Genomic DNA, 209,404 nt, shown 5'->3' with positions numbered 1-209,404 from the left:
CGATCTGACTGTAGCATGCAAAGAACAAAGCGAACTTCTTTTTAGTGGGTGTTTTCTTTTTCCTGTGATGGGATTTGACTTGTCGTTATTGTATCGCGACCAATACACTGGGTCAGATACAAGAGAATCAAGTTGGAGGGTGAGCCGAACAAATGAGAAGCTTCTAACAGGCAATGCAGAACATGCAAGGATGTGCAATCGTGGCAAGCTCGTGGAAGTCGTAACCGTAACACGCTTGAAGATGGCCGGCGCAACTGGACGAAAAATCGCTATGCAGTGAGTACTGACAGAAATCTAAATCCAGATACTTTCAAGAATCTTGGGTCGTCACAGGCGAAACCATGAAAGCAGGACAACAAGCGCTTGCGGATGGTCAACAGAAATCGCTCAGCCAAATTAGAAGCACAGAATCATGGGTCTCGTTTCAAGTCGTAAGAACAGAGCGGGAGAAGGCGACGTGACAGTCCAGCATCAAACGTCAAAAGGCCTTGGGTGACTTGCAACCAAAAGCGGTAGCACAGGATTGAGACGCGTCAAGCGGGCGAATGGCGGTGATTCTGCGACGAGTTGAGGGAAGAGGGACGTTAAGGCGTCGTAACAGGTCGTAGCAGGTCGTCGATGAACGGGAGGCGATACAGGCACTGACAGTTCTAGGAACAGGTCAATAACCTCATGCGAGCGAATTGGCAGAGACAGAGAAACAGTAGTAACAGGCAAGATAATGAGTCATGGGAAAAAGAAAAGAGTAAATGGGAGAAACAGCAGGCGTAAGTAAGAAAGTCGTTCAGTTCGTCCACATAGCCACGTAGAGGGGGGAAACAGGAAAGAAGCAAGACAAGAGACGAAGTCGTGATTGATGGAGGGGGGAATGGTGGAGGGAAGCAGAGGCGGAGGTGTATGTATAAGAAGGCGTCAAACGGAAGGGATGGTACAGCAACGGAGGAGAGGCCAAGGGAGACCGGTGGGGACCAGGAAAAAATAGTAATCCGGACCAAGGAAGTCGGTCGATGGAAATTACTGGGGTTAGGGTGGAAATTGGGAAGAGGGAAATCCAAAAGGGCAGGTTAATTTTGGGTAAGGAAAAGAGGTGAGCGAAAAGGTAAAAAAAGGAAAAAGGCAAAAATGGATAATGGAAATAAGAAAAAGAGGAAAAAAGAAAAAGGAAAAGAAATTTAGGGAAAAAAGGGAAAAAGAGAAAAATAAAAACCAAAAAGGAAAGAAAAGAAAAAGAGGGCAACAGATGGGATGGGCAAATGTCAGACACTCTCGACGTGGGCGATCATGACCGAGCAGAAGGACCAAGGCGGTGGAGGGCAGACGGGAATGATTGCAGCGCCGCCGGCGCAGCAGCAGATCATGGGCGAAAGGTGGAGGCTGGGGCAGAAACAGCAAACGCAGGCGCCCCCGGGCTAAGCCTGAGGTTCTCTGCAGCCGCCGGGGTTTCTGGACCGCGACCGATCCGCCTTGGAAACCCGTTTAACTCGGTGGGCGGGGAGAGGGGGAAAGGGAAGGGAAAGAAGAGAAAAATAAAAATAAATGGAATAAAATATGAATAAAAATAAGACCAAATCAAGAAAAGGGAGAATGTACCAACGCAATGATTCAACGTGGTGTGGGTGGGTGTGGTGAGGTTCTGTTGTTCTATCTGCTGTCCTCCCTAGGAGGATTGATAGGTGTGTGGTCGGAGCTGAAGGGGCGGGGAGGGGAAGCAATTAGAGACAGCTTTTCACCCATGGATGGCCAACGAGTGGATGAGGGAAATGGGATGGGCCGAGGAGGGGAGAAAGAGAGGGGAGAGGGGGGGGAAGAACAGGTAGTAGGTTGGGTTCAGTTCGGGAGGGGGGAAAGTATGGTGAGATCGTGCTTGAACTCGGTACGGTAGACCCAGATAGTACTATGGAAGTAGTACTACTGACTAGTAGTATCTAGTACGTAGTACTGTGAAAGAAGGGAGGGAGGGAGGGGAGAGGGGGGCCAGCCGCTCAGCTTCCGCGTTTTAGTGGGAGGCTGGTGGGTTTCGGTTGGGTTTGGGTTGGCGCTGGACCGACCAGCAGAAGAGAGTCAATCAAGCCCAGCCTGAGGATCTCCGGCTGACGGGTGCAACCGAAGCCCGCGAAAAGACGGCCGAAACACCAGCCAAAACGATGGAAATCGGGTGTCAAAGTGGAAAGCAACCAAGGAAGGGAGGGGCGGTGGGTGTGCTGGGCAGAGAAGGATATTCTAGAAAGGGAGGAAGGTATGCTTTCTTCTCAGACTTCGAACCACGACACGTCTAAATCTGCTCTGTCGCAGGTGGAGCATAGACACAGTCCAGCGTATCTGCAGTAGTCCGGTGTCCTCATCGATCCAAGGGAGCGGCAACGGCCATTGGGGGTTGGTCCTCGGGCGGCTGGGCGCGTACCGCAGCAAGGACAGCAGCAGCAACAACAGAACTCTCACACAGCAGGAAGTGGTCGAGATCAAGGCAAGACAAGACATAAGACAAGACAAGAAACAAATCGCCCCGCGACTTTCGCCTTACGGGGAAAGACCGCGTGCGCGCGTGTCAAGATGGAAGGGAAGAATAGCGCAACGAGAGAGAAAGAATAGGAAAATACACTCACATACCACCAGCACGTGTGTTTGGATCGTTTCTCGATCACCAGTTTCTTTTGAGACCTGCGGCGCGGGAGTGTAAGAGAAGCTGCAAGGCAATTGTCTGCCGTAGAATGTCTCTGGTGCTTATAGCTTGTTCGCGCTCGTTGGCTGTCCTTTTTGCGTTTGGCCCTTTTTGCTCTATTATATGTATTGATCTAGGCGTCAGCCCCGGCCGGGTCCGTTTGGTCGCGGGTCCCGTTTGGTGTCGGTTCTGAAGAACGAGGCAAAAGGGAAACTTGGAGAGGGACCGAGCAGTGGATCACTGGGACCGTCTGTCACTATAACTATGTACTAAGTAGTTGTCCTGGGTCCGTCTCTTTTCTCTTTAATAAAACGGAGAAAGGGGAAAAAAAAAAAAAAATTGGGAAAGGGAAAAAAAGAAAGAAAAGAAAAGGGAATAAAAAAAGAATAAAAATCAAAAAAATCAAAAAATCAAAATAGAAAGAGGTGTCAGCAAAATCCCCCAACAGTTAAGAGGGGGAGGGATTAACGAAATAACTGAAAAAGGAATAAATCAAGAAAAGAAAATCATCAGAGTAAAATAGAAAGAAAAGCGCAAGATTAAAGTGGTAAAAATAAGGAAAAGAAAAAGAAATGAAAATAAAAATCAAAAAGAGGCACGATGAAATTAGAATAAGAAAAAGGGAAAAATAAGCAGAAAGGGAAATAGTCAGGTGTGGATCCCGCAACTAAAAAAGAGCAACAGAAGAAGAAGAAGGGAAGTGGGATTTTCTGGGAGACAACGACCGTGCGTCTTGCGGAAGAGCGGAGAGACTACACCGTGGGATCTTGGTGCTGGTGCTCCTGCTGCTGCTGCTGCTGCTTCCTGCTAGGCTGCTGCCGGTGCTGGTACTGGTGCTCCCACTCTCTGGCTGTTCCTTCTGGCAGGGTCCAGTCCACAAGTGCTGTGTCAAGCTCAGACAGTGAGGATTCCGCGAATCCGCCACGAAGCAAGGACCATCAGCCGGATAAGCTAAACAAGACGCCGGACAGGAACCACCGTTTGGGCTAGGACGGCGATGATCCAACCGACGCGGTGTCTGCACACTGGCCTCAGATTGGCTCCAGGGGAACACGATGGTGGGAATGACGGAGAGAGAGGGGAGAGAGGGGGTGGGAAAAACAGAGTAGCGGCAAAATTGATAGGTGAGGTGGTATTGGCAACAAGACAGACACGATACGTAGGAAAAATAACCAGACATGCGCAGGAGATGTCAGACTTGAAGGAGGGGGGAAATAAAAAGAAATTCAATGATCACGTACCCGTGGGAATAACAATAGCTAATGACTATGTCGATGATGTGAACAATGAGATCGATGGCTTAAGTGGAAGAAACAAAGAGACACCCGAGTTCTGGATGGACAGAAGAGTGATGCCACAGAAGAAGCAGAAGACGTCCTGTTCTGCAGGGTCGAGCAACCATTAAGAAACAATTCAACGCGGGCAAAGCCAGAGTAGATCAAAACAGAAGCGCCTACTGACCAACTCGGGAGACCGATCTGATTAGGGACTCCCCATCTGAAATAAGACGGGCTCATTCAATGTCTACTCACTAACTCGCTCCTGATTACCACAAAAAAATGATTAAATTTTAATTCAAATCAAATATTGACCATGCTAATCAAATTCTCACAAGGGTGGAGGAGGCCCCAAAAGACTCGGAGAAGGGGGTCATTACACCACTACAGTAGAGACGAAGGTATAGAAAAGGGAAAATTAAGAAGTGACGAAAACGGGTAATTTGGGAAGGAAATAAAAAAAGAAAAGGGAGAAAGTAACAGTAAAAGAAATGGTCGCTAAGATAAAATGAAATAATAAAAAGGGAAAAGAGTTGGTGAGTCCTTCACTTCCAATTGACTGCGATAGTCGGGAGCCACTGTGAACTGTTGGGACCGATCGCGTTGCTGTAAGTCATTCGATCGTCCTGCGCTGCCGGGATGATGCTGGATCGATGGGAAGACGATCGAAAGCAACACAAACTAAGGGAGAGGGAAAAATAGGGAAATGGAAAAGAGGGTCATCTGGGGGGGGTATAATAGAAAAAAAAAAGAATTAAATAAAATAGAATAATAAAACTAAAAGACCGTAATAAAAGAAGAAAATTAAAACAGAAATAATGGATGGAATTATTCTCCCATAAATTTTTTTTGGCTCCGTTCCTCGGAGCTGATTTGGTCGGTCTGAAATTTAGTCAATTAGCCCAGCTTCGGTGCAGTCTGGCTTAGTTTTTTTTTGTTCTTCTTTTATTTTCCAATTTCTTTCATTTATTCTGTTCAAAGTCTATCGCGAGTTCGAAACGTGATCGGAGGATCAACCATCCTTCGACGTGTGAGAATGATGTCTCAAAAAGTGCCAGCAGCCTAGGCAGCCAAAGCAGCAGCGCTGCAGTAGCGCTTAGATCGGGCTGTGAAGAACCACGGAAGCAAAGCAACCACCAGATGACGGAATGACAGGCGTGTTCCAGTTCAGTTCCAGGTTCGAACAGCTGTCTCCACGATTGAGCGCGGGTCCCACACCGCGTCGTCCCATGGAATGGCTCAAAGCTGTATCTCTGTCACGGGGGCGGCAAACCAATGGTCAAGCATCCATGGATCCAGAAATTGCCTAATGTGGACGTACCGTTGGTAGGACTGACAGTAAGTACTAGACACCAGAACGACTGTTAATTAGTGAATGGCAGTGGACAGGCGTTCCTGTACTATTATCTAAGGTAGGTAGTGCGTGTGTATGTGAGCAAGTACTAGATACGTAGTATGTAGTCCGATGGTGCGGGCTGAACGATAACCATGCTTGCCGACCGGCCAGCCTACATGCTGTAAGGTATTCTTATTTCTGGTGTTTGATTCCTTAACCCGCACGAGTCAGTCTGGCGCTGCCTAAGTAGAGTGCTGACGGCAAGTCAAATCAGTGACGAGCTCAATGCATGAAAGGTACCTGCTCCGTAGATAGTCCATACGCAAATGTGGATTCTGATCCGCCACCAGTAGAAGGGCGCCAGAATGGCCCAGAGCAACCAGGGAACGAATCACAAGAAGAAGGATTACTGGCTAGTAAGACCAAAGGCCTGAAATGTTGGTTTGGGGGACCACAGAGATGCACATACAGTAGTCATGCTTAGAGTGTCTAGGCAGGTCATACAAAGCCCGCCATCGCAGCAACAATGGAACCGATGCAGGATGTGAACGGTGTGTGGATCATAGGTGAAAGTAAGTGTATGTATAGCAGCGGGAAGCGTTCAACACAGACCAACGAACTATCTGAATGCGAAAAACCTTGAGATCCAACAACTATCAACTATCAGCTATCACAATATGTCCTTCTAGCCTCGAAACGAGAGAACCGCCGAAAAAAGGGCCGCCTTCAAAATGGCGGTGACATGGCAAGGAAGGGGGATCAAAAAAAAATAATCAGGATGAGAGAGAGAAAGAGAATGATGAGAGATGAGAGAGAGCGCGCGCGCGCGATCGAGCAAGCGTCGGAAGTGAGGGAAATGTGTGAGTGGTTGAGGAGGTGCACACCAAGAGATTTTCTTTTACAAGGGATGCAATATTACCCAACCCCGAACAATCCCTCTTGACTATTTGCTAGTAGTATTTTGATGTGGTTAATCTCCCATCCTATCTATCTGCTTTTCCGCTCACTTTGTTACCCTTCCATAAAATATTATTATTATTGTTATTGACGAGATTTATTTTACTATTTCGTTTTTATCCCGAGGAATGCCGTAAGAGTATTACCTAACCTAGACAACACCGTCGCAATGAAATAATATTGAGATTTTCGGTCGCGATCCACCGAACTAGCCATTCTCCTTCATCGCTGTCAAGTCTGGACGAGCCCGTCGATACGAGATCTTTGCTAGGGGCAGACTAGCAGACGCCAGCCAGGAATAGCCTCGCGGCCAAGTGGAGCCTCCCCTCGGGGGGACAAGAGCTCTATTGGCCCGGGGGCTTGGCCTTTGGGGCTGGTGGTGTGTGCGATAAATAATTTAAGGCTTTCGGGACGATCTGGAGGGCGTTAGGGTGCGGGCCCCGCCCAGCGTCACCTTCCCTTCGTTTCTGACTAAAAGTGGTTCAATTCGACTGGGATAAGGGCTGACAAGTCACCACAATCAGATGAGTCTGGTGTGACTGGTCATAGCCGAAGATAAGTCGGCCCAGCTGGTAGGGTGGAAAAATTAGAAATTTACTGTAGATGAAGTAATTTCGCCGGGGATTTGTTGGGAGATTGTGAGGCGGCAACAGATTGAGAGAAGGGAAAGGCGATTATCCATTCAAATCGTCAAGGGATCAATCAGTAAATCATCTAATAAATCGATCTGAAAGTGAAAGAGAGGGGTTTGAGGTCCTCCCATAGTGCTTCTACTACGTACTTCTACTAGGGGACTAAGGGACTACTTACTTTCGTACTAATCCCTAATCTCATAACATAATTCCATGAACCTGGCATAATTTCACACTTCTGCCCGTCAAGCCCAAGCCCAGAAGTTAATCGCGACAAAATGCCTCCAAACGGGTAAAGGTCATGCAAGCAAGCGCAGCCCACTTCTTGGTTGCACGGAGCAGAAGAAGAAGAAGAAGCGACCAGGATGAGGCAGAAGGACAGGGATTCCTGCAGATGGCCGTTCAAACTACTGGCTGAGAGACAACCACGCAGGCAGGGTGGCGTACGAGCATCCAGTCGATCAAGTCTGCTCGTCTTCTCTTACACACACTCACAGGCAGACAGACAGACAGACAGACAGATACACACAGACACCCATACCCACACCCACACCCACTCACACTCACACACATACATCCACACCCCCGTCACTTGTCGACTTTTTCGGTCGGTAGGGGGAAGCTCAAGAGCAAAGACACCCTAGTTTGGTGACTAACTAGCTTCGCTCTAAAATTCTGTCAGTTGTCTTCAGATTCCCGACCGGTTACGTCCAGAATACTCTAATCCCGGTCCTGCCTACCTGCTTGCATACAGACAGACAGCTTTTTCAGTAGGTACGGACGGACCTACATGGATACCTGGTACGGAGCAGCCCGCAGCTCCATCGCCAGATCATGCGCTTTTACTGTTTTCGGCTGAGTCTGGCCGCTCTCTTCATTTGTATCGCCCTACTTACTGTAGCTTCTTGGAAGGACTCATACTTACTGTACAGTTAGTAGGTCAACACTGTCAGTCTATCACCAATGGATCTAACTCCTCTCTTCCCCCCCTTCCCTTTTTTCTCCCAACCATTATTTCCCAATAAAGGGGGAGAGCAAGGAAGATTTTGGGAAGAGGAAATATAAGAAAAAGAAAAAATGAAAAAGAAACCAGCATCTTTTCTCTTCTACCGCTTCTAGGAGTTGTCCCAGTCGGAATGAAAATTCAACCTCCCTTTCTTCTTGCTTTTTGCGTTCATTTTTCTTTTCTCAATCAATAGCAGGTGGCGGAAAGACTCTTCGTCTCACCCGATGAGGCGGCTCGTTGGATACATCAGACCAGCAGAGTCGGTCAAGCGCCCAACCCCGGGTAATCGACCACGACCCTGGCCAGTCTGCCCCGACCTCATTCCTCCTAAACTAATTCTCCGCTGAGGATGAATGGGTGTTCCCCGCCGATGCATGGGACTGGGGTTGTCATTGGTGGAATGCTGGCGTTTCACGAGCCAACTTTAGCCTGGGCTACGACTAGTATAGTCGTGCTGCCAGGTATTGGGCTCGTCGTCAATGTGAGGGATCTGGCGTTAATTTCCAGATTCGTCCGAGTTTAGACTATCATACACAGGTCTGGTGGCTCATTGGAACCTAATCGAGCTACGTCAGGATGGATGAATAGACAGGAAAGCGCCCATGATAACTGGCAACAGTCCATACACACCATTTACCCGTCTCTCCAGCATATTTTTCGAGAAGAGTAGGTAGGTATGGACTAATCTATCTATCTATCTGTCTCAGATCGGCGAAACCTTCGTTCTGAGGGAGGTTGGTGCAGAGCTTCTATGGAGTCACGATGGAGTATCCTGATCCATCATCACCCATGGAAGTGGACTCTTCCCGCACGATGATTATGGGTACCCTGATGTACATCATCTATCTAGCTCCAAGAATGGAGCCGGTGAGGCATTGACCAAGTTCCTGACTCCAGCGTTACAGAAATTTTTCTTGATTATCGCTCGACTCTCGCGGTTGACTGACGGACCCCTGGTCGTTTCAAGCCGGGATCGCGAACAATCCGGTGTAATTGGATTCACGGTCATGAAGTGCACAGGATCTTTTTTTTGGGCGCAAGGGCATGAACTCAACAGCCAAAAAGGACAGCCCTCCAGGCCTCACCGCTGGTTCATCGTTTCTTTTCCGGCGAGTAGAGGGAGCAAGAGGGAGGGGGAAGGGCGACTGTCATTTGACTGACAAGCCCTATCATTCCAGCTGTTCATGCTCGGCTGACGGAGGAGGGGGGCGCAGACGATAGGCCCGGGAACCTTCTTCCTGCGGGCCTGCAGCAACTCTCCCTCGCGACCCCTTGCGTGAGGTGGAGGAGACTAGCGATCTTGGTCCACGACACTCTTCTCTGTCCCACTTTTGGGAGGCCCAAACTCCCCTTCACTCACACTCTCTCACACCCCCGCCCCCCACTGATTTGGTTTGGACTGGACTGGACTGAACTAGACTAGACTATGGATTACTCTTTCAGTATCAGAGGTACGGGAGGAGGAGAAAAAAAAAAGAAGGTGAGAAAGTAGAAGCTTCCCATTGTTGGAGACAAGGCCTTGTCTGCCTTCTTTCTTTTTCTGTCGCTCATCACCCCCGGCCCGAGGAGAGTATTACGAGTACTACAACTTTACTTTACACCAAGCCTACTTACTATCTCCTAGTAAGGTGTTACGGTGAGAAACTACGGGGAAGTGGGAGATATTTTTTTTTGTTGACAGGTTGGGGAGTCCCGGATCGAGTAGGACGGCCGATGAGGGGATTCTGGGTTTCATTTTGTTGGACAAGTCGCTTTTTATTTCCGACCGTTAAGCGCGTCTAGTTCAGGACTACTCCTGTGTAGCCATCCGTTGATGGTTGTCCATTCATCATCCATGGTATGGACATTGGAGATGGATGTTTTGGCTAGTTTGGATCCAGGATTGAACAGCGTATCCAGAAACATCCAATGATGAGCTAGTTACCTGGTAGTGTGTGTGCCATGGATGTCAGGCATGACAGGGTGCAGCAAGCAAGCAACCTTGAAACCTGGGGAGCTTGCTTCTTTCCCTCCCGGTCTTTGCCTCTTAGCTCTTACGCCATACAAGATTGATGAGCATTTGGAAGGTCTGACTGACTGACTTGACTGACCGACTGCTGCTACCAAGCAGCGCCCCCCGCCTGTCATGTCCCTGCCACATGTCCAACCGACCGACAGAGTTGAGAAGCACGACTACTGTAAGTTGAATATGCAAGTGTATTGGCTGTTGAAGGTAAGACCCAATGCACATCTATCTGGCATTCAACACTCTCACAAGCACCATGCACCAGGCGGTCTGTGTTGAGCGCCATAAAAAAAAAAACCAGACTAGTCATCTGGTGGGTGTGTCAGTGCGATAGTTATCCACACCTGGTTGACATTTCCGTGAGTGAGTAACTACACAAAGTGAAATTGAAAGAAGTATATCAGCGTCACTACGGACAAGACGAGCAACACTGTCCCTCCGAGCTTGTGCCGGGACATCAATGATCGACCAGGGTGAATGACCGTCGGAGTTAGTCTCAGTGTGCTACCAGCCGGGGATCGCTCAGGGCCGTGCAGTCTAAGATGAGGATCAACCCAGTCTTTTACTCTTTTATGTTTACCTGGTAATTTTTGAAATGTTTTTCTTCTTAACAAGTTCACTTTGCTTTGCTTTTCTTCCCTCTTTTTCTGTCCAGTCCTCTATTCTATTTTCTGATTTCTTTTTTCTAGTTTAGTTTTTCCTGTGTATCCTCTCTTTCTGACCGGAAAATAGGAAACTAAGACCGGCTCATCCACCCCATGTGCACATCATTACGGGGACCAGAGAGAGAGAGAGAGAGAGAGAGAGAGAGAGAGAGAGAGAGAGAGAGAGAGAGAGAGAGAGAGAGTGTGTGTGTGTGTGTGTGTGTGTGTGTGTGTGTGATCCTTCAAAGCCAGACACCAGGCCATACTGCTGGATCTATCTAGTCATTCTTGGAAGTCCGCTACCGACGGCCCGACACCCGCAGCCGTCGTACATACAGCAGATCTTGCGGGGCTGTAGCTCATCCTGACGGAGTATACACCAGGGTAGACAGCAAAGATGGTTGGCCCCGACGGAGTTATTCACCTTGAGTTGAATATGGCCAGGGTCATGGATCCAATCGGGAGGTCATTCAAACTTGCACCGCAGCTATCGCCGACCAGCGCCATCCTGCTACAACCCAGCCCTGGGCATCCTGGGCAAACCTTTTGCTTGGAGCAGGAACCCAGTGGCGCTAGCCCTGGCGCTGCAGAGCATGCAGAGTCCTACGCCCATAGGTACTTCCGTGCCATAGCATCCTGGCTAGTGTTGTTTCTCCTCTCCAATTTCGCGGACAGTCAGACTGAACTAGACTAAACTTGAGAGACACTACTACACTAACTAGACTACTACTGCTGCTGCTAATCCACTCTACAAAGTACTCAAACTAGCACGCTATGTTTTTCTCTTTCCCTGGGCTGGAAATTCCCAAATGGCCCGAGGATGCCAATTGACAAATGACAAGTCGTGGAATCTCCACCTCACAGGAGTTGGCCTAAAGTTGGCGCCGGAGTGAACCGCGGAGAGAGCAGAGCTCAGGATTTCAACGAGTTGAAGGGCCCGTCCGGGTCACGCTAGACTCAACAGCGTAAATGCACGGAGATCAACTCGATCCGTCTTGTCTTTCGCTTCCCCTCTTCTTTTTTTGCCTCTCTCTCTCTATCATCCTCTGCCTTTCCTTTAATTAATCTATCGACAATTCGACACATCCCCGTCATTACGTGGTACCATTATTTTTCCTACCAATTGTAATCATGTGTATGTTTCGTCGGAGCAGTGTGAGCCTCGGACGAGACTTGTCCATGAACCAACCCCTCCACTTGTTGATTGATCATGGGAGAGACAATTAAATCCAAAGCAGGATAGGAATTACTCCGGTCCTGACTGTGGGGCCCGCCTTCTCTTGTACCGCCAATGCGTGGATAACCTCCTCTCGGGTCGCTTATGACTGAGATCGCTATCGGTCCGGTGCTCGACGGACGGCCTTGGACTTTCCTACTAACCAACCGTCTCCCTCTGTTCCCCTCTCTTTCCCCCCCCAATGTCTCATTTCCACTCTCCAGTGCTATGAGACCCCGTCTAGACTACTAGCGACTACTCACCTGTCAGGTTTCCGGCGGTACCTGCAGCTGCCATGCACGCCCCAAGGAAGGACCGCTTCCCAAGTCACTTCGCCGGCGAACTGCTGAAGAATGAAGCAGTCGATAACCTGCAGCCGCCAGGATGGTAGTACCGAGGCAGCGTGCACTGGGCATGGCGCAGATGTTAGTTAGGTAGCCGGTCTGTCGCCTTACTACTTGCACCTTAGCAGGGCGCTAGTTTGCTCCGATGGTGGTCAACAGACACTAAAGCAGACTCCTCCACTCCCTTCAGTGGTTTTTTTCCTTCTCTGCCTCAGCACGCCGTACTATCTAAAAACACTAACTATTGCGCCCCCCTTGATGGCCCCTGTTATTCCTTAGGACCTAGTTGTCTAGCTGCTCCCGCGGATGCTGAATCTCCGGATAATGGACGAGGATTACATTGCGCCCCCCGTTCCCTCCCCCTGCTGTGCAACGTTGGCCACGGGAATAACCGGTCGAGGACAATTTCTAGGCTAGTGAGTAGCTTGACGCCCCCCGAACAAAGGGAGATAAATCTACGGGAAGGGGGTATTTGCCATTCTAGAAGACAATTACACATTTGGCAGAAGGCAAATAATTCCGTGCTGATCGATTCTACTTCTCCGGCCGGAATGTGATATGGCCCCCAACTCCCGGGTCTTGTGCAACCGTCAGCACGAGCGATCTCAACGCATCCATCTATCCATGCCTCTCTGGTCGATGATGACCGGTCTCCCAACTAGGGAAAGGAAATGCGCGCCTCGATTGGCTGTGTCCCCCTCAACTGTTCAGCGACGACCCGAAAAAACCACACTAAATCAGCTTCAAACCACCCCCGGTCGTCTCTCCAGCACGCCAACCACAGCCGAATTCAGCCCGAGCCCGTCGCTTTTCTCCGGACAGATTCGGGCGGAGTCGATTGGACGGGCGCGTGCGGAGGGGAAATTCGACGTGAAATCACTGTCTCAAGCACGGCGGCCACGACCGCTAATTGGTTTCCCCATCCCATCCTTCTCTCCTTTTCCGGAGCGTTATTGGTGCCGTAAGAAAGGGCCAAAAATGAGTTTAGAGGCATCTCATCTCACGGTAGCGAGAGGGGACGGACAGTGGGCAGAGGGCAACGTGAGTGGTCAGGACTGCTGCACGCAGTAATTAACCTTACATTGCATGTTCCGTTGTTACCCGTGCACGATCGACTGCGCAGGTGGATAGCCAGTGCACTAAGCTTTGAACGATCCTACTCACTCCCCTCTGGACATCCACGGCTGTGGATTACTTTCATCTATTCCTCCTCCTTTTTCGCGATGACCAATTTGAAATGGGCTGCTGCCTAGACAGGGACTTTAGCGGTCAAGATAACGCTGACGGATTGCTGCAACCTTAAACAATCCGGATATTGTTTCAGTGGGATAATGCGACCGGCCAGTGAAGAACCGGATTGTTGGTGGCTGATGTCACGATTCAGAGTCTCCATTTTTAGAGAAGGAAAAGTGACCGGAAAGAGAAGAGAATATCATCGTAGTATGGCAATAGTGGGGTTTCCATTTCTTTTTCCTTTAATTTTCCCTTCTATTCCTGAATTAATTATTCTACTTTTCTAATACGGGGCAGTCAGTGAACAATTCCATAAGTAGATGACCTTCCAGATCGGGGAACCCGGCCTTTGCAGGACGATGAGATGAATGGATGGATGGAATACAGTAAAACCGGCAACACAAGGAAATTGGAGGGAAGGAAGGAAGACCAAACGGGCCACGATGATCAGCGCCAAGCGACACGGACCCTCGTCGCCCGATTGTCTGAGGCGAGATTCTCGACTTGAGGGGTTGTGCTGGTCATGATTGGGTAGTGAATCTGGTTAGTGGGTGAGTAGTTGGTGAGGAGGTGGGAAGACGTGGGAGGGGAGGGGAGAGGGAGGGGGCGCACCGACTGGCGGTGGAGGCGACCACGTATCTTTGCACATCCAGATTAATTTGGCAGAAAGTGAGTTGGCAAAAAAAGAATAATGAACGTGATGATGGCAGAAACGGGAAAATTGAACTCACACTCTCCCACACACGGCAGACCAGGCAGGTAGGCAGACAGACAGACAGACAGACAGACCGCTAAACTACTAACTAGTAATGAAAGTACCACTACTTAGACTATCCTTGCGTTGGGATGGCGTTGTTTGGTTTCAGCAGCAACAACCCGTGATGCATACATACATACATAGTTACATATATTATCATTTGCCAGTTATATCTGCCTATGGTACTAGTGATAGGATACATAAAGTAGCAATAGATATACAGATGATATAACGTATGTACATAAAATGATGAGGAGTCTGTCGATCGCTGCACGAGTGAGAAATAGATAGTAACCCCCAACCACCATCAAGTAAAGTAGTAGGGCTTGAACTTAAACTAGTAAGTAGGTTCATGAAAAGTTTCCTAACATAGTAATGCAGAGTGCAGCAGCAGCAGCAGCAGCAGCAGCAGCAACAACGTACATACATATATCCAGAAAATACAGATCGAGATACATACATAACATTGAACTGAAAATCGATGACGATGATGACGATGGTGACCCTACATCAGCTGACAGATGATATGTACGATAGTTTATTACTTGAATACAATCCCTTTTCTTTTTTTGAATTTCTTTTATCGAGTCAGTCATTATGTTGGTTAACGTTTATCCCTTGATTCATTTCCATTAGCCACTCAATCACTCACTCACTCACACACGCTTTACCGTTATTTTATTTCTTCTTATAGCTTTTGAGTTCAATCCTTACCACCCACCCCCTCCCTTTTTCCTTAATCCAGTATTCCCTATTACTACTTGCATACATCCACATATACATACATACATACATACATATACTCATACATGATCCTACATACTTGAAATAAGAATGCTGGACAAACACAGAGGGCTAGAACAAGGCTACACAAACCCGTGCAGGATGCATCATCCCAACTTATTTTTTTTTCCCAACCAAGGATATAATATTACACAAAAAGTGGGTTAGTCGTCAGCCAGCCAGCCAGCCACGATGAGCTCATCTATCTTTTTCTCTTCGTTTCTTCACCGTCTTTCCGTGGAGGGAGGGGGAGAAAAAAGAGGAGGTTGGAATGTGAATGAGTGGTATGATCTATGATCTATGATCTATGGTCTAACTAGCTCTGATGATATTGTGCGAGGGACTCGTTGCTATGCTTCTATATTCTGAAATATATTTTTCATGATGGTATAGATGGTACACTTATGTAGAGTGTAGTGTAGTGTAGTGTATGCATAGCATAACTACTGTATGTCAAGTATGTGCTTATGTAGGATTTATGTACACCTAGTGTGGTAGATGTAATTTCATGTTATGTGAGCAATTGAAGCATATGGAATTTACTACCATACCACGGATGGATCATGCTATGTCAGGCAAGGCGAGGTGAGGTGAGCTAAATTAACTTAATTCTTGTAGTGGTGTAGTTTGCCTCGCTGTTGTTGCTGGCAGTGATACTACTATCTATAATATATCTCTACTGTTAGCAATCTAGTAGTAGTAAGTAGGTATTGTTGTTGTAGAATAGTGTTCTCCAACAGTGGTTATATATATATAATGTACTATCATAGTAGAATTAGTGTAAATCAAGGCAATGATGGTGATAACAATCTACACCACCACCACCATACCATAAACCCCCCATTAACTACTACTTTCAACTACCACCCAGCTCATCCAAATAGTAGAGCCCTTACATACTCACCAAAATAATACCACATCAAATACTCAGCAACACCTTCATCCATCCCATTTCACCGATAAGATAAAGCTCATCCGATAACCCACATCACATGACCGATAAGAAACTCTGGTATCCCCCCTCCAACCACCAAACAAAACACACACACACACACACACACACACACACACCAACACAACTCTCTCCACAGAAAAGATACTACTCTGCAATGCCACCGCCTCCCTCCAAACCTCCCCCCCTCCCAACAAACCACCTCACCTTCGACACCTGGAACTCCTCCTCGACAGGCCACCAAATCGCCGACCCCGGATCCTCCCGCGGAATCACCTCATGGCGCGAGACTCGACGAGAGAAACTCACCAGACAGTTTGGGGTGGGCAGGGGGGATTGTACATATGACAGTGATGGGGAGAAGAAAGGGGAGTGGGTTGTGACCACCCAGATACCTGCAAAATTGCAGAAGAAGGAGAATCAGCAGCAGCAGCAGAGGGATATACGGAGTATGTTTGGAGTGTCGAAACCAATTCCTCATTCTACTACTGGGATATCTTCATCATCATTGAAGAGAAATGCTACGTCATTGGATAATCATGAACAGGAGGAGAAGGAGAAGAGGATAAGAATTGATCATCAAGTCGATAATGGGAATAAAATAACAGACACAGAATCAATATCAAGGAGAGACAATAATGCATCTACATCTACATCTACATCTACCATCTTCTCCTCCCTAACCATCCACATAAACGGCCAAACAACACCCACCGTCTCAGACCACGAACTCAAACATCTTCTCATTTCGCACGGCGCAAATCTCTCGCTTCATATGCATCGTGGAGTTACCCATGTTATTCTGGGGGAACCTAATACTCCTTCTTATTCTTCTTCTTCTTCTTCTTCAATAAATTCAGGAATAAAGGGAGCAGGGGCAGGGGGTGGGTTAGCAGCTGGAAAGTTACAAAAGGAGATACAGAGGGGTGGGTGGAAGGGGGTTAAGTTGGTGAGGGTTCAGTGGTATGTCCTCCTTTCCCCTCTTTCTTCTTTTTTTCTACTCGGGTTGTTGAATCGGATGTGCTAATTGTTGTAGGGCTATGGATAGTATTGCAGTAGGGAAACGTCTCTCCGAGGCGAAATATGCTGTTCAGTTGAGAACGAACCAGAGGAGTGTGCTTGCATTTACATCGTCGTCTACAGCTACATCAAATACCATTTCATCCCTTTCATAACATTATCTATCTATCATACTATATACATTAATATCATCCTGTTCATATCATGTCTTCGTATCTCATATCATACATCCCAAAATATGTCCAATCAATATCGTTAGATGAATGCTCCTCGTCTCCCGGGCAGTTGCACACTGCCTCCACTACTCGCCGATCCATGTCTGCGCCAGCCCATACTCCGTCCGCTCGACGACAGCGTCCCCGCGCTACTATGCGATCCGCGCCGGCCCATATCCACTGGTGCATACGGATCTTCAAGCGGCTCTTCGTCCGGGAGCGGTGGAAGCGGGTTGACGCGCAGCCGGGCGGGGTATAGCTCCGGCGAATGCATTGACCCGGAAGGCAATCGGCCGGGTCCGTCGTCGAATGTACTATCGTGTGAGTCGAATCGGTCGAGCTTCTCGTCCACATCGTCGTCCGGTGCTGTCTCGCCGCGGGAGTCGCCGCGCACGAGGCCGAGGCGTTCTTCTTCGGTGACGGACTGCGCCCGGTGGCGAGGCGGTCGGGGAGGAATGCTGCTTCGCGATGCAGTTGCTTCGTGGCCTGTTTTCATTCGGTGGAGCATGGTGTTGAATGAGAATTGGCGTCGAGCGCCGCCGTGGGGTGGCGGGGAGGGGGCCCCGCGCTCTTCTCCCCATGGCGTGTGGCTGCGCGAGTCGTCTGCGATGGACTGCGGGTAGCGGGTGTCGGGATGCGGTTTGTGGGCAGACAAAGCCGTCATGGTAACAGGGTCCGGCGGGGCATGTTCATCTTGAATGGGCTGCCAGGCGGGATGGAAGAGGCTCGAGGCGCGGGATCGCAGGTCGTCGAGGAAGGAATGGCTGCTCTGCTTCGTGTCGGGTCGCTCAGGCTCGTCTGGTCGCTCTTCCGGTACGTGCGACATGCCCAGTGGCGGAACGGGATACTTGACCGAGGGGTTGCGAAGGGTTCGCGTGCGTCCCAGGGTGGTTGGACCTTCGCCGAGGACGGTCTTGCGCCGGCGCAACCCGTCCCATTCGATCACCTCATTCTCCGCTGGGGGCTTCATGTCCTCCGCGCGGTCGTGGAAGTAGCGCCGGGCTTCCTCGGCTTCCATCTGACGACGTGGGGTAGAGAGGCGACGAATGATGGCGGCGGTGGCGCGAATGGAGTCGGCCTTGGGCTCGAATTCAGGCTCTTCTTGCGTGGCGACCTCGCGCACCTGGTCGAGATCTCCCTTGAAGACAGCGGCATCAGGAACGTCTTTGGCGGACTTGGACAGCTGCAGTAGCACGACACCAGCGCAGATCTGCAAAAAGCCTAGGATGACCGTGACGATGGAGGAGACGGATCCCTTGAAGCCGCGGAACAGCACGGCGGAGGTGACAATGGTGGAACTGGTGAAGAAGACATAGTAGGTGGGGGTGACCAGCGCAGCGTTGAAGATGTTGAGGGCTTTCTGCTAGGCATTAGTGTGACCGACCCAAATAAAACTCGGAAATCAAAAACAAGAAGGGTAGGGGAGGAACGCACATTGAGATAGATAATCTCAGTCAACAGCGTCGCAATAACAAACACCAGCAAGACATACATAAACCACTGGTTAAATTGCGCCTCGCCATTTATCTGAGCCAGAATAGCGGACCCCAGACCCTGCGTTGCCACGACACTCAACCCTCCAATCAACGAGCAAATGCTGATATACACAAACATGCTCTTCTTGCCATATTTAGGCCCCAACCAAACCGCTGTGACAATACACCCCACGATAATCACTCCAGCATAGGACAAAAACCCCGGAGCAATGACATAGCTCTTCATTTCCTGAATATCACTCACCGACGACTGCTCCGGCGCATTTAACGCAATAACCACACTGCCCAAGATGCAGCAAAAGCAGCCCACTTTCCCAACAAAACTCAGCCTCTCCTTCAGGAAGATCGCCGACAAAATGGTGGTCACCACGACCGTCAGTGCGCCCAACGGCGTCACGAGAATAGCGTCGACAAAAGCATAGGCAACAAAGTTGCACAGCTCCCCGATGATCATCAGGGTCATGCCGCCCCACCAGAAGAGGTTCTTCAGGTATCCGTACCCTTCGCCAGCTTCTTCATTGTACTTGACGTTGGCGCGGAGGAGACCTTTCTTCTTGAGGACGAAGGAGACGCCGATGAAGAAGCCCGAGGCAATGGCGAGAGAGATACCGATGGCTTTGTAGGAGGCTGGACGGGAGGAACTGTCGGCGCGGGCGGCGAGGAGGTTCACAGGATGTAGTGGATTATCGGAGTCCATGATGGGTAGCTTGGCTGCATCGGGGACACTGCCTGCAGTGTCTTGAATCTTACTCACACTCTCACTCTCTCGTGTCGATGCTGTGCTGACGGTGGGAGAGAGGAAGAAGGTGTCGTATGTGAGATCGGGCGCGAAAGGATAATAGGGGGGAGAGGAGCGATAAGCGAGAGTGAGATATAATTAGTCGGGGCCTGGCGCTAGACAGCCATGGATGAATGGTTGAGGCGCTGCAGGGGCGAAATAGATAGACTGTTGAATGATTGGATTGGACTGCTTTTCCACGAGGTCAGACTGACAGCGGATCGAGGAATGCAAAAAAGGCGTGCGATCGACAGGTCCGTGGGATCGGAATGTGCCAGATCGATACTGATCGAGATCTGATGCTGCGAGGGTGTGAGGGGAAGGTATGTAAATTGATCTTAGTAGAAAACAAGGGGGGGAGAAAGTGCAGAAAAGCAAGACAGCAGGGGGGAGAAAAGAAGAATGGCTTGCGTAAGATGAACGGTTTGTTTGTTGCAGAGAAAAGCGAGGCTGGGAAACTGAAGTCAATCGTTGGTTGATCCGGCGCCAGTTGGGCGGCGCAGCACATCCCGATCCACGGTTCGTCGCAATGCTTCTTCTCGTTTCAATTTTACCTATCCTTCTAGAACATTTTACACCATATCTATCTACGCACACTGGTCCAGCCGCCTCAACAATAATATTCATTCATTAACGGGTCATTAGGGTATCCATCAGATCATAACCGGAATTCGCCCGCTTTCCTTGCAGGATTCTCGCAGACGCCTCCCTCATACACCATAGAAGTAAACTCATCATCAAAAATCAAAAAAGAAAAAAAGCATAAAATAGATACAGGAAGGTATTGGTATCATCACCGCACATGGTAACTCGGCTTCCGCTGCTTGTTTACCACCGGTGGCTCGTCCACTGGATATGGCGGTCGAAGTTTCCCACTCAAACTTCCACTGTGATTGTGTCCCGGGCTGGTCGTTGTCGGCATCGGCATCGGAATACCTCCCAGTTCACTGGGATACTCAGAAGGATAAGGAATCGGTGTCTTGGGAGGCACCGGTGGAGGCAAGCCATCGTGGCCATGCCCGGTGCTGGGTCGAGAGGACCCGTGCGTCCGTGAGCTAGGCCGACTGACCTCGCCAGCCCCCGGACTGGCCAGGTCGCCTGATGTCCGCCCCGGTGATGGTAGCACAGTATCCTGTGGCGTGGGGTGCGCTGGCAGTGAGTCCTCTGTTGTGATATAAGGCACAAAGTCACCCGGCAGCTCAGCTGGTAGCTCCACGGCCATCGGGTGCGATGGCGGCGGCACCGACAGTACTGGACTGTGCATGATAGACGAGGTCCCATCGTCGACCTGACCCGCCGCCGCATGGTCAGCCAGCCGGCGGTGTTGGCGCTCAATTTTGGCGAACTTGACACCGGCATCCAGGATCTGGTGCTTCACCTCCGGTCGCGTCAGGTAACGCCGTGTGTTGGTGCTGATGTCTGCCAGCCGGTTCCATTCATTCATGCCAAACTCGCCCACGCCCACCTCGACGTTCAGCCGGTAGTAGTTGTCCTTGCTCACATTGCGCTTAGCTAGATGGTCGCGCAGCATCGCCAAATGAATATCCTCGCAACCCTCGATCTTGGCGATCAGACGTCGACGGGCTTCTGCGAATGTGCCCAGGGCATCCCCAAAGAAGTCCTCCCACCACTCGTGTTGCCGATTGTTGGTGCCTGGTGGGCGCTTGCCAGTTCCCACGCTGACAAACACCCCGATTTCGCGACCGGGCCACTCATTCATAACCGCTTCATCCAGCGCCTGCGGCGAGGGGTTATAGGTACCGGCACCTTCGTCGATGAAGACGTGCTGTCCAATCTGAATGGGCTTGAAGGCTAGCCCGGTGGCCGAAGTGGCACGACCAGCCTGCCAGACGGTGCAGTTGAACTCGGGCGGGGGTTCCTTGCGCGAATCGTAGGACCGGAGGAGGACGGTAGAGCCGTTGCGGGATGTAGTACCTTTGTAGAGTGCAGTCACAGCACTGATCAGTCAGCACATAGCCACAAAGAAAAGGAGCCAAGCAATAAAAAGTTAAAGAAGGCAAGACAACAATAAAAGGAATAAACATACGTTTTCGTCCGATACTCCCGGTTATCATACAACAGCGCATCCGGATTTCCCCAGCGCAAACCGTTCACAAATGTCGAATTCCGCTGACTAGCATGACCCGACGAATGAGAGCCAGTAGTACTGAAGCTAGCGCGACTGCCCGAGCGCTGGGGCACCGACATGGAGTTGGGACTAAAAGGGGCACTGGCCAGCGAATTGCGCGCCGACGGGCTCAAATCGTTACCCTCCGCTTCGAAGACGGTATGTTCGCGGACGCATTCGCGGATGGCTTCTTCCAGCTTAGAAGCCTTAAACAGGGTTTTGTGGAAAGGAATGCCGGCGAAAGTCTTGTCGGTTTCGAACACGCGGCGGGTCATGCGGACATAGACATCTTTGCAGGTCTCGAGATCGAGGCGTAGCCGGCCCAGCATGAGGGCGATCAGGCCACCGGTTCCGGTGCCGACGATAAGGTCGAAGTGGTCACAGGGTTTGGGAATTTCATCGCGACGAGGAGCTTTGCCTTCACATTCGACGTAGACGCGGTACATGAGTTCTTGGAGGATGATAAGCATGGAATAACCACGGACGCCGCCACCATCTGCCATTCACGTGTTAGGTTAGTGGGGGTTCCTTTATGAGCATCTAGAACAGATACTTACCGAGCGACAGGATCCGCAAAGGCGGACCCTTGGTGGTATCCTTGCGGCGGAGGTTGACGGAGTAATCCATGACCCCGCCGGGCGAGACGGATGAGGATGGATCGATGGGCTGATAGATGAAAAAGGCGAGGTGTTGTGAAGAGGTGCTATCGAGGATGATATGACCGGGATGTGAAGATACTTGAGATGGTGTGAGAAAAGAAGCGCCCGACAGAGTAGTAAGTAGTGGTAGCACGAAGGCAAGAAGATCTTTTGGCCTTTTGCGGGATGAAGAGAGAAACTGCGCGAAATGCAGGTGAGCGCTGCGCCACGGTCGGGCCCACGATGACATAAGGAAGCCCGCGTAGGGCAGTAATAGTGCATGATCATTGGCTGCAAGTGGAACAAGCTGTGGCGGTGTTCCCACCAGGGCGGTGCCGGTTTCCCGTTTGGGCCGGAAGTTCGTATTCAATTCGGCATTTTACCGATGCCGAATTACCCTTTCAGGCACCACTGTTTTCTCTTCTTGCATGATATCATGACAAAGACTGCAGATACCCTCACTTTCTTTGAGTTGTTTGTTCTATCACACCGTAATTTGTTGGTGCTACTAGCTGTATCACACCGACAATGCAATGCATCAATCCTCGCCATATCAACTTAGTACTGGAATAGGTAACCAGCTCTACACAGCCCGAAATAGAAGCACAGCACCGTCCAGTCTCAGTACATCCATGGATCAATAAAGTCACATTCCCAACCCAAAGTTGACTTCCTCCCACTCCACTCCTCTTTATCACTTCTACAGTGCTGGAGTGGTAGGCTTAACCTCTCCAATAAGTAAATCCCTCACCAACTTCAATCCCTCCCCAGCAAAAAGCACCATGTTCTTTTCTCTTTCCGCGGTTCCCGTCTCCACCTCCCTTGTCACCGTTCCAGACGGCGTCGATACTGCGAGCGCCACATATCCACTGCATAACTACGTATCAGCACACTTTGCATCATCCTATACGACTACCCTTTCTCCGATATATTAGAATATTATAGTAGAGATCGGTTGACTCACGGGGTCCGATTCCTGCTCGTCCCACCTGTCGGTCCTGCCGTGCCACTCTCACAAACGGTATATGTAGATTTCAGTGTGCCGCGCACATTTTCCGCGATCCCCGCCACTATTTCTGGGGTCGGGCCACTGTAGTTCTCTAGATGCTGAGGGGTCCAGCCGGTGTAGGTAATGCGGGAGTCGAGGGTGTATACCTAATCCTGTTAGCCATGGGGAGGTGACGTGCCCAGCAAAAGGTAAGTACCGTCAGCCCGCCTTTGTAGATGCTGGATGCGCCTGGGGCTGAGAGGAGACAGGCAGAAATGAGGCCTCCCGATGCCTATATAATTGATAGCCTTGGTCAGTTGTGAAGGGACCACGGTGGGGTAAGCGGAGGGAGGGGTACGGTTTCAGCGACGGAAATGGTCTCTTTGCGGGTGCGGAGGAGGTGGAAGACTTCTTCGATAAGGGGGCGGAGACTGGATGGAGGGAATTCAGACATTGTGATGTTACTGAAGGGGGAGGACTGTAGGTGAGGTGGTGGTTGACGTTGAGGTTGATGAGGGGAGAAGCAGAAGTGGTGAGGAGTAAATGGTCTAGTGGTCGATACGTCATCGCCAATCAAATTCTATCGCTAAGAATTGTCCATAGTATCCTACATCTATATAGTATCTACCCTCTTTAATGTCCATCAGTTGGTCAATCCCGGCCAATCTGTACTTATCAGTCACACAAGAACTCTCAGATGGTAGAACAGTAGCACACTCACCATAAACCGTCCGTTCCTTAACCCTCCTTGCTACCACCACCGCATCTCCAACCCTCACCGTCCGGCCATCCGACCCTCCATCCAGAAACCCATATCGACCAAACACTGGACTGAATTTGGCGCCCTTATCGACTCGGCGGTCCTTCATCAACTTCTTTAGCACAGTCCCTGACTCACCCGTACCCATCTTCCCCGTCGTATAATCAACATTAAGACTCTGACACCGTATACAATTGGCCGTGAGCAATAGCTTCGCCGAACCAGGCTCTCCAATCTGCACTTCAGCCCAGAAGTCCTCCTCAAAGGCCGTCTCTGCGCCAGATATGACAATGTTCGGCCGGGCCTTGGTAACATCCATTTCCTCATCGCCGGCTAACCGTGCAGAGACATCCTCGACTGAAGTGCGCGACACAATCAGATATGGCGCCGTATCAGCAAAAGTAATCTGCTCTTCCTTCTTATTCTGGCGTCCAGCCCCATACCAAACCACAGCTCCTGCTGCCCCTGTTGCTCCTATACTCCCCAGTAATCCCATACTCATACCTACCCAAGACAACAAAATCATCACACCCACCAGCCCTGTTCCTAGACCTAGCACCCCGTCCCTCCACCACCACCCCTGTATGCCTCTATGCGCCGCACTCTTCTCCGGCGCAAAACTTCCCAAAACACCTCTATAATTCCCGCCCAAATAGACAAGCACCACACGATATCCAAAACACTCACTAAACCACCCGTTATACTCCTCTCTCATGATATACCCCTTTGTCGGACTCTGGTGCATTACGACTTCTACCTCCTCTAACCCCGCCGTATCGGGTATCAGCGGTACCTCCATCTTCCGCTGGGACTGGGATTGATCAGCAGCAGGAGGACGATATGTGACCACTATCCTGCTGGACTCAGACCCTGATGCTTTCTTGTCATCATCACTGCGAATGATATCGGTATAGAAAAGCGACATTTCCGGGAAATGAGGCACATGCATATTCTTGTATTCGCCATTGGGAAGGACTTTGAGGAGCATATAATGGCGGTCATAGGGGAAGCCGGTTCGAGTGAAGGTTGCGCTGGAGATGGGAACGCCTTGAAGGGATTTGATGGGGTAGGTGTAGAGCTTTTGGTTTATAGTTGTTAGTATTACTACCATTGATATTGGGATACGGACATGGATGTGGGGGATGATGTACTTGACTGATGCGCATGGTGATTTGGTGTTAAGAAGAAGTAGTATTATAGTAAATATATGGTATATCTGAATATGTATGAATTCATACGAGAGTCAGACAGAAAGAAGGAAGGGATACAGGGTCAGGATGACTGACTGAGTGATGCATTCCGCGGGAATTATTAGCCAAAGCAAGCTAGCTCCATGCGGAGATAAGCCGGGGAATCCAGACTCGGAGGGGAAAATGACTCCAACTTGCTTGCCCTATCGGCGCTTTTTTCTTATCGGCGGGTCTCTCCTTCCCCGTCTTGCTTTTGTCTCCGCACGGGTTTCCCTTCTTCCCCGACTCTCTCTGAATCCCATTACTTCCTCTTACTTAGTAAAAGACCCCTGTTATGATGTGTTGAACATTTTGATTTCACTGTACAGACATGCATTCGTAAATTAAACATAACCATGATCATTCCCCCCACCTCTCCTACTCATCCTTAGCCCAAGGCAGACTAAATGTTCCCGCCCAGTCCTCCACCTCCTGCCGCAGGAGCACAATCTCCGGAATCTCCTCGCCCTCGCGCACATATTCCAAGAAAGCCTTGACGGTGTTCGGGTTCTTCACACCCTTTGCAGCCGCGCTCTCCTTGGCTGCCTTGTCCAGCTTCTGTGTGATGATCACCGCCCGGTCCACAATGTCTGCGACGCGGCGGAAGTCCTCCGGCTGGAAGCCTCGCGTCGTCATGGCCGGCGTGCCCAGACGTAGACCACCGGGCTTCAGAGCCGACTTGTCACCTGGCACCGTGTTCTTGTTGCTGGCCACACCGCACAGCTCCAGCACCCGCTCGACGCGCGCGCCGTCCACCCCGCGGTTCTTCAGGTCCACCAGCACCAGGTGGTTGTCGGTGCCGCCAGAAACGATGTTGTATCCCAGACCTCCGTTGCTAAGCGGGCTGCCAAGACGGTCTGCCAGGGCCTTCGCATTGGCCAGCACTGTCTGCTGGTAGGTCTTGAACTCAGGCGACTGCGCCTGCTTCAGCGCCACAGCCAAGGCGGTGATAGTGTGGTTGTGGGGGCCACCCTGGTGACCTGGGAACACGGACGCGTTGATCGGGCCCTCCAGGTCATACATCTCCGGGTTGCCCTTCTTGTCCGTCCGGCGGACACCCTTGCGGAAGAAGATCATCGCGCCGCGGGGTCCCCGCAGCGACTTGTGGGTCGTGGTAGTCACCACATCTGAGTGGGCGAAGGGCGACGGGAGGACGTCCGCAGCCACGAGACCGGAGATGTGGGCCATGTCGCTCAGCAAGTATGCGCCGGCGGCGTCTGCGATCTGGCGCATGCGAGGGTAGTCAATCAAGCGGCTGTAGGCCGAGGTACCGGCGATGATGAGCTTGGGGCGGTAGAGAAGCGCCTGCTTCTCCAGGGCGTCGTAGTCAATGAGACCGGTAGACTCATCTAGCCGGTAGGGCAGCGTTTCGAAGTACTTCGAGATGAACGAAATCTTCTTGGTGGGGGTCTGGTAGCCGTGGGACAAGTGACCGCCATGGGGCAGGTCCAGGCCCATCAAGCGATCGTGGGTGTTGAGGATGGCGGAAATGGCGTAGAGGTTAGCGGGCGAGCCGGACAGCGCTGTGCTGGTCAGTATAGTTGTCGCATGCTAATGTCACTATAGAAGTCTCACGTTGCACGTTCACACCCCATTCTTCGGGGTTAAGGCCAAAGGTCTCGAGCGCACGCTGCTGGCATAGCCGTTCAGAGGCGTCAATGTGCTCGTTTCCACCATAGTATCTAGCACCGGGGTATCCCTCCGAGTATTTATCTGTTGTCGCGTCAGTTTCTGCTGCCCCCAGGGTCGAATGATGGAACATGACTGACTTTGCATGACACTGCCCAGCGCATCGAGGACAGCTTGTGATGTGAAGTTCTCGGAGGGGATGAGGTTGATGAAATGTTGCTGACGTTTTTTCTCCTATTTCTAAGGTGAGTGGATATACCAATTGCACTTAAAGAATTGGTAGTCCTACCTTCTGGAGAATGTCATAGATGGCGGGGTCGGACTCCTCGAGGGGTGCGGAGAGCAGCTGGAGACGGTAGTTAGCGGGTATGGTACGATAAAGATATGGAATGACATCAGGCAACCCGGAAGCTGCTGCATTGCATGAATTCCGCACAATGAGGGAACACATACAGTCTGCTGTCCTTCACGAGTCGAGGAGGACACGCTGCGGCCTTGTCCCGGCAGGCGCAAAGGAGCAACCACCGCAGGACGAAGCTGGAGAGGGATGGCAGTCGACCGAATAGCGGAGCTTGCCGTGCGCGGGATCAGGCGCGAGGCCTGACATCCACAGCGACTCAACATAATGCAGAATGTGTGATGTACAACGGGATCAGGTTGAGAGAGGGGAAGAGGAGGCAATGGAGAAGATAAAAGAAGAAAAGAAGAGGAGGGAACGAGGGACCCAGCGGACGAAGACGCAAGGAATGCGCGGTGATGGTATCAGCTCTCCGGCGCTGATAACGAGCTTGCCCGACTGGCCGCCAGTTGCCCGCGGGAAGCACCTGACTCTAGCCCCAATCGGGTTTAGCATCTCCGAGGGGCCCGTGCGTCCGGGAGGAGTAGATAATCCGGTTCCGAGCTCGCTTGCGGGAATCCTCGCTTCCCTCCTTTCATTTTGTTTGTGTGTTTTTCTCCCTCTTCTCTTCTTCTTTTCTTTTTCCTTTCTTCATCACACAACTAAATCCAAGATGAAGAAGGGCGTTTACGCTTGGCAGTTCTCGTGGATGGTCTGGTCTCGATCAGGCTAACCCGGGCGATGCTGACATGTCCCCGCTCTCACCATCCATTAGGGACAATTTGAACCATCCGATTGGAATCGTGTTTGTGTGTGTCTTCTGAAATGATGTGATCCACAGCTATACATGGCTGATATGTGATAAAGAGATGGCTGGGACATGGGATGAAGTGTTTTTTTTTTCTCATAATATCTATAGCGGTTATGATAGACCGTGTATAGTTTATGTGATAGTCAGGGACTACTTCCAAACTAATGAATGCAAGTTGTCAAGAAAAACATCGATGATCACGATCTAGAACTGTTTATCCACTAAAACTATACTCCGTTCTACTAAGTACTCCGTTTCCTCGTAGCGAGGCTCTCACATTGACCTTCAGCTGCAAACTCTAGCACTGTCGAGCAGGATGATCCTGAGATTTGGCGACTTATGAATAGAAACCGGATATGGACCTATGACTGAAGGAGGCAATGATTCTCAGGAGTCATTAAACCTTAGTGAACAACACCCGGTTCCTGACCCAAAGACAACTGGTAGCCACAAAAAGAAAGACGGTGAAGGGGGGAAAATACAGAACAAGACAGACCCAAGCAAAACTAACAGATCGAATTATGATGCCAACAGCATCCAGACCCTGAGAGAAAGGCAGTGAAGCACTCATTAATTGGTGATGTTTCACCATTGCCAGTTGCCCGCTGGGTTCCTGCAGCCCGAAATTGAACGTGGGGAACTTCCAGGTGGTAACGGTATGGTCACTAGGGGGAAAGAATACCCCGGAGAAAGGGTAGAAGATAGGAGAAATAATAGAAGGCACTAATTCACTGTATGTGTATTGTTGGTAATGGCCCGACTGTGGACGGACAGCACTAGACTGGAAGGAGCGATGGTGGCTGCCCCCTCTTCGCTCCTTCCTTTTACTCTGTAATGTTATTTATATTAATATCGGGATCGGCCCGCTGGTTCGCCTCCTTTTCTCTCTCTCTCTTTCTCTCTCTCGTTCACTCTTTTCTTCCCTCCACTCACTCGCTGTTTCAGCTCTTCCGGTTCTTCAACCGAGTACATTCTTTTTACACGAACACAGTCAATCCCTCCCAAGACTACAGTCTTTACAAACGAGAAAAGAGATCCTATCTCTCCGTCAGTCCTTCGACGTCATCTATATATCCAATCTCTACACAAAAATCCAAACAAAGCACCTTCAATTCCACCCACATCCATCAAAATGCGTGTCGCTTCCGCTGCTGTCGTTGCCTCCCTGGCTGCCGGTGCCATTGCTACCGAGTACAAGACCGTCTATGTCACCGAGTACACCACCGTTTGCCCTAAGGCCACTTCTCTGGCCACTGGTCCTGGTGCCGGTTCTGGCTCGGGTGCCCAGACTACCCCGGTTGCTGCTCAGGTACGACATTTTCACCCTCCCTGAATTTTCCGCCTCAATCAGCATCAACTGACTTCATTCGATATAGCCTACCACCGTCACCATCTCCGGCACCCCCTACACCTACTCCACTCCCTTGGTTACCTCGACTGTGACCCACTGTGACAAGTGGTATGTTCTCGGCTCCATCCGCGAAGATCACTATCCGAATAACCTCAAACTGACTTGATTTGATATCAACAGCTCCGCTACTGCCGTCCCTGCCACCTCCACCCCCGAAGGTGCCGCTGCTGTCGGTACCGGTGCCTCCCCCAGTGAGGCTCCTGGCTCTGGCTCCGGCTCTGGCTCTGGCGCTTCCCCCAGCGAAGGTGCCTCGGGCTCCGGCTCTGGTGCCTCTCCTAGCGGTGCCGCCGCAGGCTCTGGCTCCGGCTCTTCCCCCAGCGGCGCCGCTGCTGTCGGTACCGGTCCCTCCCCCAGTGAGGCCGCCTCTGGATCCGGCTCTGGATCCGGTGCTTCTCCTAGCGGTGCCTCCGCCGGCTCTGGCTCTGGCTCCGGCTCCGGCTCCTCCCCCAGTGGTGCTGCCGCTGGTTCCGGAGCTGGTTCCCCCGGTGCTTCCGCTGGTCCCAGCGGAGCCGGTGCCAATGGAATCGGCGCCACCACCCCGGTCGTCTCTTACACCCCGGTCCCCACCCCTAGTGGCTTCCACCCCTCCTCTCGCCCTCTGATCCCCAGCAGCAAGCCCGCCTCCTCCAAGCTCGTTGCTTCCTCCAGCGCCACCCCCGCTGCCTCTAGCCCCGCCCCTGCTAGCTCTTCCAGCTCCAGCTCCAGCTCCGGCTCCTCTGCTACCTCCCCCGAGGGTGTCTCCGCCGCTGGCACTGGCTCTGGCTCTGCCACCACTCCCTCCGCCCCTGTCTTCACTGGCGCCGCTACCCGCGCCGCGGCTGGTGCTGGTGCCGGATTGGCTTCCGTCTTCGCTCTCGTCGCCTTCCTTCTGTAAATGACTTGACTTGAGTGTGTGTGTGTGTGAATGGAATCAGATCTATAGAGGCATATAGAAGGTCCCTCTTGACTTTCGGGACTTCTATCTATACCATGCGAGAATCTACTGGATACTAGCGAATCAGTGGAGGTAAATGATCGGATGGGTGGTTTCCTTTGTTTGTGTCGATACTTTTTACCTTTTTTTTCTTTTACGACTCGACTGACAAATAACTTATTGTGTGCTTTATACCTTATTGGAATCTTCTGACGTCTATGGTTTTTTTACTCTTCTTTTATTCATATTCATCTACGGCTTCGCATCGCTTGGCTTCCGGTTGTTCATGTCCTCGATTTTCTATTGTCTATAACTTTAATGTTTTGAGTCACGTCTCTGAAGCGATTCAGATACAGATACATACATATGTTCACTTATAATATTTGCGTATATCCGTTCAATAGAAACATAAATCTCGGCCGTGCATTGACAAATACAGTTGAATCAATGGTAGAAGCTTCACACACCCAGCATCCAACTCAGCAAGTGCAGCCATATATATCAACAAATGTCACCCATACAGCTTTATACGTATCCAATGTCATCCAACAAGTGATTATAGCTTCGCCCGCGCCTGCCGCTCAAAGTACTCCCGCACCCGTCGTCGTGCCTCATCCACAACCTCGGCATCTTCCACCGTCGGCGGCACATTCACCGGCGCCTCGTACTCCCCGCGCACTGCATGCTCAACCAGCTCCCGCAGCACCCGGCGTAGCGTCTTCCCACTGCGCGTCTTCGGGATCATTCCCCGGCCCTGGATCATGCCTCCCAGGGACGCGATTGCCCCGATCTGGTCGCGCACCAGCCCGTTCACCTCCTGGAACAATTCCGCTGCAGGTTTCGCGGGGATGGGCCCGGTCGCGGTCCGTGGCTGAATGAACGCGAACGGGAGGTGGCCCTTCAGCGGGTCCGGGAGGCCAACCACGCTGGCTTCGCCAATTTGCGGGTGCGAGAGGATTGCTTGCTCGATGGCGCCTTTCATAGAAGTGTTAGCCTGTATCTACTCTCCCTACATAGATAGATATATATATATATATATTCAGTGATGCGACGTCGAGACTTACCCGTACTGAAGCGATGCGCCGCGACGTTGATGATATCGTCGGATCGTGCCATGATATGTATATATCCGTCTTTATCGATCATCCCTGCGTCTCCGGTGTCGAGCCATTGTCCCTTGAATCTACGTAGATAACTCCGGTAAAATCGATCGTCGTCGTTGAAAAGTTGCGTGAATGCGGTGGGCGCCAGTGGAATGCCCAGGACAATATTCCCCATCGTGCCCGGAGGCAACGGTTTTCCCTCGTCATTGACTACGCGCACGTCAAATCCAGGCATGGGCAGACCTGCAGAGCCTGGTCGAATGGCCAATGGCTTCACTGCATCAGTATGGCGCGAGGACGGCTCCATTGCCGCAGCGCTTCTTAGTGCCAAGCCAGATATGGGAGAGCCTGACTCTGACGACCACCAATTGTCCACCACCTTTGCACCGGGAGCAGCGTATTGGCTCAGAAGTTCTTGGTAGGCTTGGACAATGCTGGGTTCACTCCTTTCTCCCGCAAGAAACAGTGCGCGAAAGTGTTTGAGACCGCCTCGCTGGGCCACCTCTTTAAAGCAGCGATTGTTGGGATCATCCTTGCGGATGGCCCGCATGGCTGTGGGTGCCGTGAACAACACATGGGCCTTATGCTCTTCGATAATCCGCCAGAAGGTGCCCGCGTCCGGCGTTCCCACCGGTTTTCCTTCGAAAAGGATTGTCGTTGCTCCAACCAAGAGTGGCCCATACAAGATGTATGAATGACCGACCACCCATCCAATGTCAGAGGCGCAGAAGATGACGCCTCCCGGGCCTTGTATATCGAATAGGTGTTTCATTGACAGCTGGAGTCCTACTGCATGCCCACCGGCCTCGCGAAACACGCCTTTGGGCGAGCCCGTGGTGCCTTGGAATTGGTTCTCGAGTCAGTTTTACCCAAGGGCCTCATTGACGATCGGGGTCATACCACTAGTATAGATGATATAGAGTCCATCTGTGCTCTTCACGGGTACCGGCTCGGCCCTGATGCCACGCATGCGTGCGCTTTTTACCAGTCGTTGCCAGTTACGTTGTCCACCTAACTTATCGGGGTTGTTCCATCGCAGCTGATCCCTCTGCCACACGATCACTTTCTCTGGCTTGAATCGACTCAGCTCGATAGCACCCTCAACCAACGGTCGGTAGGAGATAGGACCTTTCGACCCTTCGATACCGCACGACGCCGTCATGACGACGCGTGGCTTGGCCGCTTCGATGCGTTGTGCGAGCGACTTGGCTGCAAAACCGCCAAAGACTGCGGCATGAATAGCACCTAAGCGTGCGATCGCCAAAGCAGCAATGAGTGCCGCAGGAATCATAGGCACTGCCGATCGTTAGATTCTGGTTCATTTATCTTGGTCGAGGATGCTTCAGAATTGAGTCTTACTGTAGATAATGACGACGTCGCCCTTTCGCACACCCTCTTCCCTGAGCACGCCTGCTAGAACTTCGACTTCGTCCAATAGCTGTTTGTATGTATATTTCTCCTTCGTCCCCGTCACCGGGGACTCCCAGATGATAGCAATATTATCTCCATTTCCCGAATGGACATGCCGATCGACACAGTTGTAGGTGGTCGAGATCTCTCCGTCCGGGAACCAGCTCCAGTGAGAATGACTGGAGCCATTGGGAGTTGTTTTCGTTTGCTGATTGATGGCACGTGATGGCGGTTTATGCCAGTACAGTTGTTCGGCCTGGCGAGACCAGAAGCCTTCTGGGTCGCGCAGGGAGATGTTGTGTACCAACTGTTGCGGGTGGAGTGACATCGTGGATCGAAAACGATGCTGGAAAAGGGAGGGGCCTCTCTTCGAAAGCGTCGAAGGGATAGGACCGAAACAAATAGTAACGGATGCAAAGCCGATGGAAGAGACAAGAAATGGACTGGCAGCAACACACGCCCACATGGCCAATATGAATAGGAAGCGGTGTCAGTTCTGGTGGGAGGATGAGGGTCCTCTTGCAGATACTGAGCAGTTAGTCCCTGTCACATTCCGCGGGATGGGTCAAGAATTGGACATGCTATCCGGGACCGCGCTGGTGTGCCGTGAGTCTAGGGGGGTTTAGCATGGACACCGGCGTTTAACGTGCAGGCTCGGGGATGTGTCGGTCTGTACTAGGGCGATGCACCGCCGAAGTGGCCACGGAGGGGAAGGGACACTTTGAACATGGTTTGTCTTCAATCCAGAGTGGCGTTCGCGGCGGCGCGACCGCACCGAGACAACATGGACCGACAGGGATTCTACGGTGACAGCCGAGGGGGGATGTGTTGTCGATCACCGAGGATGAGAAGGAGGGGAAGTGGGCAGAGTAAAGGTGAGAGGGAGGAGACAAGACAAGAAGAGAGAGGGGGAAGATGAGGGGGAAGCAGACCAAAAGGTGGGGATGACAAGGAAGGGAGGTTAACCAAGTGGTCAATCTCCCTTCCCAGAGACCCACACCATCTTTCTCCGCTTTATGGAGACACTTTCCTCAACATGTGCTACTGCAGCAAAACCAGAATCAATTCCTTGGGAAAGCGAAAACCATGGTACAGTACAGTTGGAGTATTTACTAGTATCTACCAGAAATGAGCGAAAATCATGAACGAAGAGACTTTAATAACCACTGGTAGTACAGAACTTACTCCAAGGTTGACTAGTGACCAGTTGAGTTAGACAGCCTCAAGAATGAGACCTCATGCATACAGGAGTAGTATCTAGTAGTATCAGACGCGATAACCGAGCTGTTACAATCTTAGTTAGCATCATTTACCTCATGGGACAGTTCGTATTCAGGAAAAAGGAATTCATCTGATGCCTTCATTGGAACATCCTCACTGGTCAGCTGGTTTCAGCTAGCTTCAGCTGATATGTATACTACCACCTTTAGTTAGTATAGGTATTCAATTACCAATTGCTCAACCTACAAATGTCAAGATACTAGCATAATCACAGTACTAGTATAACTCATTAGTTACTATCTGGGTCTCTCCCCGCATACGGAACCATCCTCAACATCAACTGGTGTGACGGAAATAGAATAGTATATTAGGTTATCGAAGGGATCCATCTTTCTTTTTTTTTAACATCTTTGTGATTCTTTTGTGGTAATGCGAATGCATCGAAATTTCACAACTCAAAAGCTCAGCCGTAGGGTATCATATCGCAATGCCTGCTAAACGGTCGACTGCCATCCTCGCTCTACCACACGAGTCGTTCCATCATCTACCGCCGCCCCTCATCGCTTCCTCCGACTCATCGCTCTCCATTGCCTCGACCAGCTGCCCCTCTTGCCTCCTGGCCCTTCATGCGCCATTCATATATGCGGAAGGTTGGGCGCTATGCCGACGGGCGCCGGACAACCAAAGCCAAGAAGAAAACGAAATAATAAAAAAAAATTAACAAACAAGAACAGAAATTGCGCATCGTTCTATGGTCCCAGCAGCTCCGGAATCCCCTGTCCTTTGAAACATAAGATCCCCCATTGTAGCCGAAACACCCTGCCATGGACGCGAAAGAAAAATCCAGCCCCCCGGCACATATAATACTATTAATAGACAAGCATGGTTCATGCATCAAGCACAATCGCTGACCCGCCCTCGCATCTGTTCGGATTGGGCACCTGCGAGGATTGGGGACCGAGAGGACGAGCGTCAACGAAACAATAAACAGGTCGAAAGTTGTACGTTGCGTAAAGATCTTGTTGGACGGCGCATTGTCGACCAACCGGTATGAACATGGGGAAGATGCCGCCCCTGGTCCGAACCTCCACGAGGTCATATAAGAGAAGTATGAGATAGAGAGGCCAGGGGCAGACGTAAGTTGGGGAGAGGGAAAAAGAGATAAGAATGCGAAAAGATTATCAGATCACTGACTGATCGAGAAATATAGGTGTGTGATCCTTGCAGCAGCAGAAGCAGCAGGGCCAGCATCTAGGAGCCGGGAAGGGAATCAATCAGCCAGCTGAACGGGCCGTGCGGAGCCAACTATTCACAGAATCGTGCACTTGAAGGGGCGGCGATGGCTTCCTGTACGGTCGGGCCGGAACGATCTGGGATATTCGGGACCAGGATCACGCCCGGCACCCAAACCGGTCGTTCGTCTATCCTGAGATCGCCCTTGCTGTTGCTGACGCTGCTGTCGCAACATGCGGACCACGTCATAAAAGGCCTTCTCCACATTAATGCAGTTCTTTGCGGAAGCCTCGACGAATTCGCAACCAAGATCCTTGGCGAGCGCCTGTCCCTCCTGAGCCGAAACGGCGCGCTCAACGGCCTTGTCGCTTTTGTTACCGACCAACATGACCGGCACCGGAAGCGGGGGGCCCGAAGGCGTGTGAATCGGGGATCCCAGATAACTGGCTCCCGAGGGCGATCCGGAGTTGGCCGATTCCTTGACCATCTTGATCTGATTGTAAAACTTCTGTATGCGGGAGAACGAAGCTCTCGAGGTGATGCTGTAAACGAGGACGAACCCTTCGCCGTCACGGATCCATTGGTCTCTCAGCGCAGTATATTCCTCCTGACCTGCTGTGTCCAGTACTTCCAACATGCACGACTGTTGATCAATCACGACTTGTTTACGATACGAGTCTTCGATGGTCGGATCATAGGTTTCAACGAAATGGTTTAGACAAAGCTGTTGGGAAAGACCAAGGTCCAAAGATCAGTTGTCGGGACACCAGTGCGGGCGGGTACGCGAAGGGCTAACCTGAATTGTGAGGGCTGTCTTTCCGACACCACCATCCCCTAGCACCACCAATTTGTACAATGTCATTTTCCCCGACATGGTGAATGATTATTCTACCAGAATGGTAGGGTGATAGGTTGAGAAATAATTGGGTGTGTCACTGGGGAACAACCGGGGGTGGGTAAAGACCACAGGAGTGAAAAGAGGAAGAGAGGGAAAGAAAAGAAAAGCAAAGAGATCTATGAAGGCTCCACGGTGAGCACGGACGCGGGAACGGAGCGTTTCGATTCGCGAAACGCTGGGGTCCTAAGGAGGACGGCTATTTGGGTAGTGCGGTTAGCCACCGGAATCCATTGCCTTTGGACCCCCAGTCCAAGCTCACCAGTCCACACCGGAAGCGACAGGAGCAGCCAGAGGAGGGGGTTAAGGGAGGGGAAAATACGTACCTAAAACGCTCTGGGAAGAGGGTGGAAATTAAGGGAGAAAAAAGAGTGAGGGAGAAAGGTGTGAACGAAGAGCGATGAAAAAGTCGCCGAATTCTCGTTACTGCGACCTTTGTAGCAATGGAGGGGGGAAAAGCAACCAAAGATTGGAAGAGAATGTGGTGAAGGAGAACCTCTTGATTTGGCTCGAGGACTCTCAAATAAGCGGCCACCCACAGCTGCAGAATGGCACAAGCGGGCGGAGTTCAATTAGTGAGCTGGCCCGGAACTCCGCGTGAACGTAAGAAAATAAGATGAACGGGGCTCGCCCGAGCTTCGAGACACACAGATAGGTTTGCCTCAAGGTAATTCTGCCACGTGAGGGGCGAGACGCAGACAATGATCGCCAGCAGCGGATGTACTGAGAAAGTATCCGCAGGCTGCAAAAGGTGACTTTTTTTTCGGGGGGGATGCTGAGTTTTGACGAGAGTGGAGGGGGAGGAGGGGAAGAGGCGCAGGACCTAAAGGGAGGAGGAGGTCCAAAGAGGCTTGGCCGGAAAAGATTCGACGGAAGAGGGGCAACCCCCAATTGTTGTTGTTGTTTTGGGAATGGTTCCAAGTTAAGGTCCCGAAGAATGAGAGGTGTACCCGGGAGAGGAGGAATCGAGGAAAATGGAAAAGAAAGAGGGAGAGAGGAAAAGTGAGAGAGAGAGAGAGAGAGCAGAGGATGGGAAGGATTCCAAGAAGTACAGAAAGAAATACTAGAAGGATGATGAGGGGATGGTATGGAGAGGGTAAAAGGGAAAATTAAAATGAGGAAGAATAAAATAAAATAGAAAATTAACTAAAAAGAAAAGAAAGGGCGAAAAAAAGGATGACTAGGATAGAGGGATGATAGATAATGAAGTAGCGGAGACGATGATCCCTGCTGGAGACCAACAACCGCGGTTTAGTTACAAGAGGTAAGTAGTAGTAGGAGCCTGGAAATCAATCAGTGGATGGGCTAGATCGGAACCAATGAATTACTAGAATCAATCTAACCGGACGAGACACAATTGGAGTTGGGATTGAAACGAAAAGATCCTAAGGTGATGATGGGAGAGAGAAAACAGAGGCAACAATGATACAGTGTAGGCGAGATGGACGGAGTAAGAAGAACAGAGAAGGGAGGAAGTTGCAGTAGGAGGAGGAGGGGGTGGAAGTAAGTCAGGTAAAGTAAAGTCAAGTACACCGACCGAAGGAGGGGATAGGAAAGGTCACAGGATGACAGTTCTAAGGCAGGAGGCAGTCAAATCCGTCAGGTCATTAAGTTGAGTGAATGGGTGAGTAGCCAAATCAACTACCATACTACTGAAGGTAAGTAAGAAGGTAGCAATCTGGAGCTGGACAATGCTGCAACCCAAGACCCACGGGGGGTTGTGGAAACAAGTGGGAGGGTACGGTATGATACGGTCATTTTGCCTTGTATGGAAGTCTCCCGGTGGGTATCCGCTACTTTCAGGTAACAACAACCCCTCCTCTTCTCTCTCTTTCTCTCTTTCTTTTTTTTAATATTTATTTTCACTCTATCTCTCTTTCTCTTTCTTCTGTTCTCGTTCTGACGTAGATTCGAAGATTCTCATATAGATTACATTCTACCAAGTAAATTGGGGAATTGCAGGAGTTGACCGAACCTTCGCTGTTCTGATCATGCTGTTGTTACCGACCACGCACACTGGGAACGAACCAGTTTGAACCCGACAACCCATACAGTCAATCGAGATCAACCTAGAATCTAGACCATACTGTCTGACATGGGTATATGTTTGGGAAGGTATCTTTAGAATTGCATAGAAACGAACTACCTATTGCACTTGTCTATCTACAGAACCTTCCAAACGAACGACCAGCTTAGAGCTTGCTGCCTGCGACGCCTCGTGCTTTACATCATAAATCGGTCCCTGTCCCACCTGGATTGTTTTGTCCGCTGCTTACAGGACAAGGAGTTGCATTCAATTTGAGGTTCAGTCTTGAGATGGTTTCGGGTAGACACGATGTGGGTGCTTGGAAACACTAAGTTCCAAGGCTGCCTCCCCACAACAGACATAAGTCAGAACGGGCATGGTAACTGGTAACAAATGGTATTCGCCCCGATTGCAGATTTGCAGATTGGATCAGGAGTCAGGAACAAGTTCATTAGCTCTAAGTGTCCCTATGACGGAGGCACTAAGGAACAATTATTCGCCTGGCGCAAAGAGAAATCCAATGCGCATGTGGTGCCAACAATTAACCCGCGATGGATGAAAGGCAAACCATGGCACACTTGCTCATGGCGTGCCCAGGCGAGTAAAGCTAGATAATTGCTGGTGAACAAGAACCTTTTGCGCCACCAGGTGACTGCCCGAAGTTCTACCAAGGGATCAGAAAGGCAGTGCTCGATATGACGCCTTATGGAGCAAGCTACTCGTCTGTATGGACTAAAGTAGGTCCATGAGGACCCATCCATCCCGTGTAGCAGGAGGATTTTCACGGTTGACGATGCCCTAAGAGTCGCAAGTTCCACTCAAGTGCGACGGGGAGAAGGAAAGAACATTCCGCGCCCCCCCTCTCTCCCCTGGGGAACCGGACTAAAACCAATCATCCTGATTATCGGGATTTTGTAAAAGTGTAACAAATTCGCCCAAGAGCCATTGTACTTGGGCTGCGAAGCGTCGTTGTTTGTCAAGCAGAAGTGCGTCGGAAACCTCAACGACCTCGGACAATGCTAGTGAGTTACGAGTATTCTATTAGTCATTATTTGCACACTATTGGGGAGTTAACCTTGATGTTCACCAGTAACAGGTTCGTGGATATAGGTGCCCCCCAACATCGTAGAAGACTAGTAGCGTTCTCGAACAACGAAAAGGGGCTAGCTAAGTAGAACACAAGTCTCCATCGCCGCGGTATATGACGTTTGACAAATCGGCATCCGGTCAGTCTTAGTTTGAGGATGGGAAATCCCTGGAGGCACCCTGGTGGGGAGGGGAAGGTATTGTCCTTTCCCCCTATTGCATCTGCAGCATAGGGAGATTTATCGGAAGCAAAAGGTCACCATTCATGAGCTAAAATGTTAGCCCCGTGAGACACACTAAATAGGTTAGGAGAGATCAACTGTTCGAGGTAGCACAGTATTGCATGTACCGTTGACCTTGAAAGAGACCTAATTGACTAGTAACACAGGGCTCTCCAACCTCGAAGACGATGTGAAATACTCTACTTCGTAGTTAGTTAACTAACTAATAGCATATTCTGAACTTTGCTGGCTATCTGTTGGGTGACCCTCGACTATTGTTGGAGGTAAGTGTACAGATCAAGTATCGGGCCGGTCCATAGCGCGAGAGTTGGACCTCCGGCCCTTCCTTTGAGCTAGAGCTTACTGCCTACAGCGACGCACCCAGAGTCAGTCCTCGAATCACTTCCATCCCATCGAGACTGTGCGGAGCGAGCAAGATCGAAAGAAAAACTTCCTCCGGTTGACCGGACTGAGAGCAGACAAACTCTTACCAAGCCACATTATAGGCGCGATCTTTTGAAGAAGAACCTACCGCCCTGCTCTTGATTCATCCTTCCTATTCGCTTGCTTGATTCTCCCATTAGTTACCTGTTCTGGTATTCCGCGAATGTGACCGGGTTTGGTTTTTCGGCTACGGGAGGACAAACTGTAAATTCAACAAGAGAATAATGAATCCCCCCTGGGATAAGCACACAAAACACACAAACACTACCACAACTGGGCATTAATGTCTCGTCGCAAGCAGAATCCCGCTTACTGTGTGCTATCTATCCGTTAAGCACCTTCCTTCTCGGGGGGTTCCAACCGTTGGTTGACATGTAGATTAATATGAATTAATCAACAACGAATCCACCAGGAACGCGAACCCATCGTGATGTGGCCTATCCCCAGGGACTTTGAAGCTATCCATCATTTTAAATAGCATCGTGAGTAATATCCCGGCCCCATTTCCTTCCACGTGGGTGGCTAAAGTAGCTCTCGGGGATTACTTAACTACTACTAAGTAGTAACTACTGCTATCTAGTACTGTGTGGTTGATATCTAACTGGACGGCGGTCCGTGGTCCAGAATCCATCCTCCTCGGGGAAGTAAATCTGTCGGTCTTTTCATTCCCACTGAATCGCCGGACCTGGTCATCTTCATGATAGGTAATCTGGAAGAAAATTCTGACACCGGCGGGATGCCCGCTCCCTTCATTGGTGTGTCTGTGAGTCGTAGCCGACGCTACCGGCTTAGTCTTCGTCCCATCACAATCAAAGCTGACTCGCATGTCTTTCAACGGTGGATGGACCGCCGGCTAGTCCGGAACAGGTCAGATTCAGGTTTCCGTACCTGCTCCAGTCAAGAAAGCTATGAGTAATGGATAAGTCTTTTGGTTAAAGCTTTTTTTTGATTTTATTTTTCTTCATCATAATTATTATAACTTCCTCGAAATGAAACGCTTAATAACTCTCAACAACAGTGGTATTGTGTAGAAAAACCAGTTGAGAATCCCTACATTAGGAGCGGCAACACCATACATATTTAATGCTTAGTATAACCGCCAGTGCGTTTTACTTCCCTTTTCCCCTCTTCATCGGCCAACCTAGAACTACCGGCTGCATGACTTGCATGCACCCCATGAAGGACCTGCATCTATGTAGATAACTATCTTCGACCTCCACCCATCATGCATGACTTCTGGACCAACGCATGCAGCTTGCTGCTTGGGGATTATAATGGCCCTGGTTGCTAGAGAAACAGTGCAACATCTGCGGCCAAGCATGCGAACGCATCAGGGGGGGCAGCAGCGTAAGAAGCAGAGAGGGGAGAAGGGGAAACAAAGGAAAAAAAAAAAAAAAAAAAAGGACGTCCCACCTGCCTGGGTCACTAATTACCGGCTAGTGACTAGTATCGACTATTTACTAGGTAACCTGCCCACTTTGCACATGGCTTTGGATCCCCGTGCATCCTGACAGCTTCCACTTCCTAGTTTTTACCAACAGCTAACCTTGGTCGTTTCCTTCCCATTCCTCTCAACGTCAACGCCAGGTGTACTCTTCTACTGTCTGGATTTCCCCAAGAAACCATACTTATGTCCGGTGTCTCATTCATTCCCACTAAAAGAGCCCACCCCTATCCGTTGCCTCTGCATGGGTGAAGCGGAATCCGCCACATATCCTGCTTCTCCATACAAGCGAGTAATATAGTTCGAACCCCCTGAAAGAATCTCCGGAGAGAAAGGAAATTGTCGCGAATATCTAGTTCCTTCTAGACGCATTCTGGGTTGCTTCCTTCCCACCCACTTCTTTTTACGATAATATCGTGCCGAGCCCACCTTTGCCCCCTCACTCCTCAATTTTTATCCCATCCATCGTCTTGCATGCCGTCCACTAAGACAGAGCATAGCAGTCTCCGACCAGATGAAACCGATCTTCGAGTCCATCCTGACCGATCTTCGAAAAAAGCCTCGTGCCTGACAATCCTGTCCAGACCCGGATTGGGCATCTTGGCCGACGGCTTTTTGCCAAGGCAGTCTAGGAAGTAGACCACTGCTCTAGTCGGGCATCGTGCCTCGGGAGATGCGGATTAGTCTGCGAGGTCTTCTCTGCGTTAGACACGTCCCCCCGGCTTCAATTGCCTCTCCTCGTTAGATGGTCCCTCATCTGCCCCCCCTCGACTGCCCTGACTAGTAAAGTCTAATTACGGTCTTGAAGTCTAATAAGCCGGCCGGTAGTTACATGATGACTGCATAACTACTTCCTTTTATTCATACTAAGTGACCAGTGTTCTTTAGTCTAACGGTCGCCTGTTTTGACAAAATGGTTGTTGCGTAACGCAATGCATGAGAAGCGTGGTCGTGGATTTTGTCCTTCACTTCTCCTTAAAGCTAAGGAAGGAACGAGCAAAAACCGGAACCAGGACATGCTCTGTACGCGCAACAATCCCTTTCAATCTACATTTCTCGAAGCAACGCAGGGTTGGTAATATTTAAACCCATGTGATGGCGAACAGCGAGGCCCGATATCCGTGCAAATCTATCCACGCGCCACTGGTGATCATTACTATCCACTACGCCTCCAAGGGCAGGATGTCCGGGAATGGACCAGCCGGGATGATCGTCTGAGTACTGCCCGACCGCTTTCCTAGCGCCTTCAGATAGTTGAACTTGTACTGCTCAAGGCTGTTAGCAATTGCCACCTTCCCACTATCACGGTTCACTTACTATGCCAAAGAAAGTGGTCTTCTTGAATGCTCCGCCTCGGGTACGCTGCGTTTCATCATGGTACAGTCGTCTATACCAACGGTCGAGGAGCGGATAATCATGTCGGATCATCTTCAGGTTGCAGCGGAAGATGAGGTAGTAGGCTACATCGAACCGACAAATGGTCGTGTACAGTCGGATGTCCGCCTCCGTGATATTCTCCCCAAACAGGTATGGTTGATGGCCTGGCTGTGCCAGATGCTGCTCAACGCGGTCCAGGGCCTCGAACAGTGGATACACATTCGCGTCATAAGCCTCCTGCGTTGTGGCGAATCCGGTTTTGTACACTCCATTGTTAATCTTGTGATACACCCACTCATTCATTGCGTCAATCTCTGACCTCAGATGTGCCGGGTAGAATCCCCCGCCAGGCCGGTTGGCCTCACGCAGCTCCTCCGGCAGAAGATGGTCGAACTCTGTGTAAAGCATCCTGATGATCTCGCCACTCTCGTTGTTCACGATCGTTTCCTTCCTCTTATCCCAGAGCATCGGAACGGTATAGCGTCCTTGATAGTCCGGCTGCGCCTTGAAATAGAATTGGCTCAACTTTGTGAACCCATACAAGGGATCTTTTTCTGCGGATCCCCATCGGCCAGAGAAGAACCAACCTTCGGGGCCCAGCTCGGGGTCCAGAACGACGAGCTGGATGATGTTCTCTAGGCCCTTGAGAGATCGAACCAGGTTGGTCCGGTGCGCCCACGGACATCCGTAGTTCAAGTATAGAACATAACGATCCCTTTCAGCAGGGAACTCTGCATCAGGATTCGATGATACAGTCGAGCGGAAGGCGGAATCCTTGCGTCGGAAGTGACCATCTGCATCAGCATGGCGATGCACTTGGGATTCCTGTCACAGCTTAGCTATCCCGTGTTCTAGAAACACTCATCAAAGACGATCTATACCTGTTCCGCCATATTGCTAATAATCGAATCAGATCAAAGCCGACAAGGTAATGGATATGTCAAGTCGCACCAGAAGATGAGCGCACTGCTTACAGTATCACCGTCCGAACTGTCAGTCAGCTTTTGTTTATACACATCCTGAGGTCTGGGCGCTGACAAATCGCCACGATGATGACATCTTATGATGCGGGGCAGAGCTTGGAAAAATAAACCGAAGACTGAGCTATCGTCATTCCTAAAGCAAGCGCGTAGGGGGATATGCTAATGCCTGGATATAATGACAGGAAAGACTGCATCAGTGGAAAGGATGCTCTGGACAATTTTTCAGGTGGTGCAGATGACATTGCACGACCTTGTGCTCGACAAATGGCGTGCAAAACCAGCGCCTGGACACATATTCCACCCCCAAGAATTCAATCCTACAGCCTCGTTTCCTTCAGAACGCCAAGTTGCTCAGCCACTCCAATCAGGCCGCTGTAGCCATGCTCGAGCCACAGGTCGACAAAACCCTCCTGTTTGGCTTCGGCAATCTGTTCAGAGGTGAAGGTTTCCTCCTGGGGCCGTTCGACGTAGATCGTCATGAAGCCTGCTTTCTTTGCCGCTTTGAGATCGTACAAATGTGCTGCTACCATACCACACTCACTGGGATCCAAGCCGAACCGCTTGGCTGCTCCATGATACGCTTGGAGGGCGGGCTTATAGGCTCCGAAGTGCTCAGCGCTGGCCACGTTCATAAAGGGCAATGACCCATGTCTCAAAAGATCTTCCAGAAGGGACACATTGCCGTTCGACAACGTACAAGTCTGGAAGCGACGGTTCAACAGCCCGAGGCCTTCGACCGAGTCTGACCAAGGCTCGAGGCGATGCCAACAGAGTGCAAGGTCCCACCGCTCTTCATCAGAGAAAATGTCGTGGAGACCGTACTGGTGGAGCAACTGCTGGATGGAACTATAATGATGTTCATCGACCGATACGAACGTCGATGATGGCTGAAAGTTTTTCGTAAACCGTCCATAGGACGCGCGCCATTCTTCCGCAATGGCCTGCCAGTCCTCAGGGGTCATGGACTGTACCCGCGCGCGGACGTCCGCTGGAAGCTGCTTTCCAGGATCGAGCAGAGCATGCTCAGCCGCTTTCATCAGGGCCCGAGTAACGCAGGAGCGCCATTCCACGACAGTGCCGAAGATGTCAAAGAATAGTACCTTTGGAAGTGGGCTGATCGACATGATGGGATGTATGATTTGACTCGTGTGGCGTACCTATCTAGCTGAAGCAAGGTTCGGGTGTCACTGTCCGTGTTCCGTATTGCACAACGCCGCTGAAGGTGCCTGTCTGTCGGGACGTAATTTTAGAGCTTTGAATCTTGGCTAATGTGTGTACGGGGTACGGAGCAGATGCGTTCTATAGCGGTACTTCGCGGGTCTGTAAGATATGCACGCTGCGGTGTAGCAGAGAGGATGTCCGAAGGCGCCGACCGAGCTAAAAGCATCAACAACACTTCCTACTGATAATTCCACGGCTCTAGTCGTTTGCCTAACCTATCTAGATATATGAATCCCACAATCCTTGGGGGAAAAGAAGAGAAGAATTCAGCGACGATGAAGTCATGAGGGGAAAGAATGGCGAAGGCGAAGAAAGTGTGCTCCGGCAGAAACATCAGCCAAGAGTTCTGGCGATGCAAAGCATGCAAAACGATCGACTCTGCCTCTCACTCATTCTCTCTCTTTCTCTCTCCCATAGACCCTCCCCCTCCTTTCTCAGCTCTCTAACCTCTCCTCCCTGTCCCGTATTCGAAAAGTAACGAGGCTCTCATTACTTTCACTTGCCGTCCAGAGTTCGGATTAGACTCCCGGCTGGCTGATCTAACACGATTGTACAGAGACGGGAGAGGCAAAGAAAGTATTAAATGAGATTCCCCCCCAACCCCACAAGCTGCGGTGATCCCTGGATCTATCACATTATCACCATCCATCGCTGCTTCAGGTTAATAGACAGGAAACTACGGGGTTACGTCTCACTGGAGGTCCGCGCATCGCTGGCCCTGCATTGAACGTTCACCGTTGGCTGACCAGGGTATCTTTTAGTTATCCTTTCCTGGATAAGTTAATGACAGCTGCAGCCCGATGATCCTTCAAACGGCGTGATCTTGGTCTGTCTAGGACCGGAATGCGACTCTCATCGGCTGTGCCAAGGAGGCCTCTTTGGTCTCCTAGTCTAGCCAGGAAGACACTATCTATGTGATCGCCTCTTTCGAAATGCGTTGTTAGTACTATGATAGTTGATCCTGGTGCTCTCTGGAGCGACGCGACAACATCCGAGACACCAGCCGGACCAGTCCAGACCAACCGCGGATGTTCTCCGGCGAGAGCCACTACTGGATATTAGGAGATTAACACCAGTATTATAGTTATTATTGTATACAACGATTTAATATGGACTGTCTAAGTATGATCCCTGTCTACTTCACACTGCAGCCTGCACAGCCGTTCAGGTAACGCACGGCCGACCTGTCAGGTCCGGTTTACCCCTGAGATGAAGGCCGGAAGGCGCAAATTCCAGTCCGTCTTGCCGCGTGGGTCGCCAAGCTTGAAGCCGGCGCAGACTACAGCCGATTAGACTGCAAGCCAATTGGCTTTGGTACGTAACTGCTCACGTTCTCTTAATTGAGCCAGGGACGAATGTCGGATGCTGATTTGACTGAACAATACCGGATTGATAACTAGATAGATACTAGCTGGCAACAAGTCCTTTTTGCTCCATTCGTTTACGATCTAACGCACATCATCGCCTTGCGTCACACGGACCGCGCGCGAAAGGTGATCGCAGACGGCAAACATCGATGGTCGCCAAGCCATTAAATCAATTCGATATGAATACATATCCACCCCAGAGGTCCGTGATGATTTGGTGACAGGAAAGGCGAGTTTACTATAGATCCCGTCCGTTGACGCAGAAGTGATCACGAGGAGACGTTTTCCCTCGCAGGCTGCCAACAGCAAGGAAGTCTGCAAAGGGTCGTTCAGTCTCCCCGCCTCCCTGGTATGTAATTTCCGGACTGGAGACACTACCCAAAAGTTGAGCGCCGGGCCGTCTCCCAAGGTGGTCCTGAACCAGGGAACAGGGGAAATGATAAGTGGGGAGCTAAGCTGAACGGAAGCACCCAAGGATCCTTCCCGACTGTTCCTCTCGTGCACCCCTTCTGGTTTGTATTGGGCTCGGGAATCAACGAGCACAGTAGTACTGTATGGAGTACAAAGCGCGGAAATTAAACGCCTCCCATGTGATTGTATGTCAGATGCTGTACTAGGTGCCCTTGACAACTGAACCACCAACTTCCGGGACGACCAACTTGATGACGGAACTCCGAGTCTACTCCGGGTCTGAAAGCAGATCGGGGGTAACAAGCGCTCCATCAGGACGTGACGGGATGGTTTTCCTAAATATAAGTTGCGCAGCTTTTTCTGGGGCTGGTGAATGGATTCTGAAACATGGAGCACGGGCTTGTTGGAAAATCCATTGGTGGCTTTGAACAAGATGTTCTGAAGCCTCCCGCTCGCCATTCAATCATACGATTGGGGAGATGCAAACTTTCTTCGACGGCTAGTACATCCATCGTCGCGTCGGCTGGAGTCAGTCCCTGCAGGCTGGCCTTCACTTATCCCAGTGACTATTCAACATCCACTATCAAGACGCTCGCCCGGTATGACCGATAAATGGCAACGAGGCTACCAATATATCTTGGCCATCGGAGAGAAGTCATAATTAAGGCAATCTCACCAACCAGCAGGCGCAGAATCGAAATCGAGGAGAGGCGACGATCCCATTGAGTCCACCGGTGGACCCGACTAGTGACTGACACGAACTGCCGTCAAGTTCAAGTACTACGGTATCTAACGACCTTCGCCCGGCAGTCTTTGTGCCGGCCGTGTTTTTTTTGGTCGACTTCGGTCGCGTTTTAGTCCACCTTAGCTTGGTCTTGTGGTTTTTTGCTTTTTCATTCAATTGGCTTATCTTTCTATTAATGCCAGTTTTATTTTTGTTGAATTATTTTTCTTTTTTCCATTTTTCCCTTCCTACTTCGTGCTGGGATTCCCTTGCCCCCTCCCATCGGATACACTTTCATCGGATTTGCACAAGAAAGTACAAAGTACACAGGGACGATCTTCAGCTTACCGTCCTCCTTTTGATTATATTGATTAGTTTTATTATAATTTTTTTTTTTTTGCCCCCCTCGCTTTTGCTTTCGCGTTTGCCATCCCCTGTTCCCGCGGTGTGCTAGGATCAATGCATGTCGCCTTGTTTCAGATTCGAGTCCCTTTTCCTTCTGTACTCCGTAGATAGGTATCACTGCCTCTTGTTATTTTTATTACACATTATTATTTCCTGCTCGGCTGCTTTCTTCCATTGGCTATGCTTTTCCACCGACGAGGGTTTGGCTGTTACCAGTCCGCCGGTCACCAGCCATTCATCTGCAATGGCGGCGGCCGATCCGTCGCACTGTCGGACACATCCTCTATCACTTGCCTATTGGATCGGGATCCTCGAGCCCAGCTGTGGCAAGCTCTAGTGGAGCCGCTCGGTGGTTTCTCTTCTCACTAGTCATTGGGTGCGTGGAGTTGGCCTTCGGTTCCCCATCTTCCCCCTAACGAACACCCCTGGACGAAGCTAATGCGCTAGTTTGCTCTGGTTCTGGCAGACAATAACTCCGCTGTCGAATGGGCCTACCTTTATCACTCATTTACTGGGCTAGCTGTCCCCCGCCCGATGTATGGGTCATGGACAAGGTTCTTTCGTGCAAGGCCCAGTTTAGCTCTTGAGCCGGTGTACTCCAAATCACTAGAGGGTGGCCTGGCAAACAATCTCCCCTTTCCCCTCAGATCCTTTGTCTAGACTTCCGCGCCTCTGGCAGGTAATAAAACTAAATATTTTGGGATCCGATTTCGCGACGCTGCTGCTTTCTTGATCGCCCTCCGATCCTGTTTCCCTCCATACATCCTGCCCCCCCTCCTCCCCATCCCCGCGTCAAGAGAGAGACCTTGACTCAGTTCATACTTTGCTCCCCCTCACTGGCCTCTCTTCCCTAGCACACTCATTCGCATTGACTCGCCTGCAGCCTGTGCATTGTGAAGGTGGCAAGCCTTGAACTCTGATTCGATCGCAGGTAAGTACCATCCTTGTTTCTGCATGCCTTCTCTGGTCTCCAGCCCTACTTCCAACCGCGTCCCTTGGCGCTCGAAGCAGACACCATGTGCTGATCAGGTCTACCCTTTTGCGCCAGAAAGACTAGTAGCCACGACGCTTCAATACCTTTTGACGGGCGAACGGCTGGCACATTCAGACCTCGGCCAGTCGAGCTGGTCCTTGCTGGGGACGTCGAGGATCACAGCATATGTAAAGCTCATGGAAAACGCATGACGCGGTACTACAATATTTGGTTGCTCAGTTGCAATTGAGGCGATGCGTTGAGCTGTCGAACCATCCACCGACCTTGGGCATACACACACAATGGCCACTGAGACCGTCTACTCAAGCCCTGCGGCGAGGGCCTTCCCGACGCCGTCTGCAACACCGCAAAGACCTCCTTCGATACACATTCGGGCAGATTCCTCCCCCGGCCTGTCTTCTTCGCCTAATTCCCTACCGATCCTGAATTTCTCGCCCGATGCCCGCAGTGACTATGAGGATACTGCTGACGAGGACAACTTGTCGCCACTAGATCCGCGGCGCTTCACACCTACACTACATGCCTCACTTGTTTCCGAAATTCTTTCTCTGCGGCGAGACGTGGAGGGTAAAGCAAAGGCAATTGATATACTCGAACGGACTCTAGACGAATCACGAACGGAGAACGAAGGTCTCACTGAACGTCTATCCAAGAGCACTAAGGAGTCTCGTTCGCTCAAGCATCAATTGCAGCTGCTGGAAGGTGGATCTTCGTCCGCCCTCACTGAGCTAGCACGAGAGCGTGATGAAGCCCTAGAAAACATTACAGATGTCCGTAAGAAGCTAGAACAAGCCCAGAAGAAGGCACGAAGCCGTGAAGAGGAGGTGGAGAGAACGGCACAGCTTTGGAACCGAGATAAAGATGCTTGGGAAGGCGAACGGAGAATCTTGGAACGAAAAGTGCATGTGGTGGAAGGGCGCCTGAAGGTCGTGTTGAGTGAGGTAGCCGCTGCTCAAGCAGCTGGCTCATTCCACTCAGCCCAGAATTCCGATGACTTTGAGCGTGATCGGACCGCGACATTGGTAGAAGTCGGGAAAGACAGCGACTCTGCAAGTGTTGACTCAAGAAGCAGTCAAGGGCATCGTCGGACCAGTGTCACAAGTGTGAGTGCTGACAGCGTCGATGAGACTGACTATCACAACGTGCGGTACTCCGTCGCGAGTGTAGCCACCGCCCATGGTCTTAAGAGCGAGGGGCTGAGCTTGGCTCAAGAGTTGGCATTTGACGAGGAAGACGAGTTCGAGTCCTTTGAACCCGATTTTGTACCAGAGTCGCCCGAGGCACTTCCAGAAGAACGGCCGGCTTCCGTTCACTCGCAGTTTTCTTGCACAATGAGCATGGGTGCCAAGGCGAGGAAAATCCTCGGTCTTTCTCTGACCAGTGCAGATGGCCATGGGTTCAAGGCTGATGGGGGCTCAGAGCCCAGTAGCCCTTTGAAAATGTCCACGACACCCTATGTGTACTGCGACGCAGGCATCCAGTATTCGCCTCCCCCGTCGCCCGTGTCACCATCAAAACCTGAACTACCGTCCGTGAAGCAGACTGCAGAGCGCCGTGCTAGCAAAATTGCGAACCACTATCAAGGTAAAGACAGTGGCACATCGGCACTTACAATTGATATGGTATCGGCTTCCTGTCAAACTGTCGAAGACCTTCCCACTCCCCCATGGACTCCTAAGCTGGACGAGACACCGCAGCCCGCCCCAGAGGTGACCCCGATGGTGTCTGTGTCGGTACAGACGGTGCAAACTCCTGTCGCACAGACAAATGACAAGGGAGTCAGTGCCTCGCCAAACGACATGGAGTCGCCCGAGATTGATATCCCAATGATCGCCATACACCCGCCACACTCGGAGCCCCCTTCGCCCCGAGGGAGCGTGGTTCTTCCACCCCAAGCTAAGAGCGTTTCCTGCCAGGCTAACATCACTCCGAGCATCGACAGTCGAACTATTGGCATCCAAACAGAAGAGATTCGGATTGATCAAAGGCCTGTCAAGTTACCAGCCAGTCTACTCCCATCAGCGATACCCGACCTCCCACTGGGCGAAGATGCCCAGGATCCTCCTATCCAGCCGTATCATGCCCCTCCTCCAAGATCAAAGAGACGTGAGAGCAAAGCATCTGTACGCACCAAGCCAGCCGAGCCAGTGCAAGCCTATCCGGGAAACAATGACAACGGTCCGCTGGCTGAGGGGTCCAAGTCAGAACACAAGCGGCCTCTACGATCTAGTAGCCTCTTTGCTGGTTTCGATCAAGCGAGTGATGAAGAGACCCCTGTGCAGCCTAAGGACGTTTTCACCGACGATGATTTCTTGAACCGGCCATTTGCGTCGTATACCTTGAAGAGAGGAAAGCTCGTCTCTACGCACGGACGTCCTAGCTTGGACGAGTCTCCTCTTCCGGAAATTGACGAGCATCTACGAGAAGCCGAGGCTGATTTGGCAGAAGCATCGATTGACCCAGGCTCAAAGGAGGTAGTTGGACCATCTTCGTGGACTCAGCGTTTCGGCATTGGAGCTTCCGGGGCAAGGCAGCAGGATATCCGTAAAACAGCCATGATCTCCAACGGGGCAGCAGCACATCGGATACCTCGCGAGCGGAGCCCCAGTGAGCCGAGTATGGAGAGTGGTAATGGTGCTCATGGCATTGCACCTCCCATTCCTGTGCCGATGCGGTTCAGTTCCAGGAAATTCCCCGGCGGGAGCGACGGACGGCAGAGTCCAACACCGTCCAATCCTCGCAACTTCTCGGATCGAGGAAGACCGTCTATTGTTCGACGTCCGACCCTGCGCAGAGTTCGGTCTGCGGCTGCCATGTCGCATGTAGATCCGCATGATCGTCCCGGAAGCCGCTCGTCGCCAACCATGTCCTCATCGTCCTGTGGGCCAGACAGTCCCCAGCATCCACCCCTTCCCTACGACGACATCACTGCGCCTCCAGGTAAACGAGCTGTCCAAAGGGGATCGATCCGCCCACCGACAGCGTCTCGCCCCTTTGCGCACGGACGGCAGGACTCTACAGCCACCATTGTCCAACCCACAAGCGTTGTCGACGCGATTGCACAGACAATGGTCGGGGAGTGGATGTACAAGTACATCCGGAGACGGAGGTCGTTTGGGGGTGTCGGCGAGCCGAAGGACAACTGGGATGGGAGGAATGCAGAAGAGGTATCTGCAAATATTACCAACAGCGGCGCAAGACACAAGCGATGGGTCTGGCTGGCGCCGTATGAGCGGGCAGTTATGTGGAGCAGCAAGCAACCGACCAGCGGGCCAGCCCTGTTAGGTAAGAGCGGTAGGAAATGTAAGTCATCCTCTTCGTATTACTATCTAACCTTGGTTTATTCATACTGACCCTAATCTAGTGGTTATCCAATCCGTCCTTGATGTCAAGGATGACAATCCGCTGCCTAAAGGCTTCAACCCTCAAAACCAATTCAATCGGTCGATTCTGATCTTAACACCTCAGCGTGCCCTCAAGTTCACTGCCTCTACCATTGAGCGGCACTATGTCTGGCTGACTGCACTGTCATTCCTGAGTCACTCTTCCATGGGTCTCCATGACCTGGATTCTCTACCTCCAGTCCCGCAGGAGGAACTCGCATCACCCACCCACGCGGCCACGTTGCGCCGTAATCCAATCCGGGACTCTATCCGAATCGCCAAGGGCCGCCCACGCCCACGACCCAAGGGAAAACGATCCCTTCTCAGTCAACCGGAGCCTGTACCTGAACTACCCCCTGCATTAGAAGCCGCCGAGTCGATGGATGCTGCAGACCCGCCGACAGTGCCACGGTTCTCGAATCATGCGCGTAAGCGCAGCAACACTTCTCCCCGCATGCCGATCATCCGCAGCTTCTCAAGTCAGGCTACCATGCCCTCAGCGACGTCGACGCGCGGCTCCTCAGACACTTACGGTCCTGTAGTGCCATACGCCAACGGCAGCCTGGCCAGCGTCAGTCGCCGCACGTCCGAAACCAGTGTGCGGACTGGTAACTTCTTCGACGCCATTGGCACGGTCCGTATGGAGGCATTCATCGACCAGACAAATGGATACAAGGGCCCGCGGTCTGCGCGACACAGTCGAAAGGGGTCGAGCGCCTGGAGCGCAAACCAAGAGCTGGACTCGCCATACGCAGAGGGCCGCGGGCATCTCCGGCATGATCCGTTCGGAGAATTCTGAAAGGGCAGGCCCAAATTATAATGCATTCCAAGCCCACATGATTTTAAGTGGATGCTATAGTTATCTGTATTTTGGATTTGTCAAAGCACTTCGGAACAAGTGCTCGCCGGCTATGGATACCACACTTTGCTCGTTCGTTATATTGGCGGGAATAGTATTTAGCTAGTTAGTTAGCTATTGTTTAATGTTATTAGTAATAGACGGTCTAAGACTGTTTGAACCATGAGCAGTCTCCCCCTCCAAGCAGCATCATCATCCCGACATCTAGAGTGTATATGCGTGACCAAACTTCAACAGCATAGATCCCCATTCCAACAGGACAAATAGACAATAAACACCCCATATCTCACAGCTTCGCCGCCTCCTTAACCTCCCCAATCTTCAACTTGGGCGTATACTTCTTCAGCACGCCCTCATTGTGATACTACAACAGGGAAGAAGAACATATGATGTTAGCATCTGCAGTATCCCAACATAATTCCAAATCCAAAAGTGCAAGTCCAGCACAGAAATAATACAGAAAAGGCAGCTATCAAAAAACAGCAACAAGCAACCCAGACGGCATAGACAAGATGAAGGGCAGAGAAGAGTGTAAGAAAAGAAAATGAAGAAAGAAGATGAAAAACACAAACGCACCTTCCAAAACTGCTTCGAAGCATCCTTTCCCGCTACCCTTTTCAAGATCTTCGCGCCACCGGGATGCTCATCGACGAACTTGGTGACGTCGTAGACGCTGTTGTCGATGATGATGTACATTCCCTTGTCGGGATTGTTGTGCGTGGATACGTCGGCCGGGGTGAATGTTTGGGACATTTTTATTCTTTTATTTGTATTTCTTCGCTTTTCGCGATTCCTTTGTTTTTGTTCTTGTTTTGGTTTGGTAGTTTGGTGAGAGGATAAAGGTGGTGGTGGTGGATGTTGAATAGCGGTGATTGTTGGTAGAAGTGGATAGTCTGGAATCTGGAATCCGGGGTTGGAAAGTTGGGTGGTTTAAGTTGGCGGCGCGGGCGGAGGTGATGCGAAGATGCCGAGGTTGGTTTGGGGGTAAAAGCCGCGGTCGGTTTGTCGTGTGTTGCAATCCGCGGGTTGTGATTGGGTCACGGCTGTGCAACTACAAGTATTGCGGGAATTACCTTACTACGTACTATGGGACCATAGGATAGATACTTAAGATGGCAAGTAGATGTACATGCATGCATACATACATTATAGTTTGCTAGCTGTTCATTTGGTATCAACATTTATAAAGAATAGTTATACTATATTCTCTCGCATCCTCAATTCCGACTCTTTTCGCCCGCCGCGCCTTGCCCCTTCGCCATCTTCTTCTCCAATCCCAGCGTTTCCAGATCCTTCTTCTTGTAATAGTGTGGCGCCACCTCGACCAGCCACTCCGCCTGCAATGGCATGTTGCTACGCATGTACTCCTTGCTGGTCAGCACCAGCTCGAAGTAGATCACCCACCGTGGGTTGACTTCAAACAGCGTGCTGGATGGGTGGAGGTACACCGTCTGTCCATTCTTCACTGTGCGATAGCTGTCGCCACCACGCTGCAGTCGCGCCGCGTTGGGGAAGAATCCGGCCGTAATGGCCTTCTGGATCGGCTGCAGATTGTTAGAGCCGCAAGTGCTCACAGAAACCTCGACTCGATCGCATAGCTTCGCGAGCTGGTCGCGGACATCGCGCGCCCGTGTCAGACTCCGTTGCTGGAGGAAGTTCTCCTTGGCCCAGACATAGCTGAAGTCGGAGTCAACCCATTGATTCCAGATATTGAGCAACGTGAGATGATCGCCGCCATCTTTGATGGTGAAGCGATTCCGCGCGCTGTCCGCGTGGATCTTCTTGTCCTTGGGTCGGAAGAAGAGCGCACTCGCCTCGCCCAACATCGACACGATGGACAGCACTTCTTCCACGCAGCCGTACTTGTCGGCTGCTAGAATCGCCTTGGCCAGCATGGGATCCGTTGGGAATTCGGCCATCTGTCGCCCGATCTTGGTCAGCTCGCCTCGATCGTTCAGCGCCCCCAACGCATATAGCTGCTCCAGGGCACGAATGATTGTCTCTGCCGGAGGAGGGTCCATGAAGTCGAAGTCCAACAGCTGGTCAATTCCCAGGGACTTCAGCATCAAAATGACACTGCTCAGGTTGGTCCGTTGGATCTCGGGCGTTGTGCTTTCCTCCAACTCATTGTAGTAAGCCCACTTAGTATAGAGTCGGAAACACTTGCCAGGACCGACACGTCCAGCACGACCGGCTCTTTGGTTAGCGGAAGCTCGCGAGCAGGGAGTCACAACTAAACTTTCCATACCCGTCCGCGGGTTGAAGACGTTCTCCTTGACAAAGCCTGGGTCAATCACGTAGACAATGCCATCGATAGTCAAACTGGTTTCAGCAATGTTCGTTGCCAGCACGACCTTCCGTGCCTTTGGCGGCGTCGGCTCGAAGATCTTAGTCTGTAGCTCAGACGGAAGGTTTGCGTAGATTGGACATATGATCATTTCGGGTATTTTATTCCCTAATTTTCGCGATGTTTCCTGGAGACTCTGTTCCGCCGCCTCAATCTCTTCTTGACCTGTCAAGAAAACCAGTATATCTCCAGGACCCTGAGTGACATGAATTTGGAAGACCGTCGTGATGGCCGCAGCCAGGTAATTCGCTTCCGGCTGAGATGTGTAGTGGATATCAACGGGGTACCGACGACCGGGGATGTTGAAGATCGGAGCGTCGTCGAAATACTGCTGGAACTTCTGTGCATCCATCGTGGCGGAGGAGATCAGCAGTTTGAGATCTGGCCGTGCCTTCGCAATATCCTTCAAGAGACCACAGGCAATATCCGTGGGCACCGTTCGCTCGTGCGCCTCATCAATCATCAATGCAGAGTACTGGCCGAGATCGGGCTCCGTCAAAAGCTCACGCAGCAACATACCATCCGTCATGTACTTGAGCACGGTCTTGTCGCTGGTGTTGTCCTCGAATCGAATGGCATAGCCAACCTCGTTCCCCAGCTTCACCCCCATCTCTTCCGCCACTCGAGAAGCCACACTCATGGCAGCAACCCGACGCGGTTGTGTACATCCGACCTTCATGCCGCCCTTGGTGAATCCAGCCTCATGAAGGTACTGCGGAATCTGCGTCGTCTTACCCGAACCAGTCTCTCCCACGATAATCAAGACTTGATGGTCGTGCACTGCCTGGATGATCTGATCTCGGAATTGGTAGATGGGCAGGCTCTTCCGCGTGTCCTCCATCGACTGTGCCTTCTTCTCGGCCGCATCAATCTGCTCTTGAAGCCTGCGCTGCTCCTGCGTCATAGGCTTTCGAGTGCCTTCCATCTTGGCATCCACAACGAAGTTGATCTTCTGCGAATCGTCAAACACGTACTCATAGTCGCCCTCGTCAACGAATTCGGCCCGGTTGATCTGTGCCTTAGCCTTGGCTGTCTGCTCCATCTCCCATTCTTCGTGCTCCGTAATGAACCGCTCCTGACCAGCGTCATCGCGATCCACATAACGCTTGTAGAGCGCGTCTTCCTTCTTCTTCCGATCGATTTTGCCCTTCTCTGTGATATAGTCCTCGGGCATCATATAACCATCGCGATAGTCATCAATCCGCAACCGCTCCTCCGCAATCCGCAGAACTTCTCGGTTACGCGCGAACTCCTCCTTCTCCTTGCGGGTCAAATGGGGATTATCACGCAACTCTGCCGTCTCCTCGGCGACCTGTCTGCGCAAGAGGGCCAAGCGCTCCGTCTCACGTTTTTTCAAATACTCCTGTCGCGAGCGCATCCTTAAGTCAGGCATGACAGCCGCCCGCGCAGACGCATCATCTGCCAATGCTCGTCGCCGCGCAGCCTCACCAGACCTTGTCCGATCCTCGACGATCTTCTTCGTCTTGCCATCATCCTTCTTAGCAAGGCGTTTCGCAAACTCATCTCGTTCCTCCAGGTCGCGTTTCCGGTCTTGTTCCTTCTTCGTCTCTGGGTCCAATTCCTCGGAGGCATTCGACCGCGGCGACGCCGACCCATCCTCCAACCGAGTCCGTTTGGAAGGCGACTCCTCAAAATCACCCGTCTGCTCCTCATCCTCGTATAGCTCATCTTCAGGTATCTCCTCATCTCCCCAGCGATCATCAAAGTCATCGGCATTCCGTCGCCGTACCTTCTTTGTGCGGGGCCGGTCGCGAGATTCCTCTTCCCGACTACGATCGCGTTTGCGACTATCATCCTTCTCCCAGCGGCTGCGACCGCTCTCGCTGTCCTTGCCGCTTCTTCCAGTGCTCCGATCTTTATCTCTGCGTCGCCGTCTGTCCCGTTCGGCCTCAACATTCGCAGGGCCTAGTGACCCTCGAGCCTCGGGTACGTCATCCTCCTCCATCTCCAGCAGTCGGTATTTCTTCTTTGATGAAGCAGCATCACTGCGCTCTTTGGTTGCTACATTGGCACTAGTAGCGCTGGACCCGGCTCTTACCCCAACCCGTCTGTAAAGTTCGCCGCAAAACGAACCAATGTCGTCGGAGCTACCGTCCAGAAAAGGGAGCAGCTTGTCTTGCAAAGCGGAGGCTGACTTGGCGGAACTGGCGGTGGCAAGCACGAAGTCGACGACGGTAGGGTCCGACGCGTTTGTAAGGCGGAGGAGAGAATCCGACACGAATGTTCGATGATCCATGTTGTGAGGGTGAGTTTTCTCGAGGTTGCACAGCCGAAGTAAAATAAAATCGCAGATACTGGTAGGTCCTGGAAGAGCTTTAAGATAGCAAAGTCTAAGACTTTAGCATTCGGTAGTGAGAAACTTCCAGTACGAAATACTTCAGTGATGGGGCTTTAAACCGAGCCGCACATCGTCGCCGCGTTATTGAGAATAAGGCCAACAACAACAAGGGGATGGTAATTATCCAATGGATTCAATATATAATTGGCGACTTGTTATTGTGAAGTCGGCCGTAGCCGTTGTTAGAGAAAAGCTCGGCGACACAAAGGCGTTGGAGAGGGTCGGGGAGACGCAGGCAAGATGGAGGTCGCGGCGAGGAACTGCAAGAACGCCGCGGCGGGCGCCAAGACCGAATTAGGTCGGCCAGTGGCGAGCCTCCGACGAAGCTGCTCCAACTCTCTCTACCTTTTTGCATACAAAAGTATACGCCATTCGGACGATTTTAATTTATTCATGCGATACTTAATTGGGTATTCTGGTTCGTCCAATTCAAATGTACATTTCAATATCTAATTCACAAGCATTATCCTGTTCTCAAGCCGGCTTGATCACGTCGAGGCGGTTTCTCGTCTGCCAAGGACACATAGAATGGAGTAGTGAGGACAATAGGAGAAGGCAAAAGCACGCGGGGAGGAAAAAGGTATATCGAATCAAGTGAACACAATGTCGAAGAGAAGATGGCGCACACGCCAGGATATTTAATACATAGACATCTAGAAATAGGGTAGTAGAGGCCATCAGACGCCCAAAGTGCACGAGCAAGAACTACTCCAGTGCTCTCGAGTCACTCCAACAAAGGAAATGAAGCATCAATAAAACAAGAGTGGTGAAGAGAAGAAGTGTAGTGGGAATCAAGAGCGGAAAAGCAAAGACAGATGGCAGGCATAGGATTATAGACATGTCGCCTCGGTCATCCTGCGTCACGAGGTTTTCAACCTGCAGAAGACATAGGTACATGAAGGGAAGGAACCGCGATAGGGAGGTAGAAAGAGAACAAAAAGGAACAGAAGCCTATCATCATCGCTAAATCAACGAGTCATGTTCACAAAGGAAATCTTGAGGAATGAGTGGACAACCACCCCTCCATGGGACTAGCATATCGGTCATATCAACATCGTCCAAATCATGAAGGATGGTCGGTAAAACATCCCGATCACATCAAGGTCATCGAGAGAAAAGAGGCATTAATATCAAAAGCTCGGTTCTCCGCATAAACGCCGTCATTAGATGGTACTGTAAAGGGAAAGCGCCAACTCCGTCCAAATGCACTAGATATGTCAAGTCGTGGTGATTAAACATCGATCATCTCGGCGTCTTCCGCCAGGATCTCATCGGCAGGGCCCCAGTTGCCTTCGTAAACGGTGGCACCCGCACGACGCCGGCGGGCGACGAATTGGACCCCGTACGTTTCTAGCACTTGGTCCGCAGTGGGTCGGTCAAGCGGTTCAGGCGAGATCATCCAGCGCACAATATTGTCCAAAGCCTGCTCATGGCCAGCGTCGACCATGAAGCTAGGGGGATCAACAAGCTCGCCAATTCGAGCCGTAGAGGTCATGTCCCGCTTGCTTGTGCGACCTCCGAGGAAGCTGTCCACGCCGTAATCATCCTCGCCAAAGTCTGAGGTGCAGAGCTCTTCGAACGATGGTTCCTCCGAAATCGGATTACCGGACGCATCGCGGAAGACGCTGGTCTCAAAACTCCAGGTCAAGCTGGGGATATCGCTCATGTCTCCATTGCGGAGCTTCTGCCACGAGAGGCCATTGTCAGGCAGCTCAACGTTGCCGGCGATCTCGAACATAATGAGACCCAGAGAGAAGATGTCCGCTGGTTTATCATAGCGGCCCATTAAGATCTCTGGTCCAATGTATTCGCGGTCACCCTCGCCTTCGATGCCGTCTTCTGCTGGCCAGCGTGCGGCCATACCGAAATCGGCAATCTTGAGCACGCCCTCAAAGGTAATTAAAATATTGGCTGGCTTGAGATCAAGGTGAATGAATCCCATGTCATGGATATGTTTCAAACCCTGCCACAACTGTTAGCACCATCCTACATCTGCTGGTGACGCTATCCATCATCCAAAGGTCAGTACCTACCATTGATAGTTCCAGCATTATCTTCCAGATTCTGAAATCGTCCAGCCTTGCCTTGAGCCCAACTTGCGCAAGGAAGACATCCAAGCTGCCTTCTTCACAGAATTCTGTCTGAATGTAAAGGTGGCCGTTGTCCTCCCAACTGTTCATAAAGGAAATGATGTGGTCCGAGTTAGTCAACGACTTGAGTATGTCGACCTCACGAATTCGGCGTTCGCGGTCCTTGAGACCCGAATATGGCTGCTTCGATTTCTTGACAGCCCATACTTGTTCGGGCACCGCTTTGGGAGGGAACATCTCCCTCGGGTAAGTAGAGATCGATGTGTCGTGAGGTTCGGAAACACGGTATACTTGAGAGAATTCACCAGTTCCAACAAGTTCTACGCGTTCGAACCGTGAAGTTAGACTGGGGTCGACATCTGGCGCATGGTAACCAGCCAACGGAAGGCTGGGCCGTTTTCCAGACTGGAAGGAATCACGAGGGCCAGTTGGAGTTGCTGGCAGATTCGAAGAATTGAAGTCGGGCTGACCTGATTGCTGTTCATTCGAGATTGATAGTCCACTTGGATCAGGGAAGAGATGGTCTTGCGGTGTACGTGGAGAACCACGCTGGAACCTGTCGTGCAAGGGACTTGAATTGGTGCCTTTGGCCTCCGCCAATCGCTCAAGAGAGGCAATCTGCGAGACTGGAGGCGGATAGGTTCGAGACGGGAAAAAGCTCTGCTTGGTAGGTGTTGGTGGAAAGTCGTTTTCGCTTAGTGGTTGGCTATTGCGGCCGCAGGGCGATTGAGATGGTAATAAGTCATCGCCGTCGATGCTAGCAAAGCTTCCGCGTCGGGAAACCTCGGGCCTGTTGAAGGAACTTCCAAAAATCCCCATGCCTCGCGCAAAAGGTCCGGATTTAGGGCGTGTGCTAGAAGGATTGAAGGGTGACGGGGGTATTGTGTCTGATTGCCGAACCAAGCCTGGCATCTCCAAGGGCCGTTCTGGCTGCACTCTTCCACCGGTAGGGAAGAGGTTGATTGGTCTTTTGCATGGGGTATCGGGCATATTCTTGCTAAACCCTAGCGTGTTCTGGGGATCGTCGGCATTGCGGTTCTTCTTGGATATGAGACCAGTCGACATGAACGCCGCTGGGAGAGGCTTGACTAGTTTGTAATTCTCAGGCGTGGCAAAGGAGTCAATGGACGACGTCGAATCCTCGCGGTTAAGATGCCGCACCGGCGCAGGCCGAGCGGTCCCCGCGGGGAGAGACTTGGAGAAGTTTATGATCCCTCTGGGACGATCACCCTTGTGAACAGGCTCGTGGGTCGGAGAGTCGTCTCCAAGACTCGAACTTGAAGAGGATTGTGTGATTGTTCGGGACAGGGGATGAGCAGAAGGTCGGGGCTGTTCGGCGTTGTTACCCGTCGACGCAAACAATGGGGTACCTGGCGAGGGCCGTGACAAGAACGGACTGTCCCGGTTTGGCTGGAAAAGATTCTGATCCAAAGACATGCGAGGTCGGACTGAGAGCGGGGTCCCATTGTCTAGGGCGTCTGGTGAATCATCCATAGCCTTCGCCCGAGCAAAAAGAGAGCGATCACTCTGACGCTGCTGTAAAGTTGACCGTCGTAGAGAAGAGGACCGTTTGGGAATGGTGGCAAACGGGCTGAACGGTGTGATGGGGGGAGGGAAGGAAGGTGTGGTCGACTCTGGGGAAGCCTCGACTTCAGGCTCTTCAGCAGCGTTCGGTGTGACTTCATTATCAAAGATGCTAAATTCGCCCGATAAACTTGCTGCCTGGACGCTTCGTCTTTTAGCCGATGGACTGCCGCGAGACACTCGATCTAGATTCATAATTCCGTCGCTCCGTTTCAGCGGGCTAACCGTGGCATATGAGCCAAACGTGCCACTCCTGCGCTTCTCAATGCGGGAAAGGGCTGGGCGGGGTCCCAAGGTGGATTCCGCGCATGCAGGCGTGTCACTTGGACAGATGTCTCTAGTCGTGTTGTCGGGTTGAACAAGTCCAGGTGTTGAGGGTGTGTTCTCCACGCCAGGTGTTGTTGGGACTGACGGCGCAGGCTTTGCATTTCCCTGGTCCGTGGAGACGTTCAAAGCACGCTTCACGGGGCTCCTCGGAGAGGTCCGCACACGGCGCATTGTTGGCCTCGTGATCTTTCCGGTTGGGTGATATGGGACTGCGAAAGGAGACTGGTGAGAGGAACTGGGGAAAAGGACAAAGTTGCTCTGGGTAGATCTCCGTGAAGGTGACAAAGGCGACGAGATGTATGGCGTTGTCTTGGACGGCGAATGGCCTCGAGAAGCGAGCAACGAGAAGTTGGAGCTCTTCGAAGGTGAGCGAGATAGTGACCGGCGCAGTTGTCGAATGGCCGAGTTAGCATCCATATGGTGAATGCCCGTGTGCGAAGGCAGGTGTAGTGTGCCACCCGCATCACGGTGCGGCGAAAATGTCGCGACCATGATGACCACGATCAATCTGTAGAAGATAAAAACAGAGATGCTAGCACTCGGTTCCTATGAAGGTGAGGCCAAGCTCACTAGAACGGTCAATAATAGGTTTGTGTCGTGATGAGGCCGGCTAGACAAATTGTAAGGTAGTATAGAGTACACGACGCGGGACAAGTTGACCTCAAGTCGCGATGGGCGTACACAACAACAGAGTCTTCTGGGCCCAACAGAGAGGGTGTGTGTGTGGCGGTGTTTTCTTCCGCCTGTCGGTCTAGCCAGTGACAGGGGTCAGAAGTTGTTGTTGACCGCAGTGGAATGCTAGGAAAAGTAAGGCTGCGCGCCTATGGCAGGGTGCAGCCAAAACAAGTCGAAGATGCGAAACGACGGCTGTACATCACCAGCCTATTCCGAGACCACGGGGGGCTTCGAATGCGCTTGTTGAAGCCTCCATACACCCCAAGAGCGTGTGGGAGAGGGCAGGAACAAGCACAAGCGGGGACTCTTTCGCGCTGAGGCACGGGGCCACGCGCCTGAAACACGCAATATCCTTGAAGGGAGCTTCGCAGTGTCGCTCGGCGCCTAATGCGATATCGTTCGATAAGACGGAATGTTTCAGGGTGACAACCCAGGCGTCAAAACAAGCAGGCGCGACGCGCGAGGATGCAGCGGCGACAGGAACGAGGACAGTCGCGACGAGGCGGACGCGAGAAAGTTCCCAGACAGCGAATAACTGCAAGCGATGCGCGAGAAGAGGTAACGAGTTGCAGAGAGGGATGCGAGAGGGATGATTTTGATTTGATAGAAGGACACCGGCAGCAGCAAGATTCGTCTCCCTTCCGTCTCCCTTTCTTCCTTTAAAACCTGAATGACTGCGCTTCTCCGGCAGAGGGACTGGCCGCGCAAGGGGTGACGCGAGATGATACCCCAAAAAAAGAAGCAGACAGCCACGCGAAGCAGAGGAGTCGAAACGAAGAAAGGGATGGGGAGGCGGCAGTGGTGGACAGCAGTAGTCGGACGTAGTGGAGATGGTGGTGGGAGATAGGATGGGCGGCCGGACGGAGGGGCTGGCGACTGGAGACGGAAGTTGCGGTATGCAGAGCCAACCTTCAATAATGAGAGATCAATCGTCCGATGGATTTCCCTTATGGGAGGAGAGTTTCGACGGTTAAGGTTGGGGAAGGTGGATAGTCGATGGCTGGAGAGAGGACAGGTGATGATGGGGACACAACACACTGGGAGAGGTTGGCAAGGAAAAAAAAAAAGAAGCGAATGAACATAGTGGTCAGTTAGGTGACCACGACTAGTAGTTTACTAAGGTGGTCTACTAGGTACTTAGCGATTCTATCGGCAGGATTTGAGTGGTTCAGGTTCAGGTACCCAGCCAGTTACGCCTTGGGAACCTCGATGTTTCTGTCGCACGCGCGACTCTCGCGTCGTTTGTTGTTGTTTGTCCCGCTTCTTTAGGTTTAGCGCCGGAAGTCTCACGCGTCTTTTTTCCCACCCCCAGGCAGGGTTCGCCCCTCCCTCCCCGTGGATCATACGATTACAGCGATTACAGACCGCGTTAGTTACCGTACATATACACACACACACACACACACACATTTACTGTGAGGCCCCTTTACCACACTTTACAGTGAAGCAAGTTTAAGCCCAAGTTCACAAAATAGCAGCACAGAGTTCTAAACTTTCTTCTAACCTATGTTTAGAGAATTAAATCTTCCTTTGTTGGTCTAAATTTTTGGTTGGCTGACTAGCTAGCCTGGCTTGGATGATGTTCAGGCATCCATCCCGCGGTACTAGTACTAGTAATTTCTCCCGTACCGGCTCTTTCGCTCCAAGACAAGATTTCGGGTTCTATCCGCCATCGCCCCTCCCCCATTGTTAAACAATATCATATCGATAATGGTTGATAAGAGCACCGCGGGGGAACCGGATCAACTCATTTATCCTGCTCCCTTGCATTTGCGCCAAAATGAAACCAAAAATTCGAGTATTCGCTTGGTTCAATTCGGCCACCAACTATGAAACGCTTTAGGTTTTGCCAGGCTAAGAGCTGCCAATCTACTAGTTGGTACGATGTAGTAGTAGTAGTAATCTTTCCCTGAGTTATTGCCACCAATCCTTTTCTGCTTCCATGGAAGTCTCGTGCTATATCCACTAGTAGTATCTACAGTATGCCAATAGAAAGATAATAGTGGCAAAGATCTCGTCAGTGTGAAACTATTTCGTCTTTTTCTTCTTCTTTCTCGTTTGTTCTGGTTTTATCTCAAATTGGTCATTGTCGATTTCTCCACACCTTTCAACTAGACTTGAGTCAGGCACGGCGCGGCTTAGGCATCTTTTTGGGTTCCGACGCCCCATCTTCCCGTGCTTCCATCATCCTTCTAGTTGTTCTCTAGACAACTTGCAGCATAGGCGTAGTAGGCAGATCCTCTACCTCATAACTTGCCACTTTGACATAGGTAAACAATGTGATTTGTACCTAGATTCCAGGGTAACCAACAAGTCTCACTCACGCGTTTGTTTACCACGCTGTCGCCACTATTATCTCGAGAGGCCCAACTTCAACCCTACGGTCCAAACCCCTCAGCACCACGTGTTGTCCCTCATTGTCGACGTGTCCAAATCGAGAGATACTGACGTCGGACGGCCCCCAATCGCAGATCATAGTCTCAGGTGGATGGATACCCCTAGTACTTACCGTTTCTGTCGTGCAATTCCCAGTATGATACATACCACCAACTTCCTCTCCATAACCCCTTCGTACATACGTCATAAGATACTCAGTCAACCGACCTTGACGTACCCCGAATATGATGGATAACATCATAATTTTCGACATAAGGCGTATACCCCACACGACCTCCATCTAGATTGCCAGCTTCCGTGCTCTAGCGTCTGAAGGAATGAAACGGTCTCGTTGCCTCAGGCGACTGAACTTGCAAAGTGATCATGGGTAGACTTATGTCCTGAGCCGACAATCGGGCATTGATGACGTTGGCTTTGCTCTCATACCAAATACCTGGATCTTAACTCGATTTTCCCTAGGATGTTTCTTTTCTTGCCCCTGGAGTATTCTGCGCTATCACGATAGTAACTTGCTGGTGTTAAATGGTGTTGTTGGTAAAGCGCAGAGTTAGTCCGCTCGAATGATAGCACTATGCCCAAAATATATAGTAGCGCAATCAACAACCACAACTGAGAGTATTACCACACAACGAGCCAATGTCAACACCTGAACCCTTCCTTGCACATACTAATCTTGCGTGAAAGTCGCCTTAGGCACTATTTGATCATGGTCATAGGCAATTATTTCGCAGATCCAGGCCATTACTCCAACCCTTGATTCGATTTATTGGATTTCATCCATCCCTAGAAGTCCAAGCGTTTGTCGACAGCATGACTCAGCAATCTTGCATAGATTGCATGCAGTGATCTTATCCCTTACGCCGAGCCCTTAAGACCCCATAACCTTTTCTGCAGCCACTTTGGCCGTTTCTCGGCGTGGTCCGTCCGCAACATCTTCGACTAAATCGGTAATTGATATCGTATAACTGCATGAACCCCAAATCTAATCTTGTCGCCCATGATCTACATCGCCACGGCCATTATTAGCTGAATATGACATGTCTCATCAGTAGCTGAGGCTGCGCCAAATCCCGATTTTGCTGCACGGGATGCTCGATAGTATTGATTTACCTACCCTGCAATCGTCCCTCAGCCATCCAGATGTTCGGAAAATCGTAGTGGCTTGGTCTATTGGGTCGGTGAGTTAGCAGCAATACCCCCCAAGGAGCATCAATGCACCCGCTCAATCCGGCATGTAGCAAACGACATATTGTGGAACTCTATAGCTGTGTGAAACAAGTTCTGGCCGTTGCGGGATTATTGCGGTCGCATTAAGCGTTCACCAGTATTTGAGGAAACGGATACAGAAGAGACTGTAGGTCTAGTGTTAGGTTGTCCTACTACCATCGTACATGTTCATTCAACATGTTTAGTTTAGCCGGGCTTGTTTGGAGACTCTTTGAACATACAGCCTTTTGAGGATTGCGGGATATCCTTAGCTGTTCGTGACAAAACAAGAGCATACTAGTTGTTCTGCTAGGAAACAAACGAGGTATAGCGACAATATCCTGGGCTTCAGAGTCCATTGTCGCCAGCACACATCTGGACTTTTGCGTAAGGTGTTTAGCATCGGGGCTAGTGCAGAGAAGCAAGACCTGGATTTGTGCGTCAGGTTCACTTTTACGGTTAATAAGCCACAAACAAAGCTGTAGCCATCGGTAGAATGCTTCGTTGAATGGGGCTCAGTGATATTAGTATCTCCCATGTTCCCGCCGCCCAAGTGGAGGTTTATTCTCTGAGTTGACTAAGATGAATGCCGTCGCTTTCATTTGGTGTCTGGGAAAGACTTACTTAGTACAACTAGAAGATTGTAGATGCTTGAACCGAGCACCAAGTTATGAATAGCAAGTTCCTGAGCTTCTCAGATGTTATAGATACAGAAGGATCCCGAAGGTGTCTAAGTGCGCATCTACGCCCATAACTTCCTATTCTCCCATTCGGATATTTGAGTATGTCGGAGTATACGGTACTGTGCATCAGAATGACAGCAGCAAGAGCATGCAATCCATGCTTCTATCCCGCGTGTAATAGAAAAGTCTGCAGCAAGGGGACTGGAAGAATGCGCTGTGCAAGCGCATGCAGCGTACAGACGGCGATATTCATCAGACAGGCAGGATGGAGAATTTAGATTGAATAATGTTCGGAGTTTTACCATGACAGATAAAGGGAGTGTTTCGATTTAACAAGCGTGGGGCTCTGAAACCATGCATGCCAATGTTATGGTAGGTACTGCAAAGCTTTCATGCAATGACGGTGCTGTTGGGATGGCTGTCCAAAGATAGTGCTAAGCTTGCGCAACTGCCTTTACAATAGATAGGCAGCTGCACTCTGGATTCGGACGTGCTCTGGCAGTGTGTTCCATCTTCTCGAGGCACGACAATTCTCAGAGGTGTGATACAAGTTCAATGGGATGTTTCTTCAGGAAGCCCCTTCAGTTTCAGAAAGTATCATCTCACACTAACATAAGCGCAATATTGGTATAGGCTATTTTCGAGTAATTGAGCACGAGGGATGACTGGCGTCGCTGTTGAAATACAGATATGACCCTTAATTCTTGTTGCAAGCAGCTTAGGTCTGGGATACTGTGCCATGGTATACATGCGAAGTTTGCATAAGAGTATTCTCTCAGTGATGATGCCTTGTGGTGTGACTTTGAAGTACGTCGGACCAAGGCATCGGTACACTTCCCTCCATCCTAGACGGCCTGGTAGTTGATTTAGATAACATGTTTCTGAAACCATGCAAAGGGCTGTTGGCCATATATATTGAAGGCTCTTACATAGGTAGCAACTGTCTTATGATTGAGAAGACTCCCATGCTTCACTACATTCTATTGTGTCATGGTCACAGTGGTGTACCCAATGATCATCCCTCGAAGGCTAATCCCAAAGGCCTTCACGAATTACTGTACAGGCCGCTATATCTGCAGTATACCGGTGGGTTCGTCAAAGTGCAGGCTGCACTATAGGGTACATCATATGAAGCGATTGCGTCACCCAGATACGCCCCACGAATATAGGATTGCATAATCATTAGGGCTTTTCGAACAGGACTGTACTGTGATATGACGATTGATGATGACTGAGCATAGTCTTGCTGGGTAGCGAGTATTCTCATAGTCTCTGCCTAAGATGCGTGCGGCAGCTCACATGTAAATAAACGGGAGAGGGATCGCCTTGAGTAACTGATTTGTCGAGTTGTGATACATGGTATACTAGTATCACTTGTGAGGACACTTGGGTGGCTTTCTAAAGCACCGAGTCTCATTTGTGTGCTGACAAGAGGAAAATCAACAAACATATTGATTTCTATCAACTACCTTCTTGGGGGACCCACCATTACTACTATGTAATAGAAGCAGGAAGCGAGCTCCATAGATATTCTCGCGGAAAGTGAGATCTCCTACAGTGACATTGGTTTGCATCATCTGAGAGAAGGTATGTCTATCATTTCCTTGGTAAGAGATGGGGGTTGTATCGAATAATCTATCGTGCGGGGGCACGGCCAGTCAGAGGTCGCGTAATATAAGCAAATCTTATGGAAGAGGGGAAATACCTCAAGGAACAAGTGGTGGCTGGAGAATGCCATTGAAAGAGGGATGTTGCATTTGTTCCTAACAATGGCGTCTGATCCTGGCATATTGGCACATGATTCGAGGCTGAACTAGACCAAGATACCCAACCTGCTACCCCAATAGCGTGGACGAGGTTAGCTGCCTAGGTAGCGTCTTGCACGAGCCAACCATGGTTTAGATATTCATAAGCTCGAGGCTCGATTATGGCGGTAAATAAGCGGACTCTCTCGTATGATGAGGGGGGCCTGCTGCATTGGAGTGGAGACAAAAACAAGGTGAGGGTCGACAGGCTCATGGATCGACTTCGGACATACGTAAGTAGTACTAGGTACTCGAAAGAGATTTACCACACGATCAAAGGAGCAAGGTACCCACAAGTACACAGCAGCACTAGTAGTCGAGGCAAGCGCTGGAAAATGAGTAAGACCTAAACTGCGATCGGCCAGCCGAAGCTTCGGGCAAATCAGTTCATAGTTATAGTCATCCAGTTTTAGCCTTGGCCAGTGTCGACCCACGCTTTCAAATATCTCTTCGTCAAATGAAAATGAAAGTGCACAGGACCTAGGCCAAGTAATGGAGAAAGTAAGATCGTCCATAGTGGACTCCAATTCAGACAAATGATCCCTGTTCACGTCCGAGTCCCAAAGGAGGGGGATTTTGCGGCGGGGTAACCGTGCGGGCCATGATGTTCCCATGTCATATACGCACTACAAGGTCTGGCGATCAGATGCCTCTATATGTTTCAAGTGTAAAAAGAAGCACGTGCTTCAATGTCTGGCACTGGTAAGAATTGCTCATTTGTTACTGGTTCAATAGTAAAAGTGTTGTGAGAGATACCCCCCCCCCCCTCCCTAATAAACTCCCTCTGATAAATTGTGTATAGACGGGCAGCACTTGGGTAGTCACTCCAAGTGAGACAGTAAGTATCCACCACATTGTACTAGAGTAGAAATGCTTGCATGGGGCTATGAGACATCTATCGAACAGGGATACTTACAACTTCGTATTGCTGTGGTGTGGGGGCGATGGAGGGGGGTTCTTTTTTTTATTTCCTTCTTTCCTGCGAACCGTAGATTGTTAGGGCGAAGCCGGTGCGAAGATCAGGGCAGCAGTGAGCTCTCCGAAGAAAGGTAGGGCATAGCATGGTCTAAACCGAGTAGTAGATTAGCAATCCGTGATATCTGGTAGGTCCAGACAACAGCCGAAGAAGCAAATCACATTCAGGTAGGCCCCCTTGAGACCAACTAACGTATGATCAGCCAGCAAAGATGGGCACCGCAGACTACTAGTCTTGTTTCGACATGTAGATGATCTTGGTCATTCGAATGATCATTCGGTGTAGGAAGCCCTCAGAGAGGTGAAGGAATACAGTCAATTTCTAATGGAGCTTGCCGCATTCCGTACAGATTGCGATCTTGCATGCGTGTGTGGGACACCGTATCCATGCGATCACTTTCTGCTGAGGCCCGCTGACCGGCAAACCTTACTACTGATCGCCGACATGGAAATGCTGCGGGAAAGGTTTCCAATGCATGGAGTGGTCCCTGGATGTTCATTTGGGGTACGCCACCAGTCCAAGGTTTGGGGGTTAGCATGAATGTTACCCCCAATGGTCACCGGGCGGCCTAGGGAAACATGGGAAAAAGGAGAGATATCGTGCGACCCCCAAGAGAATGGCGGCCAATAATCTGATTCCTGGCCGGCTTCTTGACGGACAAGAGACTATACTCGGTTATGCTGGTCTTCAATTGTGTTGAGGGAAAGCTTATCAAGATTGGTACCTGAACAGTCTAAGCGGCCACAGGAAGTAATGTAAGTTGGGCGTCAATACAATACGGATACCGCCCTTCAGCCCAGTTTTGAAACGCCGTGAAATTTCCCGACATCGGGCGACTGCGGATCTAATCTAAGCGTCCATCATCCCACTTTTCCTGGACAATTGCACACCGGATCATGCTGCGGGGCTCCCATGGTCGGCTCTCGGGGCTCGGAGACTGAGTAGGCAGCCTGGTTTATTGCTTGCTTTCTTTGCTTTTTCAAATCCCATTGAATCATTCAAGGGTATAGCTGGCTCAATATGCTCGGATGAATTGTCACTGGGGGTGATGGTAATGGTAATTGTGGCGTGATCCTCAACTTCCCAGAGTGCAAACGGATCTGGGGCGAGGAAAGGCAAGAAAGGGAGGGGCTACGGTTAGCACTTCGTTTACAAGTTAAATCCACAGGTGGCTCTTCTGGGCCTGATCAAACATCATCTTATCTCCGAGGGAACTGCCATATATGCCTGAGATTTCGACATATGGCGTTTGGATTTCTTCAGTTATACTACTAATATGTGAAGACTCGCCTTCCCTTATAAGATCAACGCTGAGACACTACCAATCCCCTCTTGGATAACCTGCTTGACCAAGCTTCAGTGTCGTCAATAGTCTACTTGTTATACGTACTTTTACATCGCCAACCGGCAAGAGCCTCGGTGTCCCAGCATCAAAACAATACGTAAAAAAGAGGAGCAGCAACCACGTTTCTCATGTAGCAGGTGGTGGAACCGAGGAGTGCCTATCAAATAGGCCAATGCCGGCCCGCTGTCAGAAGAACCACCACCGGCTAACTGCTCTTACTCGGTGGTCTGGAAAAAACCCGTCCTTACGGATCCGCTGCTTCAGGAAAAAAAAAAAAAAAAAAAAAAAGAGGGCTCGGCGCTGATACCCTTTTCTTTTTTTACGGTCGTCATACTTTCTGAACATTTTTAATTTTTTTTAGTCGAATTTACTCTTTTGGTACCTTGATTTTTTTTTTTATTTTGTTTTATTATTATTATTTTCTTTTCTCTCTTACGGCGCAAAGGTTCTCCAGTGTCTACTAAGTTCGAAGCTACTGTCCTTCCCCCCCCCATTCTGTTTATCCACCGGGGGATATAACTACGACCATCGCTCCCACCATTTGCCGCGGTTCTCTCCCACTTTCGTTCAGAATCCCATCATTATTGCGTCTTCCTCCCATCTTCCTGCTCCCCGAACTCTGAGCACGGAACTCCTACCTCTGCTTTCAATCATACCCCTTTTTACTTCTTTTATTCTCCTACTAAGCTTGCATCAATGGAACCTGCGGTACGGAAGCCAGAAGTGAGCTTCCACAGCCAACGCAGCATGCCCTCCAAGCAGCAGCGAGTGCCCTCGAAGCTGAAGGCCACCCCCAGGGATGAGCTTCACGACCTGCTTTGCGTGGGTTTCGGTCCTGCCTCTTTGGCGATCGCAATTGCCTTGCATGATGCTCTGGACCCTTGTCTGAACAAGTCTGCTCCTGCGCCTGGATCGCAGCCCAAGGTCTGCTTTGTCGAGCGCCAGAAGCAGTTCGCTTGGCACTCGGGCATGTTGGTCCCTGGTTCCAGGATGCAGATCTCTTTCATCAAGGATCTGGCGACCCTTCGTGATCCTCGCAGCAGCTTCACCTTCCTCAACTATTTGCACCAGAAGGATCGTCTGATCCATTTCACGAATCTGGGGACGTTCCTTCCGGCCCGCTTGGAGTTCGAAGACTATATGCGGTGGTGTGCGCAACAGTTCTCCGATGTCGTGTCTTATGGAGAGGAAGTTGTCGATGTGACTCCCGGAAAGACGGACCCTACCAGCTCGGTGGTCGACTTTTTCACCGTCCGCTCTCGCAACGTTGAGACGGGTGAGATCATCGCGAGAAGAGCGCGCAAGGTGGTGACTGCACTTGGTGGCTCAGCAAAGATGCCCCCAGGCCTGCCCCAGGACCCCCGCATTATGCACTCCTCGAAGTACTGCACCAACCTGCCCCACCTGCTGAAGAACCCGAACGAACCCTACAACATTGCCGTGCTGGGAAGTGGCCAGAGTGCTGCTGAGATCTTCCACGACTTGCAAAAGAGATACCCCAACTCGAAGACAACACTGATCATGAGAGATTCGGCTATGCGGCCTAGTGACGACTCTCCTTTGTGAGTATAATACTTTTCGCACTCCCATCATGTTGCGACTAACAGCGAAAAATATAGTGTGAATGAGGTCTTCAACCCCGAACGTGTCGACAAGTTCTATAACCTCTCTGCCGAAGAGCGCCAGCGTTCCCTCAAAGCCGACAAGGCCACCAACTACAGTGTGGTCCGCCTTGAACTCATTGAGGAGATCTACCACGACATGTACGTCCAGCGGGTCAAGAACCCCGACGAGAAGCAATGGCAGCACCGCATCCTCCCCGGACGCAAGATCACGCGAGTCGAACACCATGGACCTCAGAGTCGGATGCGGATTCACGTGAGGGCGACCAAGGATGGTTCGGACAGCCTTGTCGGCGACGGCAAGGAGACACTGGAGGTGGATGCACTCATGGTAGCGACCGGCTACTACCGCAACGCGCATGAACAGCTCTTGAGCAATGTGCAGCATCTGCGACCGGAGGGCCAGGAGGAATGGAAGCCGAGCCGGGATTACCGGGTCGAGATGGATCCCAGCAAGGTCAGCCCCTATGCTGGAATTTGGCTGCAGGGCTGTAACGAGAAGACACACGGACTGAGCGACAGTCTTTTGTCGGTGCTGGCAGCACGCGGTGGAGAGATGGTGGAGTCGATCTTTGGCGAGCAGCTTGCGGGTGCAACGGTGCCGGTCACGAAGTTGCGCGCTATGCTGTAAAGGCTTTTTTGTCGGATCGGAGACCCAGGAGGGGTTCCGCTTTCTAGACGCGTGAATGATGGCGCTAGGGCGGGCATTTCTTTCTTTGCAGTAAAAGAATGCCCCGGAAAATGAGCGTGCATATCCCCAAACAAATTGGTAGGGGGTGATATCTTCTTTTGCGATCATCTACTTGACTGTATCTGTGCTCAATTCTCTGTTTCATTACCTATACTTTGTTACTATTGTTACTACCCCATCATCTGATTCCCCAAGTACCCCATTGCGAGTTATATAGCCAGCCACATTGGAATTGTATAACGAATAGAGATCGGAATGCATCAAGTCTGTCCTTATTGATTAAATTTCACCGCTCATTGTGTTAAGGCAGAAGGCCATGCAAATTGCGCACGATGCTTTTTATTTAGCCTGCTACAGATGTTATTCATTCTCCTCAAACTTTATCCGCCCCCCCTGACATGCGCCTGTAACCGACAGGGGGACGAGGATGAGTGCCTAGGAGGGAAAAGAGAGTGGGCTGGTCGCACAACCGCCGGCCTAGCACGGACCCGCTGACGTCAAGCGACCGGACTAATTGGCCCTGACCAAATTAACCGCCGCCAGGAATACGCAACGAGGAAAAATTGGTGTTTCTGCACTTGAACAGACACAAGGGGAAACAAGTGAGGGAAATATTCCCAGGAGGAGGGTCCAAGGAAATGAACACAATTGTCAATTGGACTCCGAGCAAGAAGAAATTGAAGCGGGTGGACATCCCTGACTCGCTGGCGCTCAACCTTGGTTGAGGGTCGGGGAGGGATTCTGATAATCTGATCAGATAAAAATTTTCGCACGTTATCTGATGGCGCCATCCCCCAACCGCATCAGCGCCCATCGCCGAGCCAGGCGCGCTGCTTTTCCGCTGCGGTTCCTGCTTTCCACGCCCATTCGCTGCCAGGGGACCACTTCGGTGGATGAAGAGATCCACTCACTGATTGATTACGATGAGGCACCATGCAGATTGATCCGTGTGGTCTCGTTTTTTTTTCATATCCACCCACACGCACGCACACACTAACTTACCCTCTCGCTTCGGTATACGGGTTACTCAATTAGATTGCTTTCTGGCCCCCTTTCCCCGACCATAGCTGCCACCAGCCCTTCTTATGTCTCGGTTCCCGAGGGATTTTCTCGGACTTAAACCTATACCGGTAGCATTAAAAACGGACCTCTCCGAAACACATCCAACGAGAAACTCCCAGTCAGTTTTGATCGATCAGGTAACAGCTTGATCAGTGATTGATAAATTCTTAGCGGCCCCGCTTTTTCCCTTTCCTTCGTTCCCACAATACCAAGGCCCTAGGGACTTGGAGGTGAGGGAATAACGAAGACAGCAAGGAAAATAATGGAAAATAGAAAGAAGAGATAAAAAAAAAATAATAATCACTCTGCTGTCCGGACCGGCTAGATAAGGAGACAATTCCGGTGTAATGGTCAGACCATGAGGAACAATTGCTGCCGTAATATTAACCTAGCTAGTAAGTAGCTATACACAGTACGTACTTTCCTGTCTGTCTGGGGTGTAGCTAACGCTCAACTGGCGGAGAAGAATTCGAATCTGGCAGTCAAGGCAATTACTTAGCCCCCTCCTCTCCTACTCCAGGATTTGTTTTCAAACTCAACTACCTCCCTACGTATTTATACACCACGCTACTTCCTACTTTCTCAAACATCTGAAAGACGATCTGTCGATGAATCTCGTATTGTTGGATAATGCAACAATTGATTTGAACAACCTTTGCTGCTACTGGCGCAAAGACAACGCGACTAGACGAGGCGAGACGAGACTAATCCCTAAGCAGTACACGCGGAACCATGCGACATGGAAACCGGAACGGGCGCCTGGAACAGTCGACTCCCTAGACATGCGCCGATCCCCATTCAGGTCTGGGCCAGTGGCATGTCCACAGTTGTTATTATTATTACAATAATGGTAATAATAAAAGTCGCCATTATTATTCACCTTTCCTCCGCCAATCGTAAAAAATTGTCAAGGTTGGTAGCCTCCTGTCCCTGACAACACAGTATTCGGCTGCAGCCTGCTCAGAAAATAGTAAGTAGGCAGCTGAAATTACTTACTTATCCTGGACAGGCAGGCAGGCAGACAGGCCTTTACCAGCTTACCAACTAGTCAGCACCAAATGTTCAAATTCAAGTAGCCTCGCCGTTTCCGCGAACTCCGGAGCCTCTTTTCCCTTTCTCACCCCACGCGTTATATCACGAGAAGGAGAGAGGAAAAACATCCGTATCAGGTCTAGTATATTTGTCACTGAATCCCTACCTGAATTAATTAGATAGACATTACGAGTCTGGATGCATTGCTAGCTAGCTAGCTGGCTAGCTAGATATGAACTTCGGATGTACTTAACTTGTGCTGTGTGACCCGATCAGACGGTCCACGCTTGTGGAAAGGCCGGCTATGCCAGGTACCGGCGACCGGTGTTCCATCTTCCAGGGTCCTGTTCTTCTTTTCCCCCTCCCCCCAATCTAGATACTACTAGTTGTGTCAGGAGGGCGAAGATCGAACGATCTGCAACCCAACAAAAAAGCACACGAGTTTATCTGGAATATCATCCGTGGGATGTCGAGAGATCAGCAAGGTCAGAAACAATAAATAGAAAAAGGGAAGAGGGAAAAAAAAGTAAAAGACCCTGATCATCTGATGCATGGATCTATATTCTCTAAATAGTAAGAAGCAGAAAACTTGATCGTTCAGAAACAAACATCAAACCCATCCTCAACCACCTCACCACATTGCCCTAATCAATCAGCCCAACACCTACCGTTCCATGGATCCATGGTTTCTTCAATTCATTATCAGATGGAATTAACAAAAAACATACAGCCCACTTGCCTTGGACGAAGCGGTGGCCTGACCGCTTCAATCAGATAATAATATATTGGATCCGTGATCCATGGATCATATCACATATTAATTCGTAACTTGGTGCCACTAAACCTCTTTCTATTCTACTAACTAATAGAACCCAGCTTCAGGTCGTGACGAAGAGTGGTCCCGGGGACAATTTGTACCAAAATGTACCCAATGAAATTGAAAAGTCCGGGATTGAAAGCGTGTGTGTGGAAGCTAGACAGACAGACCCACCGCACAGGCTTGCGGTTATTTACGAGGGAAGTTAGGTAGGTGGTTGTCTGCCTAGATGGAATTTCTCGACTTGGGCTAGATCTAGGTATCGATGTAGATAGATACATACTTGACTGATGTACCTACGGGGGCAAAAAAAAAAAAGAAAAGGCAGAAGGAAGACATACACCCCACGACTCAAAAAACGGCTTTGGGGAGCACAAAAGTCTGAAAGTCAAAAAGGGCACCTACCGTCCAAGTGCGTCCAGCAAAAAATACAATCAAATCAATCAATCAAACCGCTCCTGCCGAGATAAGATCTTAGCGTGACATTTTGACTTTGGGTCTAAGGTTTTAAAGCCACAACCAGACGAAAAAATAGGTTTCAGACCAATCATTCCCATTCCCCTTACTCCAAAGGGAAAAAAAGTTTCTCCAAGGTTTAAACACGGAAGAAAAAACGAAGAATACATACATAACATGCATACATGCATGCATACTCTGTAATTTTTATCATTGCGACATCGGCTTTTTCGGCTTCAGAAGCTTGGTTCAGTATGGGGCGCGGGTGTGGAGATTATCTTCGTATGTATGAATCTTGTATAGACGCTGTATGTACGTTACTTACTTACGGTCAATTATCCTCATCCTGATCTCCACTGACTATTATTACAGTCTTTCTCCCTTTCTCTCTCTCTCTCTCTCTCTCTCTCTCTCTCTCTCTCTCTCTCTCTCTGTATTTTTATTCACTCCTTCAGTTCTTGAACTCAGTGCATTGCGCTATGATGGGCTACAAGTTCCTTGGCTTTCCTTATACCATTCCCTGTCATCTCGAAAAGCACCCTCTAGCCTCATAGCAAGGTGATGATTACACCCACTTCTTTTTCTCCGGTTGGATAGATTAGCCTGCAATGTATGCTATTCAGTAATCTGCCAGGTTATATTTGGTCTAAAGTAAAAATATCTACTAATATATCATGATCTTTATATGCAGAAGATAATACATGAAGATAACGTGAGGGCATGAAGGGTCAAAACCCCATCCATGACCATCTATTCCAGTCAAACATATCATCAGAAGGAAGGGCTCATCCGGTACTCATTAGATCGCATATAGAAGATCGAAACATCTCCTCGGAAGTTATTGGTCGTCTGAAGGGCATATTGAGAACCCTGAATGGTCAGTCAATCGAAGACACAGAACGCATCTATGCATTCTGTTCTGGATCCTCGTCTGCCAGGCTCCGATATCTTCCGCCGCTGTGCATACGTGACGGCATCTCGTACATCTGGTTGTAGTTGATTGCTTCACCACCGAGCATGCCAGATCCCGCCTCCCGCTGTCCAAAGTATGGAGCCGGATCGCACCAGAAGTCCCGGCAGTTGGTGACTACACCTCGAGAGAAGGGGTTCTTCGCCCGAGAAGCACGTGGACCATCTCGCAACCCATCCCTTGCTGTTGCAAAGAAGGCATCAATGCCGAGAAGGGAAGTCCACTGCTTCAGACAACCGCCCCTCCGGTGCCGGTGGCCATGGGCAAGAGCTGGATTCGGTCCCTGGCCAGCAGAGGAAAGGCCAGCAGCATCGAGTGAGGTAGTTCCTGCAGCCAAAGCCGAAGCAAAAGCACGAGAGCTTGGGTAGCTTCTGTCAATCGAATGGCCCCTCATGTTTTCGTATGTCGTCTGATTCCGCGAAATTTGGACAAGCTGAACAGCACAGAGCATAGTGACCCAGACCAGCTGAATGATGACCCATACATCAAGGACGAGGGTGAATGTATCACGAAGTACAAAATCACATAGCGCATCGTTAATGACATTACAGGTAGGGTTGACGGGTGCTGGCAAGACATTGATGTCTGTACTAGCCGTTAGTCTTTGATCCGGAGAAGAAGAGGAGTTGATACTTACAGGAGTATGTCAGCTGCACGAAAAGAATTATACCCGCTTCAAGACACGTGATGTATAATACAAAATGGCGCAGATTGTTGGCGCCCACGCAGTTATCAATCCACGGGCAGTGACTGTTCAGGATGTCAATGTTTGAGCTTTTAACTCCAGTCTCAATTAGGGTCTTACTGGTCATGTTTTGCAACGCAGCGCCCGCAGCGCTTGCAATGCTTGCTCCGTAAAGGCTTTCGAATCATGCACGCAACGCAGAAGTTCTCTTCGTCGAATTTCCACTGCTCAAAAAGTTCCGCAATAACTGTTCGCTGCTGATTTCTGCTGCCAAGTTTGGGGACAAACCCAGGATCTTCAATCATCGCGGTGAAATAGAAATATGTTGTCGCTGAGAAGAACAGAGCAAAACAGATATTCGATATGGGATTTGTGGTATATGTGGCTGGCAAGAAGAGTGACTGTTAGTAAACTCTTGGCTGGGGCTTCGCATAATTCCGTCGGAAATCGGATTCAAAACATGTATACAAAGAGCAGGGAAAGCCTCACCTGGCAGCACGTAGAAAATGTATCTCACACCAACCCAGAACAAAGAGCCTGCAAAAACGCCCGATAGGTAAGGCTGGGTTGCGGATCAGTGACGAACAGAGTGAAGAGATGCAAAGGGTAATCGCTGACGTACCGTCTTTTGCAGTATCCTATACTCTGAAATGCTTTGACTGGCCACTTTCTGGGCCAACCATTGAAGTCCATAAGCTGTTGCGATCATAAGAGGGATAGCAGCGAACACAACCAAGTTACTGAGAACCCAGACGGCTACGAAAATCATCAAGAAAGGCCACAAGAAGAAGAACTTGGACATGGTGCTCTTGTTCCGCACCCAAGGCGTCAATCCGAAGGGAAGAACCTTCGTGTTCCCATCGAAGTCATAGCCACACTCGTCCAGAGCACGATACCACACACGCGTGGTATTCATTTCGCCCGCTACCGTCGCTGGGGTCTTACCATCCCTGGTCTTCGCGAATCTATCAGCGCCATATTCAATGAGCTTCTGAACGCAAGGCAACGATCCCTTAACCAGAGCCCAGTGTAAGGGAGTTAAGCCGCTGTCATCAACGGCATTGGCATTAGCGCCCCAGCGCAGGAAGAGATCCACGCAGGCGGGGAATCCCTTATATGCCGCCCACATCAGCCCTGTATGACCTTGTTGATCGGGAACGTCCACCGGGATCTCCTGGTGAAGTAAAAGCACAAGCAGAAAGGCATTTCCGTCGATAGTAGCTAGGTGTAGGATGTTGTAGCCTTGGACGTCGGTAAGAAGAGGGTCCGCGCCGTGCTGAAGCAAAAGATGCACAATATAATAGTGGCAACGTTGAGCTGCCCACATCGCGGGTGTAGCGACAGATTCGCCTCCCTTCGCATTGACGTCGGCGCCAGAGTCGAGTAGGAACTTGCACATGGCATATTGGTTGTTGATGGCGGCCCACTAGAAGAGGAATGGAGCATTGTTAGTTCGGAATCAATTCAAAAGACAAGTGCGAAAGACATATCGGTAACACGCACATGTAACGGGGTGATTCCTTCTTCGTCCTTATAGTTGGGGTGGGACTTCTTCTCATCGAACATTTTCTGCATTACTGCGATCTCTCCTATACGAGCAATCTGCATGACATCTTCACCAATGGGGATCGAGCCCTTAACACCACCGCGTTCCGGTTTCATGTCTTTTAGTTCAACGGTTGCATCATGCTGGGTCACTTTCGGGGGAGTGGTGGTGCCTTTGCCGCTGGGGAGGGAGTGCGGACTTTGTCCCAAACCAGCAGAGCTGCTGCTGCTCGGAGTCCCGGAAGACATTTCAAAAATGATAACCGCGATTATATCAAGATTGACTCCAGCACGCGCGCAACTGTTCCTGGACTAGACAGAGAGGAAGGGGAGATAGAGAATTGCCGCCGCAAAAAAGGGACGAGGTCGTTGAAGCGTTCGGCGGTCACGAGTCAGTTGAGTAGTCTTGCGGAGCCCAACTTAACGGAGCATTGCGGAGTGAACAGGAATCTTCTGAAGCCGGTACTGTCGTATCCAGAAAGGCAACGGTGGCCTTCGAGGCTGTGATGGAGAAAGAGAAGACCGAAAATTAGATGGGGGCGGAAGAAAAGCTGAGGGTATCAGCAATAAACCATGGCGCAGCAGGCAAGCCCCGGGGATGAGCCTCTCCCTTCCCGAAAGGCTGACGGATCGTCCCTCCACTCCGCCTTTCGCGACGTGGTCTACATTTACCCACAACTTCCCTGCGTTATTACTAATGCGAATACGGACTCCCCAACAAGAACAAGAATTCGAGTTGGCTACATGGTACTCCGCAATCTTCTTACTATCATCCTGTTCAAAAGCCCGGTCCTTAGAGATACAGGTGCATCTTGAAGGTAGAGGGCCTAACGTACCCTGAGAACAGAACTTTCGTCCGTCAGTCAGTATAATAATGAATTGCGCCCGACAGGCATTACTCAGCCCAGCTGTCCAGTTCACTAGTACAAAACACCAGTCGCTAACTGATGGGGCGGTTAGGCAGCCGCATTGTAATACGTGCACACAGATTGTTTCTCCAAAATCGGAAGCAAGAAAAGTTCTTCAATTGGGCGTTCTCATGGTAGATACGCAGTAGAGTATCCCAGAAAAGATGATGCTCAAGTTGAAAGGCCACAGTCCAACCATGCGCCCCACAATTCACCCCGGACCAATTTGCGGAGGACCTTTCCAGAGTCAATCAAGAACTACAAGGCCATCGCCATCCCCAAGGCGCTTGCAGGCCTCTCCAAAGTACATTCGCCTAGTGGGAGATTCAAGTGTCTATGTTCGCTCCACGGACGTATCAAGGCTAATTTCAACGGAGGGGATCCCCGCAACAGCCTATTTCTCGGAGTAATCTTATTTGGTCGACGAGCATATCTGCATCGACTCGTAGTTCGAAATCCGCAAGGAAACAGAAACTGATTTCGAGCCTCGATAGTTCGCGCTCAGTCACACCTCCAACCTTAGCAACGCGGCTATGGGGATAGCTGAGGTCTTCCAAGGACTTCATCGCCACGCGAAGTCCAGCAAGCACCAGACGATGCATATTCTTCCGGCTGACGACTATCACCCGTTCAATAGTCGCCATTCTCATGATGTACATGCTTGTAGCCAGATAAACACCTGTAGACATAGGGCAGAACTTGTGCATACGCAGCAAATACTCCTGCAGCGTGATCGGTGGCTGGCGTTTCGAAGAGAAGCGTTTTGACAGCACACTCTGCTGTTTTAGATGACGACCTGCTTCATCGTAGCTTTCTGTGGAGCGACATAACCCAGTGACCCTTATCGGCGTAGATTCCCCGCTAGATATACTGTCGCTGTGGACCAGGGGCCCGGGGACAGGAACGGCAGCTCCTCGGGAATAACCCACTTCTTCTGCTGACGATTCCACAAGCATTTCAATACCTGTGCACAGCAGACCCAGTGCTGCCGTAGGCGAGATCTGGAAGACATCATTCGGGTAGTTGGACCCCAATGTTGATTCATCTTCTTTTGAAGAGCGGATTGTATTAGTTGCCTCCGTAAGGCTCGCAACAGTCGACGGGCTCTCCTTGTTCATCGCGAGACCTTGTACGTTGTCGGGAAACCAAGGGTAATAATGCCACAGATGGCCCTGGACCTACAGGCGGATATTGACTTCCCCGATAGGTATCGCATGGTCGGGACACTGCCCAGCATGTAATTGATGCTGAAATATCTGCACCAGATTCGATGCGAATCGGCTGCGTAGTCTGAGATAAAAGCCTGTAGCTAGAATTAAACACGGCGGTGCTTAATTTTCCTACTAGGGAGGAAACATCTGTGCGATCTGTCAGTGGGCGGCTATCAGTAAACATTCCTTGGGTTGCTCACTTTACCTATGTGACTGGGGTCGAGATCGGCTCACTAGCTGGTCAGTAGCAGCAGCAGACGACTTTGAAAAAGCACCAAGAAAGGCCTGCTTGCTGAATCACTATACATAAACGGGGGAAAGGGATTGATTTCCAGGTGTACAGATTAACAGGGTGGAATGTGAAAGGCGAGGAATGGAGTTGGCCGGATATTAGTGCGCCCGATCTCAACCCAACCGTTTCTTTCGTTACCCTATCAAAACAGGCAATCGATTCTGCTTCCATGCAGAGTGTGAAATACTAGCTTCATCAAAACAAAAGAGCTCCGATTTTGCGAGCCAAGCGGCGTAAATACCCAAGTACATGCGTCGCTTACGATATTCATGAGCGGTTTGCCTCCTATCAAGCAACTATGACATTAAGGATATTTTCTAGTACCTACCACTCCCGCAGTACAAATACAGTGGCGCAGTTATCTATAGTGCCTCCAGTAGACATGGCATTTCAAGAGCAGGCGCGCACAGCGTATCTTCATGTTCAGAATATGTACTTCAAGCCACTCAGGACTCAGTCGTCCACGGCCTTCGAACCCCACATCTCCACAAATTTCTCCTGCCCTCTATCTCTTCTATGAACCACGCTCATGTCGAGTCCCTCAAGCCCCTTCTGAACACCCTTCAAATCGTCTTCGAGATTAGAGAGCTTCCTCTGGTGGTCCAGATTCGCGAGTGAGGTCTCGAATTCAGAATCGGCGTGCAAGGAAGTGGAGAGAAGCTGGATCGCCCGGTCTGTCGGGAGTAACTCAGCCATGAGCGGCGAGTCTGCGGCAATACCATGGTCATTTAGGCTCTCAGTCAACTGATATCGTTTCTCCTTTAGATTATCTGCGCATTCACTGGCTTCGTCTGCATGGAGCACCGAATCCAAAGATAATCCTACTCGGCGTAACACTTTCGCTATTGATTGAGAATCATGGAGCCGATTGTCTTTTTGTGCTGAAGTAAAGCCCGAAACGGGCTGTACAGAGGAACGTCTCAAAGACTCTCTCCTGTTAACAGGCGGGCCCAAGAAGATATCGCCAATCTCTGATCGGTGCGCAGCAGCGATAGCTTCCAGAGTTCCACAATAAGACTCCCTGTCCTGCAGGCACTTGACAAGGCCATTTGTAGACGATGTCATCTCCGATACTACGTCCAAAACCTGGACGGTGTCAGTGCGGCATATTGATGGGGAGGGGGGAAACCCCGTCTCTTACATAGTCCAGCGTTTCATGTGAGGCATTTTGCAGCTCCTCGTGGTGACTGCTTAACTCGCCTATTATAGGTTCGGCGAACTGTTGTTTCGTGGACATCTCAGCTAGTATTTCGATTTCGGGATAGAGGGATTCAAGTTCTTCCTCCAGCGCAGCCAACGGCTCATTTTCCGCGGGTGCTGGCTCAGTTCGCGCTATCATTAGTCCTGCCTGTATCGATTCCAGATATAACCGATCGAGTCGACACCTGATCTCATCGGCAAGGCATTGAGCAAGGACAGTACATCTCTCCAAAGCTATCTTTGCACTGTTCTCATCTTGTTGACTCGTTTCTATCCCGGATGCCAGCCTCTCCAGGTTCGCGATCAGCCTATCATCTTCCTTGAATCGAGCTGTCAGAGACGAGAGTATCCTCTTGGCGTCTGCTGAAGCTTGCTCAGATACGCCTCTCAACTCTGATTCCAATGCGTGAGCCAAGTCACTGGACTGTGTAATATACTCAGCAAAGCTCTGTGACTGAATCAGGAAAAGGAACCACTACCGCGGCAGCTATATTTTGTCTTTCTGACGTATGCTTCTGGCGCAATCGTGCATTGTCCCGATTTTGTCTGAGCCCCAGTTCGTCATCCGAGGTGATAGATCTGTTTAAGCTCTCGTACTGCGATGCTAGTGTTTTGGTCTGTCTTTGTATTGCAGCGGTGGAGGCGTTTAGTGTTTCAAGCGCGCGTCGAAGGTCATCATCCACAAGCGGGCGAGTTGCTTTGAGATTAGGATTGGTGAAAAGGCTCTGCAAGGCACCGGACTCTTCAAGTTTCGAGTACCTAATAGTAACCAAAGCAATCAGTGACTGGGAAAGGTCCGTTGTGAAGCGGGATTGGAAATACAGTATGAGCTCCTCTTGCGACAACAGTGTGTCGGTACTGAGATGCTCCGTCAGCCATTTTGCAAGCTCAGTACCTTCCTTCCTCTCAACGAGGGCGGACTTGATTTGATCGCGATTAATCGAGAGTTCGCGATCTTTGAGAGCGGAGATAATGGTCGATGATGGGTCCATTGAATGATTGCTGCGGTTGGGTCGTGATGATGGTTTGTCGGCGCTCCGCACGGAATCTTCTGCTGCCGCCTCAGGACAAAACAAATAATCCACTTCAGCCTCCCTCCCACTTTGGGGAATTGAACTCCATCACACTACGCAACAGCGCTAGATTATGATACTTTCATCAAACCAAAATGATCAATCATAGACTGCCAGGTCTACTGCAGGCTCTGTCCATTCACCAATATCTTCCTCGTGAGTAAAGGGGAGTTTATAGAATACCCACTACTATCTATACATTACGATATCGGAACGGTTGATACACCGGTACCCACCCGAGCGGAGTCAGTCCAATTCGTCTCTCACGCCTCAGACTCACCCTCCGCTACAATCTGAGGGTAGTACCATGTAGTGACAGCGATAATAACATAGACCAGAACGCAGAGCCCCCCTTCCAGATAGTTGGACTTTCCATCTCGAAGAAAGTTTCCAACAACTAGGATGGACAAAACGACCAAAACAATCATGAAGATCTCGAAATTCAGACCCATATCCTTGTCAATACCCCAGCCGACAATGACTGCGAGCGGCGCGTTCAACAGCGCAGTCTGGATCGAGGGACCCAGGCAATGAAAGAGTGCAAAATTGATCTGATTGTCCCTGTTTCAAGTCAGCAAGGAAGATTGGGCAGTCACCAACGGTTGTAATTACCAAGCTTCATCAATAGCAGTCAAGTGCTCTGCTGCCTTCTCAACAAGTGGCACAAGAATAAGGCCCATAAAATTGTCAGATACACCTCTCTCATTCACAATATCCTCTATTTCCTCCACCAGGAAGACGGCCGACATGCAGACGCATGCGAGAGATATTGCAATAGCCACAAAGCATTCAATCAACGTAAGCTTTGCGCGCTTCATTTCCTGTTCACGATCTTCATCCAGATGCTCATCGAATTCAAGGACTTCGTCGAATATGCTATGATGGCTGTGGAGGTTGTAGAAGAGGTACCTAGGCCATATGAGTAAATAGGAGTTATCGGCGTATTTTGGGAGACGACAACTTACATGATGAAAGCGACTAGGAGTATGACGGCTGTGGCTCTACTGATAATCAGTGTAGACTGATTCAGTGTTTCTGTCGAGATTTGTACATGTGTATGCGATGCATTGCTTTTTAAAGTCGCATAGAAAGCACTCGGGATCAGAAGGCCGAACCCTGCCACTAGAAGGAGTCCTGAGCCCACTTCGCTGACGGCCTCATGGAATGATTGATCTTCTCGCCCAATGCCTCCAAAGAAGAAGCATAGGCCTAAGCAGAGAAGGAGGTTTGCCAGGATCGAGCCTAGAATGGCGGCTTGGATGACAGGGATCAGATTGCCTCCCTTGTCCTTGTGGATCAAGACCATGAAAAGGACTATTTCCACGACAGAACTGAGAAACGTCTCCAGCAGGACGCCAAATACTTTGGGCAGCTTTTTGGCTAGCTCGCCGCCCGCAAAGCCAAGCAAGTTCGCTGAAGGTACCATTGCGATATAGTTGAGGGCAAATACCCAAACATGAAGATCCGGTCGAGCGAAGTGAAGTGCAATCGCAGCTGGGACGAAAGGCCAGAGGACGTTCACCAGCATGGAAAGAGTGCAGGTACTCCGGAAACAAACGCGCAGGAAGTGAAGTGGATGGACGCCAGTTCTCCCACTTTCTCCAGCGGTATCGATTCGAAATAGACTATGGTGCCGTCGGTGTCCTTTCTCATTGTGAGTCGGTAGTATTGTACCGCTCTGCGACTTCGAAGCCGATCGCGTAGCATCCGGTGTCAAAATTCCATCATGTTGTGAAGGATCTCCTTTCTGAGAAGATCGTGACCTCCGTCTGCCACCATCCATGTTGGAGGCCATTGTCAGGGGGAATGCGATTGGTTGACTCGATGATCGGCCAGAATCAAGCTCTTACTGGTCGGACACTGGCTTCTATAAGGTATGTTTGGAGAGCAAGGTAGACAAATCCCTCAATGAAACCAATAGTGAGATAAAGCAAAGCTGGGTTAACCCGGCCTACATGCTCTAGTAAGCTCAGGCACACATGGGCATAGTCAGAGGGTGACTTGAGGCCCAAAGCCAAGGATAGATGAAAGAGAACGGGAGTAGAGGACAAGCAAGATAGTGCATGGACACCGGAGATTATGTACGGGGGATAATAACTGTGGATCTATAGCATTAGAAGAAAGAGAGAAAAAAAAAATAATATGAATAACAGGAGTTTCAGCTGAATATGCTTGGCTTTGCAGATGTGGCAGACGAGTGTCATTGTGTACTATTCCTTTAGTAGAAAGTGAAAGACACGAGGGGAATTTCTGGGGCTGGGACTGTCTGCATGAAGGAAAAGTTAATATGTAGACCAGACCACCTTCAGCGAACATCATTCATATTTTATTTCCCGCTAATCATGGATCGCGATTATTCTGGAGATCTTGATCCATGCAAGCAGTGCAACCAAGATTTTACACAGTATAGCATATGGACAGTATTGTATGCCAGCTTTTGCGGACTGCCATCCTTCGGACTTCTACAGAAACACTGGACGGTATTTCGCTGCACATCACCAGAGTGCATCTGCGAAGACAGACACTCAGGAGAATTGGGTCCCTTCAGCTGAGGCGATCCCCGAGTTCCTTAGTTTACCTTTGGGTTGTCCAAGTTCGAAACATTGTGCCCACGCTGTGGTCTTGGCGAGCCTATGAGCATCGGAGTGTGGCCTCTGGATGGAGCCGTGGCGCTTCGGCAGGTGAGCTGTTAAAGGCTCACCCAGAAAAAAAAATAAGCTGTCAACAGACCCGTCAGCTGCTGGGTGATTATCATCCCGCTGTAAGCTCCAGAGCATTATTCGCTCCTACTCTGTCGGATATGGCCGGTGTCTCCCGTGTTAGTTATACATAGTATATAGTATGTATTAGGAGCGAGATCTGCTGTATCCTCTGAGAATGCGGTTGTCTCAAGCATGCTGGCTTAGTGACCTTGGGCTCTGTATTGTAAGGAGTCGTTACTCCAAGGAGGGGCCGGTTCACGCATTGTCGATACCGGATACACAGCCACGATTGACTCGCGTCGAATCCTGCAGCTCCAGAGTGGATACTCACCGAAGGTTGAGAGTAAGCGGTAAACATGGCCTAGCTTGGCGGGCTCCCGCAAACTTCCCGGCAGTTGGCTGGCTTTGACCAATGTCTCGAGTCTCGACACAGCTTATATCCTCCTTTCGAAATCTACAATCGTGCATTCATTAAGCACACAACGATATAGATAGTAGTAATCACTGAACCCTATCTTACTTACAACTATATAATCGATGTGGATGCAAGTATCAATGGGATGGAGGATGCAGTGAAAGGACTCATCGCGATTTGAAAAAGCAAATATATTGTGAGTACTGTAGTAGTACTCGGTGTACTCCGGAGTAAGTAGAGTAGAAGAGTGGAACCTAGAACAGACCCCAGCATTGAACCGGAATTGCAACAAAAAGGCAAATTAAACAATAAAATAGGACTCCGCCGTCCTGGATCAGGGGCCCAGACAGGACCCGCGGCCCTTAACCCAAGTATCCTAAGTGATGACACAGTCACTCCGAGTGTCCCTCTTTCCTGCTCTCTTACGTACTTACTCTCTATTTCGATCACTGACAGCAAAAATAAGAATAGAGGCTAATGCAATGCCTGTCTTCCACATGGAATTACTGAGGTATTGAGAGAATTTCCCCGCAGATAGAAGACGTCATTTTCATTCGTCACTACCTTCTTCGGGACTGAAGGTGATGCTACTGCTGGTTGCAAGGAAAGAATGTCAAGATGCCTTTTAGTATTCCATCACCGATGTTGTATTCAAGGCTTACCCATACACATCTCTATCTACTAAAATTAGTTGACAGGGGTCAATCCTGCTGATCTGATCTACGTAGATACTCTATATCCAAAGTACGTAAGTAGGGACTTGTCGTCATGTGGTGCCTGTTGGAGTACCTTATTTTCTTTCGGGATCTGCTTAACTACTAGTCTAGTATGTGATTATGGTTCTAGGTAGATTTTCTGTACATGGTACCTACATGAGGGGTGTGTTTTCTGATTGGTGGTGCGTGTAAATACCCACCTTGCCTCCACCAAATTGTGGAAGAAATGGAAGAAGCTAAATTCCATGAGATGAGGGAGATCGCCCGTTATCATAATCCTTCTGTGTCAAGTGAACAATTGCCATCCTCCAAGCCTCTAATGACGACAACTCCTAACTATGACATTATCTGATGTAGTCCAACTACTAATTAACTTTACATGTCAGACCATGCAGCGATCACGTGGTGCTTATGCAGGAATTTCGTGAACTCGAGCGATATGGCGAATGCGGTTGGGTGGCACTGGCACATCGTAAACGGCTACCGTCGGGAGGGGTATACCACCAATCTGTTACGAGATTTTTTGCCTTGCCAAATTTTTTTTTCATTTTTCTTGTCTCATTTCCTCACCTCTGATACCCCTAATATACTCACACACGACCCTCAATTGCTCTTCATAACTCCTTCTCCTCACGGTTAACCCAGTTTACGAAATTCAGCTATCTCCGGTACCTACCATGTCCACGAAAACCACCCCGGCCGGTCCTCCGGTGGCCCTTGATACGATTACCCAAAATATCGGCAATACTCCCTTGGTTAAGCTAAACAGGATTCCGCGCAGCTTGGGAATCGAAGCCACCGTCTACGCCAAATGTGAATATTTCAATGCTGGCGGGAGCGTGAAGGATCGCATCGCTTTGCGCATGATTGAAGAAGCGGAACGATCTGGGCGCATAAAGCCTGGCGATACTTTGATCGAACCTACTAGCGGTAACACGTAGGTCCCCGTTGCGCAAATCACGCAGATGCTCTCAAAGGAAATGTTCTAATTTGTATGATTTCCAATCACTAGTGGTATCGGTCTAGCTCTTGTTGCGGCCGTCAAGGGTTAGTTGATCCAGGATCTCTAAGTTGCGATCTTTTCGGCTAATAATCTTCCCGGAGTATGCAGGCTACAAGACTATCATAACTCTGCCTGAAAAAATGTCCGCCGAGAAAGTGTCCGTATTGCGTGCCTTGAATGCTACTATCATCCGTACTCCCAACGAAGCGGCTTTCGACTCCCCGGAATCTCACATTGGCGTCGCAAAGCGCTTGGAGAAAGAACTTCCCAATGCGCACATTCTGGACCAGTATGGGAACGTGAACAATCCCCTTGCCCACGAGTTTGGAACCGCAGAGGAAATCTGGACTCAGACAGAAGGTCGGATTAGTGCGGTTGTCGCCGGTGCTGGCACTGGTGGAACGATTACTGGTATCTCTCGCGGCCTCAAGAAGCACAACCCCGATATCCAGGTCATTGCAGCAGACCCCCATGGATCTATCTTGGCACTTCCTGCTGCGCTGAACGAGGAGCATGTGAACGAGCCTTACAAGGTCGAGGGTATCGGATATGATTTTATCCCCGACGTCTTGGATCGCCAGGCAGTTGACAAGTGGTACAAGACCGCCGACAAAGAGTCGTTCCAATACTCTCGGCGGCTAATCGCCGAGGAAGGTCTTCTTGTTGGTGGAAGCAGTGGAAGTGCCATCTCCGCTTTGGCGCAAGCCGCGAAGGATAACAGATTCAAGAAGGATGACGTGGTTGTCGTCGTCCTGCCCGACAGCATCAGAAGTTATCTTACTAAAGTAAGTCTTCATGTACTCTTAGGCTGTTTTTGACGAGTCCTCTAACCTAGTACAGTTTGCCGATGACGACTGGCTCGCTGCGAATGGTCTTCTGTCATCGACCCCTGAGCCCACATCCTTCCCGGCGTTACAGCCACAGGCGAAGAGCGATGCCTTCGCCGGCTCACAGGTCAAGGCCCTGAGATTGAAGCCCATCACAACAGTCCGATCCAACATCCCCTGTGAAATTGCCATTGAAATGATGCGCGACAGAGGTTTCGACCAACTTCCCGTTCTTGCTCCTTCTGGCAAGAAGCTTGTCGGACTGCTTACCCTTGGAAATGTTCTCAGCCGGCTGACCCATGGACGTGCTACCGGGAAGAGCCCGGTTGCTGATGTTATGTTCGATTTCAGCAAGATCCCGGAAATTGTCACCGATCCTAGAGATATGGGGCTTGCCAGCTCGCAGGCCGGCCAGAATGGTAGTGCTAACGCGAAGCCCCATATCAGAGATCGGAAATTTGTGGAGATCACCATGGATACGCCTTTGAGCGTTCTCAACCGATTCCTTGAATGGAACAGCGCAGCTGTGGTTACTGAGCGAGATGACCAAGGTGCCATGAAGCCGGTTGCGGTGGCGACCAAGGTTGATCTCCTCACCTGGATGCTTCACAACGACAACAATGGCACCTCGGGTAACTAAGATTATAATATTCTAGCGACTGCAACTTGGCTTTTCAACCGGTATGCTATAATCTGGAGAGTATCAACTATATCTTCAATTTTCTTTTTTTTTCTTGGCGGATGCCCTCCGGCACACAGTTCTCGAGTCATATAGTCATATAACGAAGGCTGTGCCATGGGCGGTATGGAGTTAATTGGAACAAAGCTAGATAGTTCAGGTCAAACGAGCAATCAGACACTACCATTAAGTTGGCGCATCTTGACATGTGTGTAGGACTGACGTATATAACAGAGGCCCAGAATGACGTCTCCGGTCCACTGTTCTGTAACTCAAATCACCGGTTTCGATATTATTTAACAATGAATCCAAATTGTACCCCCAAAGGATGGCCAGCAATGGAGATCCCTCTTAAACTATACATCGTCTCTTCCTTTGGATACTACTAGACATTTATAATGACAGGAATATTCACCTATAGAGAATTCTCCTTACGGGACACACCACCGTTGGATGGGAAGGTGGCTTTGGTAACAGTATGTCTACTATTCGTTTACCGAATTATGTATAAAAGGACTTGCAGTATAACCGAGAAATCAAAATATCACAATCCTGCAGGAGACTATCGCTAACATGACAATTAATAGGGTGGTCACGGAGGCATAGGAAGAGGTAACTAACTCTACTCTATCTACCCTACTAGTTATCGCTGCAATTTCGTCTCTCCTTCCACGCCGAGTCTTGAATCAGCTTTCCTAATTGAAAATGATGTTATGTTAGAGATCACCGCCCAGCTTCTTATTCATAATATAGACAGAGCTTTGGTCCTCGGTCGAAACAGTGACAAATTCCTAGCAGCCAAAGAAGAATGGCAACGTCGTCATATCAACCTAGGCAAGGACGACAAAAGAGTCACTTTCGTCCAATGTGATTTGGGTGATATCTTCGCCGTGAAGGAAGCAGCTGATCAGGTCAGAAGTATAACAAAACGACTAGATATCATTTTTTGCAATGGCGGTACGACACCTTCTTCTATACCACCACTACTCCCCTCCTTTTCACTATTATACTACGTATTACGAACTAGCGGCAATAGTCGATTGATTCAGAACAAATTCTATAGGCCTTGGTGTCACAACCAATTACGAACGATCACCCCAGGGAGTGGAAATGGTCTTTGCGGCAAACTGCGTTGGCCACCAGGAATTGGTCACTCTGCTCCTACCACTTCTGAAACGCACAGCAAACCAGCATAGCGAATCCAGAGAAGCCCGGATTGTTGTCACTAGTTCCTCGCTGCACTCAGTATGCCGTACCTTGGACTTTAACCAGCTTACCACACCTACACGTGTGATGCCTATGCATCCGTATATTGATGGCTTCTGGCGTTATTGTCGTTCCAAGTTGGGAAACATTCTCTTTACGAGAGAACTCGCCCGTCGAATTGAGCAAGAAGGTCCCAACGCTAACAATATCTACGTGAATGTTTTCTTCCCTGGGAACATTGTCACAGAGCAATGGAAAGCCTGGGACGAGTATGTAGGGACTACCCTCGGTGCAGTTTTCCGTTATGTCTTTTCAATCATTGGGCAAAGTACACAAGACGGCGCCGCCACCGCCGTCTATCTGGCTACAAGTGATCGGATTCGTGTTGATGGGATTCGCGGCCAATACTACATTCCTATTGCCAAGCCAGACGCAACGACTGACATTGGTAATGACCCGGTTCTCGCCCGCGACCTTTGGGTACGTATTCTTACGTTCCGCCCTCTCTGACCCTGCCTCTTCTCCTCGCGTTTCTGATTGCGTACAGGATTGGATAGATACCAAGGTGACAGAGCATCTGGGCCTTCGTTGGCAACAAGAGACCTGATAGTAGCTGCTCCGAGATGTATCCGTCAGAATTAATACGGTCATCGAACCTTTTTAGCTGAACTCCAGGTATATCGTGATAGTTAGGGTTCCACTTTCTGCTCATGATGATCGTTCCGGCGCATAGGGCTTATATGGACTGTCTGGATTGTATGTAGGAGTTATGCAAATTTTCAAGATATTTCTCGTATCGTTTCATCCCATCTCTAGAGCCAGTAGCACTGTCACTAGCCCAAGTGATATACGAACATCCAGTTCAGAGGCGTTGGCCAATCCATTCCTCCCACTTTCTGACGCCGGCCCCGAGGTTGCCCTCCTCATCACTCTTGACTGCGCCACCGACAATGTCAACAGTCAAGCCAATTTCATCTTCTAGGCCTCGGAAGCTGAACTTGATCCGAGTGTCAGTACTTCCCAGGATATCGTCTTCGCCCTCATCAACTCCAGCGTCAGCGCTAGCATCCATGAGACCTTTGCTCTTGGACTTCCGGATTCTGTCAATCTCAGCCTCCAGCTTTTCACGCACTGACCCTGGAGGTAAGGCAGTAAAAAGGTCTTGCTTGTTGGCCACCACGAGAACGGGGATCTCCGAGGCTGCTTTGGCGGAATTCTTGCCCTTCTTAAGGGCTCGGTTCTGGAGGGCTAAAAGCACATCATACAGATATGAAGCTGTATCTCGCAGAGTCTCAGCCTCGACAAGAGCAGCCGTATCGACCATAAAGAGGACTCCGCGCAACTTGGACTTTACATCCTTAGACGTTGACATTGACAGCAATGTCGCAAGTCCCTGAGATCCCCGCAGTTTTCCATGGCCCGGAGTATCCCATACGCGGTACTTGACAGGGTTCTTGGAGATATCCTTCAGGGAGGTGTCATTGACAGAGCGGTAGCGGTTCGAAGCGGTCTGGATGGAGGCGGGAAGGCTGATGGTAGCGACAGTAGACGTTTGCGAGGTATGTGTGAGCCGAGAGTCTTTGGGAGGAACACGTGATGATTTAGTCTCAAGCTATTGTAGACGAAAGAAGACCGTTAGCACAAGCTACATACAACTTGGGCAAAAGGGTGGAGAGGGGAATGCACAAAGCAAGGCCAAGTTAAGATTAAACATACCAGGCTTAAGAGAGCGGTCTTGCCAGCCCCACTGGGACCAAGGAGTAGGAAATTGCTGGAGGGTGGAGAAGCAACTGTTCGGTAGAAGATCAGGTGCAGCAGAATAGGTAGCCCAAATGCAATGAAGACTGTGACTGCAATTGCAATGGGGCTGCCGTCAAGCAGACTGGTAGCTATTCCCTCAAGGGTCTTCCAGTTCGCATGAGATTGCATCTTTCACAGATGCTCACGTGAAGCACAGGGGACTGATGCAAAGGGGTTCTTCACTTATCCGGTGAGTAGTGAAAAGGGATTGATTGTGTAGGGCATGAACAGGTCGAGCTCCGCAGTATGTATTCAAGAAGCTACCAATCCGCAAGCGCAGAACTTCTTGTCCCTCGTCTTCCCCAAGTCTTGTTAGGGCAACAATTCTGACGCAGCCAATTAGTAAACCAAAGCTTAGGAGCTGTGATCCTGTTTAGAAATTGGCTGACGTCCAAGTTGTTGCTTGTTGGTTGCTGGAAATTGCAGCGGTGACAACGAAACCAACAAGCGGGTGGGCCAGACGGATCATGCCACCTTCGGAGCGGGATTCTGGCCGAAGCTGGTGCTTGCCTTGATTCCTTAATGCCTTGATGCCTGGTTCATGGCCCGTGCGTTATAGTTCCCGACTAGGACATACAGGTATATACTTCGGTAGCACAGCAGGCTTCCCAGCATGCCGTTGATTGCAGGGGGTGACGGGAGGGTGTCAACAGACATCTCTGGCCATCTTCCTTCTTTTGATTTACTTGTCCACGCTCGCTTTTTCTGGCATCTGTGTTCCTTTTTCCTCCCCTCTTTCTTGCTCTTCCCATGATGAGACTCGCGCGCACAGTGGTATACTTTGCGCTATCGTTTCTCCCAACTGCTTTCGCAGATATCGAGTTCATCGAACCAGCAGCCGGTGCGGTCATCAGAGCTGGGGATGTGGTTACTGCTCACTGGAGGGACTCTGGCGCATTACCTCGACTTGCTTCCCTCGTACAGTATGACCTCTATCTTTGTGCAGGCGGAGACACAGCAGGATCCAATGTGCGTGCTCTGTCAATGTTCTCGCCCCTGATTCAAACCCTACTAACACCCAGATCTTCGATACAGGAGGATGTAGCTCTCCTCGTCAAAGACGCGCTCTTTACCAGGGGCAATTCAGTTTCATTCAAGATTGATCCTGAGGTTGGCGGCAATGATGCGAACGCATAGTAAGCCCTCCTCCAATGCTCCCATGAAACACGACAGAGGGTTTCGATCTTACTTGTCAAATCCTTTCACTGCTGACGATTGCATCGTGCAGCTTTCTTAGGATTGCCGCTTCTGGTCCTGAAACCTCTGTTGTCAACTACTCGGATCGCTTCACCCTCACGAACATGACCGGCTCATTCTCACCGACTGTCCTAAATGGAATTCATTCGGCCATCTACTCTACAGACTCCTTCCCTTCGAGCCTTGAGGATGACAATCACGAAGAACTACGAAAGAGACAGGTGGCTGGGCCCTTCACGATTCCCTATCAGTTGCAGACTGGACCTACAAGATACGCACCCATGGCTAAGAAGCCTGGAAGTACAATTCCGGCGGGAACACCAACACCCCAATATCCAACGAGCGCGTATTCTGTTGCTACAACTTATCTACCTCAGGCTACCGTTCAGATGACACTGTCCGCCTCAGAAACATACTCCGTCGTTAGCATTGAAAATACAGTAAGTATAACGTAGCCGGGTCTTGTCAATAGCGATTCTGTTTTTTCTCTTCTCAAGGTTTTGCGAAACTGGGCTAATGGCACTCATCTCCACAGGCTTCTCCTGCACCACATGCTGGAGATACTAAAATGAAGCGGTTTTTGGAAAGATGGAAAGATTGAGGCGTACGGTTCTGGCTTGTAAGGTCTGGACTGTCAATACTTGTTGCTCGATCACTCCATGGCTTCCTTTGTACTTAGTACGCTCCCTGTTCTATGCCTCAATATTTCTACATATTGATGGCTTGTATGTGGCCCGGACTGGCAGACTGGAGCTTGGTAATACGAGTTATACCTAACTCCAGGCATTTCCCAGCTATGTATGTTTACACCAAAGTGGTTACTATATTGGTCAACGCTGGCCTCTTGAAGTTCATCGGAAACAGCAAGCCTACTACATATACCATAATGTATGTTTAAATTCTTGGAAAATAAGCAAAGCTCTAGTCTCTTCCATTGTTTAGCCTATACTTTTGTTATATGCAATTCTAATTATATAATTGTCTGTTACTCATCGATCGTTCCTTCTTCTCAAGATAGCAGAATGTTAGAAGCATTTGCGTTTCAGTGACGTGGACTATCGTTATTTTGTGTGAAAGAGATGTTTTCTCGAAGGGCCACATATTCACTATCTGCATAACCAAGTAGTGACTGAATATGTGTGCTTCTCTGGCCCTTGATGCGGATGATTTCACTGCTGCCGTAATTGACTAGGGCACGCCCAACCTCCTTCGGCTCCTGGCCATGATGAAGGAACTCCCCATTCAAAGCGTCTGGAGATATCTTCTCTACCACAACCAGGCGCACTGCTTCCTGTTGGCCAAAATGTCCATCCACCCCTAAAACACCTGCCGGAAGCAAGCCAGCCTTTTTCTGGAGAGCACTATAAGCGCCATGATCAATATATAGTGTACCTCGAGGTTTCAGGCCATGAAGAAGCCAGAAAGACCGAGACTGAATCGGGGTTTCCGAGGGAATGAATCGAGTGTGTAGTGGGGGCGGAGTGGGCAAGTCTGGTGAGCCCGAAGACTCTTCGGACCCCAGGTCAAGTTGCTCCGTTTGCTGAAGGTATCTGACAATTTCATGAACATTACCCGGTTTGGAGCTTTTGGTGATGATTGTGGTCACGCCCGCACTGGTTCCCAACTTGGCAGCGACGATCTTGGTACTCATGCCTCCTGTCCCTAAAGAGGATCCGGCAGACGAAACATCGGCCTCCAAAGATGAAATATCCGTGACGACCTCGATAGGCTTCGCATCCGGATTGTGGCGTGGGTTAGCCGTGTATAGACAGTCGACATCCGTCATTAAGAAGAGGTAGTCGGCTTTGACCATAGCTGCTGTTATCGCCGACAGTGTGTCGTTGTCACCGAATTTGATTTCCTAGTTAGAGTAAGCGTTTGCTTTGCTTTTTCGCTTCATAGAACAAGTAGCCGAAGCATACCGAGACTGCGAGAGTGTCGTTCTCATTGACGATGGGGATCACACCCATGTCAAATAACTGTGCGAAGGTATTTTGAGCGTTGAGATATTGTGTCCTCTGTACCGGTGTCAGATGTGAAACGTAACTCCAGGAACCAGAATGAACACTTACATCCGCAATGTCGTTCCTGGTCAACAAGATCTGTGCGACGGGGAGACGGAGATGCGAGAAAAGACCGTCCCAAAGACTCATCAGTCTGCATTGCCCAACCGCTGCCAAAGCCTAAAGTTCATAAATCAGCACCTGGATATCTGGCGATCCGTAGCATTGTGTGTCTTATTACCTGTATACGGGGCAAGTGCTTGGGCCTCTCCTCGATATCCATTCTCCGTAGACCGACGCCGACAGCTCCGGATGAAACGAGCACGACATTATGTCCGTCGCGATGAAGTTTGGCGGCAGTTTCCACAATCAAGGTCAATATCGACAGTATAGGCTCATGGGTGTTCTCATCCACGATGGAACTCGTCCCTGTTTGTAACCAAAATGGGTGTTAGCGAATCTGTAACAGTAAATGCCCGGGCTTGTAATTGGATACCCCGCACCTAGCTTGATGACGATCGTGAGAGGTTTGGAAGCCATTGTGAAGTGAAGTTGGAGTTGTTTAATCAGAAATGTTGTTCACACAATCACCCATCTGACGGCGACACTGGCAATCGGCGGTATCCGACCTCCCTCCCAGACGCAACGATGTCAGACAGGCTGCGCTAGTCTTTGTAGCTCGATCGGGCATCCCATTTGCCGTGTGTGATTTTCCGGGGAATATCTATTTTTTGCCAGGCACATCTTTCACCGCCAATGCGGAGGGCTGATGGCGGAATCGGCCTGGACGATCTTTCCGCAGCGCTTCTTCCTTATCCATTTCACTGCGCTGGCTTCTCGTCCTTGTATTTTTAGGCGAAATGTCGGCTTCAGAGTCTCCCAATACCGGTTCGAAACCCGGCAATCAGGATACGGGCTACATACCGGGCGACGATACCTGGACGCAATGGCGCAATATCTTCTCCATCCTAGCAGGGCGAATGACAGATGAAGGGAAAGAACAATTCCGTGTTGCTCGGGATATCCGGAATGAGGCCGCCGATTGTAAACGTTGCGAGGATCAGCGCGATTATCTCTTACAGTTCAGTAAGTTATTTCCCTTTGCCTCTTCGCGGATTCCCAGGGCTTCGGTACTTAGTCAGGGTTACAGCTAATTCAAGGAATCACAAGGTCCCATAATTCGATTCATGAGTGACAGCATTCGACAGCTTGGGGGAGACCTTCATAGCCATAATATCTATTGTCGCCGATGTACCAATCGAAAAGCTGGAGGCTTCGACCCCGATTATGGTATTTTAATTTGCGCAAACGAGATGAAGGACCAGGGACATCTGGAGGATACAATGGCTCATGAAATGGTCCATGCCTACGACCACCTCAGATTCAAAGTTGACTGGATGAACAATCTGCGGCACGCAGCTTGTACCGAGGTATTTAATCTCCCAAGATCATAATCACCTGAAATTGGCAGCCATTGGCTGACGCAAAAGACCAGATTCGAGCAAGCTCCCTCAGCGGTGAATGTCGGTGGGCGCGCGAGTTCTTCCGGAGGGGCCAGTGGAAGTTCACACAGCAGCATCAAGAGTGTGTTAGAAGAAGAGCGATCCTGTCTGTACGAGCAAGGCCAACATGCAAGGATGAAGCCCATGCAGAGAAGGTTGTAAATGAAGTATGGGACAGCTGTTTTAGAGACACCCGACCCTTCGACGAGATCTACCGATGATACTACTATTTTTCGAGCGCTGCAGTTCTGCGATAAACGCCACTCATGTGTATATAGTATTTGATACGCCACCTGCAAAGATATATCATTAAATAATAGAGCCAAAGGACCGGACGCCGCAAAAAGCAGATAATCATAGAACTCCAGCATGCTCAACGCACTCCGCACGAAACCCAATCACAAGAAGTGGCAGAGAAGACCACACTTCTCAACGCCAAAGCGCCATGAATGCATAAGTATTACGTTATTATTTGGTATCCTTTGACGAAGCAGAACCAGAACTGCGCTTCACGGTTCGCTCATCCTTAACACAGTGTTTAAGGATCCAAGGATGCCGCTGGATTTCATCAAGAGAGATTCGCTTCTCAGGATCCAGAACAAGGAGCTAGAAGACATTAGCAATTACTCCATAAGGGGCGGCTGGGCTCACATACGCGTTTGATAAGATCCCTTGCCTCAGGGCTCACGAATGATGGAACCGACATATCCGCTCTTGCAATCCGCCTCTGTGTCATAACAGGGGTATCCTCAAAGGGAGCTTCTCCAACAAGAAATTCGTAGGTCAAGACACCCAAGCTCCACAAATCGACTTTCTCATTGTAGTAATTGTCCTGTGAGCCCGGCTTGAGCATCTCGGGAGGCAGGTAATCCAACGTTCCACACATTGTTTGCCTCCGGTTGTTGGGTGCATGTACACTCCATCCAAAGTCACTTATTTTGATTTCCCCGTGGATGCCGACTAGGATATTTTCGGGTTTAATGTCACGATGCATGACATGCTTTTTGTGGAGGTATTTCAAAGCAGCAGCCATTTGGGCGATGTACTGAGCAGCTTTCCATTCAGGAAATCGATGTTCCTTGCGAAGGTGTTTATATAACTCTCCCCGACCGGCAAATTCAAGAATCAGAAAGATCCGCTTGCTGTCATGGAAGTGCCCATAAAGCCTTAGAACATTCGGATGACGAAGATTGCTCTGAATCTCGATTTCCCGGCGGACTTGCTTCTGCACTCCACCCTGCTGCAACTCAGATTTGTGCAAAACTTTGAGTGCACATACAAAACCAGAGGACCGCTCTTTGGCCAGGTACACCCTACCAAACTTTCCTTTTCCTAAAGGTTTTCCGATCTCAAACATTCCAAGGTGCAGTTTCTTGGGTGCCGGTTGCTCATATAGCGGGTTTGGGTGTCGTTGTTCTCCATTCTCATCTAGGTTGCGACTCGGTAAAGTATTTTGGGAGCCCTTTGTAGGGGATTGAGCAACGTTCATGGCATTGACTTTGTTGTCATTGGTATTTTGAAGAGCCAGCTTCAGCAGGTTGGATCGATTGGAACCGCTATATTGCCCTGCAGCTCCAAGGCCCGAAAGAGACATGGCTGTTGATAGGGAGCTCTGATGTACGGCATTAACAGGCCATGTACTATACAAGGCGTACTCCAGGACTCATACCTTAGGTTTCGGGTAGCCGCCGCCATTGTGTCCGCTGTCATTTTCGTCTTTGACGGAAAGGCGCTCGAGGCGCGCTTCCAATGTCTTGGAGGCCATGGAGAAAAATGTAATTGACAGTGATTGGCGACGGGAAAAGAGCTAAACGAGGTTTGCAGGCAATTATCAGGACTATCGTGCCTTACAAAGTCATAGTCAGGCCCTAGAGAGTCTATAGAGGAGAAAGCAGTCTAGATGACGAGCTGGAAGAGGATAATGGAGAACGAGTGAGTAGATAAATAAGGTTGGGGAGAACTGGCAGCTCTCTAGCGACGCTCGGATGTTTATCCGGTTTGGTTTCCAGACACATCACCCCAGCAACAGTTCGGACCGCCTCTTTCTCCGACACCGCGGGGTATGATCTATCGGCCGGCATGGGGAACGCCGACGATGCATACCTGTGAAGCAAAAGGACCCATTCTCTCTTTTCTGACTCCTTTCATATCCTCATATTCTCTCTCCTGCCTGTGTATATGCCATCACTGTCGCTTGCCACCCACTCATTATAATATAGCATGACTTCACGTAGCAACGCGGCGTCAGCGAATATGGCGAGTACCGCAACTTCGCCCAGCTTTCAGAAGCCCAATTCCGTGACGGTTAAAGGATTCAAGATCATCACTCAGAAACTGCCAATACTCAAGGCGGATCCAATTGAGGAAATGACGAAAGAACTAGGAATAACCCCACCAGAAATGATTTTCGGTGACAATTTTGTTGCGATTGAACATGAACAAAGCCCGTGGGGCATAGCTTTCAACGCCTTCGACGCCTTAGATCGTGTGGACAAAACTGGTACATCGATGCTCAAAGTCGCGTACTCGAGAGAATGGCAGAAGAGCAGGTACTGCATCATCGTTGCTTGCCTCACAGGTCAACTCGCACATATTTGTGGCTGACTGGTTGTTAGGGAGAAGACTCACGAAGGAATCAAAGAAGTTGTCAAACCTTTCGATTGGTCTTACACTACGGACTACACGGGCACAGTGAAACCTGGGAGTCGGCCTTTCATAGCAACAACGAAGCCCATCCCTATCGAACTGTTGAAGCGGCCCGACCCTATCTTGTTTTATGACGACGTCATTCTTTACGAGGATGAACTTGCTGATAACGGCATTACTATGTTTTCATGCAAGATTCGAGTCATGCCGTCTAGGCTGCTTCTCCTTGCGAGGTTCTTCATGCGGCTAGACAACGTTCTGTTCCGGCTTCGGGACACGAGAGTCTACGTTGACTTCGATGAGATGGAGATCATCAGAGAGTATCAGTCTAGAGAATGTGAATATGAGGCGGTAAGACGGGTAAGCTTGTCGCATTCTCTGATTTCGGGTACTAGATCCAATTTGAGTGGCTCAGGGAACTAATCAGTCTTCAGACCTTAGCAGCGACCAGGGACGATGTGCCGGCCGTCATGAGAGACCCTAACAGGCTTTCGGAAATCCTCCCGCTTGTCGAAAAGCGCTTAGAGAGGGTGGCTCTCAACGAATGAAGCACCAATACAATGGATACTCACTACCACAGTCTACCCCCATCTACCACGCACTGAGGCCCAACCCACAGTCACGGCTCCAACTGGTTGTAGGAAGTGCAACCGGAATATGGATGACCGCTCTATCTCACCACATAGATTTATGCCGCCTGCTTCAGTAATTTGAGTCGCTTCAGTGCTACTCAGGGCAACTCATGCCAGCAGTAGTCTGGATAAATGAAGTACGCGGTCGAGGCAATACCACGCGCGGTGACCTGGTTGCGATAATCTTTACTCAGTGAGACAGGCCCTTAGGGATAGTATCGATCGAAGCCCGGCGATTCACGTTGAATGATATATGACGATACTATCATGGTAGAGCTCATATACCATGGCCTTGTTTACGAAAGAGCGTCATAGTAATGGGGTAGGTGATATAGACAGAATGGTTATTTACTATCCTTCTGGAGACTCTCGACAATCCTGCTCATGGCCTAAAACCGCGCTCCTACCTATGCTTGTCACATTCCACTAAATATGGTAGGGATCGTAGTTGATAAGAAGTAGTCGTGACGTACTAGCTAGTTAGATGAACTGGGAACGCTTGGCGGCAAACAGTGCAAACATCATTGATCTCGCGGGCTTCTAGCTTCCTCCGGAGTATGGAGCAGTCTCAAGTTTTCGGATTGTAATCAAGGAAGATCCCCATCTAACATCTTAACGCAACAAGGCCCCGTACGATCCAAACGGGTATAAGCCGTGGCTAGAACCAATTAGGGGGTTGTGCTATACAGACAATCAACAATGCCTTCCGCAGGCCCGAAGAACCTGTCCCTTCGGGGGCTCTACAATTTTCAATGCCCGCGGCCTCAGGTACGGCCTCTTCTGGCACAGAGGACAATATGAATAACGTTTCGTCTGACAAGGCAATAACATTAGGTACAGGCGTATAATCAGTCACTTCTAACATCGATTCATGCTTCGAAGCCCTCGGTATCTCACCGCTGCACTAGCCATCAGCAACAACCGCTGGCCTCATGCTTCGCTCTTCCTTCGCAAAGTCGGCGAAATTCTTCCCAGCTAGCTCGCGCGATCGGGCCGCGCCCTGGTACTGCAGCAGAGACCTACGTCGCCTACGGAATGACACAGAAGCTATTCGAGGCCTGCTCCAAACAAGCAGACTACAAGATACCTCAGTTGTCTCAAAAAGGAGCTCAGGTTCCCAAGACAAGTGCCGGGGAAGACTTGGGAGTAGGTGAAGGATGGTGGTATGAAGGTAAGTTTACTTAGGTGCCTTCATCTTTATAGATGATGTGACGTGGTACCTTGGGGTGCGTGGCTAACGAGCATCATCCACCAGAATTGGGTCTCGTTCCTACTTTCTCGACATGGTCGCAGGTTACATTCCTGCACATGTACTTATTGACGGTCCGGTTGCGCGCGTTGCCGTCGCACGATAGCCTTCAAACCTACTCCCGCCATTTGATCGACCACTTCTCACATAGTGCCGAGCATCGCATGGATGTGCTTCACGGGTTGACGAGCCGCGGTATACGCAATAAGTTCCTCAAGGATCTTTTTATCCAATGGCGCGGTGTTTTGGCAGCCTACGATGAAGGCCTAATTAAGGGAGATGCAGTGCTGGGAGCTGCCGTTTGGAGAAACCTCTGGAAGGCGAGCCATACTGCACCAGACGGCAAGGACTTGGATTGGTCGAAGATAGCTCAGGTCGTTGCGTATATGCGGCGAGTACTTTCCGAACTCAATCAGGTGCACGAAGCGGACTTGGTCTTCCAACTGGACCGGCAAAGGAACGGGAAGCCGGGTATTTTCTCTCATTCCGAAGTCGATCAGAAGATGGTCGATAGCAAGCGGTGACATTGTAAGCTAGAAACTACCCGTCGGCGTTCTTGTGTTCGCCCTTTGTACGTATAACTATCATGTCTACTGATTATAATGTATCATATTGGGCTTGAACTTGCATGATTCCATGTATTGTGGAGAAGTAATTGTTTATTTGCTATCACTATCGTGGCTAATAAGCGTAGTTGACATTGCTGGAAGATTATTTCAGGTATGAGTTTAAGTTGATTTTTTTTGGTCCATTATGTAAATCAGTCAGGGTGCCATGGGTTCGTTTATATTGCTAGACGTCCCTCTTTCCAAAGAGATCCTTCTCGACCATTGCTCGGCATATAGGGTGGTAGAAGTCCTTGTGCTTCTCGAAAGTTGCGACTGCAACCTCACGATTGACTCTCTGCAAACTCCGGAACCTGGTTGCTCTGTCAGCGCCATAAATTGTCTTTTCGGTGCAAGGCAGCTTACAATGGTCTCACAAACTTCATTCTTCCAATTCTGCCTAGTAGTTCGGTCGCAGGGTCGACAACACTCTCATCGCCAGCTTTCAGGCCCACCTGGAAATACAAATTGGCGACTTCTATGTTCTCACTTTTGGAAAGTCCATAAACTTCGCCCATGAGCTTCGACAGCTCAGGAGTAAGCGGCTGCTCAAGGAGGAGCATTTGTTCCAAAAAGACGACGATCTGGTTTGCACTCAAGTTCTCGATGTCGCTGGGCTGCGGCTTGAAGGAGGTCTCCGGAAGGGACTTCCACTTCTGGGCAAGTTCGTAAACAACGTCAACAAGTGATGTATCGAACTGAGGCTTCGGAGGTAGCCCAGGGGCATAGAACCAGGTATCCCAGTCGAGATCATTCAATAGTTTAGACGCTTCTGCGTCAGCGTCAAAGAAATCCAAGAGAGTCGCTTTGAACTCGTAGGAGTCTAGTGACTTCCCCTTGAACACCGTAAAGTACTAAAAGATCAAAATTAAGTCAGTAGGTTCGGTTTGCTTATGAGCCCTAGGTAACGCACGTGAGGGATGAAGCGGTCGAATTTCTGCTTTCCTACAAGTGTTTCCAGGTGGAAGAGGAAGTTAAATCCTTTCTCGTAGGGGATGCTGGAGAAAGCATCATCGGGGTCCTTGCCCTTGAGGTCCGTGATCAATTTAGTGAACTCGTGGTCATGCCCAAAATGCTCCACGGAGTCAGCGAGTGCTTTCCAACCTATAATGGCGGAGAAGTGTCGATATGCCTCCCCATGTCTAGTTTCGATTAGTAACTGGTTACAGCGGCAAGACATGATGCTAAACTCACACGGCAGCTAGAATCTAAAGCGTTGTCAGCAAAAAGAAAGGATTAGCTGCCTCAGCCGGCGGGAAGGGGCAGGGAAAACAAGCTTACCCGCCTCTCTAGATAGGTAGTCCAGCCTTCGTTCAGCCAGAAATGTTCCCAGGATGCATTGGTCACGAGGTTGCCGCTCCAGCTGTGCGCGAGTTCGTGGGCAATGACATCGATATTTTCTCGGTCCTAACCCGTCTCATTTAGCATCAGACAGCATTTCATTGCACAAGACAGTTCCTATACATACCTTAGAAATAATACTGGGAGTGGCAAACGTGAAGATGGGATTTTCCATTCCTCCGTAAGGGAAGCTTGGTGGGAGAATCAGGACATTATACTCGCCCCAGGCGTAAGGGTATACGATTTTCTGTCTTGGTCAGAGATGTCCATTGCACCAGGCGGCTCACAAACCTCGATTGCACCGATAAACTTCTCCGTATCTGCTTCGAGCTCCCACTGGCATTCCTGAACCTTGTCGGGGCTGGTGGCCACAACACTGCGGGGTCCAATTGGAGCTTCTGAAATGTCACTGTCATTCGTGAGCCAACTGATGCGAAATTAGTGGTTAGATGACAGGCTTACCCGCTGGCTAGAGCGAAGAGGTAGCTCGGGATTGGGACACGTTGATGGAACTGGTACAGAGATCTGCCCTCAGATTTCGAGACCCCCAGGCCATCCCGAACAGGCAAGCCACTAGCAATCACAGGGAGGGGGGACGAGATGTTGAAGTCGATGGTACTCTTAACATCCGGCGTATCCTGGCAGGGAAATATGGATCGTGCATGGATCGCCTGGCACTGGGAAACTAGATTGAACTCTTGTAAGCAGCTCCAATGAGTTCAACAATCACGCCTGGTCTGAGTAATTCTGACAGATACTGGGCGGAAGAAGGGCTGAACTGGCTTACACATGTATGGATGCTTCTTGTTGGATGTTTGAGCCGGGGTCAGCCACTGGAGTGCGGTACACTTTTCAGTAGTCTGAACGGAGATCTAATGGTCTGCAGTGTTAGGCCAGGTAACAGCGAGGAAGATATCTGGGTATTCGGAATTTCAGATGTACCTCAACGTCAATGGTTTCGTCCAAGTTCACTCCCTGATCGAGCTTGATCTTCAAGGCAGAGCCGTAAGGTTCCAACGGAGGGAGAAGCTCCCAGTCAGAAGGCTTGCCGTCGATTTTGACGTCTCCGATTGTGACATGGTTAGAGTCCAAAATAATCTCTTTCGAATCACCGTTGGTAGTTGACTTGAGCTTGTGGATGACATTACCCACGAGCTTTTTCTGATCAAAAAGGATGTCGAAGTTGGCAGTGATGTGGGTGCATATCCAGTTGTTATAGTTGCTCAGGGTATTAGGATCCCTGGGGGGGTTGATGCTAGTCGCCATACTACGTCTGTGAATCTGGGGCAGTCGAAGAGACCACCGGACTTGAGTCGAGAAGTTGACGTTGGCCTTCAGACCGGTAAAGCTGGGAACTCGTGGGGAGCTAATCCGCCAGAACAAAGTGAAAGGAATAGTAGGTTGCATGTGCCCCTCTTATATTACCGGCCGGACGACTGGATGGAAAAGAGAGCGTAAAGAAAAAAAAAATTCTTTCACTACTTATCCTCCTACTGTTCTTTTATTATTATTGTATTTAATTCGGGTGGGATTTTTAGCTTAGCTACTTAGAGGGGACTACTAGGGGAAACCATCCTATCAACCCGATTTCTGCGGGCGGAAGAGTCGGGTCTCTTCCCAAGTTGGGTCTCTTTCTTAATTTCTGTTACATTCACGTTCCAAGACATTCCTGCCCCGCACTTGATGATGATACTACTATGTATTACCTCCTCCGCCTTCCTTTGCTGTCTATACCCTTTTGTACCCAGTGTATAACTGGACTTACTCTTGGTGTTAAGATGTGTTTACCTATACAAGTCTCTCTCTCTTTCGCTCTCTTTCTCTCTCTCTATATACATATCTCTGTATTTCTATATATCTATAATCACATCGCTTCAATGATTTACTGTAGATGATAGACCTTTCTGTCAATTAGAGACGGGTCCTCGAGGACTAAGACTTCACGTCTTCTTCAAAAGAAGTAACAGAGTAGTCATTTTGGCAGCAGAAGGGGCTACTAGTACTACTAACCATTGCAAGGGAGTAACTACCGTTGACCCGGTACGTATAACTAGTACGAGTGCTACTAATAATTCTTGTGTGGCAATGAATTGTACGGAGTAGAGTTGTATAGCGTGGAACTCAGTCGCTGCTAAATGCCTGATTTTGCCTACCATGCAGGTACGGAGTCCGCACGGAGTCCTTACTATGGAGATTGGAGAAGACCTTCCCAAGTGGAACCCGAATCCACCAAATTCGATTCAATTGCACGGTAAGCCATGTACTAGGGACCATTGAGCCGTGGCCTACCCTATCTACTATCTACAGCGCAAAGGTAGTCTCTCTTTTCTTTTTTTGCATATTTTTTTTACGTACTAGCAAATGGATGTCTCAGACTGAACAAGTCGGGAAATGACTACTATGTTGTTTTCATTTACTGTAAAGGAACCTACTTTGCATGTTTATCAAAAGTCCCTTTCAGGCCTAGCTTAGCTTGCTAACCGTACCTTACCATATCAGTACTACTAGTACCAAAGTAGTAGGTGAACTAGGTACTAACGGATAAGATTGACACTGTTGTGTTCCTGTCATAGACAACCGCTCGTTTCATCCTACTATCCGTCTTGTTGAGACATTTGTGTCTCTGCTGCTCAGCCGCAGATTGATTGTCCTCTCAAATACCTATCCCTTCCTTCTTTGTCCAGCCGCAGTAGCTGGAACTTCATATCCCAACGCGCATCTGAGTTTCTACGAGATTATGGACGCGCCTCAGGTTCAAGTGGGCGCGCCGGAGACCTCTTCGAACGTCGGAAACGAAAGCGAAAGCACGTACCCTACACAGAAAACTGGCGACCGTGATGTCGATGTAACTGCGCCTTCAAGTGGAGTGAACGAACGCCAGGCAGACTCCACTGAAGACATCGATCTACCAGACGCGGGCGCAGCTGAGCCAGAAACGGCACCAGCACTCCCCAAGAAAAACCCTGGCTTCCAATTCCTTGAGTAAGGGCCCGTATCATTTCTTCAATCCAATTATTTGATATCCGCGCCTGCATGTTCTGTCTCTCTATATGACCTTTGAACTTACAGTATATCAGCTTCCTGAAGTCACCTATCGTGGAACTGGTCGTCGGAACTGGAGAGAGCAAGACTAGCTTGTCGGCACATCAAAGTTTGCTTTTGGAGTCGCCTATTCTTGCGGAGAAGGTCACTGCCTTGGGTGAATCGAGCGCTGTAAGTAATTGATGCGATTTACTCTTCTGCATAGCCGCGCTCTGATATCGGATAGCGTCGCATTGAGCTTCCTGAGGAGAATGTGGAAGCCTTTGGTTATTTCCTCCAATTTCAGTATACCCGCGATTATTCGGCCTCCCAGCTTGAAACACCTACCGAACAAGAAGCAGTCTCCGGCGAAATAGACGATAGTGGCGAACAATTGTTGAAGCATGCGCGAGTATACACCTTGGCCGACAAGTTGGGGATCCCTGCGCTCAAAACACTAGCACACTCAAAGATTCACCGTATCAACAGCACCTCGCATGGAGAGATCGCATATGCTCGCTATGTCTACATGAACACTCCGGTCGACGATGTTACTATTCGAAAGCCAGTGGCCACCTTCTGGGCCCTGAGGAGCCACATTCTCCGCCACGAGGCTGAAGAGGAATTCCGAAAGCTGTGTATTGAGGTTCCCCAATTCAGCTTCGATGTTCTTAGTCTTGTCCTCGATCAGAAGGAGAAGCGTGCCCAGGACAAGGCTGAGTCTGAGTCGGCCGTGAAAGGAAGCGGACGGAAACGACTTCGGAGTGGGCTATAGTAAACGAAAATTTCAGAGATTTGATTGAATCCTACACCGGATAAGGGGGGACAAGAATGACGCAACCCTCTGCACGGCTCCAAGCAGAAAGCCAAAGCGGTACATCGTCATTTTGTATAACATGAGAACTCGCCTAATTACCCACGATCTATCGCCAACGAGATCTTAGCATTGCCTCACAAGCAACCTTCAGCTATATCGCACTTTATCCCAGGGCTCAGTGCGACTATGGTACTTCTACCAATCTCGAGTATCTTTGCCTCTGGTGCCCATCCAGATGCCAGCTCTATGCAGCTGTCCGGAGGCATATTTCCGGGAATTTTCCGAGTCGTGATTTGCTACCATCGAAGTTACTACCATTCCTGGTCTTCTGCTGGTTACCTATCAACGTATGATGTATATTTACTGAAATCAGTACGTGGCGAAAGTCAATCTTTACAGGGCTCTCTAAACTGTGTGGTTTATCTCCTGGACTATGAAGAGCAAGATAGCCATAACCATGAATACATCAGATAATCCCTAAGTGGCTAGAACCTCCACTTCTTCTATAGCTTTTGGCGCTGTGGTCAGATTCTCGTAACCCTGCTGAGTAATGTGCACATTATCTTCAATGCGTACTCCTCCAACATTCCAATACTTCTCAAGGACATTCGTGTCGATGTATTTGCTGGTCTCGGGGGAGGTAAGGTACGGATCAATGATAAACCGGCAAAAGTAGATCTAAAGGATTATTTAGCAAGTAAAAGATCGAGAAGGGTGAGGAATTCTTACACCTGGTTCAACAGTGATAACTGATCCCGCGGGTAAACGGCCCCTCACGCGTAGATACTTGAACATGGCGTCTTTATCTGCATAGTTCGGGTTACCACCAGTATCGTGGGTGTCCATGCCCAGGTAGTGGCCTAGGCCATGGGGGAAGAAGGCGACGCTAATCCTCTTCTCGAACAATTCGTCTTCAGAGCCACGTAGGATTCCCAATTTTAGCAAGCCCTTGATTGCAATGCGATGGGCATGCGCATGGACATCTTCCCACTGCACATTTTCTCTCAACATTGCAATAGCCTCCAACTGCATCTGTAGCACAATTTTGTAGATTTCCTGTGTTTCCGAGGTAAATTTTCCACCCAGAGGGAAAACACGCGTAATGTCAGCACAGTATGTTCGGTACTCCGCCCCAGCATCGATAAGAACGCTAGATTTCCTCTGCTTGGTGGCTGGATCATCCAAGTTGTCATCATTTCTTCCATAGTGAAGAGTGGCTCCGTTCTGGCCACAGGCAACGATGGGATGGTAAGCTTGATCACGGGCACCATTGGCAATACAGGTTGCGATGAAAGCCGCCTCGATCTCACGCTCATTGGTGGCGGTCTTGGATGCTTCAATGGCAGCAATATGCGCCTTTGCGGAAATGTCATTTGCCTTTCTCAAGAGCGCGATCTCATACTCATCTTTGACCACACGCGTGCTGTCGATGGCTCCCTTCAATACCGAGGTATTGGTTTCGTGAAAGCCGTCGAATTTGATTCCTTCTGTAATCTGGCCCTCGATGGCAAAGGCAACAGAGTTACCATTTCCATTTGAGGCGATCGAGGCCAACGTGGCATTTACATCGGTAGTGTATAGCACTTGGTCAACGTCGTAGAGTCTCAGTGCCTCTGCAACAGACATGGGAAGGCCTGACCAGATCACATCCTCCGGGTCAATTGGCGGGATGAACAGGGTCAATTTATCAGAGTCAATGTTGTAGATCAGAGACGAATCTGGGAGCGGGCAGCCCGACAAATAAAAAAAGGATCGGCGTTGTCTGGGCCATGAAGCTTGATTAGCTTTGCAAGTTTTAAGTGATCAAGCGGCAACAGGAGAGCATCGGAACAGAGTAAATATAAGCTGCCATACCTGAAGTGCATCGCCTCATCATTATCCTCGATAAGTCGAGTTTTCTGTGCTTCAAGGTAAATAATCCCATGCTGGGCAGAGCCGCCCACTTGAAGACGCTCGGCAACCCGGCGGGCATGGGCTTTGGCAGGGTATCGTCCTGCCAGAATGGAATCCAAGGTAGTCATGATTGGGATTTCCAAGTGGAAGTTCAAATGCGGTCTCGAATCAAATGACTGTTGGGGGAAAACCATGGGCGTCGAAGAATTTGAATTCGGCGGGGTCAATTTGCGGGGTTTAATTTGGCGGACTCTGCTTGCCGGTTATCATCGCAATAGCGCGGCTATCTCCTTCCTTACTCAGACAAATCTGACCATTCGCTTAGATAACTAGTTGATCCCATAACTAATCGAAACTAATCTCGTGAGCAACAATTATAGATGTGTCCGCTATCTGAAGACTTCACTGCCTTGGCTGTCGGGTGCCACGTCTTCGAATTCTAACTCCCATTTATCAACATCCGCAAACTTCTTTGCTTGCAATCTCAATTCATCGCTAAGGAAATGGCTGCCCAGGGTAGACTCTGCAGTGGATTCGGACTCGGACTCCTCTGAGTCTGGCGGGGACGATAAAGGGGATGACAAAGGCGATGTATCGACCGGCTCGTTCTCTTTATTAGGCCCCATAGTTCTGTATGTCATTCTTTTATCTCCTGGCTTTTTGGCCGTGGCATTCGGCTGAGCAGCAGGGTGCTGGCCGCCTAGTATTTGGCCTTCGACACTATCTGCCATTGGTTGCGCCCCCTGTACAGTCCTGGTACTTTTTGCAGATTTCTGTTCCACCAGGCGCTTTCTTGGTGCCCGGGATGATTGTTTGGACGGTAGGTAGTACAATTCGTCATCGTCGTCATCCTGCTCAGTGGCGGATTGATCGCCATCAATTGGATCTTCTCGGATCTCAGAACCATCCATACCAAAGCGTTTACGTTGTGAGCGGTTTCTCCGAGGTAAAAGCCTGTCTTGAAGGGCTGACGTTGGTAAGACCAGCTTATTAGTGGTTGCCGGCTCAGCTGGCTTGTCTATATGCTTCTGCTGGGCCGATCCACGTGGTGACTCCGTATGTGTCGGGCTGAGTGGCGGGCTGCTGCTCATGGGAGGGGCCAGCGTTTGGCTGAGTGCACCAGGCGAATCCGGGTATTGAGTATGACCAACTGACACACCAATCCCGCTTTGTCGCCGTTGTGATGTAGGCGATGTGGCAGGAGAATTCTCGGTAACTTCCGAGTCCGATTGAGAAGCATGTGGTGTTTCGCCAGACAGTTTACGCTTGCGCGACCCGTCACTGGACGGAGTTGGATGCCTAGGCGATGGTGACGCAGTTTGTCGGATTGGGAGGGGCCTACTCCTTGAGAGGTTCAAAGGGGTGGACTCATCTTCCGGACTCAAACTACCGAGGAAAACATCATCATCATCATCAAGGTCAGAGGAACCGTCCTCTGCTTGCATCATCTGCATGATGCTTGGCTGCCGGGGCCTCCTTCTAAAGTTACTTAATATCGAGCTTTCAAATGCGGGAGTTCCTGGGACTTTAGAGCCTGTATCGCCCTTTCTCCCGACAACAGAGAGGGTTGATGAGTACCCTCGAGCTCTCGTAGCCGGGCGACTGCCTGTGGTCTCACGGTCCCCAATGGGCGAGGACTCGATCGCGTGTTCTTGTGCTCTCGTTAAAGGCGTCTGGTTCCTCAATTGCCGCCTGATTTCCGAGGCTTGGCCGCTTTGGTCCACCTCAGGAAAATCCGTGATGATCTGGTTTGCATTTTCTGTGGACGTGGTATTTGCTTTTGAGGCTATGCCATGCCGTCCGGGGCCCTGTTGACTATCATTCTCGGCGGCTGGCGGAGCCTTAGATGTCAAGCGATTGCGTTTTGTGGGCGGTCTCGGCATTCTGCGATTTGTGTCTAGAACTGTAGAGACTTGTGAGTGATAAGGTCGAAGTGGAGGGAAGGCGGGCCTGTATTTGGTGCTGTGCCTTGCTCAACCACACGAAGGACCTGTATATGGAACGGGACTTTGTGTAGGCAGATAACGCCTACAGAGTGTCCTCTGTGGCTTCGAAATAGGTATAATCTGAGATAATACGGTGTGTACAAGCGATACGTATGCGACAAGTTCGAGAATGGGTCTGTGTTGTATTTGACGAACAGGGGAGGTTGTTAGTAGATTGCAAACAGTCGCAATCACCATGGAGGTTTTTGCGCGTCCCGTTGTTTTGGCGGGAAACCAGGCGCGCCGCGCGTGTGTGCTACTACGTACGTGCGTTGGGTGGATCCATACGTACCTACTTCTTTTGGCATGATTTAACCACTAACCTCTATTACAATCAAACTTCCCCAATTTCTGTGATTTCTAATGTTGTGAGGTATCACTTCACTCTTCGCATTCACAGGTCTAGTACAGCAAGGGCAGGGGTTTACTTACCAAAGAACTATACTTGTGGCTTTCAGACTCTTTCATTACCTACTTACAAAGTAATTGACTCTGATGGTTGGTTAGTCTAATAATTATTGTACTTTTTACAACCTTCTGATTGATGGTTATTCCAATCTCGGCTTTCGAGATGTCCTTTCCATCACATTGTGGAGTACATGAAGGTACATAATACTATGAAATAGTCTACTACTATGCACGTCATCCCGATCCCGTTTGTAGGGAGGGGGCCATGGAAACCCAACGTCGATAAGTGAGCTCAGGAGCTATGACAGCATGCTAGAGTTAATCCCCACATTTAGACAGTAATACTTTTTTTAGGATGATGTTGTTTCACCGTGGCTAGTATTCACTGATAAATTTTTGAAATTGTTAACTAGTACTTTGGACCGATCAATAGCGAATCGTTTACCACTTACGTCATGGTCCCTGTCTGGATCGACATCCACAACTACGTAAAAGCTCATCGTGGGATATCATGATTATTACAGGTTTAATCAAGATAGCCTACTACTATCGACGTCATCTCACGCACTACGCAGGGGAGGTTGAGGAAATACTTAAACGGTCATGCCTTCAGACCATACCAATGGACAATTTCCACAAGACAATCAATTATATATATCTAGTGTATATGTTTATATTTCCCGCCTCAACTCCGACTCAAACCCTGATATAACAAGACGCTCGTGTACATCTCTGATTTGACTTTCGAAAATGGCCAACATCATGAACCCCATTGATGATCCTTCTTACAATGTCGAAGCAACCGAACGTGCCTTCGGTACAAGCGCGACAGACCTCAGTCCCAACGTCAGTACCTACAACAATGCGAACCACACCAGGCAATCCGAAAATCGCCACCCAAGCAGTATCACTGACTCCCTTGATCGGAGTGCTACCGGCGATCGATACGACCGTACTTCTGGAACCTCACCTAGTACTGGCCCTTACGCCCAGGGTGCTATAAACCCGACCCAGAAACAATATTTACGCAACACAAGGGAACAACCTACGCAGCACGCGACACCGTTTCACCAGTCTCAATACAACACGCCGGGTTCAACCGACTTATCATATGGCACCAATGTTTCGACGCCGACAGTTGCCGGATTCCAGTCGAGCGGCGTTGAGAAATCTGGCCCACAAATGGACAACAACTATGATAACACCAACTTCTCAAACACAAGAGAACAGCCCGGCCAGAGCTCTCAGAATGTTTCCCCTCGCCATCAGCCCCAGGAAACCATGCTGGCTGCTACCCAGTCATCTCCTGGGTCCAGAGTTCAATCATCGACGGCCAATAAGTTCAAGCCTGACAACATTGAAGACAACATCGAGCCGCGCATAGACAGTAGCTATAGGGCTAGCAACGCCCATAGCACAGGAGATCATTATTCCCAACATGGCTCGTCCATGCACCAGTCTCAGACCAGTATGCCAGACCCTGCTGAGTCTAGACATGGCACCGAAGTTCCTGCGTCAACGGCCAACGAATCCCAGGCGAGCAATGCTAGGGACGCAACTGCCTCGCGCGTAGATGGCGGTCGTGACACCAATGCTAATGCCGGTACCACTGATACCAACAAAAAGAAAGGCGAGAGGTTCGAAGGGAATGAAGATGACGACATCACTGGGGAGAAAGTCAACGGTATTGCAGGCGTGATCCCTATATCTGGCAGTGCTGGTCCAACAACTACTAAAACTTTCGACCCTCATGCTGAGCTCAGCAACACCAGTAACAACGTCTCTGCAACAGCGTCCATAGGTAATGGCGGCGAAGACCGAAAGGCGCCAGCTCGCCAATCCAATGCTGCCGGCAGCAGTTACAACACGTTGAGAAGCAGCGATGAACAGACAAGCGTCAACCCAGAGAGAGGCACTGGCTTGGGGAAGAATAGCCGCTCAGGCACAGGCCTAGACGAAGTCCGCAGTGTTGAATCTCGGAGTGCGGTATAAACCTGCTGGGACATGGCGTTTGACTTTACATTGAATCAACATGTAGGGAGATAGACGTGAGGTAGAAAGCTTCACATACTATTTCCCGTGACTAGTTACTGGACAGCCATAGCGAAGCACTCTAGCTGGGGGCTCCATGCCTCGATCCACCAATAAACAGTATTTGTTCAGAATATTACCTGCTAGTGGCATTGACGGGCGGCAAGTAGGCTCCGTGCCGAAGTAGGTAAAGCACATAGCTAGTAGCATTGATTAAGTTACTCGTTAGAGGCAGAGATTACTGTATTATGTTCCCCCATGTCGGCGCCAGCTGCCAGCCCCTGCGAGTCTTTTCCCCGCATTTATCAAACGTTATTGTCTCGTATGTGCAACTCTACTTGTACTGCCATGCACCTCGATTGAGAAATGCCCATTGACATCTTTGCCTTTTTACAGCCCTAGTCACATCATTTACAGCTGCCAGTGGCCGCGTGGGCGGCATTCTCTGTGCCTCCTTGAGCACAACAACACATCTTTGGGCCTTACCATTGGCTTCATGTTGCTGAAGCCACACCCTGTCCGGGATCAGCGTTTTCGTATGCACCGAGGGCTGAAAGCACCATGTCTTCTCAAGAACCCGATAACGATGCTACTCTCGATTCAACCCTAGCAAGAAAGCGCAACAACTCTGAAGCAACCGAGTATCCCCGAAGGCGCGCAACTATAGCCGTATGTTGGATGCCCCTCCCCTCTATAATTATGAACAAGTACCACCCTGGTACTAGCTCTGGTACAAGCACAAGTGATACTAATGTGCGTGCGCTGCTTCAGTGCCAGATCTGTCGTCTGCGGAAAACGAGATGTAACGGAGCCCGCCCAAGATGCCAGCTCTGCGTAGACCTGGATGCAGACTGTGTTTATCGTGAGCCAGGCATCAAACTAGATGCCGGTGACAAACTGATTATCGAGAAGCTGAACAGGATAGAAGTCTTGCTTCAGTCAAAGTTTTCAGACCCCATCAGCCAGTCTCCGCTGTCATCGAATTCTTCCACAGCTGCCAACCTTGTCCAAATAGGTGGTGATGATGTTGTCAGTTTCGCCAACATACCTACAAGGTCAATCGCGGTGGGCCTTGGCTCATGGGCAAATCCACCGACGAGTATCTCAACTATGCCCAGAGTACATACTACACCAGCTTTACACCTTCTACAATGGCCATTAATCCGAGAATTGGTCGCTGTCCCTTATGATCCTCATACCCTTCTACAGTTAGAGATGGCCCGTGAGCCACTTCGGCTCGAACCTCCCGTGAACTTAGATGTATCAAACGCACTTACTCACGCTCAACTTTTTTTCGAACGCGTAAATGTTTGGTACGCTTGTGTCAACCCACTGACATGGCCCCGCTATTACAAGAAGGCTCTTTCTCTGGACTTCGAGGGAGGGCCAGAGAGTTGCGTCGTCCTTTTGGTTTTGGCACTGGGCAGTGCCAGTCAATCTGGGAGTATATCGTGCCTTTCTGCAGATGAAGAACTTCCAGGACTACCATATTTTGCCGCAGCCTGGGCTCTTTTGCCGGCTGTCATGACGCGCAATTCGGTGCTCGCAGCGCAATGTGTCATATTGGCATCTGCATATCTATTTTACATGGTCAGGCCCCTCGAGGCGTGGACTCTACTATCAAATGCCAGCATGAAGTTGCAGTTACTCCTAGGCAACCCCTCTCGTGTTCCAGGGCAATGGAAGGAGCTCAGCACAAGAGTGTATTGGAACACCTTACTATTTGAAAGCGACTTGCTTGCAGAACTAGACCTACCACACTCGGGTATTGTGCATTTTGAAGAGCTCGTCGATCTCCCTGGGGGCTTTGAACTGGAAGATGAAGAAGACGAAGAAGACGAAGGAAGCATACAACTTGGAGAGAAGATGGTAGATGTGATGATAGGTCAGGATGAGCTCTGGTATTTCTTGGCTGAAATAGCCCTAAGAAGGCTGCTCAACAGAGTCAGTCATATGATCTACCAAAAAGACAGCATCTTGACACTCGCATCACTCGGTCCTATCGCCTCAGAGCTAGATTTCCAGCTTTCTCAATGGTATGAAAGCCTTCCTCAGCCTGTCCGCTTTCCCCTTGGGGGGCCGACATCGAGCCCCATTCAGACTGTTTTGAGGCTTCGCTACTTCGCCTGCCGTACAATAATTTACCGGCCTTACATCCTGGCGGTCTTCCAGAATGAGTATGCATGCAGTGACCCGACAGTAAAAGAATGCTGCTTGCGGTGCTTGGAGGCGACATTGAATCAACTCGAGCATATAAGCAGACATCGCGAGGGCCACCTGCCGTACCTCTGGCAAGGTGCCCTTTCCATGGTCTCACAGGCGTTGTTAATCATGGGGGCAACCATGTCACCGACTCTCTCATCACTATTGCCTCCAGCGACTCAGCTAGACGGGATCATATCTAACGTTATAACGGAGGTTGGCAGGTATGCGCGGCTTGCACCAAGCCTGAAGTTATCTGCTGAGATCATTCGTGACGCGGAAAAGAGACGCCAAGTGTCTCTTGCGTCAGCAGCCAGGCGAGGTTGAAAGAGGTATTCGACTTGCAGGTTCCAAAGCTTGCATATATCTGCTCCGTGTAAAAGCGCCAGGGACCCTCATACGTCATACGCCTATTGTAGTCCATGGAAACGATAAACATCGCCGCATTCATCGAAGCAATCGACATGGAACACAGGGTATGCACGGGGTTTGAATATCTCCCCAAGATAGATGCGAAATGGTAACTCCAGCAGTATATTTATCGAGAACTGTCACAACTGGAAAAGCTAAGGAATAAAGATCAGAAAACATGCGATCTTGCAGGTACTTGTACAAGTGAATTCACATGCTCAGGTTCGATCAATAAGCATATTATTGATGATAATGTATAAAAGAATGATGATGGGAGAAACAAAATCGTATCAAAATAGTAGTAGTATAAGCATGAAGAAGGGGAAGAGGAAGTTCCAAGTATGATACATGTAAGTCAAAGCCATGTCATCAGATCAGTACCCACTCACTGCCTCTTTTAATAAACTTATCAAGCATCATACCGATATCGTTCAGGGCAAATCGACAAACGTAGAGTCCAAAGAACTCTGCAGCATGGCGAGTGCTTAACTCGAGGCCGACTAACGTCGGCGAAGAATGCCTTAGGCCAGGATCTTCGACTTGTTGAGCAATTTGATCTAAGCAAGCGGGGTTAACACTGCCGAAACGATAGTGGGGTGTAAGTCCTGCCACATACCCAATACCTGAGCTGCATCGCAAAGCCGTGCCAAGGCTCCCATATAGTTATTAGATCCATTGTAGTGCAATTGAGATACCCTGCGCCTCAATGGCTGGGAAGTGGGCAAAGACGTCATCGGAATGGTGCTAACGGTTGCATTGTCCTTATTGGTGTCCTTTGATGCAGGGAGCGAAGCCGTCGCATTGACCCCGGAATTCTTTGACCGTAACTTACGCCAGGAGGTCAGATATGATTTGCTCGGTACATTCGATGGTTTTGAGGGCGGCGCATCGACGGCTGCAGGGTCTTCGAAAGATTGAGCTGACTTGAAGAGTGGCATGGCGCCCTGCACTCCGACCTCACTCCCTATTTTTTTGGACAGCGACATCTGCACCTGGTCAAGTACACTTTCCAAAGACTGCATTTCTTCCAAAACAGCATCAGCATCGTAAGTATCAACCTTTGCCAACTTGAGTAATGCTGCAGTTAGCAAGTCACAGTTAGACACCTTTTCTTCGACTGCCTTGATTTTCACGTTCTTCACGCGCCACACGTCTCGAGGAATAAACAACTTCGTGGACAAATAACCACCACGTGGGTGAGAAATTGTCTGATAGATACAGCGCATTAGCCAAAATGGACGCAGAAGAAATGACTCAGGACACGGCTCTAATGGAAGAGGAGGATCGGTGGCCAACAAATTTGGAGAGCCAGGGCTCGTCGGAGAATGTATATGGCTATCGAATATATTCAGTCCTCCACTTGGCAAGCCATTCGCTGACATCATGGCAGTGGTGGGTGTGGGAATTATAGGTATTGAACCAGTCATCGGCATTTTATGAATATCGACGGCAGGAAACGCATTGCTTGACGGACTGTTTGGGGACTCAACGAACGGTTCCGGCCCCGAAACTGAGATGTTTCTCAGACGAAAAGTTCCCAGTCCTGTATTGAGCTTGCCCAGATTATCCGGTGCTGAAGGTACTTTGCCGATGGGACGTGTTGGAGATGGAACTTTGGAGAGCTCACGGCCATCATCGTCCTGGTGAGGCATCTTTACTGAGATTGCGTTAGAGAGAGCATCTTCGTTAAACGATCCAATTGAGACATTTCGATTCTTCACGGGCGCGGCTGATCGTAGAGCAGAAGCAGGACCCGATGCTCGACCTGGCTGATGATTGATAGTAGAGGTTGAAGCTGTACTATCTTTTGGAACTGGCGGCGGCCGAAAACTGAATGGGTCCGTATTTGTTTCGATCTTTAGTTCCGTGGCATACTGACCCGATAGTCTCCGTGCTCGCACCGTTGGCGTTGATATTGAGGCTTGTCCCGAATTTGTCGAAACCGAAAGTGCGCCGTGACTTGGGGGAGACGACCCGCTAGGCTCGAAGTTTGTATCATCAGTGAAGGGCAGGCTTGTATCTTCTGCGAGGGGGCTTAGGGCCGTCATAGTATTGGAAGCAGTCGAGCCATCCCGCAATTTGCTAGAAAGGCTACCCGATCTTGACTGGCGGGGAAGAGCGGACTTGGACTGAATGCCAAATTCGAAGTCATCCATAACATAGCCTCTGGTCATCTCCTCCAGCAATCGCTCCTCTTCTTCAGCTTCCTCATCTAGATAATCGGTCCGAATATCATTGACACCGTCATACGCAGGTTGTTCTTGAAGACGCTGTGTTTCTTGCCCGCGTGTCAATGCTATCTGAGCCTCCCGCTCAGCTTCTCTCACCTTTTGCTTCGCGATTTCGACATTTCTCCGAGCATTGGCCACAATGTCATTGCTGCTACCATTATCATCTAGATCGACGGCTGGTTCCAGACCTTCATCATATGCAGCTTCCACAGCAGCATCAAGGGCAGCATCAAATTCGGCCTCGGTACCGACAGCATGATGAAAGCTCCCTCTATGTCGCAAGTATATTGATGACACTTCTGAGCGTATCGAGGCTGGGGAAGATGCGCCAGATTCATCGATGGTGTCGAGCCAAGACGTCGATTCATTCACGTCCTTCTTATGATCCCCGAAAGAGGACAGGTCAGACTGGCCAGCAGCATGAGTGATATCTACTCCTGAGGTTATTGTTTCCGAGGGGTCTGAAGCACCCATGTACTCAAACTTCGATATACGCCGGGATGATCCAGGATGATGGAAATTGACCGAATCAGACGATTGGGCTGTAGTCGGTGTACGATCACCTAGCGGTGACGGTAATAATGACTGGCGCGGTTGGTGATCCCAACTGGACGCTAGCCCTTCCGCCAGATCAAACGGTTGGACCATAGAACTGCGCTGCAGAGAGACACGCTTCTCTCTGGCCATTACATCGTTCTCATCAACGATTGGATGAGATAAGTCACCATATGATTCTTGACTCAGCGGACGCTCAGGGAGGGCTTTGCTATCCAAATCTCGAAATGAAAAATCCATACGTTGTAGCTCAGTGACTCGTACCATATATGTATCACGCTAAAAGGAAATTTCAGTTTTAGAAATGGAGAAAGTTTAAATTCAGTTAGGAAACTCACTATTTCTTGAAGTTTTTGCTTCTCGTCTTCTCCTCCGTCGCTCCGAAGCATTACCAAATGTAGGAGTTGACACGCATCATTGTAAGCCTCCATAGCCCCTTCAAAGTTCGCCGCATTGTCGAGAAGAACTGCGGTATTCGCTTTCTGCAACGCTTTGGAAAGCATTGCTTTCTGTGACTGACCCCGCTTTCTTTTCTCCTGACTTCTATCTCCCTCAGAGATCAACCGCGGTCCTTCCTCTGCTGGTGCGTTAGGCCCTGATTCACGTGGACTGTGTGCCTCTAGAACTGGGCGAGTAGGAACCACACTACTTTTACCCCGGGGAGAATCAGGTCCTGAACCGTTTTCCTTGACCCAGGGGTCTTGGAAAAGGTTATGGGGTAATTCAGTGGCCTCAGAAAATATCCAATTAGTCTGTGGCACTGTCGCTCCTACAGCGTCGACCGGGTGATTTGGTACAGGATCGCCATAACTCGACGTGATCGACGTTTGAAAAGGCCGATGCGTGCGCAATCCATCATAAGTATCAAATGTCTCCGGCATGTGAAATCCGTCATGTATTTCAATGCCAGTTTCGGAAGCTATCCGACTTTGATATTCCGAGCCATCATTATTGTCAATGTGTTCGTCATGCCCAGTGGTTGGGGAAGGTGATCTAGGCACTCTGGTAAAATCGAGTCGACGATTATTTTCCGGTGAATTTTGGCTAGATGTTGTAGACTGCGACCAGCGATTTAAATTGCCTAGTCCTTCACGGATGAGACCTTTATCCGTCTTGTCTAGCGACACAGCAGTTTGTGGCGAGGCAGAATTTGCCGGAGTTCCTGAACCGATTCTGGAAATGTAATCCGCGGTATCCGAGTCCTTTAATCTAGACATAGCCTGTAATGCGATTGTGGGGATGGATGAACGTGGGCGTTGTCTATCGGGTCACTATAACTCGACTTTCCTCAACTGTGTACGATTGTGTTCAGCATACGCCAGTATATATTAGAACGTTGACTTGGATGAGATACCAATGGGCGCAAGACGTTTTCCAGAAATATCCGGGAACGATGGTTCACACAATCCCGATGTTGCGATACCGTGACCGCAGTTAGAGACTAGCAGTTTATAGAGTGGCAGAACCAGTCATGAAGCTTCCCGGCTTCGGCTTTTCAGATAAATAGTATAGCACCGCCGAAAATGGCTTGGCCAACGAGGAAGTTCCTTTTTACCGGAAGCTGATGTGTCCACAGTATTTCTGCAGCCTGAGATAGTCCACACAAGATATTTGTCAGCTCGATTGCTGTCTTGCGCCCATACCAGAGTACTCACTCCGGTTGCATAGTGTGTGTGCGCGCGCGTGTGTTTTGACAATACAATTGGCGGGTTTGGCGTTATAGAATGCGCATTCTCCCCTTAATCATGACAAGTTTGTCCCAGACCTGGTGCACAACAGGTAGTGCTATGCACGAGATGATAATCGACAAAGTTGGTCGACAAAACAGGATACTTGCTCTCTCTTGGTTGATATGCGCTGGTAGGATGCTCGATAAACCCGACGGTAGGGATTGAACTCGGATCCGGAACTCTAGTCCACACAGGCCTTCCAGCATACTAGAGGGGTAATTATCTGTTAGTATGAAATAGCCAATGGTGCAAGTCATAGTTATAATGTTTGAGATAGATTTCCACTCTTTTGAATACTGATACTTAGAGGTAAATAAACGACTGTGTCAGAACATACCAAAAGCACTCTTTCTGATAAGCAATCAAGTCACAAGGAGGATAAGACAGGTCAAACCGGACTATACGCCCAGGCTGACAAGGAAAACCAGTAATTTCAAGTTGATAGCCAGGGATTGTGCGGGTGGGTATCTCAATAATTTAGGTCAAGAAAATGTTCCAGCAGCACGTATTATACTGTAGCGTTGTATACGGGAGGGAAAGGGTGGAAAAGGGGGAGGGGAAGGGGCTTTTGTGTTTTCCATTTTCTGGTCTGATATGACGGAAGTCCCTCACTAGCCATGGATCTGCTTTGCTTGCTAACCACCGAACTTTCCACGGGACAACAACCATAGTTGCCCCATAGTACGGAGTACAGAGTTTGTAACATTTTAAGGGGCATAACGCATCACAATCAAGTACTTGTAGGGTATTCACATAGCCATAAATAATACCCAGCACAAAAAGGCTTAATAAGTAAATAAATGCATATTGTTTAAGGAATTTCGGAGTTTGCAATGTCTCAATAGGTGTCACACTGTACATAGCCAAACATACATACTAGCCTCTGAAATGGGACTATCTACCCCAAAAGACTGTGCATTCAAATGCGGGTCTCTTGGATGCCAAATAATAGCATGCATCTTGTGGTACTAAAAATTTGATTGATGAACAAAGTATGGCTAACCCGAGTACTCAGTTATTTCACAGTATTGAACCCATAGATTAACTGGTACATACATCTGGGGTTACAAGGTTGTATGCAAATGTAATCTGTAATCGTTTGGGTTGAACCTCCACAACATGACGGTATAGTCAATAACCAGTCTTTTCATAGTAATACTATATAAACTTAACTAGTTTGTATCCGGATCGAAAATTAGACGTCAAACTTCTAGTAGTTCGACACCCTGGTTAGTCTACATGTATCTCATGGATAGTACCCTGTCATACAAGAAGTCTTTCTTCCGGCCCCCAACCTCTCTCGAATTCTTGAAATTGCTTTGATATCTTCACTATCTAGGCACGGGCACCATTACTAGATGACTGCTAAGGGGCTCTCTAGTGCCCCAGAGGCTTTCTGTTGCTCTATAAGCAACTTTAAAGAAGAAGTTTGGGTGAATCGGAGCTAGATGCTTCACCATGCCACTCACGCATTAATCAGTTTCAACATACTTATTCTACGGTACTGTAGCTAGTGTTCTTCTAGTTATGATACAATAAAGGGACGCATAGGTAACAAGTGCTTTTTATTTTATCTTAACCCATTTTAATGTAAATTATTCATTCAATTCCCCAAAATACTCGGTTGAAAGCACTTACCTGCTCAAGGCTCCGATCGGTTAAGTAGGTCTACTGGAGCTGTAAAAAGTGTAAGAGTGACCGAGATATAGCGATAAGGTGATAAGGGATATTCTGATAGGAAATCTAGTTTGATTCAACTGGGACTCAAAGGGACTAGCTGGATATAGTGTTCTTGAAAGCTAGAATGCGCGATTTCGAAACTTTGTATACGTACTCTCGTGGTTTGGAGGAAGGATCCATGGCATATTCGATGACTCGCATACCTACTGATAACGAATAAACAGGTCCACTCATCATTCCCGTTATAATTCAGCGTCAGTCAAGCCCAGGGATAGATAAGCAATAATAGCTTTGTTGATAACCCCATACCCTCTGCCTCATGACGATTCTAGCCCCTTTGGTGGGTATGCCTACTCATCGCTGTCGTCCTCACTCGTCGCTTCGATATTCCGGCGCGTATCCTTGTCATCCGAATAATCATCAGAGCCATCACCGCACTCTTTGTTCTCACTGGTCAATTTACTATCGCTATCATACTGTGGTCGGGGGATTGATTCGCCTTTATTCTGAAGAGTGGTTTCAATATGAGGTAATAATCTCACAAGAGAGGAAAACTGATCAATTGGTAAAGAGATTCCCTGCGCAAACGATGAGTTTCGTGACGAGGCCTATTATAACATAGAAGACGAACCTTCTTCCCAGGCAGCTCGTGGCCATCCTTCTCATAGTATTCCCTTATACTGACCAGGGTCTTCCCACGGAAAGATGAGATGGTCAGACGGCGTGCTTTGGAGATTTCCCAGTAAAGATCTCCATTCGAGTCAAGCTTTCCTTGGCCAGCGAGTAAATCGGTATGATTAGGGTCTGGGTTTCCCTTCGAGACATTGCCCCTCGTCCTTTTTGATGACCGAGGGTCGTCGATAGAATCACTCTCAGCGTCTGGTTCGCGCTTTCTGGCTCTGGAAGACATAACTATGTCTGCTGCCAAAGAAAGGGGCGAACGTAACTTTACCACTGACTGTGTTTAGATGATATGATGTGTCATTAATATCTCTCTCGGAAGCTCAAAGTAAGCTCTCCATTTACTATATGTAAGGGGGAACGGACCGTCAATGTGGTATATATCTCACGTGACCCTAATCAAATAGTGAACATTCAATTACAGTCATCATACAGTGAATAAAGTTTATATTACCGAAACAACATGTGATGTTCAATGCACTAGAGATGCGAAAAGGAACTAATCTTGGTATTATACATGCGACGGGATTCTTGTGATCGCTAATGATCGCTAATACTCAGCGAGTCGGGACCCGTATGTTAACATTAGAGGATAGCAGTCTTGAGAGCCTGCAAGAAAAGAGAATATACAAACCCCCTAGCGAGATTTTGAACCTGCAGACAATCGAAGATTCTCCCCAAAACTTCCTTACTGGCATTTGCTCCCATAACGCTCGTAAGAGCCTGGGGTAAGCCTCGCTGAACGAAGACTTTGCGAGCCGTCTCCCTCAGCCGTTCTTTCTCAGCATCAGTGGATGGCGGCGGCCAGTTTTCTAACTCGCTTTCCGTTGGCAGAGCATTTTCACGTAACTTGTTGAGATATAGCCCAATTGCTTCATCTGACGTATGCGAATCAATCATCGATACCTGGAGCAGCTCACGGATCGTCTCCAAATGAGGATTTCCGGGGCGTAATATGTACGATTTTGCCGCATTAAGTAGAGTCCTGCGTATGTTCCATGCCGAAGACAAGGTGTATAGTTCATTGATTACCGCGAATATGAGCTCGACTGCTATGCGCGTCTCTTCATGCGTGATAGGATTGCCTCGACTTCTGTACTCGCTTAATCCAGCGTCTGGTGCTTGCCCTTCGCTGTTGGCGTGAGAATTATCTTGCGTCCCGCCAGGAGACCGGGGTAGGTCAGCCAAAGTATTGCGCCCGGTTGAAGGAGACAGTTGTGTAGAAGCCACAGTGCTTCCTACATCCGTCGTCTGAGCTGAGCTGTCGGGAAATCCTGCATAGTCCGTAGCCGTATCGGATTGATTTGAAAAAGCCTCTTCAGGAGGGGGAGCTGGCCTCCCAAATGTCTTGTCTCTGTGAGATCCGTCCGGTGGGGAAGCCGAGCCAATCCTCGTAGAATTCCGAAGTCTCCCCTGTGACCCCTGATCGATTGACCCATTATGGTTGACAGGATCTAGTGGCCAGGCTTTATCGCCTACCACTGAATCTGGCGATGGCTTTTTACTGCTGCCTCCACCAAACACCCCTGTCATGCCATCCAACATGGCTTTACCACTTCCCGAGACGCCCCTGGGTGCATTGGATAATACGCCCAACACTCCCTTTCCTACATTCTCGAGTGCAGATTGGCTTGGAAAGGGGAACCCAGTCCTGCCGTAAGGATTACTGAAGTCCGATCCAAGATGTTCATCCTTGCCAAGAAATCGTTTCATCTTTTCACTCTCTGCCAGAGATTCATGGTTAAGAGCATCTTGAAGATAACATTCCAAGTTCTTAGCCAATTCCAATGTTGTCTGGCCTTTCCACGAGGGTACAACTGGGTGATCGTCTGAGAACTTCCGTAGTTTGTGCAGTCTCGAGATAGCCTCCAAAGTTTGGTGAAGCGATTCGAAATCGGTATATTTTCGGAAAACCATCCATCCAGTAGACCGTGTCGATACAGGTTCAACTTGCAGTAAGTAGTCCGACGTTGGCTTTGAGCGGAGTGGGCCTTTCGAGGTGACCTTTGAAGCTTCGGTTTCTACCGTTATGGATGCACGATGAAGGATGGCTGGTTCCGGTAGCGAAGTAGGTGCGGTTGGACTCTTGGATTGCATGAGTGAAGGAGACGAGCTGTTATTTTCTTCCAGTTTGGAATCGATAATATTTTCAATATGCTTTGCTTGATCACGATCTGAGACTTTGCGCTGCAAAGCTCCGTCTCCGATCTCATCTGCAGGCAAGACTTCTCTATGATCAATCCTGTCATCCGATGCCACCTCCTGCACATAGTCTCCCAGTGCTCTCTCTGGGCTTTGCTTCTGCTGATCATGCGCTGTGATCATGTCACTGAGTCGCTTCGCCTCTCTTTTGGCTTCCACTGTTGCCCTGTCAACATTTGCCATTTCATGTTGTATTATATCCCCAGGGATATCGGAGTCTGGGCTCGTGTTGCTCGTTGTATCGGATGGAAGTTCATTTACGCTGTTGAGTTCTCTAGTTGCTGTCACAACTTGTTCCTGGGCCCCTTCCACACCGGCGTCTATTGCAGTCATTATTTCTGACTTGCCTTCACTAAAAAGATATATAATCCAGCCATTGATGATTTCTGGCCTCGAAAGACTCGATACGGTTGACTCAAATAGAACGCTCACGAACATCTCGCGCATGAAATTTCTGAGCAGCAGACACCCATAGACATTTGGGTCTAGAAATCTGGCCAAAATATCGTCCGCTATAATGTCGAGCTTCTTCTTCTGTTGGTCGTTGGCTAAGATATTCGCCAGGCCACTTTCAGGGGACGTCTCTATGTAGCGCAAGACTACCTCTTCCGGCGGTTTAGTGGAGCCAACGGACTCGAATGCTGCAGAAAGCTCATTCAAAAATACAATGATCAGTGAGGATGAGTTAGTGAGGAGTTCCAAAAAGGTGTCAGCAGAGCGTTTACGAGAGAGGTGCAATGACAAGGACGAGATAAACTCGGCCAACAACTTCCTGCATGCCAGATGAAATGTTGTCTCGGGCGGTAATATTGGACTAGACCAGGAGCTTTTCGAGGTCTGGTAAGCTCAAGAAATAGCATTATAGGCGAGAGCTTACATCACATAGTCCTTCATAGCTGCATCGGTGATTGATCTCAGGGCATCCGCTGTCTTGGGGCCAAGAGCAGAATAATCAAGATCAGCAGAGGAAGAGTCCCCGAAGAGGAATACTTGCCCAGTGTCATCTTGTTCAGCATCGGCAGCCAAGGTCGTACTTTTCGGCCAATCGAGTAGTCTTCTGGCTATGTCCAGGGCGAGCTCCTTTCTCCTTCGCTGTCGGGGATTGGATAATGGATGAATAGGGTCTTCATAAACTGCCTCCCATTGTGCATGCAAGATAATACCACTAGCAATTCCGATCAAGAGCAAACCTAGTCTTCGAAAAAGTACGAGCGTCGCGACTACCAAGCATGCGAAGACACCCAGAAGAGTCTCACTATTAGCCGTTGAGAGAAATTGAAGCGTCGATTCAATGACTCCTTTTGATCGCACGGGGTCCAAACTCTCCGTCGCGGCCTGCTCGTTGTAGCTCGTCGGCAAACCAATGTTAGAAGTCTCAGCCATTTCGGGTTTCTTGGGCTGTGACTGTTCCGCCCAGTTGGAAGTCTCATCCATGGCGATTGGCTCTGTTAAATGATCGCATTGACCGTAACGCAGGTTTGCAGGTTTATTGAGGAGAATGAAAACCAAGATTTCGCGAATGATCAAGGCTGCGCGTCGTCAGGAAGCTCGGTTGTCCTTTAACATCTGGTTATCTGATCGGCATGTCCGCTTTGGTTACCTAATACAACCGGCCGGGGATCACGAGCTTGTATAGCTATGGAGTGCTACTACATACTTAGTTAGCACTTTTGCCTACCAAGTAATAAAAGAACCACGAGTAATGTATATTCAGGATGTGCAAATCAGTTCAAATCTATTTGTACCAGTAACATCATGGGATAATCATATTTTCCAAATAGGTTTGTAATCGTCGACAAAGTCCGCCATATATAGTAGCTAAATGGGTAATGCGACCTGCGCATATCGGTCTAATATAGGAGCAGGATTAGCGGTACCAGTACTCCGTACGATGAACACAGTACACGAAGTCCCTGGCCCGTATTTGATGAGAACTTGCTATCAGAAACTTAATCAGCCGATGTCAACGCTGCGTATGAAATACTAGGATGTGGTGAGGCTTGAGTGTTTGCTCCTTGTTGGAGACGGCGTTAAGATACGTTTTGCGCACGGAAACCAAAACACAACATCTGGAGAGACGACACTCTGGTGGTGCCGTACTCCTGTCAACTATTGGGGCCCAGAATCCAAAAGAAGTTCAGGGCTTGGGATAAGTGATAAGCCTAATCATGCGTAGCGGTACCAAATTCTGTTCCAGTAACAAAACTGAAGGAAACTACTTGTAGTTGAATCGTGAAGATTATATTCATCTATATAGTGCTGTGTACCCATCCAAAATTACCTTGCATTACCAGTAAAAGACAAGGTATCTAAAGCAAATAAGGATGGACATTGCTATCCGCAATCCGAGTGAATCCAGCATTCAAAGTATATGCGTGTCATGCCAGATGCAAAGAAGACTGCGGTTTATATGGAAGTGCAGATACCACCGTGTTTTTCTCCCTGCTAGCCCGATCACAACTCATTCACAAGCCTGTCTGAAACCGTCATTGTGTCTTGATATATTTGGTATGAGATCCTTGTGCAACAACTGTACCCCCATTAGAGTCAGTCTGCTTCGAGATTGTCACAGTTGTAAAAGCAAGGTTTCGCCCGACTTTGTCGGCGCGACCTTCAATTACTAGCCAGTCTCCAGTTTTCGCTGTTGAGAGATAGTTGACATGAATATTCGTGCTGACACCTGTTGAATCGAGACCGGCCGATGCAATCGCTAACCCACCCGCCCAGTCAGTGACACAGGCTGAAAATACGCCATGTAAGGTACCCTTTGAATTCAAATGTTGAGGGCCGACTTGGAGTCTCGCATTGAATACACCTTTCCCAGCATCATAGATGTCAATGTCCTGAAGTAGAAAAGCATAAATTGGGCTGTTAGTGCGGATACGCTCCCACACTTTCTGAACTTGTTGTAGTTCAGCATTCATGTTGGAAGAGGCTGTCGCGTTTTGAAGTAAATCAAAGAATGTGCAGTCAAGAAAATTTCCGAAAGACGAAAAATTTTGCTTCTTTGCAAGGGCGGCATGCTAGCTTGATATAGCTGTTGACTAACAGACACTAGTAACATTGAGTACGTAATAACCCAGTCCCAAGCTAACTACGAATCAAAAGTGATGAGAAGCAAATTGTATTGTTAATACAATACAGACGTGCTGCAGTAAATGATGATTAATATCCCGGGACTATCAGCGTCCTAGCCTCAGGTGTTAGACTGACTATTTAGTTGATGTGAAGCTTCAGTCAATCAGGTAAGAAACGAGGCACATCCTTCATTTACTCAACTCAAAGGGTTCTCTCTATTTATCTGCAGCGTGGTTATATCAAGAGACATATCATGTTACTCATGTAATTTTTCGCAAGTAACATATCAATTGTATCCGTTTCTGAGTTAATTACTGACTCAGACATTATGTAATAGGCAACTAGAACATCCCTGGATACTTCGCTTGTGGCATACAAACTTAGCTGTAGTTCCTGAATTGTCTCTGACTTCCTTACATCCTGCCCATTCTTGCTTCACTCGCATCCACACCACCATTGTTGATTTGCCTACCCAGTTCAGCATACAACCACACAACCTCACTGGCTGACACACAATGTCTCGACCTGGTACTACACTCTATGTCACCGGCTTCGGGCACGGGACCCGAGCTCGCGACCTTGCCTACGAATTCGAACGGTACGTGCCGCTCATCGATTGCTACGCGCTACCATGACTATACGACCCGTGTCCATTCTCGCAATTCACCTTGGCTGAGTCCCGCAAACCGACGTCGGTGCCGCTCTCTATATCATACTATGATAGAGATTTGCTTGTTTATCCGATTTCCTTGGAGAGGGGACTCCTTGAAGGGGGACCCTCCGAAAGAGTTTTCCTCTCACAGTTGCCTTGCACCATATATTTAATGATTGATATGTATGTGGAAATTCTTCTAACAATGACTTAGATATGGACGTCTTGTCCGCTGTGACATCCCAGCGCCGCGTACCCCTTCCAGCAGACTGTATGTTTAATCCAGGCTTCGAACCCTGAATGATACTTGCTCACGACATAAGGTTTGCCTTTGTGGAGTACGAGAGCCGCCGCGACGCAGATGATGCATACCATGAAATGCATAATAAGCGGATTGGCCGCGATGATCTGTTGAAAATTGAGGTGAGTAGAAGACTATGGAATCTATAACTTGGCTGACATGGTTAAAGTGGGCGCGTACTCCTCCATCTGCTTCTTGGCGTTTTGACTCTGGCCGGGACCGGCGACGTGACCGTACTCCGCCACGACGTGGCCGCTCTCCTTCTCCTAGACGTGGTCGTGGCGACTATTCTCCCCGAAGGGACGACAGGTACGAACGGGATTATGACCGACATGACCGCGACTATGACCGCCGCGATCGCGACTATGATCGCCGTGACCGGGATTATGATCGCCGCGACCGGGACCGTGAACGTTCCCGTGACCGCTCTCGAAGCCCTGATGAGAGGGACCGCGATATCAAGGATGAAAGGGAGCGCCGTGATGACGATCGTGAACGACGCGAGGACGAGCGGGAGAATATCCCCAATGGTGAAGACAGGAAAGGTATGCTCATTGATGCATGCACCCACTTCTAGTCGTGGCTGATCATTTGTCGCAGTCCCCTTAGAACCCTTGACCTCCGCTCATGATGAGCTTGATACAGCCGAGTAGGTTATTTTGGCTTCATGAACTATCAGATCTCGTACCATACACTTGGCCAAAGACCTCAATCTGTGCTGGATTGTTTTCAAGGCCCGAGGGGTATAACGTGAAGCTTAAGATGTCATCAGTGCACGTTGGTGATCGACCTGGATGTTTAATTCGCTCTGTCGCTGTTCAATACTGGCGCTATTTTCCTGACCCCTCCCCCGAGCTGCCGTTCCCCTCTTCCACCCCCCATGCACGTGCGCTCTTCTCTTCATTCCATTGCTCTCTTGTCTTGCTTTCCATTATTTTTCCTTTTGCATTAATTCTTCCTATGTGCTTTCCTTTGCCATTTAATCCTTCTAAATTGCAGTGTTCATTAGCAGAGAGAGAACACGAAGGGGCCAACTCCTGGAAGTGCTGGCGCAAAGATACGAGGCATTGGGGCTTTGGTACTATTGCTTAACATTGGTATTTATCATGGTCAGCAGCTCGAATCATGACCGAACGAACGTCGAGCGGGCCTTTTTCTTGTTTATCGTATCGCCAGACTGTCTCGTCCTTTCGTCACGATCAACAGCGATCCGTTATCCGTCTTGAGCTCGCATTCTAATATAGTCGATGATCATTGACCTTTACCGTCTCGGAAGACCGGTCGACTTCGTGCATATCCTGCAACACCGCTTCGAAAACGATTTGTAACTCTGTAGTCTGTAGAATTGGTCGTCATGTTAGTTTGTGGGGAGAATACAAGGTAAGAGAAATCCGGAAGACATGAATGAAGTATTGACCTGCCGTATCACGAGTCTGGACTGAAGGCTACACTCTAGTCTATGTTTTCCTTGCACTTAGTGGAATGAATAGGACGACTTTGCAGTTGTAGAGTCAGAATTATCGGCTATCAAGGCAGTAGGAAGTATGGCATGTGGGAATGCCCACATTCGTACACAATTCTGTCTTACATACAGCCATTCCAAGACGGTGGGGATTGAAGCATCTTGTTATTGTCTGCGTCATGACTAGTACGTACATATACTTTGAAGACAGTAAGAATTCACAAAGGAGTAGATAGGAAAAAGCGCGGTGCACCGTTGGTGTACATCTTTACCGAGCCATCACTGCATCTTTTCGTACGTGGCCATCAGAGAGCCTAGTCATATGGTGTTAGTAGGATAGATGCTGCTCGCCACAGGCCAAAGCTTTTGGAACTTACCGATGAAAGTAGTCACCAGGCGAGAGCGCACTTGGCAAATATCTTCAGGTACCAACCAAATTGTGGCACCTAGCTTTCGCGCTATGCTGATGCTCAGCTTCGCGTTTGCGTAAGCCTCCTCGTCGTTCCGACCAGGCGTTACGAGATCGTAGTCGACATAGCTACTCTTCATGCCATTGAGCACGTCAAGGAGGAAAAGGCCTGAAGCGATCGACTGGTCCTTAAAGTTGCGTATCGATGAGGATCTGCCACCGCGGTGCGACATTTCGTTTGCCCATTTGATCATCTCCGAATCTGTTATCTCGCGCTTGCCCATACGTTTGGCTAGGCCCGAGAGTGTATTTGTGATATCCCGGCGCATTAGTTGCCAAACCAAACCAAGCGTGAGAGTTCGCTGACCATCAGTAATATCCGCTCCTTGTACACCTACCAAGGAAAATCCCACGTGTTTCCCAAGCTCAGTGGCGTAGTTAGTATTCTCAACTGCCTTGAAACGCATCATTTCTCCCCCGGAAGCCGGAGGCTTATTGACGTGTCTCCAGTTGACACTGCCAGGCATCACTTTGTCATATGCTTGCAGCAATACAGTCCCATCCCTAAGATCATCAAATAGAGAATTGACAGCGGGCTGTACGTCGAGAGAGTTGAGCCACAGGGTGAAAACTCTGGCTTCCCGCTCACCCTCAGCATCAAAATCTTCAACTTCGAGCTTCTCTTCTTCGGTGATTGGGTCGAGGCCTGGAATAGTGTTGAACAAATTCGCCACAAAAGCAAGGTTCAGTTTAGGGTTCCCTGCGACGAGCGAGGAGGGTGTCAGGAACTTCCGACAGCCTAGTTTGTCCGCATTCGTCAAGACTTGTTCTGCCCTCTGAAGAACATCCTGGGTCTGAAGAGGACTCCGCGAGCAGGTCTCTGGGGCCAATTGATTCAGAAGCACGGTGTAATTTTCACCATCCTTAACATCAGATGAGAAATTTGTCACCCTATAACAGAGTTAGTCGGCTGCATCTCTAGGATTGTAGGTTTGGTCGTAGTTTCACAGCTGGAAACCTCCTGCCAGGAGAGTGCAAGATACCTTCTGTTCCATTTTGCGTTCTTCAGATGATAATTGAACCAACGTAGAAGAATCTGCTCCGGTGGAAGGCGTAGGAACTGCTCCAAAGTTTCATCTTCTTCCAGGAGCCGGTACAGTTCAGGGTGCAATTTGATATCAATCTTGCCCAAAAGACCGCGGCGGATAATCTGCCAGATCAATCCCAGAATAAGGTGCTCACGCACTTCTATGATGTCGCCGCTTCCTATGTTCACAACAGAACAGCCAATACCCTTGGCTGAATTGATCACGATGTTGTTGTTTTCCGTCATATGGAATGCATTCAGTTCTTTGATCTTCTTCCCGGCTTTGTTCAGAACGCGCTCATCAATAGTGTCCGGGACACTATCATTGATCAACTTCGCCAACACCAAGCCGTCCTTACATTTATCGAACATTTCGAACGTGTCGGTGGGAAAGGGTAGGGAGTGACCAATGTCTGGATCACCAGCAAGAACAGCATTTATGTGCCTAGTGAATTCCGTTCTCTCATCCTCGTTAATCGTATGTGTCACATTCGCCGAGGAACCTTGGACATGAATCCTGCCTCCTATACTGCCTTTGGAGACATGTCGAGACGGGCCGACTCCATTACCCGGAAGGACTGGTGCAGGAGCCGAAGCCGCCTGATTTTGCGTCGAGGCAAAGCGGAGTTTAGAAATAAGCTGTTGGGATTTGTCTTAGCGACCACAGTACAGAGGGACGACCAAAAGAGCACAGCGATAGTGGCATACTGACGTCCACATAATCTTCGAGCTCGACTCGGCGAGAGCTGTCGAGTTCAACTTCTTTCAAGGCCTGACGCACAACATCATAGGGCTTTCGTTCTGATTGTTGGGTGGCTTTAATAACGGTTGCCTCGTCTAAGGAGCCTTTATCATCAACATCCAGCTTTCGAAAAGCATCTTGGAGAGAGAAAATCTCCGATTGCTCGAACTGCGGATATTTTCTGCGCTGTAGAGTCAGTCGGTGCCGGGCAATATCTCGAATGGTGGGGTTTCTATCGGAGCCATCGACTTGCCTTTGGAGTTTGATCACGTTCATCCTCAGGGGGGTTTGCTCAGGTACTTTCCAATACAGACAGACTGGCAAGTTAAGAGCTTAGTGAGGAGGCGTCAATGGTATTACAATAGGGTTTGTGAGCGTATGAATATAGCAGTATAGAGGGGTCACCGATCTGATGATGTAATTCGAATCAAAGATGGGTACAAGAAGAAGTTGGCAGTCTTCACTCGGCACTATTATAATGGAGTAAGCACGGCGTACTTAGGCACCTAGGTACGTAGTTGCGCTATTTTCCTCTACCTACTAGGAAAGTGGGGAAATAAAGGTGGGGGTTGCGAATACGGAGTAGTACTGCTACGTACTGCTTTTGTAGTAACAGTACTTTGTAGTTAGTAGCCGACAGGTAAGACTCGATCACCTTGTATGTTCAGATCTCTTCATTAGTTAGCAGTATGAACACCTACAATTTTATTCCATGACATGGATGGATCTGAAGGTTGTAAACCTGGTCATTCTACGGCTTATTTGCACCATCATGGTCATGGATGGATTGAAAATTAAATCGCGTGGCACCCGATGATCAGCACGGCCATACTCTCTGCTGTATTGTATGGTAATTACGGTCTTTGCGCTGGTCGGTACTAGTAAGTAGTAAGTAGTTACCAGTCCGTACGCAGTTTTATTCCTGCTAGGTCTATTGAGGTGATCCTAGGTCGAACATGGGGTAGCCTATCTTGTAGATATACAGTAGCGTAGCCCCTGACAGGATCTAAATGCAGTCCAGTCGGTCGATGTGTGCTTCATGGGTTTCCTCATTGCCACGCCGGCGACTTACTGTAAATGTCGGTTCCTTGCAACCCTGGAGCTCGGCTTTGCCAAGAATTCGGTGCAGCTTCACCTTATCTAGGCTCTGAGATGCTTAGTTGACCACGCACTAAAGACAGTAAAAGCACGAGGAGAACAACGGTGAATAGATCTATATCTTGTCAGCATACACCAATTTAGCGCTTTGATCCTCTGAAGTATCTTTGGTCTACCTTAACTATTGGCTATATCACCATCGCGCAGTCTAACTACGTGGCCTTCTTCTATGCTAACCGCGTTGTCACCATATTCAATAGCCATCGCATTTGCTCGCTATCAAACGCATTGGCTCGTGCTCCGTCATACCGGGCTCTTAAGAGCTTGATGTCAAAGGACAGTCAAAGGGGGACTTTCTTTGGGGCCTTTACTCCGGGTAAACCCCCTAGAAGTACGACCCCGCAGCCCGACAACGGTACGAAAGACCTCCTACAACGTTCTCGAGGAGAGGACCATACAGTGTCACATAGACATGGGTTGAGTCCGCGTCGCTACCCCAAAGACTGTCCCCCGCTTAAGGTTAGGTGGTTCTATGCTGTGGATTCGCCCAAATGGAAGCCCGGGCCCCGCGATCAAAAGGGTGACTCGAAACCTTTAGCGCCCCCGAAGAAGTTTGTCCCGTTCATTTCCAGAGATTCTGAAGCCGTCGAAGATGCATTTCAAGCACTTTTACAGTCTGATGTCGAGAACGAGCATGACTCATACAGCAGGTCGGTAGGAGGTGCGTCGTCCGAGCCGACCAAGGTTCCTGTGAATGAAGACTCGCTTTTTGATGTTATTATTGAACAAAGGGAGCTTCGGCCGGCCTACTGGACAGGCCCCGTCTACGAAGTTCGTCGTGGAACTTGGTTTTTTCAAGACGGGTCGACAACAAAACCATGTGAAGAAAACTTGGCTACCCAGCTTGAAGAGGGTTATCTCAAGTCAAAGCCATGGCGGTATACAAGCCCTACCTACTCTGCTAAGTTTCCTGTGAGAACAAATGACAATGAAAAAGGTAATATTGAAATCATGTCTACGCGAAGTTAGAGGCTTACTCTGCCTACAGTACCCGGGTCTTCCAATGAGTCCGAGAATTTGGGGCATACAACTCCTGTGGCTAGGAATGAACCTGAAACGTACCGTCTGTTTGGTGCTTATATGAATAGTATAGTGACTTATCAGGATTCTAAGACAGCGTTACTGGTGAACGACGATTTCATGTCCAGGGTGAGCACAACGGTCTATCAAAAGCTTGGTGGCATTCCAGGGACGAAGCTCGTACGTGGTTATAACGAAACGAACAAACAGAAAGAGGCAGAGGATAAGAGTGGCGTCGAAATGAAATCATCTGGGGAAGAATTACAAGAGGTCTTGCCTGGGGATACTCAGGAAAGGACTGTTTCACAGATGGGTGGACCATTTACGTCTCGTTACCAAACATCGGACGATGAAGGTATCTCGGTCGAGGAAAAACCGACTGTTGAGCAGCGTGTTTCAACGGATATGGCTGAGCTCGAAGAGCGAGCACGCAAGCAAGCACAAAGGGAAATGGAGGATTCCAGGAAGGTTGAGGATAAAGATCGGGGAATCGATCACCTAGTCTTGGTCACTCATGGAATCGGTCAGCGACTTGGCATGCGTCTAGAGAGTGTTAACTTCATACACGACATCAACGTTTTGCGCAAAACTCTAAAGAGTGTCTACAGAGCCTCTCCTGATCTTCAGGCTCTTAACTCTGATTTTCCGGACAAGCACGAAAACTGCCGCATCCAGGTTCTCCCGGTGTAAGTAGCACCCTGCCTTGTGTCTCAAAGTTGATTATGTGCTTTGACCTTTGCCCCACCACCATTAGACATTTTCTCCATCTTCACAAGTAATTTTCCGGGAGGACTATTAGCGTGCCAGGGCTAATAGGTTCCAGGTGCTGGAGACATCTTCTGGACTTCCCATATCAAAAGGAGCACCAATCCCGTACAGAATTCGATCTGGGTGACGCGAAAGGCTCCGAGAGCACCCCATATCCGAGCTTGTCCGATGTAACACTCGACAATATTCCTGCAGTTCGAGGCCTCATCTCAGATTTGGCGATGGATGTGCTTCTCTACCAAAGTGATTACTGTGAGCATATCTCTCGGATAGTCAAGCAGGAGTGCAACCGGATTTTGGATCTTTTCAAAAAGCGAAACCCTTCTTTCCGTGGCTCTGTAAGCCTTTGTGGGCATTCACTTGGAAGCGCCATCCTTTTTGATATACTTTGTCATGAACAGCAAAATTCACGGCCTACTGAAGCCTCGCATTGTGGCTATGACGAGAATCATGATAAAGTAATCCAGGGCGATAATTTGGACTTTGATTGTGATGATTTATTCTGTTTGGGGTCTCCAATAGCACTGTTCCAGATGCTCAAGGGAAAAACCATTGCTGGGCGACCACAGAGGCAATATGCATCATCAACCCGTCCCGAAGGCGAAAATGGGACAGTCAAGTCGCAATCTAGCTCTTCTGTGCTTCATGATTATGGAAATGACAAGCTTCAGCATCACACTCTGACTTCAATATCATCTCCAAAATGCCGACAATTGTTCAATATTTTCCATCCTTCTGACCCGGTTAGTTACCGTCTAGAGCCTCTCATTTCGCCAGCAATGTCATCACTCAAACCTCAGCCATTGCCGTCAGTCAAGAGAGGAATTTGGACGACATCGGGTCAGAGTCTATCATTGATTAGCAGTCGTGTCGGACAAAGTGTGGGGTCATTGTGGACGAACTTCACATCCGGTGTCGCAAGCAGTTTGCTTAACCGAAGCCTTGGTCTTACTTCGGAAGATACTGCATCCTCCGAAGTAGGCCTTAATACAACTCTGCATGCCCAGAAATCACAATCATCAGCTGACCCCGGCTCTTCTCATCAAACAGAAGATATCAGAAATCCTACTCTCATTGACTCAAATTTAGAAACACTCTATGAGGGTTATCGTAAGGCCGGGGAGGGCGGCAAGCCGAGGGATTCTCAGAGCAACGTAGGGGACTCTTTTGAATCACTTGGGACCGATCATCATGGGAGGAGGCTTATGATTGAAGATGCGAAAGTGAGGACTTTGAACTCCAATGGAAGGGTCGACTATAGTATACAAGAGTAAGGCACCTGCTTATCACTTTGGATGCTTTACAATATCTCGAATCTAATTACAGAATGCTGATCTGTCACAGGGGGGCCTTCGATATATCAATGATTGCTAGTATTGCTAGCCATCTCAGCTATTGGTCTGATGAAGACGTGTGCCATTTCATGATGTCGCAAATGCTTTGTAGGAGGCCCGGGGGTGCTGCATAGCAAATTTGGACATAGTGTTGCATGCTGATCATAGTTCGACCTATCTACATGTAATGAATGGTAGTTCTATGTGCTTCGCACCTAACCAAGACATGTAAGAGAAGGGTTGAACGCCAGCGCGTGATGTCCAATTTATGTAACCTGAGACATAAGCTTCGAACGCATGAGCTACGGGCGTAGATCATTCACTGTTCACGCGGATTCCTCTAAGTTTTTTGAGCTAGGGCCATTGATGCGTGCTCCGTACTATGACCATATTTATATCCAATTAGTATACTCTGTGGTAAGAGAGCTATATGGTAGACATTGCAGCTTATATGTTAGCTGTTGATGGTAATGCCGGCATATGCCCTAGGAGGCAGTGATTTGAACAAGAGAGGAAATCATCAATTGATGTATCGAACGTGCCATTATAGGCGGACCTTACATATGCAGGACTGTTGGGAAAAGTCGGCTTGGGGTACATATTACCTTAGCCTTGTTTCTAGATCCGCTATTGGACATGGGTAAGTTCGGCATGACGTTCACCGATGTTTCCTTGTACTTCAGGTACCATCTCCCATGATGTCTTCATCAATTTCCAGACCACCATTTAGTTCTCCAACAGCATCGCCACTGACCCTTGAAGCATCAGGCCACCTCTGATTTCTAGATAAGATTTGAAGACTTTCATTTCCCAGCTGCAACTCACTGCTACATTGGTTAGCATCTTTCGTTATTAGTCCTAGTACCCGAGCCTCTTCAACCAATCGTGTTCGCATCCGTATTTCACTATTGAGGTACGATTCACGGCGCGCAAAAAACCGAAGCATTGTTGCATCTGATTGACCATGCAGATGCAGTAGCGTAGCGCTGAGGGTGCCAGACATTACGAGCAACGCCACGAAGTCTTCGATATTTGCAGAAAATGCCAATGGTGCAAGCGTGCGTTGTGCCACATCCGCTGCAGTGAGAGCAGAGAAAGTCCTGCCTAGCTTGATAACAAGAAACGAATTGTAAGCGTAGAACAGCTGGGAGACTAGGCCCTCATTATTGTCCTAGAAGACCGTCAGTCTAACCGATACGTGACAATTGTACTCCCATCTGCTAACGTACAGTACGCCAAACTGACCGACCAATGTCGATCTCAGCTCTCAACCTTGGATAGTCGCCCCTCTCAAAAGCGTCGACCAAGGATGCGTAGGGTTTTGTTAACGTTTGATATACTTTCAAAACGTGTGCAGAGATCACTCTAGGCGATGAGATCAACTATAACAGTAGCGTATGTCAGTCAAAAGCATAATTCGGGTCCTTCTGCAAGTTGACTACCTTTCCGTGCGCCAGCAAGCTAGCTAATATCCACTTCTTATAGCCTTCGATCATTATTTTGCTGACAGAGTCATTGACAGGAGACGATATGACGATGCTTAGCCAATGTAACGCCTTATTCCATTCCTTTAAGGCCAGGTAAATCATTGCGCCATACAGAAAAAATCTCATATGATCTCTGTATGTCAGCTTTGCAGAGAAGCCAGATGCATCGGAGATGAACGTATCGCCGAAAGTGTCTTCGGAGCACAACGGACGACTGATATGCTTGCGGTAGGCTTGGACTGAACTGGTGGGAAACTGGAAAACCCATCTTTCCATAACCGGTAAAGCATGATGATAAGACTTGGAAAGGAGAGTAAGTCTGAGGAACGTAACATGTAATGATGTAAGGACACCAGGTGAGTTTAGTCGAAGCAATGCCTCCTTTATCACATGGACCGCTAGGAACGGCTATTGGAGGTCAACTATAAAGCAATTAAACAATTCCTGTTGGCTTGGAGGGCGCCTACCTTCGCAGTAACTTCGGCAGCTTGTGCCAGGAGTTCAACAAGTCGGCGCCACTCATAGCCAGCATACCGGACCTGGATTGGATCAAAATGTTGAAGAAAATAGGCCACTTCAGCCCATAAATCATTCCCTGGCTTGATCTCGTCTGGCACATTTTCCTTTGTCCGTTTTTGTAGACTGTCGACGTGGATATTGAGAATCAAAAGGTAGGATAACGTGTGCTGTGACGGATCGAGGTTCTGCGAGGTAAATGGTCATATTCGTAAGCATGCCTTATATACTATCTTGCATAAGAATCCACTAGCCATGCTCTTCCACCCTCACCCGCGAAGATTCTGGCCGTGCTTACATCTAGGAGATATTGAGTGTCAAGATCCTTATCGTAATTCTTAATGTATGCAACCAGGTCACGCATTTGTGTGTCATATCTTTCATCGCGCGTATCGCTTATTGCACGAAGTTCAGATGACGCCGAAGTGAGATGTGCGAGAATCTCTGCCATCTTCTGTGGGTTGTACGACCTGTAGCTGAGTAGTGGCCAGTTGAGTGCAGATAAAGGACGAAAGATGAGCGCGGCGGGTTGTTGAAGGGGGAAGTAGTAGTAGTAGTACTTGACAGTACCACCCACTTATTACCTCATACACGGTGCATGCACGTTAGCTACGACAGCTAACTAGAGCAGACTAATTTACTCGCAACCACCTTGCCTCAGTACAAATCAAGGGTAATATACAGAACTAGTAGTACATACGTGGAATACTCACTACTGCTTCACTTCAGTTACCAATAGGACCGTTATTTTAACATCAAAAGCCACACTCCTGGTTCGTGAGGCACTATGTCGTATCCCTAGCCAGATCCAAATACGTAGAGACTAGGGATACTACTAGTACTCAAGGAGCAAGGGAAAGAGTTTGATATCAGTGTAATATTCAACCATGATATGCTGTAGTTTAAGATTGGTTGTTACAGCAGCACAACAGAACAGTTGTTGTAGGCATCGGGCCGACATTATACTGACAGTAGAAAGCTACTGAGCGTGATGTCAAACGATAACCGTGAAAGGGGCATTCACCGAGGTCATCAGGCCTAACTTGTAGGTACACATATGCTGGTCAATTTCTGATGAATTGCAGAATGCCGAGTATGGGCAAAACATCAACTAGCCAAAGAGGCCGAAACGGATACTTTCTCGGTGCACGGGGTACATACTAACTAGTACTGAAAGTCTACTGATTGCTTAGGTAATATTACCAACTTCAATCCGTGACCCCTCACTTCCCGTGTTCTTACCCAATGTCTTCCATTCTCCTTAGTGAAATCTAGCAAATGTCGCTTACACAGTCTTCTGCCGGCAGTATCGCAAGCACTGCATCCGTAGCTGCTAGACGGCTAGCGGTCCTATCAAATGCTGAGCGCAATGAAGCATTAACGGCGCTGTATGAGGGTCTTTTGGCTAATAAGGATGCCATCCTAGCCGCCAACGCAAAGGATGTCGCATTGGCAAGCCGTGCCGCGGAGGATGGGGATCTGAATTCTAGCGTCTTGAAGAGGCTTGACTTATCAAGGCCGGGGAAATATGATGATATGTTGCAAGGAATCCTCAGTGTGCGGGATTTGACGGATCCAAGTAAGAATACTCGATTGTTTTAGTGTGCGCTTTCTGACTTGTCGAAGTTGGAAACGTGACTCTGAGGACACTGCTCGATGATGGACTTACATTGGAGAGGGTGAGCTGTCCCATTGGAGTGTTGTTGATAATTTTCGAAGCTCGCCCTGAGGTGATCGCAAATATTGCTGCCTTATCTATCAAGTCTGGCAATGCAGCTATCCTAAAAGGTTTCGATCACATACCCGCTCTAGATTTTCATGCATTGCTGACCATAGTAACAGGCGGGAAAGAATCAACTGAATCTTTCGTCGCAATATCGACGGTGATCTCTCAAGCCATATCGAGCACCCGCGTTCCCAAGTCCTCCATCCAGCTCGTACAGACCAGAGACGTGGTTTCTTCCTTGCTGGCCCAAGATACTTTGATTGATTTAGTCATCCCTCGCGGGTCGAATGACCTTGTTCGCTTCGTCAAAGACAACACCAAAATTCCAGTATTAGGCCACGCAGATGGCCTTTGCTCCGCTTACGTACATCATGACGCGGACCTGGACGTTTCCGTTAAAGTGCTCGTCGATTCCAAGACGGATTATCCAGCCGCTTGCAACTCTCTGGAGACCCTGCTGGTGAATGAAGCTGTTTTGAGGACCATACTACCTACTGTTGCCAAGGCCCTCGTGGCGAAGGGTGTTACTTTGAAGTGTGACGAACCCTCGAAAGGTGCGCTGGCGGATACTTTAGACTCTGTGGAGATGAGTTCTATCGTGGATGCCGTCGAGTCCGACTATAATACAGAATTTCTGGATCTGATCCTTGCTATCAAAACGATACCTGCATCTGCTCCCGGTTCAGGTGTTGATGCAGCGATCGACCACATCAATACCCATTCCTCAAAGCATACCGACATAATCTTGACCAAGTCAAAGGCCACTGCGGATTACTTCATGAGCAGCATCGACAGTGCCGGTGTTTTCTGGAATGCTTCAACAAGATTTGCAGACGGTATGAGGTATGGCTTTGGCACAGAGGTCGGGATCAGCACCAATAAGATCCATTCCAGAGGTCCCGTGGGACTAGATGGTCTCACGATTTACAAGTACCTGATTCGGGGTGATGGCCATAGAGCAGGAGACTACTTCGATGGTGTTGGGGGTAAAAAGTGGAAACATGAAGCTCTACCATTGTAATATATAGAACGATAATAGAGAAATTTATAGGTATTCAATGATTTAACTCCATTTTCATTTTCATCCAGTTAAGCTCGCCTGGAACCCTCATAATATTCGGTCTGGCATCGGGCATTCTAATAAACGTTGGAGCAACGGCCGGCAAGGAAGACTCCTAGGTATGCATGATTCCGCAAGTCGTCATCACCAGCACGATGAACCGCTACCAGACACAAGAAACGGAAAATATTTAACCAGCGTTCCTTACACCTTGAAACCGCGAGACCTTCTGCGTCCACGGGCTCTCTCAAACTTGCGTCCCTTGCTGCGGACGTAGGGTTTCTGTTCAAGGTTAGTCTTGCAAACCATATATGCGCGCAGGGTATATAACATGCCTTGTGGCTGTGGGGGCCGAAACCGAAGTGCTTCACTGCCTCCCGAGCATTCTTGGGTCCGCGGAGGAGGAGAGTGTTCGCTCCAGTAGGGGCACGCAGAGCAAGCTGGTCCAGAGTCAAGGTCTCACCACCGGCCTTCTCAATCCTGGCCCTAGCAGTAGCAGTAAAGCGAAGGGCTGCAATGGACAGCTTCGGGACAGTAAGAAGACGGTTGTCGTCAGTGATGGTGCCGATCACAACGATGGTCTTGCCCTTGTGGGAGTCGGTCACATTGGAAACAATGCGCGAGAGCGAAACGGGGGGGCGGTTGATCCTGGACATGAAAAGGCGGCGCAAGACGACCTTGTTGAAGTTGGATTCCGTACGACCTGCAAAATTTCCACCACCCATCAGTTTCCCATGGCTGAAAATCGGTTGCACATAGAAGGCGGAGACATACGGGCGAGGAAGCGGTAAAGCTTCACCAAGACCTGCAGGTAAACGTTCTCGCTCTTGGGCGCCTTGCGATGGGTGCCGCGCACATGGTGGCGGTCCAAGTCGATACCTGTATCCCAAAATCAGTATTCGCCAAGTGAGAATAGGAACTGTCCATGGTGTTGAGCCAAAAGAGAAGTCGCAACCCGCGAAATTCTTCGGCGAATGAATATATCACCACGTCAATTTAACGTACCCATGGCTGCTGTTATTGATGGGACACCTGAAAGTTGGCTGGCTATCGCACCCGTAGTCAAGGTGAAGCTGGTGAGGTTTTCAATCTACGATTTTCAGATGCACGGTGTGTGCGGGTTGAGCCCTACACTAGTCCCAATACGGTAGCCAAGATCATTTGATGCCCAATATTCAAGGCATGCACCATTCATTGTACTATTTACTCCAGTTTAAATCCTGACTATCCTAGCACTGTGTGCTAAATAAATTATAGTTTTAGTGGGGAGCTCCATTTATCCTGCTATCATTTATCATTGGACGTTGAACCTCACATACTGTTGATTCATTAATGAGCGATCCCTCCGGTTCCCCTCTGGACCACACATCTTTCTTATCTGTAGGCGTGTGCCCTTCCTCTAACAAATTCTATAGTGTACTCCGTAGTCCGTAGGCTTATGATCCATAAATATGTTGCATCTTTCCCACTTTTACCCCGCATAGTCTAGCATAACCCACTCCAGCTCACTTGACCTACCGTGTCAACTATCATATTCTATACCAATCAAAGTCCTTACATCAAACAATGCACTACAAAGGTTTTTATATCTATGTTGCATAATTTAGTTATTTCCATATGCGTAATTATCGAGGGGCACTCTGCCGAACATAGCCATCGCCCGGCATTGGGAAAATTGCGCAATACATAGCAGCAAAGTCAAAGAGGGTATATGATACGTACCGTCACCTAACAAAGATATACTTTTTTGGTGAAAAAGAAAAGTTGGAACTTGTTTTATCTACCAGGTGTGATTTGTATTCATCGGGGTGTCGTGGCCTAATTTACTGATGCTATATCTATCATTTCTCCAAACCCACTAAGAAATCCCGGGTCAACTCGAAGCTGAGCCAACTACTAGCCATACTGGGAGCCACCTTGAGAAGGTTTGGCACAATCCCTTTGAACAGGCCACGCAAGCCCTCTTGCGCCACAATGGCCCTTACGGCGTCCGTGATTGATGCATATTGATATCCCATCCCAGACATTGTATTAATCTGGAAGCGCCGTCGGAGAACATCGCTGAAGCCGTGGCCTCCATATTAGCTAATCATAACGAGGAGCAATCGATGTTTCCTGGTGGGGCTTACAATGGGTATGTGCATGTTTGTGCTACTGCACCAGAAACTGCACCGGCAAGTAGTTTACGCAGGGGTCCTGGTGTCGCATCACCTTCAGGGGTCAAATACTTGCGGACCGATTCATACGTCATGAAGTTGAGGCCAACCTAGATGCACTTAGTCACAGGTGGTATAGTATGAGCGTTCCGGGCTTACTGACGTAGGGAGCGACACCAGCAACGGTAGGCACAATGCCACGGTAAAGACCTACAATACCGCCTTCGTTTCTATATATCAAGACCATTGTGGTAAACATGCCCGGTAACTGCTCGCCAACCCCTCGGTGACTGAGAGCTTCAAATGACGCTGACTGGATAGAGAGTCGAGTTCTGACAATATCAAGAGGGTAAGTAATTGTCACGGATGTGATGCCGGCAGCGGCACCACAAAGAAGCCGCTGCATGGCTGATAATTCGGCATTTGGCGAAGATTCAGCGAACTAGAGTCTACGTTAATCAAACCTCCAACCCGGTCGCCCTCTATGGCTTATATTCGCACTTCAAACGCATTATACACTCGAGGCGTACAATCTCAAAGCCTGTACGGATTGATTTTCAACTCACCTTCTTGTAGAAATTATAGCTGCCGAATTGAACCGCTGAATAAGGAATGATGCGAATACAGTTCGTGCCATTTCCGCGCATGAAGCCTCTCCATCCCTCCTCCTTTCCGATTTTGACGAGCGCTTTCCATATGGATAATTTGTATTCTTCTCTGCCAACACTCTGAATCTGGAGGAGGATTTTGAGACGTTCGAGTGGTGATACAAGTGTCCTCGACACCGCACCCGCGACTCCTCCGGCTATGAAAGCAGCAACAACGGGTTCGGCAATTCTGGACCTGGCTTTATTGATGAAACTTGGCGCTTTCTCCGTGAAATGGTCCTTTTAAGGCGACAACAGTCGTGAGCTTGAAGATGTACATGATAACTCCTGTAGCCATACCTGTATAATGTTGGACATTGGTGGTTGAGGCATTTTGAAGTCTGCACTTTGCCCGTTCGATTGGATACATCGACCTGACCGGTGGCGGCCCAAGCTGATGTTATGTATGGTCCTTGATAAGAGACCGAGGTGAATCAATCCGGTAGTAGCAGGATGCGGGGAACACGATGTTCAGTAAGCCAGTATGTGACAGACGTACTGGACAGGCCTATCCAGGGGTTGTTATGAGCAACATTGAAACTAAATAACAGCCAATGGATTCAGCTTGAGGGGTCCAAATAGTAGTACCTATAGAGAGACGATCGAAATGGGGTGCTTGCGGATCATTCATTCGGTATGTTGTCTATTGCCCTTGGGATATTGGTCTTTGGTGGTTTGTTGGGACCCAGTGCCCCCTGCCGTTGTCCTAAGAACAGGACGGGCCAAAGACGCATATGAGAGAAAAGCTGGTGAAGGTGCTATTGCATACGTGTAATGGAGATGCAAGAGGCTTTGTTACAGCGATAGCAAGCCTCTGATAAATCACCCACCAATAGTTATAGTTCAAAAGGTACAGGTGGAATGAGAATAAGAATGCAAGACAATATGGTCTGGAATAGTTCGAAACTGAAGTCCGGCACTAGCAGGCTGGATTGCTAAACAAATCACTGCTGGTCATTGCTGTGGTGTTGTGGAGTAAAGAGGGTCAGTCCCGGGAAGAGAAACGGCAGTGGAAATCGAGGATTCACACCGGGAACACCCGTCTCCTGCCCTAAAAAAGATACTATTCTAAACTCGATATCATCACCTAATCTTTTTATATATAGGAGATTTTCACCAGTATTTATACATGAATTTTATACAAGATCTAATATACAGGCTTATTTAGAATCCAATAAAAATTTGATAGAAATCTTTATAAAAGGTTTAATACAGAACTTTATGTAAGAAATCCTAATATAAACGGAGTCAAGTCAGAAATTTCCGAATGCCAAATTATATTTCTATTATGAAATTCATGATTAAGGAGGTGTGTTTCAACAGTCATTAGCAGCGCTAGTAATTTTGCTTGAATACAGAATACCTTATGCATCACGTGACCATGCATAAGTATCTTATACAGTTGCACGTGATATACAACCGATGTATAGCACAGCACGTGATTGGTGTTATGCATCACGTGCTTTGCTGTGCGTGTATCAGTTCTATGCATTACTGCCAAGACACCGTAATGTGACAGGTCATGTTTAATGACATTTGAAACACACCTCCGTATAATGAAATCAAATAAACAGCTCCAGCTAAATCTTCTATCTCAATCTTCAATTAAACTAAAGCTGAGTTACCATAATAAGCATTACTAGTAAAGTATTATGATAAACTTTTGGAATGTATGCTAATACAAATGACAAGACTGAATTTATTGTATTGATCATATAACAGCCATATAATTATATTTCATTATTTATCAAATTTAATCCTTTTTCAAGTATGATAACAATCAAGATTCTATTATTCAATTATTTGCAGAGAAATTCTAAAATCTATTAAATGTGATGGTGAGTGACATCCCAGGGTTACATGACTTCTGTTTTATTTGTTTTATATGATAGAATAACGCAGCTATCAGGGTCTTAGGCATCGGGATGACATATTAAAGTAATTATAGAAGTTATAAAATTATTAATAATAGTTCCACAGTTTATCAATACTTAAAAAATATTGATTTCTCTGTAATATACTACTGATCTTTTAAGAATTAATTTATTTTATAGATATAAGCTATCTTTATTATTATTATTAAATTAATTTATTATATTTAATAGCTGATTTCCTACTTAATTAACAGATTTTCTATTCTAATAAGTAGATTCTATTATATTTTAATTTTTTATTCTAATTATTTAAGAAAGATACCACCCCTTAAAAATAATAAAAAAAAGAAATATCTAGAAACAATATTAATCTAAAATTATTATTAAATACAGTTTCTACTATTGAGAAAACCTAATGATTAAAAAGTTATATTTATTGATTAGAACAGGCTATTAATTTATAAAAAATAATTCTCCAGATAAAAATTTTTTAAATTTTATAATTTCTCTTTTAAATTAGAAAAAGATAAGAAAGAGATTAAATTTAAGAATATTTTATATTTTATTATATTTTTTAATTTTCGAAAATATTAAGAATAAATTACTGATTTAAAATATATATTTCAGAGAATTTTTAAAAAATATAACATTTTTATTATTATTAATTATATAGATCCTATGTACAGGCAGAAATAATAATATTTAATTAATAATAAAAATCTAGAAATAAGATGATTTCTTAAAGAATTATAATCTTGATTTGAAAATTAAATTTTTATCTTAATTTAAAATATTATTATATTTAATATAATATTATAATTTAAATAAACTTACTAGCAATACAGTTAAGATCTAAAAAAGTTTTATATTTATTTTAATATCTTAAAGTAATATTTCCCTTATTAAGTTAAAAAAGAAAGAATTTTATTATATTTTATTAAATTATTATTTAATTTTAATTATTATATATAAAAATATATTTCCCATCTACCAGAGGAACGGGATAAAATGATAAAAAATATAAATAAAATAATAATTATAAATTATATAAATGCTTCCAAGACTTTTCTAATAAATTAATTAAAAGTATATATTAAATTATAAAGAGAATTCTACTAGAAAAGATAATAACTAATTATAATATTCTATATATAATAGTATCCAGTATCTTGTAAATTAATATTTTATTTAAAATAAAAAAAAATTAATTTATTAGAACTTATTAATATTTATTAAATTTTAAGAAAAGGTAAAGAAGTTAAAATGAATCTTATAATTTTAATTTTTTTATCTAAACTAGGGACTACTTATTATTTTTATATTTTTATTTATATTTAAAATAATCTTGAAATCTTTGCAAATCTAGATAATTATATAAAAATAAATATTATTAATTATTAGTTTATTAAGATTTATAATCTTTAATATACTTTAGTTATTATATTTAAAATTAAAGTTATTAACTAAATTACTACTTTGATTTATAATATATAAAAAATTTTAATATTAATATCAATTTATAAGAGAGCACCTGTACTTTTAAATAATATTATATGAAAATTAATTAAAATTTTTTATTTAGAAAATAGTCTAATCTTATTATTAATAATTATATTTTGAAATCTTTATATTAATCTATTATTATAAAATTAATATTAATAATTTAATATATTATTTATCTCTTTTTTTATTATTGAATTAAATAAAATAATCTGGTATTTAATAAAAATATTTTTTATTATTAAATTTTCTAAAAATATTAATCTACTAGAAAAAAAATCTTCTAATTTATTTTTAAATCTAGAGATAATCTTAGTTAAACTTTAAGAATTCTAAGATATATTTTTTATAAATTTTTTTAATAATTTTATATTCCTGCAGACTATACTATTAATATTAATTTTAATAAAATATTCTTTTATAATTTTATATATTTTTAATTAAGGGCTGAACTTGAAATTCTATAAAAATATATTAAAAAAATTTAAAATTAAAGTAATTTAATCTTTTAAAAATCCTGCAGGAGTTTTTGTTTTTTTTTATATTTAAAAAATAATAATTTATATTTTTATAAAGATTACAGGAATTTTAATAAGATTTTAATAAAGAATTATTATTTTTTTATTTTTTATTTTAAAGATTTTTGACAGGGTCTCAGGAAGTAAATCTTTTTTTTAAAATTAATATTAAAAATATTTATTTTTAGATTTATATTAAAAAAATAATAAATAAATAATAATATTCTATATTTAATATAGTTATATTATATATATTATTATATTATTAAAATTAATTAACACCCCTGTAATCTTCTAGAAGTATATATATATATAATATTTTATAGATTTTTTAATAATTTTTATATAATATATTTTAATAATATTCTTATCTCTTTACTAAATAAAGAACTCTATATAAAATATATTTATTAAGTACTAGAAAAACTCTGAGAAGTTTAACTTTATATAAGATTATTTAAATATTTATTTTATTAATTCCAAGTCAAATTCCTAGAAGATATTATTAATATTATAAAAATATTTATAGATTTCTAATAAATAAATATTATTATTTTATGATTAATTTTTTATAATTATTATAATATCTAGACTTTTCTTAAAATTCTGTAACTTCTATTATTAATTTATTGAAAATCATTTAGAAATTATTATATTTCTTATTTTATTATTTCATAACCCAGTTAATAATTAAAAATCCGAAAAGATTTATCTAAATATATAAATAATTTACCTTTTATTATTTAATTATTATTTTTTAATAGATATTCTTATTAATATATTTTAATCTTACAAAATCCTGGTATTTAAAAATTAATATTTTAAAAAAAAGATAAGTAATATTTTATTTTAATATATAATAAAAATATATTTTATTTAATTATTTTTTAATTTTATAAGTTCTCTGGTATTAAACTAAATTATAATATTTTAAATTAAAAGTTATTTATTATTATTTATTTCTTTAAATAATGATAATAGTATCTTAAAAATATTTTCTAGATAATTAAAGTCTTATCTAATTATTTAAATTTATAATTTCTTATATATTAAACTAGAGTTAACAGGAGGTAAATCTAATAATTTATAAATTTAATTTTTTATAATTTTATTATTAAATATAAAACAGAAAAGTTAAATTTAATAAATAAACTTTTTAAAATATGGGAGGCATTACCACTACACCAGCCAGGCTTCCTCTATACCAGTCTATGCTCATACTACATCCTCCAGCTACCTTCTGCCTACCTTAGGAGGTAAGACACACCCTGTTTAGATTAGACTTACTTTTTAAACCAGACAGAACTATACTATTTACTACTTTAGAATTATTATTACTTAAGATAGAAATTTCAGATCTCAGACAGTATATATCTAGAATAGAAAGACAATGGGATTCTGCCTGAGTTGAAAAAATCTTATCTTAATTAGATAAAATCTTACTGTTAATAGATGGTATCTTACCTTAAATAGAAGGTAGAGAGTGTGGCATGAGTGGAGGCTGGTATAGAGGAAGCCTGGCTGGTGTGGCAGTAGCGCCTCCCTAAAATATTTTTAGAATTCCAGGTAGAATCTGCTTTATAAAAGAATTATTAATTTTAATTCAAAAATGATTCATAAATATATTATTCCTGATAATAAAAAGTTTAGTTAAAAAGAAATTCTAGTTTAAATCTTAAAATATATAGAATAAAGAATTACTCTGGATTTAATATCTATATTATATTAAGTTTAAAGAATTTTAATAATTAAACTGGTATAGAGACAGCTGATTAAATTAGTTGAAAAAGTTTTATTATTAAAAAATTATTTTTTAATTTATACTATTATAGATATATACTATAGAAGTCCTATATTTGAATATATATAATGTTAAGCTTTGAAAAGATAATCTTATATTTATAAAATATAGATCTAAAAATATAATAATAAACAATCATTATTTAATAAAGATATCCAGGCTAAAAGTATTAAATAATAAAAATTATAAATTATTTATATTTTAAAGATTACTATTATATTCTATTCTTTAAAATAATATATTAAATATTTATTTTTTATACCATGATAATCTGCTAGTAAGATATTAAAAAAAATAAACAAAAATATTATTATACAAAAAGTTCTATTAGAATAGAGTATATTATAATATAACTAAAATATCTGAACTTATTTAATATATTAGAATAATATTATTCTAAAATATTAATTATATAATATTTTTAAAAGTGAATTCTAGTAAAATTTAACTTGTAATAATTATATAATTTTATAATTTTTGTTATATATTATTTCTAGATTAATAATTAAAACAGATAGATTAAATTCCCAATTATTATTTTTAATATTTTATATGATTATTTACTAGATTTTTATATTAAAATTAAAAATAATTCTTATTAGCAGAAGGTCCTAGCGGTATAAAATAGAATTAAATTTATAAATCTTTATTACTATCTGCCTAAATATATTTAAAAATATAAAATTATTTTATTATAATATAATAAAATATATATAAATATATCCAGCCCTCTTCATCTTTAAATTATTAATTGAATAATAATAGAATCTAGAATACTCTTATAAGATAAAGATATAGGTAAAAAATATTATAATAAATTTAATTATCTCAGAAGCTATGGAATATTTTATATTATTATTTTTATTATTTAATATATTTTTTATTTTATCAAGATACTGAACATGAGTTAAAAATTAAGATTTAAATTATATAATTTTTATTTCCAGGCAATAAATATAATAGTAAATTATAATTATATATTTAATATTTCTCAATAATAGTACTAGTAGAAGAATAAGAAATTAATAAAATCATAATATAATAATAATAAATCAAAAAATTATAAAATATTATGTATTAGTTATTTATTCCAGTAATTCCTAGAATATTTATATTTTATTATTTAATAATCTTTTAAGCTACACTAGCAGGCATAAACTGACTTAATATAATTAAATACTATAACTAAAACTAGAATTTATTTAATAATAATATATTTAATATTAGTATTTTATTAAAGGAAATCAACACAGATTTTTTATTAATTAATAATCTTAGTTAAATTATAAATATTATTAAATATATTTATTAAAGTCTAGTTAGTGTTAATATCAGATCCAGTATAATAAATAAAAAATATATTATAAAATAAATCTTTTTATTATTATAATACAGATAATAAAAAATTGAAATATAAATATTTAAAAAATAATTAATATTATAAGATATACCTTCTGTTATATTAAAATTATTAGTAAAATTATATAAATAATATATATAAAAAAATAATATATTTTAATTAACTACTTACGCAAAACACAAATATCTTTAGAAGATATATTAAGTAATCTAAAATATAGAATATAATTTAATAAGAAAAAAATATAAAATAAATAAAAAAATATTTAATTACTAACTAATAGATAAAAATAAAAGAAAATAAATATATATATACAAAAGAATTACAAAGAATAAATAAAATAATTATAAAATATTAAAAAAATGATGACTCCAAGATAAAAAAAAGAAAAAAAATATAAAAAGATCTTTCATTTATATTTTTTCTTAATTAATTTATCTATGTAAATATAATTAAATATTCTTGAAATTATATAGAAATGATATATAATCTTATTTCTATAATATTTCCTACAGATTTCCTATCTTTTATTAGCAGATTTATATTAATCTAAATTAAAAATATATAAGATTATCTTTAATACTTAAGCCAGGTGGCTTGTTCCAATAAACAAATATTATTTATAATAAAATAATCTAGCTATCAAGGCCTTGTATATTAAAATAATATATTAAAATAATTATAAAAATTATAAAATTATTAATAGTAGTTCTACAGCTTATTAATATTTAAAAAACATTAATTCTTTTATAGTATACTACTAATTCTTCAAGAATTAGTTTATCTTGTAGATATAGGTTACTTTTCTTATTATTAGATTAATTTATTATGTTTAATAGCTGATTCCTTACCTAGTTAACAGACTTTCTATCCTGACAAGTAGATCCTATCACGTTTGTTTGTTTGGTTTATATTATTTATTTATTTTTATATAATTATATATTCTTCTTAGAATTTCTTTTTTTTTTCTTATATTAGAAATTCTTATTATATAGTACTGAATTTGACTATTCAAACAGTTTCTATATAATTTTCAGTATTATTTTATTTTTTATTTTCTAAATTAATAATTTAATATTATATATTATTAGCTATCCAGCTCAGTAGCTGGTATTATTTTCTATATATTTTAATAATATGAAAAATAATAAAAATGGAATAATCTGACTAAATACTAAATCAAAATAATTGATAAGAATACTTATAATAGCTAGAAAGAATTATACTAAATTAATATTATATACTATAAATCTTTAATAATATCTGATAATTTTACTAGAAAGAATCTGTTAACTAAAAAAGTATTATTTATATATAATTTTAGGAGCTGTATATAAAGTATTTTAATTAGATTCTTAATATAATTTTTTATTTTATAGAAGAAGTAAAAATAGAAATATATAAGATTATTTAGTAATGTGACAGTGAGTGACATCCCAGGGTCACATGACTTCTGTTTTATTTATTTTATTTGCTTGTCTTGTATAGCTTACTTATCTTTATATAATTATATATATTTGTAGGCTTTCTTCTTTCTTTCCTTATATTAGAAATTCTTATTAGATAGTACTCAATTTGATTATTTGAATAATTTTTATATACTTTCTAATATTATGTTATCTTCTATTTTTTAAATTAATATTATATATTACTAGTTATCTAGCTCAGCAGTCAGTATTACTTTTTATATATATTTAATAATATTAAATACAGCTAAGATAGAATAACCTAAAACTTAAACTAGAATAATTAGTAAAAATATTTATAATAATCAAAAAAATTATATTAAATCAGTACTATATACTGTTAATTTTTAATAATATTTAATAATTTTATTCGAAAAAGAACCTGATAACTAGAAAAATATTATTTATAATTAATTTTATAAGTTGTATATAAAAGGTTTAAATTAAATCTTTAATATAATTCTTTATATTATAAAAAATAAAGATAAAGATATATAAGACTGTTAACTAGTAAAATAAATTCAATAATAATTATAATAAATTAATATATAAATGTAATTTATATATTATTTAATTTTTTTAATTTAATAATAAAAATAGCTGAGTAACTGAGGCTTCTAGATTTAAAAAATTATTAGAAATTTCTAATTTATTCTGATTTAATAATAGTAAGACTATTAATTTTAAAAGCTAGTTTATTATAATATAATAAAAACTAGAAGCTAATGAAAATTATTTAAATATAATTATTATTTAATAAGCTTATATAACTAATTATTATAATAGAAAAAATAGAAAATATTTAGTTCTTTAATTTTATCTTAATACTTTAAAATCTTTATATAAATATAATTAATATACTTAAATACCTAAAAATTATTTATATTAATCTTAATAGATTTTATAATATTCGTTAATAGTATCATTATTTATAATAATAATTAATAATAAATTTTATAATTTTTAATTTATATTTTATATTTTACTACCTTACAGTAGAGATAAATATTATTAAAATCTATTAAAAAAAATATTAAAGTTATAGGAGTTAATACTATCCTATTTTAATAATAATAATATAATATATTAAAAAATATATTTAATTATCAGACTTAATTAATAATATAATAAAGTATTATAATAAAACAAGTAATTTAAAATATTAATTATTTATATTAACTACTGTTATTATTATAATTATAATATTTTTTATTTTAGTTGAGATTTTTATAATACCAGCTGTACTACTACTATGAAACTAAAAAAATATATTTATTTAATAATAAAAAATATTATTTTATTTATTAAAAATATAAATATTTAATCCAGAATTATCTAAAAAAAGAAAGTAAATTAAATTAAATTATTGAAAATAATAAAAAATAATAATTTAATAAAAAATAATATTTAGAAAAAGTCTTTTTTCTAAATAAAATAAATCTTAATATTAATTTATTAGATTTATGAGATCTCCTAGACTAAACAAATAAAAGTTTTATTATTAAAATTTTTATATTAAATAATAGATTAGTAATATCTGTATATATCTTTATTAATATTAAAATCAATATTTATATTTATATAAATACTGCTTTTACTATCCAGATAATCTATAATTTTTAAATTAATTTTATTTTTCTTGAAATTAATTACATTATTATAGACTTTGATAATAAAATTATAATATTTTTAATTTATATTATTTAATTTATAATTATAGTTAATAAACAGTAACTTTATAATATATTATTTCTAATATTTAAATTAAGCCGCCATGACATTATTCTAAAATAAATATAATATATAAAATAAAAAATCTTATTAAATTATTAGTAAAATAACTAGTATAGCTTAATTATCATTTTCTATAAAATAAAATTAAGATTAAATTATTATAATATATCTTTTAAAATATTTTATTATAATATCTTATTAATTAAAGTTACTAATACAATACTATTTAATAAAATTATATTTTTCAAAAAATAATTAATATTCTATTATAAATATTTTCTTTTAAAAATAAGATTTAAAGTATTTTAAATCTATTACAAAATTTCATAAAAAATTCTAATAGAAATATACTAAAATTTAACAGACTGAAATTTTTAATATTGAAATTTTTGAAATATTCCAGAATTCTTAAATATTTTTAATAAAAATAAAATAATTTTTATCAGAGTTATTATCTTTTATAAATATTTTTATAATCTTAAATTAAATATGTTTATTATATTTTTAAATATAATTAAAAAATTATTAGAGAGAAAATAGAGTCCCAAAATAAAATATTTGTATTAATTAAAGAAAAAAAAGATAAAGTAGATTATTTTAAATATTATTATAATTTAATAAATATCTTTTTTGAGAAGAAGTCAGATATCTTATTTATTTTTTTATAATTATTATATGTAACTAGAAAAAAGTATTTTATTAAAAATAATTCTTTTTATAAAATAATTCTAACTATCTGTAATTATATTATTAAAAAATTTGGAAAAAAATTATTATATTTAATATAATCCTGTTTATAATTCTGCTTATCTCTTTTATTTTGATAATAAAATAATTAAGAAATTTATACCTATATATTAATTATCAGAAGCTTAATTTTCTGATTTATAAGAATTTTTATTTTATTTTTTAATTATAGATAATAGATTATTTTCAGAATATAAAAATATGTATAAAATTTAATATTTATTAAGACTTCTACTATGTTTATATAAATTCTAAATCAAAAACTTAATCATTTTTTAAATTTATTATAAAATTTTTAAATATTGAATAATATTATTTAGATTTATTAATAGACCAGTAGTTTTTAATATTTTATTAGTGAGATTCTTGTAAACTTCCTGGATAAGTTTATTATAATATATATAAATAATATAGTAATCTTTAGTAAAAATAAGATAAAATATAAATTTTATATTTCTTAAATTTTAAATATTTTCAGGCAGCCAGACTTTCAGCAGTAATTTATGAATATAAATCCTATATAATAAAAACTAGATTTTAAATATTAATATTATTATTATAAATATTTAAGTTAATGCTGTAAAACCTGTTATAATTATTATTAAAAAATCTGATTATTTCTCAGATTCTGTGATTTCTATTAATATTTTATAGAAAATCATAATTAAATTACTAAGTCTATAAACTAGCTGATTTGAAATAATATTTTATTTCTTAAAAATTAATTTTATAAGAAAGCCTTCTAGATCTTAAAATAAATTTTAATATTAGTTCTAATATTAATCTATTATAATCTACTCAAATATATATATACATAAAGACTGACACAGCTAATAAAATAATTATAAAAATCTTTTATTGATAAATTAAAAATATGAAATATTTTCTAATTTATTATTTAAAAATTATATCCTTATCTAAATATAATATAATATTTATAATAAAAAATAATAATTATTATATATATTTTTACAGAATAAAAAGCAGAGCTAAAGAGTCTATAATAACTAAAAAAGTTTATAATTTTGATAAATTATTAAATTTTAGAATATTTTATAATTATTGAAAAATTTAATATCCAGCAGACTTGCTGGACAGAAATATTATTTTAATATTATTTTATTATTTAATATTAATAAAAAATAACATATTAATTAGCTGTTTTATATAAAAGAAGACTCCTTTAGAAGTAATTAATAATTATTATAATTAAATATAATAAAAATCTAAATTTTAAGAATTAGATATAATTCTGGATCCAGTACTAATAATTCTTATAAAATAAAATTTTTATATTATAAATTATATTTTGAAGATTAAATATATTTTGTCCTGGGAAATTTCCAGAAGTAAGCTTGTTAATAAGAAACTAATTATTTTTTTATAAAATAAATTATTCTTATACTGAAATAAATGACTTTTTATAAAAGTAATTTATGAATTTGATTATTAGATTAAGTTTACTAGTAATTATTATTAATCTATTCTGGGTAAATAAAAATAATAGTTTTAATTAAATATTAATATTTCTGGAGTACTTAGAACAGAAATATTTGATATTATATATTCAAAGAATATTTCTAAATATATTATAGGGCCCCTATTTTCTGTTATTATAAGTAATATAATAAAATAGTTAGTTTACTATGCATATACAGTATTTTTAATTTCTGTAAGATTTTTTATTATTTTGTATAAAAATATTTCTAGTATTCTTGCTATAAGTATGATTATGATATCAAAAAATATAGAAAAAGATTCTATAGAAGCTTATATCTATTATTATTTATAATATTTTAAATAACAAATATTATCTAGTAGCATATTTATTTATATATATAAATTTTTTATAATCAGATTAACTACTTGAAATTATATTAGTTTTCTCAATAGTTCATGATATTATAGCTATATAATATTAAAAAATACCAAAAGAATAGTATAGATAATCTTAGAAAGCAGTTTAATATATATATCTTATCAAGTTATATTTATATATATAATATATAGATATATATATAAGAACAATTGACTTGAGATTATAAATTATATATATATATATATATATATATACTGGGGGTCAGATAGATCTACTAGTTTAATTTATAATATAATAACAATTATGATATAGATCTTGGAATAATTCACGATTTATTATAAAATATTAAAACATAACTATTCTATTTATATATATATATATGTTTTAGTAATATTATATTCCTTAGTAGTTATATAAAAAAGTACTACAGTAGAAAATACTCATAATTAACATAAGTAAAATTTATATTTATCTGGTGGTACCTATATGTAACAAGAATTTTAAGTTTTGAGATTATTTATATATATTAAGTCTTCTTTAATTAATGTAAGATATACAACAGGATAAACATAAAAAAAGTAAATACTTTTTTTAAAAAAATATATATATAATCATATTTTTTAACAGATAATTGATTAGCTTCTAGTTTAGATTTTATAAGTTGTATATTCGAGAATCTCGGAATCCTGTAAATTTATAGAGAATTATTAATTTAGATATAAATAACATAATATATATATTAATTATAGATATAATTAAAAAATTCTATATTGAAGCTAGTAGAAGAATTATTTTATATTTGAATTCTCAAAAATTTTATAAAGTTTATTGAAAGTATTACAGAAATTCGAATTAATATATTATTTTTCATGATTTATCAATAAACTATCAAACGCAGAATATGGAGATAATATAAAATATTTATAATAAAAAAAGAATATTACGAGTATATATAAAAAGATCTATAAATTAAGGTAGAATCTTATAATAAATTCAAATATAATATAAGGATACATTATATTATCTTTATATTAATAATATACTTTTATAATTAGTACTACGGACTGCAAGAAACAGAAATAAGTATAATCAATAATATTATAATAATATAATAGAATCATCATCTAAATATTAGATATATTTAAGGGGGAAGACCTGATATCATTATATAAAAAATATTACTATTATCAACAAAAGTAACATATATACTTGAGAATTGTAGATTTACTAAGATTGTACTATAATTTATATATAAAATAATATATATATTTAGGGTGAATAATATATATTGGAACTTTCAAATATATATATAAATTTTATAATTAACTTTTGAAAGAGCAGGTAAATATTTTTTATTATATTTTTAGTACAACTATATAGTAGGATTAAATTTAATTTCTCCAAAATATAATAAGAATATTTATTCTATTTATTTCTTAAAGGAGTAGTGAATCATATTATTAATATATTATAGACCGAATATAACTAATATAAAAAATAATTATCTCTTTCATAAATTAGTAAAACAGACACTTTTAATAAAGTAAATATTTTGATTAAATTTAATTTACATAATTCCTATGATTATATTTAAAAAACACAGTTTATAATATATTGAATAAATGAACTATTTATTGTATTTATTTTTATAATCAAGTATTAGTCTACATAGATTCTTAAAATATATATCTTTGAATTTATCTAGATCTAGCCTTTTTACAGATAAAACTAAGAAGATTTTATTGTATATTTGATATAGTCAAGATATCGAGAGAATACTTTGAATATTATTATATATATCTATATAAAGAATATTTATGAATAGTAAAAGATATCTATAAGTAAAATAATATTTATAATAATATAAAAATTCTAGAAATTTTAATATTATGAACCTGAGTATCCTCATAAATCTATAAGATATATATATATATATATATATATATAATTAAAATATATATTTCAATCTAGAAGTTTCCATAATAAATCTATTTAATAAATAAAGGAAAAAATTTTAAAATCATGAACTATAAAAAACTAATAAATTCAGAATCAAGAAACTAAGTAATTTAGTCTAGGCAATAAATACAAAAATTATTTAAGAAACTAAGTATATTATAGTCCCCGGTAGTTCTATAAAAATAATAATAAAATTATGATATATTAGAAAAGAGATATTACAACGAAACTTTTAGAAAATATATGATAAGAAAATTAATAGTAATATATATATAACCTTACTAAGAATAAAAATCTATTAACCAAAATTTTATGATAAACTGAAACTGTTACTATAATTTAATAAATCTAATAAAATAATCATTTTGATTCTTATTATAAATTCTATTTGGGAATAGGTAGTACAAAAAGATTTATGATTGAAAAAAAAATAATAATAAATAGTTGTGTTTAATTTTTATTTTATTTATTATATTGAAGAATATTACTCTATTATAAGTTATAAACTTAATAATTAGTATATTATATACATTCATGAAAAATCAAGAAATTAATAAAAGGCTAAAAAACTATTATAGTAAATAATTATTAAATAAACTTTGATTATTATATAATCTCTAAAATAAATAATCAAAGACAATATAGGAGATATAATAAGTTTATATATATACTAGCTACTATTTTATTTAGAACTGATTACTATCTTCCTGCAGTACTAGAAAGCTAGTAAAATATAATAAAAGATTAATTAAATAATCTTATCTAATTTATATAATTTACAATCTTATATTAATTATATAAGCTGCTAGATCACAGTAAGCTGATTATTTTATTTCAATATTATTTTTTTAAGCACAGTTTACATATATTTTTATTGAGAAATAAAATAATTATAATAGTCTAACTAATCAGTCTTAATTCTTAAATATAATATGTTTCTTTGCTCTAGAATCTTATTTATAAAATTAAATATTATACATATGTTTACTGCAGGCTGGTATATGTGAGACCTCGGTCATCCCATGCCTTACCACGTGACTGTCGCGTACAGGTCACGTGATCTTCTAGACCCAAAGGATTGCTGACAGTAATCTCTGAGAGGATAATTAGAAAATGGGACTTACTAGAGGCAAGACAGGAACCAGCCAAAAGAGAAAAGAAAAGAATTAAAAAATTAATAAAAAATTAATAAAGAATTAATAAAAGAAAAAATAGAACTTACTGAGGGGGAATTAATTTCTAAAAATATATAAAATAACTTAATTCCCAGAAAATAGATAATTTTTTTTTCTAAATTTATTAGTTCTCATGAATATACAGGTATTATTTAGACTTGATTAATTTTTATAGTCTTCAAGTTCTTATATAACTAATAAATCTCACTTATTTTTTTTTATAATAAAAAGCTGGTATACAGTTCTCTTGAAAGAAATCTTTTTTTAAGAAACTTATTAGTTATTGTTTTCTCTTAAGCATCTCAGTATTGCTTTAAAAATACTGATAAAAAAAATTAACTAACTGAAAATATAAGTAATTCTAAAATATCTGAAGAAATATTCTTTTTTAAATCCCAGAGCTCCCTGCTACAAGAAATTCAGGTAGTATATTTTGAATTTAAAATAATTCTAATTCTTGGATTATTTTAGTACCAGATATTTGATTCCCGCGAAGAAAAAGAAGAAGAAAAAAAATTATTAAAATAGAAATAAAAAGATTAGGTCCACTCAGAAATTAATAAGATTATAAAAATCTTTTACCAAGCTAACAAAGGAAAGAATATTTAAAGAAATTAGAAAATACTTTATAAAGAATTAATAACTAGATACGGGCTGCTTACTGAACAGATTATTAAGAAAGAGCAGGAATATAAGGCCTGACTTACCTTCCTGGAGCCTATTGCTGCTGTAAGAAAGAGTGCTAAATTCCTGGACCCTCCGGTACTGACTGACGGCAAGACCCCCTGTTACTGAGAATGGGAGAACCAGATATGCCAGAAGATGATGAGGCCGCAATCACATCATTAGCACCGCTGGGCCCTGACTTGACCATAATAAACCATGTATTATAAGCTAACCGCAGCTATGAATCACTGTAAACTTACTGAGATCAAGCAGAGGCAGAAGATGAAGACTGGATACTATAAAATAAATTATTATAATTTAAAAATAGATTAATTATATCTGATAATAATAATCTCTGTATCTAACCACTAAATAAAATTTATTAATAACTTTTAACAGTCTATCCAGATATTATAAAAATAAGAATCTTAATTAAAAAGTATTACTACTAGTTTATATAAAGCAAGAATATCTGGAACTATACTGAGAACTATATAATTTATTACTAAAAAAATATATATTAAAATCTTTCTTCTAGCCTGCTCTAGTTACTACCAGTACTAGATAAGTTTTAATAATATATTTTAATAAATTTCTGCTTTTTTCTAAAGAATAAACACGGGTATAATACTATATTTATAATAATAAACTAGTTTATAAAGAAAACCTGCTTAATACCCTGCTCAAAAATAATTACTTTTATAAAAATAATATAATTATTTTTTTAGTATATTTACATATATGCCAGTCTGCCTGATATAATAATATTAAATAAAAAACTACAATTTATTACAGATTTCTGGAATAAATTATATATATAATTAAAAATTAAATTAAAATTATTAATCTCTTATCACCTACAGACTAATAAATAAACTAAAATTATAAATTAATATATAGTCCAGCGCCTGATCCTCTTTATAAATTATTATTAAGATAACTAGTCAGATCTATTATTTATTCTAGATTTTATAATAATAGTCTTATCCAGTATAATTACAAGTTAATTATTCTTTTATATTAAATAAGAATATAAATCCTGTATATTTTTTAATTAGATAAAACTGTAATTATTCTATCAGTTAAATCTAAACTGATAAGAAACTAAATAATTAATAATATGAATAATAGAAATTTAGGATTTTATATATATTAATATTCTAGCTGCTTAAACTAAATAGTCTATATAAGCTAATAAGTATTAATAAAATAAATTATTTCAGATTAGCCAGTAAATCTATATAATTATAAAAGATTAGAATCTAGAATAATCTAATTATAAGCTATCAGATTACTAGACAGGACTATATAAAATATTATAAAAAATAAACTATTTATATCTAGTAAATCTGTTAGAAAAAATTAAAATAAATCTAATTTTTAGTTCTGATAAATTATAAATTATAATAAAATATTAGTTACTGCCAGGACAATACCTGGATAATATTTAAGAATTATATATAGATAATAAAATTAAATATAAAATCAAAGAAATCCTGTCCAGCTAGATATAAAATAATAAATTATAATATAAAATTAAATAGACTGGAACAAATATCCCAGATAATTAATAATATAATACTAAAGAATTTAAAAATACTTCTATAAAACTTAAAATTTTTTATAAAAAATATCTCTCCCGCGCAGGACCACTGGTTTAATTTAAATTATAATTAGAATCTACAGCCAGTAGTATTCTTTTTCTTAATTATAATAATAATAATATAATAATATATTAAAATCTTATATCTAGGAACAGTCACATCTAAAAAAAGAAGATATATAAGACCTTAGTTATTCTATATTTTATTATATAATTATTATATATAGGTTATATGATTTTCTAGACCTAAAGAATTACTGACAGTAATCTCTGAAAAAATAACTAAGAGACAGGACTTGTCAGAGATAAGATAGAAATTAGCTGAAAGAAAAAAGAAAAAAACTAAAAAACTAATAGAAAGTTAATAAAGAATTAGTAGAAGAAAGAATAGAACTTACTAAAGGAGGATTGATTCCTAAAAATATATAAAATAACTTGATCTCTAGAAAGTAGATAATTTTCCTTTTCTTTTCTAGATTTATTAATTCTCGTGAATACACAGGCATCATTCAGACTTGATTAGTTCTTGTAGCCTTCAGGTTCTCACAGTATAGATATAATATTAGAATCTTACCTTTTAGTAAGAGATTCTATTGATAATTTTACTTATTATATCTAATTTATAATATTATATTATATAAAATTAAGAATTCTTACTTATCTTTTCTTCTTATTAGATTTCTTATATAATATTATACTGGTCTACTTGGTAATAATATTTTTAACAATATTCTTTATATTGATTATATTTCCTTATTATAATATTAACTTCTTTATATATTCTCGTCTATTATCTTATAAGTATAATTATTTAATATAGTTGTCTACTATTTTACATGAGTAATAATTTATATAATACTTTATATAAGAGAATAGCTCTATTATAAAAATTATAAGTTTGTATTCAATTTATTTATATATTATATATACTTTTATAATAAATCGTCTCTTCTTTTAGGAGTATATAATTAGACTTCTTATTTCTTAATGAGAAATTTACAGATAAGAGTAATAAAAATATTCTAGATTATTTATAAGTTAGGTATTTATTATCTGTACCTATATTACTATTATTATTATTATTATTATTAATTCTATTGCTGCTGACTTTATTATATATATCTTACTTTTTATACCTGGTATTATTATTATTATTATTATTATTTCTTTCACGCACTGCAGCTGTCGGGTATATTTTCAATATTGTTAATATTTATTTGTATAAAATCTTATTTTAATAATCTTTATTATATAGATCTTGCTGGCTATTATGAATATAATCATTACTTGATTTTATATATTAGTAAGTATTTTTTGAATTAAATATATGTTATAACAAACTGATTTATAGACTAAGTCTCTAAAAAATATTATTATTTAATGATTATTATTATAGAAATTTATTATTATAGAATATACTCTGCCAATATATTGTACTAAGTTATATTAAGAATAATATTTATTTTTAATTATCTACTTTATTATTATTATTTTACTTTTTTAGTTTTATTCATGCATGGTTGGGTGGATGGTTGAATATATTTTAATATATTTTATAATTTTTTAGAATTAATTAATAACTAAATAAAGTTATAGATTATTATTGTTTATATTAGTTAAAATAACTAGTTTAATTAATCTACATGTTTTTAATATTTATAGAATTTTTTATTATTTTCTTTAGGTGATAATCTTAATATAATATCAGAATTTTTTCTAAGCCTTTTAAATTTTATATACAAGAATGTTTTCTACCAGCTACTTCTAATATTCAATAATTAATTTCAAAGGTAAATAATAGAATTTATTCATAGAAGAGTGATAGGACTTCAAGAATAACGCATAAAAAATAAAATATAGAACTTTCTATTTCAATAATAATTATAATTATAGATATAATTATCAATTATCAATTCTCAGAAAGAATCTCATTTACTAATAATTAAGCTTTATATTTGAAATCTTTTTCTTATATACTTAATTATATTATTTTATTAATATTACTTTATCTTATTTACTAAGATATTCAATATTTTACAGATTTTAACAGATGTATTTAACTATTTTTTATAATAATTATTTTACTAGAAGATTTCTAATCCATATTAATTTATAAATAGCATATAAACTTATTAATACTTATAAAATATAGTTTTTATGATATTATTATATATTATATTATTATAGATTTTCTGAGTTATTATAAGCTACTAAATTATAAGCCACTAAGTCTAATTATCTTAAAGATTCTAAATAGTTTTATAGATAATATTAAATCTAATTCTAGTACTCTGTCTGTTTATCTATTTATAAGGAATATATTATTAATACTATTTTATAAGTACTTATATAGTAATATAAAATCATTTTATTTTTAATCTATTCAAATAGTTTTTCTATATTTTAAAATTAAATATAATATAATTATATAATAAGTTTATGTATTAATTTTTATAAATTATAAGATTTTAATATCCTTTAAATATAATACATTGAAGATAAGTTTAATATATATAACTATTATGATGAAAATTGTATTATATATTTTTCATGTAACTTACTTAAAAGTAAGTCTATAATATAATTTATATTTATTATTCTATTAAATTTATTAAGTTACAGGAGTAGCCCCAGCTTATTATAAAATATATAATAAGAAGTTTTCAACTTTTTAATAAACATTATATATTTTTATACATATTCATATAATTTTTTATCTTAATATATATATAATACCACTAATATTTATACTAGACATTTCTCAGAATATATTGTTCTTAATAATATCTATTTCTATTTTACTATAATTTATTTATAAGATTATTTATTCTATTACTAAGCTAGTTAAAATTATTAGATATTTATTTTATTAAATAGACCTGTATTATTTATTTTCTAGAGAAGATTATTTTATTTTTTATTAATAAAAATTTTAACTTCCTAATATATTATTTATAAGTTTTTCTTATTTTTTTATTAAATAAATCTATTATCAAATCTTTAGAATAGTACATATTATCATACATCTAATTACTGTATATATATTATATTAAAGAAGTATTCTTGTATTATTATTACTATATTTATCTTTTATATAATTATTTACCTGATTACTGCCAGTACTGCTCTAAAATATTATTTTAAATGTATTTCTTTTGAATTTATAAGATTTATAAGTATAGGAGTTAACAAGATCTTGTAATTAATATAATTAAATTTTATAAAACATCTGAAAATCTTTCTTTTTAAAATAATGATAAAATATTCTTAATTATTTATAGAATATCTGTACTCTATATCTGTTATTTTTTTATTAAATATAATAAAATACTAGATCTCTTCTACCTATAACTATAGTATAATTATATTGATTATAAAACTTAAAAAAATGTATTATAAACTTGATTTATAGTTTTAAATCAGAATATAATAAAAATATTATATTTTAAAAATCTTTTCTAATTTTTAAAATTTTTTATATTAGCTCTCAGGGATAGATTGGAAATATTATATATTATAAATTATTTATTTTTACATTATAAAGAACTCTTATTTTTTTTCTTTTTACAGTATATAAGTTTTATAAAAGAAAGCATAATATAAAATAATTCTAATTCTTTATAAAAGTTAATAAATTCTGTAAATATCAGGATTTTGTATAATATTGGCAATCCAAATTATACTTAAATAATAATTATTGAATTAATGTCTTATTAAGACTATGTAGCCTAATTCCAAACTTTAAGATATATTGTTTATATATAAATTTTATATTTAGGCATCTTTGCTTCTAGCTAGTATTTTCAAAAGAATTTAATATTATTTATATCAACACATTTCTTACAAGTTTATAGGTATATAAGAATATAATCAAAAAATATAATATAATAGATATTCAATGAATTATGAAATATACAATTATATAGCTTTGGAATATAGCAGGAATATTAATAAAATTAAATTATATAATAATTTATTTATGATGATTATAATTACATATAAAAATATTACTTTTGTTCTAATCTGAATATAATAATAAATAATATATAAATTAAGTTTAATATCTTAATTCTGTTGAAGTGATCTATTATCTTATTAATTTATTATAAAAGATAAAATTTTATTATAATAATAATCAATATATATTACTTTCAGTAGTGTATATAAAAATGACATCTTATCTCTTTTAGATACAAATAAAATAAATATATATGCTAATATTTTTAAAACAAATTTAGGGAGGTGCTACCGCCACACCAGCCAGGCTTCCTCCACACCGGCCTCCGCTCATGCCACACCCTCCACCTTCCATTTAAGGTAAGGCTCGCTCCCTTTTAGGTAAGGCTCACTTCCGTTTAGGTAAGGCTTACTTTGTGAGTCAGGCAGAATCCTACCGCTTACTACTTTAGGATTATTATCACCTGAGGCAGAAAAATTTAGACCTCAGGCAGTACATATCTAAAAAGGGAAGGCGGTAGGATTCTGCCAGACTCACAAAGCAAGCCTTACCTAAACAGGAGCGAGCCTTACCTTAAATGGAAGACACCTTTCCTTTTAAGGTAGGTGGAGGGTGTGGCATGAGCAGAGGCCGGTGTGGAGGAAGCCTGGCTGGTGTGGCGGTAGCGTCCCCCCAAATTTATTCTTACTATATAACAATTATAATATATTTATATAATATTTAAATAGTTTTTGAAACAAGTATAAATTGGTTTATTCGAATCTATGTAAAGACTATTTTCCTTTTCTTAATCTAATTATAAAATTATAACAAAAAATATAATATAAAAATTACCTGCCTGTTATTCAGAATAATACTTATAGAATTATTATATTTATTTGGAAATCACAATAAAATATCTATTTTTATATTAATTATTTTAATTATATATTTTATTACTTATATCCAGATAATATCTAAGATATAAATATTTTTCTGTGAAATTAACATTAAAATAAGAGTAATATTCACTTTTCAAAATATTTGATTTATATAATAGTACTAGTTTTCTTATATCTAGATTATAGTTTTGTGATCAGCATATATCTAATATATCTAATATTATATTAAAATTATATATATTCCTAATATGAAAATATTATTAGCTGTGTTTGTTTATTTCTTATAATCTATATCATTAGTTAAATAATTTTATTATTTATATAAAGATATACAGTATCTATATAGAATTCTGATATAATAAAAAATTTATTTAATATATTTATTATTATTATATTTATAACTAGCCTTTTGGATTTACTGATTTATTACAATTTATTAAAGTATATATTTAAATTAGTTCGTTTAATATATTGATTATTCTTTATATATTAATAAAATCAAAAGATTTATAGCTGGAGTTTTAGTATTATTATTATATAATTTAATCTTTAATATTCGGTTATTTAATATTAAATTTAAAATTTTATTTATTCAAGACTTTTCTCTGCTATATCAAAATCTATTTTAGGTTTAATTAATATTTCTACAATTCTGTAGCATCAAACTTATTATAATTTCTCTGAAGTACTATTTTGGTTTTCTTTTATTATAAATCTTTATTTATATTTAGATATATAAATAGTTCTTTTATAAAATCTTATTATCTAATTCTAGAAGCTCCTTGTAATATTAATAAACATATTATATAACCTTCTATATATATATAGATATATCAATATTGTTTCTGCTTTATATTTTAGTAATATTAATTTATATTTTTGTATCTTTATAAGATTAATAAATTATTAAGATAAAGAATTTATAATAATTCATTTAAATTGAAAGAAATTATTTATTAGTAAATATGTTATTATTATATTACTTTCATCAAAAAATAGTCAGGAATGAAACAAAAAACATTTATAATTTTAATTTTCAGAGTATTCTAAAAAATAATATATATTTAACATGCAATAATTTCTTGTATAAGTTATCTAAATATAGTATTCAGTTATTTTTTTTATTATAATATTATTTTTTATAGATCTGGCTGGTAATCTTATATAGATAAAATCTTTCTTATTTTTTATCTCTGCTGTAAGGGATTAGTAATGATATTATGTAATCAAAAATATTATTATCTTATATTTTCTAGTATTTTTATCTAAATCTACATATTATTTTTCGTAATCATAGATCTTGAATCAAATCTCTCTTTGTATATAATTATTACTTTAATAAGATAATATTCTTATTTTTTAGAAAGTCTGTATAATCCTGAAGTCTTACTAAGTTTAATATTAAGTAAATATATATGACTTACAGTTTCAGTTATCAAGAGAAGTTTTATAATAGAATTATTGGAAGATCCTAATAAGATTTTATTTATTATAATATTTTAAATATAACATACTTTTTATCAGGTCCTTTTTTTTAAAAAAAAACAGGAATTAAATTGTTGTAAATAATTTAGATATAATAACTTTAATTATATATATACTATTTATTATCTTACTTGAAACTGATTACTGTCTTTTTACAGTGCTGGAAAACTAGTAAGATATAATATAAAACTAGTTATATAATTTTATTTTAAATTAAAATCATTTGTAGTCCTGTATTATTTATATACTTTACTAGATTAGTTATATTAAGCCGGCTGCTCCCTTCTAATATTAATTAATTATGTATTATGTTTTAATTAAAAAAGAATATAATATTAAAACTAGTTTTTTAAATATTATTTTTGGTTTTATTTAAATTATAATAAATTTTATCTTTCAAAAAAACATAGAATATAGTATAAGTAAAGACTAGTATAAAAAATCTAGCTAGTATAATAGAATAACTTTTTAAATAGAATACATAATTTTTATACTAATCTTTACTTAAGTAAAGTTAATTCAGTCTCTAGATCTATCTAGTTTTATAATTATTGAATTTATAATATTAATCTTTTAATAATATCTGCTGTATATAATATCTATAAACTTAAAAAGATATTTGAATAATATTAACAACTTAATCTTCTTATATAAATTTAACTATTCCAACAACAGCAGATACAGAAATAATATTAAAATTATAATCATTATTAGATTATATAAGATCCACTGTCTGGTAGACTTTATAAGTATATATATAATTTATATTAAAATATTTGCTAATATTAATATAGTATTAGTATAGTCTTAGTCCTGGTTGAATAATGATACTATATGATTTTTTTTATTATACTGATCTCCATGCTTCCAAAAAAATATATTTATTATTATTATTATTATGATTATTACTATCATTATTATTATTCATTATTATTAATTATTAGATTATAATCTAGATTTTGATAATTTTACATTTTTGGCTAGAAGATCATTCCATAATAACTTCTTAATAATAAAAAATCTTTGAAAAATAAATATATTAATCATATAATAGCTAGTTAAATAAGTCTTATTTAGTGCATGTAAACTAGATATCAATTATAAAAAGAAACAAAATAAAAGATAAAAAATACATGTAAAGAATAAAGATAAACAAATAAAATAAGGGGGACACTACCACCACACCAGCCAGGCTTCCTCCACACCGGCCTCCGCTCATGCCACACCCTCCGGCTACCTTCCGCCTACCTTAGTAGATACGACTTACTTTTTTAAGCAGACAGAATCCCACCGCCTTCCTATTTTTAATATATACTGCCTCAGGCAATAATAATCTTAAAATAATAAGCAGTAAGATTTTGCCTGACATAAAAAGCAAGCCTTACCTTAATCAGATGAAATCTTACTGTTAATAGATAGTACCTTATCTTAAATAAAAGATAGAGGGTGTGGCATGAGCAGAGGCCGGTGTAGAGAAAGCTTGGCTGGTATAACAGTAGCACCTCCCTAAAATAAAGTAAGATTATAAATAGTAAAATAAAATTATATCAAATATCCTAATTATATTGCTTATTATCATGATTATCTAACTAAAGCTGAAACTGAAGGATTATATAAAAAAATAATATTAATAATAATATCAATCCTGCTCTTAATATAATAAATATATAATAAAAATTTAATCAAAAAAAGTTTTTAAAATACAGTAAACTGCTTATTCACAATATATATATATATTATATTATATATTATGTCCTGTTCTAAGATTAGCATAGAATAATAAAATTATCTTTATAAATTATTCTAGTATTATTATAATTATAAAATTATGAAAAGAATAGTATAAATTCTAAATTATTTAGTTGACTAGATATTTCCTAGAATAATTAATTAATATATATATATATATATATATATATTATATTACTTCCACATGTTATAAGCCCTTGTTGTAATAACTTATTAAGTATTTGTATTTTCTATTATATTTTGTTAATATTTTTGTAAATAAATACACTTAACAGGCTTTCTTTATACTGATTTTTACTTATCTTATTATATTTTTTATTTATTCAAAAATATAAGATCTATTTTCACTAAGATATAGTGTTTCTACTATATATTATTTTTTATTTATTTATTCTATATCTGGAGCGCAGATGCATGCCTTAAAAATAATAGAATATTATTATTTATAAATATTAGGTCTTATTCTTAGATAAATATAATCTAATCCCTGTAGTATAATCTTTAAATTATTATATAAAAAATTTATATATATAATTTTAGAACTTCTGTTAGAAACTCTAGCTTACCAAAAATTAAGATTTTCATAGACTCTTCAAAATAAATTATTACTTATAAGTGCACAGTATTCTTGATTCATATAATATTAAAAAATTAGAAAAATATTTATCTAAAAGATTAAATTTAGTATGCCTCTTCTAAAAATATTTAGAATTATTAATATTCTTAAATAAACTATTTATATAAATATTTATATATTCATATATATTAAAATTAGATTATTTAAGATTAACTAACTAGTTCTTTTAGAGGGGTTCTACAATATTAAAATTATAAAATGATAAAAGAGAATAAAAGAATAAAATAAATAGTCTTTTAGAATAACTAAATATTACTTCTTGTAATATTGCATTATTTAAGAAAATATTAGCTAGTAATAAAGATCTTTAAATATAAAATATAGTATTTAGAATTTAAAATGACACCAAAAGAGATCTTAATAAAAAGGTAAATTCATATAATATAATTATAATTAGAATTTAAATTATATACAAAATCCTGATGATCACAGAATTTATAAAAGTTTATAAAATATTTTAGAAGAATTATTCTTATATTATTCTTTCTTTTGTAAACCTTATATACTGAAAAAAGAAAAAAAAATCAGATTTTTTTATATTATCAAAGTAAAAAAATAAATAAAATATATTTATAAGGTAATTCGTGAGCCACTCACCTAATATTAAAAAATATTTATTAATAATTTTTATAAATATATTTATTTCTTTTATAATACTTAAATCTAGACCTGTAGTTAAGCTCAAAATAAAATTAAATAAAATGAAATTATATTATAGTTATAGATAAAAGAACTCTGGTATTATAGTATTTTTTAAAAACATAATAAATATATAGTATAGAAAATTTATAAATAATTAAAATTATTATTATAAAAGTATTCGAACAATAATACTTTTTATAGATATTTATATAATTATAATGAAATTTGATTATATTAATTTAGAACCTTCCTGAGCTTCATATTTAAGATATTAAATTTTAATAAATTAAATAAAATCATTAAGTCACTGAATCCAGAAGAATAGATAAGTTTTTTTGGAAAATTAATAAAAAATAGCTTGAATAACGATTCAGGAAATTATATAAATATTAAAATATATATTTACATTATAAAATATACCTGCACGAATTATAATATATAAATAAAAGAATTTCAATAATACTATAAAAATTCTATCACAAGGCTTAGCTAGTATTTATTATATAATTTATAGACTACCTGCAAATACTCACTATTCACAGATAGAGAAGATAATTAATAATAACACTTTAAAAAAATAGATTCTATATTTCATATTTATAAACAAGATATATTCTCTATATTATAAAATTATATCTATCCTTATGATTTTTCAATTAGATTTTAGAAGACTTTAAATTTAATTTATAAATTAGTTCCTGATTAACTAATCTAAATTATATTTGATTTAAACTAATCATATAAAATTAATATATTAAGGTTTTTTAAATAAGAATTAAATAATCGAATCTAAAAATAAATAAATAAATTTATTTAGTAAAAATATATATAGTAGTCCCAGCTAGCGTAATCATAAGATAAGAAATATTCTGAATAAACTATAATATATCACAAAATAGATATTATCAAATATAAAATAGTTTAAGAATTATTTAAAATATATATTAGTAACATAACGATATACATTCTAAGAAAAGAAATATATAAAAAATATAATTTTCACTGGAAAATTTGAGTATTATTAAAAGATTTATAATAAACCAGAACCATTACTATAATCTAATAAATTTAATAAAATAATAATTATAAATTTATTTTAAAATAGCAAGAAAAAATTCTATAATATAATTTTGATAGAAATATATATTAAATATAGATTTATTATACTACAAATATATTACAGCTTTATAATTTGTAAAACTAATATATAAATATATTAAAATTATCTTCAAACATATAAAGAAATTAAAGATAAATAATTTTGTATAAAGATTCATATTTCATTTACTACGTTAGTTTTACTAAAGATATTTAGGATATTTTATTTATAGATAGATAGATGGAGCCCTAGAATTATGTTTTTAAATATTATTTATAAATTTATTTAAATTATTTTAGAATAACTGGATTCGATAAATCCAAGAATTTAGATAATTTATAATAATATAACTTATAGTATTATAAAATCATCTTTTACAAAGTGTTATTAGACTTTATACTCTATTTGTAAGTTGATGTAGATTAAAACTTTTCTAATAAAAAATATTTATTATAAGAAAATAAGCTGACAGCCTTATCAAAAGAAAAATATCCTAAAATTTTACTAGATAGAGTTAGAAAAAATAATATTATTATTAATAAATATAAAAAATAAAACTTCTGGATAAAAAATTATAATTAAAAAAATATTATGAATATCAATTCAAATATAAAGCTTAATTACTGGTAAATTAGATTAATTATATAATTAATATCCCGAGATAATTATGAAGATTATAATTAGAACTAAAATATAAAAATTAATATTTAGTTTCTATATTTTATTTCTAGTTTAATCATTCTAATATAGATAAATTTTAATAATTATCTTCGATATTAATTGATCAATATTATAAATAATTAAGAAGAAAATACTTATATATAAAGATAAGAAAGTTTAAAATTTTTTAATATAATAAAAAGATTATATTCTTAAGATATCTAGAAGTTCCTTATGAATATTAAAAATATATAGATTTACTAACTATCTTAATTAATTAAGAGATAATACTTTTATTACTAAAAAATAAGATAAATAATTTATTATTATATATTTTTCTACTACTACTTATATTTTATAGAAATATATTCTATATATTTACAGTTGTTATTATATAATTAATAATTAATTATTCACAAGAGAAAAATTTTTAAAATATATCTAAATATCTAATTGAACATATATGAATATTAAATAAAATAAATTAATTTATATTACATAAGTTATCTTATTTAGATTCTGATATTATATTTATATTATTATATATATTTAATTAAAGCACCCCAGACCCAGGTAAAGATAATAATAATAATAAATTATATATTTTATTTATTTTATAGCTATATTTCCAGGGCCGGTTAACTATATTCAAGAAAGATTAATACTATTATTATTTTAGATATAATTTAATTTGAAGATTATTAATAGACTATATCTAGCAGCAGAAATAGACTGCTATAATAATATATATTAAAGATTTATTATATAAATTAGTCTAAGTTTTATTTAATATATTAAATAAAAATAATTTGATTTTATGCAGAATTAGCAACTAGCTAAATATTAATTATATTTAATATAATTAATAGATATGATAAATGAAAATTACTATCAGAGCGGGAGTCTGTAAATATAAGGTATTAATAATATTAGAAATATTAAATTTAATAAAATTATTTATATAGTTATAATTAGTCTTATTTCTGATAAGCGACATAATTAGGATATTAAAATATTGAAAATAAACTAAATAACTTATAGTTTAAAATATATTCTTCAAAAAAAAGGATAAACCCAGAAGAATTCCTTATCAAATATATTAGTTAATATAAATAACTATATAAAAATAATCTTATAATACTGTATATATATAATTTTTTATACTATATAAAAAATAAATTTATCAAATAATTATTATAGTAATATGTTATACTTTATTTGGACTAAAAATATATTTAGGTAGGAAAAGTCTTTTTAGTTATTAATATATAATATATTAATATATACTTACTATTATTGATAGTATTATTATTACTATTATTAAAGTTAAGACTTAAAAGATTTTTCTTTTTATTATTATTATTAAGTTTTATTCATTTATTACTTCAGCAGTGATTGAATTTAATTTTAATAATATAATTATAAGAAGTCCTGTAGAGAATAAAGATTTATGATTTATAATTATTATATTTATAATAATATTAATATAAATTTATATTTTAATATTTCTAGTTCTACAGAATATACTACAGGTCTTAAGTTATAGATTATGATATTAAAGCTATTATTATTACTATTTAATAAGACTCCTATATAAGCGACCTGATTAATAATCTAATTATTACAAACTTTTTTTATTAATATAAATAATTTTTCTAAGTAATTTTTTTCCAGGGCCTTTCCTAGCTAATATATATTATATTTATTATTATAAATATTTAGTAATGGATATTAGGAATAAGTAGATATATAATTAATTTATATTAATGAAACTTATTAAATAACTAAAATATTCTTCTGCTAGAATAGTAAGATTAAATAGTTATTAATTAAAAATTATTTCAAAGATTTTTTATTATATGGATCATATCTAAATACAGGTATTATATTATTAAATAATAGTAATATTTATAAGAATAGCTAGTAAGATAATTTTCTTTAAAAATAGATTATATGATAATACTGATAAAAATATTATAATAAAAATAAATAAATAAATAAAAGAGGAAACAGATGTACAAATAATATAATTCTATACAAAAAAAAATAAAACAATATTTTGTATAAATTTAATATTTTGTATAAATTTAATACTTAAAAACTTAAGTAATTATTAATATATAGAGAACTATATATTATAATAAATTAAGAAATAAATAAATCTGTATAAAGGTTCTAATAATTAATTAAATAAACTGATATTTTAAAGCTTTGAATTTCTATATTTGAATATATTTTTTTCATAATCTGAATAATAGTAATACTTTAATTGATAACCCAGAAAAGAAAATTAGCTTATTTTAAAAAAACTTTCTGAATTGAAATTACTGATCTCAGTAATATTACAGAATATTACTATTTATTATTATTATTTAATCAAGTATTATAAACTTGTGTTATAGAGATACATAAGAAAATAATAAAATAAAATAATACTTATAAGTATATATTATATTTTATTTTAAAAAGATTTATACTGTTTAATAGAATAATCATTTTATTATAATTTTTTTTAATCTTTAATATATCTATAAAATAATATTTTATCTTTATGTTTATTATATAATTTCTAGAAGTAACAGATACTTCTAATACTTATTATTTAAATTATTTCTATAATAACTAATACATAATTTTTACTATGCTAGAAAATATTTATAAAGAATATTATATTATATCATTTATCTTATAATATCAATCTACCAAATAATAATGACAGTAAAAGTTGTTTTATTCAAAGATATAAATAATACTTATATTTTTTCTATATTATCATTCAAAATAAATAAAAATATGTCGATCCTAGGGAGTATAACGTTTATTTAATATATAGTAATATATATAATTAATAATTAATTCTAAAAATCTTGAGTCAAATCTAATATTCTTTTACTAGAAAAGATTTAAAATAAGTCTTAATTTAATTTCTAGATAAAGATCAAGCAGGTTTATTCAAATCTTAGAAAGAGTATGTCTATAATAATTATTTCTTGGACCTTAGTAAAGCCTGTTATAAAAATATATAATTTCTTTTAGAAAAATAATAATATCAGTAACTTGAAGTCCCTATATAAATATATACAAATAATATTAATATAATAAATAATTATAGAATTTTTATTTTCGGCCTTTCTGTAGGCTTTGCTATAATATATATAAGGTAGAATCTTAATTCTTATTGAATAATAATATTTTATAAATTATAATAATCTTGAAGTCTCAGGCTTCTTATATTATTCATTTTTATATTCTCAGTAATATATAATATGATTATTTTTGATTAACAACTAGGTCATTATCCAGAGCTGTACTAGTATTTTTTTCTATTATTAATTAAAATTCATATATTTTATAGAGTATTATTATATATCAACTAATTTTAATAAAAAGATTTAATATAATAGTTCTTCGGCTATAAAGAGATTTTTAATAATAAATATATTAATTATTCTATTAAGACTTATATTGAGACTTCTATAAAAAAGCAGAATACTAGTACTAAATTAAATATTAATATTATTATCAATAAATTAATTATCTTGTAGTATGATATATATATTTTAAAATACTAATTAATAAAATATAAAAGATCTAATAAATAACTAATTTCTATATCTTTGATATAGAAAGAATTTTTTTCAAAGCCTGTCTTTAAAGTATTGATTTTATATATAAATATATATTTAATATAAAGCTCTATTCTGATATAAATATAAATTAAAAAAATATTTTTATAATTTATTTCAGTATTACTAGTGTGACGGCGAGTGACGTTCCTGGGTCACATAACTTCTATTTTATTTGATTTTTTTATTATCCCGCGTCGCTTACTTATCTTTATATAATCACATGTTCCCTCCTGAGCTTCTTTCTTTCTTTATATTAGAAATTCTTATTAAATAATACTGAATTTGACTATTTAAACAGCTTTTATATAATTTCTAGTATTATTTCATCTTTTATTTCTAGAATTAATATTATATACAGCCAGCTACCTAGCTCAGCAGCCAGTATTACTTTTTATATATATTTAATAATATTAAACACAGCTAAGACAGAATAATCTAACCGAAATCTAAATTAAAATAATGAGTAAGAATACTTATAATAACCGAAAAAATTATATTAAATTAATACTATATATTATAAACTTTTAATAATATCTGATTATCCTGCTGGAAAAGAATTTAATAATTAAAAAAATATTATCTATAATCAGTTCTATGAATTATATATAAGAAATCCTGATAAAATCTTTTATATAATCTTTTATATTATAAAAAAAAGAATAAAAATATAAGACCGTCCACCAGTAAGATAAATTTAATATTAATTATAATAAATGAATATATAAATATGATTTATATACTGTCCAGTTTCTCTGATTTAATAATTGGAATAATAAAGTAGTTAAAGCTTTTAAATTTAGGAAATTAAGAAATATTTTTAATCTATCTTTGTTTAGTAATAATAAAATTACTAATTTTAAAAATTCGCTTTTTATAATACAGCAGAAGCTAGAAATTAATATAAATTATTTAAATATAACTATTATTTAATAAATTTATATAACCAGCTATTATAAACATAATACTAAAAAATATTTATTCTTTGATTTTATTTTAATATTTTAAATCTTTATACAGATATAACTAATATACTTAAATACCTAAAAATTATTTATATTAATTTTAATAAGTCTTATAATATATATCAGCAGTATCAGAAGCTTAAAATAATAATTAATAATATATTTTATAATTTTATTTTTATATTTTATTATCTCACAGTAAAGGCAGGTATTATTAAAGTTTATTAAAAAAATAATTTTCATTAATATTTTGTATTAAAATTATAGAAATTAATAATATCCTGCTTTAATAATAATAATATAATATTTAAATAATATATTAAAAAGTGCACCTGATTATCAGATTTAATTAATAATATAATAGAATATTATAATAAAAGAAGTATTCTGAGCTACTAGTTATCTATATTAATTATTATTATTATAATAATTATAATCTTTTTTATTTTAGTTAAGATTTTATATAATACCAGTTATACTACCAGTATAGAGCTGGAAAAATATATTTATATAATAATTAAAAATTATTATTTTATTTATTAAAAATAAAGATACTTAATTTAGAATCATTTTAAAAAAAAACAGATTAGATTAAGCTGCTAAAAATAATAAAAAATAATATTTAAAAGAAATCTTTTTCTTAGATAAAATAAATATTAATATTAATATATTAAATTTATAAGATCTGCTAGATCAAGAGAATAAAAACATTATTATTAAAATCTTAATATTAAATGATAAATTAACAGTATTTATAAATATTTTTATTAATATTAAAATTAATATTAAAAGTAATATTTATGCTTGTATAAACACACCCCTTACTATTTAAATAATCTATTATTTTTAAATTAATATAAATTAATTATATTATTACAGGCTTTGATGGTAAGACTATAATATTTTTAATTTATATAATTTAACTTATATTTATAATTAATAAATATTAATTTTATAATATATTATTTCTAATACGTGAACTGGGCCGCCATAATATTATTTTAAAATAAATATAATTTATAAAACATAAAATTATATTAAATCATTAGTAGAATAAAGTAATATAATCTAATAATCTTTTCTTATAAAATAACATTTAGACTAGATTATTATAATAAATTCTTTAATATATTTTATTATAATATTTTATTAATTAAAACTACTAGTAGGACGCTACTCAGTAAGATTATAATTTTTAAAAAATAATTAATATTTAATTATAAATGTTTTTCTCTAAGAAAAAGTCTAAAGTATTTTAAATTTACTAAAGTACTTTATAAGAAATTTTAATAAAAATATATTAAAATCTAGTAAATTAAAGTTTTGATTTTAAATTTTTAAAGCTTCCCGGAATTCTCAAGAAAGAAATATTTTTAAAAAAATTAAAATAATTTTAATGAAATTATTATCTGTTATAAATACTTTCAGAATTTTAGATTAGAGATATTTATTATATCTTTAAATATGATTAAAAAAGTTATTATAAAGAAGATAAAGCCCTAAAATAAAATATGTAAATTAATTTAAAAAAAAGAAAATAAAGTAGACTCTTCCAAATATTATTATAATTTAATAAATACCTTTTTTAAAAAGAAGTTAAATATTTTTCTTTCTATAATTATCATATCCAGTTAAAAGGAATAATCTATTAGGAATAAACTCTCTTTATGAAAAATTTTTAAAAAACTTGAAGCTGCTTATACTATATTACTAAAATTTAAAAAAAGATTTATTATATTTAATATAGTTTTATTTCTTTTATTCTGATAATAAAAAAACCTAAAGAAAAATTATATTTATATATTAATTACAAGAAACTTAATATCCTGACCTGAAAAGATCTAAATTTTGTTAATTATTATGAGTTTTTTTAGGTTTATTTTCTATTTTATAAGAGTATATATAATAGCTAATATTTTTCATTATAAATATTATAATTATATTTAAATAAAAATAAAAATCTTTAAGTGAAAAGCTACAGAATATTATATATTTTTAATTTATTAATAAAAAATTCTTATAATTACTCTATTAGCTATATTAGGTTTAATATACATAAGTCTAAATAAATTCTAATAAATTAATACTGGAACTGATATCAAAGCCTACTTTAAATCTAGAAGATTTTTTTATAAAAGTAGTTCTAGAAAAATAAAATATTTTTTAAATAAATTAATTTATGGACTTAATAATTTAGCTATAATTTATTTTATAAAATAATAATAAAAATTACAGAATCAAAGAAATAATTAAATTTTTAATAATAATTAAATATTATTATTCTATGATTACAGCAGTGATTATAAAATTAATTTAAATATTCATAATAGTAATAATAAATTCTAGAAATTTAGTTTTTATTATATAAAACTTATATTTCTAAATTATTCCTTAGAGTCCAGCTGCCTGAAGATACTTAAGAATTTAATAAATATGAAACTTATAATTTATTTTATTTTTATTGAAAATTAATATATTATTTATATATACTATAATAAATTTATTTAAGAAATCTATAAAAATATTATTAACAATATACTGGAAAGCCGCTAGTCTATTTATAGATTTAAATAATAATACTTAATACTTGAAAATTCTATAATAAATTTAAAAAATAATTAAGTCTTCAGATGCAGGATCTATATAAATATAATAAAAATCTTAATAAATATTAAATTTTATAAATATTTTTATGTTCTTGAGGCAGTCTATTATCTTATTAATTAGAAAAATAAAATAGCTAATCCTCTAACTTCTATATAATTATTGTATATAACTTATATAGGGCGCCTGCAGGTATTAAAAAATAATAACTGATATTATTAAAGTCCTGGAAAATATCTAATATTATATATTATAATTTTAATAAACTATCAAGTCCTGGAATATTTTATAATTATTAAAAGAATTTAATACTTGGCAGATTTACTGGGCAGAAATATTATTTTAATATTATTTTATTATTAAATATTAATCTAGAAAAAATAATATATTAATTAATTATCTTATATGGAAAAAGCCAGTTCAAAGACGGCTAGTAATTATTATTATTAAATATTATTAGAATCTGAGTTCTTAGATTTTAATATAGTTTTAAAATTAATATTAATAGCTTCTATGGAATAAGATCTTTATATAATAAATTATATTTTAAAAGTTAATTATATATACTTTTTTTAAAGAATCTTCAAAAATAAGCCTATTAATAGAAGACTAATTATTTTTTATAAAATAAATTATTTCTATATTAGTATAAACTAATAATTCCTGATAAAGATAATTTATAAATTTAATTATTAAATAAGATCTACTTATAGTTATTACTAGCTTATTCTAGATAAATAAAAATAACAATATTAATTAAATACTATTACTTCTGGAGTACTTAGAATAAAAATATTTAATATTATATAGATAACTACTTAATTTATAAAAAAAGATATATATTAAGATTTATTATTTAAATTACTTTAATTCTTTCTAATTCTTAATTAATTATAATAATATATATTTATAGATTTCTGCTCCTTCCCAAAGGACTATTATAAATTTAGTATTATTTTTATAATAATAAATTATTTTAGTAAATACATAGTATTTATTTTTAATATAAAATAAACATCTATATAAAATATAGTTTATTTATTTATTAATTAAATTTATACCTGGACAAGGCCCCCTAATATTATTATTTTTAATTAAAAAAAATTTAAAATTTTTAGAGTAAACTATATTATATTCTATAAATTAAGTTAAAGTTTTTAATAATATATTATCTAAAAAGTGACAGGTAAACAGAGATTATTAATTAATTTTACTGCTGTAGCTCTGCTCTATAAATTTATCAAATTATTTTTATTTATGATTAAGAAAAAGCTTAAATTCTGTATATTATCTAATTAAATTTCTTTAATTAATTTATTATTATATATTATTATTTAATACTAAGCTCATAAATTTACTTACTATATAAAGTAAATCTAAATCTTTATATGAGAAAAATATATAAGATATAAAATTAATAAATATAATAGACTAACTAGTCCTATTATTCTATTATTTTTAATATTAATAATAAAATCTTTATTAATATTTATAACTAGAAATAGAACTAACTCTTATAAAAGTCATTTAAAAATAAATATAGCCCTGTGTCTAATATCAATAAAATAAATAATATATATAAAATTTATGTATCTGAAAATATATATATATTCTGTTTTTTACACCGAAAAGCTCTACTTTTAGAATATATTTAATCTATTATTAAAATAAATCTAAAATACTGCTGTACATATTACAGTTAATAATTAAATAAAATAAAAGATTAAAGATATTCTAACAAGCTATTTATAATATAATTATCTTTAATATAAAATTAAGTAGCTAGTATTTAATATAGCAGATTATATTTAGTATATAGTAAAGAGCTTTAAGAATACTCTCTTTTAATTTAATTATTATATAAAGTTCTATATATTCTAGACCTCTCAAGCGCCTCCTGTAATAGTTAATAGTTACAAAAATAAATAAATTTATATCTGATTATAAGAAAAATAATTTACTACTGGCTGAGGACAGCCAGACTTAAATAAAAAAGTAATATAATAGTAAGTAATGTTTCTGGATTATATAATTTCTATTTTATTTATTTTATTTATTTATCCTATATGGCTTATTTATCTTTATATAATTATATTGTCCTCCTTGAGCTTCTTTCTTTCTTTCCTTATACTAGAAATTCTTGTTAGATAGTACCAAATTTGACCATTTGAACGGCTTCCACAGCTAGAATTACAGCGTTAACTAGATATTTATATAGTATAAAGAACAATTAATTTAATATATTATATTTTTATATTTATAGTTAGCACACAGGTATATATATAAGAATATTAAAATATTTTATAAATAATTACAGATGAATACTAGAATTTAAATTTACTAGTTCATCCTCTAAAATAATACAATTTATTCTTATAATATAGATTTTGGACTAATAAAGAGTCTACTCAAAAAAAAAAAGAAAATAAGAATAATTCCTTATTAATAATTATTATAATATCTTTTTATAGAATAATAATATTTTTATTTTTTTATATATTTACTTTGATAATAATATCCTTCCTGCCAGTAAGATAGAAAAAAACATTAAAATTGAAATATTTATTTAAAAATTATCAATATTATTAAACAGATTTTATATTTTTCTGGTAATAAATATATCCAGTAAATAAGGCTTCAAATAAATTTAACAATTTTAATATAAATTAAACTTAATATTTCTCTCTACATGAGTAAGAGTAATAAAGTAAATATAAAAGGACTTTAAAGTATTATAAATATTTTTATTATATAGTTTTAAATATAAGTACTTCTTGTAGTTACTCTGACAGTGATATTTAGTTATTATGATTTTATTATATATTAATCTATTATAGAGCTGATATGAATATATAAAGAATAAATAAATTAATTAATTATCAAGTCTTACAAGACAGTAGTAAATAATTTTAAATAAAACAATAGTTAATATTTATATATATAAATAAACTTATAATATCTTTTACATCGCTCCTGTGACAGCAAAATATAATAATATTATATATATAAATTAATTAATTAATTATATGAAGAGATAATTGAATAATTGAATTTAAAATTATATAATTTTCTTTTATACCCCCCCATGAATGAGTACATAATTAATAAAATTATATATCTAAAAAAATGAGATTATTCATATTTTCCCAAGAGAGAGTAAAAGATCTGTAAATACAGAATTATTGAATAAAATATTAAATATCATTTACTATACTAAATTAATAAAATAAAATAAATAAAATAATTAAGCAGTTTAGTGAGCCTGTCAGTCACTTATTTATTTATATTTATATAAAAGAATTTAATATTTTTAATATATATTTTATACAAGCATGTATGGAACTTGGGAATTTTAATTAAAATAATAATAGACTAATTATTTACATGAATTCTAGTAAAACAATTTATCAAAATAATTATAATTTTAAAATATCGAATATTTAGTTAAATAAATAATAACTAGAACTAGATCAATTTCTATATTATTACTACTTATATAATATACTTATTTTAAGTTAAAGATAGTACAATACTAGTCTATTTCTTTGAATTTTATAATAGAATAGATTCTCTAGTAAGTTAGAATATAACTGGAAATTAATATTATATCAAGAAAATAGAAGCTAGCTTAATTGATATTATAAAAATCAACAAAATCTGATTCTTTATAATAATAAAAAAATAATTATAAAATATTCTTCAAATAATATTAAACAAGATTTATTAATTAAAGATATAATTCAAGAAAAATATTATTATTATTATATACAGGCTATTTTATACCAGTCTCTACATATACTATATTCTCCAGTTATTTTTTATTTATCTTAGTAAGTAATACTTACTTTCTTTTAGATAAGGCTTGCTTTTTTTATCAAACAGAATTCTATTATTTATTACTTCAAAGTTATTAATTAGTATCTGAGACAGAAAGTTCAGATCTTAAATAATAAACAAATATCTGAGATAATAACTAATCTTAATTAAAAAGACAAGAATATTCTATCTGTTTTGAAAAAAATAAGCTTTATCTAATAAACAGCAAGTCTTATCTACTAAAATAAGAGAAGATAAGTAGAAAGTAACTAGAAAAGATCATATAAATAAAGACTAGTATAGAAAAGATCTAGCTTGTATAATAATAATATTTTCTTAATTTAATAAAGTTACACATAAAAAAATAATTTATTTATTATATAATATCAGAATATATATCAACCATAATCCAGATAAATATATTATTATATTCTTAATATATTCTAATATTATCAGGATCCACTGTTCTATTACACTTTAATAAATGAATCTTAAAATTATATAATATAAAAGAGATCTTACAGGTAGAGAAATTACGGTATTTTAAATAATTTTATATATATAATTTTTATAAGAGATAGATATTTTTATATCGTTAGATAAGATTAATATTTAAAAAGTAATTATAGAAGTTATTATCAGTAAATTTAATAAGGTTAATAAATTATATTTTAAAGATATTAATTACAGTACTATCTAGTATAAGCAAAAGAATAATATTAATATAAATAAATATAAAAGAATTGTTTTGATAAATTTAAAAGAATTTATATATAAGCATTTAAAGCTGTTTTTCTATTAGAAAATTATAAAATATATCATATTATCTATAAAATATTTGTTTTAAGCTATATAATAACTTAATGAATTTATTATATATATTATTTTTCTGGAAGCTGTCCAGTAGCTTAATATATAATAATTTTTATAATTCAATATTAAGAAATACTGTAATAATATTAGAATAATATAAAATATAATAAAGTTTAACAGTTAAAATAAAAATCTTTAAACTGATATTTTTAATAATAATTACATATATATTTTAATCTAATAATCTTTATCAGTATATTACTAGAAGTCTTTAATAATAAAATAAATCTTAAAAATATTATTATACTTAATTTTAAATATTTATTCAAATAAAAAAGATATATATTATAGGAATATAAAATTATATATGGAATATTTTATTTAATGTATTTTTATATTTTATAATATATTATTTTTATATGATTCAAATGTTTTAATACAGACTATAATATTAGTATATAAAATAAAAATAACTCTTCCAGCCTGCAGGTTAATATAAAACTATATAATTAAAATCTTAGAAAATAGAATATTAATAAGATAATTATTAATTAAATTATTTATAAGAAGTATTAACTATCAATATCTAAGTTTAGATTATTATTTTCATTGATAATATATAACTTCAAGAACTCGAGAAGCATATATAAAAGTTTATAAATATATATAAAATAATATAATATTTATTTAAATATAGTAAGTACTATAGATTTTTCATTAGAAATAATAGATTTTGAACAGAAAAGATACTAGTAGTAATCAGAAAATTTATAATAATTAATTAATTTTTAAATTCATTATTTCTAATGATAACTACTAGTTCAGATATAATATTATAAATAGTATTATTATATAAGAATAAGATAAAAGTATATTAATTTATATTTTGATAATTAGTCTAGTTTTTTATTATTATTCTACTTATCTGCAGTAGAATAACTAGAAAAAAATAGAAATATATTATTAATATTAAAAAGATATATAAAATAATAAGTAATAATAAGAATTTTTCTAGATTAAGTCTCTGTATTAACTTTACTGTAATATATAAAATGAAAATTATATGTAAATTTTATTAATAATATTTATAAGATAGGTTCTTTATTAAAAATAATATTAAAAATATATATAATCTAATAAATCTGAATATCATGAATCTTATAAATTAATTTAAAATAATTAATAAAATAAATTTTTGATAATCTTCTAGCTTAGGTTTTTTTTTAAATAAGATACTAGTAATAAATAAGTAAAAGTCTTTTATTATAAGATATTTAATTATATACTATACAAAGTTTTATAAAGTTGAATAACTAGTTATGTATAATAATTGATATATAGAATTTAATTAGATAATAATCCTTAATCTCAGTAATTAAATTAAGATTTAAGTAGTAGTATAAAATAGAATTTTAAATAATTAATAAAAATAGTAAAATAATACATATTAATCTAGTTATATATAAATAATAATTTATAAATATTAATATAAATTAAATTTTTAATATATAGACCAAGGTTGCTAAGCTTAGTATAAAAATAAAAAATATTCATTTTTTTTCCAAAGATAGAGCTTATAAAATAGTAATATAATATTTTCCTTAATATTAAAATTAATAATATATTTAATAAAATTATAAAATTTTATTGAGAGGCATGAGCCGTATAGTAATAAATAATATAAATTGAACTTAATAAATAATCTACTTTTTTATAGTATTAATTTTAAGATTTAAAGATAGTAAATATATAAAGACATTATAAAAATATAAATCTTAAATTATGTTACAGCTTATAATACTAATTATATATAAAGAATATTAATGCTTTTTAATAGTAGTCAAGCTAATTTATTTATTATATTGAATTTAGTTTTAATATATATATAAATATTTAGTATGCAAGCTACTTACAAGAAATAAAGTTATATTAAAATATTAGTATATTAGATATACTTAATTGTTTAAGAAGTTCATAAGATTTATTTTACTTATCTGCTAATTTAAAACAGTATTATAATTAAACATTTAAAAGATCTTATTAATAGTAGTTTTAGCTATATATATATATAAAATAAAGAATATAAAATAAACTTAAAAAAGTAAATTATAATATTAATAATTTTATAATCAAATATTTGATTGTAATAAGTAGTTTAGGTATTAACTTTCTTGAATTATAATGATATTATTAAAACAAACTAATATAATATAGATATTGAAAGTTGAAATCAATATTTATTATATTAATTAATAATATTCCAGATGATAGTATAAATTAAGTAAATATAATAATTATATGAATCTAAATATCTTTAATTTATTATTTTTATTTAGATTCCACAAGTACTCACTTAAAAATACTTTTTGTAATATTTATAGAAGATATATTATATAATATTTTTATTAATAATATTAAATTACTTTTTTTTACTATGTAAAAAGATTTATTTAATTTTCATTATAATTATATATATTATTATACTTATAATTATATCTACAGTCACAACTACTATAGTTACTGTTTTAGATATTATTATTAATATTATTTTAAGACTCACTATTAACTATACATATAATTAGCTGAAAGAACTGATTTTTATATTATATTTAAATTAAATAAATTATATATCTTAATAATAGAATTGGATTTTTTATTAATATTATATATTGATTTATTATATACAGCTGTAACGCAGGTATATTTTAAATTATTATAAAGTATTATCAAAGTTTAGTATAATCATTAATAATCTTAATATTATAAAGCTTATTAGCAGTATCAATAATGAATAAGAAAAATCTTTTGTTTATTTATATTATTATAATAAAAATTTATTTATTTATAATATATAGACAAATAACTGTAGTAAAATTATAAAGATCTTATATATTTTCCAAAAGAATAATATACTTTTAATTTAAAGTTATAATTCTAGACATATATTATAAAAATGGTCTTATGAGTTATACTAAAAACCAGAAATATAGGATAATTTAATTACTTTTACTTCTTATAATTAAAGTTATATATAATAAATAAAATATGGTACAAACAATTAATATATATATATATATATATATATATATTTATCTTTATTCTCAGGATAAAGAATTAATTCTTTTAAAAATATATTTATTCTAAAGTAAGTCCTACGCATCTGGATTATATAAGTATAAATAATTTTATAAATTTCTTTATTATAATAACCTAGTTAGTCTAGTCTATAGACTTAAGAATGGCTGTTAAGATAATTAATATTGCATAAATTTTTAAATAATATTATTATAGAGATTTAGCCACACTATTCATATAGTAGAAAATCTGGTTAGTTAATAAATATTAAATTTATATATAAAGCCAGCTAGATTACTGTTAGACTAATATAAGAAACTCAATAAGTTCAATTACTATATATAAACCTAATTATTATACTACTTTAAACTGATCGCTGCCCTTCCTAATACCGAGAAAAGCAGTAAGATATATTATTAGAAACAGATTATATAATCTTATCTATTTCATGTAATCTATAACCGTGTGTTACAATCTATTAGATTATAATAAACTAGCTTATTTATTTTAATATTAATCTTTTTTTCCAGAGGCTGCGTTCCTGTAATATAAAGTAATCTATATAACTTTGTATATTTTCTAATTAAAAAACTTAAGAAATTATAATAATCTGACTAATCAAAATATTAGAATTATAATTTTTCTTATTACTAATATAAAATATATTTCTTACTCTGGAGCTTTATATACAGAGATATAATATTATATATATATTCTATAACAAACTAGTATAAAATAATAAATATAATCATATAGTTCTGTGTCCTAGGTAGTAAAAACTTATTTATAAATAATCTTATTATGTATTATAGTTTATAATAATCAATTATATAAAATCAGGGATTTTTTATTATTTTTTTCTGTAAAGTATTTCTTTTTTTGTGATATATTATTATACTAGTTTATTTACTTAGTAATAGTAATTTTTAATATCTCTTTATATTATTTGTATTCCTTTATATAAAAATAACTTACTTATATATTTTTTATAAAGGTAGTTATTTAATACGTTTTCCTTGCTGTTCTGCGTGGGTAGCGGTTTATATAATAACTTATATAAAAAAATTAATCCTATTAAATAGATTTTAAGTTTATATACAGCTTAGTTATATATTATATATACTTCTATTCTAGGCTGCTATTTTTCTTATTTTTTTTAGAAGTATATGGCCAAGTATATTACTATTTATTAAAAAAATTTATATGTGGAAGCCGTTCAAATGGTCAAATTCGGTGCTATCTAACGAGAATTTCTAGCGTGAGGAAAGAAAGGGAGAAGCTCAGGGGGGAACGTGTGATCATACAAAGGTAAGCGAGCCACGCGAGGCAAACAAACAAAACAGAAGTCACGTGACCCAGGAACGTCACTCGCCGTCACGTCATAAAAATAATTAATAAAAATAATCTTTTTTTTATATTTTATATATTATTTATGTTTATATTACTGTTGATACTGCTACTTATACTGCTATTATTACTATTATTAATATTTCTGCTATATCTATCTTATTATATTTATTTTATCTGTTACTATTACTTTTATTATTATTATTATTATTTCTGTGTGCCGCAATAATTTTATATATCTTTAATATTACTAGTACTTTATTTTTATAAGATTCTATTCTAATAATAATCTTTACTACATAATTTCTGCTTGATATATTATATATAATATTATAAAAATAATATAAAAGTATAAGTTAGCTAACTTATATAATATTAATTATTTTTCCAAATTTAGTATTTGTATATAATTGGATAGGTAGTTAGATATATTTTGATATTTCTTTTATTTTTTTATAAATATTTAATTAATAAATAATAATAATTATATATATATATATATATATATAATATCCTTGTAAAGCATGACTGGTAAAATATACAATATTAAATTATTTATATTATTTTTACCAGCAACTAGGCGCTGCTTTCTGTATTAATTAAAATAATGAGTTTTATTTAATAAATCTAGATATCGTTAATATTTATAAAAGGTTTTTAAAGATTTTTCTCAAAATTATAATTATATTATTATATTAAGAATTCTTTCTAAACTCTTATAATTCTGTATATAAAATTTTTTCTACCAGTTATTCTTAATATCTATTAATTAGTATTAGAGATAATTAATAAAACTTATTTATTTAAATATAGTAGAATTATAAAAGTAAGATATAAAAGACTAGATAAAAGACTAGATATAAATCTTTATATTTTAATAATAATTATAATTTCTATTATTATAAGTTCTAAATACTAAGTATCGATAAAGATCTGATTTATCAGTAGTCAAGCTTTATATTTAAGTAAATAATTAAATTTATATTATAATTTTCTATTCTATCTGAAGATATCTTTTCTTTATATTTATAATTATATTACTTTACTATTACTTTCTTTATCTCATTTAATAAGATCTTAAATATTTTTTTAATTCTAGTAAAAATATTTATTTACTATTTAATAGCAGGTACTTTATCTAAAAACATTCTTAATTTATATTAATTTACAATTAAAATATAAAGCTTATTAGTATCTTAAAAAACATGATTTTTATAGTACTTTAGATTATATTATTATAAATTAGTTGAATTATTAAGAACTATTAAATCCAGCTATTTTAGAGAAAGTTTAAGTAGGCTTATAGGTAATATTTAAAAGTTTAATTTTAATATTCTAATTATTTATCTATTTAAAAATAGTATATTATTGATAAGTTTCTTTAAATATTTATATAATAATATAGGATAATCTACTATTTATTTATAAATTTAATTTTTATCAGTTAATGATTTCTTTATATTTTTAAGAATAAATATATTATATTTAAATATTAGCTCTATAAGTTACAGGACTATAATATTTTTCTAATAAAATAAATAAAATATAAATTTAATATATATATATTCATTATTATTAGAATTATATTATAAATCTTTTCTTGCTATTCACTTAGAGATAAATTTATACTAAAATCTATAATTATTTTTTTATTAAATTTATTAAGTCAGGATAGCAGTTCTAGTTTATTATAATATTTTCTATTTTATTACTGAGTTAGCTAGGACTATGACATATTCATTTTCCAAATAAATTAATTTTATTTATTTCTCAGGTCAAATATTTTAGTTTTTTTTTAGAAAAAAAATTTTCTATTCTTACACTCATGGATTCTTTTTCTATATTTTATAAAATAAATCTACTATAGAATCCTCTAGATTAAAATATTTTATTGTAAATTTAGTTATTATATATATAGATTTGTAGTATAAGGAGATCTAGAATTCCTATATTATTATTAAAATTTTTTTATTTATAAATATATTTTAAGACCTGCAGGCATTTTTATAAATATATATTTTAATATTTATTTAATTTTCTATACATCTACTTAAGTTATTTTCTACTATTATTTTTCTAAAGAGTCTACTTATTCTTCTAGATTTATTAAATTCTTCAATAACTTAGTCTATAATATAGATAATAGTCAATTTTATTCTATTTCTTTAAATAAGAAAATAAGATCTAGATATCAATTAAATATATTTATAGAATTCTTCTTCCTGTGCTGGTATTTAATTACTAAATATTATAAATAATTATATTTATCTAGTTTACTGGAAGCTTAATTTTTTAAGTGTAAGACTTAGAAAAGTCCTAAGATTAGTATAATAAAAATTTTAGTATAATCAGAAATTTACTTCCTTTTAAATAACAATATCTATATTCTATATTTATTAATTTTCTTAAGAAAAATATAATAGAATACCATGTTTTTTTCTATTTATAATTATAATATAATTATATTAATAGTAAAGCTTAAGAAGTCTGTTTCAAGCTTAATTTATAATTTTAGATTATAGTATTATAAAAGTAGTATACTTGAATAGACTTCTTTCAGTCTTTTAGATATTTTTCTTATATTAAGCAGGAAACTCAGAGATTAATCCAGAAATATATATTATTAATAATTTTATTTTGATATTACAAGAAGTCTTAATTTTATTTCTTTTTTTTAGTATATGAGCTCCGTGAGAAAAAGAATAATATAAAAATAATTTTTAATAAATTATCTACAGAAATTCATGAATCCTGTAAATATCCGGATTTTATATATAATTTTTAGTTATAATTATAAATAGATTATATTAACTTATTCTTTTTTTATTAAAGGTTTTTTTAATCTAATTTCAAATTCTACATAATATATTTTCTATATATAAAATATATATTTAGAAATCTTTATTACCAGCTAGTATTTTCTTAGATAATCTAGTACTGTTTATATATATCTAATATATTTCTTATAATTCTATAAATATATAAAAATATTATTAAAATATATAATATAGCAGATATCAAGTAAATTGCTAAATATATAATTTATATAACCCTGGAGTATAATAAATATATTAACTAGATTAAATAATATAATAATATATTTATAATAATTATAATTAATATAGAAAGCAGTTTTCCATTTACTATTGTTTTTCAAATTTAAATATAATAATAGATATTATATAAATCGAGCTTTATAAAATTCTTAATTTTACTAAGATAATCTGTTATTTTATTAATTAATAGCAGGAAGTAGTAGTCTTTAACAATAATTATATTTAAATTATAATAATTTATATGAAGATATAATATATTATCTTTTAAAAATAAACAGAATAAATATACCTGCTAGATTCTGAGAAAAGTAAATCTAGTTTTATTATAGATATAATTATCAAATATTTATATAAAGTCTAAAGATTATTTTCTGAAAAGAATATAGATTAATCAGTATAAGAATTAATTTTTCTATTTCCAATTTAATTATACAATAATTAAAGTATAATATAAGAATGTCTGTTTATTCTTCAGGAAAATTATTTTATAAAGTTATTATATTTATGTTAAATTAATATATATATTTTTTTGAAAATAATACTAATATCTTTTTTATAAATTATTTTAAAATATATTTTCTTTATACAGTAACACTAGTTTTTCTTTTTTAATTAACATTTAGATTTTGGCTTCGTAACTAGGATATATTTAATATTATATTAAAATCTTATATATTTATAATATTAAATTATTGTTGATTATTCTTTCCTTATTTTGTATAGTCTGTGGTATCTACTATAAGATTATATTATTTATATAAAAATATATAGTATCTATCCAGTCTTTATATAATAGGAAATATCAATTTAATAAATTTAATAATCATCTTATTTATAGCTAGCTTATAAATCTTACTAATATATTATAATTTATTAAAATATATATTAATACAGGGTCTTTAGATATACCAATTATTATTTATATATAAATAAAATTAAAACTTTTTATGATTAAATTTTAATACTACTGTTACATATAGAATTAAGATATTCTATTTTTTTTAAGATATTTTTTAGATAATAAATTATTATATATTTTAATTTTCAGTATTTATAGCACTTAATATCAGATATAAAATTATTTATTTCAAGAGTTTTTTTTATTATCTTTAAATTTATTTTAGAATTTAATTTATATTTCCTGGGTCCTGTATTATCTGGATTACTATAACTTTTTTAGAATAATATTCTAGTATTCTTCTATTTTACTATAAATATTTTATATTATTTTAATATTTATTTCTTAATTTATAAATAAGTTATAAAAATGTTATATATATTTAATTTTCCGGAGTATTTCAAAGTTTTTTTAAATTTCTCCTCATACCCGGACATGCAGATAATTTTTTATTAGTTTTTAATATATAACTCTGAAAGCTGGATATCTTCTTAATATATTATATAAAACTTATATATAAATTAGTAATCTTTTTATTTTATATTTTAATAATATTAGTTTACATTTCTTTACAGATTTATAAGATTATTAAATTATTAAAAAAGAAACTTACAATATTCTAGTTAGATTAAAGTAAGTTATCTATTAATAAATATTTTTTTATTATATTATTCCCACTGGAGAAGCAGTAGGAAATATAAATAAAAAATAATATTTATTATTTTCAGATTATCTTAGATAAAGTAGTATATATTTTATATAGAATAACTTTTTATATAAGTTATATAAATATAATATTCAGTAATTTTATAATAATATTTCTTATTTATTACAGATTTAGTAAATAATTTTTATCAAATATATAAGATTCTTCTTGCCCCTTTCTTAGGTTTTTTTCTATTATAAAGAACTAGTAGAAAAGCTTTATAATCTAGAATATTATTATTTTATATTTTTCACTATCTTATCTAGATGTGGGAATTATTTTTATAATTATAATCTTTTAATAAAAACTTTTTCTTATATAATTATCATTCTAGTATTATAATACTTTATTCCTAAAGGATTTATGTAACTTAGAGATTTTTTAATTTCTAAGTTAATTAAGTATTCACTGTTTACAGTTTTAATTATTAGAAAAGATCTAATAATAAAATTATTATAAAATCCCTGTAAATCTTCCTCTGATACAGTACTTTAAATATAAAATATTATTTTATTTATCAGGCCTCTTTTTGTCAAAAGAGTAATTAAAACTGTTAGAATAGTATAAGAGATATAATAAGTTTAATTATTATATATGAATCTAGCTACTATACTGTTTTAAACTGATTACTGCCTTTTCTAGTACCGGGGGGGAAAGTGAGGTGTGTTATTAGAAGTAGATTATATATAATCTTACTTATTTTACATAATCTGTGATTATATATTATGATCTACTGGATTATAGTAAGCCAGCTGACCTGCTCTAATAATTACTATAGAAGTATATATATTATACTGATTTAAAATATAAAAAGTCTTGAATATAAAGATTGTATATAATATATTAAAATACTAAAAAATAATAGAAGATATAAATATTCATTAATTTATAGTTAAAAGGACTCATAGTCTGTAACAGTAAAATATAATAATATTATATACATAGACTAGCTAGTTAACTATATAAGGTGACTAGATAGCTAGATCTGAGATTATATAATTTTTTTCACAGCTTCTAAAAATTATTAATATATTATAAAACTTTGTTTTTCTCATGTTTTAGGTATTTTATAAATATTAATTTATTTGGAAATAATTAAAATAATACTAATAATATAATAATCAGTTTTATCCAGTCAGCAGAAACAATTTAAATATATAAATAATATTTATATTTTAGTTAAGATAAATATTTATTAAAATAATTATTTATAATTCTGTTATATTCGAGTAAATAAGAAAATAGATATATATATCTAAATTTTTATCTATCAAGTATAGCCTGATTTAATCAGACAATATAGTGTTATAATTATTATTTATGACTCTTATTTTATAGTGCTTAATTAACTATTCTTATTATAATAAATAAGAGAAATTTATAAAGAAATAATTATAAATTAAAATAATTAATTTAATTCCTATATTATCTTTATTCACTGGTACAATATAAAGATATTTAAAATATTTGATATATTTATATTATCATCCTAATTGTTTGACTCTTTTGTAACTATTTCATATAATTTATGTAAAATATAAGAATTACCTAGAAAATAATATCTAATATTATATACTATACTAGATTATTGAGAAAAGAATCTCATAACATATTATGCAACTTTTAAAATCCATATTTATATTATATTTTCTTATCTTATTTTTAAAAAAGTCATTGATTATAGCTAGGTACCTGCAGATTCTAGTATTATAGTTTTATAAATTATTTTACAATATATATCACTAATAATAAATTATGTAAGTTTTTTAAAATAAGATCTGATACTCTTTTATTTATAAAGATTTAAAATAAATATTAATTTATGAATATAAATCCAATAACTATATCCAGTAAACTGTTTCAATCTTATATTTATTAATTTTATAACAGTTTTTTATTGTAGAGCCTGCTGTATACAGAGATCATAAGTTTAAAAAATATATTTCAGTAATACTGGTAATTAGATAATATTATTAAATAATTTTATATTTATATATATAATAATAATAATAAAGATTTTACAAGATCAGACACCCTGCAAACTTTAAAATATATTTAATATATATTAAAAACTTCATCAGTATTTATGAGTGTAATAGATTGGTGGTAATAATTATCTACTTCTGTGTATAATATATATATCTATATAAGTATGATTCTAGGGGTCCGCAGGTAGCTGCAGGTAATGATGGTCTTTTTAGCCTTGTATATATAATTTTCCTAGGTTGTTCTATGATAATGTGATTCTAGTCTTTATTGAATAATTATAATTCTTATTTTATTCATCTTCGTATTTCTAGAAATATATATAATTCTTAAATTAGTAGTAATTAAATTATTATCTAGATCTATGCTAATTTCTTTTATTATTATCAAGTAAATTAATATATTGTAAAATAATATATCAATATATGATTAATTTGATTTCAATATTTCAACTTAATTGATTAGTTTATATATATATGATTGATTATATAATATAGAATACATATAATTCTTCAAAGTCTTTTTATATTTATATTTATACTTTTATTCTTATAGATCAGGGGTAATGATTCTTATTTATATTAAAATTATTATTCAAGATTCTATTGACTAGATTTACTTACTACCAGGAGAATACAAGATCTAATTAATTATATTAATTATTTTCTAAAAATAATTTATTATAATAATCACTTCCTTGATACGGTCAGCAGGAGATGAATAAATATTAAAATAATTATATAAAAGAAATTAACTATCATTATTTCTCTACGAAAAATGAATATTACCTTTTTCTTCCAGTACCTTATTTAATCGTTTTGAATTAAATTAAAAGCTATATTATAATATCAATTTATAGTATTTTACAGACTAGATTAATAAATCTAACTTTTGATATTTATCTATGATTATATATAAAATAAATTTTCTCTTATATACATACCTGCGTGTTATCTATATTTAAATAATAAAATATATATAATTAACTAGTCTTGTATCTTATATAAAGATTCAATTAGTTTTATAGATTTAATTATATTAAGATAATATGAAAAATAATATTTCAAGTTTTAATCTATATAAAAGCACAGCTTTATATCTAATATATATTATAGAAAGTAAATATCTTAGAAATAAGCTGTGGAAGAGCTTTTCATATATATAAAACATAAAGATTATTTATTTATTGAATTTCTATACTCTATTTACTTACCAAAGCCTTGAAATATATATAATATATTGATAATAAAATTAATTTATTATAATATATATTATTTTATAATCAGACAGTATTCTTGGTACTGGTTTAAATAAAATAATTATTATATTTATTATTAGAAATCTTTTTATAATTAAACAATTATTCCAGGCATGTTATCCAGCTAAAATATAATTAATAATTTAAACTTATAATGATATTATATAAAATATATTAATTTAATCAAAAGAAATTAGTACAGACCTGGATGATAAGTTATTATTAATAAAAATAATTCTATTATAATAAAATATAGTTATAAGTATCTAGATAAGTAATCCTTTATTACAAGTAACTGGCTACCGTGTTAAATTATTATATTATATAAAATTACTTTAACTTTTATTACTAGTAAATTACTACATTTATGATCTCTCTATATATATAATTATTTATATTAAATACTTAAAATAGCTAATTTAAATATCATTATTCAAGATCTATATTACAGTAAGTCTGACTACTAAGTAAATATTATATTACATTATTTTTAGTAAAAAAAGTTTTTTTATACTTTTGATATTATTTATAAGCCTTCGTTCATCAATCCTAATCTTATTAAATAATTTAAAATTATATATAACCAGTAGATCACTTCTTTCTCTGTATCTTATATTCTTAATAATTTATATATCTTGATATCATCCCTGATTACTGATTAATATATAAAATACTAACTAAAATCATAACTAGAAGCTAAAAAGTATATATAATTTAATAATAATTTAATATTTTATACTCACTAGCATATCAGAAATCTAATAATTTTTTAAATAGTATTTAAAATAACAAATACAAACAAGACCTTGATATAAATAATCAGAAAATAAATCTTACATAATTACTTATAACTATATCTTACTATATAATATATATCTTTAAGAATATAGATTTTAATAAGACAAGAAAATTATAGTTATTAATATAATTTTATATTATTACTAATAGATTCTCTAGTATATATTCTATGTATTATAAAGTTAATAGAGTAAATTATAACATAAAATTTTATAATTACTACTTACTGTACTAATACTGTATCTACAATATTATTATTTATTTAAATTTATATGAAAAATTTAGTCACTGACACTGCGTCAGTATTTCCTCTTTTAGATTTATAATTTTTGTATATAAAAACTCCACCAAAAAAAGAATTATTATTATACTAATAATTTTAAAATTAGATTAAGCTATGTGATTTTTGACTAGAGACTAAATAAAACCTATCTTAAATTTTAAGAATATTAGAGTTTATTCCAAAATTTTCTTGCCACGTATGTTAAAAGGTCCCTAAGCACCCCTGCAAAAGCACGCCCCCCAACACTTTTAGAGGTCTAAACACCTTAAAAAGTTATATTTAACTGCTGTTTACAACAATCTACGTTGTTTTCCCAATATTTTTCAATATTGTGTGGTTATAATGTTATAAAAACTTATTAAAAAGACTACATAGACTTAAGTAGTTAATCTGATTATTATAAAAAATCTGTATATTCAAGCAAATATCCTATTTAAAAATAGGGAGGCGCTACCGCCACACCAGCCAGGCTTCCTCCACACTGGCCTCCACTCATGCCACACCCTCTACCTTCCATTTAAGGTAAGGTTCGCACCCTTTTAGATAAAGCTCACTCCCGTTTAGGTAAGGCTTGCTTTTTGAGTCAGGCAGAATCCCTAAATTAGATAACTGCTAAAATATTAAAATTTATATATTATAAATAAATTAAAAAGAAAGATAAGTCTGTACAAAGATTTTAATAATTAATATAATAAATATAAATTAAAAATAATTTTAAATTTATTTTTATACCTGTCTTACAAGACCCCAGTAATAAATCTAATAATATTTTAATTAATAATTCTATAAAGAAAGTTAAATTATTATAAAAATTTTTTTTAAAGGTCAGTACTGCAGACCTTAATAATATTTTAGAATATTATTATGAATTATTATTATATATACCACAGATTATCTTACAGACAGTCTGTAAAATTATATATTATATTATAAAAAGCTCCTGACTCTGATAATATTCTAAATCTTATTTTATAATAGATAATACTTTAGATTAAACAGATATTATTAAAGATTTTTAATATTTATCTGAATTACAGATACTACTTTATATACTTTTAAATATTAATAATAATTATATTTCGGAAGCCAGGTAAAGATGATTATATAAATTCTAAAAATTATTAATTATCTTACTGAGCATAATTAGTAAGATCTTAAAATCTATTATTATTGTATATTTAAATTAATCAATTAAATATTATATACTCTTATTACAGAGGCATGTAGAAGAATAATACATCTTTTTCTAGAGAAGATCTATACTGTATAATAAAATAAATATTTTATTATAATTTTTTAATTTTTAATATATTAAAAATATATAATAATAATTTTTATATATATTTACTCTATAATCTTTAAAAATAATAGGTACTGCTGGTACTTATTAACTAGGTTAAAACTTTCTTGGTAATTAATATATAATGATTACCATACTGGAGAATATTATAGAGAAGTATTAAATTATTATTAGTATTTTCCAGAATTTTTTATTATTTTTTATATTTTATCTGTTTTATAACATTAATCTACTTAATAATAATAATAATAATAAAGGTCAGCTTAGCCCGTGGAATAGAATATTTCTAGTAAAATATATTAATAATATCTGTATATTTATCTGGAGTCTTATTATATAAAATAATTATTTAAAACTCTAATATATATAAGCATACTGAGTATTAAGAATAAATATATATATCTAAATTTATACTTATTAAATACAGCCTGATCTATCTGATCAGATAATATACTTTTATATTAATATATTATAATTTTTATATTATAGAGCTTGACTAACCCTTCTACCTGAGAAAAATTAAAATTAAAATTACTAAGAATCTCTGTTATTTAGATATCTATTTTAATTTTAATTTATTAAGAAAGGTCTATTTAAAGTAGCTATAAATTAAAATAATTAATTTAATTTTTATATTATCTTTAATTACAGGCTTGATATAGAAAATATTTATTTTAAATTTATAATATATATGTAGTAATTTTTATTATATAACTAGAGCCTTCTAAAAAATATTCTATATAGTTTTAAAATTTATTCTTATGTATTATCTCCCCACCTTATACTTAAGTAAATTATTAAAAATGATTATTTATAAATTATAATTATATTCTTTTACAAAGTGCTCTACGCGGTGTGTAACTAATAATTAATAATTAAAAAGAATTTTAAATAAGATTTCATATTATTATTTTTATAGAAATTAGAGATTAGCCTAGCCAAGGCCCTTAGCTGAGAACTACTACTAAATCTTAAAATTATTAAATCTATTATAATCTCTCCGTGGTGAGAGCCCCTGCAGATAATAATTATTTAAATTAAAGAAAAAGATATATAAATAATATCTATAATTTAATATTATTACTTAAGTTTATATAAATAATAATAGTTATAAAAGTAGTATTAATATAGCAGTAGTTATAAGATTCTATTAGATTAATTATTTTATAGATCTTGAATAAAAACATAGAGTATATACTAAAGAACTTATTAATATTAATATAATCTTTATTTTAGTCAAATAACTGCAGCTTATTAATTATAATAATTTTGATTTATTTATTTTACTAATGTTTATGCTTCCAGAGATATGATATATAATTATTTTTATTAATAATTAAATTAGTATATTATATATAATATAATATAAAACTTATTTAATTCTAAAAATTCTATTAAATAATCTTTTTATAATAGTTTTTTAACCATAAGAGAATTCTTAATAATAAGTAAGTTAATTATCTGGTTAAGACTGGTATTAAGATTACTATTATAAGAAAGGTCTTTAATTCTATAAAAGTTACTGGTCCTGTATTATTTTTAACTTACTGAATATATTTTAAGATTTTAATAATAAAAGTATAAAAAATTTAATAAACTATTAATCTCCATAGTCTATATATACAAAGAGTTTTTTAAAGCTATTTCTTAAAGTATCTACTCTATATAATATATACTATATATAAAATTCAGTCCTGATATAAATATAAACTAGAAAAATTACTTTAATAAGTTATCTAGATATTATTAGAGCTATGAATATAATTAATTATTTCTATAAGATAAAAATATAATTAGTTTAATATATTTTATTTTTATATATATAACACGCAGGTATATATACAAGAAAATTTAATTTAAATAGTCTATGGATAATCACAGGTATATACTAAAAATTAAATTTATTAATCTAGCCTATAAAATAGTATAGTTTATTTTAATAATACAGGTTCTAGACTATTTCAGGACTTTTATTAATAAGATTATAAAAAATTCTATATTTTTATATATTTAATTTAATAATATCATCCAACCCCGCCAGCTATAAAGAGGAAGATACTTTTATAATATAATATTTATCTAAAAATAATTAGTATAGTTATATAGGATTTATATCTCCCAGTAATAATTATATCCAGTAGATAGAATTTCAGATAAGAAAAAAGTCTATATAAATTAAATATCCTTTAATCTATGTAGAGAGGAGTAAGTGAGAAATAAAAAAAAGAAATAAATTTAAAGAGATTTTAGAGGAAGCAAGTATTATATATATATAAATCTTTTATATATATATTATGTGGCTCTAAATGTTAACGATCTACTTGTCACTCTGGCAACAGCCTGGCTGCTAGAGTGATACTATCTGCCACTCAGCCACTAGGGCTGACATAAGCATGAATCAATCAATCAATCAATCCAAAATTTTCTTATAGTTAACTGTCAATCATATATATCATAAAATATTAAATAAAATAATACTACCAGGATCTCCAGGCAGCTATCTTTAATAATTCAGTTAAAACCAAAATAAAAGAATATAATATAAATATAAATCTTAAGAATTATATAAAATATTATACAAGATCCTAATAATCTAATAAAATATATTATAGTATTAAATATTTTTCGAGATTTTAGTAATATCAGATATTATTTTCTTGAAAATTTTTGTTATTTATAAGATAGTTAGTCAAGCTTTATAATATATAGATTATAAATAATAATTAAAAAATATATCATTTTGTTAGACAAATTAAGCTGTACTTAGCTGATAAGGACTTTAATATATATATTTATTTTTTATTATTCTGTATATTTACATATATATATATATGTATATTAAAGTTAAAGATGACCTTCAATGATGATTTCTAGATAGAAATAAAGATATTATTATATATTTTATTTAGAAATGGTAGCACCTATGTGAAATAGTAAATAAATATTAATAATTTTTACTAATATTATTATCGGTTGTTACTTGCTAGTCTTAACTATCTAAAGTGTAAGAGATAAAATTAGTTTTTCTTAACTAGTTTAGTAATTACCAGTAGCAGAATAATAGATAAAATCTATCTGATTGGTATCAGTACTAAATACTAGTAAAAAAATTTAAATAACTATACAGAAAATTGATTAAGTACCAGAATATATATTTATAAGAAAAATATTAATAATAATATAAGAATTCAAGATCTCCTGGTAATACAGATCTATAGATATAAAGTAATTAGATCTAAGATAATATATTTTAATCTAAAGAATTTTATAATAAATTTACTTTATAAAACACAGGAAAAGGACGCGTGGATATAAAAATAAAGAATTAAAGTTTCTATAAAAAATTTAAACAATCTGATCTAGAAAAAATAAAGTTTATTTTTAAAAAAATATAATATATAATAATTCTGGCTAGCTCGGAATAAAATAAAAAATATTATAAATAAATTATAATATTTCAGAGAACAGATACTACTGAAAATAATATTTTTTTAAAAGATGTTTGATATAAATATTAGTAGTATAATATATATATTAAAATAAAAAATATATAAAATTATATTTTTTATTAAAGAATTTAAATCTACTGCTATATATCCTATAATAAACTAAAATATTATTTTAATTTAATAAATCTAATAAAATAATAACTATAAATTTTATAATAGATTTACCCCTGAGTGAATAGCTAAGAAAAGTCTAATATAATTTTAATAATAATAAATAAATACATTAAATTTATATTTTATTTATTTTATTAAAAGAATGTTACAGCTTTACAATTTATAAAATTAATATATAAATATGTTATATCTATTCTCAGGAATATAAAAAATTATTAATAATATACTATCATTCAACAGATAAATAAATAAAATATTAAAATTAAATTTGTAAATATTATTTATAAGTTTGTTTAAATTTTTTTTCTTTAAAATAACTAGACTTAATAGCTTTTATTAATCCAGATAACCTATAATGATGGAATTTATAGAATTATAAGAATTATATCTTATAAAATATTAATAGACTTTATATTTTAATTGTAAATTAATATAAATCAAGAATTCTCTCCGGATAAAATATTTATTATAAAAAATAGATAGATAGATATCTTTACTAGAATTAAGAAAATACTTAAAATCTTAATAAATAAGATAAAGGAAGTAATAAGAAAGTAATATACTTATAAATATAAAAGGAATTCTCCAGATAAAATAGAAAATTATAATATGAGTCAAAAATATCATAATTATTTATTTAAATATAAAATTTAATTATCAATAACGTAACTCCCGGCCGCGCCGGCCACCCCTAGTACACCGCCCTAGAATCATTGTATTACTCATTGCTAATTCACTGTCTTTGATAGAAATAGTGGTGGCATGTAGAAACGTGTTGGGCAGTATACTGGGTGGCCGGCGCGGCCGGGAGTTACGTTAGATCAGATTTTTCTTAATAATTAACATTTAGAAATTATAGTTATATAAATTATAGTTATAATTAAAATATAAAAATCTGTATTCAGTCTTTTATATTTTATTATTAAAGTTTTATTATTCTTAAATAAGCAATCTCTACTAACTACTTCTAATATTATTTAATAAATACTAGAATTACTTAATAAAAAAAATTTATACACTGAATTACAGGAACTTAAAAAGAATTCTTAATATTATATAATTACAGTTCTAAAAAAATTCTTAAAAATCTTTTATAAATATTAAAGATATACAGGTCTACTAAGACTAGCTATAGCTATCTAAATTAATATTCAAAATAATATTTAATTATTAGTAAAATATAAACCATTTAATATTATATATTCTTTTACTAGTAGTTATATTTTATAAGAAATATATTATATATGTACAGCCAATTGTCATTTAATAATTAATTATTTGGGAAGAAAAATATAAAAAATACTGCAATATATTTAATCATTTATCTAACTATATATAAATTCTAAATTAAAGGAAATAACTAATATTATATAAATTGGTTAATTTATACTCTTATATTACTTTTATAATATTATATATATCTGAATAAAGTACTCTAGATATAAATAAAAAGATAATAATAATAAATTATATATTCTTACTACTGCAGCCGGATTCCCGGAACTAATAGATTATATATTAAAAAACTGATACTACTATCCTAAATATAGTTTAATATAAGATATTATTACACTGAATTAAATAATAATAATAAATCGTTATAATAACAGCTGCTGAATAATAATATTTATTAGAAATTTATTATATAAATTAGTCTAATATTATATTTAATATATTTAATATAAGAGAAATTACTTACTAATATACAGGAATACTAATAGATTAAATAATAATTATATTTAATATATTCAGCAGAGATTGCATAGCAAAGATTATTATTAAAATAATATTTAATTTTTATAAAATATTAATAATATTAAAAGATATGAAGGACAGCTGCAATATATATAAAAAATAATAATAATAACAGTAGTAGTAGTAACTAGAATAAATATAATAAATAAGACAGATATAACCGAAATAATAATATAAATAATAATATAGACAGCAGTATAAGCACAGATAATATATAAAATATAAGAAAAATAAACCATTTTGATAAATTTTTAATAAATAATAATATACTTGGCTGTGCACACACTTTTAGAAAAAAGAAAAAAATTAATAACCCAATATAAAAATATATATAATATATAACTAAGCTATATATAAACTTAAAATCTGCTTAATATAGTTATTGTTTTATATAAAATATAAATAATATAAAAAATAGTAAAAATTATTAAATATTATTACTACTAAGCAAGCAAGTCAATATAAGAATATATTATAAAAAAAGAAGAGATAGTTACAGAGAAAAAAAATAAAAAGGGGACTTCTAATCTTATATCATTTATTATTATAAATTAAATATAGTAAGTGATGAAGTTATTTATAAGTAAATTTTTATTTTTTAGAATATTAAATTATAAAGTTATATTTATTACTTTATACCAGCCTGCTGTAGATATATATATGACGTTATATTTTTATATATAATATTTCAAAGTAGAAAATATATCTTATATTAATGAAAAAAAAAATTATAATCCTGATATTTTAATTAATTAAATTTTTATAACTTCTTAATTTTCTAATAAAAAATATATAAAATTATATAAATTATTTTACAGCTGCGGAGACGCAGCCTCTAGAAAAAAAGTAATATTAAAGCAGATCAGCTGGTTTACTATAATCTAGAAGATTATAAAAGTAATATATTGTTATAAATCATATAAAATAGACAAGATTATATCATCTGCTTCTAATAATATATCTTACTGTCTTCCAGTACCAGAGGGCAGTGAACAGTTCAAAACAGTACAGTAGCTAGATTCATATATAGTAATTGAACTTATCACGTCTCTTACATAACCCTAACATTATATAATTTTGAATATAAGAAATTTACTAGACATTTCGATAATAATATATTGTTATTAGATTAATAATATTTACTAATTAATTAATTAGTTTATATATACTCATATCAGCCCTAATGACTGAGTAGTAGATAATTTTAATCTAATAACTAGGTATGATATTGCTAAGGTAACCAGAAGAATTACTTATATCTATAGACAAAATAAAATGAAAACTCTATATTATAAAATAAATGTCTTTTAACTACTTTATATATATTTATTTTATTACTTATCTTAGATGAATCAGGAATATCAAAATTTAATTTATATATATTTTTAAATCAAATACTTTTACAGATATCTAAGATATTGTTTATTACTGAAAGAATACAAGACCTTTCTAAAATAAACGGATTATTCTTATATTAATATTCCTTTTATAGAAATCTCTTACTCTGCATGACTTGCAGGGAGGGTATTACTATTTATATAAATATATAAAGATAAGATTATTACTACTACATTATCTACATAAAAAATGATGTATTTGGTAGAGGGGAAGATATTATTTTCTAATATCTTATTTAATAAAATCCTGAATTGGCCCATGGTCTATATAATAATAATAAATTATATAATTTTATAGACCGAATTAATAAATCTAATTTCTAATATTCTTGTGTAAGTATCTACTAGAAATCTTAATTTAAATATTCTTATTTATATATTTATATATTATAGATATAAAAATGAAATATATTAGTTTAATTATTCTTTTATTTTGTATTAAGAATTAATTAATCTCATACTTATATTAATAT

The 209,404-nt window shown here is 39.9% G+C and overlaps 46 protein-coding genes across 46 annotated transcripts; 16 read left to right on the top strand and 30 right to left on the bottom strand.

Moving 5' to 3' along the window:
- Window positions 1-12,634: 12,634 nt before the first annotated feature.
- On the top strand, window positions 12,635-13,147 carry AKAW2_60741A (uncharacterized protein; the record flags this gene model as incomplete). Its single annotated transcript, XM_041692900.1, has 1 exon — window positions 12,635-13,147. The coding sequence occupies one exon, from the start codon at window positions 12,635-12,637 to the stop codon at window positions 13,145-13,147; it is 513 nt and encodes a 170-aa protein (XP_041546239.1).
- Window positions 13,148-17,076: 3,929 nt separating this feature from the next.
- Window positions 17,077-19,229, bottom strand: AKAW2_60740S (DUF803 domain membrane protein; the record flags this gene model as incomplete). Its single annotated transcript, XM_041692899.1, has 2 exons — window positions 17,077-18,396; window positions 18,471-19,229. 2 exons carry the CDS (start codon window positions 19,227-19,229, stop codon window positions 17,077-17,079), a joined length of 2,079 nt encoding a protein of 692 aa, XP_041546238.1.
- An 874-nt stretch (window positions 19,230-20,103) lies between these two features.
- AKAW2_60739S (putative Patatin-like serine hydrolase) lies at window positions 20,104-21,941 on the bottom strand (the record flags this gene model as incomplete). Its single annotated transcript, XM_041692898.1, has 2 exons — window positions 20,104-21,268; window positions 21,358-21,941. The coding sequence occupies 2 exons, from the start codon at window positions 21,939-21,941 to the stop codon at window positions 20,104-20,106; spliced, it is 1,749 nt and encodes a 582-aa protein (XP_041546237.1).
- An 835-nt stretch (window positions 21,942-22,776) lies between these two features.
- Window positions 22,777-23,518, bottom strand: AKAW2_60738S (CinA family protein; the record flags this gene model as incomplete). The annotated part of the gene is made up of 4 exons (XM_041692897.1): window positions 22,777-22,945; window positions 23,041-23,231; window positions 23,282-23,356; window positions 23,423-23,518. 4 exons carry the CDS (start codon window positions 23,516-23,518, stop codon window positions 22,777-22,779), a joined length of 531 nt encoding a protein of 176 aa, XP_041546236.1.
- A 189-nt stretch (window positions 23,519-23,707) lies between these two features.
- AKAW2_60737S (MOSC domain protein) lies at window positions 23,708-24,990 on the bottom strand (the record flags this gene model as incomplete). The annotated part of the gene is made up of 3 exons (XM_041692896.1): window positions 23,708-23,730; window positions 23,786-24,902; window positions 24,976-24,990. 3 exons carry the CDS (start codon window positions 24,988-24,990, stop codon window positions 23,708-23,710), a joined length of 1,155 nt encoding a protein of 384 aa, XP_041546235.1.
- A 441-nt stretch (window positions 24,991-25,431) lies between these two features.
- SHM1 (serine hydroxymethyltransferase) lies at window positions 25,432-27,306 on the bottom strand (the record flags this gene model as incomplete). The annotated part of the gene is made up of 5 exons (XM_041692895.1): window positions 25,432-26,576; window positions 26,629-26,766; window positions 26,823-26,916; window positions 26,972-27,028; window positions 27,136-27,306. 5 exons carry the CDS (start codon window positions 27,304-27,306, stop codon window positions 25,432-25,434), a joined length of 1,605 nt encoding a protein of 534 aa, XP_041546234.1.
- Window positions 27,307-28,962: 1,656 nt separating this feature from the next.
- Window positions 28,963-30,115, top strand: AKAW2_60735A (putative GPI anchored protein; the record flags this gene model as incomplete). Its single annotated transcript, XM_041692894.1, has 3 exons — window positions 28,963-29,139; window positions 29,207-29,289; window positions 29,362-30,115. 3 exons carry the CDS (start codon window positions 28,963-28,965, stop codon window positions 30,113-30,115), a joined length of 1,014 nt encoding a protein of 337 aa, XP_041546233.1.
- A 595-nt stretch (window positions 30,116-30,710) lies between these two features.
- On the bottom strand, window positions 30,711-33,133 carry AKAW2_60734S (putative acyl-CoA synthetase; the record flags this gene model as incomplete). The annotated part of the gene is made up of 4 exons (XM_041692893.1): window positions 30,711-31,129; window positions 31,219-32,097; window positions 32,158-32,553; window positions 32,617-33,133. The coding sequence occupies 4 exons, from the start codon at window positions 33,131-33,133 to the stop codon at window positions 30,711-30,713; spliced, it is 2,211 nt and encodes a 736-aa protein (XP_041546232.1).
- Window positions 33,134-35,197: 2,064 nt separating this feature from the next.
- Window positions 35,198-35,995, bottom strand: rasB (Ras small monomeric GTPase RasB; the record flags this gene model as incomplete). The annotated part of the gene is made up of 2 exons (XM_041692892.1): window positions 35,198-35,845; window positions 35,918-35,995. The coding sequence occupies 2 exons, from the start codon at window positions 35,993-35,995 to the stop codon at window positions 35,198-35,200; spliced, it is 726 nt and encodes a 241-aa protein (XP_041546231.1).
- A 6,405-nt stretch (window positions 35,996-42,400) lies between these two features.
- Window positions 42,401-43,507, bottom strand: AKAW2_60732S (uncharacterized protein; the record flags this gene model as incomplete). The annotated part of the gene is made up of 3 exons (XM_041692891.1): window positions 42,401-42,502; window positions 42,555-43,439; window positions 43,496-43,507. 3 exons carry the CDS (start codon window positions 43,505-43,507, stop codon window positions 42,401-42,403), a joined length of 999 nt encoding a protein of 332 aa, XP_041546230.1.
- A 407-nt stretch (window positions 43,508-43,914) lies between these two features.
- On the bottom strand, window positions 43,915-44,721 carry AKAW2_60731S (haloacid dehalogenase, type II; the record flags this gene model as incomplete). The annotated part of the gene is made up of 1 exon (XM_041692889.1): window positions 43,915-44,721. The coding sequence occupies one exon, from the start codon at window positions 44,719-44,721 to the stop codon at window positions 43,915-43,917; it is 807 nt and encodes a 268-aa protein (XP_041546229.1).
- Window positions 44,722-49,000: 4,279 nt separating this feature from the next.
- AKAW2_60730A (putative nuclear migration protein) lies at window positions 49,001-52,901 on the top strand (the record flags this gene model as incomplete). Its single annotated transcript, XM_041692888.1, has 2 exons — window positions 49,001-52,022; window positions 52,084-52,901. 2 exons carry the CDS (start codon window positions 49,001-49,003, stop codon window positions 52,899-52,901), a joined length of 3,840 nt encoding a protein of 1,279 aa, XP_041546228.1.
- A 346-nt stretch (window positions 52,902-53,247) lies between these two features.
- AKAW2_60729S (cytochrome b5-like heme/steroid binding domain-containing protein) lies at window positions 53,248-53,714 on the bottom strand (the record flags this gene model as incomplete). The annotated part of the gene is made up of 2 exons (XM_041692887.1): window positions 53,248-53,325; window positions 53,538-53,714. 2 exons carry the CDS (start codon window positions 53,712-53,714, stop codon window positions 53,248-53,250), a joined length of 255 nt encoding a protein of 84 aa, XP_041546227.1.
- Window positions 53,715-54,178: 464 nt separating this feature from the next.
- AKAW2_60728S (putative mRNA splicing factor RNA helicase (Cdc28)) lies at window positions 54,179-57,565 on the bottom strand (the record flags this gene model as incomplete). Its single annotated transcript, XM_041692886.1, has 1 exon — window positions 54,179-57,565. One exon carries the CDS (start codon window positions 57,563-57,565, stop codon window positions 54,179-54,181), a length of 3,387 nt encoding a protein of 1,128 aa, XP_041546226.1.
- A 1,333-nt stretch (window positions 57,566-58,898) lies between these two features.
- Window positions 58,899-62,160, bottom strand: AKAW2_60727S (tyrosine protein kinase SWE1; the record flags this gene model as incomplete). The annotated part of the gene is made up of 2 exons (XM_041692885.1): window positions 58,899-59,630; window positions 59,701-62,160. The coding sequence occupies 2 exons, from the start codon at window positions 62,158-62,160 to the stop codon at window positions 58,899-58,901; spliced, it is 3,192 nt and encodes a 1,063-aa protein (XP_041546225.1).
- Window positions 62,161-71,451: 9,291 nt separating this feature from the next.
- AKAW2_60726A (lysine N(6)-hydroxylase/L-ornithine N(5)-oxygenase family protein) lies at window positions 71,452-73,008 on the top strand (the record flags this gene model as incomplete). The annotated part of the gene is made up of 2 exons (XM_041692884.1): window positions 71,452-72,317; window positions 72,375-73,008. 2 exons carry the CDS (start codon window positions 71,452-71,454, stop codon window positions 73,006-73,008), a joined length of 1,500 nt encoding a protein of 499 aa, XP_041546224.1.
- Window positions 73,009-77,340: 4,332 nt separating this feature from the next.
- AKR1 (palmitoyltransferase akr1) lies at window positions 77,341-79,884 on the bottom strand (the record flags this gene model as incomplete). The annotated part of the gene is made up of 6 exons (XM_041692883.1): window positions 77,341-77,990; window positions 78,043-78,155; window positions 78,211-78,475; window positions 78,580-78,652; window positions 78,713-79,516; window positions 79,594-79,884. 6 exons carry the CDS (start codon window positions 79,882-79,884, stop codon window positions 77,341-77,343), a joined length of 2,196 nt encoding a protein of 731 aa, XP_041546223.1.
- A 1,027-nt stretch (window positions 79,885-80,911) lies between these two features.
- Window positions 80,912-81,661, bottom strand: AKAW2_60724S (putative cyclin-dependent protein kinase complex component; the record flags this gene model as incomplete). The annotated part of the gene is made up of 1 exon (XM_041692882.1): window positions 80,912-81,661. The coding sequence occupies one exon, from the start codon at window positions 81,659-81,661 to the stop codon at window positions 80,912-80,914; it is 750 nt and encodes a 249-aa protein (XP_041546222.1).
- An 838-nt stretch (window positions 81,662-82,499) lies between these two features.
- AKAW2_60723S (uncharacterized protein) lies at window positions 82,500-84,238 on the bottom strand (the record flags this gene model as incomplete). The annotated part of the gene is made up of 4 exons (XM_041692881.1): window positions 82,500-83,132; window positions 83,188-83,670; window positions 83,726-84,005; window positions 84,069-84,238. 4 exons carry the CDS (start codon window positions 84,236-84,238, stop codon window positions 82,500-82,502), a joined length of 1,566 nt encoding a protein of 521 aa, XP_041546221.1.
- Window positions 84,239-84,582: 344 nt separating this feature from the next.
- Window positions 84,583-85,847, bottom strand: AKAW2_60722S (hydrogen/calcium exchanger domain-containing protein; the record flags this gene model as incomplete). The annotated part of the gene is made up of 3 exons (XM_041692880.1): window positions 84,583-84,880; window positions 84,932-85,228; window positions 85,285-85,847. 3 exons carry the CDS (start codon window positions 85,845-85,847, stop codon window positions 84,583-84,585), a joined length of 1,158 nt encoding a protein of 385 aa, XP_041546220.1.
- Window positions 85,848-88,829: 2,982 nt separating this feature from the next.
- Window positions 88,830-90,622, top strand: CYS4 (cystathionine beta-synthase CYS4; the record flags this gene model as incomplete). Its single annotated transcript, XM_041692877.1, has 4 exons — window positions 88,830-89,089; window positions 89,165-89,199; window positions 89,264-89,940; window positions 89,996-90,622. 4 exons carry the CDS (start codon window positions 88,830-88,832, stop codon window positions 90,620-90,622), a joined length of 1,599 nt encoding a protein of 532 aa, XP_041546219.1.
- Window positions 90,623-91,374: 752 nt separating this feature from the next.
- AKAW2_60720A (putative short chain dehydrogenase/reductase) lies at window positions 91,375-92,377 on the top strand (the record flags this gene model as incomplete). The annotated part of the gene is made up of 2 exons (XM_041692876.1): window positions 91,375-91,618; window positions 91,725-92,377. 2 exons carry the CDS (start codon window positions 91,375-91,377, stop codon window positions 92,375-92,377), a joined length of 897 nt encoding a protein of 298 aa, XP_041546218.1.
- Window positions 92,378-92,729: 352 nt separating this feature from the next.
- AKAW2_60719S (signal recognition particle receptor subunit beta) lies at window positions 92,730-93,796 on the bottom strand (the record flags this gene model as incomplete). Its single annotated transcript, XM_041692875.1, has 2 exons — window positions 92,730-93,479; window positions 93,584-93,796. The coding sequence occupies 2 exons, from the start codon at window positions 93,794-93,796 to the stop codon at window positions 92,730-92,732; spliced, it is 963 nt and encodes a 320-aa protein (XP_041546217.1).
- A 621-nt stretch (window positions 93,797-94,417) lies between these two features.
- Window positions 94,418-95,465, top strand: AKAW2_60718A (putative beta-1,6-glucan biosynthesis protein (Knh1); the record flags this gene model as incomplete). Its single annotated transcript, XM_041692874.1, has 4 exons — window positions 94,418-94,636; window positions 94,703-94,803; window positions 94,896-95,304; window positions 95,400-95,465. 4 exons carry the CDS (start codon window positions 94,418-94,420, stop codon window positions 95,463-95,465), a joined length of 795 nt encoding a protein of 264 aa, XP_041546216.1.
- A 441-nt stretch (window positions 95,466-95,906) lies between these two features.
- AKAW2_60717S (glutamate 5-kinase) lies at window positions 95,907-97,407 on the bottom strand (the record flags this gene model as incomplete). The annotated part of the gene is made up of 5 exons (XM_041692873.1): window positions 95,907-96,725; window positions 96,787-96,882; window positions 96,937-97,047; window positions 97,109-97,296; window positions 97,371-97,407. 5 exons carry the CDS (start codon window positions 97,405-97,407, stop codon window positions 95,907-95,909), a joined length of 1,251 nt encoding a protein of 416 aa, XP_041546215.1.
- A 320-nt stretch (window positions 97,408-97,727) lies between these two features.
- ATP23 (mitochondrial inner membrane protease ATP23) lies at window positions 97,728-98,590 on the top strand (the record flags this gene model as incomplete). Its single annotated transcript, XM_041692872.1, has 3 exons — window positions 97,728-97,953; window positions 98,038-98,297; window positions 98,363-98,590. 3 exons carry the CDS (start codon window positions 97,728-97,730, stop codon window positions 98,588-98,590), a joined length of 714 nt encoding a protein of 237 aa, XP_041546214.1.
- Window positions 98,591-98,837: 247 nt separating this feature from the next.
- On the bottom strand, window positions 98,838-100,134 carry IPL1_1 (aurora family serine/threonine-protein kinase; the record flags this gene model as incomplete). The annotated part of the gene is made up of 3 exons (XM_041692871.1): window positions 98,838-98,975; window positions 99,025-99,981; window positions 100,039-100,134. 3 exons carry the CDS (start codon window positions 100,132-100,134, stop codon window positions 98,838-98,840), a joined length of 1,191 nt encoding a protein of 396 aa, XP_041546213.1.
- A 455-nt stretch (window positions 100,135-100,589) lies between these two features.
- AKAW2_60714A (TIP41 family protein) lies at window positions 100,590-101,438 on the top strand (the record flags this gene model as incomplete). Its single annotated transcript, XM_041692870.1, has 2 exons — window positions 100,590-100,918; window positions 100,985-101,438. 2 exons carry the CDS (start codon window positions 100,590-100,592, stop codon window positions 101,436-101,438), a joined length of 783 nt encoding a protein of 260 aa, XP_041546212.1.
- A 908-nt stretch (window positions 101,439-102,346) lies between these two features.
- On the top strand, window positions 102,347-103,420 carry CBP3 (uncharacterized protein; the record flags this gene model as incomplete). Its single annotated transcript, XM_041692869.1, has 3 exons — window positions 102,347-102,415; window positions 102,482-102,818; window positions 102,903-103,420. 3 exons carry the CDS (start codon window positions 102,347-102,349, stop codon window positions 103,418-103,420), a joined length of 924 nt encoding a protein of 307 aa, XP_041546211.1.
- A 268-nt stretch (window positions 103,421-103,688) lies between these two features.
- On the bottom strand, window positions 103,689-106,249 carry AKAW2_60712S (bifunctional aminopeptidase/epoxide hydrolase; the record flags this gene model as incomplete). The annotated part of the gene is made up of 10 exons (XM_041692868.1): window positions 103,689-103,815; window positions 103,868-104,355; window positions 104,415-104,643; window positions 104,696-104,709; window positions 104,783-104,908; window positions 104,970-105,089; window positions 105,134-105,251; window positions 105,305-105,527; window positions 105,630-105,714; window positions 105,785-106,249. The coding sequence occupies 10 exons, from the start codon at window positions 106,247-106,249 to the stop codon at window positions 103,689-103,691; spliced, it is 1,995 nt and encodes a 664-aa protein (XP_041546210.1).
- Window positions 106,250-107,579: 1,330 nt separating this feature from the next.
- AKAW2_60711A (uncharacterized protein) lies at window positions 107,580-108,638 on the top strand (the record flags this gene model as incomplete). The annotated part of the gene is made up of 3 exons (XM_041692866.1): window positions 107,580-107,824; window positions 107,920-108,055; window positions 108,111-108,638. 3 exons carry the CDS (start codon window positions 107,580-107,582, stop codon window positions 108,636-108,638), a joined length of 909 nt encoding a protein of 302 aa, XP_041546209.1.
- A 519-nt stretch (window positions 108,639-109,157) lies between these two features.
- Window positions 109,158-110,701, bottom strand: AKAW2_60710S (aminopeptidase P family protein; the record flags this gene model as incomplete). Its single annotated transcript, XM_041692865.1, has 3 exons — window positions 109,158-109,358; window positions 109,410-110,442; window positions 110,535-110,701. The coding sequence occupies 3 exons, from the start codon at window positions 110,699-110,701 to the stop codon at window positions 109,158-109,160; spliced, it is 1,401 nt and encodes a 466-aa protein (XP_041546208.1).
- A 261-nt stretch (window positions 110,702-110,962) lies between these two features.
- On the bottom strand, window positions 110,963-112,456 carry AKAW2_60709S (uncharacterized protein; the record flags this gene model as incomplete). The annotated part of the gene is made up of 1 exon (XM_041692864.1): window positions 110,963-112,456. One exon carries the CDS (start codon window positions 112,454-112,456, stop codon window positions 110,963-110,965), a length of 1,494 nt encoding a protein of 497 aa, XP_041546207.1.
- Window positions 112,457-113,716: 1,260 nt separating this feature from the next.
- On the top strand, window positions 113,717-114,958 carry AKAW2_60708A (uncharacterized protein; the record flags this gene model as incomplete). The annotated part of the gene is made up of 1 exon (XM_041692863.1): window positions 113,717-114,958. The coding sequence occupies one exon, from the start codon at window positions 113,717-113,719 to the stop codon at window positions 114,956-114,958; it is 1,242 nt and encodes a 413-aa protein (XP_041546206.1).
- Window positions 114,959-115,558: 600 nt separating this feature from the next.
- Window positions 115,559-117,526, top strand: AKAW2_60707A (putative C6 finger domain protein; the record flags this gene model as incomplete). Its single annotated transcript, XM_041692862.1, has 2 exons — window positions 115,559-115,666; window positions 115,769-117,526. 2 exons carry the CDS (start codon window positions 115,559-115,561, stop codon window positions 117,524-117,526), a joined length of 1,866 nt encoding a protein of 621 aa, XP_041546205.1.
- Window positions 117,527-117,979: 453 nt separating this feature from the next.
- AKAW2_60706S (uncharacterized protein) lies at window positions 117,980-121,613 on the bottom strand (the record flags this gene model as incomplete). Its single annotated transcript, XM_041692861.1, has 3 exons — window positions 117,980-118,167; window positions 118,227-120,675; window positions 120,735-121,613. The coding sequence occupies 3 exons, from the start codon at window positions 121,611-121,613 to the stop codon at window positions 117,980-117,982; spliced, it is 3,516 nt and encodes a 1,171-aa protein (XP_041546204.1).
- Window positions 121,614-124,156: 2,543 nt separating this feature from the next.
- On the bottom strand, window positions 124,157-124,716 carry AKAW2_60705S (transcriptional coactivator p15/PC4 family protein; the record flags this gene model as incomplete). The annotated part of the gene is made up of 2 exons (XM_041692860.1): window positions 124,157-124,384; window positions 124,438-124,716. The coding sequence occupies 2 exons, from the start codon at window positions 124,714-124,716 to the stop codon at window positions 124,157-124,159; spliced, it is 507 nt and encodes a 168-aa protein (XP_041546203.1).
- Window positions 124,717-125,072: 356 nt separating this feature from the next.
- Window positions 125,073-128,123, bottom strand: AKAW2_60704S (PX domain protein; the record flags this gene model as incomplete). Its single annotated transcript, XM_041692859.1, has 2 exons — window positions 125,073-127,515; window positions 127,567-128,123. 2 exons carry the CDS (start codon window positions 128,121-128,123, stop codon window positions 125,073-125,075), a joined length of 3,000 nt encoding a protein of 999 aa, XP_041546202.1.
- Window positions 128,124-129,175: 1,052 nt separating this feature from the next.
- On the bottom strand, window positions 129,176-129,613 carry AKAW2_60703S (PaaI family thioesterase; the record flags this gene model as incomplete). The annotated part of the gene is made up of 1 exon (XM_041692858.1): window positions 129,176-129,613. One exon carries the CDS (start codon window positions 129,611-129,613, stop codon window positions 129,176-129,178), a length of 438 nt encoding a protein of 145 aa, XP_041546201.1.
- A 669-nt stretch (window positions 129,614-130,282) lies between these two features.
- On the top strand, window positions 130,283-131,373 carry AKAW2_60702A (RNA-binding protein; the record flags this gene model as incomplete). The annotated part of the gene is made up of 5 exons (XM_041692857.1): window positions 130,283-130,365; window positions 130,634-130,690; window positions 130,743-130,842; window positions 130,890-131,265; window positions 131,321-131,373. The coding sequence occupies 5 exons, from the start codon at window positions 130,283-130,285 to the stop codon at window positions 131,371-131,373; spliced, it is 669 nt and encodes a 222-aa protein (XP_041546200.1).
- Window positions 131,374-132,461: 1,088 nt separating this feature from the next.
- On the bottom strand, window positions 132,462-134,696 carry sac6 (fimbrin; the record flags this gene model as incomplete). Its single annotated transcript, XM_041692855.1, has 5 exons — window positions 132,462-132,496; window positions 132,560-133,542; window positions 133,635-134,317; window positions 134,391-134,601; window positions 134,674-134,696. The coding sequence occupies 5 exons, from the start codon at window positions 134,694-134,696 to the stop codon at window positions 132,462-132,464; spliced, it is 1,935 nt and encodes a 644-aa protein (XP_041546199.1).
- Window positions 134,697-135,845: 1,149 nt separating this feature from the next.
- AKAW2_60700A (DDHD family phospholipase) lies at window positions 135,846-138,834 on the top strand (the record flags this gene model as incomplete). The annotated part of the gene is made up of 4 exons (XM_041692854.1): window positions 135,846-136,515; window positions 136,567-137,284; window positions 137,422-138,636; window positions 138,711-138,834. 4 exons carry the CDS (start codon window positions 135,846-135,848, stop codon window positions 138,832-138,834), a joined length of 2,727 nt encoding a protein of 908 aa, XP_041546198.1.
- A 545-nt stretch (window positions 138,835-139,379) lies between these two features.
- AKAW2_60699S (putative COP9 subunit 3) lies at window positions 139,380-141,154 on the bottom strand (the record flags this gene model as incomplete). The annotated part of the gene is made up of 5 exons (XM_041692853.1): window positions 139,380-139,871; window positions 139,930-140,082; window positions 140,143-140,595; window positions 140,655-140,891; window positions 141,002-141,154. 5 exons carry the CDS (start codon window positions 141,152-141,154, stop codon window positions 139,380-139,382), a joined length of 1,488 nt encoding a protein of 495 aa, XP_041546197.1.
- An 827-nt stretch (window positions 141,155-141,981) lies between these two features.
- On the top strand, window positions 141,982-143,450 carry AKAW2_60698A (glutamate-5-semialdehyde dehydrogenase; the record flags this gene model as incomplete). Its single annotated transcript, XM_041692852.1, has 3 exons — window positions 141,982-142,282; window positions 142,330-142,491; window positions 142,546-143,450. The coding sequence occupies 3 exons, from the start codon at window positions 141,982-141,984 to the stop codon at window positions 143,448-143,450; spliced, it is 1,368 nt and encodes a 455-aa protein (XP_041546196.1).
- A 243-nt stretch (window positions 143,451-143,693) lies between these two features.
- Window positions 143,694-144,498, bottom strand: AKAW2_60697S (60S ribosomal protein eL18; the record flags this gene model as incomplete). Its single annotated transcript, XM_041692851.1, has 4 exons — window positions 143,694-143,771; window positions 143,825-144,192; window positions 144,264-144,368; window positions 144,495-144,498. The coding sequence occupies 4 exons, from the start codon at window positions 144,496-144,498 to the stop codon at window positions 143,694-143,696; spliced, it is 555 nt and encodes a 184-aa protein (XP_041546195.1).
- Window positions 144,499-145,330: 832 nt separating this feature from the next.
- Window positions 145,331-146,625, bottom strand: AKAW2_60696S (putative mitochondrial carrier protein; the record flags this gene model as incomplete). The annotated part of the gene is made up of 5 exons (XM_041692850.1): window positions 145,331-145,550; window positions 145,619-145,755; window positions 145,809-146,087; window positions 146,212-146,532; window positions 146,593-146,625. 5 exons carry the CDS (start codon window positions 146,623-146,625, stop codon window positions 145,331-145,333), a joined length of 990 nt encoding a protein of 329 aa, XP_041546194.1.
- Window positions 146,626-209,404: the final 62,779 nt, after the last annotated feature.

This window comes from Aspergillus luchuensis, chromosome 6 (assembly GCF_016861625.1).
Source record: "Aspergillus luchuensis IFO 4308 DNA, chromosome 6, nearly complete sequence".
In the NCBI taxonomy this organism is placed as follows: Eukaryota; Fungi; Ascomycota; class Eurotiomycetes; order Eurotiales; family Aspergillaceae; genus Aspergillus; species Aspergillus luchuensis.
This window is presented reverse-complemented; position numbering and strand designations above follow the sequence as displayed.